Raw genomic sequence first — 281,379 nt, forward strand, 5'->3', positions numbered from 1 at the left:
CCTTTTCTTTTTTGTATATCACACAAATATTTTCCATTTTGTTTTAACTCTTTCAAAATGAGAAAATAAGTGTGAAAGATACCAAATCATCAAACAAGCCTGCTGATTTTTTTTTTTTTATATATATGGAAACTGCTCCAGACAAGAGATCAAGTTAATTAATATAAGGAACTAAATAATATATTACTTTAAGGTTAAAAATTAGCCAATCATAAGTGTTAGAGCGATAGATTCCTACTCAGAGTGCTTTGTACGTTTATTTTTGGCAACCTCATAACTCACTTCTCATTTTTTTCCATTAGTTCTCATATTCCATGAACGATGTTTCTTACAAAGGGGGAAGAATTGCTATTTTCTGAGTAGGAATCTATCGCTCTAACACTTATGATTGGCTAATTTTTAACCTTAAAGTAATATTATTTAGTTCCTTATATTAATTAACTTGATCTCTTGTCTGGAGCAGTTTCCATATATATATATAAAAAAAAAAAAAAATCAGCAGGCTTGTCAGCTTGTTTGATGATTTGGTATCTTTCACACTTATTTTCTCATTTTGAAAGAGTTAAAACAAAATGGAAAATATTTGTGTGATATACAAAAAAGAAAAGGCATCCACCAAATACAGATTATTGGTCATAAAGTTCTAACTTTGAAATCCAACTTATAACATGATAATGATTTGCATTAATCATTGTGAGATTTATAGGCAGCCTTTATTTAAAAATAAAATAATTATTGAATTAATAATCAACATAAAGACTTAATTTTGGTACAGAATTCTCCCAATATTAAATACAAATAGAAATCTGTATAATGTATGTATCCGGTACAAAATTAAATTTTCAGATTCCCCAAATCACAAATTGATTGGTTTTATTTTTGATAAGAAAATCAAATTTCATAAATATCCGAGACATGATTGTCTCGCTGCCACTTTGAACCCCCACCCCTCAAAAAAGCAAGACATATCCCAACAATAATTCATACTGTTTTAATGCGTATGAATTCCAATCAATCACTTAATAGTTATTTTCTTTATAAAACCTCATCAATTTGTGATTTTTGAAATATGATTTATGGGTATGAACATCATACAATTTTTTCTTTATTTTTATTTTAATATAGAGAAATTTTGGACAAGAACCAAAAACTATTTTTTTTTTTTTCTGAAAAATTTATTGTAGTTGTTGCCTGGTACAACAGCTCACATCTAGTGGGCAACTGAAATATTCCTCATTTTTTGATGTTTTAACTCGATTTATGTGGTTTTCTGCTGCTCTCATAAAAAAAAAAAAAATGCATTCATTCAATAGGTTTCGACCATCCATTTACCCTTTCAAAAATTTCTAATGCAACTGTTAATTGTCTCCCTTGTTTTTCTAATTTAATTAACTTTTGAAAATTTCTCAAAAAAAAAAAAAAAAAAAAAACCTTTGCATGACACCTTACTTATGCAAAAGGTTCAGCTTTATAGACAAAAAAGGATTCTCAGACATTTTAAATCAAAGAACCAAAACTGATCATTCAACATCATTTCTGTAAAATTGTACTCAATAAAATATTTTCTTTGTATTCGGCATTTTGTTTCCATGTTTTTTTCTTTGCATTTCAAGAAGGAAACCAACATTTAAGAGAGAAAAAAAAAAATTTCTTCTTGCAAATTCTATTTTTATTGCTGCTTGACTCCACATCCATCTTAAAATCTGTTGATTATTAATTACAAATAACAGGTGTTGACAAAAGCAACATAAATTAATCCCTTCAAACTACCTGCTTAACTAGAAAATCCAAATACAACAGTTCAATTAGGTTCTTGTCCAGAATTCCCTCATATTAAAAATAAAAGAAAAAGCATTATGATGTATGTAGCCATGACGAAACGAAAATATATTCCAAAACTCATCTAAATTAAGTAGTTTTATTTAATAAAAAAAAAAATCAAATTTTATTTGTAACAAAGTGCATCTTGTGCGCCATTTTGAAAACAATCTTAAAAACCAAAGCAAAGAGGTAACTAAATAAATTTGCAAGAATTATATTGTAATGTTTACAAATTCCTATTATTTGCTTAAAAATGATTTTCTTATTTAAAAGTAAAACTATTTGCTCAATTTACTAAATTCTTGGAATATAATAATTTGTTTCATTCTTGGAGAGAACTTGAATGCCTACTAGACACTGTCCTCGAGTGTCTAAGGTCTCTCTGTACAGGGGTTTGTCAGAACAATCTGGCATGAGGATACTTTTTCCATAGAAGTAAACCCTGACCAAATATTCAAAATCACATAGTATTCGCAGCCCAAATAAGATCTCCTCACTACAGCTAACCCACATTAATTTTTACGAGGAATGGTGCACCTTCTCCAAGTGATATTACCTCAAGTAATAGCACGAAGCTGGATACTCCACCAGACTAGATAAATTCTTGTCCTGGAATCCAGTAAGACCAAGAGACCAAAATGAAGGATATACTACAACGTATAAAAATGGTTAATTGGGGAGAGGAAAATTATGTTCTCAATTCTTTACTAACTCAGTGCTTCAGAGATGAAGAACTTAAATGGAACATTCGAATATCTATGTATCTCATATAGACTTCAAGTGTTAGCCCCTGGTTGTGGGCCCCTTGATTTCTGAGAACTTCGACTGAAGTAAAATAAAACAAAAAGGGAAGTACATCATAGAGACTTTTTCTTTTAAAATATGGTGAAATTCTGGACAAAAACCTAGTTGTGATCCACTATTTGCCAACCTCATGTAATTATTCTTGAAAAGTTAGCAATGCAAGTTTAAAAACTTGAGTCGAATATTGAGTTTTCAAATTAAAATGGATGCATCCACTAAGAAATGATTCTATTTTTACAGTTATTAAGTGTTGTTTTTATTCTAATAGGAATATTTTATGAAGTAATTTTCCATCTGTATTTGTTTTTCCTGAAAATAAAACATTTAGCAAAACAAATTTCCTTTTCCTAAATTGTTGTTCAACTGTTTAGGGAATGTCATGGCAAGATTACTGGCTAAATTGGTTGTGTCCTAAATTAGAAATGTTTCACAGGTGTATAGATGCTCTAGTTAGAGAGACTCTACAATTTTTTTTATCATTGAAAAAAATTATGAGTAGAAATGTGAAAGCATGAGTGTTGTGTTTTTGAATCTACAAGGACTCGTGGCATAATGGATAAAGTAGTTGGTAAAATTTAGTTGAAGGTTCAATTCTTAGTGCAGGCAATACTCAAGAATATAATTGTGAATTACTTAGAACTTCTCCCCAGTAATGGCTGAGTGGATGAGAGCATGCTATCCTCACTGATTAAATAAAAAGTTAAATCAAAATTCTCTACAGATTTCAGAGTTCGACAAGCTACACCTGAAGTCGGAGGTCAAATAGACTGATGAGAGGAATAGTCCGAAGAATCTAAAGGATATGGAGGTGTTGTATATTGAATGTCGGTTAGTTTAAAACAATTATATAGAATGTTTTTGGAAACATTCAAAGACATCTGGTTAAGTGGTTGTCTCTTGAGAAACCAACTGGGAAATGGGTTGAGAACATATAAAACGTCTTGAAATAAGCAGTTAAAGATCAAACTAAACTTGTCCCTTTCTCTTACCATGCTGATGTATATGAGAACCCGAATAAAGAACAAACCATCAAATTGAAAAATCATCTCAGTTTGTTCTATTAATTTAAATTAACAATTGATATTTTTTTTGTTTAGCCATAAACTACCTTCATTTCTTTTTATTTTTCAGTTTTAGAAAATTCCATGCAGGATAGCCACCTCTTTAGAATGCAGCTCCAAGTGTTTTTTTTTCTTCTAACACCAAAGCGCTAAGATACTAAACTGATCAAAGATTATACAAGATAACCGTCAAAATATTCAATGCTTTTTAAGAATATGCATCCATAAATATGCAGTTGTGAAGGTGCATCAAGTTTTGATTTTCTTACATTTCAGCAGACAACCATTTTTAAATCAAGTTTTTACAGAATTTTTTTTACAACCTTTACTTTTATTACTAACAAGCAGGCCACCTGGCATTGCCCGGTTGTAAAATACACATAAATATGATATTTTGTATTTATTATCATATTGTATTGAACTCAATCTACAGTAATGATTAAAAAGTTTCAAAAAAGAAAAAATATATATATATAAGTAATTTGTGCAGCACCACAGAGAACCCAAACCAAAACGTTTAGCTTAGGATTTACTTTTTTCTTTTATGTTAATGCCTGAGCTATGAAAACGTTTGCTGCAAAGCTAAAAATTAAAACATGAAGCAATAGCTTTCACATTACACATGCATATTTGTAATGCCATTATTCAACCATCACCTGTTAAATTCCATTTTTTTTGTTAAATTTTCACACTTTCATAGCTAAAACCCAAATATAAAGTTTTGCATGGGTTTGAATACCCTATATATTAAGTTTTATTCTGTAGACCAAAAACCAACAGAGGAGTTTGGTAGGCAAAATTTTTTCAACAAATATGTATATATACATACATATATATAAAAAGAGGTTTGTGTTTACTATAAACTTTTTACGTAAGTATAAATCATGTAGAATATCTGCATGAATATAATTACATATAGGATAATCATTAGTCAACTATTATAAGAAAATCAAAACACTACAGTAGAATCCCGGGATATGGCATACAAAGTTAATAACAAAATACAGTACAATATATAATACACATGTATATAATCAAATAACATAATAAATAACACTGTAAGGTAGGGGCAAATACTGTAAACAGGGGCCAGAAAAACATTGTATTTCACATCGTAACCTAAAAAAAAAAAAAAAAAAAGTATCCTAGGGCCACTGTATCCCAGGGTTCTACTATAATAGGAAATTAAAATGAATATTTCAAAAAATATTTAAATTAGCTAGATCTTTTGCAGATGAATACAAGTCCACAACCCATATATAACAAAGTTGTATTTTCTTCTTAAATAAATAGGGATTTTAATATGAATATCAATACACATACAAAAAAAAAAAAAAAAATTATAAGAGTATAGAATTTAAAGAATAATTGTGCATTTTTATATACAACAATTTTGAAAATATCGAAGAAATTTATGAATTGTACCCAGTTTCAGAAAAATATTAAATCGACGAAAACGCTTCCTTCTATATCTCTTAATTTCATCTTCCCTTTTGGATATTTATTCCTAAAAAGTACTACATATTCTAATTCTATGGTTGAAATAAACATATCTAATACAAGTGAAAACTAATTAAGCAGACAATCATCAAATGGACTGGACAGATCAAAAGGTCAGACTAGTTACAGTGACATTTAAAGTAACTTGAGAGTGAGGTGTATTGAAGATTCTGATCTGTTAAACTTGCAGAAGCTCTAAGTTTCATTATTTTAACGTTTGGAAACATTTTTAAAAAAGCTGCTTGTGGCAGACCAACCCTATCATTTTATATCCATATTTTCATTAGGACGAATTAATCTTCAAAATGATAGGATTTCTTAATAAGGAAGATTTTTTATTATCTCTCCTCACATTGGAAATTTATAGACAAAATTTTGAAAACTAAATCTACCTGAAAATTTTATTTTATTCTTTAATAGAGTTGAACATATCTAATTATGTAAAAAAAAAATTAAAAAGTGTACATAAGCTTCTACATATTCTATTTAGATGACAAACAATATCTTATACAATAAATGTTGTGTCATCTTCATTTTATTAATATTGTACAAAAAAAAAAAAAAAAAAAAAAAAAAAAAAAGAGCATGGCAACTCCTCCTGCTTATTTTAACGTCAAGAACAAGAAGCAAATTTTAATTTACATGGACTGGCATGCTACTTTTTTTTGATAAAAATCTTAGAAAAAAAAAAAAAAATAAAAATAAAAAAAACTTTTCTTTCTATTCAAAGAAATCGAGATTTGGAGGAATTAAATAATTTGATATATTTACTTTTCATTCTTTTTTGGTAAACATTTACTATATATAAAGGGCAAAATGGATGCAAGTGTTTGTGTATGTCCATGTAAGGCTTTTTGCACTGGGCTTCTTGCATCAGTTAGATTTTACAAGAAGTTTTTGCATACTTCCCAGATTGTAATATCTTGCATTCGCAAACAGACATCGTCTATCTTTTTTATGATCAAGTTAAATAAAATTCCCGTTGTCTTGGCTGTTTGTTTTTTTCGTATAAATAAAGCGAAACTATTCGAATGCAACCGCCTTTTTTTTTTTTTTTTTTTTTTACACAGTGATCACCACTTATCAAGGCCCGGAAGCCACTCAGGGATAAGGGGCAGAGTAATATCTGTTCTGTAATTGATCCTTGGTCAATGTAGGGGAAACCCTTCATACTGAGACAATTGCTATTTATTTGGTTACTGCCAGAGTACCCCTTTTTTTTGGGGGGGGGGGCCTTTCCTCCCACATTAAACTAATTTGCTTTCGTAGGAGGTTTAAAAGCAACACCATTTCAGCAAGTCATCTTTTGTTTTCGATTGACTAGGTTAAATTTAAACGCTTCAGACGTCCGTTCGCGTCATGGAGTAGCAGTAAGACATCAGATTTTCTTTCACTTTCCTTTCCGCGTTTACGTCACGGGTTCGAACCTGCCTGCCTTTTTTTTCCCCTCAACACACCTACAAACACCCGGGCAACGCTGGGTACCCATGCTAGTTTATTATAAAAAAAAAAAAAAAAAAAAAAAAAACTAAAACAGTATTAATGATTTTAAAAAAGTAAACAAAGTTTTTTTTTTTTTTAAACTTAAGAGAACTTTTTTAAAATATTCATTTTAAGTCTAACAAAAACAGAGCAATTTGTAATGCTTAAATATCACACAAATTAGTAGAAGCTATTTTCATATCTTAATTTGCCACACATAAATAGTAAAGATGACTCCAACTCATGTACAAATATCAAATACAACTTTTCTAGGGCAAAATTCTACACGGATGGTATTTACATTTACCTCTAAATTCATTTTGTTTCATGAAGAGACTAAATTAGAGGAAAGATGGGAGGGGATAAAAATAAAATAAGTGTCTTTTGACACTTTACTCCATTCTATTTTATTCATAACAAAGCTCTTCAAAGACCGTCTATAATTTTTCTCTTGGAATTAATCCCTATTTTAGTCAAGTAATTTTGTTAGAGTTGAGAGCAAACAACATAGATTTTTTTTTTTTGAATCTTGAGATGAGTAATTTGTATATTTATTTATTTACGGACTGTTATGCTCATCTTCATAATTGTTGTTTCACCACGTTTCAGACAACTATTCCTCTGGCTTTCTTCACGTGGTGAAACAACAACTATGAAGATGAAGATAACAGTCCGCAAATAAATATCAAAATTGTGTTCACATTTTTTTCATGATGAAATGTTGGCTTCTCAAAGCAGTGAAAGCAAGAAAAACAAAAGAAAAACAAAAAAAGAGGTTGGATTCAGGATTCTTCTTAACAATCAATGTTCTATTTCTTCTCCCTCACCACAATCATAATTCTTTTCATCCTTTTCCTCACTGGCAGCAACCTTATGTGCACGAGATAAAACTGTCACTGCCGTGGAGAAAAAAAAAAGTATTTTTATACTGCTGTCTTAAATCATGATAGTGCCTAAAATTTGCATTTATCTTATTTTTTGTATCAAATGGGTTTGGAGTCCAAATGCGAGTGCAGGCACATACCAACCATTGGCGCTTATTGCTGTGGTTCTCCAAACCATTATTACAGCTCTATACCAAGATTAACAGCTTCTTGGAGAGAGAATTTCATGAAAAATCAAATGATATTAAAAATCTTGGATTAAAAGATTAAGCAATAAAGTGTTAAAAATAATAGAGTAAAAAAATGTTCTTGACTATTTAAACGAACAAATTTATGCACATATTTTGTCTTTATTATATTAGATGTCCACTGTCATTTTCAGGCAAGAAAATTGTAGTTCTTGTTTTTTTTGCTTGTGAACAAATTTGTAGTTTCAAAGATAGATATTCATAATCCTATATATTCTGAAATTATATTTAGATAAGTACATTTCATTTTGATAAAAAACACCAAAATAATATTGTAGGTGTTGATTTGAGAAATTTTATTAATCTAACTTGTGTAATAGAATAATAAAAAAGGGGCATACATACACTTCAACTATTTTATACCAAGCTTGGTATATCTGTTAGTATTTGCATGTATTTATTTTTCAGTTCCAGATCTAAAATGAAAAACTTGGGGGTGAAAAAAAAAAAAAAAAAAAAAGGGATCATTCTGTTGCTCTAGAAAGCACCTGACTCCATATGCAATCCTCTACCTATCCACAAATGTGTCAGACAGGCTTGAAGACATTCAGAGCACTTGACAGAATAGAGTCAACTTCACAATCTAGTGGAGAAAAATCTGATTTACAGCCTCCTTTTTCAAAAAACAAAAAAAACAAAAACAAAACATTGTTAACCTTTCTAGTGTTATTTATGGAGGATGCTTAGCATAGTTCCAATCTCTGATTTTTCCAGTTTGGTTGGTTTATTTTACAGCATATTATTGGGCTATTTAATGCCAAATCTAGTAAATTTGGAAAAGTTTTTATGCTTTAAGTTCTTTATATTTTCAAATATTTATTTGTGAGGTTTGATTTGCTTTTTTGTGTGGAAGAAAATTGTTTGTTTTTCACTTTGCAGAACATGATTGAATTTTGCAAAGGGAAAGCAAAAAAACAAAAAAAAAAACAAAAAGAAAAAAAAAAAACAATGTTTGGTGCATTTTTAGCCAGGTATCTGCCACAACTGAGGAAAAAAAAAAAAAAAAAAAAAAATCTCTTCCCCAAGTCCCTAGAATCAGGCAAAATTTGTTTGCAAAAACTTCCCATGAAATATCACCACAGGACTGCTCCTCTGCAGATTACAACATGGCTGTCTTCAAATATTTATCATAATCAGTCTCCATAAGTAGTCAATCATTGTTCGTGCCATTATTCATCATTAAGCCAATAATCCGTCTCAACCTTTATCCTCAAGTGATTGCTGCCTTGATAAACAAGGACTCATCAGACCCCCCACCTCCACAAAAAATAAAAATATTTGCTCTAGCATATTAAATAAAGCATTTTGTAAATAATTGCCATTAGCATGAATTTAACAGGTAGCAAAATCCCATCCCTTCACTGCTGAGATCCCTATATGTCAAAGCTTTCTACTCTTAGTTTTTTTCTGTTAGACTTTGTAATTTCCAACTTGTTTCCTAATTCCCTGACTGTACTAATATGCAGAAATTTAAACATAACATGAACAGCCATCTAACTGCTCAACTACCCACAGTTCCTTGTAGATGAATTAGTAACCTTTACGTCCAAGTGGCAACACGCCTTGTTTGGGGTGAAAAAGGAAAAAAAATTCTGTTCATCTGAAAATTGTGCAGAAAGGATGACAAAAGACGAGGCTGCAAATATTTTTGTAAATTTTTATTTTCAAGTAAAAGGTAAATCCAGCAGATTTAACCTGCACCTCCAACCTCCTCAAACCCTAAACACCACCACCACATCTATTAAGCCCAACACTTTGATTTCTATTGGCAGATGAAGGCAAGAGAACAAGTCCATATCTCCAGGGCCTCTTTTATATCTAGTATTTATCACAAGAAAAGGAAAGAATAAACCTGCGTCCACCCATTAAATGTCATTTGATATATATCCTTCGCCAAGTCTCCATAACGTACCCTTCGAAACAAGGGTAATATGATGGCTGTCAACTATCTATTTTGGAAGGGGAGGGGGATATCTTTTTAAATTCGATGTCATGACGTTTTTGTCAGGCAAATATTTAAAAATTTTGTTATTGAATGATAGAAGCACACATAAAAATGTCATTAAATTGTTTCTGCCACCATTTAAAATTTCCTAAAAAAAATAAAAATAATCTATTGCAATTTCAGTCAAAAGGTGATCAAAAGGTATAAAAAATCCTTTTCAAGGAATCTACCTGTAGGCAAGGGAGGATGTCAACAGTTAAAAACTGGTACCTACTATTCAACCATTAAAGAATGAAACAACAGTTGAACCTGAGCTTCAGTCATCAAAACGTTTCTGCCGTCACTGGTTGACAACATAATTCCGAAACACCAATAACCGAATGGTTTTCTATCAGGAAAAAAATTGTGTTCTCTCTTATCTGTCCTGATTTATCCCAGAAAAAAACTTGAAATGAGAACATGTATAGAAAAGACGTTTTATCTTTCATCATGGTTGACTGATTATAACTAATGGTAGGAAGGGAGGAAAAGTGAAGATCAATCATTTCTTATTCATTGATGCAGTAGTGCCACAGTTGGGGAGTTTTCTTTAGAGAGATAAAATACATGAAACTTTGCTTTGGCTTACAGACTTCAATTCTAGCCAAAAATTACCTTTTATCCAACAATTAAGAAATTGAAAAATCATTTTCAAATATTGAAATCAACGACATATACAGTTTACAGTCACCATGTTGCATTGTTATTAAAACAAAATCACTTTAATTTCTGTGCAATATTCTAAAATGATTTTGAAGTCCTCAAACTGTCAATTTGAAAGTTATTTCTGGCTAGAACTCAAGTTTATAGATCAAAGTGAAGAATTAGGATTTATTAACAGTATTATTTTATTTATTTTGAGGGGAAAGGGTCTCCTAAGCAAAAGAAAAATAAGTCAATCTTTAGACTGTAAAAAGATAGGTGAGGATGATAAATGGCAAGAAGACATCCATGAGATTTTATTACTGTATGGGTGGGAAATGAGGCTCAGGAGTCATCTATGAGTTTTGTTAAATGTTTATAGAGATAAAGAGAAGTGGTTGTTGGATAAGAGAAAAAAAGAGACCAACAAACGAGATTGTATTAGAGTTCACTTTGTTAAAGACATTCAGATAAAAGATTATTAAATTGCATCGAAAAATAAATGAAATATTATTAAAAAAAAATAAATAAAAAAATGTGCAAGAAATTAAGTTGCTATAAAATAACTATTTAGACTAATTTCACTTAATAAGAAATGAAAAAAATAGGTGGATGGGTAAATTTCTCCATTAGTATAAGTGGGACCTGATGAAGTTTGTTGGAAGCACAAGTAAAATAATTAAATACATATATGATAAGTTGGTTTCGTCTTTCTCTAGCAATTAACTGGTTAGGACAAAAACCTCTTCTCTTGCTTTATTACTATGGTTGTAAAAAATTCAGCATGAAGATCATCCGTTTTGTTGGAGAAATGTGGGGATGGGTGGCGAGGAAAACACTAAACAACCAAATACATGAAAGAGTTAAGGGTAAAATAATTAAAAATAAATTTTTTTTTCCTTTCATAGGCATGAGATTTCATTCTTATCAAACTCTTAATTTTCTTATATAATAGCTATATATAGAGAGAAGGTGGGGGAGGGTGGGCACAAAAATTATGAAGATGAAATCCCAGCAGAAAATATTTCAGTTTTAAATAAAGGTCTCAGTTTTAAATAAAGATCTCACTGAGAAAAAAGTCAGACATTAAAAACAAGAGATAATGTAAAAATTTTTTTTAAAAAATAAAATAAATCTTTTTCTTTAGTTCAAAAAATTGAAAAATTAGAAGTGAAAAATCCATAAATAAAAATCTAGAGAAACCTTATAATATAAAAAAAAAAAAAAAAAAAAAAAAAAAAAAAAAAAAAAACGAAACATGGGAGGAGAAAAAAGAACTTTTTCTAATCTTTAAAAGAAAAGGCCAAAACGAAACAAATACATGCAAGCGACATTTCTTTGTCAATGTCTACAAAGGAAATTATTCCCTTTTTATCTGAGAAGAGGAAAAATTTGGTGTTCAAAAATTTTTTAAATGACAAAATAGAAATTAATTATCACAGGAGTTAATGTCAATTTGAAAGGAAGAAGCAAAACTCCCTTCATATTTACTCATCTATTTCCAATAAAAAATTTCATTTTGGAAGGGGTATTTTTTTTTAAATTAAAATGTTCCTTTTTTGTTGTAATGTTTAATTGCTAACAAAAAAAAAAAAAAAAAGGGGGGGGGAGGCTAGAGGTTGAATACACATATTGAACAATTAATCAGTCAATAAATGATGTCAACAAGCAGATTTATAAAGAATATGCCCAAATTAATCTTAAAAAATGTATATGAAAAAACAAAAAAAACAAAAAAAACAACAAAAACATCAAATAACAGTCATTTACAAAATCTTCCAATTTTCTTACATTAACTTTAGAGAACTCTTTAAACAATAGCTTTTTTATTGTATAAAACCATTATATTCATTTTTTGACAAATATTGTGTTAATTTAAAAAAGAAAATTATTACTGTTAAACCATGATAGACCATTGTTAAATATGGCAGAGTCTTTACATGGTTATTAATGCATTATAAAATTTAAAAAAAAAAAAAAAAAAATGTAAAATGCATAAATTTTTATTTAATTCAATATGAAAATAATGATTCTATACAATTAAGTATTTTGAAATGGTGCCTATCAACATTTTTTAGAATTCCTCTACAACAAACCTTTAATCTTTGGCTGTTTTTCATAACTCAATGAAAATATAACTTAGAATATACAATGAGATGAGGTTTTACCAGGAAATAAATGGCTTGTTAGATTTTTTAAAAATCTAAAACAAAACAAAAAAATAAATAAAAATGAAATTAAAAAAATAAAATAAATAAAAGTGAATAAAAAGAGGAATTTTTTTTCTTCAAACTAGTGTCGTGACCACTTATTTATATTCCCTGTGTTGTTGCTTATTTTTTATGTTAAGTTGTAGATTCATGAATAATCATGCTTAATGGAAATATGCATAAATTAACGTCAAAACAACCAGTTTATTAGATTTAAGTATATATGTAAAACATCAACCTATATAAGGTTAAAATAATCAACATTGTATATGAAAAACTATAAATGGATTAACAAGAAACATTATCCAAAGCATTAAAAAAAAAAAAAAAAAAAAAAAAAAAAAAAAAAAAAAAAAAAAAAAAGAAGATAACTCCTCCTTCTCAAAATAATACTATTCCTATTAGTAAAAAGATATTTTTAAGACATAATTCTTAATGGAAGCAGATAGTATTATTAGTTTTAACAAAACATGACTCCATATGCTGAGGAGATGAAAAAAATAATTTACAGAAATATTAAAAGACAACCTAATTTTTACACAAAACCATTTTGCAACTTGTAAATTAATTAAATTGCATGTCTAGTCTTTAAAACAATTCCATATTTTTTGGATTAATAAATGCAACATTTGATTTAATGGAATCATCTGAAAATGAATACATTATATTTAACAGGAAGTTTCCTTTTTTTTTTTTTTTTACATATTTATATTAATAGTATTTATAACCTGAACCCTGAAGAATAAAGAAATATAATAACCATCTCAGCCTTTCGACTGGCCAATATAGTACACTCAGCTATAGAGTAATGTACTTTGAAATGCAGGTTCAAATCTTGAATTTTCTCAAATATATATAAGTGTTTATATATATGTATATGTATTTTATATAGAAAGACTGCATGTCATCATTTAAATAACCGTTTAACCTTCATTAATATTCACCTCCCTCCTCTTGTAAAAGGATCTCTGGAGAAGGCAAATTTAAAGCAATAAATATTTAGATGTGTGATGCATTTCTAAATAAGTTTGTAATACAGTCAAATAATCATTAGATGATAAAGAGTAGGGGTGGGAGAGAGGGGAAGAGAGAAAGAAACTAGCATTTTTATGTGGCCTGCCAAAATGACATGACAGAATATCTACCTTTTAGAATTTTTATAGGGAGCACGAGAAGTTTACATAAAAAACTAAGGGGTGGTATAGCTTAAAATTAAGTCAACTTTTTTTTTTTTTTTTTTTTTTAAATAGGTCAAAATACTACTTAAAATAGAGAGAAATCAAGTGAGGGAGATAGCAGAAGAGCAGTAAACGTAAAAATAAAAAGATTATACTGACCAAATTAAAACTAAATTCTTTCCTACCTTTGACTATAAAAATGACCCATGAAAGAACAATTGTAAATATTGACCAGTGCCTTTTGATCAACAAAACTCAATTTTAAATCTATTATCATCGACAGTAATAGTAGTAGTTATAGTAACTAAAATAATTCTAATAATCCTTAATATTTATAACTTCAAGTTGATCAATGGATCCCTCTAGTTTTTAGTCCAAATTCAACTCTGAACTTTGTGTTTGATAAAATGAATAGATAAGAAAAACCTCTGTTTAGAAATGAACAAAAAAATAAATAACCAGTGCAGAAAAAAAAAAAAATTCCTGTGATTTTGATGTTGCAGCGAAAGGGTTGGGTGGGGAAAATTTGTTATTTTTGTGGCTGTCTGTCTTCTCATCTTCAATCTGCCATCACCAAATCCGCTTTCAGCTTCTGAAATAAAAACAAGGAAGAAAAGAGGACAATCAAGTGAAAATGTTGAAGAGAAAAGGAGATTTAAAAACAAAAAAAAATGCTTTGGAATATTAAAATAATTGAAAGCAGCTTAAAACAATTCAGTTCCATTTTTACTTTTAGTAAAACATAATTTGCTAAGAGTGTTTTATGATTAGCTAATCTTAAGATTAATCAAGTTCTCATTTTTTTTCAAGCAAACGAACAGATATTGATAAGATGCATTCATTCAATTGAATATGACAAAAATCTTATTTCAAACACAGGTGTGACAGATCAAGTGCTAGTTCAGACATACTGACTGAGCCTCTTTTAGAGATGTGTCAACATGTCTACAAAAGAGATTTTCTGTCTTCAAATCACATTCAGGTAAGCAAATAAGATTAACAGACATTTTAAATATTTGACGCCAAAAGTGATAAGAATTCTTCGATCAAATTTAAAGTTATATTTATTTCTAGAACCGATTAAAGGTTGACTTTATTTTTACTTTCACACAAAATGGTTAACTCTTATCCTCGACATTCCTCCAAATAATGTACAATTAAAAAATTAGCTCTATTTTCTCATGCTTTACTCTTGATGACTAGTGAGAGAAAGATTAAGTGTTTCCATGATAATTTGGTGAATTTGTAAATAAGTTAAGAAAAATGCATAGTCAAAGCTCTATCCAGATTTTACATGACATTCTTCCTAGTGCATAATCATCCACTCACTTTAAAATCTTTTCTATGTCACATGATTAAAGTTGACCAATCAGACATCTTTCATCTTCATATCTGGAAAGCAACAGCTGAACCTAAAGACCAAATCATGTCAATCATACCTCATTAAACTTAGACATTTCATCATTAAGACTTAACTCAAAAAGTATATTATTGTTAAGGGATTTGGATTATTCAGATGATTATTCTTAGTTTGGTTATCAATCCTCATAGAAAAGATTCTGAAATGTTACTAATATGGAATAGAAAAATGATCAGCCAAAATATGTTAGCATCAATTCTTTTTCCTCCCATTTCAGACAAACATTAAAGAAATCATTTTGGGTATTATATTAAAATTGTTTTTATTGACCAAGTCATCTTATAATCTTAATGCTGAGATGAGTGTGGCGTAAAGGTGTACTTCACAAGATTGCCAGCTATGGAACAGCTGGAAACATCCTCAATTATTAAATCCTTTCTCTCTAACGGGCTTATAAGAGTTGTCATTGATGCGCAGAAATCAGAAACTCATTGTATTATTATTAGTGTTCCTCAGGCCCAACCTGCTTCCTGATCTCCATCAATGATCTCCCAAATCACATTCTTAGATCAACCGTAGACATTTACGCAGCCGACATGACAATCTATGGAAACACTTCAAAGGCCAACAATGACCAAGGTTTTACTGATTCTCTCTCTTCTGATCTTGAGAACGTGGTGCAATGGGGAAAAAGGTGGTTGGTTAATTTAACGCATCGATAATCAAGCTTTTCTTCTTTCATCATAATCGTGCTGATCCCCACCACACACCAATTGAAATGAATGATTCTCATATTGGGGAAACCTCATGTCTTGACAAGCTTCTGGGATTAACTTTCACTCCTGATCTGAAATAGGACACGTACATCAAATCTGTTGCCAAATTCTCTGGAAAAATGGTTGGATCACTCTCCCGCTTCAGTAAGTATCTCACTGTCGATGCAATCCTCTATCTGTATAGAAGCCAGGTTCGCTCTAAAATAGAGTATTGTTGTCGCATCTGGGCAGGAGCTGCTCAGCACGCTCTATCTGCCTTGATAGAGTTTAAAAAACCGCCTTTGAAACCGAGTAGTTGATGCTCTTTACTCTTCCCTGCAACCTCTTTCCCACAGAAGAGACTTTGCGAGCCTGTCTCTGCTCTATCGCTATTTTCATGGCATGTGCTAGACTGCTTTCCCCTTGTCAAACTTTTGCAAACAAACATTCGACTAGCTACAACCTCTATATACGATTTCCTCCACTCTCTATGTGTGCCTAAATCTAAACGCAGATTCCATGAACAAAGCTTCTTTCCCAGAACTACTCGCCTTTGGAACACTGTTTTGCTGGCCTGCTTCCCTGTTGAATACAACATAGTAGCCTTCAAATCCAATGTAAACAAGTTCTTGTTGAGCTGTCCCTATAAATAATTAAATTCTACCCAATTTACACCAACAATTACTACACTACCACCTTACATTCATTAACCTTTATCCCCGAGTGGCCTTCGAGACTTGGTAAGTGGTGACTCAAGTAAAAAAAAAAAAACTGCTCCATCTCCTCCCTCAATGCTTATAAACAAACAAAAAATGAAGACATTAAGAAAAGTAAGATCATTTAGAAAAATGCATTATCATATATATTTAGATTTATATGCAGATACAACACAAAAGTTAAATGAGAATTTTTTTTTTTCAAGTAAAAAATTAAAATATTTCCTAAGTTTAAAACAATCCTTGCCAAAAGCCCGGTCCTTTTTTATTATATATATATATATATACACACACACACACACACACACACACACACTAAAGGCCATCAAACCAGATATTGTTATATGCAACAAGCCTGAAAGAACTGTACTCATTGTTGATGTCACACTCCCAAATGATTTTGGCCTTAACAGAACTGAATGGGAAAAGATAACAAAATATCAGGACCTAAAAAATGATCTAAAAACGACATGGTCTCTGAAAGAAATAAACATTATACTGGTTGTGATAGGAGCAACTGGATTAATAAAAAAGAATCTTCATAAATACTTAGAAGCAATCCCTGGAAGATCAAGCTGTAACGAAATACAGATAGCAGCCATAAAGGGAAAGTATCTATTCTTAAAAGATCCCTTGGATATAAATTTAAATCATAACAGAATCAAGTGTTAGCTCCAGGAGGGAGCCCCTTGATCTCTTAAAACTTACTGAAGTAAAATAAAAAAAAAAAATGAGTCATCATTTATCAAGGCTAAATGCCACTCGAGAATAAGAGTTAAGATTGTCAGTTGGCGATGAGCAACAATGGTTAAAATAGTAAGAATTTGGTTATTTAAGTGAACGACTTGACAAAAATTTGCTTACATTGGACTTAGGAAAAAAAAAAAAAAAAAAAAAAAACGATCATGTTTTATTCAACCAAGAAGCAGCTTGGCAATATTCCATAAATGGGAACTTCTGTTTAGAGGAAGAAAAGATAAGTCTTTATAATAGTTGAAGTTAGACAAGTTTCTGTCATGAATGTTTTACAGGGGAAAACCAAAGATTGGAGCTCAGTCGAGCACCTACCATGAAAATAACAACAGCAAAATCTTTACGAGAAGATTGTTGTAAGGAAGAAAAATGATCATGCCTCATTAGATTTCAAAGTTGATTCTGTACTACATCAAAGCAGGAGAGCGTGCCAAGAGCAGCACCTTCCCAGATGTATGTGGCTCTTGTATAAGTAGAGGATTGTTTCAAGAGTGAGGTACTTTCTGGAGTAGTAGAAAGATCCAATTATTTTTCTTTTGACCATGGCAAAGGTTTTGGTGTCTTTCAAGTTTGGAGTGAAAGTCACAATCATTTTTAGTTGTACAATAAGTGCTAACCTAGAGCAGAGTTATGTTGTTGGTCAAAATTTAGCAAACAATATATTTCAGTTTAACTCTTATGATGTATCCGTATATAAAAAATGCAATACAAAGATTTTCATAAAATGTGGTAAAGAAATATTCTAAAATTTATTTTTCAAACACATTTTAGAAAATATACTGAAACAATGGCATTAAGGATATCAAAAATCTATCTAAAACTTTTAATGTTCTGAACATGTTTTAACTATGAAAGAAGTATTATAAATTTTTGCTTTAATTTGCTGTTCCAAAAAGGTAATTATTTTTTAAACTTTAAAAAAGCATTAATATCTGCATTCAAATTTTTTTGCAAGTTCAGAAAATTGAACCTTGGTAGGCAGATAAGAATATAAGATATTTAGTGCATTTTAAACTGCTTAAAATATGGAGTAAAAGACAAAGAAAAAAAGTGGGGGAAAAAAAAAGAAAACAAAAAAGTCATGATACCAAGCAAAATCTACGATTATAAACTTTCACACACACATGCACACACATGGCTAGAAGGATGCAATAATCTATTTCATTAAAGAAAAAAAAAATGTGATTGGGAAGAAAACATTTCCTGTGAGAAATTGTTCTACTTTAAATTTGCTAAATATAAAAATAAAAAAGTGCCAGGTTATAAAATTCTCAACACTTGTTTAAAAAATGATCTGCCAAGGACATTTGAACTTGTTTTTTTAATGGGAAAGAAAATCGAGTTTTATTGAAATTTTTTTCTCCAGCATTTGTTAGCAATTGATTCAATCATATGCCATTAAATTGAGAGAACTTCTTTAAAAGTTAATATTTAAAAAATGTGTTTAAACGTAAAAAGAAAAACATAAAAAAGGGCAGTAAAAAAAGAATTTATCATTGGCAGAAGACAAAAACCAATTTAAAAAGAGGGAGAAACCATTGTGAAGAGAATTTCAGAGTTGGTGGGAGAGTATACAAAGGAATCAATATAGGAAATGATGCACACAAATAAAACACTTAATCCAAATCTAAAAAGACTAATTTCAAATATATGAATAAAAAAGCTTATGAAGAGGCTTGCCTTTTTTCTGTTGTTCTTGGCCTTCAAGCCGGGATCAAAGTGTAGTATCTGTTCCGGCAGATACTGCAAGCAAAGACCATATGTGGGGGCGACCCCACATATAAGACCTTGGTCAATGTGGGGGCAACCCTTCATACCAATTGTCACTATCCAGCTCCCCTACTCCCCGGGGAGCTGGTCCCCATTTCCCCTTCACTCCTCACATTAAAAATCGGCCTTGTGCCTAATATGCTCAGTGGGGGAGCAAATAAATACCATCTGTTCTGCAGATGTTGCACTTAAGATAATCTGTACCAGTCAATGGAGGGGAAACCCTCTATACTGGGACAATTATTATTTTTGGTAACCAGAGTGCCCCCTTTTTGCCTACTTTTAGGGGGGCTGGTTTTTACCCCACATTAAAAACGGCCTTGTGCCTAATTTGCTTTGGTGAGGAAGCAAATGAATACATTAAATGAGGTTTCTTTGAAGAGGTTGAATCTGTGGTGCCAAACTATGCCAACATTAAAAGAAATTAGTGTACGTTCACCGTGTCTCAGCATAAAAAAAAGATTAGTTTGTTCCATGAAACCAAAATCAAAGTGACACAGAGATTTAATGTTGAATATATATATTCTTTCAATGTTTGTATATATTTTTTTCTATCACCAGTGTTTGATTTGTGTGACACCTTGTCTATACTGACTCTTAGAATACCCTCCCTGCCATTAGAATGTTAAAGTAACAAGTGCATTACATGGATCAGTAAAAGATAACCGAAATAATATTTTTGGTTTACACCTACCCCATTGCCTGATACTTAATTAGTTAGAATCACAGAAAAAATTTAAAAAAAAAAAATCATTTTTCACTTGACACAAAACTGCAAGTTTAATTTAAACAATAAGAACCCGAAGGAAATTTCAGCTCCAAAGTATCAAACAAAAAATGACAGCTTAGGAAACAGTAGGGTGTAAGTTGTAAGTCATCTCTTGTCAACATTCGATTCAAGTTGCTGATTGAAAAAATGACACTTTTTTGCCCTTTGTCATAAAAAAAAGAAAAATTCATTAAAAATTTTTTTTTATACTTAAAGACCACAATAGAACAAAGTTTGGTTTGTTTAAGACATATCAACCATCTAAGGGTAATTTAATGCCAAATAAAGTTCTTAAATGAATCTCTATAGATATGCTAATTATATTATGCCCTCAGAAAACATTCTTTTGCATTGGTAATCGTCTTTGAACTCAATGTGGTCGACTTTCAGTCACTGCCTTCTAGTATCTATTTGGGGAGAAAAATAAAAGGAGAAATAAGATTTTGATTTTTAGAAGGGTCACATTAAATGATATGGTTATGGATGAACTTATAGATACTTGAGCATGACGTGATCAACTGATTGAATTGGATCTGACTTTCCATCTTGCCAAAGGGCTTAAGTAGATTGTTGCAAGCTATCAGGTCACAGACTGTTCAGCCACCAGAATCTCACCCTAACACATCACAGGCTGCCACCAATGACCTACAGGTAGTTCCATTTTCAGGGTGGGTTTTACCACTCTTCATGGTGTTACTCAACAAATTTGTGGTCCTACTGACAGGGTGGTAGAGAATAAAGGCTAATGAGATTGTCAGTTGGTGATGAATAATAGCATGAAAAGGTTAAAAACGAGGAGTTAAATGGTCAGAATTTGATTAAGAGAACGGCTCAACCAGAATTTGTTTACATTGGACTTAAATATGACCATTCTCTTGGCAGCTGGGAAGCAGCACCATGTTATTGTATTCCACAGATGGAAAGAAACTTTGTTCATGGAAGTTCTGTTTAGTTTTAGGTACACAGAAGGAAGCTGAGCTGATTTACAGCAGGGTAGGCAAAAATTGGATCTCAGTCGAGCACCTATCATGAAAATAAGGATAGAGTAGAGAAAGAATAGCAATGTTTCTTCTGGGAGAAAAGTATTAACAGGTAGAGGAAATCATTCCCCATTAGATTTTTAAGTCGATTCAGAATGTTGCATGTTTTTGTAGTAAGCCATTGGGGTACAGTCCAATAATATGATTAGCATCAGTTGGGTCACCTGTGTGAAGGAGTCTGATGTTGCAAGATCAGAAATCTTTAATGACCTCAAGCTAACACTGTTACTGACAATATGGCTCGGACGGTTTTTTTTTACAACAAACTTTGAAAATCTATTCAAACACATTTATAAAAACAACCATATTCAAAAGATTTTCTCATCAATTAATTTTGTAGGAAAATTGTTACAAGTGAAATTTATATTAAAAATAAATAAAAAATTTATTTTTAAAAATTTAAAAAAAAAAAGTACAAGTATTTTCTTTTGATAATTTGTCACCTTAATCAAAATGAGGTATATTTTACAGTAAAATATAACCAAAAAGTGTTTTAAGAACAAAATTATAATTCCACCCGATCCATTATAATCATTTTTAAATGAACCATTTAAAAAAGACTGATCCATGTAATCCTAAATTTCATCCTTTTCTTGAAACATTTCTTCATTTACTCATTCTTGTATGCATATATTTTTTTTAGTCAATCCACAAATCAAACCTCGACCGGTTGGATCCAGATTTTCGGCTTTTGGATCTTGAACGTGAACTTGATCGTGAAGACGACCTAGAGCGGGAACGTCGTCGCTTTCTAGAGTTGTGCCTCTCTGATGAGCTGGACCTGTTATAGATCAGGTAGACATTACATCACTGACAATCCTCATGGCAACAAAATACAGATAAACAAAGAAAATATCATTCTTAAGAACATAGCAAAAGAAAAAAACAAAGGCATAAGAGTTATAAAGGAGAAACAATAACACTGCTGATTACATAGCTATTTATCCATCAATAATAAACTGCCTTTAGAGAGAGAAAGGAAGAAGTAGTTAAAAGAGCATTAATCAATTGAAAGAATTTTGGTGTTTGTAAAGATTGGGGATCTTTTAAACACATTTCAGGTGAAAACATTACATACTTACATGTAATATAAAAATTAGCATAAATTCCAAAAATTACGAAAAATGATCCAGTAGAAGATGTGCGAGATTTAATTTTAACAAAAATCATCCACAATTATATTCTGCTTAAAAATGGCAAACTTGATGTCAAAGAAGACAAGTCAGTTTATTATGTTGAATTGGTGGCACAACTGTTCCACATGAAAACATACAATGATAATTCGATAAATTCTATTTTTTCTTGTAATTATTTTTCTACTGAATCATTTTTTGTAATTTATAATTTTGACATGACATAAGTATGTAATGTTTTCACCTGAAATGTGTTGGCTTAAAAGATCACCATTCTACACAAGTACTAGATTTTTTTTATGGCTGGTTCTTTATTTTAAAAAAGCAAAATGTTTCACTCCTGAACCATCTCTTTTTCCAAAATTTTAACTTAGTTGAATAAGTAAACATACTCAGTTTTTATATATGACAATACAAAGCAATAAATTCTTTAAAAACTTTTCAGAACAGATTTTTTTTTTTTAAATTTCAGTTGTCATCCAAGTCACATGCATCAAATATTAATTGGAATTTGTGATGTATTCATGTTTAAATGTTCTGTTCGGGACATTTCATTAGGTCGAATAACTTGATTTTAAAAAGTTACAACCTATTTCTAAATTGCAAGTTAAAAATATAAAATTCTTTAACCAAACTGATTTTTTCTTTCTTTATGGTGATATTTAAAAGATAAATTTGTATAAAAATTACCAAAACTCAATCTATCAATATGAATAAATACAAAATTTTGCGTTTGCAAAGTTATGAATGAAACAGTCATTATCTTAAATATTTGTTTTAACTTTCTGAAACGATTGAAAGCTGGCAAATCCACCTAGTACAAACACACGATAACATTTGCAATCAAAGAATGCCTGAAAAATAAGCTAATTGTTTTATTCAGGGATTAAATGTAACTTCTATGCAAAATGCTTTAAAGCTGTGGGACATATATATATAATTGAAAGATGTAAATACAGAAGCAGCACTAGCAAATATTTGAGAGTGAAAAAGAAAAAATACATTTGAAGTATTCAAAATGGTATTTAAACAGTACAGAACATTTTTTAAAAATGTAAAAATTTAAAAAAAAAAAAATTCCCAACCCTAAGGTTTACAAACCATTTCCTTGAACCACAACAGCATAATATAAATACAGTAGAGATAGAAATTCAAGACAAAAATATATCCCTTTTTCACTGCCCCTTCCTCCACAAACTAAAAATATCTGTTGGTATTGACTTGTTAAAAAAAGGTAACAACCTATCTTTTTCTCAAGTTAAAAACTACAATTCCAGAGAATAAAAAAATTTTTTAAAGAGGGAATTCCTATAAACTCATTAAGGACAATTTGATGCTCATTCAAAACAAAAAAACAGTTGTTCGGTTTGTAAATTCATAATAATTTCAAATTCATGGAGAATAAAAAAGATGAAATATATTTCAATTTCCAATAGTAGTCACAGCACACACAAACTTTTGACTTTTTGTTACTTTGTTTGTTGTTACGAGTATACTTTTGATAGTTTTTGTTGTTTCATTTTATTTTTTTATACTAGTTGGTGAATTGTTACTTCAGTTGACTTTGTGAAAGTCACTTTGATCTTCAAGTCTTCTGTTTAATCTTTTAGTTTTCAATTTGAAGCCTTTGATATCTTCTATATTCTAAACACTTTCATCATTTTCTAAATAAGTGATTATACATTATGAAATTAACAGATTTTCTTATAAAGTTTCCATTAAAAAAAAAAAAAAAAAAAAAAAAGTTGATGATCTTAAACTGCTATGAAACAAAATATTAAAGAACTCGGAAGGTGACTGTTTTAATTATTAAACTATTAATAAAGTCGGAAAACATTAATTGATTAGAATTTCAACATTTGTTAATACAAAAAGAAAAGAAACAAGTTTAATGAATATGATTCTCATTTTGGATGTTATTCACACATTTCAGCCCATGTAACCTCCAAACTTCTTCAGATTTCAAACTCTGGAAGCTATGACTCAACCTGAACCTATGAAATTTTTAATTTAATAAGTAATTTTTTATTTTATTGTTAGTATAGCATGCACTGAGGACTGAATATCCAACCTCCAGAAGATTCTTACTTAGAACTCAACATCTTTATTCATTGTACCAAGATTTCAGAGAAAAGTTTTGAAGAAAATCTAAGCTTACATTGACTGAAATGTAAGAATATCCAAGATAAAAAAAGCAGTCCAAATAATCAATCTTCATATCAAAAATTCCAAAACAAGTTTAAGTTGGATTTAAATTGAGAAATATTGTTAATTATGGACGATAAAAATGTGATAAAATACCAGACAAGCAATATTTGGGGCAAATGTCTCAATATTCAGAAGCAAAACTTTTTTAGAAAGAGAAATTTAAAACTTGTTCAGAGACCAATTAAAAATAATTTAAATGTTTATAAATTTAAATACTTCATACTGATAAGAGAGAAGTAGCGGTTGAGATTTTCAAACCATATCATAGCCAATTCTGTATAATCTACCAAAGTAGAAGATTTTGAGTGACTACTATTAGGCTAGACTTGCTAAAACGCAATGCATAAGAGAGCAGTAAAATTGATTGTGCAAGATGCACATGAGTAAACAACTAGAATAAAATTAGTTTCCTTCTTTGATTTTTTTTTTATGTCTAACTTAAAGTTTGCAGATTTACTGATTGGAATTGTACCAATTACGAAAATCACATTGTTAATTTCATGGATTTTTTTAATGCAGTTGTTGTCTTCCAGTATTTCCCCTAGATTAAAAAACAATAAAGGAAAATCCATATGGCATATGTATCCATGATGAAAATATCATTTTCCAAAATTCATGTAAATTGATCATAGTAGTTTTATTTTAAAGAAAATTAAATTTTAGGATTAACAGAAGAGTGGCTGGCTTGTCTGCCATTTTAAAAACGAGATTATATATTCACATACACACAGAGGGTGAGTCACGGGAAATGGATGTTTTTAAGGAAAACAAAACTCTGCAAATAGTTCTTAAGCAGGGTTAAAGACCCCTCACTATAGCCCTTCCTTAAGGAAAACAAGGAGCATTCTAAAAACATGTTTCCCGTAACTCATTCTGTATATAAAACAAGAGAGATAATTCAAACTCGCAAAATTTCTATTGTAATGCCTACAAATTTCTATTAACCACTTAAAAATGATTTTCTTTATAAAAATAAAAATAGATCAATTTACATAATTTTTAGAATACAATATTATATTTGCAACATGGGTATGTACATCAAATTTTTCTTCATTTCGTTTTTTTAATAAAAAATTCTGTATTGAGTGACTAATTGCAGAATATATAAGTTATCTAGAATAAAGTAAGTTAAACAGAATTCAAAAAAGATAACATCTGCTAAAATAAATAAAAAATAAAAAAGACATGATGCTTCAATTAATTTTTTTCTAAGAAAGCTACTTAATAGGGACACAAAGAATAACGACCACAGAGTTAGTTGCAGTGGAATTGTGGACAATTTACCCGTTTTACCAGTTACCTGGACCTGGAGCCGGAGTGTGTTCTTCTTGAGTCCTTCCTTCTAGGTGACGATCTGTGTTTGGCAGAAGTTGAGCTGGATACTGACGATGATCGTGAACGCGATCTGGACCGACTGGAGTGGGAATGTGATGACCCACTTGAAGAAAGACTTTGAGAGCGACTTCGAGATCCACTTGGCGACCGACTGCGAGAACCTGAAGAACTGGAACTACTACGAGATCGAGAGGTTGATCGCGAACGGGACCGTGATGAACTTGTCCGTGAACCTGATTTGCGACTTTTAGATCTGTTATTTTGCTCCTCCTCCTCTTCATCCGAATCTACTAAGTTATATTTTGATAAATCTCCATCTTCATCATCGTCATCATCATCCTCTTCTTCCTCCTGCTGAAAATAAAAAGAAAAGTTTAAGACTAAGAATCTGTTTCTAAAATAAAATCTTTTAATCTCGTTGGAGTAAATGTTCCATAAACATACTTGAAAAAAAAAAAACCCGACAAAATTGTAATATGCAGTATTTCAGTTTCTATTTGATTAATTTAAAATAGAAAAAAAAAATCTAAATCTAACGAGATGAAAATGTATACATTAAGGTTTAAATACTACCACTGCATATTAATTCTTGCTTGTTCCCCAAGTTAGAGAGTTGGACATTTGGGTCGTCGACCAAGCATTTTCTTCAGTTATTAATTCTGTACTTTTTAAGGTTGATAAAATATTTTAAAATAATCCGAGGAAATGGCATGATCAATACTAATTTTTTTTTGATTTGGCAATGAAACCCACTAAGGCCACCTCAACAGGAAAAACTGTTCTAGAGGATTTCAAGTGGCAGATGAAATTCTTCAAAGGCCATTGTATTGAAGTGTACTGTGTCGGTTGCCATCTTGAAATATGTCACAATCAGACAGTTTCGATTTGAGAATAATTCTGGAAGACAAGTGACAGTCAATAATGTTTTATTATGGTGTTTAAATTCTGGAAAACACTTGATACCCACAGTGGTAAATAGTGAAAGGACAATGGTTTTAAAAAGATGGAGTAAATCCACACAGCTGGCATCACTATGGAGGAACTGGATTGTCACCTTATTGATTGATCAGCAGATGTCACATTGCAAAAGGGGTCACCACATTTACTAGATTTAAATCCACCAGATTACTATCTTTGTTATTTTATTGAAAAACCATATGTACCAGAGCAATTGATAAACCATTGCAGAACTTAAAATAACCATCACTTGGCAGATTTATGTCATTTGTGAAGCCGGGAAATTTTTTCCCTCAACAACCTATATTCACAAGAATCTAGGCCACTGTTGAGGTGGCTTGTTCTGTCGACAGAGGCATAGTCCTGTGTAGTTCTAGAACCTCCCTCTTAGTGTTTGCTTTTCCACCCTTTTTTTTTTTTTTTTTTTACATAGGCGTCACCACATTAAGGCCCAGAGGCCACTCAAGGATAAGGGTTAAAGAGTGTACAGTAGAAATTGGTCAATATAGTAATCATTAGTAATGAAAATTTGGTAAATTTGATAACTTATATGGAACGGCTCATCAAGAACTTATTTACTTTAGACTTGAACACAACCATATTGTAGTCAGCCGGAAAGCAGGAAAACGGAAGACAATTCCACAGTCGTGCAGTTCTAAGAAAGAAGCTTTGTTCATTGAATCTACGTTTAGGTTTAGGCACAGATAAAGAGTGGGGGAAATTATTGATAGTGTTTACAGCTAGACGAGTGTTTCTTGTGAAAGTTTGGCGAGGGGGGACCATAGATTGAAGCTCAGTTGAACACTTTCCATGAAAATAACGATACATCAGAGACAAACTCGCAAAATCTCTTCTGTGAGATAGAGGTTGCAAGGAGGAGAAAAGGACATCTCCTACGAGGCTACGAAGTCTATTTTGAACTCTATCAAGGCAGGACAAGTCCTTTCTAGCAGCTCCTGCCCAGATGTGGCAACAGTATTCCATCCTTGGACGTACCTGGCTCTTATATAGATAGAGAATAGCATCAGCAGTGAGATATCTACCGGATCGATAGAAAGATCCCACCATTTTTCCAGCGGCCTTGGCAACAGATTTGATATACGTGTTCCATTTAAGATCAGGAGTAATGGTCAAGCCCAGAAGCTTGTCAAAACTTGAGGCCTCCTGAAGACGAGAGCCATTCATTTCAATTGATGACAAATGTGGATTAGAATGTTGATGATGTAAAGAGAGAAGCTTGGTTTTAGATGCATTAAAAGTAACCAGCCACTCCTTTCCCCATTGTACTACGTGCTCAAGATCAGAGGAGAGAGAATTGGAGAGAACTTGGTCGTTTACTGTCTTAGATGTGCTACTATAAATGGTAGTGTCGTCAGCATAAATGTCTACAAATAATGTAAGGATATGATTTGGAAGATCATTAATGTAGATCAGGAAAAGAGTTGGGCCCAGGATGGATCCCTGAGGGACACCGGCATTAATACTGTGAGCTTCTGATTTTTGCCCCTCAACCACTACTCTTATGAACCTATCAGAAAGAAATGATTTAATAATTGAGAAGACTTTTCCAGCTATACCATAGCTAGCGATCTTATGAAGTAAACCTTTATGCCATACCCTATCAAAGGCCTTAGATATGCCAAGAGCAATTGCCCTAGAAAGATTGCCACCGTCGAGAGATTTGCTAATCCTATGCGATATAACTGTAAGGACATCTGCTGTAGATCTAGCAGAACGGAAACCATATTGAGTGTCACTAAGAAGGTTATTTTTGTTGAGATGGTTGATTACTTCTGTATTTAACACAGATTCTAGCAACTTACTCATGACGCACAGGAGACTTATTGGCCTGTACTGAGAGGGGGGATGAGCGATCACCTGAATTCTTAAATACAGGGCATACTGATAAGATTTCCTAGGGAGATGGGAAACTATTCTCCTTAAGACAACGTTTAAACAGTTTTGTAAGTATGGGCGCTAGTTCAGGTTGAAGTTTTTTGAGTACTATAATTGGAATACTATCAGGGCCAGTTGCTTTACTCGAATCAAGGTTTTTGATTAGCTTCGCAACATCACGTACAGATATACGTATATCACATAGCGTGTTTTCTGATACAGGAGGAAATATTGGGGGTTGGCCGTCTTGGTCGCAAAGGGTAGAATTAGCTGCAAAGTTCTTGACAAAGAGTTTGGCTTTGTCTGATGCTGACGAGATTACCTCAGGTCCATTGATAATAGTTGGGATGGAGCACACGCTTCTGTTCAGGATTCTGTTTGCTATTTGCCAAAACTGGTGGGAACCAAGCCGCTGATCAGCTACTTTGGACTTAACAGATTGAGCATACAACTCTCTTGCGTTCTTTATTACTTTCTTACAATGGTTGCTGGCAGTCCTGAAAACGGCTTTAGTTTCCATACATCTATTACGTTTGAAGCAGTGGAAAAAGTGATTTCTGTGCGCAATGGCAGCAGCACATTCTGGAGAGAACCATGGCTGGCTGTTAGGTTTTTGCTGAAACTTTTTAGAGGGTATGAAATGGTCAATACCTACAATTAACCATTCAGTCAGGTCTAATACTATAGAGGACACATCCTTTTTAAACATGGAATGCAGAGGTAGATCAGATATAAATGTACGGAAGCTATCTCAGTTAGCCTTAGTGTATCGATATACTGTACGATGAAGAGGTACGTCTGGGGACTTATTACATTTCATTTTTATCTTAATTGATACAACAGAGTGGTCGGAAGATCCAAGAGGCGACAGAACAGAAACTGAACATAGTTCAGGGCAAGTTGTGAGAAAAAGGTCTAGTAGGCTTGCATACTGGCCGTCATTATCGGGCACACGGGTAGGTTCCTGAACAATCTGAGTGAGGTCATAGACAATGGAGAAATCATGACAGAACCTCCCCTCATCATCGGTCTTGTTTGAGTGGGTCAACCATTCGACGTTGTGAACATTGAAGTCTCCACATACGTGAATGTTAGCTGAAGGATAAGTAGAAAGGACTCGGTCAATTTTCTCAGATATGCTTTGAAAGATAGTAACTCCGCTGTTGTGGGGGCGATAGAGAGTAAATATAAATGCAGTAGTGTGAGCTAAAGCAACCCGGAAGCACATATAGGGTAAGTTAGGATCTTCCCTGGAGATGTCCCTCCCACATGGAAAGCTATCTTTAATATAGGCACATATTCCATGCCCATGGCGATCTTGGGGGTCAGATTTAGAAGTTAAGTTAGAGTATCCTGTAATTGCAAACTCATCTAGGGAAATAGCCTGTTCAATGCCAGTTTCACTTAAAAATAAAAGGTCTGGTTTAGTCTCCTGTAATTGGGTTTCAACCTCTGGAAGGTTAGAACGAAGACCCCTGATGTTGGAGAAGGAGACATGGTAGTAGGGGTCTACGTTGGAAGTTGTAGAACCGGGTTTAATCGTGTATTTTTTCTTGAAACTTGTCATGATGAAATTTTGGAATTTGTGGACTAGGTCGTCAGATTTACTTAGAGCAGGACAAAGAGGGGAAACTAAGAGAGAAAAAGAAACGAAGAATTTTTTTTTTTTTTTGTAGCACATGATAAGGTAAAGCCGTAACAATTACCCACTAGTATGGCATCGAGAGGCCCCACCAGAAGCTACTGCATGGTCCAGATTCCATTCACCAAATGGCAATACAGCAGCCCCAGTACTTTGCACCTGCTGATAGGACAGCCTCCTTAGTGGTTAATCCAAGGTTCGGGTCCCTGACTATCAGGCGGATAACGTCAGCCCAGACAAAACGTTTACCTCCAGCACCCTTACTAGTGACATGGCTACAAGGATAGACATAGAAACAGAAAATTTCCACCAACTCTGCCAACTGTTCGCGCAAAATACTGCCAACCTAGAAAACAGCTTTTTTTCTCCCTTTGTCAGAAAAATCACTCATTAAAAAATGAGGACTGAGGGACAAATAAGAAGAAGCGAGAGTAACAGGAGCTGCCGATAACGCATCCACAATGCGTTTTCTACTCTCCATTACAAAAAAAAACTATTAAGTATTGTACTTAATAAAAGTCCAACTGACGTGTTTAAGGGAAAGTATGGTGATAGATTCCCCTCTCACGAACTAAAAATGAGTACAATTAGGTAATCTATTTTTGCAATCAACTCGGTAGATAAATAAACATTTATGGACGAGAAAAAAAGCTAGCATTTAATACAACAGAAATACATAAATTAAATACTGAAATAAAATGTAGTTATTAATATTTGAATCTAAAAATAAGAAGTGCGAATTAGTAGAGAAAATCACTTATCACAACAACGCTTCCGTCTCCAAACTGCAAACTAGTGAAGAATTTAACTTTTAATAGCGTTGAGAAGATTTTTTTTTTTTTAAATTAACTTTTAAGAGAAAGCGTGATTTTATTCTGAACTTTAACTAGTCACGTTTTAAGAAACTTATGATATAAAAGAAAAGCAGATGGGGGGGGGGGGTTCTTCCGAAGTTAGTTGGTGACGTTATAAGTAATTGCGAGATAAGATGGGAGCCAGAAATTAGGGGTGGGGGACTGAAAATGATAATATAATGGATTGATTATACAATATTTAAGATCAAAAGATAGAAGGAGTTACTTTATTGCAAATCGCCTCAGGTGCCCCTACTTAAGAATGTAGATGGGACTGCTCAGGAATCTTTTGAAAGCCAGAGTGCTCTTCTACAGCAGTGGGTTTTTCAAATTTCACTTTCTGACTTTGTGTCATATCTTACCATGAGAAAGAAATAATACTAGCAAATCCATGTCATAACAATAGAAGAATGTGTCGGGGTAACTGACAGCTCCAAGTATGCCATCAGCACCAAGGCACACATTTAAAACGTCTTGTAAAATTAAATTTTTTAAAATAATAGATACTGAATGAACAAACATTACAATTATCATTTCAGCTTTTAGAGAATCTAAAATCTTATTTAGTTCATAAGTTATGGGCATAAAAAACCAACAGGTCACATTTATGCTAAAACACTATGGTAAAAAGCTTATAAAACAGATGAAGTGGGTTGGGATCATTCATACCTCAGAGTCCAGTTTGTATTTCGAAATTTCAGCATCTCTTCCTTCTTCAGCAGCAACAGGCGATTTTGGTTTGATCTTATCGGGCGTTTCTATTTTGCGGAATTTTTTCTTCTTCCGACCAAACTGGAAAGAGAATTCAGAAAGGAAGCATTTCTCTTCGTCAGCGGAAAGGATTTTTTTCTTTTTAATCAGATTTGAAATGAAAACAAAAACAACAAAAACATGTTGCAATTACCTCGTCATATTCACCATCCGATTCATTACGCTCAATGTATTCAACAACTTCATCTCGCTCCATGTAGCCCCCTCCATAACCTTGAGAGAAAAAAAAAAAAAGTTTGAGTGGATATATCAAGAGACAAAAATTCTGAGAATCAAAAGATGCAATCAATACACACAAGCTTTACATAACAGATGATCAGTACTAACATGCCTTGTGAACATTACAAGCCACTTACACTATGTAACTCAGTACTACCTTTCATCTACTTATATATAAAAAGCAGTCTGCGTGTGTGAGTTCATTTCCTATGGACTCAAAAAAAGGCTGGCCGATTTTTTTTTGAAATTTCACACAAATATACTTTGTGTTGAGGAGTGTTCTTCGATAGCTTTTTTTTTTTTATCGGAATGCCTATCGAAAAATCAATTGAAACATCTGATTAAAAAAGAAACAGTTTGATTTTGACTAAAGTATACAGCCTAAAATTGCAAGTGCATTTGAGAAATTTTATCACTGCACAAGCAGAAGGGTCCAGCATATACAATCAACAGTAGTTTCTTTGAGAAGACACAGGGGCATGTTTGAAATGAATGTTTCTGTTTATAGCACAATTCAACTATGATACTGAACTTTTGCATTTTAAACTTTAAGGTCATTATATAAAAATAATTTTATAAAATCAACAGTACATTCTTTACAGTGCAGTGTAGACTACAATGTACTGTGGACTAAGTCACTATGGGCATGCATGTGAAGCTTTCTCTCTGTGCACCAAAGTGAATCCCTCAACTAGAGCAGGCAATTAATCGATTTGACTGAAAAAGGAGTTATTTCACCGATTTCGATGACAATAAAAATATTGGAAGTATGGAACATTCATTGACCCTTATTCAATCCTGGGCAATGTCAGGTCTAATCTGTTATATAGTAATCAGTAACTAAATTAGTACTCTCCCCATCTATTGAGAAGGGCAATATATTAAAACAAAAAAAACTGTCAAAGAGCAGATGACCCGTCTTATAAAGGTAAACAATCATTGGTTATACATTTTTTTTTTAACGATATTACTAATGTTACCACTAAACAAAGTGAATCGACAATATGCTGTATTGTGATGTCTGTTTTGAGAATTTTAAGACTCTTGTAATATTGACCCTACTTGCACTTGGAAGCTTTTATGTTTTTTTTAAGAAGGCTGTTATAAATGTAGGCATTCTGCATTTCAGACTTATGTGATTTGTAGATCTTCTCTATGTTAGATAATGTTTCTTTTGAATGGGGCGTTCATATACACAAGTCAAAGCATACTAAATTATCTGTAGTACTATTATTTCTAAACTCAAGTTGCTGATCAGTCTATTGTTTAACATCCTTTCAACTAGTTTGTATATACAACTAGTCAGGCCTATTGGTCTGTAGTTTGAGCATTCAGTAGATTTGTCCTCATAGTTAGGATTAGGTAGGTTAGTTTGGAAGTCAACTTCTTAAAGCTAACAGATACCAGCATGTAAAATGGATATTAAACCAAATATATTTTTTTGTGAATGTGGTATTAGAATCATTGTTGCATCTTTCCACAGGTTTGGTACTTGTCATATATTGTAGATTTCAAGTAGAAATTTTGTAAATATTAATGTTAGTGGTTTCAAGAATTCGTACTGTATTTCATCTAAGCTTGCTGCAGTGTTCCTATTTACAATGCCTCCCCACAGGACAGAGTTAGACACCAGGGTCGTTTTTAATGTGGAGAAAAGGAACAAAAATAAAAATGGTCTCAGTCGTGAAGGATTTCTCTTCCATTGATAGAGAACAAGAAATTGAAGTGCAGCATCTGAAGAACAGTGTTATACATTTGGATTAAGGCTCCTGGAAGTTTACTTACAGAATGATTTGTTATAGTTTTCCTGGCTTTTGAATTAGAAGTTTTGTACAGTTTTTAAGGTTTTCAAATATGCGATTTTCATTTTCATTAGAGTTTTGTGCAAAGTTTCCTACAAGTAGATTGGCTATATCTTGTTGGTGGCTTCTTTATTTCAAATGTGTTTCAGTAAAATATTGCTGCATTTCCTAGATCATCTTTCATAGTTTTTACTTTTGTGTTTATATTCATCTTATTTGAAAGGTTTTTGCAGCCGTTGCTGTTAGATTGCTTTATTGTCCATTTTGTCAGGTTTTATAACTATTTAGTTTCTGCTTTTGATTTTTAGTTTTTTTTTATACCCGCCCCTTAATCAGGCATATGAAAATTCTATTTTGGAATTTTACCTCCAGGTTCATGGTTATTTTGTTTGTGTATGATTGAAAAAAATAATCATTCTGACATTTATCTTCATGTATCTTTCATTAAAATTTAATGTGAACACATAAGATCAATAAACAAGTACAAATCAGTTGCTGGTGTGGAGACTATGTAAGATTTCATTTTTGAATAGAAAAAAATAAAGTTGATTAGGTTTTATATTTTGATTTTTTTTTTTTTTACTCTTTGTTGCTCCATATTATGTTATGACACTTAGTTCTCCATTAGGACGGAGGAAGTTGTGTTAGATTTAAAAAGTTCCATTTCTGTAATAATTTTGTTTTTTATTGTTGCTATAATATAGGATTGCCTGCAGGTTAGAGTTCAAACTTAATTTTTGATATGATGTTTTGATATGAATTGATACCAAAATTCTTTGGAACCACAAATGCAGAAAGCATGCTGAAAAAAATGTGTATATCTAAAAATATAAGGAATGGGTAACAATATAGGTATCTAAACTAATCGTGAAATCCTAGGTTTAATATAAAAGATTATCAAATTAATTTACCTGTACGGGGTTCAATGCGTCCATATTTAGGAGCATTGCACATATTACAGGCAGTTCTCCTTGCCCAATTCACGTTCCCACAACTAGAAGAAAAAAAAACAGAAAATAAATTATTTTCCATAAAATATCTAGTTGAGACAAAAACAGCAGAAGCATAACATTTGAGGAGAAACAAGATAAAAGTGCAGAGAATAGAAGCTTAAAAAACACATCACATATGCCCATTTTATTAAAGTGTAATAAATAAAAAAAATAAATAAAAAATAAAAAAATGAAAGGTTTTTCTCCTGCCATTTTGTCACTCAGTATTCTTTTCAGACAGGCAGCATGTAACAATTATATATTACCATCTCATACTTCCATAACGATTCCTGCTAGAAAACAAGTACAATTGAAATATTAAGACAGTTCTTTTAAACTTAAATAAGGAAATCAGAAGCGATGTCATGTGAAGAAAGTTGATTGCTGGATTTTTCAGCATATCAACCGTTGTTAGATCATTTTATGCTAAAACCATGTCTTTCACATAGAATTACTTTATAGATTGCTTTTTGTTGGGGGCATATTTTGTAAATGTCTAAACGATAACTTCTATTATTTAACTTATACATGGGAATCCGGCTGGTACTACCACTCCAAATCAGAGTGGATCAAATAATGGTAACTATGGGGATACTACATACTCCCCAATTGGGAGCCTCATTACTAAATTTAGTTGTCACACTCAGGATGGTTGGGTTTGAGTGTGCAGAAAACAAATGCAGGATGAGCTGGCAAAGATGTACTTCTGGGGTTATGGGGATGACCCTGACAGGTTAGCATCAAAAAGACACATAATATACACAGGTTACTTGGATTGGGGGGGGGATTAGTTATATCCATGCACCCCTACAAGAGGATCTCTTTGTTGTTTGATAACACTTTAGTTTAAAGCCACATTAAACATGCAAATAGTAGAATCTTTAGATGTGTTAACGCATTTCTATTCTTTGCCAGTTCTGCTCCATTACATATTGAATGAACGCATCTTGTTTTAGATGTGTTCACGTGTACATTTTAAGAAACCGTTTCCAACAGATTGAATGGTGAAATTTTAATTAAAATGGTTCTCTTACCTTTTGCATTGCCAGTCATCAGCACTGAATAAACCTCGACTTTTCTCTGCCATTGCTTTCCCAATTTCGGTGCCTCCCTTTTTAAAGGTGACGGGTTCTTTCTTTTCAGCTAAAAAAAAAACAAAAATAAAAAAAACAAAAACAATGCTAATATACATCTATAACAGAAGTACACATATATACTGCAACTAAAACATTCATGATTGCAATAGTTTGCTATGAACCATAAGAAATATCACCACTACTATTTAACCTTTAACCAAAAAGGAAAAGAGACAGTAAGCATAGAGACAAATTTGAGATTTTGTCTATTTTTAGAAATCTGATGTACTTTGCAAACATGAAATTTTAGTTTGCAGGATCATTCTTTGACTATGTCTTATTTCATTTTCTGATGACATTCTTATTGCATTCTTCCACTTCCTTATTCCTCATACATTTTTACACATTCCAGAATATATCAATTCAAAAAAATTGACGTGTGCTCTTTTGCTTGAAGCGGTCGCATAAATAAATTTACAAGTTTATACCGTTTTCAAAACAGATACTACACTTTGCTAATATTTTCACACACTGTTATATTGTAAGATAAGCCACTCCAAACAAATGTTAGAAAGAACATTATTAAGTATTCCCAGTTGATTTTTTTTTTTATTTTAGACTAGCAAGACCCATTTCTCTGCATTGCTTGAGGAGATATAAAAGGATGCTAACTAATTGAATTGCTAAGTTTTTACATTTGCACATGAACAAACAAATAAATGTTAGCCATTTAAATTATTCATTTGTTAAAATCACTTGTGTCAGAAATCAACGGTCATAATGTAAGATTTGTATTCATCTGTTAAAAAAAAAATTCACTTATTTCTCAAGCAAATGCTGAATAGTTTAAAAACGGTTCCAAAAGTAAATCATTGAATAAACTCTTATAAAGAAATTCCTATAGAACTGCAATTCTAGAATGGTGCAAAATGCAATAAAGAATTTTTGAAACAGTTTTGTAAAAAACACACAAAAAATCATATCATCACTGATCGTTTGGTTAAAATTGGAGGCCCTTATCTGTAAAACTAAGAAAAGGTGAAGCATACTTAATCTTCATGAAATCACGTTTCCTCACCAAAATGAATAGGAAACATGATTTTTTTTTTATGTATAACTAAAACAAAAAAAATCACAATGTTTATTAAAAAATAAACATTGTGATTTTTTTTGTTTTAGTTATACATAAAAAGTAATTGCGATATGACTAAAAAAGTTTGTAAAAAGAATGTTTTCGATGTAAATGACTGAGAAAGAAAAACACAGTGAAAGTGTTAAGCTGGTATTTCTATTAGAAATACACATTAAAAACTTGAAATGGCTTAACATACTTCAGTAATGGCATACATAGAAAGAGCTTTATGAGCTAAATAAGAATTTCTTTTAATTTTTAAAATCCAATTAAAATTAAGTAATTTATGAGTATTTTTGTGTCTCACACATTTGGATATTTTCCCTTTTGAAGATCAGATGCTTTTGTCATTTTTTTACACTACTTTTTCAGTAAAAATGTTATATCTTTGCTAAAACAAGATTAAGCAATGAAATTTGCCATATATATATATATATGGATTTTTGTGCAAGGAATCAAAATATGTGACTGAAAATCTCTAAAAATGAACGGTTTCCAAATAATCTGCAGTAAATGCATATAAATATGCTGCAAATTCTTAAAAATGCCATGTATCTATTAAAAGAACCCAAAGCTGAATTGTAATGCCTTTTATGTACAAAAACTGAAATCTAAATCTAGGACTGTTTAAAAATGAATATATTGCAATATTTCTTTGTTATTATTATAGATTAGTACCTTGTGTTACCCCCTCCTCCATCTAACCACCTCTCCGAAAATATGCGATTCAACCTTTGTCAACTATGTGTGAACACCTTGAAAAATTTTAATGAAAGATAAACAAAAATTATTTAAGAATTTAATGTAAAATTATTCCATTTTGAGTCATTTCAGTGTTTTAGGGCAGTTAACCATTTTTTTTTCTATGGGAGATAAATCCTGGGAGTTTTTTTTTTTTTTTTCTAAAGACAATTATGTGTTATCTTAGTGCAATTATGGGAGGATGGGGAGGTTGCCACTCTGATTTTGGAGTAATGACAGGGCTAAGGGAAATTCCTTAAGACTTGATAAAAACAAAAAAACAATTTTAGAATTTAGAGTGGGGATTAGTTTCACAGAAATTTGATGAAAAAAAAATTCACCCATTCGAGACCATTCTAGCATTTTAGGACAGTTGACCAATTTATTTTTTTATGGGAGATAAATTATGTGCACTTTTCTTTAAGGGAAGATCTTTTTTCTTTTTTTTTTAACGCTTATTGTAGCTTACCAAGGAATTTTGTTTAGTGGGGAGCTTGCCTCTTGGACTTAGCGTTATTGTTAGGGCTAAGGTTTTAGGAGGAGGCTTACCACTCATACCTAGGGTATGAGATAAGATTAAGGGAGTTTTTTTTATTAAGAGGGCATTTGACACCCATATTTACGGTTAGTGGTTCATAATTATTGACTTTTGAAAATGTTATGACTTAGATTTTGAACATCAAATTACTTTTAAATATGTAAACTTACGAAAATGAGAGTGTGAAACTTTACCAGAATTACGACAAACAGACAAGAATTAATTTAATTTAAAACAAGTGACGTTAATTATTAGGGGTCAACATCAAAACTATAGTTGAAACTGGTTAGCAGCCAGTGAGAAAAACTTATTTACTTACAGGCGTTACAAAATAAGTAAATCTGACCAATGTGGAAAGTTATGTATTCACTGGAAATGAACAATTTTGTTGTGTATTTTTTAAAAGCAGTCTGAAAATCTGTGCTGTATTATATGTGATAAGCAAAGGTTTCTATATTTTTGTCGAATTGAGTAGGGGCGTCACTACAGAGAGACAAAGCCGGTTAACTGATTTATGATATCACACATATTTAGGTAGTGGCTAGCCTCTCACTTGAAAGTAGTCTGTAGGTATTTAAATTTTAATAGTTTATATAAAGTAGTTGATTTACTTTTTTGATAGAAAAAAGTCAATTTTTGGGCCCAACTCTCTGCCTGATCTACATTAATGACCTTCCAAATCACATCCTTACATCATTTGTAGACATGCTGATGACGCTACCATCTATGGTAGTACATCAAAGACCGTAAACGACTAAGTACTCTCTGATTCTCTCTCCTCTGGTCTTGAGCATGTGGTACAATGGGGAAAGAGGTGGCTGGTTACTTTTAATGCATCTAAAACCAAGCTTTTATCTTTACATCATCAACACTCTGATCCCCATCTGGCATCAATTGAAATGTCTTGAGGAGGCCTTATGTTTTTACAAGCTTCTGGGCTTGACCTTTACTCCTGATCTGAAATGGAACACATACATTAAATCCGTTGCCAAGGCTGCTGGAAAAATGGTGGGATCCTTCTACCGATCCAGTAAATATCTCACTGCTGATGCAATTCTATCTATATAAGAACCAGGTACGTCCAAGGATGGAGTACTGTTAACACATCTGGGCAGGAGCTGCTAGAAAGGACTTATCCGGCCTTGATAAAGTTCAAAATAGACTTCGTAGCCTTGTAGGGGATGTCCTTTTCTCTTCCCTGGAACCTCTTTCTCACAGAAGAGATGTTGAGAGTTTGTTTTATTGTTATTTTCATGGCAAGTGCTCGACTGAGCTCCAATCTATGCCCCTCTCTTGCCAAACTTTCACAAGAAACACTCGTCTAGCTGAAAACACTATCAATAATTCCCCACCACTCCTTATCTGTACCTAAACCTAAATGTAGATTCAATGAACAAAGCATTTTTTTTAGAACTGCACGTCTGGAACTGTCTTTCGTTTTCCTGCTTTCCAGCTGACTACAATATGGTTGTCTTCAAGTCCAACATAAACAAGTTCTTGAGCCGTTCCACTTAACAAATTTACAGAATTTCCATCACTAACGATTACTATATTGTCCAATTGACTACTGTACACTCTTAACCCTTATCCTCGAGTGGCCTCTGGGCCTTGATAAGTGTCGATGCCTATGTAAAAAAAAAAAAAAAAAAAAAAAAAAGTCAATTTTTTTTGTTCAAACAAGTCAGTAAAACACTTACCCATATTAAATACCAGTATGAGGAAGAATAGTTCAAAATTGAAATGGAACTTTTCTGAAATCAGATATGGACAAAAAAAAAAAAAAGATTAGAAAAATTTGTAAAAGATTAGAAAAATAGATAAATAAAACTTTGTGACAATGTAAAAGAGAATAAAAGCTTGCATTATTTTTTTGTTTCTACTTTATCTTTAATACACTAATATAACTTCCAGAAAATAAAAAATCTCATCTGAAAACTTTCAATACTTTTGATGTCATCCATTTTTTTGTAACATTACAAAAGAGTCTAACACAATCTTCACTTCCTGAAATTTGGACTCATTTAAAAATATAAACAACCATATTGACTATATATAACATACAGAAAGAACAGATTGAATTATACCAATTTTTTCCTTTTGCCAAAACGACTAAACAAAATAAAAGCACCTTACAATATAGCAGGAAAAAAGAAATGATTGTAGATTAAAAGTGCTCAAGATGGCTGAAAAATAATTCTTGAAGATATACTTCATAAATTACCATTGGAAACTTACTCATTGAGTTGAGATAATTAAAAAAAAATAATGAAAAGAAAACCATGTCAACTTTAATATAATGAAAGGTAATCTACTTTGTTTATCTATATATTTTTATGTGTCCATTCCACTTTTTCTCAAACTACTAAGCCAATTTGGCCAAAATTTTGTATGGACCTTTGGTATAAAGCACAGCAAACTAAGTACAACCATCGATTTGGCATAAAACACTCATTCTAATGGATTATGAACTCCTCCCCCATTTTTACTGGGCTAAAAAGTCTAACTACATTATATATATATATATATATATATATATATATATATATATATGATAAATTGATATAATTAAATGAATGATTTTGTGCTACAAAATATGTGCTGTCCAGAATTGTGCATGTCAACGTACTTAAAGGAATAAACGGTAAGGTAGTCAACATCTTGAAATTTAGAATATAGACTTTTGTCATTTATTTATTATGCTCTGTGATTATATTGAGCTTCATAAAGGACTAGTATAAATAAAAAGTGAAATATAAGTGAAAAAGCATTTCCACACACATTTATTTACTTCCTTTATAGATTGTAATTATTTTTGAATAGAACATCACTAAGTTCGAGAAAGAGAATTGACTTGTGCAAAAACAGGAAATTCTTGAAAATAAAGGAATAAATAGCTTGTGGTCTAATGAATCAACACACTTTTCTATATAAAAAAAAACTTTAAAAAATGCAGCAAATTCAAGATCTGACATGAATAAATAACAAACTCATAACATTTTATAAAATAACAGTTTTTCAGAAATTTCAATATTTTGTATTTGGATTCATCGGACTACTGTTCTCATCTTGAGTGTCATTTTTACAACACTTTGGTCGATGTAACCTCAGATCTTCTTTAGGCGTGTCTTATCAAACTCAGCAATGTTTCTGTTGAACTTGAGAATTTAAACGGAACCCTTTATCTACTTCATAAGGGTCGCATGCTATTGTTCCATCAGCCATGACTTGATAGAAGTTCTAAGTAATTCGCAATTGTATTGAATAACCAATTTTCATGTCAAAAATTTAGAAATGCAATTTCATATTTATTAAACTCTTTTCATTTTCATTGTCAATTATCTTTTCTACATATATTCAGTTTACAGTTTAAAAAAAAAGGAAAGAAATTACAAATATTCCCTTTGTATCTTAAAATCTAAAACTTAACACTTTAAAACGGTTGCTGTAACAGCTATTTCTTTTCGAAATGCAAATAATACCCTCAATATTGAATGTCTTTGATGTTCAGTTTAGAACAGTTTTAGTGTATTTTTAAAATATGTACACGAGTTACATTATTGACATGCCTTGACAACATGTTACAATAATGAATTACTCTCTGGAGAAAGAAATATCAACTTCTTTTAAGAAGAATAACTTATTTGACAACAAATGTGAAACATCTGCTTTAACGAGATCTTATATACCAAGCTTGACAGGGCAGAAGAAGAGGTCACTATTAATCTAGATTCAGTAAAAAAAAAAAAAAACTGTAAGAGAGGGGAATTTCTATTTAACAGGTTGTTGTATGCACTTATTCTTTTGCATTAATTTATTACATTCCTAAGTCTCATGACCATATATGGTTGTCTTATTTTCTTTACTTATCAAAATCATTGGCTGCTAGAGTAGCCTCTTTGAAAGCATCTCTTCAGGGAAATTCCAGATCATATCTGATTACCTTTCCCAAGTTTTACATAAACATCCACTTCCTAGTCTACCAGGGACCACTATTTTGGTACATTTATAAATTAATAGCTTTGAGCATCCTTGCCATCATTCATCTCACAAGCAACCCTTCGCCCCAACTCTGTAAACACCTTAAGAGTTTGTGACTGGAGATAATTTAGACAGCAGAGCACTTGGTCACACAAACTAAACTGGAATATTAGGAAGATCTCTATCATTACAGTAATCAACTGGACTTGTGAAAAAGAGTTTCAAAAACTATTTGCAAATATACCTGACATACAAGAGACATGCAAACAACTGCACTTAAAGAGATGGCTAGAATCTTAAGATCTCTCGGTTGGAATGTATAGCATCTGGAAAGATGACCTAATCCCAGCTAGAACAAAGAACATCAAGGGAGGGAAAAAAACTTAAGGGAGTCTTGACTAGTGTTTAATTCAAGCCTTTATTGTATCATCACCAAGTGAAATCTTACTAGCACAATTTCAGACAGATTTTGTTTCTAACATCCTGGTTAATGCAATCCATTTGTTTGGCTAACTGACAGATAGCATCACTGTTAAGTAATATCTTTGACAACATATTTGATAATGCATTTGGCTTCTCTATGAACACAAGTTGCTTGCTTGGCCTCTTCAACCTGATCATTGACATCACTAAGTTACTGGTCTCCACGGATGGTTTTTAGAGATGTTGCATACCTCAGACAGTGCTCAGAAGAGGATCTTTCAGCATAGATCACATTCCACAAAATTTCCAGAGTTGTTTTTGTCAGCAGAAATAGTCATACTGGCTTTGAAAACAACTAGGTCCTTCAGTTTCAAGATGTTAGATGTAAATTTTTGGTTACAATCTTCAAAGGAAGAAAATTAAACAAAACAAAGTAAACTATTTACAGCTTAAGCTTACAAATACATTTTGTGAGTTAATAATTATAAATCATTTTCAGTTCTTGTTTAGTTTGAAAAAATTATTTGAACTTAGCCAGTTCAGTTTTTTTAGCGGTTGATTTTCTAAAGGCATTGGACTTTGTCAACAGATTCAAATTTCCAGAATTCTCTGCTTTCAGAGCAAGTACATTTGTTGAAGTTAATGACATGTCATTTTCTATACTCATTTTCTTATTATTCAGTTTTTCTATCTGATCAAAATTTGCCTCTTTCTTTAGATTTTATCTGTTTATCTCTTGTTTTTCTAGGCACATGTCATGCCTTTGTCTAGCCATGGAGCATGAAACAATGGACAAATTCGTTATTGGGACTTGACACCCCTCTCCTGCTTCCTTGACCTGGTCACAGATGATCCTTTACGCCACTACAGTCTGATTTCTCATATTCTTCACGTCTATGTCTTTGTTCGCGGAAAATCCTCTCTTGATACTGGCCTGACCATGAGAGATCACCAGAACAGTCTTCACAACTTGAAGCAGCTTACTGTAACAAAGATTAGCCATGTAAGTTGTGAAAAGTTCATCAAGCCCATCATTTTCACACAAATATGCCATTTTTTTTTGCTACACGCCAACTTACTAACAATTGCACCGGGAACATCAACCGAAATACATTTCCGACATGTTCATTTGACTAATACAATGCGTGGTTACATAGTTTTCAATGTCCACAAAATCTCTAATCAAAACGTGTCAATCTTTGAAGCGAGATCCAAAACAGAGTTTGATTTGTAGCTTATATCTAAAGTTCCAGTTTGTGGCAGGGCTGAAATTTCACACATTGATTTGGAATTGTCAGTTGAAGTTGATGGTTTTGGAACAAAATTGTAACATCTCAATTTGAGTGCCGATTCCCAACATGTGTTTCTTTGTTTTGTATTTAGTGCTAGCTATGTGCAGTTTCAAGGCACTTTGATCCATTTTTCTCAAAACAAATGTTTTTTTACAAACACAACAATGTCTGTTGACAATCATATTTACATGCCCTGGCCCACTTAGCCAAGCAAGCACGATTAAATATTGTTATTTTCCCTATTGTGAATTGATCCATGCTGAATTCGTTTTACAGTAGAGCCTCAAGATACAGCATTAAAAAATACACATATATATAATCAAATAACATTATAAATAACACCATAAAGCAAGGCAAATACCGGAACCAGGGTCTGGAAAAACATTCCACATCGTAACCTGTAAAAAAAAAATAACGTATCCTAGAGTTCTACTATACTTTTAAATTTTGAATTTTCAGTATTGTGGAGACAAGAGTTATGCCCTTTATCACAAACCTACCCAATCGATTAGTTTCAAAATAAAAAGGCATAATTCTTGTATCCACAATACTGAAAATTCAAAATTTAAAAGTAAAAGCAAGTTTGTGATAAAAGGGCCATAACTCAACAGTACGCAATTTCAGAACAATGTATTTCGATTTTATTTTTAGTATTTAAAAAATATTTTAATGGTATTTTTATTAATACTTAGAAAATAATTTAATAGTATTTATTTCGATTTTATTTTTCATATTTAGAAATAAATTTTTACTGGACAGAATACGATTTTCAAGGCCTAAAAAGGCCTTGAAAATCGTATTCTGTCCAGTAAAAATTTATTTCTAAATATGAAAAATAAAATCGAAATAAATACTATTAAATTATTTTCTAAGTATTAATAAAAATACCATTAAAATATTTTTTAAATACGTTTCCAGACGTTTAAAGACGTTTTCCATGTTTTCAAGGAAATAATAGAAACAAGGTCTTTTCTAGGCAAATAGTCGAAATTCAAGGACTATTCAAGTTTGACAAGACAACTGATGCAAGATCTGCACAAACCGTGGAATCTGTGTGGAATTTCAAATGGAACCCTTTAATCCATGAGAGTAGCTTTCTCTCATTCCATAAACCAAAAGTTTTAATTCATAATTGTATTTTTAGTGTTGCCCGTACTTAGAATGAACCAGCAACCTTCACAAATATCACCTAGAATTGATTATTACTTAGTACTTATATCTGTTGCATCATTGGTCCTGGTGTACAGATTCCCAAGTTCCACATGATGCATCTGAAGAAGGTCAGAAGTTATATTGGCTGAAACATGAGAATAACATCCACAATGAAAACAAAAACAGTGGTCTCAATAATCCAAATCATCAATCATTAGCTGAAACATTCTGAAACAAAATTATAATCTATGAGTTCTGTTATTCCCAAAGTAACAAAATTATCAAATGGGAATTATTTTTTCTTTAAAATGTCAAGGAGGATATCATTGGTGACAGCAAATACTTGTCTACTCCCACAATGAGTACAGCTACCTAGTTATTTCCAATATTAAGGTTTAAGATAAACGATAAACTTATAGATTGAGAAATGAATATAAAAAAGTGATTCAAAATAATGTGTTCAAATCGCAAATCCAATGATTCTACGTCAAAATTCAGGGTTGTAAAATTAACTAAAAATAATTTACAGAGAAAAGACACAGCCACAAACATCCCTAACTATCTGACTTTCTAATCAATATTCCTTTAAGAGAAAACGCTTATTTTGAACTAGAAGGGCAACCCAGCATTACGCAGGGCCATAGAAACAAAATAGAAGAGGCTAAAAAGTGTGTGCAACATCTTTATATTAAGTCTTTCTCCCTTCCTCAGTTTTCCATATCCTTCTCCTCCAGTACTTTCACCTCCACTCAGCCCATTCGTCTCGTTTAATGCATTAAAAATAATTAAGTCAGTTACCTTTCATTCATATAAAATAGTGGTTTTTGAAGGCGCGGGTTAGTAGACAGGTGGATGGGGGTGTTGAAATTGTGGAGGGAGTTTTGGAGCAATTATAATAAAATGTGACATTGGTGTTGGTAGAAAGGCCGGAAAAAACGGGGCAATTTAATTAAGGGTTCCCTAGTCACTGCGACTAGACATACATGCCTATATACATCAATTTTGTAAACCTGTTTGGAGTTCCTTTTTCTTAATTTCCATTTTGTAATCCTACCTATATCAATAATTGAATTATCAGACGAACAACAATAGATTTTGAGTAATAATATTTTGCCAATCATGTAAACCATCTTTTGGGAACACTTAATTTGTTTTGCATTTCTGGTTTAATGATGACCTACATATGTAGGTAGGTTTCAGCTCTCCAATCCATATATTAAGATGTCCCAGGCATAACTTATTGAGCCTTTCACACAACTATGTTTTTAAAACTATATATGCATGTTTTATATACTTTTTGCCTGATCTCAATCGTAGTTTCTAATTGTTAATCCATTTTCTGCCTCTAAAAGCAGTTTGCATTTTTTCTCCAGGGATAACCATGGAAACCCAAGGAGCATCAAAAAAGAAGTGTAAGCAATACTCTGTGGAGTACTTGAAGTATGGAGTTATACAATTGCCAACCAATCCACAACCCATGAGTTTGGTTTGTGAAAAAAACTTTTCTAATGAAGTAATGAAGCTGTCTAGGCTCTTCGAACATTTACAGAAGATTCATCCCGATAAACATTACTGTCGTTCTGACGTTTATTGGAAGAGGGGTGGGGGCCTGGCATTTTGATCTGGCAGTGAAGGGGATGGTGGCAAAAATCATTTGAAAACCACTGATGTAAAAGACAATATTAGGCAACATAATTTATGTTTTTCAATATCCTATAAAAATATTTGTCCACTCGATGAAATCTATTCTTAGAACAGTATATGCCCTTTACAGTAAAACAGTTTATAATACCCCTCCCTTAGTCAAAGCATCAATAATGTACCAACCAATCTTAATACACTGCCACAATCATGTAACTCAACACTTCATAGCTTCCACTTGTATCAAGGGCTAATACCTCTTGTGATGGTTGACAGAGTGTCATTGACTGGCTGGGTTATCAAAATGCCAGCAGCGACTGGGCTAGACTTCTACATTGTATTGATTGATCCAAAGTCAGAGACGAGTGTTGAGTGAAATCAACATCAACTGAGGATACAAAAGTACTTTTAAAACAAGTACAGATGACTTTACGAAATCTAATTTATAAAAAGTTAAGTCTGTCTGTCTCCATATTTTCAAACTATCTCCTCTGAAACTAAAAGTTGCATAGCAGTGCTAGGGGGTTTCGAATGATTGTATTTTTTACGGATCATTCTTTTATGGGTCTTTAACTGATTAAAATAGTTTTTAAGGGATCAAAAATGGGTTGAAATTGAAAAATCGTGATCTATTTTGTACATTCATCTTAAGTCATTTTAATTAGTTCATATGTGTGTCACATTGGTATAGTGATCACCAACTTTGAACGCTACAGTTTCAGTTTCCATTCTAGCTGATGGCACCCAAATACTTTTTTTTCTTACTTTTGAAATCATGACAAAGTATCATATTTAAGCATATTTTATGCCCAAGCAAAGCTGAGTGCTCCTTCCTCACTAGTATTTTTATATAAAAAAAATATTTTCATGAAACTTAGTTATAAGAACAAGTCCTTCATTAATAGGGATTACAACCTCTTGTGTTTCTAAGCAGATAAGTTTTGGTGCACAGAGATAAAAGTGTTCACTTCTTCGGATGATGTAAAACATTTGTTAGACAAAGGCAGTTTTCTCAAAAAATCTACGACAAACTTCTCCAAAAAAAGCTTAAAATAGAAATTGTTGCACATTCTATTAATATGTAATGTTTTGTGGAACTATCTGACCAAACTCTACCTATTTCGTTTAGAACTATTTCCATTAGTTCCTTTACCATAGCCCCCTCTCCCCATTACTTCTGTCAATCACGAGCAAGTTCAGCCGCAATTTCCCCCAGTGATCAGCCAAGATGTAACCGTATCTTGTTAGCACCAGGATTTTCTGTTTGTAGGTTGTACTTACGGTTTGAAGTAGTATTGAAAATGCTGTAACACACTTATTCAATGAGGTCTTAACAGGAGGAACTCTTGTTCAAACATTGGAACAAGACTATCACAACCATTTTCCCAATTGCAAAACTTTTTTTGCCTATTCACACCCTCCTAGCACCCCCTCCCCATTTGCCTCATTGTTATAAAAATGGGTCTTTGTCCGTGCATACAAATTATTAACATTTATAAAAACCCACAACTCTCGAACATGCCTTTAACCTTCTCCCAAATGCCCATCCAACAACCAGGATATTGTAGGCGCTTTAAATTCGCTAAGTGTTCATCTTTATTGTCAAAATTATTCAGTCAGTATCTAAAAAATATCAGCTCTGTTCTAAATTAAAACATGTAAATAAACTAGAATTTATATCAAAATCTGTTATTTATCGTCAGAATTAGTGTTGGGATGAGAAATCTGAAAAAATCAGAACTTTCTGGGGTATTGGAAAAATTTGACCCAAATTTCTGATTTCAAAAACAATTTTTTTTTAACTTCATTTTTTATTGCTGATAAAATGATAAATATTAATTTTAAATTACAAGTAAAACTAATTTATAAATCATAATGAATTTTACTAAATATGGCACACAAAAAAAGACAAGTAAAAACAGTAGAAGTGAATAATAGGAAAAATTGGACACAATGACTATCAAAAGCTTGGATAGAATACAAAGAGAAAATACTAAATTTGCTAAATTAAAAAAAATTATATCAACATTTAAAAACAGATAAGAATCAAATGAAAAATAAATATCCCCACTCTGAAAAAAAAGTTTAGATTCTATTGTTTAGGTAATTAGGCAATATTGGAATTAGGAATTTAGAACAGAATCTGTAATTGTATCGAAATCAGGCAAAATATTGGAATCGTCTTAAACAAAAAACAATAAAATACAAATTAAAGTTTTACTCACCTTTATTAGGTTGAATACAAAGTTTTTAAGAGATCTTTATGTTAACACATCTGTAAATGAAATAAAGAAAGCCATTAAATGGGTTGCAGAATGACCAAAGAAAGTGAGAAAATAATGGGGAAATATGAATGTAGAATTAATGCAATAATTGTTTAAATAGCAACATAAAAAAATTCATGTACTAAGAAAGATCAATTAACTACATTGATCATATAGCGAAGGCTGCTGCAAAAAGCCAGGAAACTACTCACACCTTAGAGTATCCTGTATCTCTACAAGGCCAACATTCGCCCATGCATGGAGTATTGTTGCCACATCTGGGCTAATACATCTACCACTAGCCACTCCCTCTTGAATAGGGTCCAAAAAAAAGTTTTCAATCTAATAGGTCCCATTTTGTGAACCAAGCTCCAACCTGTCCCATCGCTGCAATGTTGCATCTCTGTTCCTGTTTTACAAATATTTTAATGGAATGTGCTCTGATGACCTCGTTGTACTTGTGTCCCCTCAATGTACATATCCCCGACAAACCCGCTTAGCAACAAAATCTCACCCCTTCACTGCTGAGGTCCCTAAATGCCAAAGTTTTCTACTCTAATAGTTTCTTCTCTTTAACAACTAGACTTTGGAATTCCCTTTCTAGTACCTGCTTACCTGACTGAAGTTTAAATGTAGCATAAAGCAACATCTTATTAATCTTTCCTATGCACGATCTCAAATAGTAGCCCCCTTATATCCAAGTGGTGATATGCCTTGTTAGGGGGAAGTGTGAATAAAAAAAAACTTTCCATAAAATCCATTATGGAAATTAATCACAAAAATGATTTACCTATTTTCAATTGGAAGAAAAAAAAAAATCATGTAAAACTTGGAGTTACTCTGAATTGCATTCGTAAGATAAAAAAAAAATAAATAAAAATAAAAAAATATTTTTGATCGATTTTTTTTTAAATCTATTAAAAATAAACTATTAAATTCTAATAACATGTTATACTTAAATATAATATACTACATTTTGTTTAAAAAATATCCTTCATTTACAATGAAAATTATTGAGAAACTTGGCTTAAGTCATACAAGGCTTCCCAATATGTCACTTGCAATCTGAAAGATAATGCAGGTAGATTATTAAAATTTACATTTTAGAAAATAAATAAATGTAACCTTTTTATATTTGTTACTTGATGGAAATATAAAACAGACAATCAGGGCAACTAGAAACAATGCATCTACTGATTATAGCAAAAGGCGCATGAAGGCCAGAGATTTGTGGCCAAGAAATTCCAGCATTTAGATAATGGTTACCAGTAATAGAAGACTTGATTAAAAACAAAAGGTGAAATAAAAACTAATAATAAAGAAAATATTAGAGCCTACATCTAACGTGATCCAAAAGACCCTGATTTTAAAAATAATTTTCTTTTTACAAGATTTAGGATATCAGCTAAACAATTAAGAAAACCATTAAACCAGATTTGTTTATTTTTGTATAATGTTCATTTCTTATTCATACATATGACTTATTTCAGTCCTGAGAGACAAAAGATACCCCCCACCCCGTGAGAGGGGTCTGCATGTAGTCTAGTTAAGCAAGTACTGCATAATCCTCAACTTTCCCGAATGAGCATAGTTCTGTGATAAGGACGAGTCAAGAACAAAGGGAAACAATGCCAAGATAAGCGGGGAAACTGGTGTTATTTCAGAGTTGTCCTAAACTAGTTGCATGACCAAAGTTTCAGAGTTTACGCTATATTACTATTTAACTCATAGCTGAAGGGGTAGGGTATATAGATTCTTATCTTTCCTGATGGTATTAGTAAAAGTGATGCATTAACCCCAACAGAACTAACCTGGCATGCAGATCACATGTAACCACTGCACTACATCACTTCCTCTCATTTTCTTAACTTTGTAAGAACTGACAAAAATGATTATTTCTATGGTAATTTGACAAATACATTAGCATATGATTCCGTTTGTACTAAACATGGAAAGTAGATAATACAGTGGATGTGTTATCGGCAGCTCCAGTAACTCTCGCTTCTCCTTTTTTGTCCCTCAGTCCTTATTCAAGGAGTGATTTTTCTGAAAGGGTGAAGAAAAAGCTGCTTAAAGGTCGGTAGTACTTGGTGAACAGTAGTCTGAGATGTCGGAAATTTTTCTGTCTATGTCTGTCCTTGTGGCCATGTCACTAGTAAGGGTGCTGGAGGTAAACGTTTTGTCTGGGCTGACGTTATCCGCCTGATAGTCAGGGACCCTAACCTTGGATTAACCACTAAGGAGGCTGTTCTATCAGCAGGCGCAAAGTACTGGGACTGCTGTATTGCCATTTGGTGAGTGGATCTGGATCATGCAGTAGTCTCTGGTGGGGCCTCTTGATGCCATACTAGTGGGTAATTGTTACAGCTTTACCTTTTCGTGTGCTACAAAAAAAAAATTAAAAAATTCCTGTCTTTTTCTCTCTTCCTTTCCCTCTCTGTATTGCTCTAACCAAATATGCCGACCTGTTCCACAAATCCAAAAACCTCAACAGGAAATATCTCCAGAAAAAAAACTCTAATAAAACTAGAACCCCATCTTCCAATGCAGACCCCTACTACCAGATCTCGTTCTCCAACATCAGGGGTCTACGTTCCAACCTTCCAGAGGTTGAAACCCAATTACAGGAGACGAAACCGAACATTTTATTTCTAAGCGAAACTGGAATAGGGCCGACCACTTCCCTAGATGAGTTCATAATTAACGGATACTCTAATTTAACAGCTAAATCTGACCCCCAAGATCGCCATGGACATGGAATATGTGCCTACATTAAAGATGGCTTCCCGTGTGGCAGGGATATCTCTAGAGAAGATCCTAACTTACTCTATATGTGCTTCCGGGTTGCACTTGCTAACACCACTGCATTTATATTTGCCCTCTATCAGCCCCACAACAGCGGAGTTACTATATTTAAGAGCATATCTGAGAAAATAGACCACATCCTGTCTGCACATCCCTCGGCTAACATCCACATCTGTGGTGACTTCAACGTCCATAACGTGGAATGGCTGACCCATTCAAATAAGACAGACGATGAGGGGAGAGTTTGTCATGATTTTGCCATGGCTTATGACCTCACTCAGATTGTTCGCGAGCCCACCCGTGTGCCCGATACTACAGGTCAATATGCAAGCCTCCTAGACCTTTTTCTCTCAACGTCCCCTGAGCTATGTTCATGTTCCGCTCATTCTCCTCTAGGATCCTCCGACCACTCCGTTGTATCATTTAAGATAAAAACGAAATGTAATAAGTCCCCAGACATACCCCTCCACCGTACTGTATACCGATACTCCATGGCTGACTGGGATAGATTCCGTACATTCATATCTGATTTACCTCTGCACTCCATGTTTAAAAAGGAAGTGTCCTCTATAGTATCAGACCTGACCAAATGGTTAATTGTAGGCATAGACCAATTCATACCATCTAAAAAATTCCAACAAAAACTTAACAGCCAGTCATGGTTCTCCCCAGAATGTGCTGCTGCTATCGCGCACAGAAATCACTTTTTCCATAGCTACCAACGTAATAGATGCACTGAGACTAAAGCTGCTTTCAGGACTGCCAGTAACCACTGTAAAAGAGTAATAAAAAGTGCAAGAGAGCTATATGCCCAGTCTGTTAAATCCAAGGTAGTTGATCAGCGGCTTGGTTCCCACCAGTTTTGGCAAATAACAAATAGGATCCTGAACAGAAGTGTGCGTTCTATCCCAACCATTATCAATGGACCAAAGGTCATCTCGTCAGCGTCAAACAATTTGCAAAGAACTGTGCAGCTAATTCTACCCTATGCGACGAAGGCTATCAACTCCCAATATTTCCTCCTATAACACAGAACACGCTAGGTAACATACAAATATCCGTGCATGAGGTCGCCAAGTTAATCAAGAACCTTGATTCCAGTAAAGCTACTGGCCCTGATGGCATCCCAATTATAGTGTTAAAAAAGTTCAACCAGAACTTGCTCCCATACTTACGAAACTGTTTAAGCGCTGCCTTAAGGAGAAGTGCTTTCCGACTCCCTGGAAGACCTCATCAGTATGTCCTGTATTTAAGAACTCAGGTGAGAAGTCATCTCTCTCTCAGTACAGACCAATAAGTCTCCTATGTGTTATGAGTAAGTTGCTGGAATCCATATTAAATAGAGAAATAGTCAACCACCTCAGCAGAAACAATCTTCTTAGTGACACACAATATGATTTCCGCTCTGCAAGATCTACCGCAGATGTGCTGACGGTTATATCTCACAGGATTAGTGAATCTCTTGACAAAGGCTTCCTTTCTAGGGCAATTGCTCTTGACATATCAAAAGCCTTCGACAAGGTATGCCATAAGGGTCTACTTCACAAGATTTCCAGCTACGGTATAACTGGAAATGTTTTCTCAATCATTAAATCATTTCTCTCCGATAGGCTCATAAGATTAGTGGTTGATGGACAAAAATCAGAGGCCTGCAGTATTAATGCTGGAGTCCCTCAAGGGTCAATCCTGGGCCAAACTCTCTTCCTGATCTACATCAATGACCTCCCTAAACACATACTTAAGTCATTCGTTGACATCTATGCTGATGACACGACCATCTACGGCAACACATCAAAGGCCGTAAATGACAAAGTTCTCTCTGATTCTCTCTCCTCTGATCTCAAACGAGTGGTTCAGTGGCTGGTTATCTTTAATGCATCTGAAACCAAACTCCTATCCTTACATCATCAACGCCCTGATCCCCATCTGGCATCAATTGAAATGGATGGCTCTCGTCTGGGAGAGGCCCCGTGTTTTGACAAGCTTCTGGGTCTGACCTTTACTCCTGATCTGAAATGGAACACGTGCATCAAGTCTGTTGCCAAGGTCGCTGGAAAGATGGTGGGATCCTTCTACTGCTCCAGAAGATATCTCACTACTGATGCAATTCTCTATCTATATAAAAGCCAAGTACGTCCAAGGATGGTATACTGCTGCCATATCTGGGCAGGAGCTGCTAAAAACAGCCTATCCTGCCTTGACAGAGTACAAAATAGACTTCGTGGCTTAGTGGGGGATGCCCTTTTCTCTACCCTGCAACCTCTCTCCCACAGAAGAGACGTTGCGAGCCTATCTTTGTTTTATCGTTATTTCCATGGCAGGTGCTCGTCTGAACTCCAATCTCTGGTCCCCCCTTGCCAATCTTTCATGAAAAACACCCGTCTAGCTGAATCCACTGTCAAAAATTTCCCCGACTCTTTATCTGTGCCTAAATCAAAACATGGATTCCATGAACAAAGCTTCTTTCTTAGAACTGCACGCCTGTGGAACTCTGTTCCGTCTGCCTGCTTCCCTCCTGACTACAACTTGGATGTCTTCAAGTCCAACGTTAACAAATTCCTATTGAACCGCCCCCTTAATTAAACACTTCATCAAATCTCCACACTAACGTAATGTACTTGCAATAACCCTTATCCCTGAGTGGCTTCCGGGCCTTGATAAGTGGTAACCACTGTGTAAAAAAAAAAAAAAACAGCATGTGTTTAGTTTTGTTTACTTACATTTACTTGTATCCATATGTTGTCAACGACAACAAATATATTATTGAAATTTAGGCATTTATTTATTGAGTAATTATACCTAAATGTTTAAATGAAAGTTTTCTACACCTATCCTAACTATATTAACATCAAAACTGGTTATGTTTATATAACTTATGATACAACATAATAGTTTAAAATACTGTATATATAGTAATCTACAAAAACTCACCATTTTAGTTATTGTTAATTTGCATATTTGATTTTTAAACAAGTATTTTGTAATTATACATTTGTATTTTCTTATATATACACAATATTTCCGTTGATAGTAAAACATTTGATGTCACTAAGTACTGAGAACAGATAATACACTTTCATCAAAGCCAAAATCTAAGGAACGATAAAAATAAGCTTTTTATGACTAGAAAAAAATTAAAAAATTATTTAATCTGTTATTACATTATCTTTTAATGAATGTGGGTAGCGTAGTATCCGATGCTTCTGTTCAGTCTCAAAAGACAAAGAATACCCCCCCCCCCCGTAGGAGCAGTTGCGTGTGTAATTGTGAGGCAAGGGTTGCATAATCTCCAACAACACCTCTCCTGAATCTGCACTGTTTGGGTCCAGTGGCAAGGAAAATTCCAAGACGACAGGAAACAACGTTGAGATAAACGGAGTATCAGTTCTGTTGTTGACACTTCCAAGAATTGATTATTATGTAGTATCAATTCTGTTGTTTTTTGAAAGAGGGCAGGAGCTAATCCTTTCAAAAATTACATCCTCCTTTGGGAGAAGCAGTAATGTAGTATCCAATTTGTTGCCATTAGATCATCTTCCCATGAACTATTTTTGTGTGTGTGTGAAGTGAAGGGGGGGGGGGCTATCTATTCTGTTGTCATGATATTCTCCCAGGCATTGACTCCTATTTTGGTGGAAGCGGGTAATGTTCGTTCGTCATATCATACTCTCAGTTGTTATCTCTGCTTTTGGAGACTTCTGTATTATATGTTCGTTCACCATATCTTCCCAACTTAGCAAAAATATGCAATCAGAGGGAGCATATTTTTGCTAAGTCATGATAAACAGTAATAAATTTCATTTTATGCACTTAAGAATATTTCAGTTTGTAAAATTAAAGATAAGAACACTATTTCAGATTGCATAAAACCTTGCTGTTATTTACTATAAAACGAAATGGTAAGTGATACTAATAGAAATATACCAGATGTTAATTATAATAGAAGAGGATAACAATTGTGAAAAGAAATATTTTTTTGGTAGGGAGAAAAAATACATCAATTAAAAGAATCTTTAATTGTTAGGAGATAAAGCAGTAAAATAATCTCAAACCTGGCAGGGAGAAAAAAAAAATGTGTCCGTGGTTTGAAATAAAGTGACAATATCATGAGTTATTTCCCTCAAAAGTGAACTGCTGTAATATAAACTTATGTTATTTACTCTTCCTCCCATAAAGATGCATAGATGTGGAATAAGGTCAGTTAATCCAACTCCAAAAAGACGCCATTCTAGGAGGTTACAAAATATAGCCCCTCCTGAAAGAAGGGGGACTACTTTTATTTTTAATATTGTTGAATATTGAGTGTGACAATGATAAACTACAGATTTTATATCTTTATTTCTTTTTATTCATGACGAGCATGTTGATTCTCCTGTAACAGTTAGTCACGGATAAACTGCTGGAGAAGCTGAAATCAAACTCACTAGCAGCAAACTCTTTCCAGCTGAATAAAATTCAATCATACTTCAATTGATAAGATTAATTCCAATATTTTAGCTGTGAGATGGTATTTTATCTGTTTTACAGACAACAAGCACAGTAATATGAGAGTGTATGGTGACCTATTTTGTTTGAAAAAGCCATATTCATAGCAATGAACTGCTCTATAATTTAGTAAAAAGCTTCATTTTTCATAGATGAGATTATTCCATATTTGGTTTCCATTTGCTTTTTTATCAGTTCCTACATTTTGTTGATTTAACTATTAACCCTGATAGACAGTTGCGTAATCAAACAATTCCAAGTATATCCTCCACTTTATAATAAAGAGGAATGTGCATCTACAGGGTGGAACGAGAAAAGATGACATGATTCCATTTTTGTTTGATAAAAACCAGTTTCTTTTTTTTGTTGCAGATCATCTACTAGTTGTACAAATCCAAAGAGCAATAGGATCCTTCTATCATGTCTGAAAGTGACACAATGTTCAATGAGCAAGATTGGAGATGTGCCACTGTACAACTCACACTGTCTACTGATCCAATTTATGACAACAGAATCATTACCAGCACTCTTAAAATGGAAATCTGGATGGTTCAATGCTTGAGGGCACAGCTCAACAAAGTTTCTGGGCATGGTTATGGTCTTTGGTGTGCTTTCAAGTGAGGGCCACATCATGCCACCTCACATCTTTGAAGTCAGCTTGAAAGTCAAAACCAAAGTGTACCTAAATGTGCTGAAGAGTGTGGTGATCCCCTGGTGCAATCAGGTGGTCACTGGCAGACCTGAGTGTGGCATCAGGATTTGGCGCCGGCCCAAAAGTCCAAAAAGACCCGGGCTTGGCTTCAGAAGGAGTGCTACGACTTTGTACCCTTTTCTCACTGTCCTCCTTCTCCTGACCTGAACGAGACTACTTTGTTTGGTCATATGTCGAAAACATCACCAACCTAACCTCCCACAACACCAAAGCCAGGCTGATTGCCAGCGCTTGCAGAAAAGGCATGCTCCAAGTTCTGGACCTGTCTCAAGGTGGTGATTGAGGCTGAAGGTGGCTACATACAATAGATTTCAGCTTTACTACATAATCAAGTTACCTAAATGGATTTTTTTCAATAAAAGTTTTAAAATAAAACTGTAGTGTTGTTTTCTTTAGGGCGAAAAATTTATTATTCCACTCTGTATATGAATATCCGTTTTCAAAAGTTACTGAGTAAAAACCTGGCTAACAAAATCATTCAAGTGAATATGAGAAGGGAGAATGCAATTAAAAATCAGACCCCCCCCACCCACCCCCATCCGAAATGAATCCAGAAGAAATCCTTCATTATTTCCATAAGTATTTCTTTATTTTTCTGTACCGATTGATAGGTTTGCTTTTTTTGTTGTAAATTTTGAAGTTTTAAACATTCTTTTTTTGTTTCAACTTATGCAAAGAAAATCTCCATTTTTCAGGGAGGCGTCATATAGAGTAAAGTGGGTGTATATTTCTATGTGAGTAATGTTAAAATTATACACCTGGAGGAGTGGATATTTCTTAAAGAATCCTCCATCCATTTAAACGTTTATTTTATTGTTTCTTTTTAACCTCAAGACTACTATATAGATTTTATTTTTTTGTTTAAAGTATCTCTGAACTCTAAAGGTTAGAGGTAGCAGTTGTCCAAGTAAGCTTAACAGTTGAATTTTCCCCACATTAAAAACCAACCTTGTGTCTAATTTTATCCTCATGGCAAAGCAAGTAAATAAAGAGACACACACAGAGTCTACCATGATAAATGAATGCTTTAGAAAGAAATCCTTTTTATCGGGTAAAAGAAAGGAATAATGATTCAACACAGCTTGTAACAGATTGTTAGTAATAATAGTAATTTTGAACAAAATAAAATTCACCTGCTAAACAAATAATTGGAGCTTGACACAGCACATTCATTCCGAATTGCTCAGTTGTGGAAACAATCAACTTAGATTAAAAACAAATTAGTGTGTGTATGGGGGGGGTGTATTCTAATAGAAATAGGAAAATAAAATACTTTGGGCAACTTTTTGCAATCATTTCAAAATATGTAATAAAATTCTGCATGTTAGGCAGTAGCAGCAGCATAAAAAAAGTTGATATTTGTAAGTTTTGTGAACCCATTTTACAGTTTTCATTAAATTTTAATCATTCAAATTTCTTAATTTATTCAAATATGGATACTTTATAAATAACCAAAATCTCTTATCAAGTCAAAGTAAAATTCATCCCTTGAACACTTTAAAAAGAAAAATATGTTATTAAATGATATGTCAAGAATCCTTATTCCAATTTTGATCAAAATCCATTACATGATTGAATCTAGAAAGTTTCTAAAATTGAAAGTGCCTTAAGAAATTAAAATTCTGAGAATTTTGTTTAATTGGTGTTCAATCACTATGAATCAAATTCGATGCGATTTTGACATTTGAATTTTCAAATATAAAGCTATGCTCATATTATGCCTCCTAAAAATTCTTTAAAATAAATACTCAACAAATTGAAATTTGGAGAATCTTTATCAGGAATGCAAGTTGCTGATGGCAAAAGAATCTGAAATCGAGATATAAATATTTTAGCTGAGCGACCTCTAAAATTCCAGTGGAATGACTATTTTTGAACCATTCTAGCTTTTTAGGGTAGGCTAAAAAAAAAAATGTGCTGCATATTTTCATGTTGAAAAGTTAAAATATTTACCCTACCATAAATGCTAGGTCAGACTAGAAAGCCCTCTCTAACAAACCCTCCTTTAACCCTAAGCTCATCTAAAAGAAAAAAGTTAACTGCCCTAAAATGCTAGAATGTCTCGGAGATGAATAATTTTACATCATAAATTTGATGTAAAATTAACCATCCATTTCCAGGACATTGTAGCATTTTAGCTTTGGTTTGTGTTGAACGACCTATCAACCTTTCTATGGTCATTTAAGATCATGCAAATATTGTGGAAATTTTGGTTTGGTTTGGTTTGGTTTTATGGCATATCAACCGTTATTTTTATTTTTGGTCGTTCGATGCTGATTACAGGAATTTGAATTTTTTTTGTTCAAGTTATTCAAACTCATTCTGTAGATAAAGATTATATTTTTTGGTATAAGTTTGGTTTTTTAAGAAATGTCAGTATTGTCTTTGGACTCACTTTTTTAAAAAAAATTCCCCCATGCTGTTGACGTTGTAATATTTTTTTGGATATGTGAGAGGTCGCTACAATCTAGAAGGAAGTGCTTCACCGTAAAGGGAACATTTTAGAGCAGTTAACTTTTTTATGCAAAACTAAATCTCCATTCTAAAATAATTGCTTTCTTCAAGATTTTCAGAATATTAACACAATCATCCATAAAAAGTAGAATCTCTTTTTCTTGGGTTATTGAAAGATGTTAATCTACAAAACGTTTCTCATGTACTGACTGATACAACTCCACTTTTGCTTTTAAATTCATTAAAATGATCTTTTTTAGGTCTAATAATAGTTGAAAACATGAAAATGTTTATAACAAGAAATAAGAAAAACAAAACCTGGCTGATAGCAAAAATGTGTATGTGTAGGGAAAGAGGAGAGAAGAAATAAACTTTTTTGATGAATCAAAAGTCTTCTACCCTCTCTCCATCATGATTGCACAATGGTATCATCGTAACACTATATGCCACAGTGCATTGTTACACATCAGCTTATTCGTGCCATAATTAGTAATGGGAATTCTAATTCTTATCCCAATTCTGATTGGATTATTAGTTTTGTTCTACATTCCAGATTCAGATTCTTTAAAAATCTGAATATTAATTATATAGTTGTAGTTTAAAAAAAAAAAAATTTGTTGTACCCTAAAAAACCCATGCGATATATGCATACATTTTCGCAAACATAAAAAGCAAACACACTGTGCTTTTTTTTTTTTTTTTACAAGGTGGTCACCACTTATCAAGGCCCGGAAGCCACTCAGGGATAAGGGTTATTGTAAGTACAGTACGTTAGTGTGGATATTTTAAAGTGTCTACTTAAGGGGGCGGTTCATTAGGAATTTATTTACGTTGGACTTGAAGACATCCAAGTTGTAGTCAGGAGGGAAGCAGGCAGATGGAACAGAGTTCCACAGGCATGCAGTTCTAAGAAAGAAGCTTTGTTCATGGAATCTACGTTTGGATTTAGGCATAGATAAAGAGTGGGGAAAGTTTTTGACAGTGGATTCAGCTAGACGGGTGTTTTTTGTAAAAGATTGGCGAGGGGGGACTAGTGATTGGAGTTCAGACGAGCACCTGCCATGGAAATAACGATAAAACAAAGATAGGCTTGCAACGTCTCTTCTGTGGGAGAGAGGTTGCAGGGAAGAGAAAAGGGCATCCCCCACTAAGGCACAAAGTCTATTTTGTACTCTGTCAAGGCAGGATAGGCTGTTTTTAGCAGCTCCTGCCCAGATATGGCAGCAGTATACCATCCTTGGACGTACTTGGCTTTTATATAGATAGAGAATTGCATCAGTAGTGAGATATCTCCTGGAGCGGTAGAAGGATCCCACCATCTTTCCAGCAACCTTGGCAACAGACTTTATGTACGTGTTCCATTTCAGATCAGGAGTGAAGGTCAAGCCCAGAAGCTTGTCAAAACATGGGGCTTCTAGACGAGAGCCATCCATTTCAATTGAGGCCAGATGGGGATCAGAGTGTTGATGATGTAAGGATAGGAGTTTGGTTTTAGATGCATTAAAGGTAACCAGCCACGTCTTCCCCCACTTAACCACTCGTTTGAGATCAGAGGAGAGAGAATCAGAGAGAACTTTGTCATTTACAGCCTTTGATGTATTGCTGTAGATGGTCGTGTCATCAGCATAGATGTCAACGAATGATTTAAGTATGTGTTTAGGGAGATCATTGATGTAGATCAGGAAGAGAGTTGGGCACAGGATTGACCCTTGAGGGACTCCAGCATTAATACTGCAGATCTCTGATTTTTGTCCATCAACCACTACTCTTATGAGCCTATCAGAGAGAAATGATTTAATGATAGAGAGAATATTTCCAGTTATACCGTAGCTGGAGATCTTGTGAACTAGGCCTTTATGGCATACCTTGTCGAAGGCTTTTGATATGTCAAGAGCAATTGCCCTGGAAAGGAAGCCTTTGTCAAGAGATTCACTAATCCTATGAGATATAACCGTTAGCACATCTGCAGTAGATCTTGCAGAACGGAAACCATATTGTGTGTCACTAAGAAGGTTATTTCTGCTGAGGTGATTGACTATTTCTCTATTTAATATGGATTCCAGCAACTTACTCATAACACACAGGAGACTTATTGGTCTGTACTGAGAGAGAGATGACTTATCACTTGAGTTCTTAAATACAGGGCATACTGATGAGATTTTCCAGGGTGTTGGAAAACACTTCTCCTTAGGGCAACGTTTAAACAGTTTCGTAAGTATGGGAGCAAGTTCTGGTTGAACTTTTTTAACACTATAATTGGGATGCCGTCAGGGCCAGTAGCTTTACTGGAATCAAGGTTCTTGATTAGCTTGGTGACCTCATGCACAGATATTTGTATGTTACCTAGCGTGTTCTGTGTTATAGGAGGAAATATGGGGAGTTGATGGCCTTCGTCGCATAGGGTAGAATTAGCTGCGAAGTTCTTGGCAAATAGTTTGGCCTTGTCTGAAGCTGGGGAGATGACCTCTGGTCCGTTGATAATGGTTGGGATAGAACGCACACTTCTGTTCAGAATCCTATTTGTTATTTGCCAAAACTGGTGGGAACCAAGCCGCTGATCAGCTACTTTGGATTTAACAGGTTGGGCATATAACTCTCTTGCATTTTTTATTACTCTTTTACGGTGGTTGCTGGTGTTCCTGAAAGCAGCTTTAGTCTCAATGCATCTATTATGTTGGTAGCTATGGAAAAAGTGATTTCTGTGCGCGATTGCAGCAGCACATTTTGGGGAGAACCATGGCTGGCTGTTAAGTTTTTGTTGGAATTTTTTAGATGGTATGAATCGGTCTATGCCTACAATTAACCATTCGGTCAGGTCTGATACTATAGAGGACACATCATTTTTAAACATGGAATGCAGAGGTAGATCAGATATAAATGTACGGAAGCTATCCCAGTCAGCCATGGAGTATCGGTATGCAGTACGGTGGAGGGGTATGTCTGGGGACTTATTACATTTCATTTTTATCTTAACTGATATGATGGAGTGGTCAGAGGATCCTAGAGGAGAAAGAACGAAACATGAACATAGCTCAGGGGAAGTTGAGAGAAAAAGGTCTAGGAGGCTTGCATATTGACCTGTAGTATCGGGCACACGGGTGGGCTCGCGAACAATCTGAGTGAGGTCATAAGCAATGGCAAAATCATGACAGAACCTCCCCTCATCGTCCGTCTTATTTGAGTGAGCCATTCCACGTTATGGATGTGCCTCGTTTCGTTGCTCTAGTGCTATGGGAAGTGGGTCAGAGAAGCATTATTTATTGCACGCCCCTCATAGTATCAGCAATAGAAAATTAAGTTTTAAAGTAACAAAAACAAGTGAAGCATGCATGATCCCCTGTGAGTGCACAGTGAGCGAGGCATAAAAAAAATGACTAAGTTCAGCATTTGCCCCACCCCACCCTCACCATTTAGCCCCCAAAATCCCCAGGGGACGTCAAATCCTGGTGAAAATGAACAAATGGTGCAGTTTTAGGCCTTAACATATGTAAATTTGAGTTATGCACCATGCAAAAAAAAAAAAAAAAAAAGCCCCCCCCCCCTCTCCAAAGCCTTAACATATTTAAATTTGAGTTCAGTACCATGCAAAACTGCTAAATAGACATACACAGAAAATTTGGACAAATATGGTAAAATAGTCCCAAAAATGGAGTGTTTTTATTAACCGTAAAAGAGCCACCGGGGCACACCCAAGAGTTATCGCAAAGTAGAGACAAACAAAATTATATAGAAATCAGTTACAACTTTTCAGAAAGTTTTATAAAAATCTAAGGCATCAATTTTTATTAATAAGCAAAAAGTGTCAATTTTAGCCATTTAACCTGAAAGGCACCCCGAGGGGGCAACCGGAGTTTTCCAGGAAAATACGTTCTGTTACTTTTTTACTAATATCATGTGTAATGTTTGTGCAAATTTTGTTCTAAATAGTCAAGAACAAAACAAAAATTGTGTGAAAGATGGAGTAACTAAAAAATATATAGTAAATCCCGTTAGCATTCACTAATGTTGCTTCAGGTGACAGGCCATAAACCAATCTTCCCTCCCCAAGTAGAAGCTAATGCCAGAGAGCATCCGTCCTTTAGAAACATACAAATACTACACTTTAATCGTAAGCCAAAAGGCCTGACACAAACGTAATTCATCTATTTTGTTGCTTCCTCATGAGGGAAAAGAATGGGAGGGAAAATGTTTTTGTTTTTTTTAAAAACTAAATTTCTTCACTTTTAGGTTTAGAGGAAACTGAAAGTACCCCCTCCACTAATCAATTTAAAAATTAGTTATAATTCATTTCCCTTAATTAGACTTCTTCACTGACATCATTCCAAAAATAGAAAAAAGACTTAATCCTTTTTCTTATCATGGATAATGATCAGTTCAGAGGTGTAAAACAAAACAGGGTTCAAAAGAGAGTTGCCAACCTGATAGGTCCTGAACTGTCATCTAGGCTTCAGCCTCTGTCCCATCGACGAGATGTTGCATTCCTCTGCCTGTTCTACAAATATTTTAATGCTAAATGCTCTGACGAACTGCAAACACTTGTACCTCCTCGACGTAACTACCCCCGACAAACCCGATAAGCTAGTAAGTCTCATCCCTTTACAGTAGAGATCCCTAGGTGTAAGAAAGCCTTTTACTCCAATAGTTTCTTCCTCAGAACTGCAGGTCTTTGGAACTCCCTTCGGGATTCTGCTTTCCCAACTGTACTGATATGCAGAAGTTCAAGTGTAATGTGAACAAACATCTTTCTACTCATCTCCCTTCATAATGCCCCTGCAAATAAAGTCCCTGATAGTAGCCTCCTGCTTCAAAGTGGCACTGTGTCTTGTTTGGGGTGAAAATTTAATAAAAAATAAATAAATAAAAGCATGAATTGAGCACCATGCATTTCCTCAATTCCTCAAGAAACATGAACCTTTTACAATGGCTAGACAAATGTGTGAGACGATAACCATTGAACATTTTGAGCATTTGATACCAAATATTCAAATTATACTTTGAAGTATCAAAAGAAAAAAAAAGCCAGTGTTAAATAAACATTTTTCTTATACTTTGCTGATGAAAAGACAACCAAAATATACAATACGTTGTCATTCACAGAAATGGAAATAGATAGCTACAGTGCTTTGTTTTACAAGTTCTGAATAAAAAAAAAAAAAAGACAACCCACGAATGATACAAATAATGCAATTATTACCATGTGAACAGAATACGTCCTGCTAAGAAACAGACATGCAAGAATTGTGGAGAAGCTATGAAGATGAAGAGAACTAATATGATGACCATTGTTAAAAGGATGCATATGCAACTAGCTCTGATGACGTGTTGAATGACAAACTTGATATTAGATCAGAAGGGTTAACAATACTGTTGAAACTTGACACAACGATGTCAACATTCTACCAATGTCATGTTATAAAAGGTAAAACTGGAGATCTGACAAAATACGTCTCACATCATACTGGTGATAGAGTAGCAATTATGGTAAAGGCAAACGTTATATGAACTATGCTTCATCATAATGCCAGTTTGGTGATTTCACATAAACTACTAGGGCAGCAAGCATTTTACCCTCAGTAGACGCCATAACAGAATTCAATGTGTATTGTAAGAGCAGCTAGGATTTCGGAAAACAACTTGGCACAGATTATTCACAGCTGCAAGGATAAAAACATTTGAAGTCACTGGTTGCCTGGTTAGATGCTTCTTGGTTTTCACCAAAGCTCCAATTAGCTGGGGTGTGGTTCTAATAGAGTTTTAACTTGATAGTCGTCAGCGTTAAGAGTGAGAGCAGAGACAGCATGGACACCGATATTGATGACCAAACCTTTTAAATCGATACAAGCCAGATGGAGAAAAATTGATTACCAGGCGAGGTGTGTTGCACTATCACAATCCCGAAGAGTGAAGGTGATTTCATAAAGACGAGAGTAAACCATTTTCACCTCTGTGGTAAAGGTGATATGAAATGTCATGTTGAGAGACCGATTTTATGACAGACTGTATCAGGAAGTCTGATTTCTAAGAAGCAGGCTATGTCGATGTTGTACTTAAAGAGGGAGTATATTGTGAGTGCTTGGGTTTCTTCCTGCAACAAGGAGCTGACATTATAATAGGCAAAAAAGAAATTAATAACCATTTTATGTTGTACCCGCTATCCAATGGCAGCACTTACTCTCAAACAACGTTCCTGCAGCAGAATTAACTTCCAACAAATCATTCTCACAAGATTTTAACACTAGTTATGATGCCCTTCACCATCAACTAAGAGAGCTCATCTACAGGGTGGAACAATAAAATTGTTGCCCTAGAAAAGACGACATGATTCCATTTCCATTTGATGAAAACCGGTTTTTCTGTTTTTGTTGCAGACCATTTACTAGTTGGCCTGTTGTGTACAAATCCCAAGAGCGATAGGAGCCTTCTATCAGGTCTAAAAATGACAATGTTCAATGAGTGAGATCAGAGTTGTGCTGCTGTACAATTCATGCTGTCTACCGATCCAAGTTATGACAACAGGACCATTGCCAGCACCATCAAAATGCATCGCTGGATTGCCATGAATAACAGGGACGTGCCCAGGATGATGAAAACAAAGTTTTTGGCTACGATTATGATTTTTGGTGTGGTTTCAAGTGAGAGCCACATCATGCCACCTTGCATCTTTGAAGTCAGCTTGAAAGTCAACACCAAAGTGTACTTGGATATGCTGAAGACCCTTGACAGACCCTGGGTGTGGCAGCAGGACTTAGCACTGACCCACAAGTTCGAAGAGACCCAAGCTTGGCTTCAGAAGTAGTGCTATGACTTTGTACTCTTCTCTAACCTGACTAAACCTGCTGGACCAATTCGTTTGGTCATACGTCGAGAACATCACTAACATGACCTCCCACAACACCAAAGTCAGCCTGATTGCCGGCATCTGCCGAGCTCCTACAGATGCTGGTGGAAAAGGCATGCTCAATTGGGATCCATATAGAGGTGGTGAGTGAGGCTAAAGGCATCCACATTGAATAGATGTTAACTCTACTATATAATCAAGTTACTTGAATTGAATGTTTAATTTTGCGCATGTGCAAAAGTAACAGCAGGAGTAATGTTTTATTCAACTTACCCTTCCAAGGTTAACAGTTTTGTTTTTAATTTTGAACCCTTAGCTATTTTGCCGACTAAAAACAAAATTGAAAGTGTGCTACAGATGCAAATACTAAAACAAGGCTCTTTTCCTTCAACAATTACAAAGAACCTTTTCAACTGCTGATTGTCATGGATTTCTCGTCCATAAATGTTTATCTACCAAGTTGATCTTAAATATTGTATAATCAATCCATTATATTATCATTTTCAGTCCCCCACCCCTAATTTCTGGCTCCCATCTTATCTCGCAATTACTTATAACGTCACCAACTAACCTTCGGAAGAACCCCCCCCCCCCCATCCGATTTTGTTTTATATCATAAGTTGCTTAAAACGTGATTAGTTAAAGTTCAGAATAAAATCACGCTTTCTCTTAACGGTTAATTTAAAAAAAAAAAATCTTCTGAACGCTATTAAAAGTTAAATTCTTCACTAGTTTGGAGACGGAATGCGTTGTTGTGATAAGTGATTTTCTCTATTAATTCGCACTTTTTATTTTAAGATTCAAATATTAATAACTACATTTTATTTCAGTATTTAATTTATGTATTTCTGTTGTATTAAATGCTAGCTTTAATTTTTTTTTTTTTTTTTTTTTTTTCTCGTCCATAAATGTTTATCTACCAAGTTGATCTTAAATATTGTATAATCAATCCATTATATTATCATTTTCAGTCCCCCACCCCTAATTTCTGGCTCCCATCTTATCTCGCAATTACTTATAACGTCACCAACTAACCTTCGGAAGAAACCCCCCCCCCCCATCCGATTTTGTTTTATATCATAAGTTGCTTAAAACGTGATTAGTTAAAGTTCAGAATAAAATCACGCTTTCTCTTAACGGTTAATTTAAAAAAAAAAAATCTTCTGAACGCTATTAAAAGTTAAATTCTTCACTAGTTTGGAGACGGAATGCGTTGTTGTGATAAGTGATTTTCTCTATTAATTCGCACTTTTTATTTTAAGATTCAAATATTAATAACTACATTTTATTTCAGTATTTAATTTATGTATTTCTGTTGTATTAAATGCTAGCTTTAATTTTTTTTTTTTTTTTTTTTTTTTTTTTTTTCTCGTCCATAAATGTTTATCTACCAAGTTGATCTTAAATATTGTATAATCAATCCATTATATTATCATTTTCAGTCCCCCACCCCTAATTTCTGGCTCCCATCTTATCTCGCAATTACTTATAACGTCACCAACTAACCTTCGGAAGAAACCCCCCCCCCATCCGATTTTGTTTTATATCATAAGTTGCTTAAAACGTGATTAGTTAAAGTTCAGAATAAAATCACGCTTTCTCTTAACGGTTAATTTAAAAAAAAAAAATCTTCTGAACGCTATTAAAAGTTAAATTCTTCACTAGTTTGGAGACGGAATGCGTTGTTGTGATAAGTGATTTTCTCTATTAATTCGCACTTTTTATTTTAAGATTCAAATATTAATAACTACATTTTATTTCAGTATTTAATTTATGTATTTCTGTTGTATTAAATGCTAGCTTTAATTTTTTTTTTTTTTTCTCGTCCATAAATGTTTATCTACCAAGTTGATCTTAAATATTGTATAATCAATCCATTATATTATCATTTTCAGTCCCCCACCCCTAATTTCTGGCTCCCATCTTATCTCGCAATTACTTATAACGTCACCAACTAACCTTCGGAAGAAACCCCCCCCCCCATCCGATTTTGTTTTATATCATAAGTTGCTTAAAACGTGATTAGTTAAAGTTCAGAATAAAATCACGCTTTCTCTTAACGGTTAATTTAAAAAAAAAAAATCTTCTGAACGCTATTAAAAGTTAAATTCTTCACTAGTTTGGAGACGGAATGCGTTGTTGTGATAAGTGATTTTCTCTATTAATTCGCACTTTTTATTTTAAGATTCAAATATTAATAACTACATTTTATTTCAGTATTTAATTTATGTATTTCTGTTGTATTAAATGCTAGCTTTAATTTTTTTTTTTTTTTTTTTTTTTTTTTTTTTTTTTTTTTTTTTTTCTCGTCCATAAATGTTTATTTATCTACCGAGTTGATTGCAAAAATAGATTACCTAATTGTACTCATTTTTAGTTCGTGGGAGGGGAATCTATCACCATACTTTCCCTTAAACAGGTCCGTTGGACTTTTATTAAGTACAATACTTAATAGTTATTTTTTTTATTTTTTATTTTTTTTTTTTAATGGAGAGTAGAAAACGCATTGTGGATGCGTTATCGGCAGCTCCTGTTACTCTCGCTTCTTCTTATTTGTCCCTCAGTCCTCATTTTTAAATGAGTGATTTTTCTGACAAAGGGAGAAGAAAAAGCTGTTTTCTAGGTTGGCAGTATTTTTGCGCGAACAGTTGGCAGAGTTGGTGGAAATTTTCTGTTTCTATGTCTATCCTTGTAGCCATGTCACTAGTAAGGGTGCTGGAGGTAAACGTTTTGTCTGGGCTGACGTTATCCGCCTGATAGTCAGGGACCCGAACCTTGGATTAACCACTAAGGAGGCTTTCCTATCAGCAGGTGCAAAGTACTGGGGCTGCTGTATTGCCATTTGGTGAATGGAATCTGGACCATGCAGTAGCTTCTGGTGGGGCCTCTCGATGCCATACTAGTGGGTAATTGTTACGGCTTTACCTTATCATGTGGTACAAAAAAAAAAAAAAAAAAATTCTTCGTTTCTTTTTCTCTCTTAGTTTCCCCTCTCTGTCCTGCTCTAAGTAAATCTGTCGACCTAGTCCACAAATTCCAAAATTTCATCATGACAAGTTTCAAGAAAAAATACACGATTAAACCCGGTTCTCCAACTTCCAACGTAGACCCCTACTACCATGTCTCCTTCTCCAACATCAGGGGTCTACGTTCTAACCTTCCAGAGGTTGAAACCCAATTACAGGAGACTAAACCAGACCTTTTATTTTTAAGTGAAACTGGCATTGGACAGGCTATTTCCCTTGATGAGTTTGCAATTACAGGATACTCTAACTTAACTTCTAAATCTGACCCCCAAGATCGCCATGGGCATGGAATATGTGCCTATATTAAAGATAGCTTTCCATGTGGGAGGGACATCTCCAGGGAAGATCCTAACTTACCTTATATGTGCTTCCGGGTTGCTTTAGCTCACACTACTGCATTTATATTTACTCTCTATCGCCCCCACAACAGCGGAGTTACTATCTTTCAAAGCATATCTGAGAAAATTGACCAAGTCCTTTCTACTTATCCTTCAGCTAACATTCACGTATGTGGAGACTTCAATGTTCACAACGTCGAATGGTTGACCCACTCAAACAAGACCGATGATGAGGGGAGGTTCTGTCATGATTTCTCCATTGCCTATGACCTCACTCAGATTGTTCAGGAACCTACCCGTGTGCCCGATAATGACGGCCAGTATGCGAGCCTACTAGACCTTTTTCTCACAACTTGCCCTGAACTATGTTCAGTTTCTGTTCTGTCGCCTCTTGGATCTTCCGACCACTCTGTTGTATCAATTAAGATAAAAATGAAATGTAATAAGTCCCCAGACGTACCTCTTCATCGTACAGTATATCGATACACTAAGGCTGACTGGGATAGCTTCCGTACATTTATATCTGATCTACCTCTGCATTCCATGTTTAAAAAGGATGTGTCCTCTATAGTATTAGACCTAACTGAATGGTTAATTGTAGGTATTGACCATTTCATACCCTCTAAAAAATTTCAGCAAAAACCTAACAGCCAGCCATGGTTCTCTCCAGAATGTGCTGCTGCCATTGCGCACAGAAATCACTTTTTCCACTGCTTCAAACGTAATAGATGTATGGAAACTAAAGCCGTTTTCAGGACTGCCAGCAACCATTGTAAGAAAGTAATAAGGAACGCAAGAGAGTTGTATGCTCAATCTGTTAAGTCCAAAGTAGCTGAGCAGCGGCTTGGTTCCCACCAGTTTTGGCAAATAGCAAACAGAATCCTGAACAGAAGAGTGTGCTCCATCCCAACTATTATCAATGGATCTGAGGTAATCTCGTCAGCATCAGACAAAGCCAAACTCTTTGTCAAGAACTTTGCAGCTAATTCTACCCTTTGCGACCAAGACAGCCAACCCCCAATATTTCCTCTTGTATCAGAAAACACGCTATGTGATATACGTATATCTGTACGTGATGTTGCCAAGCTAATCAAAAACCTTGATTCCAGTAAAGCAACTGGCCCTGATGGTATTCCAATTATAGTACTCAAAAAACTTCAACCTGAACTAGCGCCCATACTTACAAAACTGTTTAAACGTTGTCTTAAGGAGAATAGTTTCCCATCTCCCTGGAAAATCTCATCAGTATGCCCTGTATTTAAGAATTCAGGTGATCGCTCATCCCCCTCTCAGTACAGGCCAATAAGTCTCCTGTGCGTCATGAGTAAGTTGCTAGAATCTGTATTAAATACAGAAGTAATCAAACATCTCAACAAAAATAACCTTCTTAGTGACACTCAATATGGTTTCCGTTCTGCTAGATCTACAGCAGATGTCCTTACAGTTATATCGCATAGGATTAGCAAATCTCTCGACGGTGGCAATCTTTCTAGGGCAATTGCTCTTGACATATCTAAAGCCTTTGATAGGGTATGGCATAAAGGTTTACTTCATAAGATCGCTAGCTATGGTATAGCTGGAAAAGTCTTCTCAATTATTAAATCATTTCTTTCTGATAGATTCATAAGAGTAGTAGTTGAGGGGCAAAAATCAGAAGCTCACAATATTAATGCCGGTGTCCCTCAGGGATCCATCCTGGGCCCAACTCTTTTCCTGATCTACATTAATGATCTTCCAAATCATATCCTTACATCATTTGTAGACATTTATGCTGACGACACTACCATTTATGGTACCACATCTAAGACAGTAAACGAGCAAGTTCTCTCCAATTCTCTCTCCTCTGATCTTGAGCACGTAGTACAATGGGGAAAGGAGTGGCTGGTTACTTTTAATGCATCTAAAACCAAGCTTCTCTCTTTACATCATCAACATTCTAATCCACATTTGTCATCAATTGAAATGAATGGCTCTCGTCTTCAGGAGGCCTCAAGTTTTGACAAGCTTCTGGGCTTGACCATTACTCCTGATCTTAAATGGAACACGTATATCAAATCTGTTGCCAAGGCCGCTGGAAAAATGGTGGGATCTTTCTATCGATCCAGTAGATATCTCACTGCTGATGCTATTCTCTATCTATATAAGAGCCAGGTACGTCCAAGGATGGAGTACTGTTGCCACATCTGGGCAGGAGCTGCTAGAAAGAACTTGTCCTGCCTTGATAGAGTTCAAAATAGACTTCGTAGCCTCGTAGGAGATGTCCTTTTCTCCTCCTTGCAACCTCTATCTCACAGAAGAGATGTTGCGAGTTTGTCTCTGATGTATCGTTATTTTCATGGAAAGTGTTCAACTGAGCTTCAATCTATGGTCCCCCCTCGCCAAACTTTCACAAGAAACACTCGTCTAGCTGTAAACACTATCAATAATTTCCCCCACTCTTTATCTGTGCCTAAACCTAAACGTAGATTCCATGAACAAAGCTTCTTTCTTAGAACTGCACGCCTGTGGAATTGTCTTCCGTTTTCCTGCTTTCCGGCTGACTACAATATGGTTTTGTTCAAGTCTAAAGTAAATAAGTTCTTGATGAGCCGTTCCATATAAGTTATTAAATTTACCAAATTTTCATTACTAATGATTACTATATTGACCAACTTCTACTGTACACTCTTTAACCCTTATCCTTGAGTGGCCTCTGGGCCTTGATAATGTGGTGATGCCTTTGTAAAAAAAAAAAAAAAAAAAAAAAAAAAAAAAAAAAATTTGCCAATTTAGTGTCAATATGCCTTGTTTGAGGTGGATATGAATAAGAATATAAAAAAAAACAAAACAAAAAAACACGTTAAAAAAGTTAAAAATTATTTAAGTAAAAAAAAAAAAAAATGAAAGAAAAAGTAAAAACAGACGAAACTGCTTGCGCATGCGTACTTCTACTGCAAGGAGCATCTTTATGCAAAACATGCATGTATGCCGGATCCACTTTCATGGTGTCTTATTAAAAAAAAAAATATGGGTTTGTATTACTGTACACATAGATTCGAAAAAGTTGTCAAAAAACAAATATAGAACAAATAAATGTTATCAAAGGCAAGATAAGTTACTTTTCTACCTAACTGGATATAATTCACGTGTTTTTATTCAGTGTAACATGTTTATTCAGCTCGAAAAACATGCAATGTTTACCGATGTATTGGAAAATTCAAAATGGCAGCCGACTGTCTCTCGGAGAGGGTACGTTTGGGAAAAGGTATTATAAATAATAAACTAGACAAAATACTGTTAGAAAACAACCGAATACATGTCAACTTATGTCACGGTAACATATATTGAGCGAATTTCTAACAGTATTTTGTCTAGTTTATTATTTATAATACCTTTTCCCAAACGTACCCTCTCCGAGAGACAGTCGGCTGCCATTTTGAATTTTCCAATACATCGGTAAACATTGCATGTTTTTCGAGCTGAATAAACATGTTACACTGAATAAAAACACAAAAAATATATCCAATTAGGTAGAAAAGTAACTTATCTTGCCTTTGAAAACATTTATTTGTTCTATATTTGTTTTTTGACAACTTTTTCGAATCTATGTGTACAGTAATACAAACCCAAAAATATATATATTTTTCTATTATTTAAACTCTTCAGCTTTATAAAATGTTAAAATTTTACTTAACCTAAATTTATTTTGTTTAGTTTTCGTAACATGCAATGTGGGGTGGGGTGTACGAAAAGAAAAAAAAATCCCCCTCAATATATTTGACGAAAACTGCTTTTAATATATAAATTTAAAAATGAATAAGTATCGAAATTTTCGAAAAATCTGGCCATTAGTTGATTTTTTGCTTGATTTCTTAAACACTAGTATGTCTACATGTTCAAAAATGTCGACTACATAGGAATGTTGTGTTAAGGCGTCGATAATGTAAACACGATTTTAGTCTCGCATTTTTATTATTTTCGAATGTTAAAAAAAAATTATGGTGCTTCTGCACTTTTGTTACCGCGGTATTTAAAAAAAAATATTTTCAAGTTAAATTCAAGTTTTACGATATCTTTTATATCAAATTGTTAAGTGAAAGTAGAGAATAGTAAGAACCCCCCCCCTTTCCCATGTTAAGAATGGCTTTCTAAATAACGGTATTATTTCAGCGCGGTAACAAAAGTGCATAAGTACCAAAATGAAAATATTATTAGTTTATTTTAAGCTTCTTTTAAATGGTACAAAAGTTATATTAACTTATATTACCGTTACATTATTATATGTTGGGGGAGGGGTAATTCTGTGGTACAGTAGTACACATTAAAAGGTACAATTTAGTAAGAATTATTTTTTTAAAACTAATATATATATATATATATATATATATATATATATATATATATATATACAACAGATTCAATATAATCTCGATTTGTTTATATATAAAAAACAAAAACAAAAAAACGGCAATTATTTTTCCCCCACCTAGTTTTTATTTTAGCGTTTCCGTTTCACGTAGTCTAAATTGACCAAATATTTGTCCATTTTATTTACTTCCTTATACTGAGTTTTATTGCGACTCAAAACAAAACAGTGGTTGGTCGCGTTCAATGCTGCCAAGACTAAACTAGTTTCATTCAATAATTACAAGAAACCCTCTCTACCACCAATAGCAATGGCCAACGACCCTTTATCTGAGAGTCCATCTTTCAAACTCCTTGGCCTAACGTTCACAGGAAACATGAGTTGGAACAATTACATTGAAGGCATTGCCAGGGCCGCTGCAAGAAAGGTAGGCTCTCTCTACCGTGCTAGAAAACTACTAACACCCGAAAGTATCCTGTACCTCTATAAGGCCACCATTCGCCCATGTATGGAGTATTGCTGCCACATCTGGGCTGGTGCATCTGCTACTAGTCTCTCGCTCCTTGACAAGGTTCAAAAGAGAGTCGCAAATCTGATAGGCCCTGAACTGGCATCTAAGCTTCAGCCTCTGTCCCATCGACGAAATGTTGCATCCCTCTGCCTGTTCTACAAGTATTTTAGTGGTGAATGCTCTGATGAACTGCAATCACTTGTGCCCCCACGACGCGAGCACCCTCGACAAACCCGACAGGCTACTAGATCCCACCCCCACACTGTAGAGGCCCCTAGATGTAAAAGATCTTTTTACTCCAATAGTTTCTTCCCCAGAACCGCAAGACTCTGGAATTCCATTCCAGGTCCCTGCTTCCCCAACAGTACTGACGTGCAGAAGTTCAAGTGTAACGTGAACCGACACCTTGCTGCCCAAATCCCTACATAGTACCCCAGTAGTTGTTGCCCCTGATAGTAGCCCCCTACACCAAAGTGGCAATTTGCCTTGTTTGGGGTGAAAATGTAATAAAAAAAAAAAAAAAAAAAAAAAGGGTTTCTGCCAAATAACGTCGGGTCTCCTTGCTAATAATGACAAGGAACAAGTACAAAAAAGATTGTACTTTTACCGATCAAAGAACCATATAAAATGAAACTAATTTCGTGAAACGGAAACCGAAATATTCGCATTTAATTTTTATCGGACATTTTAGACAACAAAACGAAAAAGTGGCCCAAAACAAATGTTACTAAAAGGCAAGATAAGTTATTCTTCTACCTAGCTGGATAAGTTTTGTCGTTTTTTAACTGATTTAAAAGTGCGTGTTTTAAGTGTGCTGAGCGCTTCTTCAGTTAAAACGAAAACAAACATGACGCTATGATGCTGGTGCTCTCGGCTCTCCTGACTGGAGTTTCAGGAATTCGTCAAAAACTCGAAAAAAAAAAAAAATAAACGCTTCTTCAGTGAAGTGAAGCGCAGCAGCTCAGCACAATTTGCGTTTCACACTTTAAAAAAATCGGTTAAAACACCAAAAAACTTATCCAAGTAGAGTAACTTATCTTGTCTTTGGTAACATTTATTATTTGGTGATTGTTAACAGTCGACAGATCCATTTTTTAAACGTCGTTTTAAGCAAAAACAGCAGTTACTTGTCATGTCGAAAATAATAATATATCCCAAAATGACGAAACTTCATCGAGTAGAAAATTATTTGGTATTTTTTACGACCTGCCCCAACATAGTATAAACACCATCAACCACCCCATGTTAAGAACGGCTTTCGAGGTTGGGGTGTTTATTCCGAAAGCGGTTCTTAACATGGGGAGGTTGGGGCGTTTATAATACGCTGGGACACGTCGTAAAAATTTACCAATTGTTTATAGTGAAAAGTAATTGGGGGAGGGGGGATTGCATTTTCTCTTTATGCAAATCCCTTGAAGATTGCGAATACAGAAAACCTACTTATCTTCCTTTTCGACACTTGTATGGCGCACTTTTTTTCAAGACCATGGCATAGCAATGAACTTTTTTTCTTTAACAGTTCTCTCGAATAATTTTCCTAATTGTTGGATATATTACTATTTTCGACATGACAAGTAAGTACTGTTGTTTTTGCTTAAACCCCATATTAAAAAAATCGATCTGTCGACTAACATACACCTTTATTTGTTACATGTTTGTTTCTTCACTACTTTTTCGTAACTCGATCTATTGTAAAACACTTTTTTAAATCTATATATTTATATTGTTGCATTGATTTTTAAGTGCTTTTCTTTTTTTTAGAAATTGTTTCTAGCGTTATTTATTTGTTGTCACATTTTGTTCACTAAAATTGTTGCATTTCATGTAAACAGCTGGATTCTTGGTGTTTCTCCAAAACAGTGACGAGGGTGACTAGACACCCTATCCCCAATTTTGGAGTGGCCTTGTGCCTAATTGTTTTTGTTTATTACCGTTTTGTTTGCAACTTTTCAGATTAAATAAAAATATATAACTCAAACTTAATTCTTAACCCAAGTTTTGTTTAGTTCGGCAAAAATCGGTTTAGTTCAAGTTCTGTAGAAGCACACTTTTTGTTTGGGATATCGCCAGGATTTTTTCCCTTTCAGTCGCAAAATCAACAGAGTCTAGACCATTCTTATAACGACCCCTTTTCCCTGTTGATTGTGCTTCTCCTCGAGGGTGGGGGCACTGACTTTTTAATTCCAATTTTTCGACTTTTGTTTCACATTTTTCAGTGTAGGAGAAAAATAAATACCGTCAAGAAATGGTTCACCTTTCAATAGTCAGAAACAACTTTTCGTTTTTTTTTTTTGGAGGTGGGGGGGGAATACAGCGTAGATATTTGGCACTGGATGTTTGCATGAAATGCAACATAGGCTTGTTTTAGAATCCACAGATACGAAAAAAAAAAAGAAATAAATGTTATCAAAGGCAAGATAAATTACTTTTCTACTTAATTGGATAGTAGTTAGTGTTTGTATTTGATGTAAAATGTTTAGTTGGTTCGAAAAACACGTAGTATTGAACGCTATGTGCTAAGAAGAAAAAAAAAAACGGCCACGAAGTTCCCTCACATCTTTGATGTTTTGACAAGGAATTAAAAATAAAGAAATAAAACAAAATGGTGATAGAAACCCCACCCAATAAATGTCACGGTTTGGGTGGGTTTCTAAGTGATTGTGAAGACTTCAAAGATGTCAAGAGACATTGTGGCCATTTTTTTTTTTCTTGTTCTCCGGTAGCGTTCAACATTACTTGTTTTTCGAACCGAATAAACATTTTACATTAAATAAAAACACTAAAACTTATTCAGTTAGATAGAAAAATAACTTATCTTACCTTTGAAAATATTTGTTATATATTTGTTTTTTGACAACTTTTTCGTATCTCTGTGGATTGTAAAATAAACCCCAAAATTTAAATGCAATGTCAATAAATCTACCTATTTGTTTGCTTTTTTTCTGTTTCAGGAATACAGGTTTCATTTTGTATGGTCCCCTTTCGGCTGTTGTGCAAGTCGTTATCGTATTTACTCAATCGATATGGACAGTCATGAGGGCTGATCTATATAAGCACCAAGATGCAAAGATTTACAGAATTTGTTTTCCAAAATTATAAATTTCGGTACAAAATAAAGTTAGTTAAAAAAGCAAAAAAAATGAAACATGAAGAAATAAATAAAACGAACCCGAGAGAAACGGACGGTTGTTGAAATGAGCCTTTTTTTGTCTTCGTTTTCTTCACAAACAATAAAAAAGACACGTTTCAACCATCGGCATGCGTGTCTAAAATGTCTAGATTAAGTCAATTGATTTCGACGATTCAGCAGCAATTTTTTTGTTCTGTCTTTTTGCTTACGTGCAATATCATTAAGAAAAATTAACGACTTTCTACAAGTCAAGAAAAAGAAACTTAAAAGAGATTGCCGACATCTTTCTCATGAAACAAAATCTCGGAAAGTCGCGCGAGACATTCATAGATAAAATCAGCAGGAGCATTAACGTCATCAGCATCATCATAATCATCAAATAAGATTAAAGTTCCTCATCACAAACAACACACAGTATTCCGAAAACATAATAAAATAAATCATAAAAACACATTGTTCCAGATTTTATTTACACCCGTATTGTCGAAAATTACTACTTTTAGAGTTTAAAAAATGATCACATTAAAAGTTTATTTTTTCCGCATTGTTCTAAGCGACCTTTTGAGAGATTGTAGAAATTATTTCAATTTTTTCTTTTTTTCTTAATTGGTTTAAATTTAGTTTATGTAATTAAAACATTTTGTCCAGAATTATTTTTTCCCTGAGTAAGTAAATCGATAAATAATAAGAAAACATAAATTACATTGTAAGTAATTATGTAGACCGTAAGCGGCGCTGATCAACCAATCATTATCAGCATCAAAAGTGAAAGCGGAACAATTCACGATGATGATGATAATAATCATCAGAATGGCGTGAAACCTATTTAAAAACAAAACGATCATCATCATAAACAACAGTCGACAATGTGTTATTGTCACTATCACAGGATGAAGAAGCATCGTCAAATTCCAAATGCTATATAGATCAGTATTACATCAATACAGCATCAACATCAGCAGGAGTTAAAAATAAGAGAACAGTAAAGTAGTGTTTTCTTTTCTCTTTTCTTTTCTTCTCCTTCTTTTTTTTTTTAAAGTTGGTCACACGAGCATTTTTGTCTACAAACAGGGATAAGCATCACTACTGAAAGCAGGTTAAAAACTAAAACTGAAGTAAAAAACATACACACACAACAATAACAATTGCCCCCATACCGCAGCAAGGTTAGACACAAGGTCAGTTTACAGTGGGGGATCATAGCCCCCCCCCCCAAAAAAAAGGGGTCACCCTGGACGGTTGTAAAATTTGCCGTGATCGGCCCTATCGGCATTTCCCGGTGGGGGCGCCTCAGGCGACCAGCGTTAAACCAATACTCGCTTTTCAAAGGGGGAGGTAATGCCTGGGGAAAGTGATCCCTCCCTAAGACCGAAAACTAGACATTTTGATAAAAGCCCGATGAGTTCGTGCCAGGGAAATCCTGTCTACTATTGTGCTGCTCTCCTTATTAATAGTTAAGAGAATTATTGTTTGTGGGAGTCGAGCCATCCTTACCCATTAATAATAATAATATTAAGAAAAGACGGAACAAACAATTCAATCCAGCCAGTAAAACAATAACAAACAACAACAACAAGAGAGAAAGAAAAAAGAAACTTCCGAAAAACGATTTCGCCGTCGCTCAGTTCGCAAACATCGGACCGGACGAAAGAAGAGGAGAGAGATCGCACAAAAGAAAGAAAAAATACCATCTTTTTTTTTCTCTAGTCTGCAAGAAGAGTTGTCAATAAGACTATTTCATTTTCAAAATAATATATTTTCATTTATAAAAAAAGTCGAAGATGGACTTTAATGTTCGCCAACGCCGTCAATTACCCGATGACGGTAATAATGGTTTTATGTCATCGTCTCTTTCTTCATCCCGACAACAAAAGGATTCTTCTTCTTCATCATTATTATCTTCCTCGCTACGATCACCCTCCAAAAGACTCTCCGGTTTAATAACGTGGCCAGTTTTATTCGTATTTCATTTGGTTCTTTTTCTGTTTATTAGCAGCAGACGGTCAACGTTTCCACTTCCCAAAGCGACCAGCCCGAATAACCAATATAATGATGCCTTTGAAGAAGAAACCGCCCGAAAACATCTCGATGCCCTGGTCAGTTTCGGACAGCGGACCGTGGGCAGTTATGCCAACGAGAAACTTGCCAAAGATTACATTTTGAACGAATTATACCAAATCCAAAAGAATGTTGTTTCCACTGCCCACACATTACAAGTGGATACACAGAATGTCAGTGGTCAGTTTTCTATGAGACTTAAAAGTGATTTTCTTTCAGTTTACCGGAATCTGAAGAATTTGGTGGCCAAACTTGACCCTGTGTCCAAATTTGAGGATGCTACGGAAAATAGTGTCTTAGTCAATTGTCATTACGACAGTGTTGTTGAGAGTCCAGGTAAGTGACCGGTCCTTCATTTAATTAAAAAAAAAACTTCTTAGTAGATTTGTAAATTACCCTTCCTAAAAAATTAAATTTTACTTTTCATAGGTGATTACGTGTGAACACCCTTTCTAAATCGTTTTCTTTTGTTCACATCAGTTTCTTAATGTTCTGTTATGTAACAGTCGTAATTCTATCTCTCTGTGTGTGCACGCGCGCGTGTGTGTGTGCGCGTGTGGTTTAGAGTCGAAAACTACATAAGATACAGCTTCAAACGTTACACCATTCGGATTTGGTGTGATCCCGATTAGGTTATGATAAAAAAAAATACTATAATTTTCATTCCTTTGGGGTCATCAGGAATCAAATTAGTGCTATTAGTATTTATCTCTCTCTCTCACGGTGAAAAATGTGACACAAGGGTCGAAAAGTAAGATCGGAGAGTCAACGTCCCTGGGAAGGACACTCTGACCTGAAATGCCTGAACAATTCCGTCGGCATTCCCCGGCAGGGGCGCCTCAGGTGATTAGCAATAAACAAACTAAATCTTTTCTCATATAGAGAAGGCAAAGCCTGGGAAGGTGAACCTCCTAGAACTACGCAGGCATAGCATCATATTGCAATCAACAGACAAAGGGCCATTGCAAAAATGATTATGTTGATATTGATGCCGAGGGAACAAGTTGTAATTCTGTGTGTGTTCGGCTAAAAGTACACCAGATACAGGTAGATATTTCGAATCGATTATGGCAAAAAATTCTAATATACATTCCGTTGTGGGCCACTTAGTGCAGAGAATGGGGTGGGGGGTAAGAAATTACATTTTTCATTCTCACTGGTTGTTGCTTGAAAAATGACACTTAAACTAGTCGATAAGTTTTTTCTTTCTTTCAATTATATTGAACTAGTTGTGTGTGAGAGAGGTTTTTTAAACCATGACCCCCAGCAATGTCTTGTAACCCTGTTAATCATAATCAATCCTATTTTGTCAGAATAAAATCAAAGCATACCAATTAGCAGTGACTGGATGATAAACACTGAGTTGAATTGGGAGTGACAGCTTTCGGAGAAAAGGAACAACAATCACGTATACTAATTGAACAATTTTACTCAGGCAAAAAATAAAGAATAATATACAAACAGTAAAAGATAAATATACAAAATGACACTTTGCAAATGCATGCATTAACATTAACTTATCCCATGGAAAGAGTGTTCTGGTAAAAAGTGTACACGATTAACCCCCTCCCCCTCTTCCTTAACAATTGTTGGCCCTCTCAGTCATAGGAAGATTGGTTTATTTTGCTATAGCTTTCTGAGAGTTGTGTCAAAATGCAATCAGCCATTAACAGACGTTAATAATAGTGAAGATGGGAAAAGAAGTAAAGGCTCTTAGTATTAGAATTTATATGGACTGGCCCATATGGCCTTCATTGATTGGGTTTTACCTTTTGACTAATCCACACATCATTTAAAAAGACTATGAATATCTTATAAATTATAATACACTCTACTCTCTCCCACTCCCCTGGCGATTAAATAAAGGATTCAGTTAAAAATTCTTTACAGGTTCCTGAATTCGACTACACTGTTCCCAAGTTTGAAAAGATGCAGATGAAGAAGGTTGATGGTGACATCGGCTGGAACGTTGAGAACATAACAACCAAGATGAGATTTGAAAAATTGTGCAAGTTTCATTTTTAAGAAGACAAGAATCTTAGAACACTAATAAGAACAATGCTGATAACTTTTTTATGCATTTAATTGCATTCTTAAATCATTTGTAGTCATTTATGCTGAAGACACTACCATCTTTGGCAACACTTCAAAGGCTGTAAATGAACAAGAGCTCTCTGATTCTCTCTACTCTGATCTTGGACACGTGGTGCAATAGGGAAACAGGTGGCTGGCTACTTTTAATGCATCTAAAACCAAGCTTCTATCTTCTCATCATCAACGCTCTGACCCCTGTCTGGCATCAGTTAAAATGATTGGTTCTTGTCTTGGAGAAGACTCCATGTTTTGATATGCTTCTAGGTTTGACCTTTACTCCTGATCTGAAATGGAATATGTACATCAAGTCTATTGCCAAGGTTGCTACAAAAATGGTTGGATCATTCTATCGTTTCAGTAAATATCTCACTGCGGATACAATTCTCTACCTGTATCAGGAGCCAAGTACATCCATCTGCCAAGTGGTTTTGTCACACAGGAACCAATCAGCCTTTGAGGTGTATTAATTTTAATTGAACCTTTGAAGAACTATTTCCAGATTTGTTTTAGGATTTAGGCAGCATTAACAGAGAGCTTCATATCACTAATGAAGAAAAACATCCTTTCTCCTACCTCCACTCATGGGATAATCGAGCAAGGCTATCTTTCACTGGATGAGATACAACTTAAACAAGTACGTTTGGTAGCCAAGCTTTATTACTGTAATTCCTTTTCTTCACTGTCTAAACTTTTGACAACCTACACCAAACGGTGTAGGTCACTCAAATAAATATATATCATTATTGTTTATGAAAGAGATTTGTTTTCCTTTTGTTTGACGACCCTTTTGTTATAAAATATTATAGAAGTTTGTCTTAGAGTTCATGCAAAGGCCAAGCCTCTATAAGTACACTAGCTGTGACTCATTGGTATTTGTTAGATATATTGTTAAAAAATATATAATGGTGTTTGTTGGCATACATTGATCATGTAGATGTAGATGTACCCAACAGTTACAGCTATTGTTGTTCACAGCTTTTCATAACTACCACTCATCCTTTATGACGGCTTGTTGCTTTTAGCAACTACAATTCAAACTTTATGACGTCACACTGATTTTGGCAATCAACATTCATGGCATCCATTTTCAAAAGTATCTGGCCTTTGGGCTATTTTCGAAATGAACTCTTTGACTAGTTTTCCCCACTCCACGAGCTTTTTTACCCGTAATTCATAAACTTTTTTCTAATGAAATTGAACTTTATTTTCTCACACATGCACATACACACACAAAAAAAAAAAATGCATACACAAACATACCGACAAGTTTTGTATATATGTTTTGATTCTTAACGCTGGGGATTTATTAGTTAGATTAAGTTCCATAGAGTGAATGAGGTATTGTGGTAAATGTTGCCAGTCAAGAGTAAGACTCCAAAGTCTACATTTAACTTTAGACACAAAGACCCTGAACCTCCCCAATTTCTTATAGGGCCTTGTGCCTAATTTTGTTGTTTGTGATTTTTGTTTTTCAATTGTCATAATTGTAATTTCATTTTTTACCGACAATAAAATATATAAATAAGATCACAGTGTAGTATCTGTTTTGATGCTACACTTTGCCTTTTCTGTCCTCGGTCAAAAGAGGAGAAATTCTTCATGACTGAGAATATTTATTTTTGTTCCTATCCAGAGTGTCCCGTTTTGGGGAGCTGGATTTAAAAAAAAATTAAAAACTGACCTTGTGTCTAACTTTGCCCTCGTGGGGAGCTAGTAAACACTTAAGTTAATTAGTCCTTAGTCAATGAAGGAGAAACTCAGTTCTTCTGCAGTTTAAATCCCATTTTTCTGTGAGTCTCGCTTGGCAATGACAAAAACCACCATATTATACTGAGTGAGCAAAAAAGAGACGCGAGCGAGCAGACTGCAAAAAATTGGAAGAAAAAAGATGAAAGGAAAGAGGGTTTTTTTTTTTTTACATAGGCATCACCACTTATCAAGGCCAAGAGGCCACTCAAGGATAAGGGTTAAAGAGTGTACAGTAGAAATTGGACAACATAGTAATCATTAGTAATGAAAATTTGGTAAATTTGATAACTTATATGGAACGGCTCATCAAGAACTTATTTACGTTAGACTTGAACACAACCATATTGTAGTCAGCCCGAAAGCAGGAAAACAGAAGACAATTTCATAGGCGTGCAGTTCTAAGAAAGAAGCTTTGTTCATGGAATCTACGTTTAGGTTTAGGCACAGATAAAGAATGGGGGGAATTATTGATAGTGTTTTCAGCTAGACGAGTGTTTCTTGTGAAAGTTTGGCGAGGGGAAACCATAGATTGAAGCTCAGTCGAACACTTTCCATGAAAATAACGATACATCAGAGACAAACTCGCAACATCTCTTCTGTGAGATAGAGGTTGCAAGGAAGAGAAAAGGACAACTCCTATGAGGCTACGAAATCTATTTTGAACTCTATCAAGGCAGGACAAGTCCTTTCTAGCAGCTCCTGCCCAGATGTGGCAACAGTATTCCATCCTTGGTCGTACCTGGCTCTTATATAGATAGAGAATAGCATAAGCAGTGAGATATTTACCAGATCGATAGAAAGATCCCACCATTTTTCCAGCGGCCTTGGCAACAGATTAGATGTACGTGTTCCATTTAAGATCAGGAGTAATGGTCAAGCCCAGAAGCTTGTCAAAACTTGAGGCCTCCTGAAGACGAGAGCCATTCATTTCAATTGATGCCAGATGTGGATCAGAATGTTGATGATGTAAAGAGAGAAGCTTGGTTTTAGATGCATTAAAAGTAACCAGCCACTCCTTTCCCCATTGTACTACGTGCTCAAGATCAGAGGAGAGAGAATTGGAGAGAACTTGGTCGTTTACTGTCTTAGATGTGCTACCATAAATGGTAGTGTCGTCAGCATAAATGTCTACAAATGATGTAAGAATGTGATTTGGAAGATCATTAATGTAGATCAGGAAAAGAGTTGGGCCCAGGATGGACCCCTGAGGGGCACCGGCATTACTACTGTGAGCTTCTGATTTTTGCCCCTCAACTACTACTCTTATGAACCTATCAGAAAGAAATGATTTAATAATTGAGAAGACATTTCCAGCTATACCATAGCTGGAGATCTTGTGAAGTAAACCTTTATGCCATACCCTATCAAAGGCTTTAGATATGTCAAGAGCAATTGCCCTAGAAAGGTGGCCTCCGTCGAGAGATTTGCTAATCCTATGAGATATAACTGTAAGAACATCTGCTGTAGATCTAGCAGAACGGAAACCATATTGCGTATCAGTAAGAAGGTTATTTTTGTTGAGATGGTTGATTACTTCTATATTTAACACAGATTCCAGCAACTTACTCATGACGCACAGGAGACTTATTGGCCTGTACTGAGAGGGGGATGAACGATCACCTGAATTCTTAAATACAGGGCATACTGATGAAATTTTCCAGGGAGATGGGAAACTATTCTCCTTAAGACAACGTTTAAACAGTTTTGTAAGTATGGGCACTAGTTCAGGTTGAAGTTTTTTGAGTACTATGATTGGAATACTGTCAGGGCCAGTTTCTTTACTGGAATCTAGGTTTTGATTACCTTGGCAACATCACAAACAGATATACGTATATCACATAGCGTGTTTTCTGATACAGGAGGAAATATTGGGGGTTGGCGGCCTTGGTTGCAAAGGGTAGAATTAGCTGCAAAGTTCTTGACAAAGAGTTTGGCTTTGTCTGATGCTGACAAGATTACCTCAGGTCCATTGATAATAGTTGGGATGGAGCACACACTTCTGTTCAGGATTCTGTTTGCTATTTGCCAAAACTGGTGGGAACCAAGCCGCTGCTCAGCTACTTTGGACTTAACAGATTGAGCATACAACTCTCTTGCGTTCTTTATTACTTTTTACAATGGTTGCTGGCAGTCCTGAAAGCGGCTTTAGTTTCCATACATCTAGTACGTTGGAAGCAGTGGAAAAAGTGATTTCTGTGCGCAATGGCAGCAGCACATTCTGGAGAGAACCATGGCTTGCTGTTAGGTTTTTGCTGAAACTTTTTCGAGGGTATGAAACGGTCAATACCTACAATTAACCATTCCGTCAGGTCTAATACTATAGAGAACACATCGTTTTTAAACATGGAATGCAGAGGTAGATCAGATATAAATGTACGGAAGCTATCCCAGTCAGCCTTAGTGTATCGATATACTGTACGATGAAGAGGTACGTCTGGGGACATATTACATTTCATTTTTATCTTAATTGATGCAACAGAGTGGTCGGAAGATCCAAGAGGTGACAGAACAGAAACTGAACATAGTTCAGGGCAAGTTGTGAGAAAAAGGTCTAGTAGGCTCGCATACTGGCCGTCATTGTCGGGCACACGGGTGGGTTCCTGAACAATCTGAGCGAGGTCATAGGCAATGGAGAAATCATGACAGAACCTCCCCTCATCATCGGTCTTGTTTGAGTGGGTCAACCATTCGACGTTGTGAACATTGAAGTCTCCACATACGTGAATGTTAGCTGAAGGATAAGCAGATAGGACTTGGTCAATTTTCTCAGATATGCTTTGAAAGATAGTAACTCCGCTGTTGTGGGGGCGATAGAGAGTAAATATAAATGCAGTAGTGTGAGCTAAAGCAACCCGGAAGCACATATGGGTAAGTTAGGATCTTCCCTGGAGATGTCCCTACCACATGGAAAGCTATCTTTAATATAGGCACATATTCCATGCCCATGGCGATCTTGAGGGTCAGATTTAGAAGTTAAATTAGAGTATCCTTTAATTGCGGACTCTTCTAGGGAAATAGCCTGTCCAATGCCAGTTTCACTTAATAAAAGGTCTGGTTTAGTCTCCTGTAATTGGGTTTCAACCTCTGGAAGGTTAGAACGTAAACCCCTGATGTTGGAGAAGGAGACATGGTAGCAGGGGTCTACGTTGGAAGTTGTAGAACCGGGTTTAATCGTGTATTTTTTCTTGAAACTTGTCATAATGAAATTTTGGAATTTGTGGACTAGGTCGTCAGATTTACTTAGAGCAGGACAGAGAGGGGAAACTAAGAAAAAGAAACGAAGAATTTCAAACGAAAAGTTTCAAAGAAAAAGAAAAGAAAGGGCAGCGTATCATTGTGTTGTGGTTCAAGCAACAAATTTTTAATCTTGTGACAAGGAAGGAAAATGTACAATTCCAGGCTGGAATTTATTTGTAAGTCTCCGGAAATGGTTCTCACCTATTGTCAGGAAAACCGGCTGCTGGCAACGGAGATGAGGTGCACAAGATGTCGTCGAAAGTGTATCTTAAAACAACGAAACGTAATCGATGGTTTCTAGAGATCCCATCTAAAAAAAAAACTATTTCCAGGAAAAAAATTCTTTGCAGAAAAATGCAGAGAAAAACACAAAAATTGCTGTAGTCGGCTGCTCTAGACTTTTCTTTGGATATAAAAAAAATTATTAAAAAATACCAAAAAAGTATACCTTTTTCATTGAAAAACAAAAGTTTAATTGTTGAAAACGCCTCTCCATGGGATTAATGGACTATCTCATGAGATCACTTCCGTTGGTGATGTCACTTCCAGTATCAAGTACCGCTGCCTGACAGTCTGAGATCGGTACGCGACGAAGCAGGTCATGTGCAAACGCCCACAGTTGAGGAATGGATATACTCAACTCACTTTGCCTGTAAATATGTGAATACATGTTTCGTTCCTAAAAATCTTGTGTTCCTTTTGTTTATTACCATTTAATCCCATAACATTAATGAAAAATATATATATCCTCCCTCAAATTTTTCTACTGTGTTCCTTAAAACGAAACAAATACTTTTTCATTAATGCAAAGAAAAAATAACTTTCCATACACAGACAAAACAAAAAATATATTTGTTTACAAATTCAAAGAAACGACGCTTTTATTACCAAAATAAAAACCACAGAATAAAACAGTTGCCATTAAAATTTTTTTAAAAATAAAACAGTAAAATTTATGAAAATGTTAAGGTAGGTTGTTTTATTTATTTATTTTTGTTCATTTTTTTTCACTCGGTATACTACTCCAGCGGTTTTCGTCATCCGCGAGGTGTTGAAGAGCAAGACTCATGGAAAAATAGGATTTAAACTGTAAAGGTTTATTTTGGTAATAAAAGTTTTGTTTCTTTGAATTTGTAAACAAATATATTTTTTGTTTTGTCTGTGTATGGAAAGTTATTTTTTCTTTGAATTAATGAAAAAGTATTTGTTTCATTTTAAGGAACACAGTACTGGAAAGCCTTCTATACTAAGGCAATTTTTATTTTTTGCCCCTTTTTGAGGAGCTGGTTTTCTTCCACATTAAAATCGACCTTGTGTCACATTTTGCTTTCATGGGGAAGCAAATAAATACCGATACATATATTTCTTTTGATAATTTCATGGTGACATCTGAAAAGGACCTGTTTTTGTTGTTTTTAATGACTAGCCTTAGCATAACCTCAACATTGAAGCTCAATCCTGTGTTGCATATCCAACCCTTGTGGAAAGATTAGTAGATGGTGACAGGAAAGAAAGGCAGGATACAGATTTTTTTTTTTTATAACTTGTGAAAAAGCAGAGATTTTCATACCAAATAGATGATAAGTCCTTGACAATCAGTGCAACAAATTCTTGTCCATTTAAGATTATTTTTTCTGTTGGGTTGAGATCTTATTCTGTGCTTCCGAGGCTTTACCTTCTCTCTTTGAAAAGGGACTAGTTTATTGTTAATCATCTGAAATGCCCCTACAAGAGAATACCGATAGGATATGCTCAGACATTTTCTGTAAGCTAAAGTGCTCTGTCTCTTGGGCACTTTTTATTTCCACCTTCTGACTTTGTGTTACATCTCCTTGTGAAGGGAGAAAGATCAATATAAACCCTATTTTCCTTCAGCCACAAGACTAACCAAGTTGGTTAAGACAAAAAAAAATGACGAAAAGAAAGTTTCCCCCTCCTCCTCCTCCTCGATTTAATGGTCCTGTATCTAATTATATGTATTTACAAAAAGTATGACAAGCAAGCTTGATTCACAGACGTTTAATGTAGTATGTATTTAAAAAAAAAAATTATGTATTAAAAGTCAACTTGCGGATGAGTGTTAAAGAGTTTGTCAGGTGGTCAGTGAGAATTAGTAACAGTGCTTGAAACTTGTCAGAATTTGATTATTTAAGAGGGTGACTCAAAAAGGATTTGTTAACATTGGACTTGAAAGCGAGCATGTTGTAGTCAGCCAGGAAGCAAACTCATGGTATTGTGTTCCACAGGCAGGTAGCTTTTGGACATAAATTTGCCTCATATATAGATAGTTTTAGCAAACATTCATGTTTGATTATAAATTATCTATTTTTCTTCAAAGACACTTTTTCTTTTAAAGCTGTCAGCACAAGATTAAAATTCTCACTCATCTCTTATTTTTTTTTTTGTGGGAAGGAGTATAATTGTTTTTAAATTCCTGTGTATCATGAGTAAGTTGCTAGAATCTGTTAAATAGAGAAGTAGTTAACCACCTCAGCAAAAATAACCTCCTCAGTGATATGCAATATGGTTTCTATTCTGCTAGATCTACAGCAGATGTGCTAACAGTTATATCTCATAGGATTTGCGAATTTCCGGAGGCTTCCTTTCTAGGGCAATTGCCTTTGATAGAGTATGGCATAAAGCTCTACTCCACAAAATCTCCAGCTATGGTATGGCTGGAAATGTCTTTTCAATTATTAAATCATTTCTCTCTGATAGGTTCATAAGAGTAGTGGTTGATGGACAGAAATCAGAAACTCACAGTATTAAATCTGGAGCCCCTCAGGGCTCCATCCTGGGCCGAACTCTTTTCCTGATCTACATCAGTGACCTCCCAAATCACATCCTAAGATCATTCGTAGACATTTATCCTGACAACACTACCATCTATTGCAATGAAATGAATGGCTCCCATCTTGGGAAGACTCCTTGTTTTTACAAGCTTCTGGGCCTGACCTTTACTCCTGATCTGAGATGGAACATGTACATCAAATCCATTGTCAAGGCTGCTGGAAAAATGGTGGGATCGTTCTACTGCTCCAGTAGATATCTTACTGGTGATGCAATTCTATACCTGTATAAGAGCCAAGGATGGAGTACTGTTGCCATATCTGAGCAGCAGCTACTAGAAGCAGCTTATACTGCCTTGACAGAATTCAAAATAGACTTCATAGCCTAGTGAGGGATGCCCTTTTCTTTTCCCTACAACCTCTTTCCCATAGATGAGACGTTCCATTTTCCTGCTTTCCAGCTGATTACAATATGGTTGTCTTCAAGTCCAACCTGAACAAGTTCTTGATGAGCCATCCCCTTAAGTAATCTAATTTACAAATTTCCACTACTAATGATTACTACGCTATTATCCCATTCCCAATGACTACCTTTATTAACCCTTATTCTCGAGTGGCTTCCAGGCCTTGAAAAGTGGTGACTCCTTTGTAAAAAGTAAAAAAAAAATTATAATAATCGAATTTGTAGATCCCCAAGTTGTTTATTGTTTTTAATCCTTGAATGGTTAATCGCAAGTTAATTCGTCATTGCTCGCTAAAGAAAGAAACAGTTGTTTTGCTACAAACAAAGATGATCAGATTTAAAAAATCTATTAGTAAAAAAAAAAGTCAAGGTCATTTCTGTGAGTCAAATACAAAGAAAGGGGATTTAAATTTAATAATCAGCCATGTTGAAATAGAGTAGAAACTTAGATGAGTTGGTGTTTCACTTTTCACTTAAATCACATATTTTTAGTGGAGGTAATTTTTCACAATAGCCAACAAAGTAAAAAATCGGTTAAAAAAATAAATACACAACAAATGACTGTTACCAAACACAAGTTAAGATACTCTCCTATCTCGATGAATACATTTTTTTTGCGTTTGAACTTATTTTAAAGTGTTTTTAGTTAAATATAAAAGTAGTGCAAAGCCTGTCGAGTTACAGCGAAAAACAAAATGGTGGTCTCCTTAGAATCATAGTCAGGCCTCAATAACTGCTCAAAAATCGAAACAAAATGCTGGTAGAACATTACATTTTCATATAATTGATGACATTTATTGGATGTGTTTCTATCAGAATTTACTTTAATTTTACATTTTTGGACCAATTGAGCTTTTTTCTCCAAGCTGGAATGTCTGGAACTGTTTTCTTTTTAACCTGTTTTGATTTTAAAGAATACCTTTTTAAAAGTTTTTTGGACTTTTTCTTAAAGAGAGAAAACAAATATGTTACTTTGAAGTAACAGAGCTCCCAGATAAACAACCGTTTTCTAAGGCGAATAATCTGCAACTGTTAAAATTAGTGCCAAAATCTCCAATGTAGGATGCCATTCCAATCAGTCAATCAGGGTTTAGCTTCCCTCTTCTTTCCACCATAGCATATATTAATGATTCGTAGCACATTAGAGATCAAGCTAGAATTTTTGGTGCTTCTACACTATCAGAACGAAATTTTGAAAATCGTAATACTGAATTTCACATGAAAACAATGTTACTATGTACTCTTCATATTTTTAATATCCAAAAAAATATGAAAATTGATAAGGTAGAAAATTATTTATTACAGAAAATAGAATTTGAAGAAAATAATCGGATTTGCTTATGTAAGGAACAGGAGAGTCTTAAAGGGAGGTAATTTTCTGTTTCGATTTATTAATTAAAAAATAAATGGCCGCAATTTTTTACCTGCTTACAAGATTAAAGTTGCTATTTTTAATAATTCAGTAATATTCAGGCAATTTCGACTGCATAATTTTTAAGCTAACATTGTAATTTAATAGAATTGACAAAAAAAAAAACAGTTGAAACCATTGCTTTTTATCTGAAAACTCCATTTATCGACTACAAAATTTTGTTCTGATAGAGTAGAAGCACCAAATTTTCTTTTCATGGTAAATAAATAAAAAACGGTTTTTATCCAGAATTTCTTCTATATTAATTAAAAAATAAAAATAAAGAAAAATCTGTATGATGTGCATACACGTGACAGAACAAAAGTATCATATTCCAAAAATCATATAAATTGATCATGTAGTTTTATTTTTAAACAAGAAAATCAAATTTTATGAGTATCCAAGGAGTTACTGTCTCACCTTCCATCTTGACAAAAATCTAAAAAAAAAAAACAAAGATGATGACTCAACAATAATTCCAACTTGTGAGATTTATGTTGTAATGCCTACAAATTCCCATTAATCACTTAAAAATGATTTTCTTTATAAAAATAAAATTACTTGATCAATTTACATAATTTTTGGAATATGATATTTTCGTTTCATTATAGGTACATACATTATACACATTTTTCTGTATTTTTGTTTTTTAATATACAGTGAATTCTAAACAAGAACAAAAAAAAAAAACAACATAAAATCAGGTAGAAACACAGTTTGATAATAGAACAAAAATTTCTTTAGTACTAAATTCACTAAAGTTTTCAACTTTAATTTTTTTTTGAATGAAGATTTCCAAACTATATATAAATCCACCATTTAGACAAGTGGTTCCTTTCCTTTTCTTTTTTTTTTTTTGAGGATAAAGATTAATGAGTGTATGGTAGACAATGGGACAATATCGTAGTAATCGTTAATAGTTGAAATTTGGCAAATTGGATTACTTAAAGGGATGGCTCATCAAGAACTTGTTCACATTGGACTTGAAGATGATCATATTGTAGTCAGCTTGAAAGTTGTGGCACCAGTACTCCATCCGTGGACGTAATTGGCTCTTGTACAGGGAAAGAATTGCTGAGCAAATGGTTGAAGTTAGGGCTGTTTGTGCTAAATGAGTGTTTGATGTTAGGGCTGTTTGTGCTAAATGAGTGTTTGATGTTAGGGCTGTCTGTGTTAAGCTAATGTTTGAAGTTTGGGTTGTTTGTCCTGAGTGATTGGTTGAAATTTCGGCTGTTCATTCTAAGCAAGTGTTTTGAAGTTTGGAGTATCTGTTCTAAGCAAGCGTTTGAAATTAAAGTTGTCTGTGCTGAGTGAGTGGTTGAAGTTAGGCTCTTTCGAAATCTTACAGGTTTAATTTATGGATTTTATAGCATCTATAATTTTGGTAAAATCACAGTTACTCGTGAAAAACACAAACTTGTATTTAAGTGGAGAAGGTAATTCAAATGAGCACAGTTCACTCTTTGTGTATTTTGTTATAACAATGCTGGCATATTTTGTACCATTCTTTTATTGAAGTGCCCATTTTTCATCAGTAATATTTTGATTTTAACACCTTTAATGGTGCTGATATTCCGAGATGTGACTATTAAAAATTTTTTTCTGTTTTTTGTTCACTCTCAAGCAAGGCATTTTGTTATTGAAGCATGAGGAGATACTGTGATAGATGGGAAACCTTTAAGGAGAGTAGAAATTGGACCTTGGGTTTACTTTCAGCAACCTCATATATCTTGCTTCCCTTATTTTGTCCTTCAATCCTTACAGTCCATGAGTGATGTTTCTAACAAAGGAGGAAGAATTGCTGTTTTCTGGGTTAAAATCTATCCATCTCACATTTATCCTGGGCTAATTTTTGACTTTGATGTAGTATCTTTTAACATCAAGTGACTTCATGCTTTGTCTGTAGTGATTTCCATAAAAAAACTATGTTGAGTTGTGTGTAGCAAGATGTTTGTTCACATTACATTTAAATTTCTGCATGTTGCGATGATCAGGGAAAACTGGGAGCAGAAAGTGAATTCCAAAGGCAAGAAATTAGTAGAGTAGAAAATCTTCTGGTATCTAGGAACCTCGACAGTGAAGGGGTTGGATTTTGCTACTGTTTTTTTAAGTTATACAGACTGTTAAAAACAGATTTTCTGAGATATTGCATCACAGAAGTTTGAGCCATTGCATAATTTTGTCTCATATTCATTTATACGATATGACTTTTGTTTTCCCATCTTAAGCTGATATAAACGGTTGCAATAAACAATTGCTATGTTCTCGGAAATGTTTCCATGTGAAATGTCACCAACATATTCACTTATAAAACAAAGGTGGTATTTTTCAGATTTTTAGAAGGATTGGCTCTTGAAAGCACTATAAAATGGTTTGTGATTGGTCAGTAAAAATACATTCGTGTCTTCCACTTGGTGTTTAAAATGTAACAAAATACACCTGAAGAAGGATGCAGCTTACATCAACTGAAACGTTGTGAGAAAAACATTTGAGAACAGTAGTCCAAATAATTAAAATCATACAAATTGTTCATTATTGTTAATATAAAAGTGTGTGTGTGTGTGTGTGTGTGTGTGTGTGTGTGTGTGTGTGTGTGTGTGTGTATCAAATAGTTGCTGCTGGAATCCATTATTTTTTTTTAAGTTCCTGACAAAAAGAGAGTGGACCTGTAAATTCACCCTTGTCAGTTTGTCTGTCTGCACTTTTCTCAATAACTACGTCTTGGAATTTTTTGAAATTTTCACAAACATTAAACATAATATGAGTAAAAAAGTAACAGAACGGATTTTCTGCTTAAACTCCGGTTGCCACCTAGGGGTGCCTTTCGGGTTAAAATGGCTAAAATTGATGCTTTTGTGCTTATTAAAAAAAATTGATGCCTTGGATTTTTATAAAACTTCATGAAAAGTTGTAACTAACTGATTTCTGTATAATTTTGTTTGCCTATACTTTGTGATAACTCTTGGATGTGCCCCAGGGGCTCTTTTAGGGCTAAATAAAAACACTCCATTTTTGGGACTATTTTACCATATTTGTCCAAAATTTTCTCTGTGTATCTATTTAGCAATTTTGTATGGTGCTGAACTATAATTTAAATACGTTAAGGCCTTGGGGACTTTTGGGGCTAAATGGGCGAGGGGGGGGGTAAATGATGGACTTAGTCGTTTCTTTTTTTGCATAGTGCAGAACTCAAATTTACATATGTTAAGGCCTAAAACTGCACCATTTGTTCATTTTCACCGAGGACTTTTGAGGCTAAATGGGGGGGGGGGTAAATGCTGAACTTAGTTATTTTTTTTATGCCTCGTTCACTGTGCATTCATGGGGGACCATGCATGCTTCACTTGTTGGTTTTTTTTCACACCATAAGATGAGAAAATAAATGGTGGAGTCATCAAGCAAATAATTAGATTAATCAGTGCATCAAGTTTTTGGTGAGTTTTCTTTTAGAGCTCCCTCAGAATCTTCTAGAAGCTTTAAGATATTTTTCACATTACGCTCCGATTGGTCAAAAAGGTGCATAGGCATTTGACTAGGCATGCACACTTGATTATGCAACTCGTCAGTGTGGAGTAAGTTGGTTGGTTGGTTGTTTTTGTTTTACGGCATATCAACCCTTTTCGAGTTATTTAATGCCGAATCCAAAAATTTTGAAGAAAATTTTTTTAGTAGAATATATTTGTTGTTTTCAAGTCGGTTTCTATTTAACCCATAGTTGGGACCCTAACAGGTACTACCACTCCGGGTCAGAGTGGACCTGGGAGCAATGGCAATTAAAGGGTGGCTCCACACTCCCCAAAGCACGCAAGCTGGGGCCTCGCCACTGGATATAATTTAAGGTCATATCCAGGATCAGTGTGGAGTAAGAATCTCCACTCACAGTAGTAGTAGTAGTAGTAGTAGTAGTAGTATTAACAGCAATATTATTAATAGTATAGTACAAACTTTACTAAAACCGCTATGATCTTATTATTAACAAACCTTGAAAGATAAAATCATTTTTTGTATTATTTGGATTCTTTGAACTAGTATTCTCGTCTTGAGTATTAATTAGCAATCTGAAAAATTAGTAATCTGACGAATAATCAATCTTTATCTCGTAAATTCAGTAACATAGGACTCGCTTTTATATCTTTTCTATTTACAAATAAATGTCTTTCATTACACAATAGATTGTTGTACATTTCTTGAATAAATTATGCATTATTGCTCTTCCATCAGAAAATTGATTTTGCTTTTCTCTTTTTATATTGTCACAGATACTTTTAGGTTTATGATTAAATATAAATAAAGTGAGGAACAAGTAAAACTTTGATTTAAAATTATGATTATTAGGGGGATGGGAAGTGTTATAATTGATGCCTTCAAAATTGAAGTCTAATCTTTGGGGAGGGAGAGGTGGAAATTTAAAAAAAATAAAAATAATTTGCTTTTTTTTTTAAAAAAAAAACTAAAAGCTGCAAATTATTTTTTGGAGCACAATTATTATAAGAACCAAAAACAAAAATAAAATAATATTTTCATGCGCCAAGGAAGGTTTATTTTGCTATTGATTTGGACATTCTTGGCAGGCACGAGAGAGGCCACCTAAATTGTCATGGAAAGAATTGCTGCAAATACATTGTATAGCATGGAAGCTCTCTGCATGTAATCCTCATGATAAAGTTTCTTGGAGGTGTATAGTTAGATCTGCTATATGTGCAGCTAGTCAGCTGCTTGGACAAGGCCCCATCTGTGTGGATGGTGCTTTTCAACCTGTATGTTTATAAGCAAAATGAACCGATTACTACCACCACTACTACTACTATTATTATTAAAAAAAAATTTTTTTTACTAACTAGGAGTTCTCGTACAGGTCAGCATCAGAGATTACTCACTGACAACAATCGTTGGTTCTCCCTGGAGTCTAAGTGACAATTCTCCCCACATTTCCAGTATGCTCCACCTCTTTCAATAACCTAAATGATTTTGAATTATCACACGAGCCATTTACTATGAATTTCTCCTTGGCAGCGACTGTTGGACTCTACTGAGATTTGAGCGACAGTAAGCCTCTTCAAGGTCCTAGTTTTCTTTGAACTCTTTCAATGGCGGTCCGATTAGTGTTCTCCTTGCTCAGTTTTTCGATCCTCCTTGAATATTCGTAGCTATTTTGTTTGATATCAACCGAGATTGATGCCTTTTTTCTTTTTAAATATATCTATTTATTCATTTATCATTTATTTTATTTTATTATTTATTATTAATTTTAGAGTCTCAGTCTTCCTTTGATTCCAATTTCTCCTAGTCTTTTTTCTAGTGCTTCTTCAATTATTACTATTATACTGACTTTCTTTAAGTTTCATATTCCTTTCAGTTCTCTGTAAAGCTCTGTGTACTTGCTTTATTTTTCAGTCTCTTTGATCTTTACCCTATGGACTGCTGGGACGGCAAAACTTACAATTTGGCATTTTCTTTCATTCTTGTTAACTATGTGTATTATTATTATTATTATTATTATTATTATTATTAATGGGACCTGTGGAAATTCCACAGCGGACTATTTCATATGTCATATATTAATGTTGGCATTCTGTGGATGTTCAGTCTAAATGCAGACGCCCTGATATTGTTGTACCTATTTACAATGCCTCCCCATGGGACAGAGTTAGACACCAGGGTCATTTTTTAACGCGGAGAAAAGGTACACAAATAAAAATTGTCTCAGTTGTGAAGCTCTTTTGTTAAAACTACAAAAATATTTATCTAAGCTAGCAGTGATGCTCAGGGTAGCCCTGTCCTAAAATAAGCTTAAATATATATCCATATTACTTGGGTGCATCAGCTTGAATTGAAACTGAAAATTATAAAGAATGTGTGTGTGTGTGTGTGTGTGTGTGTGTGTGTGTGACGTGACATGATGTAACGTGAAGTGAGTTACTTTAGCTATAATGGAAACCGAAACCAAAACTTATGAAGAATCCTTGGTAAAAGAAGAAATAGAAGTTCATAACAATTAAACGATGGTCACTCAGAAGAAAAAAGATGAAAGTGTGACACACAAAATAACACGCTATTGTATTAATATATAGATTATTGATACTGCTGCTTAAAATTTCCTTTTGAGAATATAGAATATCATTTCTACTGCTTCTTCATAAAAATCAAGAATTTCACTTACACTGACTATAAAATGAATGTCTATTTTACAATGGAGCTCATATGATTTTCTATCAAACAATCTCTTCAACCTTATACTGCATTGCCACTGTTTTTAAATATCAACTGTCTTAATATACAGCGAATTGTTTATAGTAGGTATTGCTTTGAGCATTTTAATTTTCAGTTTGTTCTGTCATCATCAGCAAGTTTTTGGTCAGCACAGATCATAACAACGTGGCCAGGACTGTCTATTATGTTCATTGTATCCACAGATTGGTATCTGTCCTCAGCTTGCAAGGCCACTAGGATCGAGCTCACATATAGCATTGGGTGTTTTCAAATAGTTACCCATATATGGTAACAACATGGCAATAGTCCAGGATGATGATTTGTATTATTCAGATTATTCCAACTACTGTTTTCATCTTGAGTGTTATTTTCACAATGTTTCAGCTGATGTAACCTTTGACCTTCTTTAAGGGTATCTTATTGAACTCGGAAATTTATATGGAATTTTGAATGAAACCCTTGTTTTAATCAACAGGGGTAATATGCTCCTGATCTATTAGCCATGATTGGGTAAAAGTTTTAATTAATTTGCATTTGTGTTCTTAGTATCACCCACATTGAAGATTGGACCATCAACCCCCTGAAGAGTGTTACTTAGAACTGGACTTCTACTTAGTGCTTTATCTGTTATATCATTGGTCCTTAACATGCAAGATTAGAACCATAGTCTGAATAATCCAAATAATCCAAATTCCAGAATTAGTTGAAAAAGACATCTCATAGTATACTATCCTCAGTCGAGAAAAAAATTTGGTCTATGTAACATTGTCCACCGAACTGGCTCGCGTTGTGTGCAATTTCAGCCACAAAGGAGACCAAGAATAGCAACTCGCTTTTTCTTTGTAACAACATTTATTTCCTCATTGTTATAGTTATGACGTCATACACCGTATCTAGAACGTTCTCCGTGCCTCTCATGAGATCTTGAACATTATCTTGTTCTACGCTCCACATCTCTCGTGTGATCATTCTCTTTCCCTTTTTTTATAGTCTTTTTTTCTTTACCAGTGATGTTGTTTTGCATCCATTTACATCTGTGCGTCCGAACTATGTTACACATACATTACATGCACCTTTAGACTTATATATTTGTCATCGTTTTGGGCTGTGTTGTAGTCATGGTAACAACATAAGGGGCAATCAGAACACAACTTCCAATATACTTTCTTCTATTCCTCAGTTTAGAACAAATCTAGACTTCCAGATGTGAATGCTTTTGATTTGGGTTGTTTTGTAGTTATAAAAGCAGTCCGGACTGTGTTGAAAAACAGCTGACAGTATACTTTCATCTATTTCCCAGTTGAGACAGATCTGATTTAATTTTACATAAAACTCTAGACATGTTTTGAAGTTAAACAACCTAAAGGTCGCCACGTATCAAGGTCCAAAAGCCACTCAAGGAAAAATGTTTAAATAAGTGTTAGGTGATACTGATGCTGATGATACTGATGATGATTATGATGATGCTGGTGAGTGGGCAGAATTTGATTATTTAAGAAGGGAACTCAGAAAGAATTTATTTATATCGCTCATAAAAACAACCATTTTGCAGTTAGTTGGGTAGTAGCCCTGTGGTATTGTGTTCCACAGATGAGTAGTTTTAAGAGAAAAACTTTGCTCATGATAGTTTCGCCAGAATGTCATAGTTGCTTTTTTTTTTTATTTTATGGTTCTTGCCCCACTGCTATGCTTAAATACTGCCCTGTGCTGCAGCTGAACAGACCAAACCTGCGACAATATATGTTTTTAAGCTCTATGCATTTCCTAACTAGCTTAGTAGCATTTGTCTATTGCTAACGGTTTTAGAACCATGGCTTAATAAAGGAAAAAAAAGTAGCTAGACAAATTTTTGGTTGTGGATATTTTACGAGGGGAGGGTGTCATAGATTAAAGCTCAGTCGAGCACCTGCCGTGAAAATAATGACAGAGTAATGACTAGCAACGTCTCTTTGTGAGAAAGAGTTAGCAGAGAGGAGTCAGTTTTTGTACTCTATCAAGACAGAAAAAGATGTTCTGAGCATCACCTTCTTAGATGTGGCAACAGTATTCCATGTTCGAAAATAAACAAAACAAAGGAAAGAAGCAAGTGAAAAGAAATTCTGCAATTTTAGTAAAAGCATTAAGCTTATAAATTAATTACAGCAAAATTAGTAAATAATTAAACATCAACATTTTTTCTGTGATGGAGAGAACGTTTTGAATCATACATTTTCAATACATAAACTAGATGAACAAAACCATAAAACATTGTCGCAATCTTTTTTTTTCTTCTTTTTTGGATTAATTAATTTTTTTCCTGATTTATACCAGATGTTTTTTGTTTTTCGTTTCACTTTTTTTAGAAGTAGCTACACCCTCCTTCCCTCCTCTCTTCAAATTGGGCTTTTGCATGTTTTTGCTCCCAGATGTGACCTCAATTTTTCATTGCCAAATGATGATGTTGAAATGGTGGCTTGCCTTATTTTGCGGGCCCAAATTAACAGCAGAAGTAAATTATAGTGGTGAGATGATTCCAATATTCTCCCTGATTCCAATACAATTATTGATTCTGTTCTAAATTCCCAGTTTCGATACAATTACCAATTCCGATTATTTTTAGATTTCCAAATATATAGATTTTTTTTTTTAGAGGAGGGGTCGGATTACAACAAAAACCCACGTAATATGTACATATATTTTCACAAATGTAAAAATACACTTTTGGAATATAATCTGTAGACTTTTGTTTTACTGTTAGTTTGAAATCAATAAATATTTAATTATTTTATCATTAATATGAACCATGGAAATTGAACCTTTAAATAAAAACACATAAAAATAAAACAATAAAAAAAATCGGTTTTAGCATCGGAAATTAGGTACAATTTTTTCTGATTCCAATACCGAAAAATGTTCCAATTTTTTCAGTTTCTGATTCCAATTAATCGTCCCAACACTAGTAAATTCTTTCAGCCAAAACTTTGCCATCTACAATTTTTCTATCTTTAGTACTTTTGATGTTGTGGGTAGCTTTTTGGTAGAGTGATGACCGCATTCTAACTTGGCAGGGTTGCCTGTTTGGGATTTTAATATCAACCCAAACCATCTTAAAACAAATATTTTTTTCATACTTCCATCGCCCAATTAACTCTAAATCTAGGTCACCTCCTCTCCACTGAAATCATTATTTTCTTTTGCTCTAGCAGTTCAACCCGGCAACTTTATATATATATATATATATATATATATATATATATATATATTAAAAAGTTTGACTCCTGTCCAGGTAATCTACATCTAAAATTTCAAGTGTTTAGACCCAAAATTGGCAGAGGAGTTTGGTAGAGTCTGCAAAGGTCAACTCTTTCAACTTTGACCTTTTGGCAGCCAAATTTTCACCCAAAAACTGATTAAAAAGCTTGCTGCATGTCTGAATACCTGTTATGTATAAATTTTAAATGTGTAGACCCAAAATTGGTTGAGTAGTTTGCTAGAAACCGCAAAGGTAAAATTTTTTTAACTTTGACCCCTTGGTAGCCAAATTCTCAGCCAAAAACCTATTAAAAAGCTTGCCCTATCTCTGCATACACTTTATGTAAAATTTCAAATGTTTAGACCAGAAATTGGCTGAGTAATCTGGTAGAGACTGCAGAGGTCAATTTTTTAAAAACTTTGACCCCAATTTTGACCCCTTAACAGTTATTGTTTTGGGCTCAAATCAAATTAAAAAGTTTGATCCATGTCGAAGTAACCTACATCTAAAGTGTTTAGACCCAAAATTAGCGGAAAAGTTTGGTAAAGTTTTCAAAGGTCAAATCGTTGAGCTTTGACCCCTTGACAGCCAAATTTCTGGCCAAAAAAGGATTAAAAAGATTTTCCTAAATCTCAATACCCCTTATGTCAAATCTCAAGTCTGCAGACTGAAAATTGACAGAATAGTTTGGTAGGGAAATATACACACACACAGACAATTTCACTTTTATAGATATACTAGCATTTCAGCCTGGTACTAGCATTTCAGCCCGGCGTTGCTCGGGTGTTTGGAGGTGTATGTTCAGCAAAAAAAAAAAAAAAAACGGTCAGTTGTTTTAACTTTGATCCCTATTATGACCTCTTAACATTCATTGGAGTTTAAAGGAGTTTGGTAGAGTTCTAAAATGTCAAATCGTTGAACTTTGACCCCTTAACAGCCAAATTTCTGGCTGAAAATGGATTATAAAGATTTTCCCAAATCTCAGTACCCTGTATATCAAATTTCAAGTCTGTAGACTGAAAATTGACAGAGTTATTGTGTAAGAAAATGTACACAGACACACACACAGACATATTCACTTTTATATATATAATAGATATATTTATTCTATGCAGAAGGACTGCACTGTGTTTCTCCCCTTCCTGTATATGATTAAAGATTTGCTTAAGATAAAGTCTGGCTGTCTTGAGATCTTGGTGTTAGTATTTAACAACTTTTGATTCAATCATTCCTTTGGCCTTTTCCCAGGAACCGCCATTTTAAATCATGTTTTTCAGAAAGTGCTCTGATTTACATGTCTATACTAATGCAGATGATGATTTTCTTGCATCTTTTTGAGTGTAGAACCATTTTTGTAATAGAAAAATATGGTTGGCTCAAGCAAAATAAATAAAATGCAATATAAATCCAATCAGAGAAACCTTTCCCGGCAAAAAATGGATCCATTCAGGATCAGCAGTATGTAATGTTTTTCTCGTGTCAAGATGGAAAATTATCACTGAAGAATTCAATAAGAGATCAGTATATTTTATATACAGCATAATCACATTGATACATTAGTTCCCATTAGACCACTGAAGTTAAGCAACATTGAGTCTGGTCAGTACTAAAATGAGTACCTATTTGAGAATTTCAGGTGCTGTAGTGCTCGCCACTTATCTCAGCATTGTTTCCAGTCATCTAGCACTTCTTGCCACTGGACTCAAGCAATGCTGATTCAGGAGAGGTGTGGTTGGGTATTGTGCAATCCTTGCCTTACAATTACACACACAGCTACCTTTACAGAGGTTATCCATTGTCTTTCAAAAGTGAACAGAGGCTTCTATTTCCATTCCATTTTATAAAGTGATTCTGACATATGATCATTTAATTCTTATCGACCCTGCTCATAAGTTGAATCGCTCAGATCTTTGTGGTCATAACCTTTAGTATGCCAAAAATATTGCAGCACATTTTGTCACGTGACTGAGGGCTGGCTTCTGATTGGACAAACCAGAAAGGAAATATGTTCAAAATCTTGAGCCGCAAAAATTTGCTCTTGCTAGTGTTCCTTGTCTGCTACAACACCGTCAAGAGGCTCTTCTGCATCAACTAACATAGTCATGGCATGCAAACTTTCACGGCTATGGTTAAAATAGTATCTTTAGTTGTTAATAGGTTTTGGCATTAAATAACCCACCCAAAAAATTTGATATGCTATAAAATAGCAAAAAAATTATTCTGACATATAAGTTGTCAGAATGATAATAGTGTGAATTGACTGGTATGAAAAAAAACAACTTTGAATCCTATGGATTAATTTGTCCTCTTCTTTATCCCATCGCACATAATGATGGGTTGGAATGAGTGATACTTTTGATGTTATTTTGCTTCTTTGATTCTGATTGGTCGGCTACTTTGCACGTTTTGCACAGCAAATATCTTTCTGCAGAAATTTCTTAATAAAACAAAAGAAATATGAATAAACTTAACTTTTTCACTGTTAAAAACTGACAAAATCTATAACCTGTTGACTTAGAATGAGTGCTTAATGTCAAATTGATGGTTGAATATGGTTAAATTTGTGCTCATTTTTGCACTAAATGCTAATTCCTCTTAATCCCTAACTGTGCATGGAACTGATACCATAGTGCTTAGTTCACTACACCTTGTAACAAAACTCCATACAAAATTTCAGACAGATCGATTTAGTAGTTTCTAAGAAAAAGTAGAACGTACAGACAGACAGCCAGACTAAGAGATATATAATATAGATATACAAACCATTTTCCTTTTCTTTTAATTAAATTATGGGCACTAGTTCTGGTTGAATTTTTTTGAGTATTATGATTGGAATACCATCAGGGCCGGTTGCTTTACTGGAATCAAGGTTTTTGATTAGCTTGGCAACATCACAAACAGATATTTGTATATCACATAGCGTGTTTTCTGATACAGGAGGAAATATTGGGGGTTGGCGGCTTTGGTTGCAAAGGGTAGAATTAGCTGCAAAGTTCTTGGCAAAGAGTTTGGCTTTGTCTGGTGCTGACGACATTACCTCAGGTCCATTGATAATAGTTGGGATAGAGCACACACTTCTGTTCAGGATTCTGTTTGCTATTTGCCAAAACTGGTGGGAACCAAGCCGCTGCTCAGCTACTTTGGACTTGACGGACTGAGCATACAACTCTCTTGCGTTCTTTATTACTTTCTTACAATGGTTGCTGGCAGTCCTGAAAGCGGCTTTAGTTTCAATACATCTATTATGTTGGAAGCAATGGAAAATGTGATTTCTGTGCACAATAGCAGCAGCACATTCTGGAGAGGACCATGGCTGGCTGTTAGGTTTTTGCTGGAACTTTGGGTATGAAACGGTCTATACTTACAATTAACCATTCCATCAGGTCTGATACTATAGAGGACACATCCTTTTTAAACATGGAACGCAGAGGTAGATCTGATATAAATGTACAGAAGCTATCCCAGTCAACCATAGTGTATCGATATACTGTACGATGGAGAGGTACGTCTGGGGACATATTACATTTCATTTTTATCTTAATTGATACAACAGAGTGGTTGGAAAATCCAAGAGGAGACAGAACGGAAACTGAACATAGTTCAGGGCAAGTTGTGAGAAAAAGGTCTAGGAGACTCACATACTGGCCGTCAGTGTTGGGCACAAGAGTGGGTTCCTGAACAATCTGAGTGAAGTCATAACCAATAGAGAAATCATGGCAGAACCTCCCCTCATCATCTGTCTTGTTTGAGTCAGTTAACCATTCCACATTTTGAACATTGAAGTGAATACGTGAATATTAGCTGAAGGATAAGCAGATAGGATGTAGTCAATTTTCTCAGATATGCTTTTAAAGATAGTAACTCCGCTGTTGTGGGTGTGGTAGAGAGTAAATATAAACTCAGTAGTGTGAGCAAATGCAACTCGGAAGCACATATTTTCAGGTTATTTAATGCTGAATCCAGTTATTTTGAAGAAAATTTTTTAATAGAATATATTTTTTTTTTCAAGTCGGTTTCTATTTAACCCAAAGTTGGGACCCTAACAGGTACTACCACTCTAGGCCAGAGTGGACCTGGAAGCAATGGCAATTAAAGGGTGCCTCCACACTCCTTAAGCCCACAATCTGGGGTCTCACCATCAGATATAGTTTAAGGTCATATCCAGGACCAGTCAAGAATTGTGCATGTCAACATATTTAAAGAAATAAATTGTAAGATGGTCAATATCATGAAATTTGGGATATAGACTTTTGTCATTTATTTGTTATATGCTCTGTAGTTACATTGAGCTTCATAAATTAAAGGATTGGTACAAAGAAAAGGGGAAATATAATTGAACAAACATATTTCTCCAGGAATATATATATATATAATAGTTATCCACAGAAATGCGATTCACCGTAGCTATGGCTCATCAGCGCGACTGACTATACCATGGCTCAAACCCGCAACCACATTAACAAAAATCAACATAACTCTAAAGGAATAAAAATAGCATGTAATTTCAACTGGGGCACCGGGACTGTAGTGTATTAGAATGTACACCTGATCATAGTCTCTTTGGACCTTTATGTGTGTGTGTGAGTTCGTTCCCTATGGTCTCTGAAACAGCTGGGCCGATGTTTTGGATATTTCACACAAATATACTTGATGTGTCTGGGAGTGTTCTTAGGTTTTGTATTGGAATGCCTCCAATAAGTATTGAAAATTGATAATTGAAAAAAATACAATCAAAGAAGGAAGGAACAGTCTGATTTTGACCAAAATTAATACTCTTGTACAGCTTAATATCACAAGTTTTAACACCGTACAAGCAGAAGGGGCTGGCATACAAAATCAACAGTAGGTTTTTTAATAAGTAAGGGATGTGTTGAAAATAAATGTTTCTGTTTAGAGCACAATTCAACCATATTTGAGTTTTGCATTTTAAACTTTAATTCAAGCCATTATATAAAAATAATTTTATAAAATCAAAAAATAGGTTCTCTACATTGCAATATAGGCTACAATTTATTGTGAACTAAGTCACTGCGGAGAGGCATATGAAGCTTCCTAATAGTGCGTTGCTGCGGAACCCAACTAGAGCAGGCAATCAATCGATTTGATTGAAAAATGGACAATTTCACCGATTTCGATGACAATAAAATTATTGGAAGTGAGGATTCTCATTCAACTTTGAGAAAAGTCTAGTCTCCCTGCTAATATATATATATATATATATATATATATATATTATTTGTTATTATTTGTAATTATTGGTTCTCATATTATGTTAAATTCATGACCTGCTTATTAGATTATCATTGCTCAGCATATGCGCTGTTTCTTTAAGTCATCTTACTCTCCTCTATTCTTCTCTGTCTTTAATTTTGACTTCTTTTTATAAGGATAGATATTTTCTCTTTTTCGTCTATATGTTCTATTGAATTATCAATCCTCATCTTAAAAGTTCAGAAGCACAGTATCTCCATTTAGGATTGAACCTTCAACTTCCAAAAGATTATCACTTGGAACCGATTGTGATGTGGATAATTCTCGCATGAATTTTGTGGGCTTTAAACCTAATCTTGTGTATATATATATATATATATATATATATATATATATATATATATATATATATATATATATATTCTTTAAATTAAAAACAATATTTATTATGTAACACGATTCATTATGATGTGATATCATTTTATCCAAAGCGGGATGATATTCCAAATCTTTAAATTTTTTAATTACATGAAGATTTTGTAAGAATCTTAAAGCCAGAATTTATATGCTAGTTGACAGTTTAAATGCTTTTAAATACCTTTAAAAATCACAACTGATACACAACAGTAATCCTTATAGAGTAATTATGATGATATAAGACAGTAGAAGTAAACCTTGAGGTAACTTTTGGCAGCTTTGTAAATCTTTCCGTCTATTGTTTTTTAGTCCTCACATCTCATAAACAATGTTTTTGACAAAGAGAGAAGAATTGCTGTTTTCTGGGCCGGAATCTGTCTGTATAACACTTATTATTGGCTAGTTTTTGACCATGTAGTGGTCTTTTCTTTAGCTCCATACATCAAGTGGATTCATGACTTGTCTGAAGTGATTTTCAGAAAAAAAATGATAATCATTAATAATAAATGTTTGGTAATTTCGGTTGAGAATTAATTCTTATGATAATTCCTAAGGACTATTTTCAATTTTTGGGATCTAAAGAGTCATATGATCTCAAATATATTTGTCTACTCCATTAGAATTTTGGGTAAGAGTTCATATTCTTTTTTTCATTTTATAAATTTTGAATAAAAAAAAAAATCTTTGGATACTTGAGACTTTTTTAAGCAGACATACATTTGTGGTGCGTTTGTATCAAATGCCAACAAGAATTGTTCTTCTCCTTTTTTGAAATGCCAACGGAATAAAAATTGTTATAATTTCCTTTGCCAAATTGCTGGAGTCCTTATTTGTTAGGATATACGGTGAGGAATGAATTGCAAAAAATCTAAGACTGTATCAGGTTAAAAAACAGGATAATTATGCTCTTTATATTATGGTCTTACATAATAATATTTTTAAAAGGCCTTCTGTCAGCCTTGAGAAACAATGGATACTCTCTGTAAAAATGATTGCATGGGGTTTTCTATCAGTGAAATAAGGATTGCATAGTCTCCACCTGCAACTTTCCTCAACCGTGCAAGAAGAAATCCAGGATGAATTTTTGAAATTGTTTTGAGCACCGTATATGATAAATCCATTATATAGTCAACATTGGAACCCGTTTCCAATTCCAATAATCATAGGATCTACTGGACTCCTGAAGAATTTCAGAAACTACCTGGCAAATATACCCAGTGAACTAAGTATAAGAGAGATATAAAAAAATTGCATTTAAAGGGACGATTAGAATTTTAAAATGATCTCTCGGTTGAAATGTATGAGATAGCACGTGAATGTCTGGCGTCTGGTAGGATGCCCCATGCTCAGCTAGAACAAAAAGATAAGAAAATTGAAGAAAAAAGATGTACACTATGTATCATATTGCTTTTTGTTACACTCGAATTATTTAAATATTAAAAGGTAAAATGTGTGTGTGTTACTTCACTCCCAACTGGACCGTTTTTTACAAGGAGGGGTCGGTTTTTACATCAACATTTTCGCAAGTCATCATCTCCTTTAGATTGACTACCCTTAATTCGAACGCTCACGACTTCCAGTTTCGTGATAGACGTCAGCTAAGACAATAGGTTTTTTTCACCCTCTTTTCCTCCTTTGCGTTACAGGTTCGAGCCTGCCTGCCTACTACCACTTTATTTTTTTAACATCTCCCTTCACCCGAGCTGCCTACTCTTGTTTTGAACCCCCCCTCCAACTCTCCACATTCCGGGCAATGCTAGGAACCCCCGCTACTACCACATTTTTTTTTAACACCTCACTCTACCCGGTTGCCCACTGTTGTTTTCATCCCCACCCCCCCAGGTTTCCTTACTACATTATCTCTCCACACCCGGACAAGAAAATCACAGAGTAAAAATGAGACTTGTGTAAGATTCGAGCTGCTGCCTATGAAAAAAGACCATCTGACATAAATGTCATCTTTGATCACTTAGTAGACAAGAAGCATGGTGAGTGAAAGATGAATTTGTACAAATAATGTATCCTCGAATATCTATGATGAATCTTTTTTTTTTTCTTTTTACATTTTTATTACCAATACAATCACTGAAATTGCATTCAACAGTGAATATGGTGAATATGTTATATAGTCAACATTGGAACTCAGCTCTGACACTATATCATGTATCATGCTTCTTTCTTGTTGAAACTCGTATTTTCATGGATAATACCGTTAAATAAATGGTTACCGTAGTTCATAGGGCTGGGAATAAACAAACAGAAAAAAAACTCCCACTAAAAATGAGATTTGCAACAAATTGGTTAACAAATATCACAAATTATTTTTTTAACGAATGATTAATTCAAAAAATCATATTCTTTGTGTTTGAACACAACTCAAGAAATCTGGATTTTTTTTTTATGAATAACAAAGTTGAAAAGGTCATGTTCAAATCTGAATCTTGTAAACTTTCGAGTTGCAATTTTGTTATTGTAAATTAAATCAATTTGTTTAAATCTAAAACTTGTATTGGCAAATTAAAAGAGCCATGAGAGTGCACCTGTCATTCTTGATTTAAAGGCTAGAAAAATAGTAACAAGAATATTGAAACAATAAATTTCAATCACAAATTGAAAATTCCCCCCCCCCCCAAAAAAAATTGTGTTTGCAATTTGAAAGATTACTGAAAATTTCGCAAACATCATATCTGTCATATCTGATAAATATACTTACCTTTCAACATGTACAAAGATGTACTATTTTTTAGATAAGACCTAGCCTACATATTGTGGCTCAATTTAAGGTCTTCATTTTTTATGTGAAACAAAGGCTCTCATTGCCCGTTCGATTGGTCAAGCCACTGATAAGAGCTGACATTTAAGCTCAACAAGACAACAGCATGATACATAATGATTATTAATAAATTTATTTAATGGTATTGGTTAAACTAAATTCAGTTGTTTACAACAATATGTTCAGTGTGAAAAATTTTGCTGAACATTATCTATATATCTATAAAAGTGAACCTGTCTGTCTGTGTACATTTCCCTACGCAATAACTCTGTCAATTTTCAGTCTACAGACTCGAAATTTGATATACTGAGATTTGGAAAAATCTTTGTAATCCTTTTTCGGCCAGAAATTTGGCTGTTAAGGGGTCAAAGTTCAACGTTTTTACCTTTGAGAACTCTACCAAACTCCTCCGCCAATTTTGGGTATAAACAATTGAAATTTTAGATATAGGTTCTTTGGACATTGATCTAACTTAATAACTTGATTAGAGCCCCAAACAATAAATGTTAAGGGGTCATAATAGAGGTCAAAGTTAAAAAAAAATTGACCTAAGCGGTCTCTTCCAAATTACTCAGATAATTTCTGGTCTAAACATTTGAAATTTTACATAAAGGGTATTCAGAGATAGGGCAAGCTTTTTAATCGGTTTGGGTTGAAAATTTGAGTTACCAATATATAAATGTATGTATGTATGTTTGCATGTCTGCCTAAAACTTTCGACTGAGGCGACGAATTTTCACAAGATCAGTATTGTTTTGAAGCTCGACCCTTCAGACGATAAATACCAAAAAATTGGCTAAAACATTAATTTCTTCACCCTCAACTAGGCACTTTTCTACAGGGAGGGGTTGCTTTTTTCACCGATATTTTCGAAAGTCATCCCCTCTTTTCGATTGTCTAGCCTTAATTTAAACCTACGTCACTTCCAGTTTGGTGGTGGTCATAACAGCAAAGACGTCAGTTTTTTTCCCGTTCTTTTCCTCCTTCGCGGTATGAGTTTGAGCCTGTCTTCCAACTACCGCTTTTTTTTTTTTTTTTTTTGCTCAACACACACCTCCAAACACCCAGGCAACGCCGGGCTGAAATGCTAGTCTATTATATAAAAGGTAGTTGTGTATGTTTGTATATCCAGTAAAGAGTTCAAAACTACTAACCAAAGATCCATAAAGTTTATATTTCTTTGCCCCGGATATATAACATCTAAAAAAAAAAAATGAAAATTTGTATTTCCTCCTGTGACTGAAAACACGCTATGCAAAATATGTATGTTTGTGCATGATGTTGCCCAACTTATCAAACATCTTGATTCTAGTAAAACAATTGGCTCTGATGGCATTCCAATCAGAATGCTCAAAAAAACAAAAAAACAGCTTCAACCGGAACTAGCTCCCATACTTACAAAGCTGTTTAAACGTAGCCTTAAGGAGAAATGCTTTTCCAACACCTTAAAAAGCTTCATCAGTCTGCCTTGTATTTAAAAATTCTGGAGATCGGTAATCTGCCTCTCAATACAGACCAATCAGTCTCCTGTGCATCATGAGTAATTTGCTGGAATCTGTAATAAATAGACCACCTCACCAAAAATAACCTAATCAGTGACATAGAATATGCTTTCCATCCTACCAGATCTGTTTCTAAAGAATTAAATATTAATAGTAATATCTAATTAATAAAATAGCTGAAAACACAAGGACAACTGGAAAGAAAAACATGGCCACCTAAATTGGAAATTTCTTTTATTTGTATTGGTTAGAAACAATCACATTCATGAAAAGCTACTGAAAAAAGACTAGAGTTGCTTGTTGGACTAATACCCCTCCCCCTCTCTCCCAAACATTTACTGCCTAAATATACTTTGATAGATATCTATATATTTTCAACATTTCTTTTTCCTGATTTTTCTTTTTTCTCCTCTTTTTCTTTTCTCTCCCTCCCTCTTTTTTTCTCTATCATTTCTTCCTATATATTTCTCTCTTTTTCACCCGTTCTTTCTTTTTTCTTTTTACTTTTTCTCGCCTTTTTTTTATTCTTATCTCTCTCATCTTGTTTCCTCTCTTCTCTCACTCTTCTTATCCACCCTCCTATTTTTCCTTTCTTCTTTTCTTCTCTCTCCCTCACTCTCTCTTTTCTTTCGTTTTTCTTTCCTCCATTTTTCTTTCTCTTCATTCTTTCAAAACAAAAAATAAACAAAACTAAAATAACATCTTATTGGTTCCTTTGTAATTATTCTGCCTAAACTGATGGCTATTCAACCATCCCTACATGTCAGGCCTGGTCAATAACCAAGTCTTCTCTGCTGCCCCCCCCTCATCCTGTCCCTGTCACTTTCGTCTATGAGTTGTTGATCAAATCACTATTATACTAACCTAATTATTAGCCTTTCTTTATACCCCAGATATGGACCAGCTTAAGTGTCCCTCTTGATGAGTATGGCTTCCATTACCACATCCAGCACCTACATACATGTTTCCAATCAACATTTGGGGGAGGGCGTATTTTGCTTACTTTTCTAACTTGTTGTTATAAGCTGCTTTGTATATTTGAGAAAAAACTGTTTCAAGAAACTTGGCAACAAGACTGTGTAACATTAAGTTAGCCATACTATTTTCAGGATTGAATGCTAAAAAGGTCAATTGAGCTCATGAGAAAAAAAGGAACGATTTTATTGGCTGATAGATTAAAAATGTCTAATATTATAGATTTGAATCAGTTGTGTTTTAGAGCTTAGAGAGACCAGACTAGATGCAACGTGGCCGTTACACTTTACTTTAGTAATTCATAAAAATAAAACTAGAAATAAATAAATAAAAATCCGGGTTGGCATTTTTTTCTTTCTTACAAAACGTTTTTATTACCATTACTTTCAACACTACTTAAAAGTGTCTCTCACTGCCACATGTTCATTTTAGCCCGGCACACATTTCTCTTTCTTCCAACCACATGCTGGGCACAGCCAGCCCATTTTCGTCCTCAATTTTACACATCCATTTTCTTCGACATCAACTTTCTTTTCTGTGAGCACTATGTGTATTTTTTCTCCTTTTTTTATTTTTCTTCTCGTACACACTTCCTAATTTGCATATGCATGTTTTTCGGCTTCTGCTGCTAATCTCTTTGGAAGCCAGCCATCCTTCGCTGCTGCTGATATTTTCGCACACACTCATATGCACTATGTTAAAATTCTATCGTTAAGACCATGAATATATAGTAATGTATAGATCTGTTACACTCTGTACAGTCCAGTAACTCTTAATCAGGGAAAATGGATCCGTCATAGCTAAGTTAATAAAGTAAGTTAAAAGATAAAATTGTCTCCATCTTCCTTTTCTTCCATGTGCAAACATTGTTCCAACCACTGAGAAGATGTTGCTGAGAGAGAGAGAGAGAAAGAGAGAGATTCCTCCCTCCATCGAGAGACTGCATGCTAGCTTTTTTGGTTTTCTTCTTTGAAGCATGTGGTGAAACACTTTTTTATGCAGTCTGTTGCATTATTGTTTTATTCTGCAAGATCTTTTAAGCTGCACTGGTTGATCAGTAGAGCGTAAACAAGGCAGGGTTACATAGTATGATCCTCCTTTCCACATTCGCAAATGGTAGAATCAGTTTTGTAACCCCCATCTGGTCATAGCATCTTTTGGTTGTCCCATTCGTGCTCTCAGGAATTAGAAAAATAAAAGAAGTAAAAATAGAATTTACTGAATTATTGAGTTCCATCGTTATGTTTTAATGTGGAAAAGTTTTGTACCAATTCTATATGACAAACTGACTTATCTCCCTTGCTTTTCTTAAACTGTGCCATTGAAAAAAATAGAAAATGTCTGATCGCTAGTGTCTACGAGTTTTTTGTGAAAAATAGATCTAGCACATCTTTTATTGGATCATTTTTTCAAAATTTTTGGAATTTATACAAATTTCGACATAACATGTAAGTACATGATAGTGTTTGTAAATGAAATGCATTTGTTCGAAATACTACACACACACCGTAAACTGCCCCAACTATTTGTTCGCAACTAAACATTCACATGTCCATGCCAGCCTTGCTCGTTTTGCAACATCCATTGTCCCCCTTACACAGTGAGACAGCACACAAGATGACGGTCACTCACCCTTTGAGGTTAGCCATCACTATAGGGAGCAGTGAGTAATTCATTTTGCGTACCTATACCGCAACACAATGTAACTAGTTTTCACAATTTTTCTTTATTTTGTATTCTTATGGTTTCTTAAAATTTTAGAAGTACATGATTATTCAATGCCGCACAAGATCAAGGAGGCCTTTAGAATGACATTATCCACCAGTAGATCCTAAAATAACAAAAATTTTAGTTTGCCAAATCAGAATTTTGTTTGCATTTGCATAGTGAAGAATTGCATCTGAGATCTAAAAAGAATCAGAATGACTTGCTATGTTTATTTTCTTCTCACACTGAGATGATGTGACACAAGGATCGAGAAAGTGGGATTTGAAAAGCCAGTGCCCTAAAGGAAGAGCACTCTGGCCTGAAAAATAAAAAAAAAACGCCTAAATAGCCCTGTTGGCACTCTTTGGGAGGGCGCCTCAGGCGATTAGCAATAGACTAACCCCTTCTCAAAGAGAGAAGGCAAAGCTTGGGAGGGTGGACCTCCTGGAAATGCACAGGACCAGAAACATATCTCAGTCGACAGGGAACAATTCATCTCAACAATGGCCGAGACTCTGTTGGTTTTGGGGCTGGACCTGCATTTTTTATGATATAAAAAGAGACAAGTATCTTACCTCAAACCCAAGATGGAAAAATATTTTATCTCAGACCCAACTTAAAGTGGGTTATTTTGATATGAAGAAAATATTTCTTTTTAAGAAGGCATTCTCGTTGATTGTACCAATCAGCTATATCATGATATGATATAAACTGGACCCCCCTCCCCCCCAATCTGTATGCCTGCAGTAACGTTTTTTTACACTTCATTTGCTAAGTGACTTTGCTAAAATCAAGTAAGCATTGCCATGAGAAACAGCGTTCGAAGGCGGTTAACAATGTTTTCCAAGAACTTGTCGAACTCTGTAATTACTGAGTTCACTCCAATTAATTGCAATTCTCTTTTCAGTGTAGTTTCGTTTCTTAACTCTACTTCTTTATATTTACCACTCTTCATGTCTTGATTGCATTCATCTGCAGTGACATAATACTTTTCACCTTTTAATAAATGTCATTAGTTTATGTTTCAAACAGATTTTTTTTTTTTTAATGAAGATAGATAATTTGTATTATTTTAATTATTCAGACTATTATTCTCATCTTAAGGCTCCAGTGGACTTCAGGCCAGTGGGGCTCATCAACTGTGGATGGTAGCTCACCTAGTACAAGGCAACTCTTATTCAAAACCTCCCTTCAGGGGAAAGGCTAAGAGAATAAACCCCAACAGAAAATTGGGAGACAAAGGTGGCCTGATTTTATATTGTCATTACTAGACACTCCTGCAGCGCAGTTAGAGCCAAGCTCTATCGACTCTATTTTTCCCTTGGATCCTCTGGCTTCATGGAGAGAGGAGACTGCTACACGGGTAATAGCTATCCTCCCATATTACTCTGCTCAGGCTATGTAGCTCCACTGCTACATCGTCTCTTGAGACGGACGGTTGCAGACAAATTCTCATCTTGTTTGTTATATTCAAGTGTTTTGAACGATCTAACCTTTGATTTTCTACAGGTGTATATTTTTGAACATAGAAACTTTCCAACTGAACCCTTTATTTAATCCATAGGGTAGATTTTTTCAATCATTCAGCCATGACCAACTAGAAGTAATTTTATATTATTCATATTTATTATTGCTTGTAGTAACCTTTAAACTTTAACCTCCAGAAGACTCGCTTACAAATGATTGTTAATCAATGCTTTTAACCATTAGACTATGGGACCATGTAGACAATTCTGATATGGAGATTTTGCAAAAATATTCCTAAGTTTGAAAAGAGGCATTCTAAAAATGTCGGAGGTTACATCAGCCGAAACGTTGTGAATATAAAACCAAGATGAGTTATTATTTTAATTTCCTTTTGAAATTTGATATGCAACAATTTAGAAAAATAATTTTTATCTCCGTCATCTAATACATAAAAGACTTTCTGTCTGTCTCCACATTTTCAAACTCTATCTCCTCCGAAACTAAAAGTTGCAGATCATCACTAGAGGCCTCAAATGATTTTTATGGACCATTCTTTTATGGGTCTTTAACCAGTTAAAATTGTCAAAAATAGGTCAAAATTTAAAAAATCCTTATACATTTTCTTAGTTTATTTTTAATTTTTAATCAATTCATATGCGTGTCACATTGGTACAGTGGTAATGTCAGCAACTTTGAATGCTATAGTTTTACTTTCAGTTTCGATTCTAACTGATGGCACCGAAATACTTTTTTTTTATTTTTGAAATCACGACTCTATAATAATATATACGAAAACTGGACAAATTAAAATATCATATTCAAGCATATTTTACGACCGGGCAAAGCCGGTCCCGCACCCCGCTAGTTATCCCATAATTGAGATATCTGATCAGCCGAAAGTAACCACAGATTTCAACCTTGCACAGGAAGTTTGACTTTTTTTTTGACTGAAACAATTGTCGAGAATGAAAATGTCACAGCATTTGATTCCAACGACCAAACATCTTTTATGACTAGATTGTTGTCTTTCTCAATTTTCAGAATAAATAATTTGAAAAATTCTTTCTCTTTATATTAATAAAATTGTGTGACCATTTCTAGTGTGTGTGTGTGTGTGTGTGTGTGTGTGTGTGTGTGTGTGTGTTTCTTGCGTCAATGTGGATTACACATTATTGTTTTTCTTTACTTTTAATCAAATATTTATTCAAATCAAAAATGCAACAACATAAAATAAAACAAAATAAGAAAATACAATAAAAAAATAATTTAATTTTAAAATTAAATTCCATTATAATGTATTTTGGGTTATTTGTGAAGAAGCCAATGATTTAAATCATTTGTTAACAGTTGAAAACAAAAAAGGATTAATTACTTTATAATCCTTCGAAATTTGTAAGAGATTTTTGGAAGCATTTAAATTGTTGAATAGAAAGTCATTTCTAGCTTAAAACATTTTAGCAAATCCTCATGTATTAAAATATTGTATTTATTTGCTTTCCCACGAGAACAAAATGTTACACAAGGTCATTTTTAATGTGAGAAAAAAAACACCTCCCCAAAAAGGGGCACTCTGGCTATAGGCAAAAATAAAAATTGACTAAGGACAACTTAAGTGTAGCACCAGAACAGATACTACACTTGAATCTTAGCCTGAAGGCCAGATTTTTTTTTTTTAACTTTCAGCCAATCATTTTAAAAACAACATTACCATAACAAAATTAGTTATAGTTTTATAACTATTTAGTTTAATTATTAATTTAATGACTAATATTATAATAGTTAAATTTAACTTTTAAAATCTTATTAAAATATAATTTGGTAAGAACTAAATGTTATTCTTAAAAAGAAAAGAGCAAAAAATAAAATTAAAATAACCCCGAGCAATGCTGGATGGATACAGCTAGTAGATTTTAAGATTTTATTAATAATTGTATTTTGGACTGAGTACATTTTCTGCAATTTTCTCGGCTATCATTGGGTGTTGGTACAAAATTGAAAAGGTCTTGTATCTCTGCACACCAGGCTTGGTAATTTGGAGCTTTCTCAGACATACGATCTTAATTCTGATCCACATTTGATTCTTAGAGCAAAGGCTATAGATATTGGAAGCTTGGCACGAGGTCTGCTTAAATCATGGAGAGCTATATCTTTAGCTGACTCTCCTAGAGTATTTCTGTAATGATCTGGTCCCTATTGATTTTGCAGTGAGAGTTTAGTTCTGTGCAATTCTAGGACGTTCATCCTTCTGGGCTTTACCTTCTCTCTTTGAGAAGGGGTTAGTTTATTGCTAATTGCCTGGGGCGCTTTCACTGAGGAATGCCTGGGCACTTTTTGCAGGTCAGAGTGCCCCTTCTTGGAGGCGCTGACTTCTCAATCCCACTTTCCAACCCTGGTGTTTAAGTTCTAACTAAAAAGCTCCTGCTTTTTTTTCTTGCCAAGTTGTTAGAGGCTTTGCAGCTATCAAATTGTGAGCGAGGTCTTCTATGATTGGAGAAAGGATTACCCGTTGGTGAACAATCAATATGGTGAAGGGACCAAGTTCTGAGAATTCATTATTAACAATATCATTCAAAAACACTGTTTCTGTAACAAACAGACAAAAAACATAATAATTCATGGCAAATAAATTGGTACATTAAATTTCTCCAAACATTTAATTCTCTTGAATTAATAAATTTAATCATATATTTTAAATTAAGTTATTCAAAAAGTTCTTATTTGTTTTTATGACCACTTTTTAAATTCCAAAATTAAATATTGGAATAGGACAACTTTCAATTCAAATGTCTTCTGTCTTCTGTCCAGAAGTCATTTGAATTGAAAGCCGTGTTTAATTTCAGAAAAGTTTCATATGGGTAGCTATTCTGTACAAGTCCTGGAGATGAAAAGTTTTCAGTGGATAATTGTTCTGTATAAGTCTCGGACTTAAAATTTTTGCAGGTAAAGAGCAAAAGATCTTTCCAGTGTGGACATGAAAGATTATGTGCGGGAATGCTAAAAGATTCAATATTTTTATGGAGCCATTCTGGTTTCTGATTGGTTTCTAGTGAAATGGAACTCCATGGTCAGTTCCTATCGCCAGAGTCTATAAGTAAAACCTTAGAATCTTTTTTAATCATACCCTGTAATTATATTAAAAATATTGCAACAGTTCTCTGACCCTTAGGTGTTATTTCAACTTTTTCATTCAAACATGGCCCATTGCTATGTAACAAAATATTTGTTTTTTATCAAAATGCACTAGGATGCTAAAGTTTTATGACAATTTAAGTATCAGAACAGATACTAAATTTTGATCTTCACTAAAAGATGAAGTAGAGTATTATGTTTATCTGTCTTCCACAGCGGGAAGATGTGACACAAGGTCGGGAAAGTGGGATTTGAAAAGCCAGCATCCTAGAGGAAGAGCACTCTGGGCTGCAAAAAAATATCTGTACAGCTTCATCAGTATTCCTCAGTAGGGGCGTCTCACATAATTAGCAATAAATTAACTCTTCCTCAAAGGGCAAAAAGGTGAAGCCTGGGAGAGTGAACCACAAATGCACAGGACTATACCTCAGCTAACAGAGAACAAGTCACCTAAACAATGGACTAGACTCTGCCGGGTTTGGGGGCCTAATGGAAAAATACCTCAGCCTAATGGAGTAGTGATGCCTTAAATTGGATTATTTAAAAAATATTTTTAATAACGAGGTGATTATAAAGAAACATTTACAAAAAAAAAAAGTGAATAAAAACCTTTTTTGCATATTCTTTATTTCTTTCTTTAATTTCCTTTTAAAAATTGGATCTGTAAAAATTTTTCTGTTGGGAGATAATATCAAAACTTTTATTGATCAGACGGAGTGTTGGATAGACTTATTGATTTTCTTTTATTGATTTTTTTAATCTTTATATAGAATAATCCAGTGTTCATTCAGCAGTAAATAAAATCGTTCAGTCAATTTTTAGAAAGTAGCAAGGCTGGAAAAATTAAGCAGAAAATTGCGCAGGAAAATAAGCCCACCGCCCACCGTTCTGTCTTTGTCGATCTGTCTGCCCACTTATTTTGTGTTGTCTATTTGGACAACAATTACTTGCCTCAAATGAAAATAACCATGGCAAAATTTATCCATCATTTGAATGGCTAGTCTATCCATCCATCTCTATTTATATAAAGTTAGATATCTGCATACGTTTATATGTGTCTATGTATAGGATTCACTCTTTAACTAATTAATCAATCATTATGAATTTGTAAACCAGGTATTAACTAATTAATCAATCATTATGAATTTTGAAACCAGGCATAAGGGTGGGTAATGTAAGCTATATTTAGTTTTATTCAAAGGGGGCAAATAATGGGGGAGTTTTTCATAAAAATTCAGATACCTCCGGTCTTTTTTTTGTGAAATTTTAATGCTAAGTATTAGACATCATTTAACAAATATTCAACAAATAGTTTTTTTTGTTTTTGAGTATTTAAAAGGGATTTTAGGGGACATAATATTGGAACAGCCTACCATTTGAAAATTCAAATATTTCAGATTTGCATTAAATTTAATCTATACTGATTGGATATCAATTAAGCAAGATTCCCTGAATTTTGATTTTTTTCTTGAGAACACTTAAATTTTAGATATTTTCTTGAATCAAATTCATATGATGGATTTTGAGAAAAATTGGTTTAATAGCAAAATATCTTGATTTCATGTTTCTTAATTTTTGAGATGAGGATTGATAATTTGTATTATTTAGCCTACTTTTCTCATCTATGGTTTTATTTTCACAAAGTTTTGGCCGATATAACCTCCAACCTTCTTCTGATGTATCTTATTGAACTCGGATATCTGTATATTTGTTTAATCCATGGGGGTAAAGGTTTTTGAGTTTGACAAAATGCACGTGTAAAGGGTTGGAAATTACATGATCCGAAACATAAAAGTGGTGCAAACCTGTTCTATTTGGAGAATTCTTCTGGTTTATTCATATCTCAACACTTCTCACACACACACACACACACACACACACACACACACACACACACACACACACACACACATACACTAGGTTGATTTTCAACTTTTTTTCAATATCAAATATGTCCATGTGGAGAAAGTTGGGTATAAGTCAGTGGTGAGCAAGGATATTAAATACTAAATTTCTAATTTGCACCAATTTTTGAAGATTGAAAAATTTAAATACTTGATAAGACATTATTGTAGTTTGCTTGAAGCATTGTCTAGTGTGCATATAAAAAATAAGTTAAAGAAAGCCAATACAATGCAGAGCTGTAACAAGCGACACAAACTAAAGCAAATGCAAAGCGAAGACATATAACAGTGGAACATATCATGTAGATTCACCTTTTATTTATAGAATATATAAATATATTTTAATTTATTAGTTTTCATACTTGTATTTTTCTTACTTGCATCAGTATGGTCTTGTTGCTGGACTACAGGTGTCGTTGTTAGTCCTGCAAACTCAGAAAAAATAAAAATAAAAATGAAATATAAAATGGAGTTGGACAATCAAACAAAGATGACCGAGGCAGAGAATAAATTTTATACAAAATTTATTGTCTGAAAATCGTAACTAAGTGAAAAGAGAAAACCAGAAAGTTTCTTCTTACTTGAGTCTCTTCCTGCGACTGAGGTAATAAAATGAAATGCAGTAGAAAAGTAAAAGTGTTATATACTGGTGGTATGAAGATGACGTATATTCTGTATTGTTGTTGTTGTTCGTCATCTTAGGAAGAGTCTTAGTGTTTCATCTAGAGACTGGGTACATTCTACTACATGAGCATCACCTGTAATTTAACTATAAGAGATTTTTTAATATATCGATAGATAGACTGAGAGATAGTGTGTTTGACATTTATACATATGTTTGTTGTAAATCGTCTAGTGATTGGAATGACCATTGTTCATTTATCAATGAATAACGAGGCACTTTGTTATAAACAAACTTGGTTTATTTAACAAACATTCATATATACACAATATGGTGGTTGAGGTGGTGGAGAGAGGTGTAGGTTGCGAACGTGACAGGCAGTTCCTCGTCGTCTGTGTCCCGTTCCCCATCTCCGCGTCTCTCTGCTTTGTTTTTGTTAACCATCTCACTTTTATGGACTTTCGACCTGGTAACCCATAAACCAATTGACATCATTGACCCATATTTTGACTAGCCCAGCGTTTGCTTTTGGTCTTACCCCCCCGACCGAATTACGCCATCTCCAGGTAATCACAATTCCCAGGTTACATTTTTGTCAGCCTGGACATGAGTTCATTCGCACCTTGCTCCATAAAACGGCCTGACCCATAAAATGATTTGCGTCATAGGACCAGGTCATCACAATTCCCAGGTTACGTTTTTGTCGGCCCGGATTTTGAGTTCATTCACACTTTGCCTCTCCATAACAAAAGTTCTAGATTAGAAATAACCAGTCTTTTTCAGAAATACTTAAACAACATAAAAGTCAATTGCTTACTTTAGCAAAGAGTAAGAAAAGGGTAAAAAGTCCATCTATGTGTCGAGAATCAAATGATGAGTGCACACGAGTTTAACGTCCTGTGGACAGAATCGATGTTGATGTTTACAGCATGCTAGCTGGGGTTGACTGATTGGTTTCGGCGCAAAATGGCCTTTTTATAGATTTCAAACCAGCTCCACGAACGCTGTCGGAAAAAATATTTTTTAAATTTGTTTTCTTCGTAATCCAATTGGATGAAAAGTGTCTCTAGAGTCCAGGCCATTGAGTTAGAGACAGATTTAATGACAACAGATTTTTTTGTTGAAGGTAGTATTGCAGGGAGACATGTGGATTTTGGTTGAATAACTTTCTCGTGGTGGGACAAAAACATTTTATTTATTAATAGTTTGTCTACAACAAACAATAAAGACAATCTATATAGATAAAAGGCAAAATGTGTGTGTTTGTGTATGTCTTGCAAAGACTTTTTTCGTACACGCTCCCGGGAGGGAGAGGTTACTATCGCTTAGAACTGATTATATACCCCCTAGATAATAATATCTAGCATTTGGGAATGTGTGTAGCGTCAGATTTACTTACAGCAACTTTTACAAAATTATTGCTATTTTGACTTCTCATGTGTTGATTCGGCTTTTTCGTATAAAAAGCGAAACTAATTCAAAAGCTAATAAGCTGTTCTCGGCATCGCGCCGGGAACGTCCACGAGCAATCAACTTTGATCAATTTGGGGCTAAACTCCTCATATCAAACAATTGCTAATCCCCTTTCATTTGGGGAGCCGGTCCCCCTCCCCTCCCCACCATCATCTTGGGAACCATCATCTTGGGGAAGCGAAAACTGCCCCGCATTGAAACAAAGTAAACAAACCCCAAAAAGCTGTCCCGCATTAAATAAAATACTGCTACATCATCTCGTAACGCTCCTGTAAACCTCTTTCACTCGCTTTATAAGCCTTATTTTAACACTCTAATCAATTCCTCTTACTCCTAGCCTAGATGGTTAAGTGGTTGCCGTTTGTTTCACCTCCGCGTCAAGGTTTCCGGGTTCAATCCCGCCTCCCGGCCAAAACTATTTTTTTTTCTTTTACATCTTTAAACACTCAGGCAACGTTTTTTTTTTTTACTTCGCTTATTCTTTAGTTTACCCCCCCCCCCTATATACACAGCGTTTTTTTTTTTTTTCGCTGTTTTTTTTTTGGGGGGGGGTTTTGGTTTTTCCGATTTTTTTAACATTGTTTCAGGGTTATTACTTACCCCCCCCCCCCAAACATATACCTACAAACATCCAGGCATCGCCGGATACCCCCCCCCCCTCCTCCGCTAGTGAACTATAAAAGACAATACGTAAACACACAATATTGTTCCCATACAATAAAAATGCATGTGGCGTTCATATAAAAAAGATAACGTGGAGACTTACATTCTCTTGCGACATCTTTATGTTAGAGACAAGACTGTTTTCAGTCTTGTCTCTAACAAGCAAATGAGTATAAAATCTAGTCTTAATTATCGACTAAGTGTTGGCATGAGAAAGAGTTCTCACAAGATCATGTGTTCACCACAAGATTTGGGGGTCTATGCTGTTTCACCAAGGAGGTGTAGACTTTTTTTTACCAAGCAGCATAACTCTGGCCTAGAAAACAATTTTTAACGTTATTAACCCTTACTTTTCCACAAAGTCATTAAAAATATTATAAGTCTCCTATCTTATTTTTAACCCTCCCCCTTAATTTTATTCTACCATTTCATCGGTTTAATAAACTAGCTATCTCTACCTAGTATTGCCCTGAAATCTTTTAGTTGACCTAAAAATATTCTTTAAAATAAGGTTCAAGTGTTGTATATACTATTAGAATATCTCATCTAAAGTAAAATAAATTTTGTATTTAAATTATTTTTTCAAATAGAATTTAAAAAAAAAATTATTGGAGAGAAGTGACTCAAAGCTGGGTGGGATAGAAGATCTAACTAGCTTCTAAACTTAGAATAATTTAATATGTAAAGATTCGTGAAGATTATTTTTTCAAATAGTATTTTTAGTAACCTTTTCTAACCACAAATTTTAAGCGTTTCTCCATGAAATTCCCCAGCAGAATTCTGTAATGTTCAAATATAATTTATCAATAAAATATATTTTAACACTTATGCAGGTACATCAGAGATTGTCCGATATCCGTGGTTTTAGAGCCTTGCTGGATCAAGCTGTTTGGTGAACCACCAGATTTTAACTTAATAATGTTTTGTTTTTTATTTTAGTTGACCCCAAACAAAGAAGATTGTGTCTGATACATAAGAGGCTACTGTGAATTTGGAACCATATCTTTTGGGGCATCCTAAGTTGGGAAGTTGTGTGGCAAGGTATTTGTTCACATTACATTTAAATTTCAATGGAATGGGAAGCAGAGAGGGAATTCCAAAGGCTAGCAGTTCAAGAAAAGAAGAGTAGAAAGCTTTCTAGCATTTGTGGACTTCAACAGTGAAGGGGCGAGATTTAGCTGATTATTGAATTGGTCAGAGGCATTTACAGTGAAGGGTGCATCAGAATAGCAAGTTTGTCAGAGAACACATTACATTGAAATACTTGTAAAGAAAACAAAGATGCAACATTGTGGCGATGGTACAGGGCTGGAGCTTGTTAGACAGTGTAAGACTAATTAGATTAGTTACACATTTTTGAACCCTAAGAGGGACAGACTAGTGGCTGGTACACCAATTCAGATGTAACAATTCTCCATGCGTGGGCGAATGGTGACTTTGTATATATATATAGGATACTCTCGGGTAGGAGTAATTTTGTAGCATCAGAAAGGGAGCCATTTTCCTTGCAGAAGACTTCGCAGTATGTTCTATGTGTTTGTTCAAATTCATGTTACCTGTAAATATTAGGCCAAGAAATGTTAATTCATTAACGTACTTCTCACTCACTAATTATATATTTACCATCAGGAATTGCTGGAAATTTAAACATTTTGTTACGTGTGCAGAATTTGAACCAGACGTAACTAACTGGTTGCTTGACTTTGTTCAGAACATGATGTCAACTACCAGCTTTCGCCAAGCGTCGCCAATTATCAAGGCGTAACAACACTACTCAAAGAAAATATTGAAGAAACATTTGAATATAATAAAATTACCAGAAAAAAAATATAACAAAAAATAAAAAAGAAACAACAACCTACTGTAACAATTTTTGTTTTATTTTTGTAACAAATTTTTTAAGCGCAAAAAAATAACAAACAAGCAAGTTGTATTTTTTTCTTTATTTTTGCAACTAATGTAAAGTTAACTTTTTTCAACCATTCTTTTCTGTCAAACAAAATTGAACAAAATTAATAAGGTAACCAATTTTTTTTTTCGGTTTTTCATATTTTTTTTAACAAAAGTGTTTTTTAAAAAAATACTTTTTTGTGTTTTTCATGTATTACTTTTTTTCATTTTTTTCTTGGTTTTTGTAACTAATCTAAAGTAAACCTCTTTTTTGTTGTTTTTTCTTTTCATGAGCATTTTTTTTCCTGTAGGGTGGGGCTAGGCAACCGTTTTTCTTTTCTTTTTTTTTTTTCAATTAAATTAAAACAGCCGGGATATTTCCTTAGGATTTCGTCCTGGTACATCACTTAATTTATTGTTTTTTTTTTCCTAATATTTTCCCAAAGATGGTGTACTCCTTTGGCTGATCGATATCTTACATCAGCTTACAATCAAACCTGAGTGCATGACATGTTCCAAGCAAAAGCGAGCGGATGGTTAATCACGTCTGGTTCCACTTCTGCACAAGTACCAATATTTTATATGATGAAACAATCTTTGGATTTGCGGCTATGAGCAAAATGTAGTATATGTTGTGATACTATGCTTTATCTTTTCTGTTCTTGATCAGTGAAGGAGAAATGAGAAGACAAATAAATAGAGACAATTTTCTTTTAAGTATGACAACACTCCATGGTTTTGCTTTGGTGAAACTATGAAACTCTTTATTCAAGACTGTCCTTGGCCTGTTGATTTTAATAACTGTTCCCAGTAGCTTCCTGTGAAAAACATCAGCGTTGTTTTCTGATATTTTGGTCAATGTCCACAGCTCTGAATCGTACAGGAAAATGTGTTGTAAATAATCTCAGCTCTGCTTCTTCACTGAAATATTTGCTGCTGAAGACGGATTCATAGGTCTTGTATGTATCTAGGGCAACACCCGTTTCATCTTTGATTGTCTCCGTCTATGTTTAGCATTGTGCCAAAATGTTTACGTTTTCTCCAAGCATTTTTTATTTCTCATGAAGAAGGTGAAGTTAAAAAATTCTGCTTAACAATCAAAAATGGTTTTATAAACGTCTGTGAATTTATTCATAAAGTAATTCTCTCTTTTGGAATGGTAAGTGTGATAGTAGCCATTATGATGGTAATAATAAACCTTAAGTTGAGTTATTTCTAAATAACTACTAATACAGGCTCCTTATTTCTATGGAATGCATGCATCAAAGGAAGCGCTCAGAAATATTGACCTTGTGTAATGTGAGAGGTAGAACTGGATAAGATTAGCCTTTTAAACTGGATACACACATGCAGAGTGCAGAGTGAGAATATTTAAAAGGTTAAAGAATTAAAATATTTGATATTCAATCTGGTTAAAAAGAAATGAGTGTTAGACAGAAAAGTAGCTTGCATCAGTACCAATATAACCTCTTGATGGGGGGGCACTTCAGTGAGGCAATAGAGGAGTAGGGGCCAAAACTGTGAAGTGGTTCCTCGTGATGACCATGATACTGAATCTAATTGTGGAGCTGTTAGCTGCTATGCACGATGGACAGTGTGTACAAATTACTTTCTCTGTTTTTGTAGTAATGACACGTCTGTGTTTCTTTCCAATTAAGCGGTCACAATTTTAGTGGTCAAACAAAAAAATATAAAAGGAGGGTAATAATTAAAAAAATAGTTGGATTTACATATATATGCATTTATTTTCACAGACAGTTTGTTAAGGACAAACATAAGGAGAATTTGCTAAACATGATACATGAAGGTGTAAAAATTATGGGCATAGATACAAAGTAAAATACTAAATTAAGTGTCCTAACACAATTGATAAAGAACATGTATTGCCAGGGTAAATAAATAGAAAGATGCTATAAATAATGTACACATAAACATGACTTTTTTTTACTATTGGATCGTCATTTATCAAAGCTAAGAGTCACTTGAAGATAAGGGTTAATGGGTTAATGACTTATTAGAATAATAGCAAGCGTTTATTGACATTAGGTTTGAAAAAGATCATGTAGTCCTCATGAAAGCAATCTTGTGGCAGTGTCTTCCACAGATGGAAAAACATCTTGGAAAGAAACACTGTTTATGGAAATTCCTTCTGATGCTAGGCATACAGAGAAAGATTAGAATAATTATCAATAAAAAAATTAAGAACACTATGGGAGTACTAACAGTGAGAAATAGTATGATAGGTTTACTTAAGAGGTGAGAATTTGAAGGTGAACAAGTTGTAATTATCATAATAGCAGTTCTGCAGTAAAGGAATTCTTGCAAAGAACCTCTGTTCAAGGGAATTCCACCTGACATGAGGCACATAGAGGAAGAAAGTAGTTATTTTTCATTGTAGTAGAAAGTGGGTTCTTGTTGTGAATGTCTTAGAAAGAGGAATCAAAGCTTAGTCAAGAACTTTGCATGGCAATAACGATAAAGTAAAGAGAAACTAGTAACATCTCTACTGTGAGAAAAGGGGTGTAGGAAGTATAAGAAACTTATTTTGCTGTTGATGTTCTGAGAGTTTGATGTTGAAGTGAGAAAAGAGATCTGACGAGAATGATGTTAGAATTGTAAAGAACATGCAAAGATGGAAGGCTAGGCAGCAAACGGATAAGTTAAATCGGTAGGTAAATTTGCACATGGAATTTAGATATATCTTTTGGTTTCCCAAAGTAGAAGAGTATATTCTCTCATTGTATAATATAATTCAGGGGAGATAACTCCCTGGTAATTCTGATCTAACAAGGTCAATCGATTACACATGGGCAGATAAAAAGCAGGAAACAAAGAAGAAAAAATTGAAGCGTTCATTCTGTTCCCGGATGTCTGAAAGAACAGACCTCTAAATCAAATACTGACATCGTTTCGCCTTTGCCTGAACCAGACGAAAAAAGATATAAACTTAAGAATGTATTTAGAAATATATCAGTTTATTTTTTCTAATACTGAATTCAAGTGACTATTTACCATTTTTTTTTCTTTGTGGCAACAACATTATCTCCCGCCAAGGTTGCTATAGCTATTACACTCCCTAATCGAAATGCTTGTTAAATTGATTAGTTTCCATGCTGTTAAGTTAACAGCAAAGGCGGTCATTAATAAGGTCAACTATGGTCAGAGCATTGTCAGTCAACATTGCAAGGAGGGAAGAAGAAGAGGAGGAAAAAGAGGAGGATAGAATTTAAAAACAGAAAATGTCGAATTTGTACTTTAGTCTGGAATTTCAACTTTCCAAAACGATAAGCCATGGCAAGTAGTCACCATCATCAATCAACGCACTGAAAATGTAGTGTAAACTGATGACTGAGAAGTTGTGTTAGAAGAAAAAGAGGGTTGAATTTTTACTTAAACTTTTTTGTGTGCTAATGAGTCACCATTTATTAAGGTTAAAAGGCGCTTCTACACTATTGAGACGAAATTTCAGAAATCGTAATATTGAATTTAACATGAAAACAATAGTATCTACGTATTCCTCATAGTTTTAAGATGACTAAATCCAAAAATTACGAAAATCGAGAAGGTAAAAAAATTATTTATTAAAGAAAATAAAAAAGTAGAATTTGAAGAAAACGATCGTAAGACACAGGAGAGTTCTAAAAGGAGGTAATTTTCCATTTTAATTTAAACAAGATGGCTGCATTTTTTCACCTGCTAACACGATTAAAGTTGTTTTGTTTAATAATTCAGTAATATTCGGGTAATTTTAACTGCATAATTTGGAAGCTACCATTGTAACTTATTAGGATTGACAAAAAAAAAATCACTTGAAACCATTGTTTTTTATCTGAAAACTCCATTTATCGACTACAAGATCTCGTCCCAATTCTGTAGAAACGCCGGTTAAAAACCACTTAAGGGTAAGGGTTAGTAAGATGGATGGATTGACAAATGAATGATGATGAATATTATAAGAGGATTTAAAATCTTTGCATATTACTCATCCAGCATTTCGTCCTCCTTTTTCGCTTACGAAATATGAGGATTAAAGGACAAAATAGAAGGGAAGTAACAGGTACAAAGTTGCTAAAAGTAAACCCAAGGTCCACTTTCTACTTTCCATGAATGTTGACTCTGATAAGTCTGCTTGTTTTTAGTGTTATTGAGTATCCATACACCCACCTCATCGGAGAAAGCCAAGCCCCATTTGATGGGGGTGCCAGTTTAGGTACAGACAGCCTGACTATGGACAGGTTGTACTATTTCGCATGATACTAGTGGCAAATAAGAAGACAGATCTGACACTGACACTTTTAGTTGTTGGGTAACTAGAGATTGAGCGACAACAGATGTTTTTGTTGAAAGTAGTGTTGTAGGAAGATGTACGACTTTTGGTCGTTGGGTAACTAAAAATATTTTACTTGGGTATCATGAAGTGAAAAATCAACAAATCAGGATACGATTATTAATACGTTCTCACTACAAACAACTGTGAGTGGGGGGGGGACAAAGACATTTTATTTATTAATAGTTTGTCTACAACAAACTATTAAGACAGTAAATGATATAATACATATGATTTAACACACACACACACAATACATTGTTCCTATGCAATAAAAATGCACTTGGTATTCATATAAAAACAATGTGAAGACTTACATTTTCTTGTGACATCTTTTCTGTTAAGGGAAGTTCCCCCAAAGACGGTTTTGTCTGTAAACAAACAAATAAGGGTGGGTGGGTATCTAGTCTTAATTCTAAGTGTTGGTATATGAGTTCCCACAAGATAACATGTTCACCACAAGATTTGGGGTTCTACGCTTTTTCACCAAATATTTTGGGAAAATAGTGAGAGGTGGTCTTGTTTTGCTTATTTATTGTATTTGTTACAAGCGAGACCTGTGGAAATTCCACAGTGGCAGCTTTCATATGTAATATATTGCTGCTGGCCATTCTGTGGATGTTCAATGTGAATGGAGGAGTCCATTATTATTGTAGCCCTTTTGTTAAAACTGTAAAAGTATTTATCTAAAGATTGACCAATAGACTGTTAGACTTTGAAATTCCCGTTCTCTTACCCTGACTGTACTAACCTGTGGAAATTTAAATGTAATGTGAACAGACATCTCGTTGCTCAACTCCCCATAGTCCCGTGTTAGATATTATCCCAAATAGTAACCCTTTATGTCCAAGTGGCAGTATTCTTTGTTTGGGGTATAAAAAAAGAAAAGAAAAGAGGTGGATATTTTTTAAAGCATTGTTTTAGTAAGAATATCTTTCTTTTAGAGGGGAGGGGAAACCGTAACAATGTATTTTTGGTCCCTCAACAAAAGGAGGGTGTACCTGTAAATTCACCCTTGTCTTTTCGTCTGTTCGTCTGTTCGCACTTTTTAAAATTTTGCACAAACATTAAACATGATATGAATAAAAAAGTAACAACGGATTTTACTAGAAAAGTTTGGCGTGTGTGTCCCCCCCCCCTAAAAGGTTAAAATAGCTAAAATTGACACTTTTGTGCTTATTAAAAATTGATGCTTTGGATTTTTATAAAACTTTCTGAAAAGTTGTAACTAACTGATTTCTATATAATTTTGTTTGTCTATACTTTGTGATAACTCTTGGGTGTGCCTCCCCAGGGGTTCTTTTAGGGCTAATAAAAACACTCCATTTTGGGACTATTTTACCATATTTGTCCAAAATTTTCTGTGTATATCTATTTAGCAGTTTTGCATGGTGCTGAACTCAAATTTAAATATGTTAAGGCCTTGGGGATTTGGGGGTTAAATTGAAGGGGGGGCAAATGATGGACTTAGTCATTTTTTTTTTTCTGCATAGTATAGAACACAAATTTACATATGTTAAGGCCTAAAACTGCACCGTTTGTTAATTTTCACCAGGATTTGACATCCCCTGGGGACTTTTGGGTCTAAATGAGGGAGAGCAGGAAGCAAATGCTGAACTTAGTCATTTTTATGCCTCGTTTACTGTGCACTCACAGGGGACCAGGCATGCTTCACTTGTTTTTTTTTTTTAATTTTCATTTATTTTTCAAAAACACATCGTTATTTTTTTCAAATATATACATACTAGCATTTCAGCCCGGAGTTGCCCGGGTGTTTGGATGTGTATATTGAGCAAAAAAAAAAGAGTGGTAGTAGGAAGGCAGACTCGAACCCGTACTGCAAAGGAGGAAAAGAACGGGGCAAAACCTAACGTTTATGCTGTTACGACCACCGCCAAACCGGAAGCGACATTTTTTAAAATTAAGGCTAGACAATCTAAAGGAGAGGATAAGTTTCAAAAATATCGGCGAAAAAAGTGACCCTCCCCCCCCCTGTAGAAAAGTGCCCAGTTGAAGGGGAAGATATTAATGTTTTTAGCCAATTTTTCAATATTTGTCGTATGAAAGGTCAAACTTTAAAACGATACTGATCTTGGTAAAATCCGTCGCCTCTATTGAAAGTTTAAGGCAGACATGCAAACATACATAATGCATACATTTATATATTGGTAGCTAAAAATTTTCAACCCAAACTAATGAAAAAGCTTACCCTATCTCTGAATACCCTTTATGTAAAATTTCAAATATTTAGACCAGAAATTGTCTGAGCAATTTGGAAGAGACCGCAGAGGTCAATTTTTTTTAACTTTGGCCCCTATTATGACCCCTTAAAATTTATTGTTTTGGGCTCAAATCAAGTTATTAAGTTAGATCCAAGGAACCTATATCTAAAATTTCAAGTGCGTGGATCCAAAATTGTCGGAGGAGTTTGGTAGAGTTCTCAAAGGTCAAATCGTTGAACTTTGACCCCTTAATCACCAAATTTCTGGCCAAAAACTGATCACATCGATTTTCCCAAATCTCAGTACCCTGTATATCAAATTTCGAGCCTGTAGGCTAAAAATTGACAGAGTTATTGCATAGGGAAATGTACACAGACACACACACAGACATGTTCACTTTTATATATATATAGATATATAATATCATCATCATCATCATCGTCGTTTCTTTTTTTTTCACTCCTTGAGTAGAAACCCCTTTTGGTTTCTTTTTACCTTGTTTTATCCTTGGCTAGATGTGGCCAAATAAGACCCAGTTGGTTCTCCGCACCAGGTTTTTAGCCTTCCTCTACATCTTTTCCATTGCCTACTCATCCATTCAATATGTCTACCTGTTGTCTGCATAGCCCAAAACGTTGACCTGCCATTTATATGGTGGTAATGAATGCCATTTATTCCAGTTTGCTGTCTGATACAAGTGTTCCTTTTTCTTTCACGCAGACTGATGCCGAGAGGGTATAGAGAAAGTGGAAGGAAGCTGAGGGTAATATTGATCTTCCTGGTTCATTATGCAGGCGAGATGAACTTTGAATTTCTGTCTCCACATGAATTCTGTCAGGTAGCTTTTTAATAGTTCCCTATTGGTCTGCGCGAGCCTTTTCTAGTCTCACACAAAAACATGCATTCACATCTCAAGCTATATTACTTGTCATATACATACGTGCACACAGACATACGCGCACACGTTCACACACGTACATATATTCACGTTCGTGTATATACACTCACATTCACGTGTATACACACACATGCTAACGTACACACATGTGGGCAACGTCACTTCCCCTTTCAAACGAAATCCACACATGCGCAAAAGACCACCGGAAACAATTATAAAAGCAAGAGCAATAAGCACCATCTTTCTTTTTGGACCAACTTCTGAGCTGGGCGGTCTACGGACCGACACCGTGCCTTTTCGGCAGGCGCGTGCCTCATGCCACTTGCTACTATGTGGGACAAAAAGCTAACAGACCGTACGTACACTTTATACACTTTCTCTCTCCATGAACTATATCAAAGTGGCACTGTGTCTTGTTTGGGGTGAAAATGCAATTAAAAAAAAAAAATGAGTGAAGCATATTAAACTTTGAGTATTCCATTCTGCTCATTCACCGAATCCATGTATAAACCCTAAATTATCATTAAACTATAATCGCCCAGAACTTGATAATCCAGTCCAAAAACACTTTAAGTAGAAAATGCAATTGCAGGTTTTTCTATACAAATGCAATATTGTAACTTTTACTCAAAATAATATTTTTTTTTATACAAAATAGGACCGTCATCAAATTACTCTCTGGTTTATTTGTTATGTTTAAACCTTGTGTCATACATGAATGAAAGTTCATAATCATACCGTGTGAGCTGAGTTCTTGTATGCACTCTTATTTATGACCCTGCTAGATTGAGGAAACGCTGCCTGCAAATAAGATCTTTCATACTTCATAAAAGGACTAAATCAAAGCAAAACTGTTGGAAGACAGGAAGGGTATTCCACTTAATCTTCATTCCATATCTAATGGCAGAGACAATTACTTATAAGAACATTTTTTTTTTACACAAAGGGATCACCACATATCAAGGCCCAAAGATCACTCAAGGATAAGGGTTAATGTGTGTATTATGGACAGTTGTGTAATAATTGTTTATAGAAGTAATTTGGTATAATTAGATTATTTATGAGGATGGCTGAGCAAGAACTTGTTTACATTGGACTTTAAAATAATGATGTTGTAGTCAGCTAGAAAATAGACCAGCAGAACAGAGTTCCACAGGCGGGCAGTTTTAGGAGATTTTTAAAACTACATGTTTATACTTCTAGCATTTCCAAGGAACTGGCAACTTTTCTCACTCACTCTCTCTTTGAGCCATGCGACGTCACATCTGTTTTTATCAATTCTTACAATCCCAGTAAATCAAAACTCATGTTCATCACATTGACTGCGATTGAACTTTCATCTTCTGCTATTTTCAACTAACCAATTTATATGTGAGTTACTCTACTTGCCCAATAATTAACACATTATAAGCATGTTAAATTCTTCATTTGCTGAATTCTTACTTCTGATTTTGTGCCAAACTGTTTCTCTCTTTGGAGTAAATTCATTTTTTTTTATTATACGAGGGTTGTTCCAAAAGTAAGACTTCCTATTTTTTAACTAAAAATCTAAAACGTTGAAGAACTATGAAAACAGGAGCAGTACTATTAAAACGATTGACCCTTTGTGCTCCGGAATTTGTCTATATAGTCACCACCATTCTCAATGCCCTTTTGCCAACTTCCTTTGATACTTTAGTCGTAAAAGTTAAGAGCATACTTTGTCACTCACATCTCTGTCACCACTCTGAAATGAACGAACTCATCTCCTAACTGTGCTGACATCAACTGCATCAGCTTCATAAACGTTCTACAGGCACCAGTGAATGCTGATTGGCTGAATTTTTCTGCATGAAGGAATTCAATGACACATCTCTGCTTCTGACACTCGTCTATGACAGGAGTTGCTTTCTTAGAAGCTCACTCCATCAATATCTGCAACAGAAAGGTGAAACTTTCATGTTATGAATGCATAAGTTCAGTCATCATAACAGTGCAATTTGCAATCCTCTCTGATCCATTTGGGTGGAATAAAAATGGGAGGTATTACTTTTGGAACATCCCTTGTATACCAGAAGTTTTCAATAGAATTAAGTTCTGAGCTTTCATTCCATTATCTTTAGTAATTTTGCTTTCTTTCAAAGTTCTCAAAAGTGACTCTGGAATAATATAGGCTTGCATTTATTGTACATAAGAATATAAGATTGTGCCATTTCATTGTTATTCATCTGCTCCATGACATGAAATGGTCCAACTATTATTCAGTCCAAATCACCTATCTCTTTGTTGTCTTTTAGCGTTTAGAACCTCTACATCTAATAGAACCCTCTTCTACACAAATCAAACCCATCAAAAGTTATGTTGGATTTATCTCTGAAAATCACATTGGAAAATTCGATTTTTGTATATTTTTTTTGGAAAATTCTTTATACTATATGGAGGAGATCATTAGATTTAGGGATGTGTTCACAAGTTTAGGTTTTAATTTAGGGTGTTTTGTAAGGATGGAGATATTTTTGGGATGAGCCGGATTCAGATAAATATTTTCAGTGAAAAGGTTTTCAGGTTTTTTAGTCAACTGTGAGAAAAATGAGTCATATGGTAAACAAAACAAAATGAGTTAAGAAGGTATATATTCATGAAAAAGAGATAATTTATGTATGTGTCTAAAATGGAAGGTTTACAGCAATAGGAAAACATAAAATGTTCATGAATATTTTTAGAGTTCTTGTAAAAATAAGGGATTCATTAGCTGAGACATTAGAGGAAGTCTGGAGCGATTAATTAAGAGTCGTAAGTTTCAGAGGTCAGGAAAATCGTATTCAAGACTTCTCTGCTCAATTAAATTAATCAGAATTCATTGAAAGTTGTTTATAAGAGTTAATGTTCATTTGATTTCTTATTATAATTGGAGTTCAGTGAAAAAGATTAGAATATTTCAATGAATAAAGTTTATACAGATTTGCAAACGATAACGTGATGAGTTGTGCATGTATGTGTGTTCGATAGTGTTTGCATGCGTGAGTGGAGAGAAATATTGCAGAGTGCCCATAGTGGGTATCTAGCGACACTGATCCACAGATTCAGGTCAACTGGATTCCACTGGTTTATTGAAGAAAAAGCTGGTTTTTAAAGGATTCGTGTAGCTCCAAGAAAGATCCATTTCAAATAAATTCAGAAAGTTTTCTGATTGGTCCAACATATAATTATTTGTTTTCATTCAGGATAGTGTATGCACAGACGATATGTGTACAAATGCACTTTGATTTTGTATGTTGATGTGTAAACATCGACGCTACAATACTTAACGACATTAGTTTTATTCAAGTGAGGTTGTCAAAGTAATTTCTTAAAAGCACCCGTTTTATATAAGATCTGTATGTTTTGTTTTCTATATTTTTCTTTCAAAACTAGTTTCTGCTAACATTTTTGTGCTGCTTAAGATTTGCATTTTTGAAACTACACATGCTAAACATTAACTTGTGTGAAACAAACTTAGTCATTAGATATGGCAGGTGTTATCCGGGAAGCTAACGTTTGTGATTATACAAAAGATATGAAAAAAATATGCTTAAAGAAAAAAATAAATAAATGAAAGGGTTATCTAGTAAGAATAATCAAAGCGAACAGACTTGAATAGAGCAGCCATTTTGAAAATCACTCCAAAATCTGTGGTCCATTAATCAAAAACTTCTATTTCAACAGTCTGGTAATGTTGGATAATGGGTGTGTATGTTTGCTATTATAGATATTAGCACAGGTGAATAAGTGCAGTTTCAACGATATGGGCGCAAAAAGTTGAAAGAGTGTACTAAGAATAACCTTTCACCAAGAGGGAAATCTAATAGGTGTGGTCAGGAAAGGACAAGATTCAGAACCATATGTGGACAGGAGTTCATGGATGCAACCTCAGGTCACGTGGGATGAAAGTGAAAAAGAATTGTTAGATTTTGAGACTGAGTTTAGATGTTTGATGTGGACGGTTACTGACGAAATATCTTAGAGACTGTTGAGTGACACACGTAATCATGAGCACTGACTGTCTATTTGTCTGTCAGTTTATCTGTCTATCTATCTATTTATCTAACAGTTAATTCAAGTTAATATTTCTGTCTCTCTCCTGCATATTAGGTTGGTGTAAAAATAATGTCATTTGTGGACGTTCAACTATATATATATATATATATAAAAAAACGTTATTTTTGCACCAACCTAATAATCAAGTGTAAATGGTACTTGTGGTTATTTAATATGTTTCTCTCAATAAACCTCAATTTCCAAACTCTGTCTTCTTTCGATTCCTCTTACTTATAACTTAACAAAATTATACGAACAATGGATCCTAACCAGAGATGACATGGAATGCAAGACATAACAGCTGATTATAGCTGCAGACTAAGAAACTGTTAACTGATACCAAGTGGGAAAGTCAGAATGCGACCATATTGTCGCTTGCTTAGGAAATATGTGTCAGTCAGCTTGGTGTGGAAACGACTAGTGACAAATGTCTTTTCTTTTATTTGAAAAAAAAAAACCAACAAAAACTTGTGTCGAAATTCTTTCTTTTGTTCCTTTGCAAAACTGTCATCCACAATGTCGGGTCCGTGTTAATATGTAACAACCACATGAAATTATTAGTCATGGCAATCGGTGGTTAAGAAAATTTTTTGTAATTATTAAAGGAAAGAAGCTTAGTCTTAGTAGCATTAAATGTTACCATCCACTTACGGGCCCTTTCTAATACCGACTATAGGTCGTTTTCTAGGGTTTCTGCCATTACCTTGGATGTGTACATTCGTTTCTCTCTCATGTTTATTATTTCAATAAATATTCAATTTGTAGCAAATAATAAAAATAATAATAAAGTTGTATTCATCCAAGTTACGTTTAGGCGAGAAAGATGCACACACACATACACATTATCTTGTCTGATAATATTATTAAAACAGAGATAAATAGGTGTATATTCAAACAAAAACCCTAAACACAAGGTCAAAGTTTTATTAGTTAAGGGCCTGTGAAGTTATTGTAAGAAATAATGCATAATAAGTTAAAATGGTATTCTTTGTGTTTTCAAAAATGAATTAATAATCCTTGATATTTTTTTTTAAATTTTATTTTATTTATTGATTTTATTTGTTTTGTATTTTTGTTTCCCTTATCAAAACTGTTGTCAGAGATGGGTTGAAAGTTCATAAAATTTGTTTTAGTAATTTCGTTCTATTATTATCTTTGTTGTTCTGTAACTTTCCGTTCATTTTTTTTAATCTTCTTGAAAAGCTATTTTGCTCATATATTTTAATTTATTTATCTTAGGCAAAGTTCTTAAAGATAGAATGTTTACTTTTGTAGTAATTGTAATCCCATGACTACAACTACTACAAAAGCAAAGAGCCTACTTTATTTTACTACAACTACAATCTACACATCGACAAATCTTAAAAGAAAATGACAAGTTATTCTTTTTTTTTTCTTATCAAAAGATAAAAGCTAATAAATGTTATGCACAGACACCCGGATGAAAACTTTGCCAAGGCTTTTTCTTCACCCATGCAAATGATTGAGCCCGATATAAACACAATCGATGATGTATTCAGCAGTTTGTTTGCAGCTTCTTTAACAAGTATTTCAATCAGGCATATTTTTGATATGAGATGACATAATTTTGTCATAAAACTGTTCAAGATTTGTGTCCCAGTCAATTCACAAGCTGAACTGTTTATACTCACTCCATCAGCAGGAGCCTACCAGTTGCTACCCTTGTTTCAACCGAAACCTGAAATATTCTTGACTCAACTATGATGCTGTACAAACTTTTCAATCTTTTATGCTATTACCTTTTGATGTTTGTAAATAAATGTATATATTTTTATTTATCTTCGACAAAGTTCTTAAAGATACAATGTTTATTTTCGTAGCAGTTGTAGTGGTGGTAGGGGCTATTTTATTTTCTGATTTACGACAGCTGGTGATTTTTGTTGTAAAACTGTTAACCTATCCGTTGATCCCTGTCTTATTTGTGACAGCTTGAGGGTTTAAGTCTTAATCTGTCCCAGTTTAAATTGCAATCTAGATACTTTTTTGAAATCTAACAAAAAAAAAAAAAAGAAAAAATTATGGAAGAGTTTATGTAGTAAAGCTGATAGACAAAAATGAATCTCCATTACTTTTGGTCGAGACGACCATATTCATCAGGCGAAACAACATTGTCACCGTGTGTATTGTGTCTCATGTCATAGTGGTACAGTGGCTTTCCCAAATAAGCAAAGTCAGCACAAAGGAATGCTTGGATGTAAACAGTCAATCCTTGCTTCCGGTTATGCAAATGAGTCATGTGACTGGCTATGCAAATGAGTTGTGTGACTGGCTATCTAAATGAGTCGTGTCACTGACTATGCAGATGAGTTGTGTCACTGACTATGCAGATGAGTTGTGTCACTGACTATGCAGAATAGTCGTGTCACTGGCTATGCAGATGAGTCGTGTCACTGGCTATGTAAATGCATTGTGTCACTGGCTATGTAAATGCATCGTGTCACTGGCTATGCAGATGAGTCATGTCACTGGCTATGCAGATGAGTCGTGTCCCTGGCTTTGTAAATGCGTCATGTCACTGGCTATGCAAATGCATCGTGTCACTGGCTCTATGCAGAATAGTCGTGTCACTGGCTTTTCGGATGAGTCGTGTCACTGGCTATGCAGATGAGTCATGTCACTGGCTATGCAGATGAGTCATGTCACTGGCTATGCAGATAAGTCGTGTCACTGGCCAATCACTGATAGCAGTTAAGTATTGCGAGCATAATATAACGGGTAAAATTTAGTTTACAAAGTCATATTTGCTGTTGCCAATGATACTCCTATTTATATCCTACATGAATGTCATTTTTATTTCTCGTTCTTGTCCATTTCTGAAAATTTAAAGATCTCTGTACTATTTAAATCATTCAAATTATTATTCTCGTTTTGGATTTTATTCTTACAATGTTTTAGTCATCGTAACTGCTGACCTTCTTCATGTGCATCTTGTTTAATGCAGAAATCTTTATGTCAGAATTGGGGAATTTTGAACTGAACCCTGGTTTATTCCTGGGTCTTCGTATAGGTCGACCCTTGAAGTGACCTGACCCGATCAAAAAGCCAACATTTCTGTTTAATATTCAGATCTTGAACAATCTGAGGTTGAATAAAATTGTAGGTTAAATTTTTTGATTATGGAAATCGCTCCAGATAAGAAATGAAGCTGTTTTATGTAAGGAATTAAAAAAAAAAAAAATGACTTCAAAAACTAGCCAATGATAAATGTTTTATGGATAAATTCCTACTTGGAAAGGTCTTGGATATGACCTTAAACTATATCCGATGGTGAGGTCCCAGCTTGCGGGTTTTGGGGAGTTTAGAGCCACCCTTTAATGGCCATTGCTCCCAAGTCTACTCTGACCCGGAGTGGTAGTACCTGTTAGGGTCCCAACTATGGGTTAACTAGAAACTGACTTGAAAAAAACAAAAAAAAAAAACATATTCTATTAAAAACTTTTCTTCACTGGATTTGGCATTAAATAACCTGAAAAGGGTTGATATGACGTAAAACAAAAACAACCAACCAAATCCAACTTGGAAAACAACAATTCTTTTCCCTTTGTCAGGAACACCGCTCATGAAATATGAGGAGTAAAGGACAGTATAAGAGAAGGGAGTGTTAGGAGGCTTTGACCCTAGCCTGGGCTAGACGAGTGATCAAACACGTCTGATCTTATCAATCAGCTGGTTATGTCAAGCTCCATTATATAAAGCCCGCACCAATCTACTCATAACAATTAATAATTCTATTCCAACCACCACTAATAATTACCCCACCCCAAACACACACATGCAGCATGGTGGAAAGCGGTGGCTTGATTAATTATTTGAAGATATAAAGAACTTGGAGAATAAAACTTCAACATTAAATAATCCGAAAATGGTTGATATGCTGTACAATAAAACAACTAAACTAGACACCATCCATTAATATTTGAAAATATAAAGAACTTGAAACATCAAAACTTTTATCAAAATTACTTGATTCGGCATTAAATAACCATGAAAAGAGTTGATCTGCTATAAAATAAAACAACCAAAACAATTTGAATAACCGAGAAAAAATCTGGTTTAACTTATTTAAAGTGCATTGTCGAGTGGGGTTTACTCATCTTGTCAGACTAGACAAGAAAATAGGAAAATGTGGGACTAAACACTTTTTTTTGACTTGGATATAAAATTGGGTGCTTAATAATATTGATGCTCACATGAAATATTGCAGTTCAAAATAAAATGAAACTTATGATTATATTTAATTATCAGTGAAAAATATTACATCAATAATTATGGAAAATGCGCAAGTAGAATTTTAATAAAAAATAAATTCATTTATGATGTGAAGCTCACAAAACTCTGAAAATCATTTGTGTCAAGCAAGCATGTCATATCTCCTTTCTTCTAAAATAAAGATGACATACTGGCTTTGGGAATTCACTTTGCCGTTGGAAGATCATGGACTCTGAATAGTATATTAATTTTATTTTTTATTTAAACTCTCTACGCTTATTTTCTATGTTTGGTGCACACCAATATTTTTCATTAATAAGTTACACTATATATATATATATATATATATATATATATATATATATATATATATATATAGTGTATAACAAAAGTGAGTACATCCCCTCACATTTATTCAAATATTTAAGTATATCTCTTCATGGAACAACACTGAAAAAATGATTTTTTTTAACACAATGAAAAGTAGTCTGTCTGCAGCATATATAACAGAGTTAATTTATTTTCTCTTCAAGATAACTCAAAATATAGCCATTAAAAGCTAAATCCCTGGCAGCAAAAGTGAGTACACCCCCTTACGAAAAGTTGTCAATATTAACATATAACATGTCAACTCTCAATCTTTTGTGTAGCCACCATCATTATCCAAAACTGCATTTACTCTCCTGGGTATGGAGTTTACCAGAGCTTCACATGTAGCCACTGGAATGCTCTTCTACTCCTCAATTATGATGTTGTGGAGCTGGTGGATATTTGAGACTTTGTGCACCTCCACCTTCTGCTTGAGGATGCACCAAAGATGTTCTATTGGGTTCAAGTCTGGAGACATGCTTGGCCAGTTCATCACCTTTACCCTTAGCCTCTTCAGTAAGGCAGTGGTTATCTTCGATGTGTGTTTTGGGTCATTGTCATGCTGGAACACTGCTCTGCAACCCAGTTTCTGAAGGGAGGGGATCATGTTCTACTGCAGTATTTGACAGTACATGTTGGAGTTCATGTTTCCCTCAATGAACTATAACTCTCCAATACCTGCAACACTCATGCAGCCCCAGACCATGATATTCCCACCACCATGCTTAACTGTACTTGACTTGACTATCTTTGTACTCCTCAAATTGGAGTGCATGGCTTTCACCCCAGGAGGAAGTTCCTTCTGAAGGCAATACACAAGAAAGCCCGCAAACAATTTGCTGAAGACATGTCAACAAAGCCCATAGATTACTGGAACCATGTCTTATGGTCTGATGAGACGAAATTTAATTTGTTTGGTTCTGATGGCCTTAAGCATATGTGGTGGCGATCAGGTGAGGAGTACAAAGATAAGTGTGTCATGCCTAGAGTCAAGCATGCTGGTAGGAATGTCATGACAGTTCCTTTCTCACTGAAGAGCATTGCTAATTTTTCTCTACTCTGTCATCATTTTCATGGTAGATGCTTCACTGAGCTTCAGTCTCTGATCTGGTTCCATTCTCCTGTAAAACATTAACAGCAAAAACTTGTTTAATTACAACCGCTGTAAAAAATTTTCCTTGCTTCCTCTGTCTACCTAAAACTAAAAAGAACTTCCATCAACAAAGTTTCTTTCCAAAATCTTTCCAGCTGTGGAATAAAATAACGTACATTTTCAGCAGTCAACAATTAAGTTCAATGTAAACAAATTCTTGAGCTGTTCACTTAAGTAATCAAATTCTGACCACTTAACTCATCGTTTCCAATCTTCTCATGATATTATTCATCACTAACCGACAATCTCATTAGCCCTTATCCTCTTCCACCCTGTTGATAGGACCACAAATTCGCTGACTGTAACACTGTGAAGAGGGGGTAAAAATCACCCTGAAAACGGGACCACCAGTAGGTCATAGGTGGCAACCTGTGATGCATTAGGATGAGATTCTGGTGGCTGAGTAGTTAGTGACCTGATGACTTGCAACAGTTTACTTTGGCTAAACGATCAATAAGTTGGTTATGTCATGCTCTAGTATCTTTATGTTCATCTGTAACCATATTATTCAATGTGATCCTTCTAAAAATTAAAAGCTTATTTCTCTGTATTATTTTTCTTCCAAATAGATACTAGAAAATAATACTTTTCTAATATTTTTCTTCCAAATAGATACTTTCTAGTATCTATTTGGAAGAAAAATAATACAGAGAAATACGCTTTTAGTAAGGTTTTCAATCCTCACAAGGTGTTGTTCATCATCAGCTGGCAATCCTGATAACTCTTATCCTTAAGTAGCCTTTCTGCCTGGATAAGTGATAATATACTAGTAAAAATAAAAGTAATACAAAATCAAATTTTCTGTACCAAAATGAACCTGAAAAAAAAAAAAAATGACAATTTTGTGTCCAAATTACTAAAGGAACACTTGGTATGTTGAAAATGGGGAATCAAATAGTTTTCAAATCCATCTTGATAATGTGACAAGAGTTGACCTTGATCCCAATTAACACTACCTCTCATTTGTCTCTACTTTCACCTACTTATACGATGTAAGCCTCCTACCTCCCATAAAAATGTGAGCTGGTGTGTACCTTTACAAGGTGAGGTACTTGCCAGAATGTTTTGCATAAATAGCTTGAACTATGCCATAATGAGGGGGGGTATTTTGTTTGTTTGACCCTGACACTAACAGAAAATCTATTCTCAGACTTGATAGATGAAAAATGGCAGCTGATCAAGTTATCTTTCTCTCTCTCTCTCTCTCTCTCTCTCTCTCTCTCTCTCTCTCTCTCTCTCTCTCTCTCTCTCACACACACACAAAATGATCTGACACATTTGTTGGTAAAAAAAAAAAAAAAATTTAATAGCAGTTAAATAAAGAAAATACATTTTTAATTTTTTAAATGTACGTAGAATGCCATGTTATTTCACACATTCTTAAATATTAAATCAGCCAAATGTTTCCCATCATTGCTAACACACTATTGTAAAGGTTCGCGAAAGTTTTCAATAATTCGATGGATCATTTCGGGTGAAATAGCAACAATTTCAGAATGAATAACTTGTTTTAATTCCCTAAGAAATCAATAGCGGTGGCTGAATACTTTTGACTTTTAATATACCCACAAGAAAAATTTGCACGGGTTTAGATCAGGCAATTTTGTGGGCCAACCAATATCACCAGGAAAAGAAATCAAATGATTCGGGAACATTTCCTAAAAAAAATGCATATATAGATATAAATGAATTTTGATTTAATTAAAATAAAATAGCATTAAACAAATACAAGAAATATTTTTTTAGTTAACTGTTATTTATTTATTTTTTTTTACCTACAATGTGTTGGATCATTTTGGGACACCCTGTGTGTGTGTGTGTGTGTGTGTGTGAGAGAGAGACAGAGACAGAAGGATACCTGTCCCAGACGCATAAAATTGATTCCCAGAACAGAACAGTTTTGCACTACTTTTATGTCACCTTATGACGATTAAAATATAGATATAATGCTGTTAAACCTTATGTTTAGAATCCTTGTTCCATTTTTTATCAAAATCCATCGCACGATTTTCATCCTAGAAAATGTCTCAAATTTCAGCCTTAAAGAATCTTTATAAGAAATTGAAATTCAAAGAATCTTGTTTAATTGGTGTATAATTACTATGGATCAGATTTAATTCAAATCTGAAATATTTTAATTTTCAAATGGGATGTTGTGCCTATATTACGTTTCCTAAAATCCATCTGAAATACCCCAAGAGAACTGAAATTGATGCTTATATCTATTGTAAAAATTGCACAAAAAATTAAAAGCATATAGGACTTTCACCTTTTTATTTACCCTTTGGCTCAAGACTAAATCAAACTAAATATAGCCCAGATTACTCACCCTTAAGTTCAACAGCTGTTTCAGAATGCACAATGATCACTGGCTAACTACTTGAAAAATACAAATGCTTCCTTTCAAATAAGATTTATGAACAGGTATTTAATTCCTGTAGAAATTGCTTCTGATTGGTTAAATATCGATATAGGGACCCAATAAAAAGTGAGTATTTGATCCAATCAGTGCAAAGCATTTCAATCAAGCAAATATTAATTGGTTTTAGACGTTATTTTGCGGTTGTTGTTGTAGCTATTACTACTACTACTGCTACAGCTTTGAAAGAGTCAAGCAGTCAAAATGATTTATATGCTTTTCATGCGTCTCTATTTGTCTTCTGTAGGTGCTGGAGATGATGCATCCAGTTGTGCTTTGATGTTGGAAGTTCTTCGAGCCTTGTCACAAAGACGTACCCCATTGCGCCATAGCATCATCTTTCTCTTCAATAGTGCTGAAGAGAACATGTTACAGGTAATTATGTCTTTTATGGGTTTGGAAGTGACTGACCTTCAAGAATGGAGTGTAAATGATTTTGTTAAGAGAACATGGCAATAATCTTTGAATAATAACCATCATAGCAAAAGGAATCTGAAAAACCAACCAAAGATAATGATTATGATGTCCTGTGTGTGTGAGGGAAGGGGGGGGTCCTGCATACTTGATTGGCTGGCAGTTAAAAGTGGAGGGGTTGAGAGAGTTCAAGTGTTTCCATTTTATGAAGATTTAGCATTTTATTTCTTTTATAGAGACTTCATAAGAAAGGGAGATAATTAGCACAGTACACTTCCTTTTTAAGTGAAAATGTTACAATAAATTACAAACTATTATGAAGGTTTACAAAAGACTAAATTAAGTGGTTGAGGTAAAAGACCATTTGTTACTGGTAATCTTCATTATATCTCTATTTGGTAATTAGCCAATCAAAGAGGTACTCTTATCTCTCGAACAAGATATTTGCATATGGGTAAACCAGTTCTGGAGATTCATTAAATTGGATAACATGAGGAAAACTAATGTTAGTAGCTTTGGGCTTTTCTTGGGTAAGTTTTGATTTGGTACAGACTGCCCATCCCCTCCATGAGGTCATTCAATCCAATTTACACATGTATATATGTTGGGATGATTATTCAGAATCGAAATAGGGAATTGAAAAAATCAAAACTTTTTGGGGTATTGGAATCGGAAAAATTTGTGCTTATTTTCTGATGCCAAAGGCGATTCTTTTAGTCATCTTTTTTTATTTGATTTTGTTTAAATCAAAATTTCCATTGCTAGAATTAATGATAAAATAATAAATATTTATCGATTTTAAACAACCAATAAAGCTAAAATCTATCAATCATTCCCCACAAGTGTATTTTTATGCTTGAGAAAACGTATGCACATTTAACAACTTTATAGTTAAATATTAAGAGATTATAAAAAATCAGAATCAGTAATTGTATTGGAATTGGGAAAAATATTGGAATCCTCCTATCACTAACATTGGGTAAATATGAACCCACAATTACAATTGGTCGTTTAAAATAACTATTTTGTTTCTGAATAAAGCCATAAAAAGGGTTGATTCGCTATAAACAGATGAAACAAACTAAACGTTACACAACGTGCCCCCCCCCTCCAAAAATAAATGCCATTCATGGAATCATCAATACAATTTACAATCCTTTCTTCAGCCCAACCATATTTAAAATTTAGTCTATGTCTGTTTTGTCCACCAAATTTCAGTTATGAATGTCCAGCAGTCTTTGTCTCATTGCTGTTCAATGACATGTGAGAACCCTTTAGTGATCATCGTCTTGTTAGTAGACGGTGCAAGGTGCCTTCAATAAGTTTCCAGACTTTTTTGTACAGGCATTTACAATTTTCCTAGACTCTTGAAAATTAATATACATCTTATAAGATGACTGTCCAATTTTTATGATTTCAGGTTCCAATGAACAGCTACAGCAGGAATTGGAATACACCCTACTAAAGCCTGATTGTCACAGCTGATGAATTTCAAAATGCAGTCTGAATGTGAGGGCACTTTGGAAGAATGATATGAAATAAAATTCTGTTTTAAACTTGGAAAAAAATGTCATAGAAATATATAGAATTCTTCAGACTGCTTTTGGACCATCTTGCATGAATCGAGCATCAGTTTTTAAGTGGCATAAGAGATTCAAGGAAGGTAGGGAGTCTTGAGGGATGATGAGAGATGTGGAAGGAATAAGAAAATCAGAACACCAGAGTTGATTGGCCAAATAAAGAATTTCATGGATAAGGACCATTGTGTGTTTATAGAGACAATAAGTGCACAGTTTAATGTCAGTGTGGGAACTGTACACACAATTATTCATGAAGAACTGAAAATGCGGAAGATTTGCATGAAGTTTGTCTCAAGGGTGCTCAGAGAATATCAGACAGTTCCTCACCCTTTCTATAGTCCAAACCTCATTTCCTGTGACTTTTGGTTATTTCCTAAGCTCAAGGAAAGTCTTGGAGACTGTTGTTATGAGACAATTGAGGAGATGAAAGAGGCTGTGACAAGGGGTCATTGACACGCTCACACAAGAGGACTTCCATGGGGCCTTCCAAAAGTTGCTGGAATCGTATAACAATTGCATTGTAGCTGGAGGAGACTACTTCAAAGAGAACTATAGTTTCATGTGTGTACTATCAATAAAAGTGTCTGTATGAAAAATGTCTGGAAACTTATTTAAGGCACCTCATATGATCTTAAATAGGTTTCACACTCACCGAACCTTGACCTACACCCAGATTTTTATCTGTGGGGTTATCTCATAGATAATATCTATCAAAGCAATTCTCAAACAGTTCCTGAACTGAAGAGGACCATTTCTGCTCAAATGAGGACAATGCCAAGAATGGAGTGTATCAGTTGTTGACAAGCATACATGTGATGTCCAGGTATGTCTAACACGCATATTGTTAGAACATTCATGATTGAAAAGTTGTGGAAAAGTCAGACATAGATTGAAGTTTATTTTTAATAAATATAGTTAGATTGACAGAAAGGAATTGTAAATTTTATTAATGATTCCATGGATATCATTTTTTATTTGTTTTGTGTCATTAGTACGAGGTGTAATCTTGAGTGGGCTTTTTCACACCCACCAGATCATAACCCCCCCCCATTTTGATCTGCGTGGTTATCTCAAAACTAATGCTTGCCAAAACAATCCTCAAACTATTCCTGAACTTAATAGGGTTATTCCAGCCCAAATCAGAGTAGTTTAACAAAAAGGAGTTTATCAGAGCCATTGACAATGCAGGTGTGCTTGCAATAGCGATAAAACAAAGACTGTTGGACATTCATACCTGAGTCTTGATGGTCAAGTCAGGTAAAGACTGAAGCTTATATGTACCAAATATGGTTGGATTGCAAAAAGAATGTGTTTTGTTTTTATTAACCCCAAACAAGGCATACTACCACTTGGACGTAAGGCACTACTATGTGGAACCATACCTACATGTAGGGAGTTGGGTAGCAAGGTGTCTGTTCCCATTACATTTAAATTTCTGCATGTTAGTTCAGTCAGGGAATCAGGAGACCAAAAGGAATTCCAAAATCTAGCAGTCCTATGGAAGAAATTATTAGAATAAAAAAAATTTCCAGCATCTAGGATCTCTATAGTGGAGGGGTGGGATTACATTTCTTTACTGATTATGCGATCACTAAAGTGTCCCCACATATCATTAAACAGTGATAAAACAAAAACTGACATTTATAACTGGAACTTTGCAAAAAGGAATTGTGAATTTCATTAATAATTCCATGGATGATATTTTTTTTTTATGTGTCATTTCTTTTTTTGACGATTGTCATTTTCTGTTGTTTTCAATGATTATGATTAAAAATCATTGTTAGGTTATATCTCTTTTTATAGGTTTTATATGAAAAATAGATAATTAAAACATGATGCACACACAATGTGAACAATTGCACAGAATGTCTGTATAATGAGATTTGCATGTTTGACTATTAAAGTTCTGCTATTCTTCCTTGCTAAAAACTCAAGGCAAGTTTATCTGCTTTTAGACTTTGTTTTTTTACATATTAAGAACACTATGTTAATAGTGATCTTCCTGAAGAGTCCTCAGAACAACAGCAGTCACACTCTGCTACAGTGCTGCTGAATACTGCACCCCAGCATGGTCTCAGAGTCAACACACAAGATCAATTGACAGGATGTCTAAAGTCAACCCCAACACAATGGCTACTAGTAACAAGCTCAATTGCACTATCCCATATAAAGAGGGAAGAGGCAACTAAAAATGGATTCCAAACGTCAAGGAGGACACCAGGGACTTACCAATTGAACAAATTTTAAAAGATGCCCCAGATACCTCCAGACTCAAGTCCCGAAACCCCTCCTACAACTCAAAAATCAAAATTTTAACCCAGTTGAGACATGAAAAGAGAAATGGAGAAACAATATCCCCAAAGGAGAGGATATCATTGAAGACCCAACTTTGTGCCTCCCAAGTTTTGCTTTTCAGAACAAGACACTACAGGATTTCAGTAAGCCAACACAGGTGGAGACAAATAGACTCCCCAAAGTGCAAGGAAGCCCCCCCAGGACACAGACCACCTGATCTTACACTGTCCAGTTACCCTAATTTGCGTATGCATGTTTTTCGGCTGCTGCTGCTAATCTCTTCGCAAGTCAGTCATCCTTCGCTGCTGCTGATACTTTCCCATGCGCTCGTATGCGCTATGTGACAGCCCATCTATCTGAAGACAATTTCTCAGACTGGTTAAAATATAGCAGTATAGAGATCTAACCCATACAATACTATTACTACTACTACTAGTCTCTTTCCCTAAGTTAATTCTCTCCAAAATAAAACCTTTAACTATCCGCAAACATCTGCTTGTGGCTTTTCTGCACGAAAAGAAACTTCATTTGTATAACAACCACTAGACAAAACTGCAACGATGAAAAGAAGCAAAAATCATGTAAAAAAAAGCTACTATAAAAGAAGTGAGAATAAAAACACTCATGTATAAAAAATCAAGTACGTATAAAGAACATTTTTGATTTATTGAAAATGTTACATGTTTAGGATTGGAATAATTGAAGTTTGGAGGGACTTAGCACTATAGAGGAGGGTGGGGATGATTCCTAGCTCCTCACCTCCTCTGTGTTATCTGGAAATGAAAGATTATTTTCTACTTGATCAGTTTCTGTAATTTTTATTAATTTCAATATGACATGTAAATATGTAATAGTATTTTTACCTAAAATCCTTTTATCTGTATGTTGCTCCTTATGTAACATGGCCGTTACATTTTAGTAATTCATTAAAATAAAACTGGAAAGAAATAATTAAAAATCTAGGTCGGCACTTTTTCTTTATTTAACAAAAGTTTTTATTGCACGTAACTCTCCCGTTTCGACACCACTTAAAAAGTCTCTTGCTGCCACATGTCCATTTCAACTCTTTTCTCCGACCGCACACCGGCCACAGCTGGACCATTCTTGCCTTCAACTTTACACGTCCATTTTCTTCGACATCGATTGTCTTTCTCCCCGAGCATGTATTTCTTTTCTTGTGCACACTTCCTAATTTGCATATGCATGTTTTTCGGCTGCTGCTGCTAATCTCTTCGCAAGTCAGCCATCCTTCGCTGCTGCTGATACTTTTCCATGCGCTCATATGCGCTATGTTACACCAATTTTCCTTTCCCACACTTTTCATGCTTGCATTGTTTGCAACTATATTAGTATATATATTTTTTTGTATGTTGTTTGAGAAATCTGAACTCATGTGTCATGTTGAAATTAGTAGAAATTTCAAAATTACAAAAACTAATCAACTAGAAGATCTGTTGGAACTATTTTTTTACAAAAAAAACAAAACGATAGATATTAGTGGACCACCATTATCTATTTTGAAATAAAGGATGACAATTATTTTGTCAGAATCAGGGGCTATAGTTATCTTCCATGAATTTTAAGAAGTCTTCAACATTATCAAATGCGATAAAACTTGGTAATTTGACAAATTTTATTTTTATTTGTAATTATTTTTCTATTTGGTTAATTTTGAGAATTTTTGTAATTTTTACTAATTTTAACATGACACGAAGTATATAATAGTTTTACCAACTACGACAAGACACCTGATGAAGACTAGTTATAGCCAAAATGTTGTGAAAATAGCAATAATAATGATGAGTAAGAAAAAAAAAAAGTAAATGCAACATCTCGCTTTAAAAATTTCATTAAAAATTTATTTTTTTACTTAGCAGGCACTTCTTCAAAGATTGATGTCATCAACTTTATTTATATTTAAATGTTTTTCTTTTCTTTTTCAGGCTAGTCATGGCTTCATCACTCAGCATCCTTGGGCAAATACTGTTAAAGCATTTGTTAATTTGGATGCTGCTGGGGCAGGAGGCTGGGAGATTGTCTTTCAAGCTGGTAGGATCAGTTTTGCCAATTTTCTTTAAAAAAAAATTTTTTTCTTTCACAGCATTATTATTATTTTAGACTTGGATGTTAAAAAAAGTACTGATTCTTTTGAGCATTCAAATTCAATTCTTCTTAAACATCTTCTCCAAAGCACATATCTAAATGATATTTACTAAGCAACTGCTTCTTCATAAATTGACAGCCTCAGCAGACCCACATCTCTACTTTGCAGAAACTTATTTATTACTTGAAGGCCCTAATAAACCTGTCTCTCTGTTTTGAAGCCCCTTCATAAATTGATGGCCTCACAGACCTGTATCTCTTTCTAGACGTCTCTTCCTAATAAACCTCAATAGACCCACATTTATATTATACTAGCCAGGATGCCCGGCATTGCCCAGGTATTTGGTGTGTGTTGAGTAAAAAAAAAAAAAAAGTGGTAGTAGGCAGGCAGGTGAACCGCGAAGGAGGAAAAGAATGTGAAAAAAAAAAAACGTGACGTCTTTGCCGTTGCATTCATTGCCAAACCGGAAGTGGCGAAGGTTTAAATTAAGGCTAGTCAATCGACAAGAGGGTATGACTTTTGAAAATATCGTCGAAAAAAGTGACCCCTCCTTGTAGAAAAGTGCCCTGTTGAAGGTGAAGAAATTAATGTTTTTAGCCAATTTTTCAATATTTGTTGTCCGAAGGGTCAAGCTTCAAAACGGTACCAATCTTGTGAAAATCTGTCGCCTCTGTCGAAAGTTTTAGACAGACATACAAACACACAGACATACATACATTTAAACAGACAGGTGAGATTTATATTATAGACTAACGGGGGTACCCGGCGTTGCCCGGGTGTTTGGAGGTGTGTGTGCTGTTAAATAAAAAAGAAACCGGGGGGGGGGTAGGATCAAACCTGAAGCTCGAGGCAAAGTTTGAAAATAAAATGTGAAAAAAACATGAACCGTTCGGCTAGTTACTGAAAGATGTTTGAAGTTATTTAAGTAAGAACCAAATTGACAGGTGCCCACACGGAAGTCGTCGAGCGTTACAACGATTACGTAAGCAATAGCTATTCAGCAAATGAGGTCAATGACCAGGTTTGTTTGTTATAAGCTAAGTAAAAAAAGAAAACATAAAAACGGACGTAAGCGGGGGGGGGGGTAATCAAAACATCGAAAAAAAAACCCCAAAAAAACTAACATAAGGCAAACGAACAATGTTAAATGTAAAAATCGAAAAAACAAAAAAGAAAACAGAAAAAGAAACGGGAGGGCTGATGCTGTTGACAGATACCAAAAAAAAAAAACATGTGAAAATGGCTTAAATAAGCCTGTTTCTATATTAAAATTAAAAAAATCGGTGGGTACCCGGGTGTTTTTGGGTGTCACTAAGAATAAGCGAAGTAAAAAAAAAAAACAGAAAAATGAACGTTACGTGAAAAATGGCTTAAATAACACTGGTTCAATATTTAAATTTAAAAAATCAAAAAGAAAAGAAAGACATCTCACACCACGATTCGAACCCAAAACGTTTAGATAACAAACCAATGCGCTAACCAACTGAGCTAATGCGACGTACATGAAATTTAGTCAGTTCTTCAACTATTTAAAGTAAATCAGGTCATGACGTCATCTGACACATGCGTAGAACCGGCCGTCGTCACAAGGGGACGGTTTTTGTTGACCCCCCCCCTCCCTGTCGAAAATTGTTGATTTGGGGGTGAAAAAATTAACGTTTTTGGCCAATTTTTCGATATTTTTCGGGTGAAGGATGGGGCTTCAATATGATACCGTGTTTGTGAATTTTTGTTGTGTCTGTCGAAAGTTTTTAGCGGACACACACACACATACAAACATACATACATACATACATACACACATTTTCACTTTTATATATATAGATAGATAGAAGATTTATCTTAGTCTATTTGTCTGTCTATTCCATGTTTTGTCAAAAACTACAGGAGGACTAATCTCGCTAAAAATTTGTATGGATCTTTGCTATGATAAGGTAAACTAAGGATTATAGTATCTGTTTGATACACAGTTAGGGATTAATAGGGATTAATCACCACAATACCACATTTAATCTAGAAGTTTTATTGGAAACTACTGACCTGATTGGGCTGAAATTTTGTATGGACCATTGTTATGATAAGGTGCAGTGAACCAAGTATTATGTTATCCGTTCGATGCAAAGTTAGGGATTAATTGGGATTAATAGGGATTAGTATTTAATGCAAAAATTAGTAACCATATTCAACACTCCATTTGATATAAAGCACTCATTCTAAGTCGATGGGCTATAACTTATGCACATTTTAATGGGTTCGTCATGCTGTGTTCTGCATGGATGTGTAAGAATAAGATTGGAACACATGTATTTGGTTGGTAAGAAGGGAACTGAATAATGGCGCCCCGCTTTATTGATTAATTGCTATGCACATGCGTGAGTGCATACAAAAGTTAGATCACGAAACCGGAATGAAAGAGTCTATATAAAAGTTACTGAAACGAAAGAGCAGCGCTATCATTACATCTCCCTTTCTCTGAAAACAAAGATGACTTAGGTATGTAAAACAAAGAAAAAGGAAAAGCTGGTTCAGGGTAGACTGTCTGAACAGCTACAGCGAAGCAGGGGATTATTCTGCCGCATGAGATGTTTGCTGGGAGGTTATTAGTGTTTGCTCATCATAAGCTCATTTTTGATGGTGGTCGTACCACCCTACCACTACGGGTACGTTTTTGAGTGCCATTTGGTATGTTTGGGATGCACACACAAGTGGATCCACAGACGTTGCACATTTTTGTGGAGCTGTGTTGGGAAGGTCTTGCAACATTTGTGGGGTAGGCGTCACTGGAATACTTCTTATGTGTTGTCAGTTTCTTCGCAGCACATTCCCATTGACATTCTTCAGGAGATAGGAGTGGTGACCATCTACCTGGGATACTACAGTCGCTGGGTCCCAGCTTCCAGACACAGGATTCTGTACCCTTACCCGTTGACCATGGTATAGGGGTGGTAGATCTTCTTTAAGTGCATGTCGGTCAAAATACCTCTTTTGGTTCTACTGGTATTGTTGGAATGCGCTGTATATCTGATCCTGATTATGGTTGTTTCTGATTTTGGTGATCAGTGGAGATTGGATTCGTCTACCCATGAGTAGTTGTGCAGGGCTTGGTATGACACTTGAAATTGGGGTGCAGCACCAGTGCAGCAGTGCGATCTCAGGAGTTGTTCCTGACTGTTTGGCTTTCTTGAGAATATTCTTGATAGTCCTTATTTGACGTTCTATGAAGCCATTCCGTTGTGGTCTCCGAGGTGACGTGGTCTCATGATGGAAGCCCCATCCTTTGGCGAATTTGCGGTAGAGATGACTTAAAAAGTGTGGTCCGTTATCACTGACTATCTTGGATGGTATGCCAAACTCTGAGAAGATTTGGCGTGTGATGTTCACTATGACACTGCTTGGTGAATGATCAGGTAGGCGTTTGACTATAGGATACTTTGAGTAATAGTCAGCTATGATCAACCATTGACTTCCATGGAGATCAAACAGGTCTGTGCCAACTACGTCCCATGGCTTTGTTGAGATGTCATGTTGCATTAGTGACTCTTGCATTTGGGAGGGCTGATGCTGTTGACAGATACTGCATGACTTTGTGAACTGTTCAATGTCTTTGTTTATGTTTACCCAATGAACAGTGTCCTTGGCAAGGAGTTTTGTTTTCTCTTGTCCTAAATGAGCAGCATGTAGTTGTTCTAATATGTCTTTTTGAAGAGTCTGGGGGATGATGATTTGTTGTCCTTTGAGGATAAGACCATCATCAATTGAGAGCTGATCTCTTAGGCCCCAGAACACTCTAATGTCAGTGGGCAGCTGCTTGATTATCTCTGGCCATCCTGTGATGATGGTCTCTCTCAGCCGGTTAAGCAGAGGATCCGATGTCGTACACTGTCTTAGCTGTTTGATGTAATTAGTGGAAAAATGAACTGTATCAACCCGGACATCAAGTTCGATAGGGTCCGCATAACAAAGTGGTGGTAAGCGCCAAGATTTTGTCAGATCCCTTGTTATATGTGAGCCTGAAGTTGTATCCTTGGAGTTTTATTAGCATTCTTTGCAGACATGCCGGGGCTGCGATGAGCGGTTTGTCGATGATTATAGTGAGGGGTTTGTGGTCAGTGACGACTTGGAAATGGTGGCCATAGAGGTATGTGTGGAACCTCTATGTGCCAAATACGATGGCCAGTAGCTCACGTTCGATACATGCGTATCTCTGTTCTGTCTGTGTGAGCCTCTTGCTAGCATATATGACAGGCGATAGATTGCCCTCCTCATCTGGTTGTAGCAGAGCTGCACTGATTCCATGTAAACTCGCATCACAGTGCATGTATATCGGTTTTTTAGGGTCAAAATAATGGAGCAGGAACGTTTCAGATACTTCACTTTTTATCTTTTTGAAAGCTTCCTGATGGTGTGGTTCCCACTGGAAAGCAGAGTCCTTGTGTAATAGGTCACGCAACACTGCTGTCTTGGAACTGAAGTCCTTGACAAAACGAGACAGGTATGTAATCATACCTGAGAATTGTTGTAGTTCCGTCTTGTTATGTGGTTCAGGCATTTTCTGTAGGTCATGTACCTTTGCCAGGTCTGATTTTAGTCCGGTGTGTGTGTACAGGTTTCCAAAAACGGATATTTCACGGCATTTGATTTTGCACTTCTCCGAGTTCAAGGTAAGGCCTTATTCAGTAGCGACCTCTATGAAATGTCTTAGGTTTTTGTCATGTTCCTGCTCTGTCGACCCATATATGGTGATATCGTCAGCTATACCACAAGTACTAGTGCATTTCTCGAGTATTTTGTCCATCTCGTTGGTAGATGTCCTGACTGACACACAAACCGAATGGCAGTTGTTCAAAACAATACCTTCCAAATGGTGTTTGGAAAGTTGTTAGTGGCTGACTTTCAGGGTCGAGCTTTATTTAGTGCTCGTGGGTCTAAGTAAACCCTAATTGTGTTGTCACGTTTAGTGACATAAGTGAGAGAGCTTACCCAGTTTGTGGGTTCATTGATGCGGCGAATGACTCCTTGTGATTCCATCTTGTCGAGTTCCGATTTGATTTTTCCGCGCATGGCTATAGGTGTCCTTCTCGGTGGGTTTATGTGGCATGGTACATTAGGGTTGATAACAAGCTTGTGAGTGTTCCGAAATTCACCAATACCGTCAAATCTGTCCGGGTATAGATGCATTAGGTCAGCTACACTATTGATGGGTTGGTGCTGGGCTGAGATGGCACAGTTCATTGTCACTACCCTAAGAGCCACTGATGTTGGCATGCCCAATATGGCTGCTCCTGGTACATCAACCACATAGAATTGGGTATCCAGCCATGGGGAGTTTTTATACTTGCACCTAAAAGTTGTGGTGCCATAACAGTTTATCCTGGTATTGTTGTAGGCTGTTAACAGACATTGTGTTGAGGTGAGTGACCTAGGCATTGGGTTTCCAGCTTCGTCTATACTGCTAGGGTACATGTGTTGCAGAATATGCGGATAGGCAATGTATTTGCTTGTGCCCCTGTATCTACTTTCAGGTTGAAGGTATGAGTGCATGAGTGGTCCTTTAGCTTGATGCTTAGATCAACAGATGCCTTATTTTGAGGATCTTTCATGTTTGCTGACTTTTTAGTTGTGATGGAGCTAAAGGTGAGGTTCTCCATTGCCGTGCCTATGTCAGTCATAACTTGGTCATCGTGTTTGGCGACACTGTTTATTTTCTTGCCAAACTCCCGTTGTTGGTTATGACTGTTATGCCAGGGCCTTCCTTGTCTGTTGGTTTTCTGCTTCCCAGAGATGCAAACTGTAGCCCAGTGACCTGTTTTGCCACATGTGTGGCATATATCATTTTTGGCAGGACAGTGTTCTTTGCCAAAACAGTGACTGCATCCACAATTTTTGCCGGTTTGTCCACGTTTTCGGTCAATCCTTTGCCACTGGTGTGTACCACGGCTTATTGCGGCTATCTGTGGTGATTTCTGTAACTGGTGGGGCTGGTTGACATAAACTGCTGAAGCCTCGTGTGAACGGGCTAATCTAACAGTTTCCTCGATTCTGTAACCCTTCGGTTTGTTTAACAGTTCTTTTTGTAGTTCGGGTATTGGTGTGCTGGCAATTAGTAACTCAACGAGGCATTCGTTTAATTCGTCGGCACTGAAATCACATTTCTTTGCCAACAGTCGACATCTGTTGATGAAGATGTCTGTTGTTTCATTTGGTCTCTGCTGGTATTTTTCGAGTTCCAGTCTACAAACGCGGTGATTTGTTGCCGGTTCTAGCTGCTCTAAAAATGCAGCAAATATTATTTGTGGATCCTTGTGATCATCATCCGATATCGACCAACTATTATACCGGCGTAAACCTTCTTCGCCGGTCGCGAGAAGTATTAGAGGGACTTTATCCTCATGTTTCGTCGCTTTGACGGTAAAGTAAAGTTCCATTCGTTGTCAAAACAGTTTGAATGATTTGGCAATACATGTCGAGCCCCAATCAAAACTAGGGACTTGTCATGAAATTGTGGCCATTATGATAAGAAAGTGTGAAGAAAAAAAGGTACAGACAATTTGTGTGGCGTGGGAGGTTAGAAAAAAAATTTGTTCAGCGTGCGAGAGATTAAAAAAATCGTTTTTTTTTTTTGTTTTTTTTTACTCACTGTTTTACCTTTCTTTTCTTTTTTTTTTTTAATTGTCTGTGACGTTATAAGATTGTGTGTTTTATGATAATACCGCTTGCCACCATGTCATGCTGTGTTGTGCATGGATGTGTAAGAATAAGATTGGAACACGTGTGTTTGGTTGGTAAGAAGGGAACTGAATAATGGCACCCCGCTTTATTGATTAATTGCTATGCGCATGCATGAGTGCATACAAAAGTTAGATCACAAAGCCGGAACGAAAGAGTCTATATAAAAGTTACTGAAACGAAAGAGCATCGCTATCATTACAGAGTTAACAAGTTTTGTCTCTTTTTACTGGCCACTCTTTCATAAATTGAGAACTTCAACAAACTTATGGCTCTATTTAGTAACCACTTCCCCATGAATTGAGAACTTGAAACAAACCCACATCACTTTTTAGCAGCTACTTCTTCATAAATTGAAGCCTCCAATAAACCCAAATTTCTACTCGGCAGCTATTTCATAAATTGATAACTTCAACAAAATCATAAATCTATTTAATAGCCATGTCTTTATAAATCCAGGTATTCAACAAACCCTTATCTCATTAAATTTCAGGGTTTCCAAGTCCTCACTTCTTAAAAAGGAAAGCTTTCTACAAATTTTGTCATAATATTATTACAAAAACAAAAACAAAAAAAAAAACACGATTTTCATGATGCATCAGTGCAATCTACACATGTTGCAATGGAAATATCATTTCCAAAATTTGCCCATGCATGGAATATTGTTGCCACATCCGGACTGGTGCATCTGCAACTAGTCTCTCACTCTTAGACAAGATTCAAAAAAGAGTCTTAAATCTCATAGGTCCTGCATTATCGGCCAAGCTCCAACCACTGTCTCATCACTTCAATGTTGCATCCCTGTGCCTGTTTTACAAGTAATCTAATGGAATATCCTCTGATGAACACATAGTACTTGTGCTCTGTCAATATACATACTTCTGACTAACCTTACAAGCAGCAAAATCTCACCCCATCACTGTTGGAAAAGCCCTCTACTCTAATAGTTTCTTTCATCGGACTGCTAGACTTTAGAATTCCTTCTTTGTTTTTTGCTTCCCTGACTGTACTAATCTGCAGAAGTTTAAACGTAATGTGAACAGACATCTCGTTGCTCAACTTCCCACAGTCCTCTGTTAGACACGATCCCAAATAGTAGCCTTTTACATTGCAAGTAACAATATGCCTTGGAAAAGAGTAAAAAAAAAAAAAAGCGTGACAGACCAAACTTCACCGTGACTGAAGAAGATCAGGGCCTTTTATAGAAATCTAAAGGCGCATTTAAAAATCAATAACATGTTTTTTAAAAAAGACAATGAAAATGTTTCAGAAGTAGATAATAACCTGGCCATGACTATTGTTGTGGGTGCATGTCAGCAGCAGAATTCTCTTCAAGAGAGCTGGCGAGGATGTGGGAAATGGAAGGGGTGTTAATCCATGGCTAAGACGTTAATTAAAAACCAAAATAGTTAATCCTTAGTCATTTTAATCAGTAAATAACTAACGTTCTCATTGTAAAAACTTACATCTGCTTTTAACTCTAGAGAGGAAAGGATTTTAATCTTCTAATTAATAATAATAATAAGGTTTCCACAACTTGTTATATAACATGTGGAAAATGGGCATTATGCAGATTTGTAATAGAAATTACATATAATTGGATTAAAGTCATTACAGCCATACAATTTGGAGAACAAGTAAAAATTTCATTCCAAGTAAAAACTTTTTGATATACATATGTATTATGTAAAAATATTTTTTGCCAATCTGACATTTATAGAGTGGAAATACTTCATAAGCAAGGGGAGATAAGTCAGTCTGTCATTTAACCAAGTAATAATGAATGGCAGATAGACAAAGTAAAAAAACAAACTTATTTTTTATCAAAATTCTACTCAATAATTATAATTAATTTTTGGTGAGGATACTTATTTTTTGCTTGATAAGTAAGTACAAGAATTTTTACTTGAAATTCGATTTTAATCTGTTCCATACTGTATAAGTGCTGAAACCTTTTTGATATAATTATGTATCATGCAAAAATAAGTATCTTCACTAAAGCTTAGGAAAAATTATCGAGTAGAATTTTAATTAAAATTAAAAATCAGTTTCCGTGTTTTACGGATCCATCATTCATTATTATTTGGTTAAATGACAGACTGACTTATCACCTCCTGCTTTATGTGATTTCAACTCTTCTAAGTGGTCAATATAGCAAAATTAAAATTTTACTTGATAATTTTTAACAATTTTAGTCCATATACCTACTTTTGCTTGATACGTTACTATACTAAAGCGTTTGCTGTTGATTTATTTGAACTTGTGATTTTCACCTGTGTCCCTATCTGTATAAGTACTAATCATTTATATAAATCACAAAAATACATTTTAGGAAAATATCCATTAATCTCATATTGCTTGTATTTTTCCAACTGTTGTTCTCATCTTGAATGTTATTTTCACATAATTTCGATCAATGTAATCTCCGCTCTTCTTCAGACATATCTTGTTGAACTTGGGAATCTGCATTGAATTTCAAACGGAGCCCTTTATTTTATCCATGGGTATAACATGCTCTCATTTTGTCAGCCATGACCCGGTAGAAGTAATTTGGAATTGTATTTTAAGTGTCGCCCCGCACTGAGGATTAAACCTTCAACCTCCAGAAAAGTGTAACTTTACAACTAACTTTTACCAAGTAATTTATCCACTATGTCATGGGTCCTTGCGGACACTTTTGATGAGAACAGTAGCTTGAAGAATCCAAATAACATAAATAATCAATATTTGAAACATTTGAACAACTTAGATTTTATTCTCACAAGATGTACCTGAAGAAGGTTGGAGGTTACATCAGCCGAAACGTTGTGAGAATAACATTTAAGATGAGAACAGCTATCCAAATGAACTTAATGATACAAAAGCATTTAAATCTCTCTATAAAAGGTTTGTATGTCGATCATTCTGTTACAGTTGTTTAAGATAGCATTTTCATTGGTCTGTCACGTTCAAGATAGAAACAGCAGTATAAATGGTCCGTCCTACATAATTTAGAAATATTTTTAGATGCATTTCTGTATTTCTGTAAGAGGCTCTGTCAGTCTGTTATTCACTCTGTCTGTCATGTTTATATTTTAAATAACATTTTTAGATGCATCCACTCATCTGTATTAGAGGCTCTGGCTGTCTACCAGTTGGTCTATCACACTTATTCTTCAATTCAATTTATTTGGCAAAAAATAAAAAAAAAATGTGCTTCAATTGCTATGTAGGGTGGAAGAAATTTACACAGAGGAGGACACAGTAGCTCAACACCTGTTCAAATTCACCTTGAATTGTTGCATTGTTAGTACATTTGTTACCTCATTTGGAATTTTATTCGAAATACCAAGGTCTTATGTACAACATGAAAAAAACTGGAATCTTAGGAAGATATCCATCATTCCAATGATTTTAAGAGCAACCAGACTCATGAAAAAGAATTTAAAAAACTACTTGCAAATATACCCAGTGAACTAAGTGCAAAAGAGAGTTAAAAAATTGTACTTAAAGGGATGGTTAGAATCTTTAAAGGACCTCTCGGTTGAAATACATGAGATAGCAGGTGAATGTTTGGTATTTGGTAGTATGTTCCATCCCCAACTAGAACAAAATGGTAAGAAAATTTAAAAAAATGATAAGAGTTCGTGGATTCTGATTGAGAAAGTGTCCCTCCTTGGAAATCTTACACAATTTACTAGGAACTCATTATAAACTTACCTTTTAATTTTTAAGACTTTATGACTTTTGGTTTAGGAGATATCTATATAAACACTAAATATGCAAAATTGACATGAACATTGTGGTGTGTTAAATATTATTCATTGGTCGTATCAAGTAAATCTGCCGGAGATTTGACTATTTTTTTTTTTATCATAAACGAGAACAAGAGTCTTGACCAATATTGGAACAAGGGTAATCAATAATGTAGGCAAAACAAGAAACAGCAGACTGATCGGCCCTGCTGACGTGAAGACCGAGTTTCTGAGATGAGTCAAGTGGTAAAATTGTTTATCAAAAACTGAAAAGGAGACCACATATCACTGTGGATAAGACAAGGTTGATAATTGAATTAACTGCCAAAAAAACATGGTTGAAGTTTTGACGTATAACAGCTTTGTTTTTAACTTTTCAATTGTGTGGGACTTGCTATATCAAAAAAAAAAAAAAAAAATCTCACCAACATCATTGAGAATATATTGTATTCGTCTTATTCTTTAATGAATATTGTAGTTTCAATGTCATCATTCTAAGCTTTTGTATTGCTTTGTTGGGAAATGTATGGATGTTTTTCTGACAATAATTCTGTTTTGTATTTTTTTTTTTATCCTTTCAGGTCCCCAGCATCCCTGGTTGATTCAGACGTATGCTCAATCAGTCAGTTATCCTTTTGCGTCCATCTTAGGCCAAGAAATCTTTCAAGGGGGTTTGGTGCCATCAGATACAGACTATCAGATCTTTCACAGATATGGACAAATACCAGGTTTGTAGATATAACCCTATTTAACATGTCACAGACAATAAATATTAGTTAAATTAAGTTATATTATCATATAAATAATTTCTTTGTGGACTAAAACCTTTTTAGAACATTTTTAATTCAAATGCAGAGCTTTACACTTAATACCAAGATGGCTACTTAAATAAATATACGATGATGGGTCTTATATGGAATTCCTTTTTTTGACATTATATTATCATGCATATTTCTTTCTAAGCAAAAAAATTTCTGTTTTTCTGATAAATATATGCATGAAAACATTCAATATTGACATAATAATTCATTGTTTCTGTGTAACGAAACAGATCCGTAAAAAATGCTTCAAAGTTTTGACATGCTGAAAGAGTTCTTTTGTAAGAAAAATAAATATTTGGAACTTGAAATGTAGCTATTTTGTTATTATTTTATGTGTGTGTGTGTGTGTGTGTGTGTGTGTGTGTGTGTTTTGTTTTTTGCTTCATGGTTCAAGATCAGTGTTAACAAGTGTAACCCATGCTATATTTTTGTTCTTATCTAAGATTGTAGACCAGATACTCTTTTCATAATGTATAAAATAATGAACTTTAGGCTACATATAAATAAGGTCATGTATTGATCAATGATAAAATTCATACTGCACTACTACTACTAATAATAATGACAACAGTAATCGTAATAATAATAACAATAATAATAATAATAATAGGGGAAGACTGGGACTATGCAACAGATGGTAATGCTGGAAACAGCTTAAATCTTAAGGAAACTCTCAGATGCAGAAACTAATCCCCAGGAGTTACAAATGCTAAACGGTCACATGAAAGCCACAATGACGTAAAACAAAAAAATAGAAAGGAACATCACATGGAGCCAAGAAAATTGAAATCACAAAATTTTAAATTAATTAAAAAACAATGGTGCAGACAGCATTAACTGGCGCAATACAAAATAGTTTTTTTGTTTTTTTTTACAAAGGAATCAACACTTATCAGGGCCCAGAGGCCACTCGAGGATAAGGGTTAAAGAGTGTACAGTAGAAATTGGACAATATAGTAACCGTTAGTAATGGAGATTCGGTAAATTTGTTAACTTATATGGAACGGCTCATCAAAAACTTGTTTACGTTAGACTTGAAGACAACCATATTGTAGTCAGCTGGAAAGCAGAAAAACGGAAGACAATTCCATAGGTGTGCAGTTCTAAGAAAGAAGCTTTGCTCATGGAATCTACGTTTAGGTTTAGGCACAGATAAAGAGTAGGGGAAATTAGTGATAGTGTTTTCTGCTAGATGGGTGTTTCTTGTGAAAGTTTGGCGAGGGGGTGACCATAAAATGGAGCTCAGCCGAGCACTTGCGATGAAAATAACGATAAAGCAGATACAAACTTGCAACATCTCTTCTGTGAGAAAGAGGTTGCAGGGAAGAGAAAAGGACATCTCCCACGAGGCCACAAAGTCTATTTTGAACTCTATCAAGGCAGGACAAGTTCTTTCTAGCAGCTCCTGCCCAGATGTCGCAACAGTACTCCATCTTTGGACATACCTGGCTCTTATATAGATAGAGAATTGAAATGAGACATTGTTAAACAAGTTCTTTTAGTGATTGAACAGAATCTTTTTCTCTTGGCATTCCACTTTATTACATATTAATGCACTTTAATATTGTATTTTCTTCTTCTAGGTTTAGATATTGCTTATGTTTCTAATGGATATGTTTACCACACCAAGAATGACCGTCCTGAATACATTGAACCTGGATGTTTCCAAAGGGGAGGTAAGTTCTCATCTTGCACTTATTTTTAATAGCCATTTGCAATAATAGAGGTTTTCAAAATCACTTTTTGAGCCGAGTATCAGGTTTTAGCTGGACTCCTTGGCATATTCGCTAATCTTCTGGAGCTATTGCTTTGTCATGAACTCTCCTGGGTTATGGCATGCAGCATGGCTGAACCAGCAAATTTTTTTTTTTGAAAGGGATTGATTAATGAGGATGATCCTGCATTGCATCCCAATTTGGGTGAACCCACAGTATTTGGTGGAGGCAGTATAAGTTGAACACTTCTAGTATTTTGAGGTCCTCAGCTTACATCAGTCATGTCTTGCAGCCATAAAAAAAGATTTGAATGGTGTGAACACTGATCTGAGATTGTATTGAACGTATCATTGGTACACATATTCTTCTTGCAAGATTGTTTATGTTGTGAAGGAACATAACTGGCTATACACCGGTTACAAACTGTATATATATATTGGACTGTTTGGCAGACAGCGGCAGACAGCGGCAGACAAGCAGTCGCAGTAAGACGGATAGTCTTACGTGTTGATTATCAGACTTTCTTCCCCATACTTGTTACTATGTACTTCTATTTACCTTAGGCGAGCAGCCTTACGTTTCTGTATTATAAATAAACCCCATTACACATACCACTTGGTGTAACTCACGTTTGTCTTTATTTCCTAAGTATTTAGGAATATAACAATGGCGACGAAAGGATGTTCTTTCTCTTAACAGAGATAAATTACCGTACCAAGGACTGTGTACAATGCAAGGATTTTTTGTTTTACGAAAAAAACAAACTACACAAGGATTTTTGACCACGTGCGTCAATGAATTTAAAAATTTTTCCTACCTAAAGTAGCGAAAAGTACGGATTTTTCTTCGTAAAGAACTCACAAGAAATTATAGAAACATGTTCAAGGTAAAGTGGAATTTATATTTATTTTGACAAGTAAAAAAAAAAAAAAAAAAAAAAAAAATGGTCGCAAGTTGAATTCGAAACTACACTAAAGGATTACGAGTTTCGAAAGAAAAAATATAAATACAACGACTATTGTACCATTTTATGCCACGTGGGAACGGCAGCCATATATTTTTTTTTTTTGGAAAATTAATTGTTTGTTATTGCCTTTATATAAATAATTGGAACTATTTGTCGTGGGAAGTAAGAAATATTTTGTGTATGAACTTACGTTGTTGAAAAAAAAAAAAAAAAAAAAAAAGAATTATTTTACAAAGCCTGTTGAATTACTATGGATGAACTTTGTTGAAACGTGTTGTGTCTGCATATTGCTACTAATTTACGATATACGTAAATTTACGATTTTTCTTTGGAATTATTGTGTAGAATTCGAAAAGACATTTTTGTACTAGAAGCTAACATGGAACAATTAGCAGAGTTAACTAAGGCTCTAGCCCTTAGCATCCAGGAACAGACAAAAATGACTCAACAATTTTTAGCGCAACAACAACAACAACAACAAATTCAACAACAACAGCTACAGCAACAGCTGCAACAACAACAAGAAAGAACACAAAAAACTTTAGAGGCACAACAAGAACAAACAAACATACTACAGCGACAAATGTCGACACAGCAAAAGAATTTAGAAAAGCTAATTCTAACGTCGACCGGGAAGAAGACTAATTTTTCTGCCGAGGGTATTTCAAATTCACTAACGGAATTTCGTTACTCCCCGGATACTGGTGTTACTTTCCCTGCATACTACAGAAGATACGAAACAATTTTTACGAAAAGATGTTTAGACTGGACCGATGAGGAAAAAGTTACCCTGCTACTACAAAAACTGGGTACTGATGAAAACACCAAGTATGCAAATCTAATTCTACCAAAAAAACCGGAGGAGGTTTCGTTCGAGGAAACAATTAGTACCTTGTCGAAAATATTTGATAAAAGGGATAGCCTATTTCACTCTAGATACAAATGTTTGAACATTCAGAAGGCAGAAGCTGAAGACTATCTAGAATATGCTTGCACTGTGAACTGTTTATGCGAATCATTTAAATTGAATGAAATTTCCGCAGACCAATTTAAATGTTTAATCTTTATACAAGGTCTCACAGCACCAAGGGACAAAGATATACGTTCACGGATCCTAACAATTATGGAGGCGGATCCTAACATAACATTGCAAAAAGTCACTGAAGAGTGTCAACGTCTGATCAACATAAAGAAAGACAACACTCGCATTGAAGAGAAAAATATTTTTAAGGTGCAGCAAGTAAAAAGGCAAGGGACCACAAGAAAGTCCAGGTTCCAAGAACACAGGATCCTTAAAGGATACAAAGACCCAAAGCTAAAGTGTAAATGTTGTGGTAGTTTAAGACACAACAATAAGACCTGCTGGTTTAGGAACAAAATATGTTATGAATGTGGTCTCAGAGGTCACAAGGGAACATACTGTGCCCAGAAGAAAAGACAAGGGACCGATAATGTAAATACGCTTCGCATGAATAAAGAAAAAAGCTGCGAAAGACGGAAATATGTTGATGTTCGGATAAATGGACATCTGGTTACATTGCTTCTGGATAGCGGTGCAGATATTAGTATTATAAATGAAGATATATGGAAAAGGATAGGTCGACCTGAATTAACGAAAACCAGAAAGACGGCGAGAAGTGTGTGCGGCAAAAGATTAGAGTTCAAGGGAGAATTAAAATGCAAAGTGACATTCGCTAACCAGACTCATAAATCCAAAGTGTACGTCGTACCAGGAAAGAATACATGCCTGTTTGGGGTAGATTGGATTGTCCTGTTTAATTTATGGGAGAAACCCATAAATTCGTTTTGTAACGTTTTAACTGCAGAAAAAGCAAACCAAAGGGAAGACTTCCTGAAGGATTTGAAAACTGAATTTCCCAATGTTTTTGCCGAAGGACTAGGACTCTGTATTAAGACAGAGGCAAAATTTGAATTAAAGAAAAATGCCACTCCAGTATTCAAACCTAAAAGGAATGTGCCTTTTTCAGCGATGGACGCAATCGAAAAAGAGTTGGATAGACTTCAACAACTGGAAGTCATTGAAAAAGTTAACCACACAGATTGGGCAAGTCCAACCGTGTATGTAAAGAAAAAAAATAACAGAATAAGGGTCTGTGGAGATTTTTCAACGGGTTTAAATGACTGTCTATTGGACCATAATTATCCCCTTCCGTCCGCAGAAGATCTGTTCTCTAAGCTTAACGGAGGAAAAATTTTTTCTAAGATAGACCTCTCAGATGCTTACTTGCAAATTAAGATCAGCGATGAATGCTCCAAATACTTAGGCATAAATACTCATAAGGGCATTTTTAAGCTAAAGAGGCTTCCTTTTGGATTAAAGGTTGCTCCTGCTATTTTCCAGCAAATTATGGACACGATGCTGGCAGGGTTGGAATTTTCAATGGCCTACCTTGACGATATCCTAATTAAAAGTGAAAATTTGCAAGATCATAAGAAGCATGTAAAAGAAGTATTCAAAAGAATACAGGAATTTGGTTTTAAATTGAGCCCAGAAAAATGCGATTTTTTTATGAAAAAAATTAAATATCTAGGTCAAATAATCGACAAAGAGGGTCGAAGACCGGATCCACAAAGGACTGAAGCAATTGAAAAGATGCCTGCTCCAGATTCAGTGACAAAATTAAAATCGTTTTTGGGATTAGTTCAATACTATGCAATTTACATCCCTAACATACATAATTTAAGAGCTCCTCTTAACGAGTTACTGAAAAAGGGTGTTAAATGGAACTGGAATAAGGAATGTGAATCTGCTTTCCAAAATATCAAAAGATGTCTACTGTCAGACTTAGCATTGGCACATTTCAATCCAGAAAAGGAACTAATACTAGCAACGGACGCCAGTGATTACGGTGTTGGCGCTGTATTACTTCACAAGTATGAGGATGGTAGGACAAAAGCTATCGCCCATGCTTCAAGAACGTTGGTTGCAGCGGAGAAAAATTACAGCCAAATTGAAAAAGAGGCGCTGTCGATAATATTTGGAATTACAAAGTACAATCGATTTCTCCATGGACGATCTTTTATTTTGCAAACCGACCATAAACCCCTACTTACCATATTTGGATCAAAGAAAGGCATTCCCACACATACTGCGAATCGATTACAGCGATGGGCTGTAACCCTCTTAAACTATCAGTTTAAGATGGAACATGTATCCTCAAAAAAGTTAGGACACGCAGATGCATTATCACGGTTGATCCCTAAAAGAAGCGAAAGTTTCGAAGAAACGGTAATTGCTGCGCTTAAAGACGAAAGTGAATGTACAAGTTCAATGTGTAATATGATACGTGAACTTCCGGTAACTTTCGAAAAAATAAAAAAAGAGGCAGTAAATGACATTTTCATTAAGAAAATGAAAAATCAATTGGGATGGATAAAAAAAAATAAAAAGGTAGATCAAACAACGCCTTTTTCCATCTGTGAAGATGTGCTCATGTATGGTGAGAGGATCGTAATTCCACTAACGTTACAGAGGAAAATTCTGAAGGAATTTCATACAGGTCATCCGGGCATTTCGAGAATGAAATCCCTTATGAGAGGATATGTGTACTGGCCTGGTATGGACAAGGAAGTTGAAAAATGTGTCAAGACATGCAGAGGATGTCAATTAGCAGCTCGAGATCCTCCAGTAAAAACGACGCCATGGCCAAAGACGGACCTACCCTGGTCACGTCTGCATATTGATTATGCGGGACCTATAAATGGTTATTTTTACTTGATTATTGTAGATTCTTTTTCAAAATGGCCAGAAATATTTAAGTTTAGACATCCAACAGCAAAAAACACTGTGAGTGCGCTTAATGAAATTTTTAGCCGTTTTGGAGTGCCAAAAACCTTAGTGAGCGATAATGGAACAGCATTTACTGCTCATGAATTCAAAGAATTCTGTGACTCACTAAATATTCTACATATGACAACACCTGTGTACCATCCACGATCGAATGGGTTGGCCGAAAAATTTGTAGATACGTTTAAAAGGGCACTTAAGAAAAATCTTACTACGGACACAGACGAACAATGTATTCAAACATTTTTAGCAATTTACAGGGTGACACCAAATCCTAATAATAATGTCAATTCTTCCCCGGCTGAGCTAATGTTTGCAAGAAAGATAAGATCTGTCTTCGATAGGCTGCTACCAGAGAAAAAGAAAGTTTTCAAAAAAGAAAACCTTAATACCAAGTGCTTCTCCCCAGGTGAAAATGTATATTTCAAAAATTTTCAAAATGGACGAAATCAGTGGGTTGAAGGTATTATCAAAAAAAAGGATTGGGAGCATGGTCTATACCATCCAAGGATTAAGTTTTGTCTGCAAAAGACACAGAAATCAAATACGTCCCAGACTGTCTCCAAATGTGGAAGAGACACCAATGGAAACATTGTGCGATATTTTTGATATACCAAAACCAGCGTGTGTACCGCAAACAATGAATATTTCGCCTGAACCGACCATACGGGCTGGACAGAAACCTTTACCCCGGGTAACGCTGACCAGAAGGAAAAGCGCAAGAAAGAGAAAAGTTACCAGGAGATTAAGCCCTGACCCTAAAAGGAAGAGGTATTTAAGCTAAAATCAGGAAGATTTCAGCTTCAGGGGGAGGTGTTGTGAAGGAACATAACTGGCTATACACCGGTTACAAACTGTATATATATATTGGACTGTTTGGCAGACAGCGGCAGACAGCGGCAGACAAGCAGTCGCAGTAAGACGGATAGTCTTACGTGTTGATTATCAGACTTTCTTCCCCATACTTGTTACTATGTACTTCTATTTACCTTAGGCGAGCAGCCTTACGTTTCTGTATTATAAATAAACCCCATTACACATACCACTCGGTGTAACTCACGTTTGTCTTTATTTCCTAAGTATTTAGGAATATAACAGTTTATAACCACTTTGTCAACAGATTTTTTTGAACAGATTTACAACTGAATCTACAGTTGACATGTCTATTAGTTGTGTTTATTTTTACTGACCTTATTCAGTTAAATGCTCTTCAACAATCTAAAAAAAAGCAACTATTCATTTGGGAAAATCAATCAAATAGTTAAGTCAAATAAAATATATGAGTTAAAGATTAAATTGTTTTCATCTTCATTCTTCTATATGTGAGCATTGTTTTAATTCTTGTCCGAAACTACTATGTCAACCCTAGACCATGAGAAAGAGACTAACCAACACCCATGGCTTTATCGAAGGGTTATACAATATAGTAATAAAACAGATGAGCACTCATGCATATTAACCAGGAACATATTAAAGGATAAAAACCCATATAATTGCTGGAGCATAGGACTATATCTCTGCATCAGTTGTTCTATTTATTTATCTTCCCACAAGAGCAGAGTCAGACACACGGTCAGTTTTTAATGTGGATAAAATCCAGCTCCCTAAAAAAGGCACTCTGGATCGGAACAAAAATTTATATTGCCTCAGTCTAATAAGATTTCTCATTTTCACTGACCAAGGACAGAATAATCAAAGTGTAGCATCAGGACAGATATCACACTTTGTTTCTGTGTTGGTTGCCAATATACTGCATCATTTAGAACCCTCTAAAATGATATCCTTCTCTCTACCACACACACACACACACATATATATATACAGTAGAACCCTGGGATATGGCATTAAAAATTAGTAATAAAATGCAGTACAGTCTATAATACACATGTATATAATCAAATAACATTATAAATAACACCATAAAGCGGGGCAAAACCAGAATCCGGAAAAATATTGTATTCCACATTGTAACCTAAAAAAACCTATCCTAGGGCCACCCTATCCTGGGGTTCTACTGTATATGCAGTTTCGATGAGTGATGGTACACTTGAGGACTGTACATAATGTTCTTATTATTGCTATAATAAGACGTACGCAGGTCAACATTACAAGACTATGTTCCTTTTTATTGCATGCTCTGACATAATCCAATTCAGGTTTAGGGTTAAAAACTGACACATTCTATGGCCTGAGTTTCAGTAGAACAGAAATTTTACAATTGAGGCATGAAAAATCAAAGATATAGAAAAATGAAAAGAATTTAGTATTCCAATAAGCAGATTGGATAAACATGTCACATGACCTCATTTATAACTACATCAGCAAAAAACAAGTCAAATGACTCAAATCACATGAATTAAAAAATAATTAAGTGTTTGTTAACCAACAGAAACCTTCTTGGTTAATTTCTGTAGGCTTATTAAAAAGGGGTTAAAAGAAACAAGAACAGTTACTTGGGAACTAGGAAAGGAATAAGTTTTCCATTCAAACAGTTCTAACTGCAGTGAGATTGTTTGCAAAGTTGAATTTTGCCTTAATACCAGCTATCTATAAAGAACAGATAAGTCACTACATCTTCTTTTAATCTCACACAATCTATAAAACATATTAAGTCTTCTAAGCCTTTTTCTAACACCATGCCTCAAACTATGAATGACTCTAGTTTCAAAGAAGCCGATATGAAAAAACTAATGAAGAAATGGCAATGATAAAGATATGGTTGCATTTACATATATAAACATGCATTTATTTTCTTACAAAGAAGGTTTATGAAAGACAAATGTAAGATAGAAGGAAATACCCAAATAAAGATGCGATGCAGGATTGTCCACATTAACCAAGCTCTTGTAAGTTGGAAACTTTGTTGTTTCAGCCATGCTGCATGCCACAACCCAGGAGAATTCATCCACAAAGCAATAGCTCCAGAATCACTTGAAGATTGGCAAAGATGCTCAGGAGGCCAGCTGAAAACATGGTTACACACCATCAACCATCAAACTGACATCGAACCGAGCTCTGGTCCACAGGTCTATGGTGTTCACTGCTGGTCCCGCATTGGCTTCCTATCACTATCTTGGCTGCTGCAGACTGTCATGTGTGGTCTACATTCATCAAGGATGCTCTGTGTTCTATGGGAGGAGCCTATTCAACCCCTCATGAGTGAATGTCACCTTAAAAGTCAAATCTAAAGGCAAAGTGGTCATAAACAGTCTAACAAGCAAAAATCACAATTAATTGCAAATATAGTAAGAAAATTTTCAATGCATAACAAGAAATGCACATGAACTAGCAATTTTTATCATATATTAATAATATTATCAGGAGTATATCCCCATTTATTTGTCTCTCCATAGGCGAAAAGTTAGACACAAAGTCGGTTTTTAATGTAGGAAAAAATCTCTCCAACAAGGGGCACTCTGAATTTGGATAAAAATAAAAATTGCCCCAGCTAGTAGGACCTTTATTTCTCTGATTGAGGACAGAACAGCCTGAAGGAATAACTGGATTTGTTTTGTGTCATCAACATTCAATTTCTTTCTACTTTTGGCTAGAAATCAATTTTTTTTGTCACCATCTCTTTTGATGGACACTGTGTTTTATCTAAATAAACAATAAACATAGGTTTAAGAATTATATCAAGAATGATTTTTATAAAAACAACTATGTCATGTGATGTTATGTGAATAGCTGCTGTTCTTCAGGAATTGTGTTGCATAATAATGCACTTATAACAGTTTTGTCATCTCTGAAAATAAGAATATTTCATATTCTGTTTTATCAAAATTAGAAAATTTAAATTAAGGATGCAAGTTTTCCCTTTGCAAACTGACCGTTACCTCAACTGTTCTACATCTACTAACTCAAGAAGAGTTATCCATTTTTTTCCAATTTAACTATACCAACAAAGTTTCCTGTTTTGCACACATCTACTGATACTGTCCAGATTAGTCATCAAATCTATGCCTGACTTTATACTAACATTAAATATCCATCATATCATTCTCATATCATTTCTTTCCATCCATACAATACATCTCAATTCTCAATGTTATTTCCATACATCATAAAAATGTGTGCACATGCCAGACAGCTAAGATTTTAAATTAAAATAAGTTGGATTTTAAACACAGTTAGTAACATACGATCAAGGATTAATATAAAGATCTACTCAAAAACTACTTAACATTTTTATCAAGTCACGACTGATGAATGAAACAAGAACAATCTATGCATCATCATCATCACCACCACCACCACCACCACCACCACCACCACCACCACCACCACCACCACCACCACCATCATCATCATCATCTATGTGTGTACATATGGTGGACTTTTTTTAGAAATTGACTCTCAAACTAACCTCTCTGGCCAGGTCTTTATACATTCCTTTTTTTTTGTCTCAAATCCATCCTTATCACTTCCTCCCTTGTTTCCACTGCAAACTGACCCTGCTACCTCAACTGTTGTACATATAATTCAATCAACAACTGTCACCCATTCTAATAATGTGACCATATGAACGACATTTCCTGTTCTGCACAAATCTACCAATACTGTTCAGATTTATCCCCAGAAGTCATCAAATTCAAGTCTGTATTTAATGCTAACATTGTACATTAACGCGAACATTGTACATTAACGCGAACATTGTACATCCATTGTATCATTCTTTCCATCCATTGCCTCAACTTTCACGAAGACAAATGTAAGATGGAAGGAGAATACCCAAATAAAGATGCGATGCAGGTTCGTCCACATTAATCAAGCTCTTTTAAAGAGGAAACTTGTTTCAGCCATGCTTCATGCTGCAACCCAGGAGAGTTCATCCATAAAGCAACAGTATGAGAGTTTCTGCAAGATATTGCGTATACAATGAGATTTGGGGGTTTATCCTTTCTTTTTTTACCAGGCTTCTTGGTCCTAAGGAATATTTCTAGTCTATAAAATAATTTTTTTTTATAAAGGGAGATAACTCTGATTCATTCCTACACCTCTTCTTTTAAGTTTTTAATAGCCTGGGTGCCCAGTATTGCCCGGGTATTTGGAGGTGTGTGTTGAGCAAAAAAAAAAAAAAAGTGGTAGTAGGCAGGCACAAACCCGTACCATGAAGGAGGCAAAGAACATGAAAAAAACCCTGATGTCTTTGCTATTGTGTCCATTGCTAAACCAGAAGTGGTGAAGGTTTAAATTAAGGCTAGTCAATCGAAAAGAGGGGATGACTTTCGGAAATATTGGAGAAAAAAGCGACCCCATCGTTGTAGAAAAGTGCCTAGTTGAGGTTGAAGGAATTAATGTTTTTGGCCAGTTTTTCGATATTTATCGTCCGAAAGGTCGAGCTTCAAAATGATATGAATCTCATGAAAATCCGTTACCTCTGTCGAAAGTTTTAGGTAGGCATAAACATACATACATACATTTGAACAGACAGGTGAGATTCATATTATAGACTAGCGGGGGGGGGGGTTACCCGGCATTGCTTGGGTGTTTGGAGGTGTGTGTGTTGGGAAGGGGGTGATCAAAACAACCCTGTTTAAAAAGAAATACGTTGGCCGGGTGTTTGTAGGTGTAAAAGAAAAACATAGTTTTAGTAGGAAGGTAGGCTTTAGCCCTGAAGCCTTGACGCGAAGGTGGAAAGGAAATAGAAAAAAAACCCTGTGACCGAACCATCTCGGCTACGAGGGGAGAAGAAGTAATAAGTATCTCAAGTTGACGTTTATAAAGCGAAATTAACAGTTAAGTTAAAGTTAAGAAAGTTAAGTCACGTGATATTTGATCTAGTTTTGTGCTGGAAGCCAGTTTCTGTTTCCCCCCACCGCATCATTCGCTTTTCGAAGATGCGGCGATCAAAAAATCTCTCGAAAATAGCTTGTAAAAGTCGGGTGAATTAAAGATAGCCGCGAACCCCGTTCTTAAGTCGTAGATATGATTTAGACGTGATATAAAAAGTTTTAAGAAGGAATGAGCCGACAGAGAAGACCGGCGAAAAATGCCTTTTGCAGACATACCAAAAAATGCACACACACACATTTTGCCTTTTTATATATATATAGATGAAAATGATTTTATAATCAATGATTATGCTATTATACGATTTTCTATTTGCATAATGGTTTTTTTTTTGGTATAAATATCTTTCCTTTTTATTTTTTTTAAAAATTTTATCAGGTGATAATCTAAAAGCGTTGCTTGAAGGCATTGCTTCTACACCTAAACTGGTTAACCCAGGTGCTGATCGTCATGGAGATATGGTTTTCTTTGACCTTGTTGGCATTGTAATGATTGCTTATCCAAAGCGAATGGCAACCATTCTCAATGTGGTCATTATAGTTTTTGGACTTTTTGGAATCTTGAAACGCCGGATGGGATCTGGACATGCACGGTTAGGTGAGTGCATTTTTTTTTTTTTTATAAAGCTTATGGAAAAATATCTGTATCTCTATTAAAATGTCTTCGGCAGGTAAAAGTAGAACAAATGTATGCAATAATGGTTTTATAGAAATAAATGTGGAAATAGAAAATAAAATGAGACTAATTTTTATAAAAAATTTTCTTTGTTAAAACTTACGATACATAAAAAATAGTGTCGTAGAGGTAACTAAAGGTTCAGATTGGTTGAGGTAGATCGCATGATAAAAGAAAAGACTTGTTTGAAATAGTGAGATTTAAATAGAAGTTTGTATAGTCAATGACTGCTGTTATATATGGAATTTCTTAGGCCTTATAGATCTTAGATGCTTAGACCTAGAAGAGAATCTTGATAGAAAGTTTCAAGAAGTTCATTCTGCGATAAATATATATGCTGTAAATTTGAATTATTTTAATCAAGAACATCTAGTGATGCAGATTGAATTTCAAGATGGCTATGCAATTATGTACAAACTATGAGATGTTCATGAGGGTTTGACATGTGGTCATCCATTCTTCTAATGTGACCATACAAACAAAGTTTCCTGTTCTGCACACATCTACCGATATTGTCCAGATTTAATGGTCCCCCAAGGTCATCAAATCTAAGCTGGTCTTTAACATTAACATTGCATATCCAGTGTATCATTCTCATATAATTTCTTTCCATCGATACAACATGCCTCCTCAACTCTCGCTGTCAGGTTTTATTTCTCTACATCATAAAACTGATAAGATTTCAAAATAAAATAATTCAGATTTTAAACATCGTCTTCTTTTTCATCTTCTATTATGGTTGTGTCATTGTCTCTCATATTGGCAACTGCTAAGGGGGAAGGGTTCAGTGATTCACAAGTATAAAAATTAAAAACACAAACTCAGACACATTCTGAAAATATCAGTTGCACTCTGTGTGTGTGACACTATTGACCCTCTGAAGGCTAACATCCACATCTACATAGTCTGTTGAGGCCTCTTTGTCATCAGTTGATGTCAGGTCATCTCGATCTGCTCTGAACCATGCCCTACATTCAACTATGTATTATCCTCAACTAAAAACTGTCTTCAACTGTCGCAAACCCAAGACTGTCCCTAAATTGTTCCTAACTTTAGTAAACTGTTGCAAATTGCCCATGAACTAATTCTAAACATATTGACCGCCATTGTTTGGTCCTTTGTTCCCATTCACTGCCACACCTTGATTAACAATTTTATTTTAGTTGTCTTTGTGTGCATTGGTGTTCTTTTTAATTCCTAGCATTGTTTTTGTGAGGTGGGGGGAAGGAATGTCAATAGTATCGCAAGAAAATATTTAACAATTGCAATTTTCATGGTTTAACTGTGATTGTGTTTCATAATTTATCCACTCAAAGCAAAAGAAATGAATTAAACTGATTTTCATATGTGCATGTATGTTACCATCTGTCCCCCCCCTCCCACCTTGATTAATTTTGTTGTATTTGAATATTACAATGAAAACCCTTTTTCTTTTTCAGGCATTTCTAATGGCACCTACCTGAAGCGTTTATTTCAAGCCATCTTTGGCCTTTTTTTCATGTGGATTTGTTTGGTTCTGGCCATTTTAGCTTCAGCTTTTCTGCTGGTCAGAGCTGGATGCTCCATGTCCTGGTATAACCATTCCCTGAATGTCTTTTGGATTTTTGTGGCACCTGCGGTGGCAGCTTCTCTTGGTGCACTCATGCTACTTAAAAAGTTTGTACACAAAGTGAGTAAAACAATAAAAGGACTTGCATTTCTTCCATTCTTTTTTCTTTTTTTTTTTTTTGCAGAGATTTTATTAATTTTGTATTGAAACATTTTCTTTTACACTTGAACTTCTTAATTCTGATTGGTCAATTGTAATCTAATGTGTTGGATCATCTTGGTAAGCTGGATGTATTCATCTGTAAAAGATTGAGTTGTCTTTGGAGAACATTTCTTCATAATCACTCAAATGTGTGTGGAGCTCTTTATATTTATCCTTAATTGTGTATTTATTAATTATTGTATTTAAAATTCAACTTATTTTCATTTGAAATCTTCACTATCAGCTTCATGATATATAGAAATAAAATCTGGCAGCGAGAGCTGAGGAGATGTGTCATATGGATGGAAAGAAATGGTATGAGAATGATATGATGGATGTGCAATGTTAGTGCTAAAGATAGGATTAGATTTAATGACCTTAGGGGAGGGAGCAATTAAATTTGGATTATATCGGTAGATCTGTGCAGAACAGGAAACTTTGTATGGTCACATTAGTAGAATGGGTGACTGTTTTTGATTGAATTAGTAGATTTAGAACAGTTGAGGTAGCATCAGCACTTTTTAGAAGAAACATAAGAGAAGGTGATAAGGATGGATTTGAGACAAAAAAAAAGGAATGTATAAATACCTGTCCAGAGATAGGTTAGTTTGAGAGTCAATTTCTAAAACCAGTCCAACACATATGCATGTAAAATGAACCTCCTCCTCCCTAATAATAATAATGTTATTATTATTATCACCACCACCACCACCACCACCACCACCACCACCACCACCACCACCACCACCAATAACAACTATTACTACTACTTGGGAATTTATATGAATTTTGAACTGAACTTTTTATTTAATCCGTGTGAGTAGATTGGTCTTGTTTCATCAGTCTTGACTTGGTAGAAGAGTTAAGATTTTTTTTTTTAAATTTTATTCTTAAGTAGTATTGCTTGTCATGAGGATTGAACCATCAACCCCCAGAAGACTTTTACTTAGAAATGCTTGTTACTCAATATCATTATTCTTTACAGCACATAATGTACAACCTAGATGAGAATAGTATTCTGAACAATAATCTCAAAAATACAAATTATCAATCCTTATCTCAAAAATTCTAAAAGAAAGAAAAACAAAAAATATGAATGTTTTATTTTCATAGCAATAAAAAATAATTCTTGCAATGAGTTTTCCAATTTATGTGTGTTCCATCTTGTCATCCTGTAAACATAATTTTGTTTGTTAATGTTTGAACCTCTTGTATTTCTTTATAGAATATCGATCCATCTGCTCTCGAATCCCTTTATTACGATGCAAACATCATCATCTGGTCTGCCTTTTTGGCTTTCCTCACTTACTGCAACATTGGCTCAGCCTTTTTGCTAACCCTTTGGTTGTGGTGCATGTTTCTTGTACGAGACCGTCTTATGGCTATACTCAACCTACGATCACAAGGTAAGCACATATTCATTGTTTTTCTCACCTTGGTCTTTCAGATCCAGGACTGGAAATTGATATCTTGAACACTTGACTTTCATTTCTGAATTATAAAAGTCTCAACTCTGACTTCTGATTTATAAAGGCTCCAAGTCTAACCTAAGAAATCTTTCATTAGTAATCATTTTGGTGCTTATTTAGAAAAACTTTTATATTGTACCTACTTGTCATGGAATGAAGATTTTATCTTCCAAGAATCACAAAAATTGTTCAAGTAGTTTTTTTCTATTTACGAAAAGCAAATTTGACATTTTTTTTACTGATAAGTGACAGATAAGGCCATGTTTTACTAGCAAACATAAGAGGAGGTAATCAGTGATTATATTGATAGTTTCCATGTGTGTTAGGGTTGTTTGCCCTTGTCCACCAATTCGTTGATTGCTTTTTTTACCCTCAACAGATCATTTGATTTTCTTGAATAAAAATAAAACTACTTGATTAAATTACGTAATTTTTGGAATTCATCATCTTCATCCATGACTATTACAGACATTTCTGTATTTTCTTAAAGGTATGATCATTTTTCCATGTTCTATTCATAAATTGCTTTATCTTTTGATCATCAAAAGCTAAAACATTCAATAAAATAAAAAATGATATTTGATGAAAAATGTTATTAAATAAAAGTTGACCACTATTTAATAATAGCAGAAAAGTTTTGATACATTTTGTTTTAGACATTTTTCATTGTGGATCATTTTCTTTTTGAGTTGGTGTTAGACAATTTTCACTAGCTCTAACTGGTGCTGCCAGATTAGGCTGTCTGAAGCTATCGTCTTCCTGCCTTAAATACACTGAACATTGATGCTATTGTTTTTTTCCTTTTCTTTTGTAAAATTTAATCATGTTTTGAAAAGCTAAAAGAAAAAACACCAACTTTCTTCTACAAAACAACCAAATCAAACACCATGAATACATATTTGAATATGTATAGAACTTGAAGCATAAAAACTTTTACCAAAATGATTAGATTCAGTATTAAATAATCAGAAAAAGGTTGATCTGCCGTAAGACAAAGCAACCAATCACTGACACTGACTCCTATTGCGATGAATTCACTTTGAATCCACAACTATCTTGGAGAGTTACACTTTTTACTGCTTGGCATAATGATTTGTAAAATATTAAAATAAAATAAAAGCTTTAGAGACAACTACAGAATTAATTTTAGTTCTTATTTTTGTACCTGAAACTAAAAACATAACAAGATCTAATCACAACCCTAACTCTATATTCCTCTGCCAAGTTTCATTTAAATTATAAAGATTTTCATTTCTTCTTGCAGATAAACCCGCTCATTTTCTTGTTCTTCACTTGGGAGCGATTTGTTTGCCAACAATTATGACACTCTACCTGTCTCATTTATCATTACTTTTCTTTCTTCCGATTATGGGTCGTGTGGGTAGCTTTGTCATTCCTGACATTGCTGTGGGGGCCATGGTAGCCCTGCCCATCATATTCATTACTGGGTTTAATGTAAGTTGTTGGTTTCTTTTTAAGTTTAATTTATATTTGTGAAATAATTTGTTTATGAAAAAAATTTCTTTCTTTTTTTTTTTGTGTGAAAAAATCATGAATACAAAACATTTAATACTAGAAATATATCTAAATGCAAAATAAATAATTTCATCATTTCAAGCAGACTCTTCTGTCATAATAGTTTTTTTTTTTGTGTGAAAAAATCATGAATACAAAACATTTAATACTAGAAATATATCTAAATGCAAAAGAAATAATTTCATCATTTCAGGCAGACTCTTCTGTCATAATGGTTAATGCATTCAACTACAGTCCTAGTGGTCGTAGGTTCAAATTTTGTTAGAGTCAGACATGCTGATGAAACATAGTAACAATAAAATACAAGATAGCTATTTCATCTATAAATAAATGCAAAATAATAGATTCAATTTAAGTATTTATTTCACTAATGCTTGTAATCTCATAAATTCAGCTTGCAAGAGAGAAACAAAAGGTAAAAAGAAAGAAAAGACAAGACAAAGAGATGGAACATATGTTTACATTTTGTGTAGGTGGGTTGAACCGGTTTCCTCCAAAGGAGGAAGTCTAAGAGAATATCAAGTTCACAAGTGGTCCCCAGTCACATAGGGAGAGGAGATGTAGTTCTTGTAGGAAGGTGTTGGTGTTCACCTACATACAGCGCCTGATATTTCCAAATGGTCACCTACCTGGTACTTGTTGAGACACTTGTAGTCTGTCTAAACTGTACGAACGAACAGACTAAACCAAGATGGCCGACTCCTATTTATATCACCACAAGCAAGGGAGGTAACCATGTAACTGAAGCAAGGGAGGTAACCAATGTCTACATTAACATTGCTGCTGTCCTCAAGTGAATAATTTATTTCTGATTTAACAAGTCCCTTAGAAGCTCAGACGAAGCTCCTGCCTTGGTCAAACAATCAGAGACCTGATCACAACCCTTGATCCATTCTATCTGTATCTCTCCTCTACTCTTCATTTCCTTCAGTCTTGCTACATCTATTCTCAATCGTCGATCGCTTACCAGATTGTTGGAATTCAATGTCTCCACAAGTGATGCATTATCTGTCTTGCAGAGAACGTCTGGCAATTTAGATAACTGAAATACCTCTTGTATCATAACCGCAGTCAAAACACCAGCATCAGCTCCCTCATTCAGAGCAAGAGTCTCTGAGGCCAATGGGCTTTTTGTCACTCTGTCCAATTTCTTTGACGCCCAACACATGGGGGCCATTTTATCAGTACTTCCTCCAATAAAGACAACAAAACCACCCTGTGAAGATCCATCTTCCAGACTGGCATAAGAGGCATCAGTATAACACAAAATGTGTAAATCTGAGGGCTTTCCCAATTTTGGAAATGTTATAGAACCCTTCTTGGATTTCAATTTTGATAAGGCTTTATTCGCCTCAAATAAGGCTTTTACTTTGGGATGCTTTCCAGTGTTGCTCATTTTACACACATCAAAAGCTATATCAGGGTGTGTTTGAGTTGAAACCCACATCATCTGACCTGCAAGTCTCTTCAACTCATGCTTTTCTTCTTCATTCAGTTCATCATTTTTCCTCAGTATCCTCCCTTTGCTTATTTCTATTGGAGATATGGAAGATACATATAGATCTTGTTCTACAGTGATCCCATTTTCCTGTTGATTAACATTCAGTCCAACATATTTGAATGTTCCACTTTCATGAGATCCCACCTTAAATTTTTCTTTCAATGTTGGAATCACATCCCTTTCAAACTCTGTGTTTCCACAGAAAACAAAATCATCCACGTGCATAGCAAGAATTCCAGTCAAATTTCCTTTAATATCATGCCACAAAAACAATGCATTATCATAAGCACTTGCTACTCCTTTTAATTCAATCAAAGCCTGAGTAACTCTCTTGTACCATGCCCGTGGAGCATCATTCAATCCATAGATGCATCTTTTTAATTTCCACACTTGAGATTTAGGACAAACATCAGATGGTGGCCTCAGGTACACATCTCTCTCTAAAATACCACCTTGCAAAAAGGCTGAGGTAAAATCTATGGTCTGCAGCATCCAATTCTTTATTGATGCGGTTAGCATGACCATTCGCATAGCTTCACGGCTACATGTTGGGGAGTCCGTTTTCAGATTACTATTTTCTTCATAGCCTCGTGCTACAAGGCGAGCTTTCATTGTTTTCTGATTATCCTTGAATTTTTCAGTAATCACCCATCTTGTGGATATTGTTTTTTGACCTGTGTATGGCACACATTCAAATACTTCATAGGTGTTCATGTTTTTTATTTCTTTATGCTTGGCATCCATTACAGCTTTCGACTGCTCTTGTTCAGCGGTGAGCAGGACTACATTTTCCTGTTCAGTATATTGGGGCACTTCTCTCCAATGATCAATATGATTCCAGTTGATACAAACTTGATCCTCGTTTTCATCCTCAGGTTCTATATTGATCCAATGACTATATTTGCCAGTTGATTTAGGCTGTACTGACATAACCTTTCCTTTCTTCCACTCCCCACTTCCATTTATTTTATAAGTTATGGTCTTATTTCGGCCAGGTTTTTCAGTCTTATCTCTTAAACTGGTAGAACTATCAACAACTTCTTCTCTGTCTATATCTTCACTTTCTACCACTTGATTCTGCAACTCCTCCTCCTCAACTGAAAGGTATTCATTCTTCCCTTCTGTAGTGTTTCCCAGCATTTCAGCTTTTTTTGTTCTTTTTTCGTTGTTTTTATTCACTTTCATCAATTGGCACGGATGCATCCTATAAAATGCTCCGCCATGTCTGATTAAGACAAACTGGCCTTCTCTGCCTAACACTTTTGCTGGACCACGCCATCCTTTAAAACCCTGCCTCCGATAATAGATTTGGTCTCCGGTAGCATAATCTTCATCAGCATAAGTTCTGACATTAGACCTGAGAGCTCTCCTAATTCTCTCACTGGACTCAGCTTCCAAAAAGTTTCTCCTTGCACTATGGAGAGCATTTAAATTTTTTCTCACCATGTCACTAGTAGTAGAGGACTCCATAGCAGGTAACTGGTCTGTCAGAATTGAGGGTGTATTTACATTGAAACCGAATACAAGTTCATTTAGACTGTGTCCAGAGTAATTGAGGAGAGCATTTTTTGCACAAATAGCCCATGCCAAGGCAATTTCAGGTTCACACTTCTCATCGTCAATTGTTTTTTTCATTGCCTCAGCAACTATCAAATTATGACGTTCTACAGTACCGTTGCTGAATGGACTTTCTGCGGCAGTAGTACAGGTCTCTATGTTGAGTTTTTCATTCATCTGTCTATAGTGTTCGTTGTTGAATTCACCCCCATTATCACTCAGAAAACGAACAGGAGATCCGAAATAGGTAATCCACATCATAAAGATGTTTTTGATGATCTCCTCCTTCTTCTTTGTTTTGATCAATGTTGCCGCTGAATACCTGGTAGCGGCATCAATGAGATGTAGTATCCACACCTCATTGTGGATGAACTCTTTCAAATCCATGCAAACTGTGTGATTAAATCTATTGCCAAGAGGCAATCCCACAACCGGTCGCAGTGGAGCTTTTTTAAATCTAAGGCAAATTTGACAGTTTTCACAAACCTCCTCAATCGCCTTTATAAATTCCTTGTCATTGAATTTGCCACTTTTTTTAACCAAGGAAACAAGTTTTTCCTTCGAGGCATGAGCAAACTGTCGAAGTTTTTCTGCTTTTTTTTTTTTCTCTGTGAAAGAACACTGACCAAAATTCTGAACATGTAATACAATGTTCTTAGTACCACTATGATCCAACAACTTATTTGTTAAGGGGAGACAATAGTGCCCTGAAGTTGTGGTCTTTAGTTCAATACATTTATCAAAAATCCAGCACATATCTTTTCGGAAATCTAGCACTATTCCTGCTGTCTTCATTGATTTGTGACTTAATAGAAGAGGCAAGTCGTTTTTCACAATATCTGCTTCGATATAAACTCTTATACCTCCGAGTGTAACCGGAAATTTAGCAACTTTAATTGCTGTGACAGCCACTCCATCACCAAAACAAAAACTCCGGTCTGAGTTCGTATACTTCACTAGTTGCAGGTCACTTTCATTTAAAGTATCTAAATAAACATCAAGCCACACTTCGCCAGCCAGTGTGCGAGTACAAGCAGAATCCAAGACTGCCATTCCAAATGTTTCCTTTACAAGATTTGAGATTTTTTCATTTGTACTGTTCAAATAAATATTTTCTTGAATGAACAACGTAATGTGTATTTGTTCTGTCGCTTCCGTAAACCTGGGCGTATTTCTAGGACACTCTCTAATTAGATGGTTCGGAGACTGACATTTGTAACACAACAACACGTTTCCACTTCGGTCACATGGATTAGATTGTCCTCGACGAAAACGCCTTTTGTTGTTACTCGGTTTAGAATAATTATAGTTGACGATTTCGGGCTCTGATTTCACTGCCGGTACATTTTCATCACGATAAATGTCACCAAATACTTTCTTTATCGATTCCTTCATATTTTGATACGTCAAAACAGAACACGTTGTCCGCGCTAATTTTTCGTTCTCTGCCGATATGTTAACCGCGTTCAAAACAAGAAAAGCTTGCACTCCTTCCGGTAGAATAATGTAGAATTTTTTTAATCTTTGGTACAAAAACTCATAACGAACAAGAAAGTCATTTATACTGGTACCTGACGATCTTTTATAAGTGTAAAATTCCTTAAAAGTCATGTAAGCGCGCGTGTGTTCATCCTTTAAATATATGTCATCCAGTTTCTTTATTAAGATCTTCAAGCCATCTCGTCCGCCGATGTCACTTGTTGGCAATTCACGGACACATTCTCTAATATTCGGTGGTAGCGTCAAAAACACTGCTGGCCCCTTTTTTTCCTCAGAAAGATCCATGAACAATGACCACATTTCAACGTCTTGTTTCCAGTTCTCGTAAACATCCTCCCCCTCCAACAATGGAGGTTGTTTGTTCGAAGTTGCCATATCCGATATCCGATCTGTCTAGTGCTACAGACAAGCTGTACAAAAAAAAAAAAATTTTTTTTTTTTTTTTTTTTTCGTTTTGTCGCACACAGAGGGATATCTCTGCTACCATTTGTTGAGACACTTGTAGTCTGTCTAAACTGTACAAACGAACAGACTAAACCAAGATGGCCGACTCCTATTTATATCACCACAAGCAAGGGAGGTAACCATGTAACTGAAGCAAGGGAGGTAACCAATGTCTACATTAACAGTACTGACCAGGCTCAACACTGCTTCAGTGATCTAATGAGAAACAATGTGCCAACATGATTATACTGACTAGTTTTCTCTGAGTGTTCTTTATTTCTGGTATCTCTCAATGTGCATTCTTGGTAGTCTTTTAATTTTCAATATGCAAAATCTTGAATGGACACCCAAGTGCTCCATACATTAGATTTTCACAATAAAATATTGTGAATGTTTATACTCATGTTTTGATCATCACGCAATTAACTTGATTACTTTGATAGTAAGGGTTTTGTAGCCACTTTTCTTTTAGCCATTCTATTTTATTTATTTATTCTTGCTCCTCCTTATTTTTGCTTCTCTTTATCCCTTTTTATATTTTAAATTTTTTCATAGAACTTATAATGCTAAATGTTATCTACCTCTAAAAGGAAACACATTTCAACAGGGCATAGTGAATCTGCAAAGATGAACAAACTTTTTTTTATATCCTGTTCAGTGGCACCATGCGTGATAATATCTTTAAAAAAATAAAAAAGGTTATAATTTAAAATCTAGGTCTCAGAATGTCACTTTATATTTCTGTTTAGGTATATGTTTTTCTTTTGTTCATATTCACAACAAACAAGGTACATTGCCACTGAGATATAAAGGGATACTGTTGATTATGGACCATGTTTACAGGGACACTAAGTAGGGAGTTGAGCAGCTAGATATCTGTTCACATTACATTTAAACTTCTGCATATTAGTACGGTTAGGAAAACAGGAAAAATATTCCAAAGTTTAGCATACTCTGGATCTGTCAGCCATGACTGGGTAGAACTCCTAAGTAATTTGCATTTGTATTTTGAATACACTGAGGACTGAACCTTCAACCTTCAGAAGAGTGTAACTTACCACTGAATTTTACCTAGTACTTTATCCACTACGCCAAGTTACATCAACCGAAATGTTGTGCGAATAACACTGAAGATGAGAACAGTAGTCTAAATAATACAAATAATATGAATTTTCAATCCTTATCTCAAAAATACAGAAAGATTTATTTTTTGTAATATACGAGTCAGTAAAAGTGATCCATTATATTTATCCATATACAGTATCCCTCCAGGCAGAAGCTGAAGGGCTGCTATGAATCTGGCTATAAACTGAATGTAATGGATCACTTGACTGTTTCATATATTGCAGGACACAAGAGTTCCTAAATAAGATGAGATTGATCAGTGCTTCTACACTATCAGAACGAAATTTTGGAAATCGTAATACTGAATTTTACATGAAAACAATGGTATTTATGTATTCCTTGTATTTTTAAGATGATTATATCCAAAAATCATGAAACTCGATAAAGTAGAAAATTATTTATTATAGAAAATAGAATTTGAAGAAAATGCTCATATTTGCTTATGTAAGGCACAGAAGAGTTCAAAACGGAGGTAATTTTATGTTTCGATTCATTTTATAAAAACAAGATGACCGCAATTTTTCACCTGCTAACATGATTAAAGTTGTTTTTTTAATAATTCAGTAATATTCAGGTAATTTTGACTGCATAACTTTGAAGCTACCATTGTAATTTATTAGAATTGACAAAAAGAATCGGTAGAAACCATAGTTTTTTATCTGAAAACTCCATTTATCGACTATAAATTTTTTTCCTAATAGTGTAGAAGTGCAAATTGTTCTTTTATGCCAGCACTGCATTTTATGACGTGTCTGAGTATATACTGTACCGAAAAAAGTAATGTTATACACAAAATAATGTTTTTGTTTTGCATTTAATGATAAGATTTTTTTGTTGAAATTATGAAGATGAAATTGTTGTTTTATGTTTCTCAACAATACATATGATGATGCGTCATTCCATTGTTTTTAATGATTGTTTTATTTGTGTGTTTGCAGGCAAATCTCATAATGGTTAGTAGTGGTAAAAAACAGGCCCTTTTGGCCTTAACGGCAATCATCATGATAGGCACAGGGACAGTTTTGTTCACTGACTATGGCTTCCCTTACAATACAGATGGCAGCAAACCAGCTTATCAACGGGTCATTCTTAATGTAAGTCATTTTATCTAATTTTAATTTTTCTTTTCAGAAATTTACTGGAAAATTGTATAACTCAAGTTCATATAAAAATATGTATACGTGTTTCAACACCTTGTATTCCCAAAATGGGTGACCATTTTGGGAATACAAAGTGTTTTATGTGCTTTTTACTTATCTTGGTATTGTCCCCAGTCGTCCTGGACTTTTCCTTTTCAAACATTGCAGAATCATTTATTAAATACTTCCATTTGGCATAATCATGTTGACACACTGGTTCCCATTAGATCACTAGAGTTAAGCAATGTTGAGCCTGGTCAATACTAAAATGGGTGACCATTTGGTAATTCCAGATGCTGTATGTGCTTTCTGCTTATCTCGTTATCCTGGACTTCTCCTTGCCATTGGATTCAAGCATTGCCAATTCAGGAGAAGTGTGGTTAGAGATTGTGCAACCCTTGCTTCAAAATTACATATGCAGGCATCTTTTCAAGGGTTATCCATTCTCTTGAGACTGAATGGAGGCTATTAAATACATTTTCCAGGTACAGTTTTGTTCAGTATGTATATAATAGTTCTAAAAAAAAAATACAGTTGTATATTTTTAGAAGATTATTTTTATTTATACAAATATTTTGGTACACCTAATGTAAAATGAGGGAAATAATGAAATAAAAATAACTTATTTCTAATTAAAATATAGAAAAAAAACCCAGTTAAAATAAATTAAAAAATATAATATAAGCTTAATCATGATTTTCTCTGATTTCTGAATATGATTGTGTTACTGAATAATTAGTGCTTGAATTTAATTTTTTATTTTATTTTTATTAAAATAAATTATATTATTTATTAAAGATAAATGAAATAATGTGTTTTTATTTTTATTTACTAATTTAAATGAAGGTTCAAACAATCAAATGAATGATCATTCGTAGACATTTATGCTGATGACACTACCAGCTATGGTAGCACATCTAAGATTGTAAACGACCAAGTTCTCTGATTCTCTCTCCTCTCCTCTGATCTTCAGCATGTGGTACAATGGGGAAAGGAGTGGCTGGTTACTTTTAATGCATCTAAAACCAAGCTTCTATCTTTACATCATCAACGCTCTGATCCCTACCTGGCATCAATTGAAATGAATGCCTCATGTTTTGACAAGCTTCTGGGATTGACCTTTACTCCTGATTTGAAATAGAACACGTACATCAAATCTGTTACCAAAGCCGCTGGAAAAATGGTGGAATCTTTCTATCGATCCAGTAGATATCTCACTGCTGATGCTATTCTCTATCTATATAAGAGCCAAGTTCGTCCAAGGATGGAGTACTGTTGCCACATCTGGGTAGGAGCTTCTAGAAAGATAATCTTGCCTTGATATAGTTCAAAATAGACTTTGTAGCCTCACAGGAGCTTTTTTTTTCCCTGCAACCTCTTTCTCGCTGAAGAGATGTAGCGAGTTTGTCTTTGCTTTATCGTTATTTTCATGGCAAGTGCTCGACTGAGCTTCAATCTATGGTCCCCCATTGCCAAACTTTCACAAGAAATACTCGTCTAGTTGAAAACACTATCAATAATTCCCCCCACTCATTATCTGTGTCTAAACCTAAACATAGATTTCATGAACAAAGCTTCTTTCTTAGAACTGCACACCTGTGGAACTGTCTTTCGTTTTTCTGCTTTCCAGCTGATTACAATATGGTTGTTTTCAAGTCCAATGTAAACAAGTTCTTGATAAGTCATTCTGCTTAAGTTAACAAATTTACTGAATTTCCATTACTGACAATTACTATATTGTCCAATTGACTACTGTACACTCTTTAACCCTTATCCTTGAGTGGCCCCTGGGCCTTGATAAGTAGTGATGCCTATGTAAAAAAAAATGTATACTCCATCATGTATAAAAGAGCTTATGCTTGAAAATCCATGGGTTAAGAATTAAGAATTTTTATTCTTTATTTTAATTCTGCATAATCATGTTGACACACCTGTTACTGCCAGATCACCAAAGTTAAGAAATGGTAAGCCTGGTTAATATCAGATGGGTGACCATTTAGGAATACTAGGTGCTGTATAGGGTGGCAGGACAGCACTGTTGTTTAAGGAAAAGTTAGGCACCTCCTTCTCTCTACCAGTCTGCGGGAGACCCCTGAGCAAGGTCGAGAACCCACTTCAGCTCCCCCGATCAGGGTAACGTGAAGTCACAGAAAGCAGGTGATTGATGTAATATGGAAGCAATCAGGAATAATTCTGTTCATAGTTTTGTATCCCATTGTGCTGGGCAGAAGATTCCTCTGGGTACAATGGTCAGGACAATCGCCCAATATGGTCACTGTTCGGACAGAAAGAAACTGCAACCTATTGTCAGTACAACTGAAAAAGAAAGCTGTGGCAATACATCAAAAACACTTATGAGAAAAACAGCATGAATGGGGTTTTGAATGATGAGCAGCAATGAATTTACGTATGCCTCAAGAGAGACAGATAGATGGAGTCATAGCTGTCAATGCCCGAACTAGGCAGGACACCACTTGAATGAATTTTAATTCCTTGTTTGAATATTTGATGGTTAATGAATTTATTGTAATTTATATTTATTATCAATTTTTTTATTTTATATATTTGTTCATTTATTTTTAGGAATATTTTGTCTTGTCAGATGGATAACACAAACTAAGAGTTCAAAAAAGTGTACCCAATCTATTTTTGACTAAAACAAAAGATTAATTGAAGTGCAAAGAATAAAAAGGAGAAAAATGGCACCTATCAAAAACTTGCTGAATTGCAATAGTTTCTACTGTTTAATAATACTTGAAATTTATTGAATCCGTGAATGACATTGTTTAATATAGGTAGTTTGATAAAAGTATCTTTGATATCTGGTATCAAAAATTGACAAATAACAACACTCATCTTTACATTTGCGTTTCAAACATGTTGAAGATACAAATTGTGTGTAAATATCTCTGCGCTTAGAAAATCAACAATAATTTCGGTATAAATTAAAAGTTAGTTTTATTTCCCATTCTACTATGTTCTTACCATCCTGGGTGCATGATATCATACACCCATGCATCTTCGTTGTAACTTGGATTTTGTCAATGCTTGTGCTGTTGGATCCTATTCCTCGGTTGTTGATTGAGAACCACGCAGATTATGGTTTGGTTTTAAAGAGTTTATTTAACAGAACAGGAGAGAGAGAGAGAGAGAGAGAGAGAGAGAGAGAGAGAGAGAGAGAGAGAGAGAGAGAGAGCGAATAAAATGAAATGAAATGAAAGATATACTTAGACCGACTTTTGGTCACCTGTACCCACCATCCCTGTTTTCTTTGGGATAGCTGAGACCACTGCATTTTTTTTTTTGTTGGTGTTGGTAGAACTGCTTTCTGATGGAAGTGATGTAATTTCTTTACCTTTTTTTTATCTTAGGATCATTCTTCTTTTAATCCTCTCCCCCCTTTCAAACTATTTACTTAAAAATTGTACAGAATTATATAAAAGAGGTGTGCACATAACAACAAATTCATAAGTAAACCTTCCAGAAAATATTTCTATCTTTATTTCCTGAAAAATGCTGTATATACATGTACAATATGGTGTGTGTGTGTGTGTGTGTGTGTGTGTGTGTGTGTGTGTGTGTGTGTGTGTGGGCTGGCATTGTTTTTTTTATTGTATGCTATCGTGAATAAACTATCAGTTAACCAAAATAAGATTAACTTCGATTGGTGTGTGATTTACCTTGTATTAATGAGTAATGAGTTGTCTCCCTTGGATATTTTAATCTTAAAATTTTATTGATATATTTGACAGCAAATCAGAAGACGATTCCATGATCATAATGGCAATCTAACAAAATCAGATGCCGGCCTTTGGTTTGTAACTTTGGATTATTCAGGCTTAAAGGGAATCCAGAAAGAAATGCCGGATTACTTGAAGAAAGGTATTCAACCCCTAAAATGTGAAGGTCCTTATTGCGGTTGGCCTTACCTATACCCTTTCATATGGATCATTGATTTCAGGTACGTCGCCCCTTTTCCTTTTTGCATATGATTGGAAAATTAATTGCCATAAAAGGAATGATTCATTCTGAGGCAATATCAAAATTCTGGATGAAATTCTATAACTATCAACTCAAAATGCCGATTTATTTTCCAGCAATATAATGATCCAAACGTATGTCTAAATCAGTGATTGTGTGGCTTCAGTAAAAACTATTACAGTTTAGTGAAAGATGACTTTGACCATTATGTTGTTCCTGTTGTCACTCGCTGTCACATCGGCAGATTGGCTCTCTTTTTCACAAATGGCATCAGGAAGAGAATTGTTTATTTGGTCATCAGGGTAAATGTCAGAATTCTCACTGTTCTAATGTAGCCTACTTAAAACAGCTTCATTTGATGTGTTCTCGTCTATTCTAAAAAATAACTAAAGAAACAATGACACTATTATGAGAGAAATAAACACAAAAATTTTAAATGTGTATCATCATATTTAGTTTTCAATCCGTTAGATTGAAATTCTGAATAAATCTTGTCACCAAAAACATTTAGGAATTAATATGTGTAACCATGGGCAACGGAATAAAATCTCATAAAAGACTCATTCAAATAACTTGCTGCAATCAGTCTCTAAAGTTTTTGATTACAAAATCTTTGGAAAACAATTGTAGCAAGTTATTTGAATGAGAAGCCATTCACTGTTGATATTGTAAAAAGTTTTAATAAATTGAACCTATCTTTCTGAAAATTGAGTTGTAGATTCCTTTTTTTTTTTGTACTTAATAACATGTAAAAAATTGATATGGGCTAAAATATTCAATATTTATAGTGTACAACTTATTTTGTCATTGACTGTTTTTACTCAAAACATACATAATGTTAAATTATGTCATGATTCATATTTTGAGGACGTTTGAACTAAAAAAAAAAGCTCATTTAAAGAAATGTAACAGCATAGAAACAGTTTGGAACTACTACTATAATTATTATTATTACTATGATTATTATTATTATCATTATTATTATTATTATTATTATTATTATTATTATTATTATACCTATAAAGTTGAGTTATTTTCTTGCCCTAACATTGTTATTAACAGCCTACTTTTTCTATTTAAAAATTATTAAAGCGAACTTCTTAATATACTCAACCATGGATATGCGAGTGACTTCATAAAAGTTACTAATTTGCATATTTCTTTGAAAAACAAGCGTTCATTAATAATTCATTCCTTTTTTAAGGTTTCTTATTAGATGATTGGTTTCATTTAGCTGTTATGATTAATTTTTTGTGTATAGTTTCTACATCATACATAATTGCACAGAAGTAAGAATGAAAACATTACAGCACACTGATATATATATATATATATATATATATATATATATATATATATATATAACTAAAATGTGTGCAAAACCTCTCTACCAAACTTCTCTCTGAATATTTGGTCTACACAATTGAAACTTGATATATAGGGGATTGTGATTTCAGGAATACTTTCGATTTGGTTCTTAACCTGTAAAAATAGCTGCTAAGGAGTCAAAATTGATTTTTAAAAAAGTTGATCCTAGTAGGAATATATCAATTAACTTCTGAGCATGTGCATATGTACATTTTTAGCTTGAAGTTGCTTAATCTTTTTATCCATCTGACGACAGCTCAGACAGTAACAATGAAAGCTGACGTGCTAAATCATGACTATGGTTGTAGTGGTGAGTATTTTGGTTTTGATTCCTGCTGATGGCACTAAAGTCATTTCTTTTTAAACTTTTGAAATCATTATCTATGGATATTGGGTAAAATATAATAATCAATAGAGAACTTACTCTATAATAATAAATACAAAATCTGCGTAGATTATATTTAAGCATATTTTACGACCAAGCAATGCGAGATAGTCTGCTAGCTATTATTATTATTTGTACTTACGAGGAGTTCTTACACTGGCCATAATCAGAGATTACTCCCCGACAACAGTAGCGGTATTCCCTGGATAATAACAAGTCTCCTCATATTTCTAGTACACTCCACCTCTTTCAATTACCTTTGCAAATGACTTTGCATTATTGTAATTGTCCTTGCCATTGATTTCTCGCTGATTGGTCTTCCCTGGAATTTGAGTGACAACAAGCCTCTCAAGGATCCCAGTCCTCTTTACCCTCATCCATTGAATGTCTTATTAGTGCTCTCCGTTCTCGGTCTTTCCATCCTCCTTGACCTTTCATGATTATTTGCTGTGGCGTCAGTCAATGCCGACTCCACCATTTTTTTTAGAAGTGGGGCATAATTAACTTAAAATTTTGCAGTTTCAGTTTTCTTGGTTTCATCTAGTGTTCTTTTCTCTCTTTTTGTTTGACTTCTGTTACAGCTTCCATATGGCATCTTCAAAAGTTGTTTTATTATTGTTGTTGCTGTCATTATTATTATTATTATTATTATTATTGGTTCACATGGAGCTTTCACACAAGTCAACAAACGATCTGATTGGAAACCTGTGGTGTTCTCTGGAAGCTGAGTGACAAGAAGTCTCCTCAGACGTCCAGCTCTCTCCACCTCCTTCGATAGCATTTGCAAATGAATTTGCATCATCGCAACAGCCGCTTACCATTGATTTCTCGCTGATAATGGCCATTGGTTTATACTGGAATTTGAGTGGCACTCAGCCTCCTCAAGGTCCCAGTTCTCTTTGCGCTTGTCCAGCCGAGATCTGGTTGGTGCTTGCTCCTCGGTCTTTCAGTCCTTACTGACCTTCTCGGCCATTTGATATCACTTTTTTATTGAGGGGAACGGTGATGAAACAATGGGGGGGTGGGGGTGATGCATGATGGGGGGGTGTAGAACTTGTAAATATGCAGTTTCGGCGTTCTTCATTCCCTGTAATGCTTACTCATTATATTGTCTTGTATTATTCTCCGCATTCAAGGGTTTTCCTTAATATTTCAGTCGTTTACATTATCGTTAGTCATTGTACTTTTGCAGTTATTCTTCTGATTCCAATTTCTGACATTCTTTTTTCGAAGTTTTTCGGAATTGTTCCTAGTACTCCTACTATTATCAGTACTATTTTGATTTTCTTCATCCAAATCCCTTTTAACTCTCTGGCTAGCTCTGTGTATTGCCTTTGTTTCTCCTTTTCTTTCATACTCACTCTGTGGTCAGCTGGGACTGCAAAGTCTACGATTTGACAGGATTTTTCTTTCTTGTTAATTATTATGACATCTGGTCTTCTTGCTTGGATGGGTTTGTCTGTCTGCATGTCCATGTTCCATAGGATTTTGTGGTTCTTGTTTTTGAGTGCTGTTGCGGGTTTATGCTTGTACCATTTGTCTGTACACTCAAAATGCAGTCGTTTGCACAATTCCCAGTGTACCACCCTCCCCACTTGGTCATGCCTGTTTTTGTATTCCTTTTGGGCAAGTTTGCTGCATTCACTTACTATATGGTTTATCGTTTCATCTCTTTGTCCACAGAGTCTGCATTGTCTATTTTCTTGTGTTTTATCGACCCTTTCTTTGATATGGTTGGTTCTTATCGAGTTATCTTCTGCTGCAGTTATTAGAGATTCAGATTCTTGGTTTATGTGTCCTTTTTGCATCCATGTCCAGGTGTTTTCGTTATTCTCATCTTTTGTCATTCTTATGAATCTTCCGTGGAGTTGTTTCTCTTCCCATTTCTCTTTTCTCGTTTTGTCGTTTGTCTCTCTGTTTTCTGTTTTGTTGTTTTTTTCAGTGTCTCTCGCTGCCATAATTATCCTTTAAGTGTTTTGCATTATATATTTTTCTAGTTCTTTTTTTGTGTCCTTCATGCAGTCTTCTATACAGATCAGTCCTCTCCTGCCGTCTTTCCTTTTCATGTAGAGTCTGTCAATATCGTCCTTTGGGTGTAGTGCATTATGCATGGTCATGAGTTTCCTGGTTTTCTGGTCGAGTTATCTCAGTTCTTCTTTTGTCCACCCTATAAACTTTCTATAACTATAAATTTCTGTTGCTCTGATGGTGTCTGCTTCCAGAATTCCCAAGTATTTATAGTCGTCTTGCTTCTCTAGTACCCTCATTTCAGTTTGGTTGGGTAGTTCCATGCCTTCTGTCGTTTCCAGTTTTCCCTTTCTTATAGCTAGTAGTGCGCACTTTCCCATTCCAAATTCCATTTGGATATCTTGGCTGAAGATCCTGGTAGTGTTAATTAGTGTCTCTAGCTCCTTTTCGGTCCTTGCAAAAAGTTTCAGATCGTCCATGTACATCGTTTTTCTTCTGTATTAGAGACCTTGTATCTGGCTTAACACTTTCTCAGAATACTGTTCAAGGGCATGATGGCTATAATGAACAGTAATTGTGATAATGAGTCTCCTTGAAAGATGCTTCTTTGTATGTTAATTTCTGTTATGTGTTGACTATCAGCTGTCAATTCCAGTCTCCATGTTTTCATTGCATTTTCTATTACATTGGTGATCCTGCTTGGTATTATTTATATTTTTAGGCATTCTATTATCCATGCTTGGGGGATCCTGTTGTATGCTTTTTTGTAGTCGATCCATGCCATGGCTAAATTCTTTCTCCTTTTTACCTCCTTTAGGATCTTTTGATCTATATATAACAGGTCATGTGTTCCTCTTTTTCCCTTTTGGCATCCTTTCTGCTCCTCAGGGATGAGTCCACGGTTATTCAGAGAGTGGTAGATTTGTTCCCTCAGTTGTGCTGTCAGTATCTTCCACATAGTTGGTAAGCACGTGATTGGCCTATAGTTGCTAGGGAGGGTTCCTTTCTCCGTGTCCTTCTATAGCAGTGTGGTTCTACCTTTTGTCATCCAGTCTGGTACGCTTGCTTCCTGCATACATCTTCTCAGGTTTTGGGCTAGCCTTTCGTGTAAGGTTGTGAATTTTTTGAACCAGTATGCATGTATCCCGTTGTGCCCTGGTGCTCTCCAGTTTGCCATTTTTCCTATGGTTTTCTGATTTCATTCACTGTTCCTTCTTCTATTTATGGTAACTCTTCTTTCATGTCTTTCAGCCACTCGGCATTTCTATTGTGATCTCATCGCTCTTTCCATATTTTACTCCAGTAGAGTTTTGTTTCTGTCGGATTTGGTTGTTCTGTTTTTGTTTTTCCTCCGTTCACATTTTGGTAGAATTGGCTTTTATTAGTTTCAACTGTTCTGTTTTGTTTGCATTGTTCAGATTTATAACTATATCGTCTCAATCTCGCTTCTTTTGCTTTTATTTTTTGGACCAGTTCTTCATGTTTCTTGTTTAGCCTCTCCCTGTCAGTTACATTTCCAATATTCTCCACATTGGTTTCTTCCTGGTGATCATTTTGGTTTCTTTTTTCTTCTTTCTTATTTCCCATCCAGGTTTTGTCGGTCCACTTGTCTCCGGTTGTTTTTCTGATTTGAGTTTCATACTTACCATTTTGGCGCCTGCATAAATCAGGTTGTTCTGTCATATGGTAGTCACTGGATAGGTCCCATAGTTCTTTCATTCGTTTCCGATAACCTCCATATCTATATTTAGGATGGCTTCTATAGTAGCATTCCATTACGAGTCTATTCTCTTTTGTTGTCCATTTCTTTCTTCGTTTTTTTTTCTTTTGATGGTTATCATGGCTGCACTGTATTTTTTCGGTATCATTTTGTTCCCTGAAATTAGAGGTTATACTTACCTGTTCAGCGTCCATTTCATTTGAGTTTCTGAAACTAGAAAGTTGGCCAACATTCGCAGGATGACGATCGGGTCCCCGATGCTGGCTACCGAAGGAGCACCTGCCGATCATGACACCCAGATCTTTCTTCTGGGTCCCATGGTTTGGAATTGACATTTTTCATGTTTTGGTGTTTGTGGCAACACCGAGCTCAGAATTGTTTTACCTGTGGTTCTGATGCAGGGATAGTGTAAAGCTCCCGTGTATCCAAGAGGTATCATGCACTATCACACATACATATGGAACAAAAAAATAAAAAATAAATAAATAAATAAGTATTCTTAGTAAAAGTCGAAAGTCATGCTCTGAAAGAGGGCGTTTGAGGATAGGTCTACCTTACACCATACTGTTTAGCCACTGGAAATGTTGTATGGGAAAAGAGGAGGAGGGCAATTTTCCCCGCCGCTTTGGTAGTATTTAATTCCCTCGTTCAAAGGTGGGGCAAATTTCTACGTCAATATCGGTAAAAAGTCTGGTTCTGTTATAAATTCGAACTAACATTTAACTAGATAATTCACCTGTTACCCGTCTGGATATTTTTGCATTTATTTTTAGAGGATTTTCATTAAATTTGAATTGGCAAACAGAATTATACGTTTATATCGAAACAAAGACTGTTTTCTGAAATGAATCCGAAGTAACATTTAACTTTAAAAAAAAAAAAAAAAAAAGACAAACTCACATTTTGTTGGTTTCTTTAAAAGAGTTTTCTGTCACGAGTGTACTAATACCTTCCCTCTATGGGCTCCAGTCTTGAGTTAAATACCAGGTCGTTAGTCAGTCGAGGGTAAGGGTTAGGAGGGAGGTGTAAACAGTCCTTTCTAGTACAAACATATGCACATGTATATATGCATACACATATCCATATACGCAAACATTCTGCCTGTCTTTGCCAAAAAAAAATAAAGAGTTCCTCTTTTTTTTTTTTTGCCCAGTAACAAATTTCGCTAGTCGCCAGTCTAGCTGTTTTTCCATTCATTTTTAGAGGATTTTCATTAAATTTGACTTGACAAACAGAATTTTACGTTTATATCAAAACAAATATTTCCTTATTTATTTTTAAAATATTTTTTAAATATCTAACTTTCTGTTTTGACTACAAATTAAAAAGTAAACTCTCTCTCTCTCTCTCTCTCTCTCTCTCTCTCTATATATATATATATATATATATATATATATATATATATATATTAATGAAATCAAAGGGTTTACCTGATATATGCATTGTTAAACTTCAAACTAATATGAATAACAGTATTTATATATAGATAATTTAATCCCAACCGAATAAGAAAGCTCAATATGCAATAGAGAGTTGGGCTTATTATAAGAGAAAGAAAATTAAAACTGTAAGTTGAACTTTACAATCAAAATTTATTGTTTGACTGAATACTCCAAAAAACAATTTACAAAGTCCTTATTCTGCAGCGTTTCAAAGAATACTATTCTTGTTATTCTTCTCATCAGAGGACATAAAGAAATCAGCAAATTATATTTGTATCAATGCTAGAATTTGCTAGTTATGGCATTAAGTGAAACCGCAATTAAATTGCCAAAAAAAGAAGTGAAAAAATGTTGGATATGTAAAAAAATATAAAAACAAACCGTGCATAATATTTCAGCATGCATGAAAATTCTCTCAAGTTGATCCAAAATGCGAAAATAGTCCTTTAGAGAGAATGGAGTCCAAAATTAAGTCCAGCGTGATGATGCATAAAATCTTATTGGAAAGCTTTCAAAGCAGCTGAAATAATGAAAATTGTTTTTTCCGGACAGTGCAGTAGCCCAAGGAGAAGTCGATCTCCAGTCAAATGGGATTGAACAATAAAAGGAGAGAAAAAGAGTATGTAAACATTCATCATCGGCTTAATTAGAAAAAGTGATTTCAGATTAAATTAAAGAAATTAAGATCAGGCTAAGTGGGGAAAAAAATCAGCCCGTGAAAGCTCATATCACTCTGACCGGAAATTGTCTAGACAGAACGAAACAGATCTTTCTATAACGTGTTAAATTCGATGTTATTATTAAAAAATGTGGGAGAGTGAGGATTATGAAGTTTTAAGGGTGCAGAATCTTAGCTTGTTAATAATTATAAGGCTGTTGAAGAGTCATGATGTTAATGATGATGATGATGATAATGACAAAATAATAATAAATGCAAAGTAATGCTAAAATAGTATAGTCAATGATCATGTAAATAATAATAGTAAAACCCTTAGTAATCACAACTATTAGTAATAATGATAAAAAATTTAAAAAAAAGGTAAGAAAGATGGCGATAATAATAATATTTATAAAGATACTACTAAAAAAACAAAATTAGTAATAGAAATAAGACATAATAGCAGCAACAGTGATAGTGACAGGAATGATGTCAATAATATACCGATAATGATAAAAGGTAAATATATATATATATATACACATATATGCACAAACATCATATATACACATACTTACCCACATTTATACATCCATAAATACACCCATAAACACATAAATACACACATATATATATATATATATATATATATATATATATATATAATGCACAAACACATACATACACATAGATATATAAAAAGAAAAACATATATATATATATATATATATATATATACATACATACACACATGAGGACACTTACATACATATATACAAATTATAATAGATGATATTACCGCTACCACCATAGTGGTGGTAGTAATAAGTGGTGGTACTAGTAATAATGATAATAATAATAAAGGATACCTAGTGAAAGATTTAATAAACTTTTTAGTAACGCGTCTAAAGAAAATTAAAAATTGAAAAGGTATTGGTAAAATATATATATATATATATATATATATATATATATATATATATATATACTAGCTGTACCCTGCCACGTGTTGCTGTGGCTCAAATTGGCGCAATGGAAAAAGTTCTAAAATGAGAAAAAGCATGTTTCTCATAGGTTTAATTTTCCATTTCGTATGGGTACACAGTTTTTGTTGTTCCATTTTCTTAGCTGATATAGAGATTTTCTGGTTTAGTGACTCTTGAATATGTAACATAAATTGTCTATGTGAAAAAACAGCCTGTGTAACTGTAAGCCACACAATTGTAAAGATTGTTCCCTGTGCTTTGTTGATGGTTATTGTAAACGACAATAAAATTGGAAAGTGCAATTTCCTAAAGTGTAATGATGTATCCGGTGGAATCATAGGAATGCATGGAATGAAGATATATTCATCTGTAAAAAGTCCTGTTATGATTGTTGTTTCTATGATATTGTTTGTTAATTTTTTTTACTGCAAGCCATGTGCTTTTGCAAAGCTTGGATTGGTTTATATTTCACAACATGATAATTGGTACGCTAAATTTCAGTTGCAATACATGTGGTGGCATCCCTGGCAAATATAGCTGTTGGATAATGAACCACTTTATCTGCTTTCACAACAGTGTCGATGGATTTGTATTTGACTACCTCACTTGGAATTTTACATTGAATAATAGCGTGGACATCTTTGTATTGACCTGCAAGAATAGCTCGTTCACTCAGTCAAGTGGAATTCTTATAATTTGAATATCTGCAAAAACCTTTTAAACTAACTCTTCTTTTGATGTAATAAAATTACAGGAGTTAAAAGTCAAAGAATTTTGCCCTTATCTCTGATCAGCTGGCACTTTTCCGTACCCAATTTCCCACAAGTGATGCAAAAATTTATGTGCGGATCGAACAGTCTACAACTGGACATGCATATTTTGAGTTAAGATTAATGTCTTCACATGGCACAAAAAAGTAGAGTATTTGAGGCAAACACTTATTTCATCTGCGGGTGTTGATTGAAGAATAACAGGTAACATTTGTTTGAAATCTCCTGTAAGCAATATTACTGCATTCCCAAATGGTCTGACATTGCCACGCAAATCTTGCAAGGATCGACCAAGAGCCTCAAGTGATTTTTTGCGTACCATTGTGCATTCATCCTAAACAATAAGTTTGCATTTCTGCAATATTTTTCCCCATATTGGATGTTTTGGAGATGTTGAACATGAGATTTTTGAAAAATTGAATTTTTCAAAGTAGAATAAATAATTCTTCTACTTGGCAGCAAGGTCGCAGGTATTTCTCATGCACCAAGGGCTAAGGCTATGTCATTTTGTTACCAAATGGCTGCCAAAATCAATTTAATTAGAAAGGTTTTACCAGTTACTTCTGGTGCTGTTCAAGGTAGCAGTAATTTCCAAATAACTTCTATTCTCACAGTCAGTAAATTAGGTGACTAAAATAGGATTTATCCATGTTTTGACAATGCCTTATTCACTGTAATTAATTTAGGAGACTAAAATAGGATGAGGGATTAGAGATGGACAAATAGAGAGGAAGATGTATAGATAGAAAAGAGAAAGTGAGAGGAAAATAGAGAAAGAAAAGGAGACAGAGAGAGATAAAGGGATTGATAGATAGACAGAGAGAGGGGGAGAATTAGAAACAGAGAGGGCGAGACAGAGGAAAGGAGAGAGAGAAAGATAGATTGAGAGAGAGAAAGGGAGAGATGGATAGAAAGAGGAAGAGAGAGGGGGGAGAGAAACAGAACGTTTAGTAGAGAAGAAATCTTTCGAGACTGAGGCAATTTTAATTTTTTGTTACTATCCAGAGTACCCTTTTTTTTTTTTTTCGGGAGCTAGATTTTCCACACATTAGAAACCGACCGGGTTATCTGTACTTTCACCTAACAAATTAATAAAAGAAAAAGATATCGTAAAATTTGAATTTAGTGTGAAAATACTATTTTAAAAAATAACACGATAATATAAGTGCATAAGTGCCACTTTAGGTACTCCTTGGGCGTTGAGTTCCATGGCGACCAGCATAATTATTTAATGGTCGCTCCCTTAGTCCCCTCCCCTAGTCAAGGCTAATGCATGTGCACATAACATTTTTTTATTTACTGACGTTGGCTTAGTAACTAAACGATTTATTGATAATTTCGTAACCCTTAAACGCGTGCCGGATGATTTAAATTGGTTCATTATTGTTGTAATGAAAAAAAAAAAAGTTTCATTCAACACAAAACCAAAAACACATATTAATGATAAATGATTTACTATTCTATTCATTGAAATTTACTAATTTTTAAATAAAAAAAGTAAAAAAAATGTTTGTAAAAGTGAGAAATTATTTTAATCATTTAAAAAACTTTGTATTTTTTTTTTTTTAGATTAGGTCCACCTTATAACACCCCCAACCTCCTCATCTTAAGAACAGCTTCCGGAATAAACACCATTTTTGGAGGGGGGGGGGAAATATTTGCAAAATTTAACTGATATTTGTTGTCAGCATACCCACCCAAAAATACTATTTAAAAAAAAAAAAGGACGGGTTCAGTGCCCATTGCAGAGAAGTAGATTTATTTATCAATAAAAGTCGTCATTTAAAAAAGAAAATTGTAGAGGTGGACCTAAATGTAAATATTTACCCAAAGAATTATCCACACATGTAAATTAAAAATGTCTGTAAAAGTGAGAAATTATCAATACATGGTTCAGTTATTTATTTTTTTTCATGAAAAGAGTTAAGCCAATGTATGTTTGTAAAAGTGAGAAATTATTAATAAATGTTTAGTAACTTTTTTTTCTTTTAATATTCATAAAGATTAAAACTTTTTTTCCAATATTCATGAAGAGTTAAGCCAACGTAAATAAATAAATGTTTGTAAAAGTGACAAATTCAGGTTTAGTTACATTTTTTATTCATGAAAAGAGTTAAGCCAACGTAAATAAATAATGTTTGTAAAAGTGCGAAAGGCAACGTAAGTAAATAAATGATAATGTTACGTGCGCATGCGTTAGCCTTAACTAGGGGGGGGCTAAGGGAGCGACCATTAAATAATTCTGCTGGTCGCCATTGAACTCAACGCCCAAGAACCACTTTATTTTAAATATTTATTTTCCAAAGAACTGTTTGAATAAATCAACAATGAATAAAATGGTGCTTCTACCCTTTATTGCCGAAATTGGAGACGCCATTTTTTTCACGCACTTGCTATCCAAATCTAGGGGAGACAGCATTATATGGCCGAACGATTGCTTCCGGAAAGGGAAAGAATAAATTTACCAAAATTAACATTTATTACTTCCGGAAACGTTAAATTAAACTAAAATTATCATTTATTACTTCCAGAAACTTGGTAAACCAATATTACTGGAGAAAATGAATCTTGACAATTCAAAAGAATGTTTAAAATTATTTATTTGTTCGAAAAAAAAAAAAAATTAAAAATTAAACTTTTTTTTTTTTTTTTTTTTACACGGTGGTCACCACTTATCAAGGCCCGGAAGCCACTCAGGGATAAGGGTTATTGCAAGTACATTACGTTAGTGTGGAGATTTAATGAAGTGATTACTTAAGAGGGTGGTTCATTAGGAATTTGTTAATGTTGGACTTGAACACATCCAAGTTGTAGTCAGGTGGGAAGCAGGCAGACGGAACAGAGTTCCACAGGCGTGCAGTTCTAAGAAAGAAGCTTTGTTCATGGAATCCACGTTTTAATTTAGGCACAGATAAAGAGTGTGGGAAATTTTTCACAGTGGATTCAGCTAGACAGGTGTTTTTCGTGAAAGATTGGCGAGGGGGAGACCAGAGATTGGAGTTCAGACGAGCACCTGCCATGGAAATAACGATAAAACAAGGATAGGCTCGCAACGTCTCTTCTGTGGGAGAGAGGTTGCAGGGTAGAGAAAAGGGCATCCCCCACTAAGCCACGAAGTCTATTTTGTACACTGTCAAGGCAGGATAGGCTGTTTTTAGCAGCTCCTCCCCAGATATGGCAGCAGTATTCCATCCTTGGACGTACTTAGCTTTTATATAGATAGAGAATTGCATCAGTAGTGAGATATCTTCTGGAGCGATAGAAGGATCCTACCATCTTTCCAGCGACCTTGGCAACAGACTTGATGTACGTGTTCCATTTCAGATCAGGAGTAAAGAACAAGCCCAGAAGCTTGTCAAAGCATGGGGCTTCTCTTAGATGAGAGCCATCCATTTCAATTGATGCCAGATGGGGATCAGAGCGTTGATGATGTAAAGATAGGAGTTTGGTTTTAGATGCATTAAAGGTAATTAGCCACGTCTTCCCCCACTGAACCACGTGCTTGAGATCAGAGGAGAGAATCAGAGAGAACTTTGTCATTTACAGCCTTTGATGTGTTGCCGTAGATGGTTATGTCATCAGCATAGATGTCAATGAATGGTTTAAGTATGTGTTTAGGGAGGTCATTGATGTAGATCAGGAAGAGAGTTGGGCACAGGATTGACCCTTGAGGGACTCCAGCATTAATACTGCAGGCCTCTGATTTTTGTCCATCAACCACTACTCTTATGAGCCTATCGGAGAGAAATGATTTAATGATTGAAAAAAACATTTCCAGTTATACCGTAGCTGGAAATCTTGTGAAGTAGGCCCTTATGCCATACCTTGTCGAAGGCCTTTGATATGTCAAGAGCAATTGCCCTAGAAAGGAAGCCTTTGTCAAGAGATTCACTAATCCTGTGAGATATAACCGTCAGCACATCTGCGGTAGATCTTGCAGAACGGAAACCATATTGTGTGTCGCTAAGAAGATTGTTTCTGCTGAGATGGTTTACTATTTTTCTATTTAATATGGATTCCAACAACTTACTCATAACACACAGGAGACTTATTGGTCTGTACTGAGAGGGAGATGACTTATCACCTGAATTCTTAAATACAGGGCATACTGATGAGATTTTCCAGGGAGTCGGAAAGCACTTCTCCTTAAGGCAAAGCTTAAACAGTTTCGTAAGTATGGGAGCAAGTTCTGGTTGAAGCTTTTTTAACACTATAATTGGGATGCCGTCAGGGCCAGTTGCTTTACTGGAATCAAGGTTCTTGATTAGCTTGGCGACCTCATGCACGGATAATTGTATGTTACCTAGCGTGTTCTGTGTTATAGGAGGAAATATGGGGAGTTGATGGCCTTCGTCGCATAGAGTAGAATTAGGTGCAAAGTTCTTTGCAAATAGTTTGGCCTTGTCTGATGTTGAGGAGATGACCTCTGGTCCATTGATAATGGTTAGGATAGAACGCACATTTCTGTTCCGGAAAGAACTATGAAAAAAAAGTAAATAAAGAAAGTGAAAAAGAACATATATCCATAATTGTTTAATTGGAAATGTTTCGATTTAATTAATGAGAACGGGAAAGTTTTTCACGGAACATTTTTTTTTTTTTTTATTAAAAACAGAAAATTGAAATAACATGTTCATAATTGTTTAAACTGGGCGAGCGCCATTTAAAAACCAAAACATTTATTAGTTTTTTTTGTTTGTTTATTTTTTCGATTGTGTGTGTGTGTTTTCGAACAAATAAATAATTTTAGACATTTTTTTTTAATTAAAGCAACTTTGAAAGGCCAACAGCAAATTAATTTAAATGATTGTTTTTTTTTTTTTTTAACGGAGAAGTGGGTTGTTTTTTATTTTTTTTTTTTTTACTGGGAATCGAAATATAATTGTAAAAACATTGATTGAAAAGTTTGCGTAAAAAAATATAATTTTAAGAAAACAATTTTGAAATGAAAGCAACATTGTACTTTTATAAAATATTTTTTTTTTTTCGAACAAATAAATAATTTTAAACATTCTTTTGAATTGTCAAGATTTTTTTGTCAAATAAATAAATTTCAAGCAATTTTTGCAATAAATAATAAATAGCAACTTCGTTAATTTTACGACTCGCCCCAGCAATGCTGTGGCCCAGCATATTATGAACACCCTAACCTTCCCATGTTAAAACGGCTTTTGGAATGAACACCCCAACCTCCTCATGTTAAGAACGGCTTTCGAGGTTTGTGAAAGGGCGTGTTGTGATAATTTTTACTTACCGGGACTCGATGTGGAGGGGTGAAGCAATGGAATTCTGTGTGGCAGTCGTTCAAGCAAAAGGTTTGAAAGTGCTTGGTCGACTGCTTTTATAATAGTGTGTGTGTGTGTGTGTGTGTGTGTGTGTGTGTGTGTTGTTTTTTTTTTTTTTTTTTTTTTTGTCCACTCACGTGGATCGGACTTAACGTTTGCATAGAATCGACTAGTGGGTATAAAAACACCCCCCTATCGGTGATATTGTTGGTTGGTCTTTTTGTTTTAGTCCAGCAACCCGTTTCATAGTTACAAAGACGATCTGTCGTTGTAAGCAACGAGGCAATTCGTTGCAACTCCTGTTGACCAAGAAAAGGCGCGAAAGGTTCACCACGTAAGGTAAGGGTTTCATTGTTTTTTCCTTCTACGTCGAGTTCTGGTTTAACCCGTTGAGTTGCAGAAACGCCTCCCCCTTCCCACTTTTAGTCAGTTAAAATCCGACACTTTGCAACGAATCGCAAAAAAAAAAAAAAAAAAAAAAATGAACGACCCTGTTACTCGAAGGGAACTAGAGAGAAGGTTAGACCTTCTTCAAAGAAAAATAAGGATGACTGTGGTGGGGATGGAAGAAGAACCTCTGTCCTTGAATTTAGAACCTTGAACCTAGAACCTCTGAATTGAATTGTGTTTTTATCCTTTGAAAAGGATATAGAAAGATGGCTAGAGGAGCTACAGGGTGTGTCTTGGAGTATGGAGGAACAACTTGCTGCCGAAGAGGAAGCTGAATCGCTTGCCGAACTATTTCAGGCTTCTTTTAAATTTAAGAGAGGTGCGACATCGACTGGGTTTTGTACGGGCAGTCAGTGAAGGAAATACTACAGAGGTCCCTATAAAAGATAGGAGGTATCCAACGTTGAACCAACCTTCAACCCTCATAGTCAGGAAGCCACTAGTATCCCAGACCCAACCAAGTCCTTCAACCCAACCGTGCATTCTTCCTTTTCAGTAGAACCTTTTAAAATCAAACTGAAAGGGCCACATTTCAGTGAAAGGGATTTTGAAAGAAATAGAAGTTTTAAGGACTTTCTCACCAATTTGAGAATTGTACGATGTCAATACCATCAGCAACAGGAAATCTGTATTTTTTTAGGTGTTCTCTTGAGGGTAGAGCCCTTCAACTTATTGACCACCTTTCAGTTTCCGAAGACAGTTATTCAGTGGCTCTAAAATTGTTGAAGGAGCAATACTTGGATGAGGAAGAAATGCGCGGCGAAATAATCCATTCGACAGTGTTTAATTTGAAAGCCGTTTTTAACATGGGGGGTTAGAGTTTTTATAATATGCTGAGGCATGTCGTAAAAATGAAATAGTTTAGAAAAAATTAAAACAAACTTTTTCATGTAAACAATGCCGTGAAAGAAACTAAACAATTAAAACGTAATGTTTGAGTGAAAAGCCTTAAGATAAACAAAGGAAAAAATTGGTAAGATACATAAATTTAAAAAAAGGGGATTTTTTTTTTGTGCTAATGCAGAGAGTGATCCACGCTATTTTTTAAATCGTATTTCCACGTTTAATTAAAGTTTTATGATATGTTTTTTATTCAATTGTAAGGTTAAAGTACAGAATAGGTTGTGGGGTATATGGTTAGAAAAGAAGAAAAAAAAAGAAATGTACTGGGCGTATCCGCATCGCTCTTTGGGAAAGAAGGAAAGGATGGCCAGCGCATTTGTATGCACAAAGGGCATCTTGGGAAGGAAGAGCATGATGGGAGAAGCTATTTTTTTTTCCCTGTCTCTTTTTTTTTTTTCTAGATAGGAGGATATAAAAGCTGGGAAAAATTCCCTGGGGTAGCAGAGAGAAAAGAGTCGTGAACATCTTCTCTTGAAAAGAATTTTGTATTGCTGACGTTCGGATTGTGTGGTGTGACATTGGTGGTGAGAGGCTAGGTGTGGTCGATTGGAAAAGAAGAGGGCAGAAACGTGCTGTTGTCGAGAGAGTGACTCACTCCTTCCCGAACCCCAGAACCGAATCCTGATTATAACCCTAGATAGGTACAAAACACCCTCCCCTCCCCATGTTAAGAATGGCTTTTTAAATAATAACGTTATTATTTCAGCATGGATCACTCTCTGCATGAGTACCTTTGTTTTACTTATCTTGTAATTCGAGAGTAGTTGAAACGGAAGTTACCAGAAATAAAACCGGGCAGTCTCGCAGAAACGACTTACGAATAATATTTATATTTTAATTAATATTTTTATAATTCGCAATGTTAAATTATTTTAATAACATGCAAACATTCATTGACTTTACAGATAGATTTTCTGAAAATTTAAATTAAATTGGTAATGTAGAAATATGGTTTTATCGATGTTGAACGAACCAAGAATTACATTTATATATATATATATATATACATATATATATATATATATATATATATATATATATACAGAGAAATATGTATAATTTAGAAGTACTATTTATCTTAATATGTAAAAAATAAAAATTATAACAGCCGATACTAGTATTGATTATTTCTATAATTCTCAAGATAAAAGCAATAAACTACACAAGACAAGAGGATAAAGTCCGGTAGAATGGGTTGAAAAGCTACAATAATAAGAAAGTATAGTTATAATAATAAAAAAAACATTTCTTACCTATTTTTATTTTAAATTTTAACAGGGGTCTACATAATTTCAAAATTGCAATACTTATATTTTGCCATATGTTTGCATTGGAAAATCAGCTCACTCTTTGTATTGGTTACATTCTTGGATTGAGGAGACGTTATTATCCTAACTGCCTTTTTCTCTTATATATATATATATATATATATATATATGCCACTAATTATTAGTCTTAGAGAAATCTCACTTGTCTGTAATTTTGATTGGATTTTTTATCTCTTCAGGACAACTGCTTATGTTCAAATTGATGCCGATTTTCGAGCGCCATCTGTCCAGGTTAATTTGGTCAGTAAGAGAATGTCAGCAATCCGTGAAGTTGAACTTACTTTTGAAGTAACAGGTAAGAGGCACTATTTGATTGGCTTCCATAAATGATGACATTAAAATAACTATCTTGATAATTGGTAACTGTTTTGATAAAATCTTTGTTCTATGCCACAAGAAATATTCTGCTAAGATGTAGCATGGATGGTTAAAAAAAGGAAAAATCTTCCTATGCCTTTTTAACAACTCTACAACCAATGTTCTCTCTTTTCACTACCAATACTCGAATCCTTGTTTTTCCCCAGTTGAAATGAATAAATATTCTCTTTTTGAGGAAGCTTCTAGGATTTTCACTCCAGATTTGTTGCTAAGGTTACTGTAAAAATAGTTGACTCATTCTCTTGATTCCTTATGCAATCTGCGACCGATAAAGAGTCAGATATGTTCTAAGAACGAGTACTGTTTTCTACATCTGGGGAGGTGCTGCTCAGAGTACTCTTCATTGCTTGACAGAGTACAAAATCGACTTCACAATCTAGTGGTTGAAATTATTTTCTGTTGTTTATAAAATCTCTCTCACAGAAAAGAGGTTACTAGTCTTTCTCTATCTTATGATTATTTCGTTAGAAAATATGCTAATTTAAACAGAACAAAGAGCACGACAGAAAAAGATACTTGTAACTGTAAAAATGCAAATAAATGTCCCTGCAACAAAATGTCTATCATCCCCTCGCAACTATTTCAACTAAAGAAAATCAAACAAATAATATATATATATATATATATATATATTACTAGCAAAAGTACCCATCATTGACTGGGTTCAAAAATAGCCTACAGAAAATGAACTCTGATTTATGAAAGTATGATAGGTTATGAAAAGGAAGGGTTGTAAAGAGATAGCTTCGAATTTAGAGGTATCAAAATCAAAGCAAAATATGATGAAAGTAAAAATAAAATAGATAAACCTCATAATTTATTATACCATACCTGTTCACACTGAAACACTTATCACAATATTCTGTGGATCTATATTAAAAAAAACTTGTTAAACTTTGTGACATATTTCCATTCTATGGAGGTCAGGCGCGAACGAACACACCATAATTTTATTATACCATATTTCTTCAACCTGAAACATAATTATCAAAGTATACTTACACAGATAGATATGAAAAGTCTTTATTAAAGTTTGTGCCTATTTCCATTCTATGGAGGCCAGGCGCGAACGCAGACCCCACAATTTTATTATACCATCCCTATTTAAGTTAAAACATACTTATCAAAATATTATTATGTACATCTATATCAAAAACACTTGTAAACATATTTTTAATTTTTAAATTTTTTATTTCCATACTTTGTGGACCAGGTGCGAACACAGACCCCACAATTTTAATGAACCACCATTCTGCCAGATCAAACATACCCATTCCTGTGTCTCGATACATCTTCTATCATTATATGTAATCAGTTTTTTAAAATAGTCAACCATACAGGAGCCTATTCATGACCAGATACACACGCACACACACACAGTTTTATATTATAGATTTGTTTGGTAATATGAAAAGGAAAAACATATTTGTTGTGAACCAGCTTAAAATTAAAGGTTGGTTTATCTTTTACTCTTCTCATTTGTCAGTCATAAAGGTATATATATCGAACCAAGATGAGGGAAACTATTAAATGTCAAAACCTCAGAAGTCTCGCTAGAGTTTAATAAAAAAATATCGCCCGAAAGAAAAACAAATAAAATAAACAAAAGGGAAAATCAACAGGAGTAGTCTCCCTTATTCTATTATTAAAAAAAAGAAAGAAATATAAACAAAGAAATAAAACACAAGAGAAATATTGGTGTAAGGGGCATAACTCTGTAAATTATTTCTGTTATAAATTTGCATTCCAAATGACATAAAGGGGAGCAACTCTGTAAGTTTTTTGGTTGTGAATTCGTCTTGTTCTTTTTGTTAGCAGGAGCTCAAAAAAAAAGGGAAGGAAAGACTTATGAACTTTATATATATATATATATATATATATATATATATATATATATATATATATATATATATATCATTTTTTGAAATTTGTATATATTACCTATTCGTTCTTTGATTCTATTCATTAAAATAAAAAAGGAATATATATATATATATATATATATATATGCATGTTGAATTGATTATCTTTTCATGTTAAAAATATATACTGAAACTTCTCTGACGTACCATTTTTCGCAGCAACAGAAAGCCGATTGCTAAATAAATCTATCTATTCATCTGATATCTATGTTATAACACACAGGCCTATAGTGGTTATGTATTAGTATATTCTTGGACATGGGTGTATATGTAAGCACATACATATCTGATTTTGTTTGTATATGTATGAACTTAACAAGACTTTGTTTTAAATTTGTAAATGCATGCATGTTTCAAAATTTTTATAAACTAATGTTTATATAAATGTATTAAGGGATATATGTATGTGTGTGTATATATTTGTATGCATCTGTTTATTATACAAACATTATTGGTTACATATGTGCATACATGTTTCAGTGGAATCCCATTTCTAGGATAACACTTCATCAGACCAAAACAAGCATAACACCTCATTAGACCAAAGTATACACCCCACCTTCTTCCAGAATGTAAACCACACCCAAGTATCTTATAAAACAAATTTAATTTTGACTCCCATTTCAATATCGATTCTTTATCCTTGAATTGGGATTCAATTGAAACATGTATACACATATGTAACCAGTAATGTTTGTATAACAAACAGACTATATACCAGCTCTATCCTGCACTGAGCACTTCATCAGTTTTCATATTTTGATGTATTTATATGTATACATCTGTTTGTAAGTTTATGCATAGGTGTGTTTAAATTTATCCATTTTTAAATCTGTGCAATACATTTTTAAAAAATTCACTTTTATTTCATTATTAATTTTTATCTATATCAGTGTATTGGTAAAATATATTTGTGAACCCCAAAAAGTAATCGAGATATGTTATTTTATACATTTTTTTCTAAATTTTTGAGATGAGAATTGGTTATTTGTATTATTATTCATTGGACTACTGCTCTCATGTTGAGTGTGATTTTCACAACGTTTCAGTCGATATAACCTCTGACCTTCTTCAGGTGTATCTTGTTGAACTTGGGAATGTTTCTGTTAAACTCGGGAATTTGGATGGAATTTCGAGCGCAACCCTTTATTTACTTCATGAGGGTAGCATGCTCTTGTTCCATCAGCCATGACTGGATAGAGGTCCTAAGTAATTCGCAATTGTATTTTTGGGTGACCCACACTGAGGATTAAACCTTCAACCTTCAGGCGGTTATCACTTTTTACAATTGATTTTTCCAAGTACTCTAACCATTGTGCTATGGGTCTTTGTGGACAATTCCCAAGTTCAACACAAGGTTGGAGGTTACATCGACCGAAACGTAAAAAATCACACTCAAGGTGAGAACAGTAGTCTGATGAATCCAAATAATACGAATTATACATTTCTGTTATATATTATATTTGATTTACTTTACTGTCAGATTATCTAAGGTTTTGTTTACTCGTGTGTGTGTGTGTGTGTGTGTGTGTGTGTGTGTGTGTGTGTGTGTGTGTGTGTGTGTGTGTGTGTGTGTGTGTGTGTGTGTGTGTGTGTGTGTGGGAGATGCACTCTTTAGACAAACTTTGCACAAATCTTCTGCATCTTCAGTTCCTCATGAATAATTTTGTGTACATTTCCCACACTGACATTAAACTGTACACTTATTGTATCTATAGACACACGACAGTCCTTATCCATGAAATTCTTTATTTGGCCAATCAACTCTGGTGTTCTGACTTCCTTACTTCTTCCACACCTCTCAGCATCCCTCACAGACTTTTTACCTTCCTTAAATCTCCTACGCCACTCAAAAACTGATGCTCGATTCATGCAAGATGGTCCAAAAGCAGTCTGAAGTATTCCATACGTTTCTGTGGCATTTTTTCCAAGTTTAAAACAGAATTTTATTGCATATCGTTCTTCTAAAGTGTCCTTATGTCCAGATTGCATTTTTGAAATTCATCAGTTGTGACAATCAGGATGTATTCCAATTTCTGCTATAGCTGTTCGTTTGAACCCGAAATCATAAAACTTGGTCAGTCCAGTCATCTCATTAGATATATAGTAATAAAGTGCTTTTATATAGAGTGATGTGGTTCTCGGTTGATTGACTGTGTCTAACTGTGTGGGATATATACTTGAGAGTCAAAACAATGAAAAGAATATTCTGTTGTCACAACCCTAGTAATAACACACTGAATTTTCAAGAGTCTGCGACAATTTTAAATGCCTGTACAAAAAAGTCTGGAAACTTATTGAAGGCACCTCACACATATAAGTAAAATAGTTTTTGCATTTTTGAGTTGTTACTAATCTGAGAAAATCTTGACTCTAGGCAGTTTTATTAATACTTTAAAAAAATTCTTTTCTTCTGTTTAAACGAATCAAATTTAAAAAAGATATTCAAACGAAAATTTAAACCAATCAAATTTAAAAAAGATATTCAAACGAAAATTTAAACCAATCAAATTTAAAAAAGATATTCAAACGAAAATTTAAACCAATCAAATTTAAAAAAGATATTCAAACGAAAATTTAAACCAATCAAATTTAAAAAAGATATTCAAACGAAAATTTAAACCAATCAAATTTAAAAAAGATATTCAAACGAAAATTTAAACTAATCAAATTTAAAAAAGATATTCAAACGAAAATTTAAACCAATCAAATTTAAAAAAGATATTCAAACGAAAATTTAAACCAATCAAATTTAAAAAGATATTCAAACGAAAATTTAAATGAATCAAATGATTCTTGGTGTGCCTTCATTCTAAGTTAATCTATCATTTTTATTTGCAGGTCCTGACCACATGGTTGCTTTTGTGTCCCCTCATGCTGGTTGTCCTTTAGTACGTTGGTCATTAAGTGATGAGCTTCCTCGACTGGCCAAACTCCCAAGTGATATTGACCAAGATGTTTACTTTGTCTATTATTCTCATGCAGAAAAACCCTTCACTCCTTGGACGTTCAGCCTTACATTCGCAGTAAGTGTTTCATAACTTTAAAAAGATCCCTATGAAAAAAACCCTGCCTCTTTCCTGTTTGTGGCTGTTATCAGTTTATGAATTAATTCCTTTATTCTAATGACTAGCGAGGGGTACCCGGCGTTGCCCGGGTGTTTGGAGGTGTGTGTGGAAACTCCGGGGGTGGGGGTTGGGGTTAAAAAAAAAAAAGTAAGTATGAGGATCGAACCCGAACCCTTGAGGCAAAGTTGTAAATTAAAGTGTGAAAAAAAAAAAGTGCGACCTTAATGATTGGCCCACCGCGAGGTGCTAACGGAAACACGTTTGAATTTATTTAATTACTTGGATTTGGCAGGTGCCCGTTTTAATGAGTTAATGAGGTCAAGTTTGACTGCGGGATAGTATTTTCTCAAGATGTTATAGGAAAAAGACTAACCCACATGTGGCGAGTGACAAATGTTGAATATTTATCTTCCCGAAATCGAGCAAATTAAATAGACAGGCGAGCTTCGTTGTTAACTGTGAGATATTACGATTTCTATGTGATATAAAAAGTTTTAAAAAGTTGTGAACCGACTGACCGCTTCTCTGAAAAAAGCCTTTTGTAGACATACAGAAAAAGTGAACACACATACATACATTTTCGCTTTTATATTTATAGGTGACCATGAAAAGCTGTTCATGATGTTAGACAATAAAACAAGTTAAAAAAATATTGCATTACATGCCGCACCAGAAAAAAAAAAATTTTTAATTAATTTTTTCTTTACTCTGTTATTTGGCTACAAATGACAAAATCAAATTATTTCATTTTTTGGAATCTTTCCAATTTCTTTCATTCAAAGGTCACATGAATTCCTTTGTAATGCTAGAATTTGATAATTTAAATTATAAAAATGTTTTCATTTTAAGTTTAAATTAAATTTAATCAAATTGAATCAGACAATACTGGAAAACAGATTTTAAACATAATATATAGCATAATATTCATTTAACTAATTGAAAAATGATTTCTTCACTATTGGGATCTCTCAATGATGGAAGATATTCTACTCTAATAGCTTTTTTCCTTGGACTGTTTGTCTTTGTAATTCCCTCCCTGTTTCCCCAACTATACTGACATAAAGAAATTTAAATGTAATGTGAACAAAGATTCTACTGCCCAACTCTCCACTTCAGGTGTTACCCTTATAAATCTGATAAATCTGGTCCTTATCACAGTAGCCCCGTATGCCTCAGTAGCAGTATGTTACTTGGATTGTACAGTAGTAAAAAGAAAACAACAAAAAAACAATTCCTCTGCTTGGCTTAACTGATGAGAAGCATGGATACTCATAGCAGAGGAAAAGGCAGCACCTGATAAAGGTTGAAAGAATAAAAAAAGCAACACTTGATGAAGGTTAAAAAAATGTAAAAAAGGCAACACTTGATGAAGGTTAAAAAAATAAAAAAGGCAACACCTGATAAAAGTTGAAAAAAATAAAAAAGGCAACACTTGATAAAGGTTAAAAAATATAAAAAAGGCAACACTTGATAAAGATTAAAAAATATAAAAAAGGTCACACTTGATAAAGATTAAAAAATATAAAACAGGCAACACTTGATAAAGGTTGAAAAAAATAAAAAAGGCAACACTTTGATAAAGGTTAAAAGTCAGCACCTGATGAAGGTTGAAAGAAACAACTCATAGAGTTTACTACATAAAATATTAATTTGCCTGGTGGTACAATAGACTAAAGTTCTGGCAACCATCCCATAGCTGTGGAAGAGCATTCCCTATGTTGCCCCCACCTCCTTTTCACTGGATTTTACTCTTTTGTGGTGAAGAAATTCTGCTCACTCAGTTATATTTTAAATGATCTCTTTGCACATGTATTTGTTTCTACTATGAGATCAATAGTTATTGAAGTGCACAACTATATGAGACTCATTGATTGTGGAAGCAGGACCGTCATGTTGAACATCTTGGACATTCAAGAAGATATACTTCAATAAGTTTCCAGACTTTTTTTGTACAGGCATTTAAAATTATCGTAGATCCTTGAAAATTCAATGTTATTGCTATACATGTTATGAGATGATTGGCCAATTTTTATGATTTCAGGTTCAAATGAACAGCTACAGCAGGAATTGGAATACACCTTACTGAAGCCTGATTGTCATAGTTGGTGAATTTCAAAAATGCAATCTGGATATGAGGACACATTAGAAGAATGATATGCAATAAAATTCTGTTTTTAACTTGGAAAGAATTCCACAGAAACGTATGGAATGCTTCACACTGTTTTTGAACCATCTTATATGAATCAAGCATTAGTTTTTGACTGGCATAAGAGATTCAAGGAAGGCAGGGAGTCTGTGAGGGATGATGAGAGGTGTGGGAGGAGTAAGGAAGTCAGAACACCAGAGTTGATTAGCCAAATAAAGAATTTCATAGATAAGGACCATTGTGTGTCTATAGAGAGAATAAGTGCACAGTTTGATATCTGTGGCAACTGTACACACAATTATTCATGAGGAACTAAAGATGTGGAAAATTTGTGCAAATGCTCCAGTTCACAACTCCATTGTGTAAAGTTTGTCTCAAGGGTGCTTCATCCTTGTCACAGACTATTGGACCAAGATGAGCATCAAGACATTTCCTCACCCTCCCTATAGTCCAGACCTTGCTCTCTGTGACTTTTGGTTATTCCCTAAGCTCAAGGAAAACCTTAGAGGCTGTTGTAATGACTGTTGAGGAGATGAAAGCAGCTGTGATGAGTCATTGACACAGTCACACAAGAGGACTTCCAGAAGTTGTTGGAATGGTACAATAAGTGCATTGCAGCCAAAGGAGATTACTTTGAAGGGGACTAGAGTTGCATGTGTGTACTATCAATAAAAATGCCCATACAAAAAAAAAAGCCTGAAAACTTCTATCAAACAAATTTACCCAAAGTCCAAGAATTAACATAGAACAGTAGATAAAAGAACCCAAGCCAAACTTATCTTCCTTCTAGGAAAGATGAAAGATAAAGAAGATCCTAACAAAAGTAGACGTTAGGAGGTGCTGTCTGAGGGTCAATTGTGAAGATTATTAATTTAAACATGGCTGAAAACAAATTTATTTCTCCACATAGATTTTTGAGTGTGCGTTGAATATTTGTGGCCGATGCTTTGAGAGATTCACATAGTTGAGTATACTGCTTTATGTAACTGATCTGTCAAGGTGATTGAGTTTCCCCCTTGACAGATTCCAATATCGGGCTCTGTGGTGGGTGGAGAGCACAGGCAACGAAAATTAAAAATAAAAACTAATGCATATAAACCCAAACAAAAACCCAAAAGATCTCTATCCAATTCAGAAAATAAAATAGAAACAGATGCAGACTTTCCTAGATTTTATGTAATAGAATCTTTAGGAAAAACAAATGTCAAAACTATCTCCTTTTCTGATGGAAAAAACTCTATCAAATTATATAAAATGTAAAAATGTAAAGAAAACACTATCAATAATTCTCCCCACTCTTTATCTGTGCCTAAACCTAAACGTAGATTCCATGAACAAAGCTTCTTTCTTAGAACTGCACGCCTGTGGAATTGTCTTCCGTTTTTCTGCTTTCCGGCTGACTACAATATGGTTGTGTTCAAGTCTAACGTAAATAAGTTCTTGATGAGCCGTTCCATATAAGTTATCAAATTTATCGAATTTTCATTACTAATGATTACTATATTGCCCAATTTCTACTGTACACTCTTTAACCCTTATCCTTGAGTGACCTCTTGGCCTTGATAATGCGGTGATGCCTGTGTAAAAAAAAAAAATAGTATAGCCAATGATCATGTAAATAATAGTACAACCCTTAGTAATCACAACTATTAATAAAAAACAAAATTAGTAATAGAAATAAAACATACTAGCAGCAACAGTGATAGTGACAGGAATGATGATGTCAATCATATACCGATAATGATAAAAGGTATATATATATATATATATATACACACATATGCACAAACATCATATATACACATACTTACCCACATTTATACATCCATAAATACACCCATAAACACACAAATACATATGCATATATATACACACACACATATATATATATATATATATACACTTGTGCCCGATATTATTCATACCCCCCCTTGAAAATTGAGTTTATTAGGTGTAACTTTGTAAGAATTTATTGTTTACGTCCATATTGATACATATTCTTAATAAACCTCTTCTGATCATTTTCGTCATTTTAAAATCTCGGGATACTTGTAATAAAAGAAATATACAGCTATTTATAAAATCTGCAATGTTCAAAAATAATCATACCCCCTTATTTTTTCAGTATTAATTGAGTTTCTGACTGTTTGTTTCCTGTTTGATTCTTATTTTGAATGCTTTTATACAACCTTTGATTAATTTTATTTCGTTTTTTGCATTTTTCAGAAATTAAAATGATATCAACTGAAAACCAATAAAAGAATAAAAATTATTAGAATGGGGAAGAAAAAAGAGCTTAGTAATGATCTTAGGACTAAAATTGTGAATTCACATAAGGATGGTTTAGGTTACAAGTCAATTTCCAAGAAATTTGAGGTCCCTGCAGCAACAGTACAGAGCATCATCAAAAAAATTCCAGAGCCACCACACAACAAACAACTTGATTGGTAGAGGAAGGAAAAGAAAACTGTCTGCTAGAGCCACCAGGAATATTGTAAGAAGTGTTAATGCAAATCCAACCACCACTACTAAGGACATTTTAGAAAATCTGGAGTCTTCTGGCATAAAAATATCAAGGCAAACATTGCAAAGGACTCTGCATGAAAATGGTCTGAAAGGAAGAAGACCAAGAAGGACTCCATTGCATACCGGAAAACACCTTGCAGCACGTCTAAAGTTTGCTAGGACCCATGTGAATTCTCCAGAGTCCGTTTTCTCAATTATTTTGTGGACTGACGAAACAAAAATTGAATTGTTTGGCCATATGGATGCCTCTTACGTCTGGAGGAAGAAAGGAGAAGCTTACAACCCAAAGAACACCATACCCACGGTGAAACATGGTGGTGGAAGCCTGATGTTTTGGGGCTCCTTTTCGGCTAGTGGTCCAGATAGTTTGGTCAAGATAGATGGAACCATGAAGAAGGAGCAATATTTGGAGATACTCCAGAAAAACATTAGACAGGATGCGGAGAAGCTCCATTTAGGACCAAACTGGGTTCTTCAACAGGATAATGATCCAAAACATACTGCCAAAATAGTCAAGAAATGGTTTGAGGATAATCAAATTAATGTTTTGGAATGGCCTAGCCAGAGTCCCGACTTGAACCCTATCGAAACCCCTTGGCACATATTGAAAACTGAGGTTAAAAAGCGGAAACCTAGAAATTTGAGGGATTTGGAGAACTACTGCATTGAAGAATGGTCAAAAATCAGTGTTGATGCTTGTAAAAACCTTGTTGATAAATATCCAAAACGGTTACAGGCAGTTATTAAGAATAAAGGGCATGCTATTGACTATTAGTAAGAGAGGTATGAATAATTTTGAACTAGTGCCATTATTGTTTTTCTTTGTATAATGTTTCAAACTTGCATAATTTATTTATTTGTTGAGTTTAAATTAAATGCTTATGCTTGATTTATTGTTTGAAATCCCTTTAATATTGTCTACCTTCTCGTTTGAGCAATATTCTTACAGAAATCTCAAAGATCCGAGGGGTATGAATAATATCGGGCACAAGTGTATATATATATAATGCACAAACACGTACATACACATATACATAGATATATAAAAAGAAAAACATATATATACATACATAGACACACATGAGGACACTTATATACATATATACAAATTATAATAGATGATATTACCGCTACCACCGCCACCACTACCACCACTATTACTAGTAATAATAATAAAGATACCTAGTGAAAGATTTAATAAACTTTTTAGTAACGCGCCTAAAGAAAATTAAAAATTGAAAAGGTATTGGTAAAAAAAAAAACACATATATATATATATATATATATATATATATACTAGCTGTACCCTGCCATGTGTTGCTGTGGCTCAAATTGGCGCAATGGAAAAAGTTCTAAAATGAGAAAAAGCATGTTTCTTATAGGTTTAATTTTATATAAACCCAAACAAAAACCCAAAAGATGTCTATCCAATTCAGAAAATAAAATAGAAACAGATGCAGACTTTCCTAGATTCTATGTAATAGAATCTTCAGGAAAAAAACAAATGTCAAAACTATCTCCTTTTCTGATAGAAAAAACTCTATCAAATTATATAAAATGTAAAAATGTAAAGAAAATGAAAATAGAAATTTACTAATTGAAATAGAAACAAAAACACAAAGTAATAAAATTAAAAAAATAAAAACATTCCATGACATCAATGTCAAAGTTACTCCTCATAACAAACTCAATCAGTCTAAAGAAATAGTAAAAAGCAGTGAGTTATCTCTTGTTACACATGAAGAAGTGCTAAACGGAAGGAAAAAACAAGGGGTTATAGAATATAAAAGAATTTTTATAAAGAAAGCAAATGAATTCCAACAAATACATCTTCACTTTTAATATACCCAAAAATACTACAAAAAATTAAAATTGGATACAATATAGGACCTGTAGAAATCTACATCCCATCCTATGCTAGCTTTGCTTTATCTATAGATCAGCCAATAAGTCATATCTAAAAAATTAGACCCGATTCACCATGAAACTTTAAAACAAATTTTAGGAGCTTTCAGAACATCTCCAATTGATAGTCTATTTTGAGAAGCAGATGAAACTCCACCACAATTACGAACAGAAACACTAACACTACAATACTGTATAAAAATCAAATCCACCCCATCTAACCCAACTTATGAAAACATTTTCAACCCAAAATATAAAGAGCTATTTGAAAGTAAAGAAAAAAAGAATAAAACCATTCAGACTAAGAATGGAATTTACACTTAAAAAAAATTGAAACATTTCAAACATACACAACCATATAATCCCAAATGTCTCACCATGGATAATTAAAAAAAACATATGTAAATCTTAGTTTAAAAGAATTTATCAAAGCAAAAACCCACCCAAGCAAGATGAAATTCAGAACATCCTTTTACAATATCCAAAATATCACCTCATATGTACAGATGGATCCAAAGACAATGAAAAGACAGCTTGCATGGCAGTATCTAACAAAAAAAAAACTTAAAGGCTCTACCAACAGAAAGCTCAATCTTTACAGCAGAAGTGTATGCAATAAAACAGCAAAATTGAATATTTGGTCAGGGTTTACTTGTAAGGGTATTTATCCTCATGTCAGATTGTCATAACAAACCCTTGCACAGTGAGATTGAAGACACTTGAGGATGGTGTACAGTAGGTAGTCCAAACTCTCAAATGCTTTTTCTTTTTTACTTTCTTATTTTGTTTTTACTGAAGATAGAGTATCCTACCGAATGCCAAACATTCACTCATTATTTCAGACATTGCAACCGATAGATCTTTTTAAGATTCTAACTGTCCCTTTAAGAGCAATTGTTTGTATTTCTCTTGCACTTGGTTCACCAGGTAGTTTTTGAAATTGTGTTTCATCATTCTGGTTGTTCGTATAATTATTAGAATGATGGATATCTTCCTTAGATTCTAAAATAAATATATATTTCTTTTTTCAATTCTCTTATCATTTTGTCCTAACTGAGGATGGGGCATCTTAAGATTCCAATTTTTTTTTTGATGTTGTACATAAAACCTTGGTATTTCATCTTTTCCCTTTCAGCTCTATTTAACTCAACATTGTTAGGGACATTAACTTCTACTAAGGTTGCTTCTTTCTCCTTCTTGCCCCATATCACTATGTCAGGTTTAATAGCTCCATTTTATAGGTACGTAGCTGTAAGAATTGTACAGTCACAGTGCATGGTGTATGACTTATTTCCAACTGTTCTTTCTGGTATAGGCTCCTCGGACTTGCTGCTGCATTCAAAATTAAATTTTTTGCAGATTGTCCAGTGGAGATATTTACTAACTCCATTGTGTCACATTAAATATTGACCTTACAGTTGGATGTCAGGTAGCTCACACCCTCTACTTCTGTGCGGCAGAACCTGCACTTATTGTCCTTGCTGATACCACTCATCTTCTTCAAGGCTTGATGAATAATGTTTTTATCTTGAACAGCCGTTATAATCCTCTGCTGATCTTAGTGGAGCAATCCTCTTTTAAATCAGTCTATAGAACCTTCTTTATCTATATAAGTTCTGGGTGAATTCATCCAGAAAATACTTGGCTCATTCTTTCAATTTTTTGCAATGGAAGTTCTTGGTGTATTTTTGGCAACTCTTTTAGGATATTTTTGTAGTAGACTTGTTTTATGATTCTGTCTCAGTGATGAGATAATCTTGTCCAAAATGTTTAGTCAGTTTCGTGATGGAGGTGGTTCTGCTCACTCTTGTACCATCTTGAGGTTTGGATTTTGAGAGCTCATTGCCCGGTGTTCACAATAGTGACATGATGTTGATGATAAATTTCTGAGAGACCCAAAACAGACTTTGTAGCCTAGTGGGGGAATCCCTTTTTTCTGCAACCCCTTTCTCACAGAAGAGCCATTGCGAGCCTGTCTCTATTTTATCGTTATTTTCACGGCAAGTGCTCATCTGAGCTCCAATCTATGGTTCCTCCTTTGCCAAACTTTCACGATTAACACTTGTCTAGCTGAAAGCACTATCCATAATTTCCCCCACTTTTTATCTGTGCCGAAACCTAATCGTAGATTCCATGAACAAAGTTTCTTTCTTAGAACTGCACACCTGTGGAACTCTCTTCCTTTTGCCTGCTTTCCAGCTGGCTATAATATGATCGTCTTCAAGTCCAACATAAATAAGTTGTTGATGAACCGTTCCCCTTAAGTAATCCAATTTACCAAATTTCCACTAGTAACAATTATTACGACATTGTCCCATTGACCACTGTACGTTTATTAATCTCTATCCTCGAGTGGCCTCTGGGCCTGATAAGTGGTGACTCCTTTGTAAAAAAAAAAAAAAAAAAAAAAAGATACAGTTTCCGCTAACACTGGTTTGTGTATGCTATTATGTACAGAGTCAACATTTTCTTTATTTCAGTGCCTAGTTTGTTTATGTCTCTTTGTGGTCAGTCAACAATGCCAAAGCTGTATGTTATCACAGACATGGCAAGTTGGTTAATGGCAGTTACCTTGTTTTTGTTTGTAAGATCTGTTTTATAGATTTTCCTTATATGGCGTGGATATTTACTGCCAATTATTCTCTCATTTTGGCATGCTGAGTTGAATTGTTCTCTTCTATGCCAAGGTATTTGTATTTTTCCTGCTCTTCTAAGTTTCTTGGGTTCATGTGTACGAGTGGACCCCCCTCCCACTATATTTTTATTTGTCTTTTTTTCAAGTTTTTCAGTAGGTTATTATCGAATGGACGCTAATCTACTAGATTATCAAAAAAAAAAAAATGAAAGAGTCAATATTTAAATGTTTGGACCAAGTAAAGAATAGATACCCTGTAGCAGACGACGACGTCTAGTGACAACCGGCGCACATTTCAATTGACACCGGTGATTCGACCTTGACATTGGTACAAGCACATGGCGTTGGTTGTTTAAATTTTTTAATTTTAATAAAATAAAATAAACGTTTTTTGTAATTCTTTTTATTTATTTTTATTATAATTATAATAACTATTATTTTAAGTTTTATTAAAAAGTTCTGGAAATATATTAAAAACGCACTCGAAAAGACGCCCATTTATTTAAATATATTACTTTTGAATTTTTTTGTCATTTAATAAATTGATCACGTGAGGATATCATGAAATTAAATCAAAATTTAATATTTAAAAATATATTAATTGTCGCTAAAGTTAATGTTTTAAAGAATAATTAAATTGAATTGTATTAAAAACGCACAGAGAAAAAAACCCCCAAAAAATCCCGCTGTACATAAAAATCAATCTTGGTCGCAAAAATCCGTGAAACATTCACAAAATCCGAACAAGGCAGTTATTTTATATTTGTTTTTGCCATTAATAAGTTTGGCTTAAATGTATTTAGTTATTTATTTTATTATAATTATAATTATTATTATTCTAAGTTTTTTTTTTTTTTTTTAAAGTTCTGTAAATCTATTAAACGCAATCAGAAAGGCACTTATTTATTTAAATATCTTTTCTTTAAATACGTTTGTTTTGTTACTTACTTAAAAAAAAAGTTTCGTAAATATATATTTTTCTTTTAAATCTTCAAAAGTTTTGTAAATATATTTTTAAAAAATCTTGCTTGTGAATATTCCCTTACGTCTTCTATTTGATGCAAAATCAGGTTTATTTTATTTTATTAAAATTAAAAAATTTAAACAACCAACGCCATGTGCTTGTGCCCATGTCAAGGTCGAATCACCGGTGTCAATTGAAATGTGCGCCGGTTGTCACTAGTCGTCGTCGTTTGCTACAGGGTATCTATTCTTTACTTGGTCCAAATATTTGTAGGGGTACTCAATTTCTAATGTAACGTTCTAGTAAATTGATCACTCATTTTAGAACCAATCAATGTTTTTAGGTAAAATTTTGCGAATTTAGTATTTTTTAACCAGTTTGGCCTTTTTTTGAATGTCACTTAAAATTTCTTCTTCTTCAATTATTTTATATACATATTTATGGTTATCTTTATGGTTTGTCATCTAACATTTATAAAGATTTTTTTTTTTAATTTTTTTTCAAATTTTTTTTTTAAAATTAAAAAAAAAATTTTTTTTTTTAATATGCAACTTTCAAGTTTCATCACCCGACAGTTATAATTTTTAAATTAACAGGAAAACTCTTTAGTATACTTGTGTGTATGCACAGTTTCTAATACAACAAATCAATCCCCCATATTGGAACCACTTAACAAGAACATGCACACCCCTTTTACATAAAGGATTTTTTTTTTATTTATAAACCTAAAAGTCAATATTTAATGGTCAATGTACTCTAGAGTACCCCAAAAAGTCGATTTTTAAAGGTATTTGGATCTGTATTGTTTTCATTGGTCACCATGTTTGTTTTTGCGCACACATTCAATTTCAACTTGAGGTAACATTACTTGAAGAAAATGCACTATTCCTCATAAAAGTCATACTGAAGTCTTATTTGGCCTTTAAATACTCTATTATTCTGAATATTTAGTCAGAGTTTAGTTGTATATTTGCCAGGTTGTTTTTAAAATTCATTTTCAGTCATTTCTTGATAAGTATCTTCAGGTCAGGTTGTCCTACAGGTTGTACAGAGAGAGATCTTAGACACTCAAGGATATTGTCTAGTAGGCATTCAAGCTCTCTCCTTTATTTAAGGTTCATCATAAGACTGAGAGGTAATGATGGTTCAGTGGTTAACGACATGGACTGACGACCTGGGTGTCCTAAGTTCAAATCTAATTCGTTCCACAAAATCACTTTCACTTAGGATTGGCAACATTCACTTGGTCCCTCCTGTATTACCTGATATCTTTTTTAGAAATAATTCTGACTCAAAAAATATGGATGAAACCATTGCCAACTCTTGAGTTGAAAGCCATGTTTAGTTTCAGAACAGTTTCCAATGGTTAGTTGTTCTATACAAGTCCTGAAGGTGACTGGTTCTCAGTAGACAGAACAGTTTACGATGGTTAGTTGTTCTATACAAGTCCTGGAGGTGACTGGTTCTCAGTAGACAGAACAGTTTACGATGGTTAGTTGTTCTATACAAGTCCTGGAGGTGACTGGTTCTCAGACAGTTCTTGAGTTGGAAGCCACAGAGCAAAAGATTCTTCCTGTGTTGACATGAAGAAAAAATGTTGCTAAAGAAAAAGGTTTAATTTTTATGGAGCAATTCTGGTTTCTGATTGGTTGGTAGCAGAACGAGAATTAATTTGATTCGTCAGTTCCAAGCAGTATCATTTATAAATAGAATCTTCCAACTGTAAGGGATCATACCCTCATTTTAACTAAAAAATATTGCAACAGCCAACAATAGAATCTTTGGATTCAGACAATATGATGATGATGATCATAAGATTTGTTGAATGAAAAAAAAAAAGAAAGGAAATTAATTAATATTTTTCAAACTCCTGCTTTCTCATGACTAAATTCAACTGTAATTTCCACTGTCCGTTCTCTCTTTCTCAGTTATCAAAAAACTAACTGCCTGTCATGCTTCCAACTTCTCCTTTTCATCAGTTTTTGTCCTCTTATGCAAATTAATGCTATATATATATATGTATATATATATATATATTACTGAACCTTCTACAAACGGAGATCTTTTCTTTCTCTTTCCTTCCCGCATTTTATTATCCAACAGGAAAGAGAGAGGCTTGCCCATTTGGTTAAGTCACTTTCTTCATTACTTTAACCATGTAATCAATTTCCTTAATGTTGTGGTTCAATTCCAATACACTTGTCAAACAGTTATTAAATTTCTGTAGGGAGCAAGAAGCAGCAAAGATGGTTTCTTCTCTTTTGTCACTTTTTGGCTTTTTATTTATTAATAGACTAAAAAAAAAAAAAACAAACAAACAATATATCACATTTTGTTTTCTTTTCCTTTTAGGTACCTCAAAATTGGAAGATTGATCAAGTTGTGACGGATATTGCATTTGCTGGTCACTACCTACACGGAGGCTTGAAAGCAAGTGCTGAGCTGTCAGCAGCAGAAAAGCGGTTACCCAAATGGGTGACCCCGGTCACGTGGACTTCCGTATATGACAGTTGGATATTCTAAGTTATTGTTTCCCTTTCAGAGTTACAAAGGAGGGGGGGGGGCAAAAAGAACATTCCGTTAGAGAAAATTGTCTTTGAGCTGTGGAGTTTTTTTTTCTACAATAGAAATTTTAAAAAATTTGGTAATGCCTCAAATTAATAAACTTTCGATGTGGCAAAGATCAATTTCAAAGAAAAAAAATGGATTTTAAAATTTTTCGCTGAATAAAGTGAAAATTGGATTTTTTTTTTGAGCAGAGGATTTTTTATTTGTAGAAAAAAAAGACAGATTTTCAGAAAAGAACAAAAAAACAACAAAAAAAACAACAAAAAACAAAAATAGATCTTTCCAAAGCAAAAAGAGATGAACATTACAAATCGTCTGTGTTAAAATATCTTTTTTTTATGCCAGTTGTCCATTGTTCTATCACTAATCTTTGATTGATGATGCTAGAATCTTCTGCAGAATGGTTTGCAATCAAAACCAATTCATTCTCTTTTTTTTATATATTTCTGATTATTTTTAAAAATTTTTTATTAAAATATTTTGCATTATGGAAAAGCCACAAAAAAAAAAATCAAAAAAGCTAAAACACTGGTCAAAAGCACAAAAACATTTCTTTTGCAATTAAAACTTTAATAATTTGGACACAATTTATGATAGAAACAAAAATGAAAGCCATTTTAATGAATTGTTTGATAAATCTATTTAATTTGATGCTTAGACATCTTTGTAAAAATTGGTAGACTTGAAGAGAAAAAACATTTCTCAAGTGTTCAGCATTTTTAGACAAATTGTCAGCATTTCTGAAAGTCCAGTCATAAGAACTGGACAACTTTCTGATAAAGTTTCCAGCTGAGAAGCAAAATTGTAAATGAAATCATATCATGGGCTGCTGCTGCTGTGTCAATTACCATGGTAACTAGTTTATGGCTAAATTGTGTTGAAACACTGTATCACATCTAATCGCTGAAGTTAAACAACGTTAAGTCTTAAAAGACGGGTAACCATTTCAGAATACCAGGTTTTGTGTCCCGTAAGCAAAGCACCTAAGTTGACACCAGAAAGCTTCGTCACATGCTTGAAAACAAAATTCCACCACTTATGATCGTTAACCAGTTTTTCAGTTGTCTAGAGTAGCATGCCAGTCTCAGGTCAGCCCATCTCTTTGGTAGTCATCCTTTTGATCTTTCTTAAATGAAATCTTCTTGATATGATTTCTTTGCATAACTGGAGCATGGTAGCCAGTAAATATGCCCAAAGCACACTAATCTCTCCTTTTTGAATAATGTTGTTGATGGATCTGTTAATATTAAGCCTCTATCTGCATCTTTTTTAGTTTATCTCACAAAGGAAAGTTTTTAAACACAAGTGTATAAATGGAAACAAGTTGGTTCTTGTTAGATCACTGAAGTTAAGTAACGTCGAACCTGGTCAGTATCAGATGGGTGACTATTTGGGAATATCAAGTGCTGTGTGTAGAAGAACATTCGACACCTCCTTGCTAGAACTGCAAAACCTATCATCGTCATCTCCCCTGACCGGAAATACATGTGACTGAGGATGGTGTATGAATTTTGATATTCCCTAGAAGCTTCTTCCTTTGAAGGAAGCCAGTTCAACCTTCCTAAAGTGAATGTCATTTTGTTTCTTCATTCTTTTTTTTTTTCAGCCAAGTGACCTTAAATTACTCCCACCTGCCAAATCCTCTCCCAGCAGGAATATTTTTGAAAACTTACAAATTAGGAACAAAAAAAAAAATACAGTAAAAAATCTGACATAAACAACAAAGTTAGACTGAATTTTTATTTGACTGAATAAGTTGTTGAGGTTTGTCCTCAATACTAACAAAAAGTTACCCAAGAATGTTTTCTCACTATTGTCATGTGATTAACAATTTTGTAAGGAGGGGAGGGGGAGGGCGAGAGTTGTTTGTTTTTGAAAACTATACTTAAAAATATATTGATATTTACACAATTACCTCCCTTTTATTTCTATTTATCTCTGAAATGGTTTTCATTTAGTTTTTAATGAATGGCTCTTGATCAGATGTATTACACTCTCTGTGGGCATTTTAGTTATTTTTATCTTAAAATCTGTCCAAGTTATTAGATTTTCTTAAATGTGTTCTCAGGGAACTTTACAAACTCCAAAAATAATTGTATGAAAAATGGAAAAAAAAAAAAAGTTTTATATTCATTGATATACATCAGCTGGCATTTTTGGAAATGAGTTTTTGAAATCCATTTTAAATTCTTTCTGGCATTGTCAATTAGAATTTGACTTAAGGTAAGTCAGGATTCCAAGTCACATCACTGCTGGTCTAATTACACTGTGTAACACTCATGAGTGCAGAACATCTGTGGCTATTTTTATATGCACAATGGCATGGAAAATCCATTTCTGGCCTTCTTTTTGACGAATGTGGTACAGTTTTTGGCAAAATACTCATTTTCAAGGATTTTGCAGAGAATCTTACTAGTGTGAGTGATGAACATGGTGAGAGATTCCATCAGGATATTTCAGTGATGGAGAAACATTTTAAAGAAAAATGGAACCGTCATGTTAGCAGACTACTGTTGGAATATAAAAAGGAAGGATGACACTCAACACAAGAGGGTTAAGAAGACAAATGTTGTTTAAACTTACAATTATGTGTTTTTCATTCATAACCAATAATAATATATGATTTATAATGCATAGAAAAGGTGCCTAAGTGAGAGAAATAAAGGCCAGATTTAGGATACTTTTCTTACACCAAAACAGGTCTTATATGGGATGCACTTTTTAACTAAAAATTTGTTGCACAGTGTTGCTAGTCATTTCCTGGTAAGTTACTGTCAAGTCAATCTGGTAAAATCAGATAATCAACTGCAATAACTTATTCATGTTCATGCAGTATGATGGCTCTTATATCAAGTGTCATTTAGCAACGACCATCTGTATTTACAACCGCTTGGTATGCATTGGTGTATCTGTGCATGTGTGTATCTCTGTGTTTGTGTATGTGTAAATGGTTGTTTACATGGAGTTGTCTATGTTGTTACAAAAGATGCACAATTTTGCTGCACATTTTGGCTTGCAGTTCATAGTGTACATTAGGATCAGATGTGCATCGTTCAATTTTATTTTATATTCTCTTCAAATAGAAAGTGTCGTCTGGTGGAAAGTGACGGGTAACTGAAATTCTATTACTGAAAGCAAATGACAGTAAAGTTTCCAATCTTCCAAACATATTTTCTATTTCTTACATTAATTATGCAAATCAACAAATGGATAGAAAATATTATTTTACTATGTAAAAATTCCCAAAATTTTACGATACAATTTTGTCGCTTTGTTTAACCAGTTTCTTCCACTTTTTTTGTGTCAATTATGACTGTTGTCATTATGGAAGGAAAGTAAATGTTCATAGTTGATTGTTTTTCTTGGTTCGTATTTGGCAAATTTTGTTTGAATCTCTGAGACAGTTTATGGTATTTAATGGATTCATTTGAATCATTCTGCCTTGAGGGAAATGTGTTCAACAGAATCTCCCACCTCTAACTCTGACTTACCTCCCCTTCCTTGCAAGACCTTTTAAAAAGTCAGAAATGGTAATTGAATCCTAACTTAATTTCTCTTAAGAATGATTATCACTCCAAACAATTGTATAATCGTTTCCTTTCTTGGCCCTCCCCCCCAAAAAAAAAACGAAAAAAGTGATATGATTTGATGAATGAGAGCAGACAGTTTGATACTTTAACAAGCACATTGGCTTCGTGTGAAAGAAACCTCACAACTTTGGCCAACTTTTCTAATCAGTTATAGAGTATGAATCACCTGGAGAAAAATGTTTTGAGGAATTCTGACGTAAGAAAAAAGAAACATAGTATTTTATGCAGAGTGTATATTCGTGACATCTTCCAGGATTTTAGAACTGGGATTGATTCAGTTATATTTCATTTTTCTTCTGTAAAACTATATATATATATATATATATATATATATGCATTAATGTGAGACTCGCTGTTTGTTTGTAAATAAGCAACAGCAGCTTCAGTACTGTAAAAGCAGTGGACAAGTGTCTGTGTAAATGGATATTTGAGATCATTTGCAGGTACCGATCCCCTGGGCCAGAGGTTAGAATTGCTGACTATCAACTCGATGGTTGTAGGTTCAATCTCTGGCTAGGGAAAGGTGCTGGTCTAGCCACACTGATGACCTTTGATACAGCGAAACAGTACTGTATGTGAATAACTATATATATATATATACACCAGTTCATCTGAAAATGTGTATTCTTATAGTTTATTTGTTTCCTCTTATTGATTCATAAAAACTAGAACTGTTGACTGTATTTTACTTGCTGCAATACAGTCAATTATGTTAATCCAAATAGATGTACACATACACATTATTAATTAATCAAGTTCAAATATGTGATAAAATGAACTCAAACCAATATTTTTTCAATAGTGCTCAATACAAAATAGAGCTTTATATATATATATATATATATACATATATATATAATTAATAGATATAGTTTTATTAGTTCCTATAATTATAAGGGAAGAATGTTCAATATCAATGATAGATCATATGTAGGTCCAAGTTTGTAGATAGTCAATAGCAGTTTCTTGACTTGCGTACTTCAAGCTCCCCGATTTTCTGAACGAACCTAACTGTCAACAACCATGTGCTATTGACATTGTTAGTAAACAGTTTTACCGATACAAATGTAAGGGAGGCAACTCGAATTCATTTTTCTTTTTTTTTTTTTTTTTTTTTTTTACAAAGCCGGAAACAAAAACGCAAGAATTGAAACTGAAGAATTAAAGTATATAAATAAAACAGTACATGCATGTATGTATATTTGTCTGTGTGTAAATATTTAACTGATAAACTCTTAAACTACTGGTCACATAACAATGAAATTAACAGGAAATAGTAATCATACATCAAGGATGGTTTATAACAAGTAAAATCTTTATTTAGATGGATGAATAAGGCGAACAAAAATGTCGGCAAGTTGAAATGCAAAATGTTCAACTTGTCGACATATTTCTTTTATGCATGTGCAAATTCAATTCATAGCTTGAAGTTATTTAATTTTAAATCTTTTGTATCTATCTGTAGATAGCTCAAACAGCAGGGAATGTGGCTGGAGCGGCGGAGCGCTAAATGTTTTGATTTTAGCTGATAGCACCTAAGTCATTTTTTTTTTCACTTTTGGAATCAGTAAAATATATATATAATATTAAATAGAGAATTGGCTCTGTAATAATAAATATGAAATCGGCATGAATTGAAATATATTTAAGTGTATTTTAAGACCAGGCACCCCCTGCTAATAATAAATAAAAGGTATTTTCTTTATATATATATGAGAGAGAGAGAGAGAGAGAGAGAGAAAGAGAGAGAGAGAATCTGAAGATAAATTCCAGTGACCCAAATTTTATTCATTTTACTGTTCATTTTTTCAAATTCAAAAATTTGGTAGATTTTAATGAACTGTTTCGTCTTTAAACAAGCAACCATAATTAATATCCCAGATCTTTTGACAATATGCTCTTCAAAAATCCAAATTTCGCTTCCAGAGTAATATAAAACAGCAAAACACACACACACACACACACACACACACACACACACACACACACACATATTAGCATGATAAGACCTGGCATTATCTGTGATTAAATGAGGAACATTATATCATCCTGCCCATAACAGCATCTACCTTTTATATTCTTTCACATTTTATAGCATTTTAGTGGGGCCCAAACGTGTACTTAACATTGATTTGTTGAGAGGTGATGTGACATTTATATATATATATATATATATATATATATATATATATATATATATATATATATATATATATATTTTTTTGACAAATTTATAATCTTTAATGCCCTCAACACATACCTGACATTTTCTGGAAATAAATTCTGTACCCCTATATACTTTTGTTCCAAGCCATGAACTCCATAAAAAGTTTTATTTTCTTTTGATGGATGCCCAACACTAACCAATGCAAACCCCATAATATCACGTGTACTCCTTTTAATTAAAATCATCTGTACTCACCCACGTACTCTGGGTAATGTAGTAGTAAGATGTATATGTTTATGGAAGCCTTTGTCTAAAATTTGGAAAGTTTGTGAACAAACAGGAACTTTATATATACATATGCAAGAGTAATACTTAGCAAATTGTATACCATTGCAAATTTTTCTTTTTTTGAATAAGAAATAGCATAAAGATTTCTCATTCTTTCTTGATAAATGAAATAAAGTTTCACAGACATGTAAAGCCAAATAAAATCCAGGGACCAAATGATGGCCACCATTATAACGTATGTGGCATAACTTGAAGAAATTTATTTCCAACAATCATTTAGCTTTCTTCTTTTTACAATTAACATAATTTCGAAACTTTTAAATTTTTTTTTTTTTTAAGGTTGGGAATCCAACTGAGTCAATTCAAGAAGATTGTCTAATTTAATGAATTTTTTTCCCTTAGACATATAAAATGTGAATCAAAATGTAAATGTGTGTGCCTGCATAAAATAGATTTCTGTCCAGTCTCCTATGTATGTATTTACTTATCGCTACACAAGAGTTAGGATTAGATATGAGTTGGTTTTTAATATATTGAAGACAAAAAAAAAAACAGCTTTCCAAAAAGAGGCACTCTGGATTGAGATAAAAAATAAAAAATTGCCCCAGTCCAGAAAGATTTCTTTTTCACTGAAGTAATACTATGCTTTCCTCCTTGCAAAAAGGCCAAAGAGTGTCCCATGTTTATCTCTTCCCTACTGCAGGAAGATGTGACACAAAGTTCAGAAAGTGAAATTGATAAGCCAACACCTTAGAGGAAGAGCACTAAAGTTTATAAAAAATACCTGGCCAGTCCCATTGGCATTCCCTGATATGGGTGCTTCAAATGATTAGCAAAAAATTAACCCCTTTCCAATAGGTGAGTCTGGGAGACTGGACCTCCTAGAACTGCACAGAACCAGGACAACATCATAGAATTTATGATTAGGCATGAGACCAAAAAGGATATTTGGGAGAAAGGGGTGTTGGAGTTATCCACTTGGTCTATTCTCTACAACTAGTTGCATTTACCACAGTACCACATTAACTCTATGGACCTAAACTATTTAAAATATCCCCAGATGAGATGAAAAATATTTACAATTATTTACAATCATTATATATATCTCAACAATGGCCTAAATTCTGCTGGATTTGGGACTGAGCAAAAACTCTTGTCGACATGTGTTGGTTAATAAATGGGCTTTTAGTTGTTTAGGGCCTTACTGAGGTTTGGGGCATTCAATATTTTATGGATCCTTTATTGACTTAGGTTTGCAAAGGATTACATTCATAACAGATAAGATATCAAATACTGATATGCAGGCAGATTTTGGATCATTGGCACTACACAATCTTACAATAAATAGTGCTGCTATAATGTAGTATAATACTTTTCTTCTCCCTCTTTGATTGCTTTGTGTCAAGGTTTTGAAAAATGTTTTTCATATTTGTGTTCGCTATGCATGATAGAAATCTATGAAGTTGAATCAAAAATGTTGTAATCATTTTTATAATTAAGCAGCTCCAGATGTTGTTTTTTTGTTGTTGTCAAACTCATTAAAGCAAAGAACAACACTGGACTGTGAGATACCAAGCTTCCCTGATATTTTCCAAGTCTACCTCGGAATATATAGCTTTAGGTTGAACTGACCTTGCATGCTCGTTGAACTGTCTGGTTACTATTGTTTATTTGTTCATTTGTTGACTCGGACTTCTGGATAGAGCTCATAACAATCGAATAGGTCTTACAGTCAACCAAGTTCCAACCTCTGTCCCATCACCGTAATGTCGCATTTCTATGCTTGTTTTACAAATACTTTAAAGGAATGTGCTCCAATGAACTTGTAGCACAGGTGCCCCTTCAAAATAAATACTCACGACTAACCTGACAATCAGTAACATCCCACACTTTTACTCTAGATGTCCCCTGATACCAGAGAGATTTTTTATTCTGAAAGTTTCTCCTCTTGAAATTCTACACTTTTAAATTTCCTCCCTGTATCCTGTTTCCCCAACTGTATTAACATGCAAAGGTTTAAGTGTATTGTAAACAGATATCTCGCTACCCGACTCCCTACTTAGAGTATTCTTGTAGGTATGTTCCTTTATTCATAGTAGCTCTTTACACCTCAGTGGTAAGTTGCCTTGTTTGGAGTGAATATAAGTAAAAAACAAACAAAACGGTTCAATGGTTGCATGCAAAGTCAGGGAAGGTTTGGCTCAGAATACATGAAGAAATTGCACAGAAGCAACGTTATCACTCTTAATCCTATTGATTCTGTGTCTGACACGTCTTTAACTTGCTACATCCAGAGATATAGACGACCAGAGGACAACAGATCCTGATGTTGACTCCTCCTGTTAGCTGGGTAGTTTTGACTACCACATTGCTACCATTCTTATCACGGTGAGAAAGGATCAGATTTTAAGAGGAAGGGTCTGATTATTGTACTGTGATCAACTATTCCTACCCCTTTCATACAACGAATCTATAAAGCATAAGTTCATGAATTAGTCTACATTGCATGCTGATGTGTGTGTCTTTCATGTCACACGCTAAAACAATGCACAAGGTACGAACTACTGCGATACTGCAAACCACAGCTGGGTACCTTCACAGGTTGAACAGCGTCAATCACATGATAGGCTTGCCACAAACTAGTGCATATGCAAATATTGGAAAGCATCTGATCCCCCCCCCTCTCTTGTATTTCGTTATTTCTCATAATAGTAAAAGAAAGCAGTTTTCATTTTGAAGAATTTGATTATTCATTTGCCATTTAGTCCAACAGGTTTTTGTTGCAAATGACTTCCTTCATGTTTGCTTCCTCATCCAAATCTTTCTTTATATTTAGTTTGGAACTAAAAACAATTGAGCAATGCTTGCAAAAAAAATTTTTAAAAAGAAACAAAAAAAAATTGTTCTTATTTAGAACAAAAATAAAGCAAAAATATTTTCTAAAATTCCATGACATTTCACTTGTTTTCTTGTTTGTTTTTAAAATTCTGTTCTTCAATTTGTCTTTTTTTTTTTTTCGGACAAAATGTTTAATATTTTTATTGCTGTTTTTTTTTTTTCTTTTCTTTTTGTATTTAGGCTCATTGTGAGGATCTCATTCTATGGTGGGCAGCATCTCACACCTGCTCACCATACTCAACCCAAGAAGGGGGTTGTGATAGTTATGTCCCTTGTTATAACTGAAGTTGGGAAGAGTTATTGCCCTTAGTTGTTATTGTTCTTCATGTAATGGCGTCTTAAATAAAGCATGTCTTTACCTATCTCTCATCTTATCCATTTATTATCATGGTCATCCTAACTAATGAAACATAACATGGTGTCAGTGTGACATTTCTAATACTGGGCGACACAATATCACCTTGGTACAGACGCCGTCATTGTCTTATTTCGCTTAGTCACATGGAACTTGTAGAAACTGAAAATGAGGTGATCGAATTTGTCGAATCAAATTAACCTTTTCCATTTAATGCATGAGCAGAGACATGCCAAGATCTGATGTATTGGAGAAATAATTTCTGAAGTGGCAGCAAATGTGAAAAGGAGTCGCCTCAGGCAATGAAAATGGTGGAAATCAATTGCATCGAAATGCCTAATGTCTGGCTGACAGAAAAAGGTAGAAGTGAAAAATGTAACAAGGGCGTTTTGAACTGAATTACCTGTCTGGACGAATTTATGGATTATTGAACTTTCTGGCTTCTGAATCAAGATGGCACAAGGCCTTAAGTTTGGAGTTACTAACTTGCGAAAGTCACAGAAAGAAATGGGAAGCTATTTTATTTTGAACAGAGATAAAATTAGGAACTTTATGCAGCTCGAATTGGAAGTATGCAACTCCCCGAGAGGGAACCCTTTTTTTAACCCTGTGACACAAGATCTTTTGTGATTTTACTTAATTTTTGCAAGTCGTGGATTCAACTTAACCAAGTAAGGCATAAGGCCTCAAGTTTTGTGAGTTGTGGATTTCCTTCGTTAGTAAGGAAAAAGCGCACAATATATATATAAAAGAGAATGCCATGAATGACATGTATAAGATGCCTTCAATAAGTTTCCAGGCTTTTTTTTGTACAGGCATTTAAAATGGTTGTAGATTCTTGAAAATTCAGTGTGTTATTTCTATACATCTTATTAGATGACTGACCCATGTTTATGATTTCAGGTCCAAAGGACAGCTACAGCAGGAATTGGAATACACCATATTAAAACATGATTTTCACAGTGGATGAATTTCAAAAATGCAATCTGAATGTGAGGATGCTTTAGAAGAACGATATGCAATAAAATTATTTTTTAAACTTGGAAACATGCCACAGAAATGTATGAAATGCTTCAGACTTCTTTTGAATCATCTTGCATGAATCGAGCATCAGTTTTTGAGTGGTATAAGAGATTCAAGGAAGGCAGAGAGTCTGTGAGGGATGATGAGAGGTGTGGGAGGAGTAAGGAAGTCAGAACACCAGAGTTGATTGGTCAAATAGAAAATTTCATGGATAAGGACTGTCATGTGGCTATAGAGACAATAAGTGTAGTTTGATGTCAGTGTGGGAACTGTACACATAATTATTGATGTGGAAGATTTGTGCAAAGTTTGTCCCAAGGATGCTCAGAAAAGATCAGAAAAAAAGACATTGTCATGACAGAAGAAAGATGGTCGAGCTGATCAATTCAGATCATGCAGTTTTTGATACTTTGGCGACCTTCAATGAAAGCTGGATTTACTGCTATGACCCAGAGACCAAGAGACAGAGTTTACATATTAGCTCTCCCAGACCCAAGAAGGCCGGACAGAGCAAATTCACCCAGAAACTTATGATGATCTCTTTTTTTGACAGCATGGCATGATCTACATGCATTGTGTTCCCACTGGACAAACAGTTAGCAAGGAATACTGTGTTGAGGTTTTAAGGAAGAGATTTCGTCAGAAGGGCAAATACTCTTCAAATTGAGTCAGTGGAATTCAGTCCACAACTACAACATCTAGGAATCATTGGGCCTCTTCATTTTCAAATAGAGGCCTCCAATAATCCTCCAGCTCTTATGTTTCAGGCGAATTTTCTACCATTATTGTGTCCCTTATTAAGATATGATAGAATAGTCAAGCATTTTGCTTAAACCGTTTATTTTCAGTTTTTACCCTATACTTGTTTTCCTTTTTCCTTATTCTTTTGGCAAGTTGAGATGTCATGGGTACAGACAATCCAGATTGATCAACAAGTGAATGGTGGTGTGGTTTTGTGTATTCTTGGTCAGTTATGGGAATTTTGATCAAGTTTTCCAATCTATCTATCCATCTATTCATAGCCTTGAGCCCCTGGAGAGGCATAGGCCATCCACAACTTTGTAGACGCTTTTGTAGCAAGGAGTTCTTTTTTAGAGGTGAGGGTGCTGGCCCCACGTCTAACCTTCCCAGAAGGTACATACAGCCTTCCCAAATGGTCACCCATCTGGTACTGGCCAGGCTCAACGTTGCTTAATTTCGGTAATCTGGCAAGAACAGGTGCGTCAACATGATTGTGCCGTATGGGTTTTCCAATGGAGTTTATTTCTAATGAGAGCTGATACTTCTTTCACATATTCCATCTTAACCTCATTAAAAAACTTTAGAATGTTATGTTGTTGACAGGTTAATTTTTGGGGTTGAACATTTCGTTTGCCTGGACAGAAGTGGAAGAACATTTCCCTCCAGGTCTCCCCCCTTTGTTTTTGTTTGGCATATTTTGTTTAGGCATGTTCCATAGCACATAGCAGTGTCCACTTTTCCTCCCTTTCTCATCTCTTGCCTCTGTATAGTCCTCTCTCCCTTGACAGGAAGGTAGTAATTTTCTGTCTCTTTTAAGGCTGCAGTTTTAATAAGGTTTGTTTCTGTCAGGTATATTCCCATTTGGTAAACAAGTGACTTTTTTGGTAAACAAGTGTATTTTTTTCTCTCCAGGGAGATTGGCTTCTTTTATTTTTCAGTCAGTATTTGGTTGGTTGTTTTGTTCCACATTTCAAACTTTGAGTACTAGTAGCACAGCCACAACACTTTCTTTTGAGGAATGGTAAATGGCCTGGATTTTAAGCCTCTTATTTTCTTATTTCTTGTTGCCAAATACGAATGAGATAAAGGGTCAGGACCTCTGGTATCAAGACCTAAATGCTGACCTTGGTTGGCCTGTCATGGTGTGCATACATTGTGGTTCGTATTTTGTCACGCTGGCCATTTTTTCATTTGTGAACAATCTCATATACACCGCCTGGTGGCAAACAACTCTTCTGGTTATGAACTAAGAAAGAAACATAAATTAAACCGTTTCTCCATTAAAAAAAAATACCAAAGACTTGGATTTCAAGCTGAATCGAACACAAACACAATCAACTTGGAACTCTTTTGATTGTCTTTGATGCGGTAGAGAATTAATTCTATTCAAAAAGAGATACATGGCCAGGAGCCGGAAGCCTCCAGAATGCAACTTTGATGACAGCAGCAGCAGCAGCAGCAGCCCAGCAGCCAAAGATTGCTGAAGTTTATCATCATCGTCGTCATCGTCATCATCATCATTAGCAGTTTCAGTGGTCTTCCAGCGCCTGTCGCACCTTCCTATAGCCTTCAGTGCCTGTCACAGCTTGTCGCAACCTTCCAGTGCCTGCTACAGCTTCCTACAGCCTTCCAGTACCACCTGCAGCCCTCAGCAGCATTCCAGTACCGGTCAATGTCAGGCTACCCACTCCAGAGCCTGACAACATCCAGTTACTTATGCCAGAACCCACTGATGTTCAGCTCAGCAGCCTGCTGACGCCAACCTTCCAGTGCTCACCAACGTCAGACTTATCCTGATTTACTCTGACTGCCCAAAATCTCCAGGCTTTTTCAAATTGACCATTTCCACTTATTCCCTTCTTTCAAAAATAAAAAGCGATTCGTTGTCTTTAAGCTTACTTCAGCTTTTTGTCATTCTTCCTTTTGCTATTGCTGTTATTGCTGTTCTTTTTTTGCCTATGTCTAATATTCTTAGTTGTACGGTCGATTGGTTTAATCACCTTTCACTCCCCTCTGCAATAGCCCTCTGTCATGGCTAAATTGTCATTTTTAGAGACTAGCAGGGTTTCATCATTGTTTACCTCTTCCTGCCTGGTGTATAAACGAGTTGAGGGGTCCTTTTTATCCTGGGTATTTTTCTTCATAATTTTAATATATGATTCCTCATTGTTATTTAAAAGTTGCCTTTAATTAATAAAAGGAGTGCCCTCGTTTGTAACCTGATGGATATGCTGGATGGCTTGATGAAACAGCACACCAATTATTTTGAATATTTGGTCAGGGTTTACTACTAATAAAAAGTATACTCAAAAACCTATACAGAGAGCATGAAGATACCTGAGAATGGTATTCAGTAGACATTCAAGTTCTCTCTGTTGTTTTAGTTTCCTTCAGTTAAAGTTTTCAGAAATCAACGATCTTTTACTTGGAGCTTACACTTGAACTCTATATGAGATACATAGATATTCGAATGTTCCATTAAAGTTCTTTAACAAATACTAAGTAAATAAAGAAGCTGAGAAGAATTTTCCTCTCCTCGACCATTTTAATATGTTATAGTATATCTTTCTTTTTGATCTCTTGGTCTTGCTGGATTTCAGAACAAGAATTCATCTTGTCTGGTGGAGTATCCAACTTTGTGTTGCTACTTGAGATAACATAACGTGGAGAAAGGGTACCATTCCTTGTAAAAGCCAGTGTGGGTTAGCCATACCAAGGAGATCTTATTTGGGCTGCAAATACCATGTGATTTTGAATATTTGGTCAATGTTTAATTCTAGGGTAAAGTATCCTCATGTCAGGTTGTCCTGACAAACCCCTGTACAGAGAGACCTTAGATACTCGAGGATAGTGTCTAGTAAACATTCAAGTTCTCTCCAGTAGGCATTCAAGTTCTCTCCAGTAAGCATTTTCAAAGTGAGTTTGACTGACTGACAGAGCCTCTTATAGACATGTGAAGACGGACTTAAAAGCTGAAATTAATGTGTCCATTTATATGTATGTGTATGTGTGTATGTGTATGTGTATGTGTAAATGCATTAATTATTTAAATCACCACCGAACATAGTCAGAAACACAGAAAGGAAAAAGAAAGAAGGAATATTTACAACAAAAGCTACCGAAACAACCCGAAGGCTTTCATTTCGTGCACCGTTAATTCAGTTATTCAATAGTAACAAAATACGACACTTACAGTACGACATCTTTTGTTTGTTGCTTCGCTTGAAATTCCTTAGCACTTTGTTTTGAAATTAAAACAAGAAGAAAAGAAAAAGAAATTTTATCAAAAGGAAATCATACAAAAACAACAAAAGCAAGAATTAAGAGAAAGGATGAAAGAGACAAAAGAAAAAAATGATGCTTTAAAAAATCCCAACAAAAAAGATCGTGTGTAATTATCTTTTTGACATCGTTCAGTATTTATGGGATTAATTTTTTTTTTTTTTATTATTAGTTTGTAAAGAAAGGACGCTGGTATGGAGCGTTTGTAAAATGGCGGTCCGGCCTTCGAAAAGAGATGAAAACAAACATCGCCAAAAGGAACGCTCCAAGCCTCAAAACAAATTAGGCGACACGGAATCTTTTTTTTTTAATTTTTAATTATTTTTTTTTGCTCCCCACAACAACAACTAACCTCGTTAAACATTTTTTTTTTTGTATTTTTGTATTTACCTTTGTTTCAAATACAGTGTACCACAAAAGTGAGTACACCCCTCAGATCTTTGCTGATATTTATGTATATCACTTCATGGCACTTTGACACAATAAAAAGTAGTCTGTGTGCAACTTATATAACAGAGTTAATTTATTTTCCTCTCAAAACAACTCATAATATTAATAATAATATTAAAAGAAAAACACCTGCCAACAAAAGTGAGTACACCCCTTAGAGAAAGTTGTTAATATTAACGCACACTATGTCAATTATCATTTTGTGTGGCCACCGTCATGATCCAAAACTGACTTTACTCTGCTTACTAGAGCTTCACAAGTAACTACTGGAATGCTCTTCCACTCCTCCATGACAACATTGCAGAGCTGGCAGATATTTGAGACTTTGCGCACTTCCACCTTTTGCTTGAGGATCTCTCAAAGATGTTCTAGTGGGTTTAAGTCTGGAGACATGCTTAGCCAGTCCATAACCTTTACCTATGCCTCTTCAGTAAGGCAGTGGTGATCTTGAAGGTGTGTTTGGGGGTCATTGTCATGCTGGAACATTGTCCTGCGACTTAGTTTCTGGGGAGAGGGGATCATGCTTTACTGCAGTATTTCACAGTACATGTTGGAGTTCATGTTTCCCTCAATAAAATGTAGCTTTCTAACACCTGCAGCTTCAATCCATGACATTCCCAGACTATGCTTGATTATAGGTATGACACTTATCTTTGTACTCCTCACCTGGTTGCCACCACACAAGCTTGAAGCGATCGGAACAAAATAAATTAATCTTCATCTCATCAGACCATATGACATGGTTCCAGTAATCCATGTGCTTTGTTGACATGTCTTCAGCAAACTGTTTGTGGACTTTCTTGTGTATCGTCTTCAGAAGAGGCTTCCTCCTGAGGGTACAGCTATACACTCCAATTTGATGTAGAGTGCGGCGTATAGTTTGAGCACTAAGAGGCTGAGCCCCCCCCCCACTTCTTCAATCTCTGCAGCAATGCTGACAATACTCCTCCGCTGATCTTTCAAAGAAATCATTTGGATGTGATGCTCAGTACATGCTGCAGCTCAGTTTCAGGACGTTAGCAATCTTCTTGTAGTCTTGCCCATCTTCATGTAGCTCAACAATATGTTTTTAAAATCCTCAGAGAGTTCTTTGTCATGTGGTGCCATGTTAGAACTTTCAGTGACCAATATGAGAGTGTGAGAGCTGTACTACAAATTTGAACACGTCTGCTACCTATGCACACACGAGCCTACTAACACTAATGAATCACATGACATTTTGGAGGGAAAATGACAAGTAGTACTCAATGGGGATATTTAGAGGTGTAATTTCTCATTTTTGTTGGTAAGGGTTTAGCTTTTCATGGTTATATTTAGAGTCATTTTGAGAGGAAACTCAATTAATTCTGTTATAAGCCACACAGACTATTTTTCATTGTACCAAAGTGTCATTTTGTCAGTGTTGTCTCATGAGAGATATATTTAAATATCTGCAAAAATGTAAGGGGTGTACTCACTTTTATGATGCACTATATATATATATATATATATATATATATATATATATATATATATATATATATGACCAAATTTTAGGTAAAATCTTGAACTCTAATTAAAGTTATGAAGAAAAATGTAATGTATCCAATACTTTTGCGTGGCACTGTATATATATATATATATATATATATATATATGTATATATATATATATATAGTTTTATTTATTTTACATAAGCATTTATATGTCGCTACACATTCATGAGCATGTTTCGGTCAACCAGTTACAAATAACTAGAAACCTTTTCAGGCGATGCTGCTTATACAAAATTAAAGTCTGTAATCAAAATTGGGAAAAAGTTCACATCAAATCTTGATCAGAAAGCAGTCATATGATATTCAAAAAATAAAGTAAATTAATGACATTTAAAGAAGTGAAAAATAAAAAGAAAAAGGAAAAGGGAAAAAAATGAATAGCAAGTGAATAATAATAATAATAATAATAATAATAATAATAATAATAATAATAAGGACCTCTCCCGGATAAGTGCGAAGAGAACTGAGACGTTGGGGAGACTTATTGCCACTCAAATTCCAGTGAAGACCTATAGCCGCTGCCAACGAGAAATCAAGCAGCTGTTGCGATAATGCAAATTTATTTGCAAATGTTATCGAAACAGGTGGAGAGTACTGGAAACCTGGGGAGACTGTTGTCACTCAGCTTTCAGGGAACACCACATACTGTTTTCAAGGAGAGATCTTTGATAACCTGTGTGAAAGCTCCTTGTGAGCCAATAATAATAATAATAGACCAATAAAACAGTACAGTAAGAAAACGAACAAAACAAAACAGAAAACAACACAAAGCCAAAAACAAAACCAAAACAAAAGACAAAAACGGGAAGATATCCTCATCTCGCAGAAAGGTGAAAAGTGAAGAACAAGGGTGAAAAGGACATGGGTTAAGATGGTGGGATGGGGTTCAGATATTTAGGTAGATGGGAGAAAATAGGTCAGGGACAAATATGTAGACATAGGAGAGAAAGCAAACTGCCAAAAACTCGTAATAAAGTTAATAGATTATTTTTATATTTATTTGCATAATTAGTGATTAAGTTAGTAAAAATAATTTTAGATTAAAAATTTTTATATTTTATTTTATTACCTGTGGTCGATAAAAAATAAACTAAAAATAATTATATAACAGCACAACTGAGGGGAAAAAATCTGCCACTCACTGAATAATCGTGGACTTCTCCCTGAGGAACAGAAAGGATGCCAAAAAGGAAAAAGAGAAACACATGATCATCTATATATAAATCAAAAGATCTTAAAGGAGGTAAAAAGAAGGAGAAAGAATTTAGCCATGGCATGGATCAACTACAAAAAAGCGTACGACAGGATCCCCAAACATGGATAATAGAATGCTTAAAAATGTATAAAATACCAAGCAAGATCATCAACATGATTGAAAATGCAATGAGAACATGGAGACTGGAACTGACAACTGATGGACAACAAATAACAGAAATTAACATAGAAGGAGGCATCTTCCAAGGAGATTCGCTATCACCATTACTGTTCATCATAGCCATGATGCCCCTGAACAATATACTGAGAAAGTGCCTAGCCGGATACAAGTTCTCTAATACAGAGGAAAAAAATGAACCACCTGATGTACATGGACGATCTGAAACTTTTTGCAAGAACCGAAAAGAAACTAGAGACACTAATAAACACTATCAGGATCTTCAGCCAGGATATCTAAATGGAGTTTGGAATGGAAAAGTGTGCGCTACTAGTTATAAGAAAGGGAAAACTGGAGATGACAGAAGGCATGGAACTACCCAACCAAACGGAAATCAGGGCACTAAGGGAACAAGATGCCTATAAATACTTGGGAATTCTGGAAGCAGACACCATCAAAGCAAAAGAAATGAAAGAAAGAATTGGAAAGTGTAAAATGTTTTTGACTCCTGATGGGGGTAGTTATTTATTTGCCACCCACCTCGGCAAAATGTGGCACAAGGCCGGAAAGTGGGGATCCAGCAGGCTCCCCTAAAGGAGGGGCATTCCTGCAATTGTAAAAATTGCCTGAGTAACCCCATCAGCATTCCCCGGTAGGGGCGCCTCAGGCAGTAAGCAATGAACTTACTCCACCGGAAAGCCCAGTGGCAAGGCCTGGGAGGGTGGACCTCCTAGGTATTACCCAGGCGGCGTACCTCAGTCCGACAGGTGCTGGGCCAGTTCCCGGCCCCTCACCTGTCGGGCTGAGTGTCAAGTGACGAATCCTTGACGAGTACTACTACCCTGTCTCCCTGCAGCCGAAGCCGCTAGGAGACCTTCCCCATCACGAGTGATGGGGGTATGAGACGAATGGATTCGCCAATCATTTTTATAACCAACGGCTGTGCTAAACAACCAATGAAAACGTTTAAAAATTATTATAAAAATTGTCGAATTTTGGATTCAATCAGTTCGCCGTTAACTACGCCACGGACCACATTTGATTCTTGGCCGCCATCTTGGTTACTGATCTGAACTACGCCGCCATCTTTGTTCAACACAATATCTCAAAACTTAACATACCTTATGAGAACAAAAAAACTCCTGGAAACGAAATTATATAGCAGAAACCTAATGAAAGGTATAAATACATGGGCAGTATAACTAGTAAGATACTCTGGACCGTTTATAGGGTGGACTAAAGATGAACTGAAATAACTCCATCAGAAGACTAGGAAACTCATGATCATGCACAATGCACTACACCTAAAGGACAATATTGACAGACTCTACGTGAAAAGGAAAGACGGCGGGAAAGGTTTGCATAAAAGACTATGTGAATGACACAAAAAAAAGAACTAGAAAAATACATAATGCAAAATACTGAAAGGATAATTATTGCAGCAAGAAACACTGAAAAAAATCAACAAAACAGAAAACAGAGAGACAAAGGATAAAACGGGAAAAGAAAAATGGGAAGAGAAACAACTAGATGGAAGATTCATGAAAATGATAAAAGATGAGAATGACGAAAACACCTGGACATGGATGTGAAAAGAACACATAAACCGAATCTGAATCCCTAATAACTGTAGCACAAGATAACTTGATAAGAACCAACCACATCAAAGCAAAGAGGAACAAAACACAAGAAAACAGCAAATGTAACCTCTGTGGACAAAGAGACGAAAGGATAAACCATATAATAAGTGAATGCAGCAAACTGGCCCAAAAGGAATACAAGAATAGACATGACCAAGTGGGGAGGGCAGTACATTTGAAATTATGCAAACAACTGTATCTCGAATGCACAGACAAATGGTACACACATAAGCTGGCAACAGTACTTGAAAACAGAATCATAAAATCCTCTGGGACATGGACATACAAACTGATAAACCTATCCAAGCAAGAAGACCCGATGTCCTAATAACTAACAAGAAAGAAAAGTCCTATCAAATTGTAAACTTTGCTGACTAGAGGGTAAATATCAAACCAAAGGAGAAACGGAGCAAATACGAAGAACTAGCCACAGAACTGAAAGGGATTTGGATGATGAAGAAAATCAAGATTATACCTATAATAATAGAAGCACTATAGGAACAATTCCGGAAAACTTTGAAAAAAAAAAAAAAAATGGGTAAAATTGGAATCAGAGGAATGTCTGCAAAGATACAATGAATAACAATAATGAAAACAGCTAAAATATTAAGGAAACCCCCTTGAATGCAGAGATTAATACACATGAGCCACATGCCCGGGCCAAACAAACTGCTGCAGAGGCAAATATGAAGAAGCGTTACATGGAACCAAGAACATGGAAGCTGCATATCTACAAGTTCCCTATCCCCTCACCAACCCCCTTTCATAGCCACATCACCGCTCCCCCAAAGAGTGATGCCAAATAGTCGAGAAGGGTCAAGGAGTATGGAAAGACTGAGGAGAGACTGTTGACCAGACTTCTGCTGGACAAGTGTGAAGAGAACTTGGACCTTGGGGAGGCTTATTGCCGCTCACATTCCAGTAGCGACCAATGGCTGCTGCCAGTGAGAAATCAATGGTAAGCAGCTGTTCTGATAACGCAAATTTATTTGCAAATGTTATCAAAAGAGGTGGAGAGTACGGGAAATCTGAGGAGACTTGTCACTCAGCTTCCAGGAACACCAAAGGTTGTTTGCAAGGAGAGATCTTTGATGACCTGTGTGAAAACTCCTTATGAACCAATAATAATAATAATAATAATAATAATAATAATAATAATAATGATAATAATAATAATAATAATAATAATAATAATAATAATAATAATAATAATAATAATAATAATCCCTTAACGCTTGTGGGCTACTGTCCAAGGAACAAAAAGGATGCCAGAAAGGAAACAGAGGGATACACGACTTATTATACAAAGATCAAAATATCTTGAGAGACGTAAAAAAAAAAAAAAACAGGAAAAAGGAACATAGCTATGGCATGGATTGATTACATGAAAGCCCATGACAGAATCCCACAAGAATGGATAATTGAATGATGTACAAGATATCTGACAATATTATTAAAAAAGCAATGGAAACATGGAGACTGGAACTGACAGCTGGAGTACAGCATTTGATTGATATAACAATACAGAGAAGGGACTCACTATCACCACTACTGTTTATCATAGCCATGATGCCACTAAACTACATACTGAGGAAATTTAATGCTTGATACAATTTTTAGGCACAGAACAAAGAATAAACCGCCTCATGTATATGGATGACCTGAAGCTATTTGCTAAAAGCAAAAAGGAACTGGAAAAATTGATCAACACAACCAGAATATTCAGCCAGGACATTGGGAGGAAATTAGGAATAGAAAAATGTGCATTATGAGAGATGAAAAAGGGAAAACTAAAGAAGAACTTAGACACCTTGATCAGAGAACGAGGAAATTTATGACAATGCACAATACATTACACCCAAAAGACGATACTGACTGACTATGTGAAAAGGAGCGAAGGCAGAAGACTGTGTAGAAGGCACAAAAAAAAAAAAAGACTTGGAAGCGTACGTAAGTCAGAGCACAGAAAGATTGATCACCGCAGCAAGAGACACCACCAAGACCAATAATACAGGAAACAATGAAATCAGAAACAAAGAAACAAAAAAAAAAAGTTGGAAGAGAAAGAGCTAAATGGGCGATTCATCAGAATAACAAAAGAAGAAAGCCATGCAAACACCTAGCTAAGAAAAGGACACATAAATAGAGAAACAGAATGCCTACTGACAACTACACAGAACAATGCTATAAGAACCAACCACATTAAATCTACAATAGATAAAACACAAGAAAATAGTAAATGTAGACTGCAGGCAAAAAGATGAAACAGTAAACCACATAATAATGAATGCAACAAACTAACTTAAAAGGAATATAAGGACAGATACGACTACATGGAAAAGGCAGTGCACTGAGAACTGCAGACGACTACACCTCGAACATGCTGATAAATAGTTCCAACACAAACCAGAGACAGTATAGGAAAACGAAAACCACAAAATCCTTTGGGACATAGACATACAAACAGATAAACTCGTCCAAGCAAAAACACCGGTGTCATAATAATTAACAACAAGGAACGAAACTGTCGAATTGTAAATTTTGCCATCCCAGCAGATCACAGGGTGGAGATCAAAGAGACAGGAAAACGAAAGCAGAACTTGTCAGAGAACTGAAAGGAATATGAAACCTGAAGAAAATCAATATAATACCAATAATTGTAAGAGCAATAGGGACAATCCCAAAAAAACTTGGAAAAAAAACTAAGAGAAATTGGAATCGATGAGAAGACTAAGATTATGCAACGAATGGTAATGCTGAAAACAGCTGAAATATTAAGAAAAACCCTCGAGTGCAGAACCTAGTTCCCGTGAGCGATAAATTCAAACCGGGCATATAGAAACTGCAACAGAAGTGAAACAAAAAGGTGCAACCAAGAAAGCTGATACACCGAAAGTGAAAAAGTGCCTCTTCTCCCTCCTCCCTCTTTCCATCTCTTCTCCCCTTTCTCCCCCCCCAACTTGTGTCAGCTTGACTGGCACCACACCAAGTAGGTGAAGGGTCAAGGAGTATGAAAAGATCGAGGAGAGAAATCACTAATCAGGCCTTAACTGGATGAGTACGAAGAGGACTAGAACTTTGGGGAGGCTTATTACCACCCAAATACCAGTGAAGACAATGACCGCTACCAGTATGAAATCAATGGTAAACGGTTGTTTCAATAACACAAATTAATTTGCAAATGGTGTCAAAAAAGGTGAAGAGTACTGGAAATCTGGAGAGACTTGTTGTCCAGGGAACACCATAAGAGAAAACTTCTAGAGAATGAATAATAATGATAATAATCATCATAATAATAATTTAAAAATTATAATTAGCAATTAGTAAAATGAACAAATCAGACACTTTTTTTTTTATGTCATATGTGAATTATTACACATTTCAGCTTATAGTATAATAAAGTATACATGATTTGTAATTTTAAATATACATGGTAAAGATTAGAAATTTAATTATTAATATTAGGTTGAGAAGAAAGGTCTTGCCGGATTTTTAATTTTGATTTCAAATGATGTATTTTCAAATAAGTTTTCATTATAATGCCTTCATTTTATATATCATTTTAACTAGTGCTCTATCTAATCGTTTAAATTACAATCGTTTTAAAACAATTCTGTCTTCTTTTCAGAACGTTGAATACAAGATGGGGAAAAAAGCAAATTCGCTCAATTTTCTTATTTCAGTTCAAGCTAGGCCGAAAAGTTGCTGAAACAGCTTGTGATATCAATGAAATATTTGACTCAGGAACCACTACTGAACATACAGTACAATGGTGGTTTAAGAAATTTCATGGCAGTGTCGAGAGTCTTGATGATGAGCGTAGGGGTTGGTCATCAGATGTTGACAACGATCAATTAAGAGACTTAGTCGAAGCTAATACACGCACAACTGTTCGAGAACTTGCTTCTGAATTATATGTAACGTATACGACGATTTCCAACCAATTGAGAGATATTGGAGATATTGGAAAGATAAATGGGTGCCTCACAAATTGAACGACAACCAAACGAAAAGCCGTTATGAAGTGTCATTTCTTCTTTTACGCAACAAGAACAGCTAGTTTCTCGACCGAGTTTTGACTTGCAATAAAAAGTATTTCTTTATGACAACCGGCGACGCTCAACTCAGTTGTTTGACGCCGACGGAACTACAACACTTCCTGAAGCCAGAGTTGCACCAAAAGAAAATTATGCTGACTGTTTAGTGGTCTGCGACCGGTCTCATCCATTACATTTTGGAATGCAGGCATAATCATTACGGCAGAGAAGTACTATCAACAAATGGATAAAATGCATCAGAAACTTCGACAACAACACCCAGCATTAGTCAACAGAAAAGGCCCAATTCTCTACAGAAGGCTCGTTGCTAAATCGACTCTGCAGAAGTTGAACGAATTGAGCTATGAGACTTTGCCTCATCCACCATACTCTCCAGACCTCTCAGCTACCGTCTGCCACTTTTTCAAGCATCTCGACCACTCTGCGTGAGAAATGCTTAAAAAAACTGAGCGGTATCAAAATCGCCTTCAGCGACTTCAACGCCACTAGAACGCAAAATCTCTACGTTACTGGTATAAATCTCTACGTTACTGGTATAAATCTCTACGTTACTGGTATAAATCTCTACGTTACTGGTATAAATACATTTGTTTTGCGTTGGCAAAAGTGTGTTGATTCTGATGTTGCTTATTTCGATCAATATTTTTTTTTATCTGAGCCGAGATATGTTCACCTGAATTTAAAAAATAAAAAAAGCACAACAACTTTCTCGTCAACCTGATATGTCTTTCATAAGAATTTTACATTTTATTTACCTTATTCTAACTTCACTTAAGAGACTTACGATTTAAACATTAGTTTTTCAAAATTACATATAATTATTACTACAAAAGAACAACACCCGAAACGTTGTGAACATGAAGACAACGAAGATGTGGAATAGATTCCAAAACGTTTAAATAATGTAAATAACATTAAAAGTTACTATTCAAATTTAATACGTTGGCTTTTTTTCCATTATATTTGAATTCTAATGAAATCTGCATTCATAATGTTTCATTGGAATGCTTAAGTCACTTTCTACTTTCACTTTCATTTTCGGTATTTGAGTCTCGAAATCAAACGATTCTTTACTTTTCATTATATTTGAATTCTAATGAAATCTGCATTCATGATGAACTTTATTTATTTTTTATTAGCGATTAATTTCTTTCTTTTTAGAAATTTATGTTAAAGTCCATAAATATATTTCGACAGAAACCGTCATCTTCAGTATATCGTTTCTTTTTCCGTGTTGTTGTTGGAGCAAAGAATTAACCGTTTGTTGTTTCTACGGTAGTTTTTTAAGACTCGGAACGGTGCGTTTGGTTACGCGAGATTCACGTTAAGCTTTGCTCCAACAACAACATGGCAAAAAAAAAAAAAAAAAAAAAAGAACAAAAAAAAAAAAAACGACATACGGTTTTCGTCGAAATATATTTATGGACTTTAACATAAATTTCTAACAAAATAAACATCTGTTTATTTTGTAACAATGCGTTAGGCCTGGCTTCAAACGTATATAATACGTATCTTATTTAATTCAAACTCAACCGGCGCTTCTAACGAACAAAATCTTATCGTAAAGGATTCTTATATTTAATAATTAAAATGGCGTCATCTCTAGATAATGCAAAATACCTATCCAAGGACTTATAGTACTTCCCTTTTTTAATTAATTTCCATTCAAGTTTAAAGTTAAAGATCTTTAAGATCCTAGGTATAAAAAAATCAGAAATGTGGTTTATTTCTTTGCCCATAGTATAACAATTTGAATTGGCTTAATTGCTTAGAACGCTCGGAATTAAGTTCAAGGTGACTATTATTGTTAGGATTTTCCCAATTATATTTGGTAACAAAAATATGATACCGCCGGCATGAAAAAACACACAAGCATAGATGCAAAAAGTTATAAAAATCTTGTATTTGCCGGAAAAGAGAAGAGGGGAAAAATAGGAAAGTTTTTTTTGCAAACATTTGGTGTTTGCAGGAACAGTTTTATATTTCGTGTGTCGTTTTGATTAGGTTGAAGAAAATAAAATATTGATTTTTATGTTTCAGTTGCTGATTTAAATCCCCCCCCCCACGTGTCCTGGTGTTTAGATGACAGAGAGAACAGACGGGGGTCGAGTTTTCTCTGAGGATCCCAACTAGCGAAAGAGGAATAGACTTTGCAAAAACTGCTCTCGTAGAGGTTTCGAGAAAATCTAGAAAGGTATCCTGTGGTTGGCTGTTTTTTCATCCAATCACAGTGCACCCACTGTTCTGAGTGTTCATAGAGTAACAGTCATAAATAAAGACTTATTTTCTCTCGCGAATCAGTGCCGGACACTTACCAATCAGTTTCCAGGGCGTATTGATTCCATCTGTTCTCGGGGAACTTCTTTAAACACTTTGGGAATAAATGTTAACCAGCAGTGAGAACCCTGGAAACACCGAAAAATACATTCCTTCTCTCTCTCTCTCTGCCCCTCTCTCTTCCCCCCCTCTCCCCTATCTCTCTCTTCCCCCCCCCTCTCTCTCTCTCTCTCTCTCTCTCTCTCTCTCTCTCTCTCTCTCTCTCTCTCTCTCTCTCTCTCTACTCCTGTCTCTGTGCACTGGACTCTCTAGCATTGACGATATTTGCCTGAAGATAACTTTTAGCAGACCGACCTTCGACAATCCAAAGAACTTTCAACTCGGACATTATCCAACTTTCTTCCACGTAAATGAACCGTTTCGTTGCTGCGTTAAAAGAGTATTTGTTTGTTCTTCCATGCGAAGTATTCGTTTACTATTAATATATAGATATCATACATTTCTAAAATATTGTCTTTTATCTATTTTTCTTTATTCACTTCTATCAATGTCTATTTATTTCCCTTTTCATTATTGCCGTATGAGTTTTTTTCTTTTTATTCGCACATGCGTGCAACCCATTTTACTTACATATATTTCCTTCAATCTTACGTTTTTTCTTTTTTCCTTTGTATTTCGTTTTTATTACGTTGTGATCATGATTTATTCTCGGCTCAGAATCTAAACATCTTATTGTTGCTATTTTGCTCTCACTTCGTCTCATCCCAATCTTTCGGAAAGGTATAATAACAACAAATTAGGAAGTTGTAACGTAGTCCTTTAACAGTTGTAAGGGCATCATGGTTCACAGAAATCGTCTGTAACACAGCAGCCGAATTTTTCTATATAAACGTTGCGAATCTGTGTCTGTTTTATCGTTATTTACATGGCATGTGCTCGTCTGAGCTCTAATCTATGGTTCTCTCGCCAAACTTTCACGAAAAACATTCGTCTAACTGAAACCACTATCAAAAATTCCCCGTACTCTTTATATGTGCCTAAACCTAAACACAGATTCCATGAAGAAAGCTTCTTTCTTAGAACTCTCTTCTGTTTTCCAGATTTCCAGCTATGGCTGTCTTCAAGTCCAATGTAAGCAAGTTCTTGATGAACCGTCCCCTTAAGTAATCCAACTTACCAAATTTCCACTACCAACGATTACTACGATATTTCCCCATTGACTACTGTACACTCATTAACCCTTATCCTCGAGTGGCCTCCGAGCCTTGATAAGTCGTGACTTCTTTGTAAAAAAAAAAAACAAAAAACAAAAAAACATGCACGGCCGATGCATATCGACTAGTATCATCTATTGATATAATGAATATGAATACATCCGTGTTCCTCCTCACAAGAATATGATCGACTGCTATTATCTATAAATACGGACGGGTGGAGTAGCCGGGGAGAGGAGACGCCGAAAGATATGTCGAAAACTTAAAACTTAAGCGTATTACCAGCCACGACAACGAATTACCTGTTCATTAAGGCGAATTACTAGATTGTATTACTTGATTGTCATAATCAAGACCTCTCCGCTTTTTCAAACAAGTGTATCCATTTCCGAAACATATAAGATAGTATCAGTAGTGGTAATATTTGTCATTCGATATTGATTGTATAAGGAGTTATAGCATAGCATTTCTCTTCGCAAAAGTTGGCAATATGTGTAATAGCAACACATTATCTTTATCTTTGTGGATTTTAATACTTTTCTTAGTTTTATTTTTATTCAAATTTATCTGATAGTAAACCCGTTTCTTGGCCTTCGGGACAAGATCAAAGTGTAGTATCTGTTCCGGCAGATGCTGCAAGCTTTGACTAGCAAAGACCAGATGTGGGGGCAACCCCACATGCCTGACCTTTAACCAGCTCCCATTTCCCACCTCTCCGGAGCTGGTCCCCTTTTCCCCTTCCCCCTCCCTTCACTCCTCACATTAAAAATCGGCCTTGTGCCTAATTTGCTCAGTGGGGGAGCAAATAAATACCATCTGTTCTTCAGATGCTGCACTTCCATTTCTTGTTCTCTTTCGGTGGAGGAGAAATCCTTCACGACTGAGACAATTTTTATTTTTGTACCTTTTCTCCACGTTAAAAAACGACCCTGGTGTCTAACTCTGTCCCGTGGGGAGGCATAGTAAATAGGTACATCTTATACACCCAATATATCTCTGTAGAAAAGGGTTACGTTGTGGGAAGTCTCTCGAAAAGATATCTGCCTCATCTCACAAGCAGAATCCAAAAAGAGTTACTAGTTTTTCTTTTTGCAACATTTAATTATTCTCCATCACTTATGGAAACCGACTTCCTGTTCGCTATGACACTATTCGTTTCTCAGTCACGCATCTTCCATTCGCTAACTTTTTTGCATAACTTTTATTATCACGTAAAATCGATGGAGTCAGCTATTTGCCATTTTTTTTCATTAACTTTCAGATTTACATTTCTCTCGTTCTTTTAAACTTCTGCACACGCGGAGAGCAAGGGATCGTATGAATCCTTCCCCAGAAAAACTCATGGAAACACAAGTATATTCAAACCTATTTCGTGGTCTTCAGTTAATTTCATTCTTTTCTTCTGCACCTGAAAAAATGTCTTCAGCATCGATGAACTAAAAACTCATACAGTTTAATACTATAACTTATATCGATAGGTTTACACCCTCCTTCTATATTGTATTTCTCTAGGTTTGTTTGTGTATCTCTTTGTCCGTTCCACTTTTTCTAAGAAGCTACTGAATCGATCTGATTGAAATGTTGTATGGGGCTTTGTTATGATAAGGTCCAGTGAACTATTATGGTATCCAGTCGATGCACATTTAGTGATTTATGGGGATTAAATGATGATTGGCTTTTCTAGCCATAAATACGGACGGGTAGAGTAGCCTAGGGAGACGTAAAAAATATGGCAAAAACTTAAATGAGCGAAATTTAATCATATTAAAGCATTAATTTGCATAAAGCAATCGTTCTAAATCAACGTGCCATAACTTTGCCCGTTTTTTTTAAGGGCTAAAACTCTAGTTTCCCATAAGTTTAATCCAATCATATAGGACAACCATCTAAAATCTGATTACAGATACACCAAGATATTTTGTAAATAGACTAAGATTAAAAAATAAAGACAGGTGCCATCTCTAGGTTGATGGCAAATTTTCCCCTATTTTGAATTGTACATTTTAGTTGGGCGGGGGGGGGGTCTGGTGAGACCTTACTTTACTAGAAATAATTACTCTCTGTATTAATCAATGCAATGAACTGGATATCATCTTACATTCATGAGAGAATAATTTTCATAGTTTTGCAACCTTACTTGGGTTACGACCCTATGTGTTAAATCGTTCATCCATTAATGATAGTTTATTCACTTATAAAAGGTCACCATTTTCTTTTTTCTAATAAAGTATTTCGGAACTAAAAAAAAGTTAGGCTTTATCCGTCGGCCTGTCACGCTTAAGTTTGAAATATGATTTTCATCGTTAAATGCGCAAGTTGAATCAGAGTATCTAATTTTAGATAAGTCCAATAATCTCTATAGGCGACTGCTTATCAGTCGGTCGGTCATCTTTAAGTTTGAAATAACATTTTCGTCGATCTATCAAGTTTATGTTTCTAAATTCTTGAGATGAGGATTGATAACATCGGACAACAATTTTATACTTTTTGAATCTTTTCTAGATTTCTACAACTAATTTAGGGTATTTTTTGCATTGCTGAACCAGGAAATTTACATTGTTGAATCTCAGAAATTTGCATTGTTGAATCAGGGAATTTGCATTGTTGAATCAGGAAATTTGCATTGTTGAATCAGGAAATTGCAGTGCTGAATCAGGTCAGGTATTTGTGCCAAGTTTTGAAAAAAAATCAGATCTTATGACAAAATCGATTACATTATTGTAGCATAATCAGCTGATTTCAAAACATATCATCTTAAATATATTTTAAGAGAAAAATGTTTTGTCAACAACATACATTGATTATCTGATAGAGAGATCGATTACTGTAAACTAAATGGTGGATGTTGACAAAGATAGGTAAATTGCTTGTTGCTTCACCATTGTTCAAACGTCAGGGCTTGAATTCGGTTTCTTCGAACTCATGGAATGATCATCGGTAGGAAGGTATCTCTTCAGATTCCAACAGTAGTCAGCCATCATGACTACGTCTCAGCGACCCTGATATCTAGTCGCCATCTCTTTCAGATCCTGATGAAATCTCTCCCTCTGCCCGTTACTCATTGAATCCAGATTCCCAGGAAACTGGTCCATATGTGAGATTAGGTAGTGCTTCTTGATGCTCATGTTGCAGCCGGGTTTCTTTTAGCATGTTGTTGATAAACTCTGGGTAGTTTCTGGCCTTAAGGAAATTTCTTCACTACCAGAACAAATGCCGTCCACGCTTCCAGTTCCACGTCGTTCATTGATTTTTCGAATTCTACAACTCTGATGATGAGCTGCTGAATCTGAGGACCGTCAAAGATGTCAGCTTTCAACTTTTCCATAATCAATCCTAGCACAAGTAAGTGAAGCAGTAACGATCCTTGTCCAAGGCTTTGGTGAACTGTTTGATTAAACCGAGATTGATGTGCAGCGGTGAGAAGAGTATTCTGTCTCTGTCCACCAGAGGGTCGTTGATGATGTTTCAATTCGTCCCCACTCTCCCAATCCTTCTTCATATATGCCGAGTACCGATTTTTGAAAGATTTCGAGGTTTTATTACTTCAAACTGATTCCTTATCGACATAATCACCCAGAACTATCAAGCCTAAATACTGTTTGTCGTTAAAATAACCGTTTCCAATCAAAATATAACATTTTACCCCCCACCAACTTATTGTACGAGGGGCGTGCAATAAGTAATACCCCTGACTCACTTCCAGTTGTCTGATCTAGCTGAAATTTTGCATGTGCAATCATTTATATCTCTACGGGTTATGTGGCAAATTACAGCTCTGAACTAATTGTGGTTTCGTTTTACAGATGTTTGAACTGAGTCAGGTGTGAAATAGAGCCTGTTGAATGTTGAGCAGTGATTCGGTTTTTGTATTTGAAAGAATGCACACAACAGAAGACTTTTGATGAAATGAAAGAAACTTAGGGTGATAATGCCTCATCATATGACCTTGTAAAACGCTGGCATCGTGAATTCAAACATGGCCGGAAGTCTGTGGAAACAGCTCCCAGACCTGGTCGCTCCCATTCTGCCATTGATGAGGCATCTGTTCGTCAAGTTGAGACTGCCATTTTGGAAGATCGGCGCATTACTATTTGCCAAATAGCCCAAGATGTCAAGACTAGTACAGGGTCTGTGGAAACTATCATTCATGACCATTTTCATATGTATAAGGTGTCTGCCAGATGGATTCCCCCGGTTGCTCACACCATTCCAGAAGCGAGAACACGTCGAGTGCTCGAGGATGAATTTGGAAATGTGCCAAGAAGATGAGTCAAAGTTTTTCAAAAGACTGATTACAGAGGATGAAACCTGGGTCCATCACTATGATCCAGAGACCAAAGCCCAGTCAATGCAGTGGAAGCACGGGCTCACCACCCCCAAAGAAGGCAAGTGTGCAGCCCTCCACTGGCAAGGTCATGCTCACAGTCTTCTGGGACCAGGACGGAGTAGTGATGACATTTCCTGGCAAAGGGTACCACAATTATAGGAGTCTATTATGCTTAACTTTTGAGGAAATTAAGGGAAGCTATCAAAATCCAAAGGCGGGGCAAGATCAGCAAAGTTACCCTCCTCCTGTAGGACAATCCTCCGGTCCATAACTCGCATTTCGCCAGATCAGAAGCATGGGCGTGTGGTTATGAAATCCTTCCCCATCCTCCCTACTCTCCTGAACTTGCACCCTTCGACTCTCACCTCTTCCCAGCCATGACGTTGTTTTTTAAAAGGAAAGCGTTTCCCCGATGATGCAGCCTTGATTTCTGAAGTCACGTTGTGGTTGGAGGACCAACCTGGGGTGTTCTACAAAAACGGTCTCCAGAGCTGCACCAAACGATGGGCGAAATGCATAACTCTGGGTGGTTCCTATGTAGAGAAAGACTAATAACTGTGCCAAGTTTCGTTGCTCTACTGCTATGGGAAGTGGGTCAGGGGCATTACTTATTGCACGCCCCTCGTAAAATGCTCCACACATGCGTAAAAAACAAAACAAAAAAAAACGTAAAAGACATAAAAAAAAACTTGACTTGATTGAGCTAAACCAATGTGATTTTTTGATTCGGCGCATCAGATTCGTTCTAAACCAGCTGAAAAAACACAGACAACAAAATGTAATTCTTATTTCGAACTACATCTTGACTGTTATTTGTACACATTTGTGGCTGATGTGACCTCCGCATTTTTAAGGTGTATCTTGTCGAACTCGAGAATTTGGATAGAATTTCGAGCAGAATCGTTTATTTAATCTACGGGGATAGCATGCTTTCATTTCATGCCATGATTGTGTAGAAGTTCTAAGTAATTCGCAATTGTATTTTCAGTGTCGCCTACACTGAGGATTGAACTTTTAACTTAAGAAGAATGTAACTTATAATCAAATGTTCACAAATATTTTATCAACAACATCATAGGTCATTGCGTTCTAAATTCTGTGCAGATTCCAGTTCGACAGAAAGATTCCCGAGGTCGACAAGCTACCCCCGAAGAAGTTCAGAGGTTACATCGGCCGAAACGTTGTGAGAATAACACTCACAATGAGAACAATATTCTGCATAATTCAAATAATACGAATTATCAAACTTGAAATAGCACACTCGTTGTTCAATGAGAGGCTTTCTTACCATTTTGATCTCTGGTGCTACAAGATCAGGCTGTCGGAAGACTAGTTCCTTGACTTAAAAACATCAACGTTTGGTGCTTTTTTTTTTTAGTTTCTCTTTGTAAAACTCAATCAAGTTCTGTAAAGTAAAAAGCAAAAACAATAATTTTCTAATACAAAACAACTAAACCAAACACTATAAAGAAATATTTGAAGGTATAAAGAACTTTAAGCATAATTTTTTCTAAAATTACTTGATACGACATAAAAAACCCTGGAAAGGGTTGATATGCCGTAAAACAAAACAACCAAACTAAGCCATTTTGTTCAAAGCTCTCTTACAAACAGTAAAAAAAGCAATATGGTGGCCTACATATTTCCATTCAGTTTCAAGATATTGCAACTTATCTTGTATTAATAAAAAAGAACCCAAGTCTTCAAAACATTTCTAGAATGTTAAAAGTACACAGGTCGGTAGAAAATAAAATTTCAGTGCGTTTGGTAAAAGTTATTTGTATATTTTATTTATTTTCGATTATTTGGTTGTTAACTAAACTGCAAGATTACCGAAATAACATTTCTCAATTGCTGAACGCATAGATTTAATGAGCGCATTTTAATGAATCTAGAGCAAATAAAAGACAAATATTTGGTTGAAATAAATAAACACAAAGTCAAAAATAAAATAGAATAAATATCAAATTTATTTACGTTTGATTTAGCTACAATTAAAACCCAACACTGTTTGATTTGACTCGAAGCGTAACAAAAAGTCACAAAGGTGGTGCAGAGTGAAAAAGTAAAAATTCCTTTACTGAAAACATTTGGGGTTTCATTAACTATTGATGGCACACAAATGTTGTATTTTGCGGGACGAACGCGTCGACCGATCAAAAATTATATCGGGACAAATATCAGCAGATGCGATTTGTATATGCCCAGGGCATATTTTTTGGTGATCAGATTCAATTGGATTGACCAGTTCAAAAAGTTTCACAGCAATGACGTCATATCAAACGCTGCGTGGAATTGTGAACCTGATAAGATACAGAAAAAAAAATAGAGAAAATGTGAATTCATTTATCAATAAAACAATGAGACTTTTAAACAAGGTTGAAAAAAAAAAATTAAACGTTTTCTTTTTATGAATCTACTAGCTGTACCGACCACGCGTTGCTGTGGCTCAGTTTGTTAAAATGGAACACATTCCTCATAAAAAATTGCATTTTGTATTGTTTATTTATTTTATTAATTTTACAATTTTTTTTATCAATAAAAGTTGTTCCCCCCCCTCCCAGAAAAGGTGAATTATTTACCATAAATTGTTAGGTGAAAGTTTTTTTTTCCAGGAAAACTTGCACTTTTTTTTCTTTTTTTAAAAGAAAGTTGGCAGTAAACATTTCTTTTTGAAAACAGAATATTTATTATAAAAAATGAATGCTTTATATGAACATTGTAAATAGTTAGGTGAAAGTAGAGAAAAGAAAAAAACATTTTTTTCAAGAGAATGTACAAATTATTTTTTGTTAACAGATGTTAAGAAAATAAACAAAAAAAATACTCCCATCATTAATTAATTATGCAAAAAAATAAATAAAATGTTGATTTAGTGTTTCAACATTTGGACAACGCTCGGCAGAATCCGGTGATGATGGCCGGTCGAACCCTAAACTAATTGGAATCCGGTGTGTGTGTATGGGGGGGGATAATTTCTGCATGAGTACCATTCTTTTTAATTTTGTCTTTTGTTCAATTTTTGTGTGGGCTTTTAGCGATTGCAAACTAACAAATTTAACCAAAATGCAAAAAATTCAACAATTAAATAATTTTAATAAGTGCCCAGCTTCTCATACAAATCCTAGTAAATCAATCCCTCTTATTAGAACACTCAAGGGAAGGACGGAACAAAATTATTGCCAGTATGTTAGGGAGAGGTTATATATATATATATATATATATATATATATATATATATATATATATATATATATATATATATATAACTACTTCATTTATTCACATAAATTTAATATACGAAAGTATAGATTTATGCGTAAACTTTAAGTATTTACTTCAAAAGTGCTCAATACGTAGGTAGAGCTAGTTAGTTATTTATAAAATATATATGGCGATTAAGCTACACTGAATATTCTGCGTTTCATCCAACTATAGGATTCGTCAGGCTTATGCGCGAATTCTGTCGTTGCTTCTTGTTTTTATATATGTTGAGGATTTATGTATATATATGTGCATTATTGTGTACACATAGGTATATTTATATGTATAAAAAAAAGGAGAACGGCCACCAAACACCACTAACCTAGTTCTAAAACAGATCCTTTGTTTGATAAAATGCATGCCCATTGGCTGATAGGAAGGGGCGCGGTTGATACTAGAAAGCTGATTGGCCAACTAGAAATCCTCAACATATATAAAAACAAGAAGCAAATACAGAATTCGCGCATAAGCCTGACGAATCCTATAGTTGAATGAAACGCAGAATATCCAGTGTAGCTTAATCGCCATATATATTTTATAAATAACTATATATATATATATATATATATATATATATATATATATATATATATATATATATATATATATTACAATATTTTAAGCAGATTTGACACTCAGCTACCAGATTTTTAAAGGTTGCTCGTTAACTTACGATAAAACTTGCGAAGTATGCGCTTGTTTACGTTTGTTGTAAAAATGGGATGGAAATTTAAATTTCGCTCCGTTTTAATCTTTTTTTTAAAATTGTGCTTCTCCCAAACAAATATAATCAAAAGAATAACATTCAACGATTGTACTTTATATAAAGCACGAAATATTAAAAAAAAAAAAAAAATTAACGAAAGAGAAATAATTACATTTTTTAAACGAAAAATGTCAGTTTCGTATATAAAAGTTCCGTTTAGTGATGTCACGTGATGCACGCGGTGTGAAATAATTGTCCCCAAATAAAAAAAAATAGCCCATCCGTACAAAGAAAACCACCTATTTATCATAGAAAAATTAAGTATAATGATATAATTAAAAAGAGATATATAAAAACACGCATGGGTACAGTAAACATATTATACTAAAATGCCGAAGCAGTCATTCCAGTGGTTATTTAGACTATTAATTACGAACGAACTAAGAGTTACATTTTTATATATATAGATAAATATTTAATCAATCACGGAACGACCGTAACTATAACCCTATTCCCTTCTAGATTCAATGATGGCGAAAGTACAACCATACAGTGCCGTAACCTCAGCCACACCATCATGTAAGGCCCATCTCTTGAAGGAGGCAGAACCCAAACGAACTTAGAAAGGAACGCAATTATATGTGCGATTAAAAAATCTCCATTTCCGCTATAAAAATAAATGTGACTGCAAGAGAAGAGCATTTGTTGAATAGCGGAGAGTTTATATATTATCTTTATATATATATATATATATATATATATATATATATATATATATATATATATATATATATATATATATATATATATATTTCGATTATTTTATATGCGAGTATATATATATATATATAGTCTTTAAAACTATACAAAAAATATCATTTGTTAAAAAACCATTTAGTCAGTAAGTCATTCAATCGCCTGCAATCACTGCACAAACTTGCTCTCTCGAATTCACTATAGTACCAATAATAATTAATTTTTTTAAGAGATCATCAGTTGTTTACCATGAAACACTGTTTCGGGGATTTAAAAAAAATAGGATATTACATCATGGCTCACCAGCAGTGTTGATCAAACACCACCTCCCTTAATCTTAGGAGAAAAAAATATGTTACAAATATTAGATCTAATTCCCTATTCTTAATTACTTTATCTAACCTATTCATGTTATAAAAAGGAATTTCTTACCTGTGAGATTCATCTGTTTCCAAATTCAAAATGGATATATTTTTTTAATTTGCCATTCTTGTATTTATAACTTTAGGATTAATCCATTTGACTACTTAACACCCTCACTATGATTAGTATTTTGTATGTTTACATTCTTATTTATTGAAAATTAAATGTATATAAAGGTTAAAAATATTTATACATATATACATTTTTTTTATGAATACATTTTATACATTACTAATAAAGTTTTTTTTATTTCCTTTACTAATATATTCTGGCTATTTTTAAACGATTCAAAAGCATCAGGATAATAAAAAATGCTTTATTTAACTATTTAAATATTTTAGTTTTCTCCCCACATTGTTTTATCATCCTTATTACTAAGCTAGATACTGGTGGTATAAAATCTATTAATTTTAAAGTAACGCGAGCTATTCACAAAAGCTCTGACATAATGGTTCCATAAAACATAAAAACAGGGCAGGTACTATCTTTATGCGGCATACGCACTATTTGAAAGGGGAAAGATTTTCTTTTATCAAATATGTTATATAAAAAAATCCCATCCTCAATTTTTATATCTAAATCCAGAAATGTAGCCTGTTGTCCTCTGTGTTCACAATTCAATTCTAACTCCTTTGGATCTATAAAATGTTTTTCTTTCGAATTCATCGTTACCGTTTATACATATAAGGTCATCTATAAATCTCCTACACCCATGAAAATTATATGTTTTAGATATATCATTTTTTATTTGTGATCACACACACACACACACACACACACACACACACACACACACACACACATATATATATATATATATATATATATATATATATATATATATATATATATATATATAGACTCGAGTCTATGTAAATACAGATTTGCCCAAAATGGTGCAGGATCCAATCTTTTTGGAATACCTATTGTTTGGAGTAATATTTTATTTCCTATTTGAAAATAACATTCTTTAATAAGGTGACTTATAAATATTTAATATACCTTTAGAAACACTAGTTTTGCTATTTTTATTTTTACACCAGAAAACTTTAGAGTTTTGCCACCTTCAAAAGCTAAATCCATAGTATCATTTAATTCTTTTATAAGTTTTATTGCGGAATTTTAGTATATAGCGTACTAAAATCATAATTAGCTATAGATTTTTCTTTTCTTCTGGAATTTATTTTATCTAATTTTTCTTTCACTGGTTGTGAATTATTTACTACCCAAAATAGATTAATATTACTATAGAATTTTCTTTTCTGGTGGAAATTATTTATTGGATTCATAAGTAATTTAAATATTTTAGATATAGCTTTACTTAAAGGTTTAGTCATGCACGTCTTTGAACCTACAATAAACCAAGCGCTGACTGGATTTTTATGCATTTTAGGTATCCAATACATACATGGAAGTTTTTTGCTTTTTTCTTCTTACTTTAATCCTAATTTTTCACTAATAATACTATTATTCGGAATAATGCCATCTAAATTAATAGTACTTACTTTATAGGTATCTGAAACGTTACCTGTAATTCCTACTTCTATCAATAAACGTTTTATATAATATTTTTTACATATAAAAGCTATATCGTTTGCCGCTTTATCAATGGGAACTATTACAAACTTATCTTGAAGTATTTTAAGTTTCTCAGTATTATTGGCCCTAGTTTATATGTAACTATTGGTTTTTGATCTTTGGTCTGTAGCTCATTAGGTAGTAATTGTATGTTGTTTTGTTTATTTAATATTTTTGATAAATTTATATCATCATAGTATATATATATATATATATATATATATATATATATATATATATATATATATATCTATATATCTATAAAAGTGAACGTGTCTGTGTATCGGTCTGTCTGTGTGTCTGTCTGTGTGTGTACATTTCCCTACGCAATAACTCTGTCAATTTAAAGTCTATAGACTCGAAATTTGATATACAGGGTACTGAGATTTGGGAAAATCTTTGTGATCGGTTTTCGGCCAGAAATTTGGCTGTTAAGGGGTCAAAGTTCAACGATTTGACTTTTGAGAACTATACCAAACTCCTCCGACAATTTTAGGTCTAAACACTTGAAATTTTAGATATAGGTTCCTTGGACATGGATCTAACTTAACTTGATTTGAGACCAAAACAATAAATGTTAAGGGGTCATAATAGAGGTCAAAGTTTAAAAAAATTTTGACCTCTGCGGTCTCTACCAAATTACTCAGACAATTTCTGGTCTAAACATTTGAAATTTCACATAAAGGGTATTCAGAGATAGGGCAAGCTTTTTAATCGGTTTGGATCGAAGATTTTTACTTAATTTTAAAAAATGTCACTTCTGTCTTGGCGGTGGTCGTAACAGCAAAGATGTAAGGTTTTTACCCCGTTCTGTTCCTCCTTTGCGGTACGGGTTCGAGCCTGCCTTCCTATTACTACTTTTTTTTTTTGCTCAATATACACATCCAAACACCCGGGCTGAAATGCTAGTATACTATATATATATATATATATATATATATATATATATATATATGTTACTCCGCGGATTAAGGACTATCCACTTATTTTGTGATTCCTTTTTAAAATTAAATATGTTTTTAACTATTTTTCAAGGTGTTTTTAACATGTTTTATTAACTAATGTTTCTTATATATATATATATATATATATATATATATATATATATATATATATATATATATATATATATATGGCCATACCCACATGGGGAGACAAATAAATAGAAACATTAAAAAATCCCCTATTTTAAATACACCCCTCTTTCTAAACAAACATAATATAAGGAATACCCGAAAAGGCTAAAACGAAAAATCACAATACTAAAATCCAAGAATCCAAAAAATAAATATCAAAATAGAATGAAAGCACCCCTACCCTTATTTCAAAAGAGCCAGTCCCCCCTACCCACACATACAAATTAGTAACGACCTCGGACCACAGCCGCTTTCCTAAGGAAGCAATAACCCCAAAATACTATAAAACAATATACACATTCCCAAACCAATAAAAGCAAACACACACACACACACACACACACACACACACACACACACACACACACACACACACACACATCCTACCCCACCCTAAAGGAAAAGAAAAAAAAACATTAGCAGAAAGAGATAGCGACTACAGCCAGGTCAACGTCTCCCTGGACGAGCCCAATAAAAGAGCAATAAAAATTCAGCATACCAATGAATAATAAACACTTACAAGCCTCCATCCCTTGGAAAAACTTCAAATTAACTACGAAAATCGCCATTTTTACATCTCCAACACATTTGAAAATAATTTCTGACGAGGACGCATCACAGACCGTCTGAAACGCGCGTAAACGATTTCAATGACTTAAAAACATTATTACAATGATCCAAACATAATTCTCAATGAAAAACCAAGACACGGAATAATAAAATAATGTTAAAAAATACACATTGTTGGTGACTACTCCCTTATTTAAATATATATATATGACAATTAAGATACACAGAATATTCGAAGTTTCATCCTCGTATGGACTTTAAGGCTTACCGAGATAAAACGCGGAAAGGTATGTGTAGCTCAATTGCCATATCTATTTTCATGCATTGCTACCTAGCTCTGCTCACGTATTGAGCACCGTTGAAGTAAATACTGAAAATCGACACATAAAATATTATATCTCCTTATTAAATTTATGTGGATATTGTATATTAGCGATGAGACGATTCCAATATTTTCCCGATTCCGATACAATTGCCTATTCCAATTCTTTTTAAATTTAAAATTTTAACTATAGAGTTATTATATGTGTGGGTGTGGGTCGGATTACCGTAGAAGCCCACGTAATGTTTCATATATTTTTGCAAATATAAAAATAGACTTAAGTGTGATTTTAGTTTCATTCATGGTTTAAAATCAATAAATATTTATAATGTCATCATTATATATATATATATATATATATATATATATATATATATATATATATATATATATATATATATATATATATTACTAGCTGGCTGCCCGGCGTTGCTCGGTTGTACAATACGCTTAAACATGATATTTTAATTTATGAGATTGCGTGTGTATTATTATAGAATCAATCCTCTATTAAGAGGAATATTTAGCCCGGTGGACTAATTCGCAAATTAATAAAAGATAAATAAAATAATAATAATAATAATAATAATAATAATAATAATAATAATAATAATAATAATAATAAATAAATAAGAAATAATAATGATAATGTCGTTCATCAAATTCCGTCTATGTTTGTTTACAATATCACGTCATCTGAAATATTAAATATTATTTATTAATTATTAATTAATAATTACTACGTGCTTATATATATATATATATATATATATATATATATATATATATATATATATATATATATATAACACTATACATTTATTCGATCGGCCATCGATACCTGGAAATTTATGAAAATGCTCTAAATGGTTAGCGACCCTTCGAATATGTTGGATTTCTAATGCATCCATGAAACTGCAGACATCAATGGGCGATCGAATTAATGTATAGTGATAGTTGTTATAAAATGAATTATATATGTAATTGAACACCTACCATACCATAATATTATCTGAAAGTGAAATGGTACAGTGGTTATATAATATAAGTGCAACTACGTCCAAGGATGGAGTACTGTTGCCACATATGGACAGGAGCTGCTAGAAAAGACTTATCCTGTCTTGATAGAGTCCAAAATAGACTTCGTAGCTTCGTAGGAGATGCCTCTTTCTCTTCCCTACAACCTCTTTCTCACAGTTTTTCTTTGCTTTATCGCTATTTTCATGGCAAGTGCTCGACTGAGCTTCAATCTATGGTCCCCCCTTGCCAAATTTTCACAAGAAACACTCATCTAGTTGAAAACACTATCAATAATTTCCACCACTCTTTATCTGTGCCTAAACCTAAACGTAGATTCCATGAGCAAAGCTTATTTATTAGAATTGCACGCCCGTGGAACTGCCTTCCGTTTTCCTGCTTTCCAGCTGACTACAATATGGTTGTCTTCAAGTCCAACGTAAACAAGTTTTTGATGAGCCGTCCCACTTACCGAATTTCCATTACTAACGATTACTATATTGTCCAATTGACTACTGTACACTTTTTAACCCCTATCCTCGAGTGGCCTCTGGACCTTGATAAGTGGTGATGCCTATGTAAAAAACAACAACAATCAAACAACGACAACAAGAATAAAAACAAACAAACAAACAAACAAAAAAACAAAAACAAAACAAACTAAAATCCAACAAAAGGACCCCAAAAGTAAATACAATTTTATTTATTTTCTTTCCTCGTCGCTTATTGTCACTTCATGTCGTCGTTAGTTTTCGGTCATTTCCGTAACTGGTTTACAGAAAGAGTCGAACCGACATTGTAAAAAAAAAGCACTAAAATAAGTAATAAAATATAAAATTATAGTGCCTTGATGTTTCCTTACCGTTTGCAATATTGAAGTATTTCGCCATGACAACCCATTGTCTGTTTGATCACTTATCATCCGGCCGACTGAAAAATAATATAGAAAAGAATAAATAAATTGCAGATCGGCAGTAATCAAGACAAACAGTGATATAGTTAACAAAAAGTTTATTAATCAAAATATGTTACAGAAGTACACGTCATGATTCTGGTGGCTATAACTGCCACGAATCGCCACTTACCAGCTGTAACATACGTGTAGTCTAAAATTTGAAAATTGAAAGGTATTCATTAATATAAAAATACATCGCAGCGCATCTTAATCCACAGACACGCACGTTTTAATATTTCGCGCTTGGCTCTAAACGCTTGGCGTACTAAATGTGACTATCTTTCATTTTTTTTTTGCATATTTGAGGTGATGCGACACCATTTTGTCCTAATCGCGAAAGTTTCTACATATCCCAAACGAACACTTCTATATAAACAACACAGTAGATGTATGCATGTGTGAAAATATTTAACCGATAAAGTATTAAACTACTTGTAATAAAACACTGAAATTTACAAGAAATAGTAATCATACACCAAGGATGTAAAATCTTTGTTTGGATGGATGAATAACGCGTACAGATATACGTCGGCAAACTGAAACGCAAACTGTTGATTTCAACTTGCGAACACATTTATATTTCTTTTACGCATGCATAAATTCATTCATAGCTTGAAGTGGTTTAATTTTAAATCTTTATCTATCCGTCGATAGCTCAAACGGTAGGGAACGCAACTAGAACACTAAATGTTTTGGTTTCGATTCTAGCTGATGGCACCCAAGTCATTTTTAAAAAGTTTTTTGAAAGCAGTATTATATATTAAGTACAATATAATATTTAACGGAGAATTGGTACTTAACAATAAATACGAAATCTGTATGAATTAGAATTTAAGCGTATTTTACGATCAGGTAAGCACCCCTCCCCCGCTAATAGTAATTAAATTCCCTATAATAACACCAAATGAACATTGCTATTGCTGACCAATCTTTTCCTTCATTATTCCGGCCATGAAAGGATGTTCTCTTTCAGTTCCTGCCATTCATCCACCGCTTCTACATATCAAACGATCATTGGTTATTTGCTTCTCTTGTTTCTATTAGAGATAAACGACTATATTGTGTCCACAACACGCACATCTATCACTAATGGAGATTTGGTATTTATTTGTCTATGTGAAACCGAACAACACGATTACTTCGGTTAATTGTACTATTGTACTATCTTTCAACGATCAATTCAGGGTAGTATATGTTCTGGTGTCACGAAACTATCCTTCCAGGTATAACCATCTTCTTTAGATGTATAACAAAGCCACCGACACGTATGCAAATGACCAAGCTGTGGCACAAGCGTGAGGTCACACTAGGATTAAAGGAAGAAAAGGAAAAGAAAGCACGTGAGGACGTGGGAGGAGAAAAAGCACATATCCACACAGCAGTTTTCTTTTAACCACGTGACTGACAACAGGAACTCTTAAACAAGATGCAGAACTCATTTATAATCCAAAGTTTTAACAAGATTTTCGGATGGTCGTATACACACATAACAGCTGATTACATCTACAGACTAAGCAGCTAATTGATCATATTTTTGATGGCTTGGAAAATACGTGTCAGGAAACTTGTTGTGGAAACGGCCGGTAATAAAGGTCTTTTTGTTTTCAACTTAAAACAAAACTCTGCCGTGTCGACACGTGCCCCCCCCCCCAAGTCAACACGTGTTTTCCCCCTCTTCGCTTTTCTTTCTCTTCTCTTCCTTCAATCCGCTGTGGTGTCACACTTGCACTATGGCTTGATTATCTGCATAATTGTCAGTGGCTTTGTTACAGATGTAATGTAGTATCAGTTCTGTTGTCATGAGATCACCCTCTTCTTTGTGTGCGTGGGTGGTAGTATAGTATCTGTTCTTTGTTAATAAGACCATCCTCCCGGGGATTACCATCTTTTTTTATAGGATAATGTAGTATCTGCTCTGTTGATATGAGACCATATTCTCAAGTATTAGCCCCTTCATTTGGATAGTGTAGTATATGTTACTTTGTCATTATACAACCATCCCATGCATTATCCCTCTCCTTTTTTAGAGTGAGGTGTAGTATATGCTATTTCTTCATATATAGAAACAAAATATGCGATCAGATGGAGTATACTTTTGGTTATTTACATAAAAAATATCAGGATTGATTTCTATATCAATTGACTAGAGAAAAACAAACTACTTCTCTCACATCATCACAATGTTGCATCCCTGTGCCTGTTTTACAAGTATTTTAATGGAATGTGCTCTGATGAACTCATAGTATTTGTGCCCCCCTCGGCTTACATACTCCCGACCAATCCGACAAGCTGCAAAATTCCGCCCCTTCACTACTAATAGATGTCGGAAAAACTTCTACTCTAATAGTTTCTTCTCAGACTGCTTGACGTTAGAATTTCCTGTTTCCTGCTTTCTTGATTGTACTAATACGCAGAAGTTTAAATGTAATGTGAACAGACATCTCGCCACTCAACTCATACTCAATACCTTGTTAGACATGATTCCAAATAGTAATCCCTTATGTCCAAGTGGCAATATGCCCTGTTTCTCATCTCCTTTATCTTCACCCTGTCCATATCTCCCACCCTCAAATAGTCCAAGTATTAAGGAGGATGGAAACACAGAAGAGTGAAAGCACTGACAAGACCTCCACTGGATAAGTGCGGGGAGGAGGCTGGAAAGTTGGAGATGCTTATTATCACACAAATTTCAGTGAAGACCAATGGTCATTGTCAGCGAGAAATCAACGACGAGCGACTGCTGCGATGGCGACAATTTGTTTGCAAAGGTTGTCGAAAGAGGTGAGGATTACTGGAAATCTGGAGAGACTTGTTGGCATCCAAACTCCAGGGAACACCATCGGTCTTTGTCAGTGAGCAATCTCTGATGGTGACCTTCTAGTGAGTCAAAAAGAAGAAGAAGAAGAAGAAGAAGAAGAAGAAGAACAACAACAACAACAACAACAACAACAAAAACTACACGGTGTTAATTTAGGCCTGGTATTCAGAAACACCCAGAGACTGTGTACGAATAAGCTGAATTGCTTATCTTAATACAAAGATACAGGCAAGTTTGAACATCCCGTGCCTAGCTTTCAAATATCTAGTTGTGTTAATCTATCTTTCAATTTCCTTTTTTACACAAACATTTTAGATGCGATGTCGTTTCAACATCGTTCTCCACTGCAAACCAGATTTTTCGATATCGATAAGAGAGATATGAATATGTACGTTCAAAAGAAATGTTTTATACTCACTTTTTACATTTACACGTTGGACAGCCATCTTTTTTAATAACGTTGCCATTGGGACAGTTAATCATGCACACCCCTTTACAGTAATAGGGATATAGAGTTGCAACTTGGCCCATTTCTTTCACCGGGTAGAAGTAATTCTTCAGCGATGCGCCTGGTAAATATAAGAAGATAGAAATGCAGGTGTTTTTTTTTTTACAAGGAGGTCACCACTTATCAAGGCCCGGAAGCCACTCGGGGATAAGGGCTATTGTGTGTACAGTACGTTAGTTTTGGAGATCTGATAAAGTGTCTTACTTAAGGAGGCGGTTCATCAGGAATTTGTTCACATTGGACTTGAAGACATCCAGGTTGTAGTCAGGTGGGAAACAGGCAACCGGAACAGAGTTCCACAGGCATGCACTTCTAAGAAAGAAGCTTTGTTCATGGAATCTACGTTTTGTTTTTGGCACAGATAAGGAGTGGGGAAAATTTTTGACAGCGGTTTCAGCTAGACGGGTGTTTTTCGTGAAAGATTGGTGAGGGAGGACCAGAGATTGGAGTTCAAACGAGCACCTGCCATGGTAGTAACGATAAAACAAACACAGGCTCGCAACGTCTCTCCTGTGGGAGAGAGGTTGCAGGGAAGAGAAAAGAGCATCACCCACTAAACCACGAAGCCTATTTTGTACTCTGTCAGGATAGGCTGTTTTTAGCAGCTCCTGCCCAGATGTGGCTTTTATACAGATAGAGAATTGCATCAGGGGTGACATATCTTCTGGAGCGGTAGAAGGATCCTACTATTTTTTCAGTGATCTCGGCAACTGACTTGATGTACGTATTCCATTTCAGGTCAGGGGTAAAGGTCAAGCCCAGAAGCTTATCAAAACATGGAGCTTCCCCTAGACGAGAGCCACCCATATCAATTGATGCCAAATGGGGATCAGAGCGTTGATGATGTAAAGATAGGAGCTTGGTTTTAGATGCATTAAAAGTAACCAGCCACCTCCTCCCCCACTGTACCAGGCGCTCAAGATCAGAGGAGAGAGAATCTTTGTCCTTTACGGCCTTTGACGTGTTGCCATAGATGGTCGTGTCATCAGCATAGATGTCAACGAATGATTTAAGTATGTGTTTTGGGAGATCATTGATGTAGATCAGGAAGAGAGTTGGGCCTAGGATGGACCCCTGAGGGACTCCAGCATTAATATTGATGGCCTCTGATTTCTGCCCATCAACTACTACTCTTATGAGCCTGTCGGAGAGAAATGATTTTATGACCGAGAAAACATTTCCAGTTATACCGTAGCTGAACATCTTGTGAAGTAGGCCCTTATACCATACCTGGTGTTACATATTACGTAGCAGTGATATACACTTAGGTAGAAATGGTTCAAAATAGGCGCTTACTTGAGTATGTTAGACAAGATTCCAGGTTAATCTGTTGCCTGACAATTATAACTAATCAGTTGGGTTTAATCATATGATTATCTAGTAAGCATGTTAACGGTTACGCTTTAAGGGTCGCAGGCATGAAGAGCCTGAATTTGGATAAAAAAGTGGGAGTGGTCCCTGAATTATCTCCCCTTTCCGCCATAAAATGGTTGGTCTTTTTCTGGCGTGTGGTTTGAATTTTTTCCTCAGAAGAGCTCTTAATAGACCCGTCAGAACCTGCCGGCATGCTACTGACAGTGACGTAGAAAAGGGAGGGGAGCAATCCGCTTCGGACGGCAATTTGATGAGGTAAAAATAAAAAAAAATAAATTAAAATAATAAAAAGCTAACAAAATATCTGAAATTTTATACCAAACTGAATTTTTAAAGTCGTAATATATTTTTGTGTTTTATGTGTGTAATACTGTTTTTAAACGGATTTTTTCAACAGTAGAATTAGTTTTACGTCCAATGAAAATGAATATTTTAAGTTGAATACTCCCGTTTTATATATAAAAAAAATAATTTCTTGAAACGTTTCATGGAATAATATATAATTGTTCTATACCAAGCCCACCTATTAGCGGCCAGCAGGATAGGGAGCAAATGTTACGACCACCCCGGGTGGTAAAAATAGTTGCTACTCCACTTGCTATTGATATCAAAGAAATCATTGGGTGAACCCGGCTCCAAGTAAATTTGTTGCTGACTATCTTGTTTAGAATCTTCATTAGTTGCGGAAGGCGATCCTTAAAAAAAGGGGGGGGACGCAACATGGCAAAGTGTTCCATCCACCGACACCGACTACTTACTGACCACCGCGTGTAATTAAGGTAAGTTGGGATCACTTTCCTGCTTAACCCAAGTTCATATTCCTCACATCTGTCACATCGTTAGCGAGGAAGTATATTCTAGGTACGGGCAACAATGGCGAAAAAACAAAAAAAAACAAAACAAAACAAAAACAAATAATAGGGGGACATAGTTTTGAAAGCCGATTCATCATAATATTTTTATAGGTTTCCGACTACTTTTTGATTGTATTTGAAAGATTAGAGATTAAAACCTAAAGTTAATTTCCTAAAGGAAAAAAAAATATATATATATTTGTACACAAGAAAAAAAAAAAATTTGAAATGAAAAATATTTTTACGGCGACAATCGGACGCTGACAAATTCAACTAAATTCTCAAGTTAAATAAATTCATTGTAAAAATCCTTTAAAAAATAAATATTAATTTTCTGGGTCTATTTCAAAGATAATTAGTAAAGTCCTAGGATGTTGAATTAAATAAATAAATAAATAAATAAATAAATAAATAAGGCACCTTGTTTGTACAAAAAATATCTTAATTAGCCCCCAAAAGTGAAACATTCTGGCTTCGCGCAAACAAAACAAAACGAAGTTGTCTAAGTATTGATTCTACGGAAGCCCAAAATGCCCCAGAAAGTCAAAAGGCTGTCTGAAAATGGCGTAAGGTAGTTGGAGGGAGGTAGGGAGTGTAAAACCGATTGATTTTCTTTTTTTCCCATCCATGCATCCGTACATTCCTGTTGTGAACGTTTGTATAGTTGTTACCATTTTTTAATTTAATTATTTTTCTATATTCCCGCTTTTCCATTTTTTTAATTTAAAATTTTTTCAAGATCATATAAAAATATATTACACTGACAATTTTACATTCATTTAGGCAAGGAAAATATTAAATCTTACATATAAAAATAGGCTAAAAATGTAATTAAAAAAAACAGGAAATATTTTTTGCAATTATAATTTTTTGTGTTAGAAAATATTAAATAAATAATGCATAATTCAATGATAATATCGGTAGTTCGAGAAATGAATTTGTCTTCGAGCTATATCGAGTTTATTAATACGGACTTTGGGGGATTTTTCGTAATATTCCTGAAAAAATTCTTTTATCTTTTTTGTTACAATTTACGATGCTTTATTTTCATAAAAAAGCCAAAATAAATTCATTCATTTTTTTTACTACTAAAAAAAATAACTTTAGTAAAGGTGTTTTTGTTTAAACAAAATAATACATTTCCACTGAGATTCAGATGAAAATAATGAGTTCATTATATTCCGTAATCATTATTTGATAAATACTCCAAATTTAATTAAAATTGGTTAATTTTCTTATTTTTTAGTGAATTTTAAAGTAAAGGGAGAGGTCAATATTTGTTTTGCGCGTACCTAGCATATTCTATGTAAGTGCCTGCTAGATAGAAGTTTCAAACTCGACATGCACATAATCTAGTCGGTAGTAACGCATAGTTAAGGAAAATAGATCCATATATCTACACCTATAATTTTTTTGTGTATTGATATTCATATTAAAAACTTATTTTTCTATTTATTTAAAAAGAAAATACAACTTTGGCATATATGGGTCGTGGAATTACATCCATCTACAAAAGATCTAGTTAATTTCCATATTCTTTTAAACATTCATTTTAATTAATTCCCTATTATTTTTTTTATTTTATATAGGATGATCATCTTTAATTAACTATTACGTGTAATTATATTCATGCAGATATTTTACATGATTTATACTTGCATAATATTTGCGCAAAAAGATTATAGTAAGCACAAAAATCTTTATATATATATATATATATGTTTAAAAATTTTGCCTACCAAACTCCTCTGTCAATTTTTGGTATACAGATATGAAACTTAATATATAGAGTATTCGAACCCATGCGAAACTTTATATTTGGGTTGTAGCCGGGGGAAATAAATCGGTGCAAAAGTGTGAAAATTAAAAAAAAAAAAGAAGGAATTTGCTAGGTGATGGTCGAACAACGGCATTACGAATATACATGCGTAACGTAATAGCTAATTGTTCATGTTTTAATTTTTAGCCCTGCAGCAAACATGTCCTCATAGCTCAGACATTAATGTCAAAGGAAAAAATAAACCGTAAGCTAAACGTTTTAGTTTCGATTCTCGGTGGTCACGCACGCGTCATTTTTTAAAAACTTTTAAAATCATTACTATATTTTGAGTTCAATATAATATAATAATAAATACAAAATTTGTATTAATCAAAATATCATATTTAAGCGTATTTTACGACCGGGCAATGCCAGGCGGCCTGCTAGTAAGTAAATAAAACAAATATTTTAAGGTAGATTGTTGTCTACTTCTTCCAGTCTGAATATGTTCCGAAAAGAATTTCGTCCTGAGAGACGAACATTGATAGTCCACATTAAATTCACAATAATTGTTTTTGCTTTTATATTCTACTAGCATAGGTGCCCGGCGTTGCCCGGCGTTGCCCGGCGTTGCCCGGGTGTTTGGAGGTGTGTGCTGAGCAAAAAACAAACAAAAAAAAAAAAAAAAAAAAAAACATCGGTAGTAGGCGGGCTCGAACCCGTAACGCGGAGGAAAAGAACGTGAAAAAAAAAACAAACAAAAAAAAACGTGACGTCTTTGACGTATCATCCATCGCCAAACCGGAAAATTAAGATAAGACTAGTCAATCGAAAAGAGGGGATGACTTTCGAAAATATTAGCGAAAAAAAGAGATCCCTTTCTTATAGAAAAGTGCCAAGTTGAGAGTGAAGGAATTAATGTTTTTAGCCAATTTGTCGCCGAAGGGTCAAGCTTCAAAACAATACCGATCTTGTGAAAATCCGTCCCTTCTGTCGAAAGTTGTAGGAAGACATACATACATAATACATACATGCATTTAAACAGACAGTTGAGATTTATATCAAAGAAAATTATATTGGAACAATTTTAATGAAAAGTAAAATTTAATTCACATAGTTGCTATTTTTTTTTTTAGGTTTAGATCGATTTGTTGTTGCGTTTTTTTTTTTGCAGTAAGATTTGCCATCGCGTGTGACAATAGTACGAGATTGATTGCTATTAATAAATGATCTATTTACTATTCTCCAAGCAACGCAGAGTAGCATTCCTAGTATTAGTTATATTTCAGTAGTTTAAACCGAACAATGTTTCTTTCTTTTTTTTTTATAATCGTAATTTTAGTTTTTTTTAAAAAACTTTTCTAATATAAAAAATCATGTATTCATCACTGCAACTAGAACCATTTTGCATGACGTCACATCCAATCGAACAGGCCTTTATATCTTGATGGTTGTTGTCAAAAGCACTTATTTGTGAAATCCATTAGAATTTACAATGCAATTCATAGTTATCTAACTAAAAAAAAAAAATAGTTAAGAAATAAGGCATACTGGAATTTCTCAATTGATATAAACAACGTATCTATAGTTCTTAAGGAAAAATATGAAGATTACTTAAAGTATATTATTGAGGTTTGTTTTGGCCCGGAAGTTTTAACTACTGTACGAAATAAATTATTAAATTAAATGGAAATATACAAGAGTAAGCTAATTTATTCCACATTAAATCTAAAAAGCATTAATTAAAACTTAATTGTAAGACATACCTAATTAAAATTATGCAACGTTTTTATTTTTTGTCGGAATAAAATGTATATTTTAGATATATTTTTTCTTATTTAAAAGAAATTTTCAACATTATAATCTTTGGTGCTTCTACAAAGAGAGGCGACAAATCGATTAAAAGAATATGTCCTTTAAAGCAAAAAATAAATAAATAAATAAATAAAATTAACTATTTGCCATGTCAAAAATAGTAAAATATGAAAAAATTACGAACATTCATTATGCCACATGCGTAGAACAACTGCGATTGTGTTTTTAGTAAAAAAGAAAAAAAAAAGAAAAAAAGAAATCTATCGCTATCGCGTAAACAGGTTAATCGCCATTACGTTGTAATCTAAAATATACTTTCTGTGTTATGTCCCCTGTTTCTACAATCTTCACGGCCTACTCTCAAACATCTACGAAAAATGCAATTTTATCCAATTTTCCGTAAAAATTACTTTTAACTATAAATAACTTTCTACTCGATGAATTTTCGCAATTTTTGGATATATTACTATATTCGACATGGCAGTTAAGTAATATGTTTTTTTTTTATTAATTTTATTTTTTATAAAAGGGACATATTAAAAACAATTGACATATGGCCTCTCTTTGTACAAGCGTCCAATCTTTAAGTAATCATTTTTTTTTTAAATAACGAGAATATGTTGAAATTGAAAAATGAAAATTATTTCGATTTTCTTCTTTTTTTTTGTATGACAATAAACAACGATTTTCTTTTTATTTGTATGTCAATAAAGGGTGATTTTATTTCTATGCCAATAAACGTTGATTTTATTGTTTTTATACCAATAAACGACTCAAAACAAAGGAAACAAAGACAAAACTTTGCATTATTCAACTCATCTATATTATATTTCGTTTAATCCGCCCGTTCCACTTTTTCTAAGAAACTACTGAGCCGATCTGGCTGAAATTTTGTATGAACCTTTGCTGTGATAAGGTGCAGTGAACTAAGTTCGATGCACAGTTCAGGATTAGTCACTAGAATACCACACTGACTCTAGAAGTTTTCTCGGAAACTATTGGTTCAAGCTGGCTGAAATTTTGTATCGCCCTTTGATATGTATGGTAAAGGCGCTGCGCACTAAATATTATGGTATCCGCTCGATGTATAATTAGGGATTAATACCTATTCAGTCATGAATTTGGTATAAACCATCCATTCTAAGTCAACGGGCTATAACTTTCCCTGTTTTTAACAAGCTAAAAATATCTAGTCTCGTTGTAATAAACAATTGCTTAGATGTGTCATCGCATCTCTATGGGAGTTTATGTAAGTCTGTCAGTTACGTTTCAATTTGAAATAGCATTTTCACCACTAAACGCGCATATTGAATGAACGCATCTTAAAAGCGGATCCATTTTTGTCTACCATAGTTGACGCTAGTTGAACGGACAAGACCACCCACGAGCGACTGGCGGCTTTTTATGCGCTAATTGGCGCATCTTTGTATCGGATATCGCTTTAGGCGATGCAAACAAAGCTGTTATCCGTTGTGACATGCCACAATAACGCTTGGATAGAGACGACACATTAGCGAGAGCTCAATTAGAAAGCTCATCAAAATTATATATATATATATATATATATATATATATATATATATATATATATATATATATATATATATATATGATTACTTCATTTAATCACATAAATTAATATACGAAGATATAATTTTAGGAGTAAATTTTTCAGTATTTATTTTAACAGTGCTCAATATATAGGTAGAGCTAGGTATAGTAAGTTGTAAAAATATATATGGCAATTAAGCTACACAGAATATTCCGCTTTTCATTCTCGTGAGAATTCGTCAGGCTTATATATCAAATAATCCTTATACACTGTGAAATTTACTTTATGTATGAAAACCAAAGAGGGGAGATATGACAGATGAGAAATATTGGAATCAAGTCTCCTCTTGCTGTTATTTCAAATCATTTGAAACCATAGCAGCAAGTTTTAGTCTCCCCTCCATCAAGGCCAGAGGTTTTGGGGAATTATCAGATATTTTGTAATTCATACGCAAACTAGGAAAACAAATGACTATGATTGAAACATTTTAACCAAATTGCCCATTGAAATGCTCATGTCTTTGGTTCTATAGAACCAAACTACATGAAAAATTGCAGGCTTTTTGAAGATTATAATATTAATACCAACAAACCAATAAAAGATGCCCAAATTAACATACATTTGTATATATAGTGTCAGCTTCAGTTTTACTGCTTCGGTTATCTCTCCTGTGGCCTTCCCAGGCCACTATATATATATATATATATATATATATATATATATATATATATATATATATATATATATATATATATATATATATACATACTAGCTGTACCCTGCCACGCATTGCTGTGGCTCAATTTGATGTAATGGAAAAATCTAATAAAAAGAGAAAATGCATGTTTCTTATATTCTTAGTACAGCAATCCACTCCAAAAAGTGAAAAAAGGCGAAAATGAAAAAAAAAATGGTACTCTTGCAGAATTGGATCCGGATCCCTGGGAGTTTCCGTCTATCATAGCTTGGGCTCGACCAACAATCAGTGGATTAAGCCGAACGTTGCTAAAATGTTGAAACGCTAAATCGAGATTTTTTTTTTTTGTATTAAAAAATGTGACTTTTTAATTAATATTTGGGTAGGACGGGGGTTACTATACACAGATTTAAAAGAAGTTGTCCAAAAACAAATAAATGAAAGCAAACGTAAGGTAAGTTTCTACCTAACTGAATTTTTATTTAATGGAAAGTGTTTAATCGGCTCGAAAAACACATAGTGTTTATTGATGCATTTGAAAAATACAAATGGTCGCGGACTCTGTGGAATATGTTAAGTTTGGGAAAATAAGTTAAAAACTAAAAAACTATACAAAACAGTGTCAGAAACCCACCAAATATATGTTAGCGTGATATAGGCTGACATATTCGTTGGGTTTCGGACAGTATTTTATATAGTTTTTTTTTTTTTGTTCTTTTTTAGTTTTTACTCATTTTCCCAAATTTAACGTAATCAACAGTGTACGCCACCATTTGTATTTTTCAAATACACCGATAAACACTATTTTTCGAGCCGACTAAACGTCACATTAATTAAAAAGGGTTTGCATTACTAAACACAGATGCGAAAAAGTTGTCGAAAAATAAATATATAACAAATAAATGTTATCAAAGGTTAGATAAGTTACTTTTTACCTAACTGGATAAGATTTTAGTGTTTTTATTTAATGGAAAATGTTTAAACGTTTCCAAAATATGTAGTATTTATCGGTATATTTGAAAAATACAAATGGCGGCAGGCTGTGTTGAACATGTTCAGTTTGAGAAAATGAGTTAAAACTAAAAAACGATACAAACTACTGCCAGGAACTCACTCAAGACATGTTAACGTGACATAGGATAACATATATTCGGTGTTTTATTTTAAACAGTATTTTGTATAGTTTTTAGTTTTAACTTATTTTCCCAAACTTATCGTGTTTAATACAGAGTCTGCCGCCATTTGTAATTTTCAAATATAGCGGTAAACGCTGTGTTTTTCGAGCCGAATAAAGATTTTACATTAAATAAAAACACAAAAATATGATCCAGTTTGGTAGAAAAGTAACTTATCTTGCCTTTGATAATATTTGTTATACAGTTGTTTTTTACAACTTTTTCGAATCTATGTGTACAGTAATACAAACCCAATAAAAAACACTAAATTATCCAGTTAGGTAGAAAAGTAACTTATCTTGCCTTTGAAAACATTTACTTGTTAGGGAGGTATTTTTCTGTCTATTTTTATTTTTGGTACCGCACTATTTTAAAATAGTTTTTCCAACTAAAATTTAAATTTTTTGTGGTATCTTTTCTATTCACCCCATGTTAAGAACCACTTTCGGAATAAACACTCCCTACTCATGTTAAAAATTGTGGAGGTGGACCTAATGTGAAAATTTACCGTTTTGTTTTTTTAATAAATTGTTAGTTGAAAGCACAGAAGAGTTACA

General features: G+C 34.4%; 2 protein-coding genes and 2 long non-coding RNA genes across 7 annotated transcripts in view; 2 read left to right on the forward strand and 2 right to left on the reverse strand.

Annotated features, from left to right (window-relative positions):
• Window positions 1–13,842: 13,842 nt before the first annotated feature.
• On the reverse strand, window positions 13,843–78,017 carry LOC145279732 (uncharacterized). 4 transcript variants are annotated; one of them, XR_013868440.1, is made up of 10 exons: window positions 77,707–78,011; window positions 48,985–49,034; window positions 39,971–40,024; window positions 35,821–35,929; window positions 34,706–34,788; window positions 31,907–31,986; window positions 31,672–31,794; window positions 25,612–26,007; window positions 21,639–21,758; window positions 13,843–14,406 (listed from the first exon to the last, which is right to left on the reverse strand). XR_013868440.1 is itself a non-coding variant. In XM_080131027.1 (10 exons), the coding sequence occupies exons 3-10, from the start codon at window positions 39,972–39,974 to the stop codon at window positions 14,400–14,402; spliced, it is 915 nt and encodes a 304-aa protein (XP_079987153.1). In that variant the 5' UTR covers window positions 39,975–40,024; window positions 48,985–49,034; window positions 77,707–78,017; the 3' UTR covers window positions 13,843–14,399. The 4 variants fall into 4 exon arrangements, 2 of the variants coding, with proteins under 2 accessions (XP_079987153.1, XP_079987154.1); XR_013868439.1 differs by having other exon boundaries at window positions 25,603–26,007; XM_080131027.1 differs by having other exon boundaries at window positions 25,619–26,007; window positions 77,707–78,017.
• Window positions 74,255–77,720, forward strand: LOC145279735 (uncharacterized). The gene is made up of 2 exons (XR_013868441.1): window positions 74,255–74,453; window positions 77,489–77,720. It is a non-coding gene; the product is annotated as an uncharacterized LOC145279735 (long non-coding RNA).
• A 243-nt stretch (window positions 78,018–78,260) lies between the features above and the next one.
• Window positions 78,261–226,506, forward strand: LOC145279730 (endoplasmic reticulum metallopeptidase 1-like). The gene is made up of 14 exons (XM_080131024.1): window positions 78,261–80,061; window positions 144,565–144,692; window positions 150,550–150,655; window positions 161,752–161,898; window positions 163,575–163,667; window positions 174,653–174,871; window positions 176,389–176,618; window positions 177,925–178,105; window positions 179,433–179,623; window positions 186,770–186,925; window positions 190,723–190,931; window positions 208,394–208,509; window positions 213,356–213,540; window positions 226,111–226,506. Exons 1-14 carry the CDS (start codon window positions 79,449–79,451, stop codon window positions 226,279–226,281), a joined length of 2,745 nt encoding a protein of 914 aa, XP_079987150.1. The 5' UTR covers window positions 78,261–79,448; the 3' UTR covers window positions 226,282–226,506.
• A 32,984-nt stretch (window positions 226,507–259,490) lies between these two features.
• The window catches only part of LOC145280230 (uncharacterized), a 32,254-nt gene continuing 10,365 nt past the window's right edge, over window positions 259,491–281,379 (reverse strand). The window contains exons 2-4 of the long non-coding RNA XR_013868583.1: window positions 271,507–271,657; window positions 268,178–268,245; window positions 259,491–259,846 (exon numbers count right to left, since the gene is read on the reverse strand). This is a non-coding gene — a long non-coding RNA (uncharacterized LOC145280230). The remainder of the gene's footprint in view (window positions 259,847–268,177; window positions 268,246–271,506; window positions 271,658–281,379) is intronic.

Source organism: Euprymna scolopes, chromosome 7 (assembly GCF_053919585.1).
Source record: "Euprymna scolopes isolate OS-2025 chromosome 7, ASM5391958v1, whole genome shotgun sequence".
Taxonomy (NCBI): Eukaryota; Metazoa; Mollusca; class Cephalopoda; order Sepiida; family Sepiolidae; genus Euprymna; species Euprymna scolopes.

Bases quoted from the DNA above. Each gene is read 5' to 3' on its own strand.
- LOC145279732 (XM_080131027.1), bottom strand. The intron at 31,987-34,705 runs GTAAATTAATTT...TTTTCTCTCAAG, and splicing joins ACGCATTGAACCCCGTACAG to GTTATGGAGGGGGCTACATG. The intron at 31,795-31,906 runs GTAATTGCAACA...TTCTCTTTCCAG, and splicing joins CGGATGGTGAATATGACGAG to TTTGGTCGGAAGAAGAAAAA.
- LOC145279730 (XM_080131024.1), top strand. From the start codon at position 79,449: ATGGACTTTAATGTTCGCCAACGCCGTCAATTACCCGATGACGGTAAT. The intron at 80,062-144,564 runs GTAAGTGACCGG...TGTCTTCTGTAG, and splicing joins CAGTGTTGTTGAGAGTCCAG to GTGCTGGAGATGATGCATCC. The intron at 150,656-161,751 runs GTAGGATCAGTT...TTATCCTTTCAG, and splicing joins GGAGATTGTCTTTCAAGCTG to GTCCCCAGCATCCCTGGTTG.